Raw genomic sequence first — 222958 nt, forward strand, 5'->3', positions numbered from 1 at the left:
TCTGCCTTGTTAATGTTATTCTTAGGTAGATCCATCAGATGTTTGATGCGTGGGAAGCTCTGATAATTGGAGTAGCTACAGGGCTTGCTTTCAAGTCTTATAGTAGGTACACATGTCAGGGTTACCAGCAGTGTCACCTCTACATCATTGTGACCCAGGCCTACCAGGAGGTGTATATTTTTCTATTCTGGACACCTTTGATACTCAGAAGAATTAGCAGTGGAGCTAACAAGTCAAGAGTAGCTCTCCATTTAAATCCCACAGAGGGATGGGAAAATCATACATGGCTAAGGCCTAGCTGGATTGTGTGGATCTCTCAGAAGCTGTCATTGCTGTTACTAACCTGTGTGAAATATTCCCTTCTAACTCCATCTTTTGGAACTTTGGAATGTAGCGCAGTCAACACTGTCTCTGTTGAGGCATGACATGTCTCTTTGAGGACCAAATAAGAGAAAGATTTTACAATTGACTGGCACCCAAATCTGAAGCCAAAAACATAAGTAGCTTTACTTTGTGTTCAACACATACTAAATGTGGTGTAATTAACTGAACTGTGGTGTTCACAGAGTCTCAAAATGACAAACCAGCTCAGGTTGGAGGGGATCTGGAAAGATCATCTGATCCACCCTTTCATGGGAAAATTACCTTAGATGAGATTATGTTATTTAATTATGGTAGAAAGCCCCAAAGAATTCCTGGTAGAACAGAAAGCAAATCCTGCCTTGTCGTGGTAAAGGTGTGCAGTCTTTATTAGATCCTGCCTCTGATTTAAAATCATTTTTCTTTTGAACAGAAGTCTGACCCTTGGAGTAGCATAAATCAAAATGTGAATAGATTGCTTAGCATGGAGATCTGTGTGGCAACTATCTGCTCCTGTCATTAAAGAGGAGGCTGGAAATTACACAATACTGAGGAATAACTTGAAGGCTTTGTCACAAGGACCTATCTCAGTTGCCTGAAATGTGTGCTTGGAAATGTTTCTTCTTTTGCCATGTATTTGATAATCCCTACGTTGTACAGTAAAGTCTCATTTCTGTCACACAAAGTACATGCAAGTAAGATGTTTGTTTCTATATCTATAAGTTCTATTTCTGCAGCACTTGTATTGCACACCAGAAAAAACAGAAAGAATAGTGAATACATGGGAGATAAACCTCTTCTTAGGACTACAGTCAATAGAAATACCTCTTATTGTGTGCCCTAAGACTTGTCATGTTAGAAGATAACCAACTCTTGCTGAAAGAAACAAAATAGTTTGACTTCAAAGAAAGCAAAGGCAGAAGCAACTTCTGTAAGTCTGTTCCAAAATATCCACTGACTGCAAATTCAGCAGGTTAGTTTTATTTATTTAAGGTAAAAGTCTTGCATGTATTAAAGAAAGATCCACCATCTGTGCTGCATAAATCACTGTCTTGGCTATGTCCTTGATTAATAAGACCTTGGTCTATTTACCTGTCTAGACCTTGTGTGGGAAGAACAGCCTTTACTATGCTGATGATAGGAAGGTTCAGTTTCAGGTAAGAAGAGATTTCCACAACATGGCCTGAGTATGGGACCAGAAGGAGATTATAGCTTGTTTTTCAGCTCTCCCACCTTTGAAAGACTGTTATAGCCTTATGCCTAGTGAAGGAAAGAAAACTCATTTCCCCTATAGCCCAAATGGAAGAGGGACTAAACATGATTCCTGTGCAGCCAGCATGCAGAGTCAGCTCCACCAGGATTACTGATTTATTTTTTTTATTTTTTTTTTTTCTTGAGAGCTTTGTATAATTTTTGTGCAGGCTGCTTTGCAATGGAAAGCTCTGTAGAGCATATGACATCTGCTGACCCAACAGTGCTATTTGCTTACTTTGATTCTGCAAAACCAGCTTGCCAAGAGGGCAAATTCAAAATACAAAAGTTACAAAGAAAAACTTTTTTCCTGTCTCCTTCTCCTGCATTGTACAATATTAAATGCACTGAATTGCAAGTACTCATTCTGAATGAGAAATGGTTCCCCACATCTTCCATCCACTTCCCTAATGCACCCTCTAATGCAGCACCTTTTGCTCTTGCCATACAGCTTTTGCAGTATCACCCAGAAGGCTTCACAATTTGTGTGTTTTCTAACCCCCTGAATTGGAGCAAACTGCATTTGAAGACACTGAAAACAGCCAGTGGTGAAGAGTCATCTCTACTGGGCCATGCTCCCTGGCCCAAGCTGTAGCAGTGGCAGTTCTCTTGGAAGCTTCAGCCCCATTGACAGCTACAGAGGAGGTTGGGAAGGGCTTTTGCTTTCACTGATCCTACACTCACCACCAAAGACACAACAGGTGACCATATTAACCAGCCAGGAAACATGGAGGAAGACCAGAAAGACCATCCTTGCAATGATTTCCTAATTCAAGTGCTTTGAAAAGGATAAATGGAATGAAAAATATTTTGATGTTTTTATTTTTATTTTGTTTTTTTGTTTGTTTGTTTTCTGGAGTGTATTCTCTATGTAATGAAAAATTTTCCCACAATTCATTATCCACCCAGGCACAGTAACTATGATAACAAATCACAATTCAAGGTCTTTTCTAAAAGCTTCTGTGGGCAAGCTGTTCTGAAATCATTACAGACTCTAACCCCACATCAATATAAATAACTCACAGATGAATATTCATCTCTCAGCTCACAGTTCTGTGTGCCTGGTGTAATGCTTAATGAAATTCACATAACCATGCCCCCAGAGTGTGGAAAACAGTCAAAAAGCCAGAGCACAGAACAGAAATGCTTATGTTCAAGGCTGGAACATTCATAATTTCAAGAAAATATTTTTCATTCTGGAGATTAAATGAATTTTTACCATGTGCACGTACACTCTTAAAAGGTCAGTGCACATAAAAGAATTTCTGTATTTTTTAGATGCTAAAAAACCCACCTTTGTTCTTTTTCAAGATGATTAAAAAGTAGGAAAATAGAAAAGCAGGTATTCTTTGAAAGTTATACTTCAGGTTTATGAATATATTTTTTCATAGAAATGTGATATAAAAGGGAGTGAGCACATAATTCAACTAGTTTCCAAGAAAATCTAAATAATAATGTTTTTTTCTTAAAATTAGTCTCAGATGAAACATAACCTCTGAATTAATGAGTACATCACTTTAGGATTTCTGCTGTAAAAAACAACAAATAAAAACCAAACAAGAAAATCCTTCCATTCTAAACCATTCCCCAAATATATTTTTTTGTTGAACGCTGTCAATGTCATCCTTCCTGCTGGCTTTATTTGCCAGATTTCTAAGACAAAACTGCTCAGTAGTTGTTAGAATAGTTTCAGCTATATTGATATCTCAGATATGTTGTTATATTTACTTTAAGAAAAAAAAAAAAAAAAAAAAGCTTGAAATGGTCTTTCTGCCTTAAAGCATCATGATGTAATAAATCTCATGAATATTCTTATCCTAATGACCACATCTAAAAAGGACCTGATAGACTGCAATCTAAAAATGTCTGGTTTTCTCCAGCAATTACATGGGAAAAGAAGAAAAAAAACATGAATGAATCAAACAAAACTAGAACTTCCCCCCCCAAAAAAACCCCCCACAAACCTAAAACAAACCCCAACCACCAAATCAAAGAAGCCTGAGCAACCACAAGCTCTTGTGTTTTAGATGTTTATATGGACTGTACTCTGCACTCAGTTTGACAAGACCCTGAATGGACATCACTGTAAAGAAGATTTCAGCTCCTTGATGGACCTAACTCACCTCTGATTTTTCATTTTAATCCTCTTCCAAAAGTGTCCACCCTATAGAAGGAATGATGGGGCAGGATGTGTTAGCCTATACTCCCATAAACTGAAGCTGCCTGAGAAAGTCATGGTGAGTACAAACACGCCCTTGCACCCTGTTTTGGAGCACAAGCTGGGAGGTCTATACAGCATCTCACGGTGGGGGTTTCACTTGCCCACTCACCTGGCACTGCTGTCTGCACAACACTGAACTGCATCGTGGAGGACCTTTGTCTGCCCATAGACCTTTTTTTGCTGCTGTAAACAACAGAGTGGGGATGTTAAAATGTATTTCCATCCCTCTGGTGGCTGTTGTGAAACTAAGCTAATTTTTAACATAAAAAGCACTATCAAATATTTATTATTTTTAATGACTGCAAAGTAATAATGTAGTAAATAACACATTTATGCAGAAGAAAATGCAATAAATTAGGTACTAATGATCTGGATTCCTCAATTAAAGCTATAGGTGGGATATTTCCATTACCTTGTTTTTGACAATGTCCACAGTGTATTATCAAAATTCTGATTATTAATGGCACCTTTTATATGTCTAGAAAATAAAAATATAGAAAATCCTCATGGTGTGGTGCCCATTGGTCTTTAAATTTCATCTCTTATTGGGAAAAGGAGAAGACAGTGAGTTACAGTTGCTGCAGCTTATCATGAAGGTGATGATGATTGACATTATGATGTGCCTTCACAGGCACACTTGAAATCCATATTGAGGGCACTGGGTAAATTTAATTCTTCAGAGTGATAAAATATAATCCTGGACTATATGTGTGATTTTGTTGAATATGCTGAATTTCAAACGGACTAGAGATATTCTGAGAGTTCATAATTTATATGCAAATGTAATCTTAAATGTAATCCTTGACTGTACATCTTTAAACCCAGCTTTTCAAAGATGTGCAAGAACACTCCTAAAGGCATGGCATTCTGCAGTTAACTGACATCAGAAGGAAACAGATATTTTGTTTCAATTGAGTTTCCTGGGTGTTACATTTGGGAAACTCTATTGAAACAGGATATTTACAAGGGCTCTTCAGCCCACAGATGTTCTGAAACAGGATCTGTGACTCACCGAACAATTCACAAATCCAGGCTTCTCCTCCTGTGATTAAATCTGCTCTTTTTAGGTATGGAGCAGAGTCTCAGGAAATCTAGGAACTGGGCAGCTAAGGCTCCCGTGCTCCAGCTGTGTTCATCTGTGCTCAGTCCTGCACTTCTCACTTCAGCACATTATGAGCACATGTGTGTGAAGACATAACAATGTATCTCCTGATTCAAAATTACTTTAGAGTCATATCTCAAAGGGGGAAAGTTGTTTTGCAATAAGGGACTAGAGTGATGGATTTGGTTGATGTTTGGTAAATTTGTTCAGAAATGTGTGCATCACTGTAAAACTCATAGCAACTAGCAGCTTTACTTGACACTTGGAGGTGGCTGAGTCACCATCCCTGGCTGTGTTTTAGGGTCGTTTGGATGTGGTGTTGGTGGATATGGTTTAGGGGAGAAGTTTGTAGACTAGGGATGATGGTTGGACTTGGTGATCCCAAGGGTCTATTCCAACCTGAATAGTTCTAAGACTCTATGACTCTACGATTCTAGCTCTGCCTTTTTTCTCTTGATAGTGCTAGACATATAATTCATTACCTTAAAATAAATAAATAAATGAAAAATTAATCGTTACCAGTAGAGAAAATAGGTATCACCCAAAGGTAAGACTTGTCTTGATTTGATTCATTTATGACAAACACTTGTGTTAAGTGAACATGAATTCTCCTTTGAAAGCAGTAATTTTGTGAACTGAACAGAATCCCAGGGCTGATAGGAGCTGCAGACATCCTGCTAGGTTACAGTTGTAGAAATGCTCATTTTCAGTGCCTCTTATCCGGACAGTGCAACTTTCAGAGGCATTTGTGCCTTCTGGACCCAGACACATACAATTGTATAAATAGCTCCAAGGTAGACTAAGGAGATTAATGGATTTTTAAAAGGGAATCTGACAGGGTTTTTTTTTGTGGGTTTTGTTTGTTTTTTGTGTTTTGTTTGTTTGTTTGTTTTTTGGGGAAAGAAAACTTTTTCTCCAAAATAACAGAAAATAAGAGGAATTTTACAACTATGTTAGTTATGTTAATTCAAGTACTTCTTAAAATAGGACTGTTACCTCTGCTATTCAGGCACCTGGATGTAGGGCAATTTTTTTTCTCTCTTGCCAACATAAGCTCAGTTTTATATTACAGAGAGGTTGGGTAGGTCCTAAAAGTCTATTTTGAGATATACAAGCCAGGAATTTCACAGCAGGCTAGCACCCTCCTTTCTTGATGTCCCAGCAGAGTCTGAGACCACAGTAGTTTGTACAAGGTAAGAATAATCTCCTTGAAAACAAAAGAACAAAAGTAAAGAAAAGAAAGTGTTCAGTGCAAGCGATCCTTGTCCCTCATCAGGCAGCAGGGAAGAGTTTAAACTTTTATCCAAACTGTTGTTTCTCAGTGAATTTCCATCAGTTAGAACCTTCTGGGTTTAAGTGACCATGTTCCACTCTCAAAATACCTTCATGCAGCAGATGCTGCTCTAATCATAACTTTCCCACATCTACCTGACTTCAACAAACGGAACCTACTCATTAGCCTGTGCCACTGTTTCCCACTAGGCAACTACATACTAATATCCCTCTGTCCTGATCTGAGATCTTTGCTCATAAAATGCATGATGAAGGGAATCTGTAAATAACAATATGTGACTAGTGGAGTACACATAATCATATTGTCTGGTGAAAATAAATTATGGGAAAGAATACAGATTATTTCAGCCAAAGATGGTTCTTAATTACATTTATAATTTGACCACTTCATGCACATACAAAATACACCAAATGAAAAGAAGCAGATAATGCCCCCCAAATATACAAAGAAGCATTTTAAATAACATTGCATACGAGCACATTTGTGCATATCCTTCCAAAATACATTGTCACTCTTTCTCTTCTTCCATAGATGCCATAGCACTCTGAACAAGACCTTGTAGTTCTGAATTCTCACAGGCACTGCAGCCATGAAAGTTGTAAGATGTGAGCTAGAATATTAAATTTTAAAAGGTAAATAAAAATTTAATGTAATTCTCCACATGTAACCGCTAAAAATACACTTCTGTATTAAATCAGGAATCCTGATTTGCATATCACATGATTTCCACCCGAAATCTCAGAGTGAGTTTCAAAGTTATATTTGGTCCATCAGGCTGAGCTGCTGTTATTCCTTTCTAATAGTCCATTAATGGTACCTTTGGCACTAGATACTAGAAAATGAATTGGAAAAAGGAAAATATAACTCCCATTACTGTTGAAAAGAAGTGTACTACATAATTGATAGGAAAATTATTTCAGTGCTGTTTGAACAGTTTTCCATTAAGGATGCCAGCAAGGGTTATATAGAGGATTAAATAAAAATCAGGGATTCTTGTTCTATGTATGTTCTCTCTGCTGCAGCCTTCAGTGTAAGCACTTTCTGTATTACTGTAAACAGAGCATCCTAACTGCACCTAAGTTCCATTACTTCCGACACAGAAAAGTGAATTTATCCAGGCTTCTGTATCAGATCAAAGCTAACAACTGCAAGAATTCCTGCAGGGCTGCACATAGTGTCCAGTCTAAACTCTTAAGAAAGGCATTCTAGCTAAACAAAGTGCAAACCCTCAGATAAACTGGTTTCCTGAACACAACTGGCTCACAAAAAGGTTTATGTGCCATTATACTGACACAAGATGAAACCCTGTTTTCCTCCTATTCTGGTTTCTGACAGAGTGCCCACAGGCAGCTCTCAAACACTGGGACAGTCTCTGTTCCCAGAGGAGCAGAGCAAAGCTTGCAGGTCCTGACAAAGAACTGCGAGATCCTCTCATGCACAGCCTGCCTGGAAAACACTGGGTCAGCATTGATTGCTGCCTTTGTTAGCACAGCAAACCTAGCAAATATCTGTTATCTAGGCTGTTATTTCCTACTAAGATGCAATTCTGTTTTCCTGATTAGAAATTGCAGCTTGACATGAACTTCTTTGTGGCTGGTAAATCCATTATATACTTTCTTGGTGGCATTAAATCTGTATCAGCTTGGCGATTTCCCCTACTGGCATCATGTTCTCATTCTAGGAGTTAACTCATTTGTGAATAATTGGTGTTTACAACTTCCCTATTTAATTTTCAGTTGAAAAAAAAAACATTAGTTTCTATGCATTTTATGCATCTGGTTTCTTGCACTTAAAAAGAGATTTTTTAAATTTTATTTTATTTTTTTTTCCCCTAAGTAAATCTTGAAAGACCTAGATCATAAGTGACTTAATTCTTTGATCTCTTCTCCTGGCATCACACACAAGAACAGTAAAGCATCCCTTTTGACCAGAGATCACATAGAAGGAAAAGATTTACCTGGATCAGACACTGAGACCATAGAACAGCTGCACAGTGCTGTTCTTGTTTTTAATATACATCCCAAATTTTTATGACTGCGTTTTCCCCCAAAAGTGTGTTAACAGTATAAAACATTGCTCACTTTATATGCTGTTTTTTTCAGTATACATGTCTTCCATCACTGCCTTCTAAATCAGTGGATTTAGTACGTGGAAACTAGAAGTGTGTGCTGAAAACAAAGCAGCTCTTTGTTACACACATTTCTTCAGAAAATAGGTGGTAAAACCGGATTTTGCTTTGTTTGGCCACAAGAGGGCACTCCCTTAATTCGTGTCAATACTAAGTCAATGTCTATGACTAGTGACAGGATAGAATCGCTTTCTACCTAAACCATTAATCCAGCTTTTTCTATAGATAAATAGAAGAATTTCATTCTGTTTGTGTTCTCGGCATGCATTTGACTTACATCAAGTTACTAGGCGGTATTACTTAGCTGTGAGAGCTCACTGGGCTTTGTAAATGACTGATAAGACAAAAAACAAAACAAAACAAAACAGTGGGAAGAAAGCAGGATTTCCCTTCATTGTCTTTAGAAATAGCAGAACATTGCATTAACACAACAAATTGTTCTCAGTGATGAACTCAGACAGGTCACAATCAAAAGGAAAGATCTTAAGACGTGCCACTTTCAGAAGCATGAGAAATTTGTGAACTGAAGAAAAGATGTGTTACATTTTTCATCTGTTTACGAATACTTCGCTATTTTAATTTGCTTAAATATGCCATCATGTGCAACAATATACAGCGCAAGCACAGTCCACACAGGAAACTGATTCAAGCACTCAGAGTCTGAAGGTTGTCACATTCCCCATAATGCAAAATTCTGATTGCATTGATCTACTCAGAATCAGATAGTTAGGAAGATTTTGTTTAAAATGCTTCTAAACAGTCATCATGAGTGTAGAGTATAACTTACTATAGCATTTTTGTTTGCAGTCCTGATATTTTATATATATAAACCTGTGTTGTTTACCAAAACCAAGACTGATTTCTCCCTCTTACTTAAGTCCAAATAAAATGTCACCCAGAAAGTGTGGATGGATTTTTTCCATCAGGAGTCAACTATGTTCCTGGGCAATCGGTAATGCTCTGGCCTGATCCTTGCCTTCTTTTCCTGTGGGTTGGCATATTTCCACTTGGATGGAGACATTTTCAGCTTTTTTCTCTTCTTATCTGTACACCACACTTTTTCACAGTATTCTTCAACCCTCTGGAAGTTGCTGTAACCTATTAACTGGAGAAATTCCTTGTACCATGGCTTTGATGCCTGAGGTATACTGCTCTGCATCGGGCATGGCATTTTGTGAGGTATCTCCTCCTCATAGTCTTTATTGAACATTTCATCTACGCGTTCTTCCTCAACTATTTCCAGAGTGATTTTCCTGACAGTGTGAACAATGCTGTGTTCCACTGTCTGACAAAAATAGGTCCCTGCATCCAATCGATGCAGCTTCAGAAATAAGAGGCCAAGGTCCATTTTGATTATTCTGTCATCTGTCTTCACCTGAAAAACAAATTGATGCAGTTGTAGAGCACAAGCCTTTACTATTACATTAAATTAGTGCAATTACTTCTGTATTACATTTTCATTCATATAATATTACATTTTCAGAGGAAGATTAGAGAACCACGATCCTTTAATTAATAGTTTTTAGGAAACAATAATATTTACTTGAAGTAGAGAAGAGAGAGAGCTGTGAAAAGAAAGCTGTCTAGAGAATCTGGCAAGCATGGAAGAACAGATAGTGAAGCAGATAGTTTCCTGTTTTCCCAGCATGGATTAGTCACTTGTGGCTCAATCTCAGAAAGAAATAAGGTTGAAACATGCAAATAAACTACTGGATGTTAAAAAAAATGGACATTTGCCAGCTGACCTGCAATAAATGTCCCTCTGAATTCTCTTATATATTGACAAAGGTTTTTGAGGAGGCACTCATAAGTATTTGTATATCTAACTACAGGACCATTGTGATCTCAAACTCAGTTTGTTGTCTGAGTTCCCCCTACAGACCCTGAGAGCTAGGCTATTAACTTTGAGGCACTCACAGATACCAGTAAGCAGGGAGCCCTGAGCTGTCTAATCCAAGCAACAGAAGTGCCGAGGAGAATGGAATCCTCATTTTTCCGTTTAACACTAAGGTGCTGATACTAAGCAGAAGAGAAGCACAGGGTGATGAACGGATTGAGAGCAGCCTTGAAAAGAAGGACTTAGGAAGAAGAATTAGATGTGAGCCAGCAATGTGCACACACAGCCTAGAAAGCCAACTGTGTCCTGGGCTGCATCACAGGAAGCATGGCCAGCAGGTACAAGGTTGTCACACTTTACTCTGCTCTCATGAGACCCCACCTGCAGTACTGCATCCTGCTCTGGGGTCCTCAGTACAAGAAAGACATGGGCCTGTTTCAAAGGGTCCAGAGGAAGGACACAAATGATCAGAGGGCTGGAGCAGCTCTCCTGTGAAGGCAGACTGAGGACATTTGGGTTGTTCAGCTTGGAGAAGGCTTGGGGGAGACCTTGTGGTGGCCCCTGTTTTCTAAACAGGGGTTTAGAAAAAAGATGGAGAGAGATTTTTTTATGAGGTCCTGTAGTGATAGGATAGGGGCAATGATTTTAAACTGAAAAAGGGTAGATTTCAATTGGATATAAGGAATAATTATTTTTTTATGGTGCAGATGGTGAGATGCTGGAAGAGTTTGGCCACAGAGCTTGTGGCTGTTGTATCACTTGGAGTGTTCAAGGTCATGTTGGACAGTGCTTAGAGCAACCTGACCTAGTGAAAGATGTCTTTTCCCATTGTGAGGGGGTCTGGACTAGATGATTTTTAAAGGTCCCTTCCAACCCAAACTGTTCCGTGATTCTATGAATTTTATTATTCTACTTCTCTGCTTTCATTTGTCTTTTTCTAACAAATATATATTTTTTTTTCATGAAAAATGGAATAACTTTTAGGGAGAAATGTTAAAACAAATTCATCCTTGTAATATAAAGACATACTAGAAGTTTAAAGTTTGTTCAAATTTACACCCCTGGTGTCCAGTATCCGAGCTACTGGGTCTAATAGGATGCACATATAGTAGGATAACCTCTCCACCTCACAGTTCAGTACCTTCTGTGTAAGACCTGAATTATAGTAATATTTTGAGAATGATTATGCATAGATAAGGATCTTTCAGCTACATACATGAGGAAATACTATGTGAAAAACCATGCAGAGATTTGGGATTTGGACAAAACTTCAGGCAAGTGTGCCTGAAATGGAGCTGGCATTCATCTTTATTTATTTTAGATATTCAAAGAAGAGTGTGGCATCCTTGGTTATTTTTGTACTCACTGGTTTACTAGTCATTTTTTACCCATCCAAAGGGAGCTGAGTTTAGCATGAGGTGATACCACTAGCTGTAACTGCAACACCATCTAGTCTCACTTCAAAGGCAGCCTCCATTGACAAGCTTCTGGGTAGATCTCTTGCTTATAAATTCTAGAGATCACATTTGCAGCAGAGCCTAAGCAGTAAGGCAACCATCCTTACCCTTTGGTTGCCTGAGGCTTTTCTCCCTACATCCTTCTGCACTCTAAGTGGGGACAGCTACACTGATGTGTATCAGAGAGATATTGAGGAATACATCTAGTAACACTTATGAAGCACTTTCATCATAGGGAAATACACGTAAAAGAGGCAAAGAATCCACCAACATCCATTTTCAGAAGGTTCTGTAATGTGATGGTGAGACAGCAAGAATGAATAGATGTTAGGCTCGACTAACATTGGGAGCAGTATGTACACATTTCACCTTTGTGCTAACATACCAAGAGAAGTGGTGGATATTCTTTTGTTTAAAGATCTTAATTCAAGTTTCATTAAATATCTAACAACTGTGTTCAAGATGCTGAATGCAAATGTCAGATGAAATCCTCAGGTCTATTAATTCAAGATGGCACATGGACATAATGGTTTTCCCTGGCGCACATGTACATCTCAGCAACTGATGACAGGCCTTTCAGTGAAGACTTAATATTCCCAATAGTGGGCTCTTTTAGTTTAAAAGCTATTGTATAAGAATATTTACCTCTTCCTTCTTTGTTTCATGTGCTCGTTGAACAAACCAGATTACTTTTGCTTGTAAGGTCCGAGGGGTGCACTCCAGAAGGGTGCTGTTGTACTCTATTCCATAAACAAGTCGCTCCTCAGTCTTCTCCAGGACTTCACCTGGAAGGAAAAATGTTGTAAAAATATATGTTACTGCCAATACTTGTTACACTCTTTATTCAGGGTCTATTTACTTTTAAGAGTGAAGTTTCATTCAGATCCAACCAGACAGTTACTGAAAAGTACTGCCTGGTAAAGGTCTGACCTGCTAAGTGATTATTCCCATAATCCCAGACTGTCACAGGATCTAGCCATAAGATAAATGGACCCAATCATGCCTTGATTCAGCTAAGAATATATACAGAGGACAGATAGCTTCTCACATTGCTAACTGCTTGTGCCTGGTTCTTATGAATAGTTCATCTATTTCATTTTCAGTCAGTGAAATCAGAGGATTTTACATATGCTTAAGCATAATAAATAATTAAATGTTTTTATGGCTAAAAATAAGAGCACGTAGCCTTTTGCAGAATGAAACTCTTAAAAACTATAAATATGCTAGCAATTTTATGCATAAGCATGTTATATAATGTAAAATGAATACATTGTTTTGGCCCAAGGATGGTAATAAAAACAAGGTGAATGAAATTAATCAAAACTCAATTCTGCTTCTCCATCCAGTAAAACATCTGGAGAAAGATAAGCTAGATGTTACACTGGAGGAGTTCAATTGCCTCATTAATGAAATAATTTTATTCCATAATAGTGATACATATTCTTGAGACCAATCATCTTTATGTCCCTAAAAATACAGAGTGATATCATTGTGCTTTCTCTGTTGTATTTCAAACTTAACAAACAATTATTATTTCACATTTTAAGTATTCCACATTTGAGCATACTTTTCCAGAATCTAGTACATCTTCCAGTGGACTTCAGTCTTAAAGAAGGCATAATTTAAAATACCTTTTCTCTGGCTATCTAAAAGAAGCATTTTAATTTTATTTTTTTTCTTCCATAAATATATTTAGTGTTATCCTGGAAAATACTGAGGTTGTCCAGGCAACTGTTTTCTGCTGGTTTTGCCATTCCCAATACCAATGTTTGAAATTATCACTTTTTAAGGTTTAGACAACAGCATTAGACACAATAAGCCATCTTTTTTTTTTAAGGATAATTCCTGAAAATTATAATAAATACACATTTGTGTTCTGACATGTCATTGTTCATGTCTGTGCTATGGAGCACCTTCAGTTCTGGCTGAGTGTCCTGGCAATATTTCATTTTTTTTCCCAGGATGCAGCCGTTTGGGTTTTTTTTGTCCCTTTCCAATCTTTTCACTTGTATTTCTGTTGGAAGCCTTTGAGACGTGTTAGCCACATCCATATTCTGAATGACAGGGCTGCAGGGACTACTCAGATAGTACAGACCTGACTTTCCATCAAAAGAAAGTCGTTCTTTAACCTGGATGACATGGACTTATCCCTGTGAGTCTTGCAACTTGCAATAGGAATATGCCAGTAAATTCAGGTGAGATCATGGCCTGGCTCATACTCCTGGCAAAGTCTGTGCTTTCTGCTCCAGGCATTTGCTAGCGATTTGTAAATGTGTGTGTAGATTACCGATGAACTGCTGGCCAAAGCACTGCTGTGCTGCATTTCCATGGCGAACATCTTGTCTGCGGAAACGTCTGGAGGGGAAAAAATGGAATTGTTTGAGACAACATGTTTAGCTTACAGATTGTTTGGTTTATGCTAAAGAGGCATTCATTAAAAACATAAGGCGTTAAATTTCATTCTTAAAAAGTTAGCATTGTTATGAGAAGTGCTTATTTGTGCAGCAGTATATTCTCTGTATTCAACCTAAAGGGAATCTCATGTCTGAAAAAAAGAAACGCATTTGTCTGGGGAAGAGGCAAAACTACCTATCCAGTTTTTATATAACTACACTGATGTTATAAATACTAAACCAAGATCCTCAGAACCAGCTGGGCAGCATTCAGTGCTAAGAAGAGTCAAAGGGACCTTTAGCCTGCCTCTGGGTTCTCCTTCTCTGGAACACATGGAAATATATATATATTTAGTTTAAAACAATATGCCATGTGTGTGAATGGTAGTTCCTTTAGCTTTCTCATGTTATGTTTTTTTCACTTGGGACTCTCAAAGAGCAGATCAAATACTTCATTTTATTACATCTGTGCAGCAAACAGTCGTTAAAGAATTTTTTTCTCAAAAGGGAAACAGACACCTTCATGATTTGCCAATGCCTACAAACTTGTCAGAAACTTTTGGGTGACCTGCAAGGGTATGTGGAACCTCTCTTGCTGTGTCTCAAACAACTCAGGATGGAGTCCTGTGTTAGGCAAGCATGAACAGTGTAGACAGGATGGCAGGCTACCCTGCTCCCTCGTTCCTCTCTGGCTTGCCTCTGTTCAATTTCCAGCCGCAGCTCTGCACACGTGCCAACCACCCGGGCTCTTGGAAGAAACCCCAGCCCCCTTCCAGAAACCTCTGGAACGTCAGACTGTGCAGCTGCTGAGTCCAGAACCTTCCAGAATTACAAACTGCACAAATGCAGAAGCTCAACTGCATGTTGCTGCCCTGAGGGAGGTATCTGGGGGACAGGACATTATAAAAGGGGTGAAAGCACCACCCACTTGCCGACCCACCACTCACAGACCAGGACCTGAGGCTGGAGGCTGGCAGAGCCAAACAATATGCTAAAATAGACATTGCTGGAATGAAGGGTGGTGTTACATCTGCTCTATCTCCTCATCTGTCTTTCTATCTTTTCTTCTTTTCTTTTCTTTTCTTTTCTTTTCTTTTCTTTTCTTTTCTTTTCTTTTCTTTTCTTTTTTTTTTTTTTCTTTTTTTTTTTTCTTTTCTTCTTTTTTTTTTTTTTTTTTTCTTTTTTTTTCTTTCTTTTTTTTCTTTTTTTTTTTTTTTTTCTCTTTTTTTTTCTTTTCTTTTCTTTTTTTTCTTTTTTTTTTTTTCTTTCTTCTTCTTTTTTTTTTCTTTCTTTTTCTTTTCTTTTCTTTTTTTCTTTTTTTCTTTCTTCTTTTTCTTTTCTTTTTATCTCTTTTCTTTCTTTTTTCTCTTCTTTTCTCTTTTTTTTTTTTTTTTTTTTTTTCTTCTTTTTTTTTTTTTTTTTCTTTTTCTTCTTTCTTTTTCTTTTCTTTTCTTCTTTTTTTCTCTTTTTCTCTTTTTTTCTTTCCTTTTTTTTCTTTTTTTTTTTTTCTTCTTTTCTTTTTTTCTTCTTTCTTTTTTATCTTTTTCTTTTTTTTTCTTTCTTCTTTTTCTCTTTCTTTCTCTCTCTCTTTCTTTATCTTTTTTTCTCTCGTTCTCTCTCTCTCTTTCTCTCTTTCTCTCTCTTTCTCTCTTTCTCTCTCTTTCTCTCTCTTCCTCTCTTTCTCTCTCTTTCTCTCTCTTCCTCTCTTTCTCTCTTTCTCTCCTTTCCTCTTACTAGTTAAAGGGTCACCAAATCCTAGCCATTTGGTCCATTCACAGGTTACTATGAATTAGCATCTAAGTGGTAAGCTCTTAATGAAGCATTTGCTGTGGCTTCTTTTTTCACCAAGCACTGCTGCCAAAGTGGAACTCACGACTTTTTGGGGTATAAAAGATTCACCTCCCTCGAAAACCACTGAGTGGGATGAGACAAAACTGAGCTGGTGGCAGAACTGTGATCAGCACCTGGGAGCCCTCCCTGGCTGTGACCTGGAGATAGGGTGATTGTTTTTGAGAGAAAAAATATTCTGAGTTTTGGGCTTTGTGTTTTTATGTACATTTACAGAAAAATTACAAAAATCTTAATTTTATGGTGCATTCCCAGAACTGTGCCTTTATCTATTTTTCTTTTTTTTATTTCTTTTTTTGTTGTTGTTGTTGTTGGTGTTTTGTTGTTGTTGTTGTTGTTGTTTTTTAATCTGAGTATCCTGATATATAAAATTATGATTGCTTACAGGGGAAACAAAAGAGCTTATGGGAATGTTTTATCTTGCCAGATGTAGTATTTCCAACAACATGAAATACAGTTATACTAAGGATACCTTTCCTAGATTTGCATAAAGAGTAATTCTACACACTATTACCAAAGCCATACATAACAGATTAACAGAAATATGGAATGCAGCAAACACTACACAGCAGGTATTTGTACAGTATGAATTATATATGATAGAAACAAGCAAAGCCAAGCAGTTTTGTTATTCTCTGCATTTACTACTCAAATAATGCTTTTTTCCAGTCCTATGTGAACAAAAAAGGCAGAATTTTTTATAGGCTCAAATTGAATTTACTGCAACTACATAGATTTACACTATTTAAAGATCTTCCCTGTGGCTGTTACTCATATTTCTAAACTGATAGTAGACAGTGATTAGTTTCCGGGTTCTGCCACCCATATGGACTTTTGAACCAGTGGTGCTGTTGTGGTTTGAGAGGACCAGGATAAAAATTTTCAAAGGCCAAACTGATCTGGGACAGCCCAGGACCCCCCGGCTGCCGCCGGCCTGAGGTGATGGTGGTTACCATGGGGGGCAGCTGTGCCTGTGGGGAGGAGAGGGTGGGTCGAGTGACCCACATGGACCAATCAAAGTGCTCCTGCCCATGGGCTCAGTATGAAACGGAGCTTCAGGGAGCCCAAGCTCTAGCCTCTCTGCCTAGTGTGCTTTGAGTGTACTTGTTTGTAATTTGCTGTTGTTGCATCCTGTTTTCTGTCTGGAGAAGTGCATTGTTCATCAAGACAGGTTGCCTTTGCCTGCCTTCCTGAGTAGGACCAATGTGGCTGCTCCAAGGTTTTTTTGTGGACTCTTGCCAGGACCCTGGACTCAGGGACTATTCTGGTTGGGAAGTAATTACCATCTGAGGAGTTCAGGTTCCATATGTATGTATTTGTATGCCATTCACCATTATTATTATTCTTCCTTTTTTTCATTTCATTAAACCTATTCTAGTGGGATTTTTTATTAGCTTTAAATCTCTCTCCGTTATTTCTCTTTTCTCTTCCTCTGGGAGGGTAATGGGAGGATAACAGCATCTGTCACCTGGTTATTGACCAAAACCATGACATGAACCAAGAGGACAGCTTTATCTTGAGGGTAGTAGGGTAGTAGGCTACTGCAATAGCTTGCCTAGAGAGGTTGTGGAAGCCCTCTCCATGGGGCTGTTGAAGGCCAGGTTGGATGAGGCTTTGTGCAGCCTGGTCTAGTGTGAGGTGTCCCTGCTCATAGCAGGGAGGTTGGAACTTGATGATCTTTAAGGTCCCTTCCAACCTTAACCATTCTACGATTCTAACCTTTACTGATACTTAGCGCAGAACCATTGTTTTGCCATTGTTGTTTCAGGGGAATCTGCAAATTCACTGGGGACAGTATGGGGCTTTTTAGGCAGAAATGTGAAAAATACATGCATGTTACAAAAAAGCCGCAGAGATTCTGAGACAGCAACAGGGCTTTGTCATGCCCTGGGAGTTCTCATTGTAATATACAGATGCTGCAGCCAAGCCTTCTGATATCTTTGCAAAGTGTCATTGCTGCCATTAGCTTTGCATATCTGTGTATACAGGTTAGTCTGAAGAGACATTCTCTTGCAGAAATATACACAAATACTATAGACATTAGCCTTGGAAAAAAACAAACAAGAAAACCCCTCTGCCATCATGCCCAGAAGCCCTATCTAGCAGGAACAGGACTGCTAACAGGTATGTACTATTTATGTTTCAGTTCCTCAAGATCATTGCTGAGCTATAAAAATCCTAGTTGTGTAAGACAGGATACTTCTTCAGTTGTTCAAACTGTTCACTAAAAAAACGTTTGATGGAATTTTGCAGTTATGTGTGCAGACTGGGGAAGATACATTTGCCCATGCTTTGCTATTTCTTTTAAGAGAAGGGAAAATGGGGAGAGATACTGAAAGAGGGAGATGCTGAGAAAGAAATGTAATTCACAAATATTGACATAAGCCTGGTATTATTTTTTCTGAATTTCATTCAGAATTCCATGAATAATAGAATACCAGTCAAATAATGAGATAAATTAATATAAGAACAATTTTCAGTGACTAGCAAGTGTACTGAATATATGGAAATGTCTTTTGCAATTTATATCATCATGAATTTGGATTTCAGTCTGCCACTCTGTGCTTTTTGGGAACTTAGGAGAAATTATCTGCAAGAAAGCAATGCAGTTGTTATCATAACCACTATCCTCCTTATGTTTCCTTATTAGTTACCAAGGATAATTGAGGTACAGTTGAAATGGCTCAGGAAAAAAAAGGCATAATTTCAGTTTGCATATGTAAATCACTAGTCTGAGTTTGGGGTTGCCCAACTATTACAAGAAGGCAGCTCCCCCCTGCCCCATCCCCCCTCTTCTGCCTGTCCCTGGAGCTCTGCTGCCTCCCTCCAGCCAGTGCCAGTAGCAAAGGGGCAAAACTGAAACCCCATAGTTTTGGAAAAACATCCCCTCTGTTCAGAGCTCCCTTGCTAACTGTGTGATGAAGAGCATGTTTTTGTGCTTGCTCATGGAATGGGTGGTGGAAAAAGAGGCCAGAGAGGGAGAGGAGGCAGGTGGGTGACTCTTATCCTCATAAAATGAGCTAAGGAATGGCAGGTTACCAGAGCTACCCCAGCTGAAAGACATCTTAAACTTACTTCAGCCCTTTTTCAGTGGGCTAGCACAGCAGAGAATCTCACTTGTAGAATTTAGAACTTGTTCAGATAAAAAATGAACCCACCTAAATCAGATCGCAGAGGGAAAAGTGAACTAAGGCATTTATTTACGTTCTGAACCTCTCTGCTTTCTCAAGCACACTTCATGAAAGTTGAATGCATATCATTTCCTTCTGGCATTAGAAGTGTTTTCAGTATACAGGAGCTGTACACCTGTAACTACCAAGACATTTTAGTGTGGTGCACTGTCAGTGTCAAGATACTGGATTTTGGGCTCAGTTGTCATATGTCCTTAATTAAATCCTATATCTAATTCTCCAGGCTGTGCACTTGCAAGGAATTATAATATAGGCTTTCACAGTTCAACAAATTAGTTGTCAAGTAGAGGGTTTTTTGTACTTAGGTTTAAGTTCTCTCTATATCCAGTACATGCCTTAGTTTACAGGGGTTTTCTTATTCCATGTTTCTCTAAACACTTGTCAAACCTTGGAGGAATTGGGATCTAAAGCAGATAGCATTTGAATTGAAGTGGGGAGGGCACATTGTACATCCCTGCTTCAGTTCAACTCTTCACCAGTAGGACTGGAATTAAAGGGAGCTCTTAGCAGTGCTTGGTCTGCTCTAGCAGGACTGCTCTAAAAAGCCAAAAAGCCTACCTGAATGGATTGTATGAGTGCCACATTTGAGCAGGTAGTGGTGGTGTTAAAGCCAGCTCAAGTGTGTTGAAATGTAAGGCAACAGCTCCATAAGTCCTAATGAAGTGAGGGCTGGCAGGAACAGGAGGAAAAAGTACTCTTGATTGCCCCTTGTACTCGCATTACTTTTACTACCTTGTGCAGCTTGAGCAAAAATGTCGAACCCTCAGACAAGGCCAAAGCAAAATGTGTATGCTGGGACATAGTGTGAATTGTATCTGGAGCCCAGGGCAGTCACAGCAGGGTTAATGCCTGCTCAAGGTCACCTGGTATCAGGAAAGTCCATGTTGTCTACTGAGACATGCCTACACAGACAATGCCGCTCCTGAGGAACTGGCAAATGAAGTTGCAAAGCCACTTTCCATAGTTTTTGAAAAGTGGTGAAGTCTGATGAAGTTTCCACTGATTGGAAAAGGGGAAACATAACCCCCATTTTCAAAAAGGGAAAAAAGGAAGACCTGGGGAACTTCACACCAGTCAGTCTGTGCAATGTGTGCTCGCAGCCCAGAAAGGACACAAGAAGGATGTGGAGCTGTTGGAGTAAGTTCCAAGGAGGGCCATTAAGATGATTACAGGGCTGGAGCAGTTCTCCTACAAAGACAGGCTGAGAGTTGGGCTTGTTCAGCTTGGAGAAGTGAAGACTCTAGGTAGACCTGATAGCAGCCTTCCAGTATCTGAAGGGGGCTACTTTTTACAGGGGTTTGTAGTGAACCATATAATGATCAGAGGTGGAAGGGACCTCTAGAGATCATTCTAGGACTCTGTCATGACTTGTCTTTTCCAGCAGTGCTTTCCACCTGGTACAACAGGAGGGAACTTAAAACAACTTCCGTACGTGTGTCCTGAGTAGCTCTCCCTGCCTCTCCATGTACCACACAGTGTAAGCTCATAAGTATAAAATGCTCTGAACTTCATCTATGAGCTGAAGTGAACAAAGCAAATATCCATCCCTCTCAACATGATTAGTTCTTGCTGTTTGTTATTCAGACTCATATGTAAAACAAGTTGTGCAGATTGCAAGAACATTCAATTGAGTGCAAATCCCTTCTGCTATAGTGCTTATCTTAAGAGAAGCAGGATGACAACAGTCATATGTTCTTCTTTTAGAGACTGACCTGCTGAAGGATGGGGACTTAAGGCACGGGAAGGTGCCTGGGGTGCTGTCTGTATCACTCAACCCTGCATAAATGCATGTGTCAGGGGACTTAAGAGCTGCTACTCTGGAAATTGTCTTAGGTGAGAAGTATGCTAAAAATGTACAACAGAGTTCAGAATGTTGAGTTTCTCTTTTCTGAGACAATAAGTAGCCAGCAGAAAGATGTAAATGCTGATAAAGTCATACCAGGCTGCTATGAGATTGTAAACACCCCTGTTTCCAAAAGAACTTTGACATAATTAGATGTGTAACCCAAATGCTTCATAATTACAGTAACTCAATTTATACTTACACTGTAATAAATTCATCTCCTTGGCTCACTATGTAGCTGCACATTTTTCTTAATCTGAGGCCTGAAAATTTTAGCCAGACTCTTCTCACACTGAGCAGACAACCAGAGCCCACTTCCTCTCTTAGGTCAGCTTGCAAGAGGCATGAAAAGACAATGTAACCCTGACATGTGCCTTAGTGTACTAAGTCTGAGAATGTCTTAATTATGCTGAGTCATTGGCTCTGTCTATAATTTTTTATATTTTAATGTGCTCTACCCAAAAAGTCAGGTTATTCAATGCTTTGTGTTTAGTATCTTCTAGAAAAATTCAGAGAAATGTCTGTGGTGCCTGACCATAGACAGCACTGCATTTCTTTTGAGTGCATTTGGGTTCATGGAAAGATAAGGCATGCAAGGTAAGAAAAATAAATTTAAAAGTCACTCTAATCCTTGCAGTCCATGTAGGTCTAGTATCTATAAACATATATTTGCAGAAACAGTAATTGCAAAAAAGCCACAGAAAGGATTTGAGTGATACATTACCAAAGTTTTGCTGATTAAAGTTAGAAATTGCTCTCTCTAGTGGCAAAACTGAATCGAAGTCTTGTGAAAAGGTCTGGATTAAAATATGCATATTCTAGTTGCCTGATCAAGTATCTTTGTAGCTGAACTGGAGAACCTGGGTTTGAGAGGGAGGAGGACAGGTGTATGGGAAGTTATTGCACAAAAGTGTGAAGGCTGAGCTGTGACTGGTGAGAGAGAGAAGAATTAAAACACATAAGTTATGTTTGTGCTTTGAACTTGCATCTAGAGTAACTTGTTTTAATCAGTGGAGGAAGCCTAAGGCTGACCTTAGCTTTTGCAGATACTCGGCTTCATTTCTGAAAAAATAGGGGCCTAATGTAGTTAATCCTTCCTCTGCACACCAAAAGATGCATAAGGAAACTGAGATTTGCTTAAAACTTACTGCAAATAATTAAGTGACTTTGCTTCATTCATAAAAATATTCCTGGTACTGCAGTTTATCCTGTCTTGTTCATTTGTGTCCTCTGCAATCCCCTGTATCTGTGCTAATAAATTAGCAGCTAACACATCTTACTGCTCAGTTGTTTTTACGAAGGAAAAGCACAAAGTACTTTGTGTTGCTGTTGTAACTCCATAGTAGTAGCTATTTTGTGAAAAGGTTGTTGGAGAGAGCAGCAGTTCTCACCTCTTTGCCTGCATCCCTGTGGGATAGTATCGGGAGCAGGAGATGCCATCCCAGGCGCAGTAGGGATCCCGAGCGAGGCAGCAGTCCGCACAGGCGGTGCCGTACATGTCACACTGGTGGAACTTCACTTGTGCTATGACTGACTCAGATCCAACATAGAGCTGTTGCTGGAAAAAAACACACCATGTACGATTAAATTCCTAGAACTTCCACTACAACTTCTCTTACTTACGGAGTTATTTAACAATGTTAGCTTTAGTGTTGCTAGCTGGTTGTGCATCCAGCCTGTGCCCTGAGGGAGGCAGAGTTACCCTGTAGGAAAATATCTGACTATACACACTCCTCTGTGTGAGGACAGAAGAGAGAAAAAAGGCAAAAGGAACAAGCTTATTTTGGCATTTTCTCACTTCTGAAGTTTCAGCTTTGTAAGCCGGGTTTGAATAGGCCGAGTTTTAAGTTTCTTTCTCTTCCTCAAGATAGTTTCCTGATGCCTCCCTCTTTACACTTCTTTGTTGTTTAACTGATCTGCAAAACAAAGACTTAACATGGAAGACTTTAAACAAAGAAGTTCAAATCTGCAAAAGCTGTAAGCAACCTCATTCTTAAAGTAGGACTTATCAAGTAAGTTTGACTCTTGATGTGGCTACTTACATTATGGCCACATATACACATGCACAGTAGTACTTTGATTTTTTATTATCCTGATTTGGGTTGTCCCTCGGTGTACAGAAGATATTTTTTTTTTCCTGGCACTGTGTAATCTTTCCTTACAAATTATGTGGCTGCAATCTACTTCTTTAATTTTTATTTGTAGGCTTTTGGGATTTTTTTCAGTCTTAGTGCAAAGACTGAATCTTCTGAGCTCACACAAACATCCTTTTCAAAGATGATCAGTCTGATTAATGAGTTGCTGGCATAATAAATTCAGAAAAGAATAGATTGAATTTACAGGGATTTGAGAAAAAATCTTGTTGGTGGTGAATGTAAAAGGAGTGAACACAAATATGCAGTATGCTGCAATAGGAACTGCTTATGCATGGCTCAATGCCATGGTTTTACTGCTCAGAAAAAGGAGTCCTATTGAACACTTAAGCTGTGGCCAAACTTAGTCCATAATTCCCACTCTTAGACTAAGCCTTAAAAATCTGATATTTTAAAATTCTTAAAGCTGGAAAATACTCATTTAGGCTAATTTACCTGAGAGAAAAGATCAAATTTAAAACTAGGAGAGGATGGTAACAGTAATGCTTGAAGACTTTTTGAGCTGAGGTAAACCAGATGATAGTAGCAGGAATACAATTTGCCAAGTGGAATGAAGAAACCTAGGAACCGTGTTTAAGGGGAATTCTTTCCTGTCTGGAGTGGCAGCAGTGTGATTGTCACAGAAGACATGAACAACACTCAATGAGACATGCAAGATGGGTTTTTCTCTTTCATCTTTTAGTAGGGGTAAAGACTTCTCTAAATTTTAGTTCAGAGGAGGGCAAAAAACATCTGATATCTAGCCAGCTGAACATCAAAGAAGAGCATTCTTCCCAGCCTTTGCAGATAACTAGCTCAGCCCTGAAACATAGTATTTCATTGTACCACTGACTTAGTGAAGACTGGTTAGTGTTATAAGGATACTGAGACAAAGCTAGCAAGGAAGTCTCCTCACAAACCAGCAAAAATGCTTGAGCAGAGAAGCTATGCAACTTTTTTTACGTAAGCTCAACTACGTTATACTTCTGCTTACAATATAATTTTAAAGACAAAATTACTTGGTACCAACCCTGTCCCAAACATGTATTGCAACATTTAATTGTCCTCAGTACCAGAAAACTGCATCTTATTTAAAGATCTATATTCAACAATCTTAACTTGGTTATTTAATCTTGATACTGCTTTGCCATCAATATTCAAGAATCCCTATACACAGATACTAGGAAGTCACTTTGCTGAGTAAAATTTTGTATCTGGCTCTCCTGTTCTTTTTCTGTCTTTGCTCTGATATCTTGAAAATGTAAGCTACTTTTACTTCTCATGACAAGGTTTATTCTTCAACCACTAGATTGCTTTGTCAATTTTTTAAATTTTTTTTTTTCCATTGTGTCCAGATTTTCCATATACTTCTTCAATTAGTAGAATAAGCAGCCCTCTCCAGAGCTGGATGTAATGAAGGAAGACTACTTCACTTTTATGCAGTATCTCCTTTTGACTCTTCCAACAACCCTCTTTTACCATGGCACTTCAGTGAGAGCCAAAGGTAAGCAAATATATGAAAAGACCCCAAAGCCTTTCTCCAAATAATCTTAGGTGCAGTGTTAGACAATCCAGAGCTGCTTTTCAGATTGAAAAAAACTAGATTGATCCAGGAAATAATTCAGAATAGTTACACTAAGATTGTCCTCTAAATCACCATTAGAGTTTGTTTCTACACTACCTATAGAAAGAATCACAGAATCTTAGGGATTGGAAGGGACCTCAAAAGATCATCTAGTCCAGCCCCCCTGCCAGAGCAGGATCATCTAGAGCACATCACACAGGAATGGGTCCAGGCGGGTTTTGAATGTCTCCAGCAAAGGAGACTCCACAACCTCTCTGGGCAGCCTCTTCCAGTGCTCTGTCACTCTCACAATAAAGAAGTTTTTTCTGATCTTGACATGGAACCTCCTATGTTCTAGTTTGCACCCATTTCCCCTTGTCCTATCACTAGACACCACTGAAAAATGTCTGGCTCCATCCCCCTGAAACTTGCCCTTAACATATTTGTAAACATTGATGAGGTGGCCCCTCAGTCTCCTCTTCTCCAACCTAAAGAGACCCAGCTCCCTCAGCTTTTCCTCATAAGGGAGATGTTCTACTCCCTTAATCATCTTTGTGGCTCTGTGCTGGACTCTTTCAAGCAGTTCCCTGTCCTTCCTGAACTGAGGGGCCCAGAACTGGACACAATATTCCATATGTGGCCTCACCAAGGCAGAATAGAGGGGAGGAGAACCTTCCTTGACCTACTAACCTCGCCCCTTCTAATACACCCAGGATGCCATTGGCTTTCTTGGTTACAAGGACACATTGCTGGCTCATGGTCATCCTCCTGTCCACCAGGACCCCTAGGTCCCTTTCTCCTACACTGCTCTCCAGCAGGTTAGCCCCCAGCCTGTACTGGTCCATGGGGTTGTTCTTCCCCAGATGCAAGACTCTACACTTGCCCTTGTTGAATTTCATCAAGTTTCTCCCTGCCCAACTCTCCAGCCTGTCCAGGTCTTGCTGAATGGCAGCACAGCCTTCTGGTGTGTCAGCCACTCCTCCCAGTTTAGTGTCATCAGCAAACTTGCTGAGGGCACACTCTGTTCCCTCATCCAGGTTGTTGATTAAAATATTGAATAGTACCGGTCCCAATATCAACCCCTGAGGGACTCCACTAGTCACAGACCTCCAATTAGATTTTGTCCCATTGACCACAACTCTCCAACTTCTTCCTTTCAATCAGTTCATGATCCACCTCACTACCTGACTATCAAGAGCACACTTCATCAGTTTATCTGTGAGGATGCTGTGGGAGACATTGTCAAATGCTTTACTGAAAACAAGATAAACCACATCTGCCCTACCATCATCTATCCACCTAGTTACTTCTTCATGGAAGGCTATAAGGTTGGTCAAACATGACTTTCCCTTAGTAAAACCATGTTGACTGCTCTTAATGACACCCTCATCCTTGATATGCCTAGAGATAGTGCCAAGAACAAGTTGTTCCATTACCTTTCCAGGGATGGAGGTGAGGCTGACTGGTCTATAGTTACCTGGGTCCTCGTTCTTGCCTTTCTGGTAGACTGGACTGACATTTGCTCTCCTCCAGTCCTTAGGCACCTCTCCTGTTGCCACGACTTACCAAAGATGGTGGAGAGTGGCTGAGCAACGACCTCCGCTAGTTCCCTCAGCACCCGCAGGTGTATTCCATACGGACCCATCGATTTATGGATGTCCAGATTGCTTCACTGATCCCTAACCCAATCCTCATCTACCAAAGCAGACTCCTCCTTTATCCTGACTTCTTCTGGGGCTTTAGGGATCTGGGGCTCCTGGGGAGAGTCTGCAGCAGTAAAGACAGAGGCAAAGAAGACCTTCAGTACCTCTGCCTTCTTTATATCCTCTGTCACCGGGGCGCCCAGAATGCAAGGTGACTGAACACCAAGAATAAAATGACCTTTTGGGGCACACTCACACCTCCCAGTAATGCTATTTTCAGTCTTTATTACTTGTGTTTCACTATGTTTATGTGCACCTATATGGCATCAGATGGCTAAGATCTATTAAGATACAACTATCCTGGGATGTTTACAATGGCTCCACCCTGAGATTGCATTGTCATATGGTACAGGTATCTATGACATGGTACAGATGAGAATCTACCTACAAGCATAATAAATAGGGTGTTTATATTAACAGAAACTCAAAAGGGAGTCAGACCCAAACAGCCTTGCCTTTCATGGGCAGCTGAATAGGTGGGAGAGCCAGCAAGGCTCTTTCTGCACTGACACCCTCATAAGGCTGATGTCTGACTGCATTTATCAGCAAGGAACTTCTCTGTGAGTTCCCATATCCACCAAGATACTCCCTACTGTGATTACTCTGCCAGTAGCTCATGAAACAGATTGTTTTTTACTTGCTTTGATGCGAATGATAGTGTGAAATAAGGAATTTTAACATTAGAATTGAAAACCATAAATGTTTAATGAAGTGACAGAGCATAGAACTGTAAGTTTATAATACAAAAGGAACACATGTATAGAACCAGATCTCATTATATCTGTGTGTGTATCCAACTGTCTTTATACAGTTTATAGCTTGGTTACATTTGAGTCACAATTTTCACATTTCAAACTTGTCAAAATACTTACTTACCCTTTTGGAAGAGATTTCCATAGAAATAATAGGAACTGGCACCTAGAAAATAAGGAATATTTCCTTGCTTAGAAAGAATATATTTTTGCTATGACAATAAGTTAGGTAAAATAGTGTTGATATTTATTTATATTCAGCTTTGCTAGATAGTTTGACTTTCTCTAAGTTCTGATGCTACAGAAAGATGTGAGGAAATTGCGAGTTTCAGAAGTATTGCTTTCAAAGGGTTTATTTAAAAACAACCAGCCAACACTTAATTCAGGATTATCAGAGCCACAGGATCACTACAATTTTCCTGTCAAACATGACATTAGCTCTTGCCACCACTGCATCTCTTTTGTCCTACTTGAGAGTGATAAGTGGAGTGCTTTTTATAACAAAACATTCCTTGAAGATAAGATAAAAATATCAGGAATTCCTTCTTTTAACATTGTCCTCTCTGCCTTCTGCTCATATTTCCTGGACCAATGTCAGTACATAGCCCCTAATACTTCTGTTGAAAACCAGTTTTATCAGGAAGGGCAATTTCTGTGATTTTTTCACCAGGCAACGAGTCAATAGGTCCACTGTCTAAATTCAGGCACCAGGTTTAAATATCTAAGCTTGGATGTTAGATTTTCCCTGTGGTTGCAAGTAGGCTAGCCTCTCACTTCATGTGGCTAACATGACATGATGTGAATACTCCCAAAGAGAATTTCACTATCTTAGCTTTGCCACATCCAAATACTGAGGTTTAGTCATGGTATACTCTTAAGCAAATGGAATTTTGCCTCACTGGGACTCAGGTTTGCCCACTGTAAAGACAATTAACTGGTTCACTCTTTCTGAAGATTAGGCTTTTTTCATCTGTCTTCACTGAAGCTTCCAAGATGGTAGTAGGCACATTTCTTGTGCATGCAGTTATACTTTTTTTTTTTTTTTAATGCATGATTGGATACAAGGCAAAATTAAATAAAATCCAATAAGCTTCTAATAAAAGGTCACACTACATCCTCCAAGGGTGTAAAAAGAATGACAGTAGTCCTGGTTTGCTGCAATATGCTTCAGTACTTGGGCTAACTCCACTTCTGAAAAACTTTAGTTGAAATTAAGGTTTCCTGTCATAAAATGACTAGATTATTAGAATTTTTTTTGCACACAGCCATTATATATTTGACTATTCTGAGATTTTTAGACATTTTAATTCTGCAGAAAATTCAAGACTTTTATATATGCTTCATAGACAGCAGAGTTCACCTTGAATACTTGGAGCTCTTCAAGAATCACTTCTTCCATTGATTCCGTCTCTTGATTGTAAATTGTAATGACTTTCAACACAATTCCATTATCTGGAAATAAATTTGAAAAGAAAAAGACAAAACTAAACTAAAGATTATAATTGGTAGAAACATGTATCTGGCCTTCAAATACTAATGTATTTCTTTAAGCTGATAATTGATAGAAATTTATAAATATGTACAGGTAATTGCATATTGTTGTTGTTAATGAGCATTCTTATTCTTAGAAAATAAACATGTGGTGCTTTGTTTCCAGTGAGTAAGAGTCAACTGAGATGTCCATGAGCTACATGATTAATTGACTTGTATTTTTCAAACTCTGGGTCATAACCTCTTGGTCAGCTGCAAAAGGATCAAGGAGGGTAACCATACTTCAGAAAAAGAAATACGAGTAGGCAGGAGCTGAGTCTATCAAGGCAAGGGAGTGTCAAGTAGCTTTAATTATAGGATCTCAGTGTTTACACTAGGTAGGAAACTACTAACTATCCTTAATTGTTAGCAGCAGCTACGTTCCTCCATGCAAGAGTACAGAAACCTTCAGGGTTTCATTGTCCAAAGTTCTCACTCTTCTCTAGGGAAACACTGAGCTGCTGTAGAGCTGAAGGTGTTAATTAAAGGAAGTTTAACCCCAAAAAAGCTGCACATTCAAAATGTTTAAGGCACTACAACTCTTGCAGGACATTAAAACACACTAATAGCATCAGGTCTTCTACTGCTTCAGCTTTGTCTTGCTAACTAATATTAGAGTAGCCTTGTTTTCCTTAATGTGAAAATCAGTCAGCAACAACAATAAATATCACTTCCTTTCTTCTGTCACTTACAGTCACCTATGATTTACAGGGGAAATATTGAGCAGACAAGCACTGGAAAAAATGTTCAGCAAAAGGTCAAAGGGGCAAACATAAAGAGGAACCATTAAACTGGGGTCATACACCACTTCTCAAAGAGAATATGTAATTAAAGGCACCCATTTTGTGATGGTACAGTAAAAGAAATTGCATTCTGAGCTCTGATTTTCATAAGTCCCTCTTTGAATTCTGCTGACAGAGACGTGAAAGTTAGCCCTGTCATTCGCAGTTTGCCTTTGATGAACCTTTCTAACCTGCAGTGCTACCCTAAGGAACTTTCTGCTCTGCTGGAAGACCCTGGTTACTTATGTTACACAGCAGGTGTTAGACTCTGATAAAAAAAGATTAACCCTTTCTAATATGACATTGCCAAGAGGAACAGTGAGTTTTTTGATGAGAGCTTTGCCAGAGCAGAGATTACAGGGTTCTTTTCAGTTTCTGAAGCCCAAATTCCTGTTTCTTGTCACCTGCCATTAGACATCTTGGGAAGACTAAGCAGCTGTTGGGTGGCAGTTCAGCATAGCTCTGGAGCACATTCTTAAAGAGTCCCCTCAGATTCAACTCTGCTGAACTGAGGACTTGTGTACAAGAGCATTTGATAAATAAGCCTCTACTATTCTGCAAATACTTCTGAATGTTCTCAACATTGAAATGTGCTTATCAGAGGAATTTCATTAGTAAAAAATAATTCATTAACTGCTTTCCTAGACTAAATGGTCAAAATTATTTGTGATACCACTTCTGTTGTTAAATTGATAAAATGTGAATATATGAATCCTTGGATTTTTTCCAGATAGATAAAATGTGACTGAAGTCTTGTGTAGTTACAGGCTTTCTTCTTATTTTCTGAAGTTTTCTTATTTTTCAAGTACCATTAAAACACTTCCCCCCCCCCCCCCCTTTGATTACTTAGAGTTAGGTCTATGATATATTTTATCTTAACCATATTTGTTTGGTAGATGTTTTAAAATCCTCTTTAAGCAAGCTCCCTGTATCTTATGAAAATGGCACAAAAGAAAGACACGAAAACTTGGCAGAAAACTTCTAAGTTTCTTTTTCAGAAAGTTGGGTATTTCCTCCTTCCTTCTTTGAGTTGTGTTGTAACCCAAATTTGGAAGCTGGAAGTTTCTTTTAAACGATATTTGCTAGACTTGTGGTCTCCAGAATTAAGGAAAATAAACTATGGAATAAAACCAGTAACTTGAACTGATATTTAAAAAAAATCCTATCACCTTTGTTTCTTTCAGGTCTCTAGGTCTCAACTCAGAACTATGTTCAGATCCATGATTGTGTTCTGAAGTTTTAAAAACAAAGCCAGTTATTCAGGGATTTAATTTAAGATTTTTGTTTGGAAAGAAAAAAACAATGGAATCCTACACATAGTTTTCTGTTCCTAGACTTTACATATTTCCCTACCATTATTTTTCTATATAATATTATCAGTACAGTGAAGCACCTTTCTAGAATAACTGAACTCCTCTACAAGGTGAAGACTGGCAGAGTCTTGCAAAGAATAATTAAGAAGGAATATTGTATAGATGTTTTATTTATGGACTATACACACTTTCATTCATCCAAGAGGTAAAAAACCCCTATTAAATCTATTTTATTCCTCGCTTTTTTAATTTACCTGTGCCAATGAACAAAACATCATATTGTCCATCTTCAGCTTCCACTCTGTCCACTGCTATTTGTTTGAGATTGTACTTTCCATCTGTTTTAACTAGTATTGGTCTCTTATGGACAGGCTTGATGGGCTGATGCATCAGTGGATGACTCCTGGCAAAATGGACAGCTTCATCAGGGTAGTCTTTAGTGGTAGTGTACAAACCACCATTCACCTTACTGGCACACTGCAAAAACATAAACCATAGATTATCCTGAAGGTTTGCCAAATAAATTGTCAGAGACAGGTCTTGTTTTTGTGGATAATGGCAAGTTACAGAACACCTGGCATAAAAACAGGCACAGAAAATCACAGTAGGATTTGAGACAATTGAGAATCAATCTATAGTCTCATTACTTTTGATTACAAAATATATTACCATAAGAAACTAAACACACTTTAAAACGATGCCAGCAGCAACAGCAGTTCTTGATCTCAGGCATTCTAAGAGTATTAAATTTCCCAACTCATGATAACAGTATTATATATCACAGTTTAGCTTGAAATACCAATCTTTGCATTGGTCAATCTACTGTTTTGCAAAGCAAATAGACTTTACATCACTGATTGATTAAAAGAGGCTTACTCCTTTGGTCAAATGTGCAATTAGGAAAAACTGAATACGTTAAAAAGAGAAGTTAATTTTAGGATACTTTGTGAAGGATATAGTGTTCCCTAATTTAACATATATTCTACATTTCCAATTTGCTTCATGATGTCTAATTGAAACCGTTTATGATCAAGTTGGAAATATCTCAGCAATCATTTACTTTCTCCAAATATTCATAAGACAGTGTGGCTTTAAGAAGCATTTCAAGAAAAGCCACAGTAGCAGCCTTTTCTTATTTAAATTGAATTTTTCAATCAATAAAATGAAATAAAATACTCTTAATGTTTACTGGAAACAGTAAGTATAAACTTGTGGTCAACTGTAATTGACAATAACAAACTCCTGTACTTGTCAAGTGGGGCAATGTTTTTTTCCACTTTTTCAGCTTAGCTACAGGAAAGTATTTGTTCAGTGTTGAATTTAAAGTAATTGTCTAATCAACCTAGTGATGGAATTTCAATGGCTTTTTGCACTAAAGAGACAGAATCAGTGCATGAAGACAGGCTGAGCCTCTGCTTTCCAAGCACTGCACAGCATATCAAGTGAACAGCCATTGCCAGGTTCCCTTTGCAAAATCCTAGCTCTAGAGGAATTTAATAAAAATAATCCTTCACAGGCTTTTCATTTTTAATTAAATAAAATCAAGTAGTCTAGAAAGGAAACAGTAGATGCAGCCTCCTCTAAAGTCTATCAGCACTGGTTTTGAAGTAACTAATGTCATTCCCAGAAGCATCCCAGTCTAAGTGCACCAAATGAATCAGCAGAACAGGAGCAGAGATCATGTCAGAAACTGCTTCCAGCAGGCCTCAGAGAGCAGAGGATTGCAGAGTCTGTCAGAACCTGTTCAGCTTTTAACAGTGGTTTTGTCTACTTAGCTTTAAGCTCTAACCTTATTTCTTACAGGCTCCATCTTTACCCATTCAATAGCTAAGATCAAAAAGTGATGACTCTCAGAGATGTCTAATAGTAGGTTGTTTTTGGCATCTTGTCACAGTCACCCCTGTAATGGGAAAAGTAGTGGCACCCAGCTGACCTTTTCTTTGGAGTGTGGAGCCTAACACTGTGGGCTGCAACCCAAAGCATACTTTCTCTGCAAGCTACTGGCAAAATGCTGAAAAGACTCCTAAACTGTGCCCTAAATAAGCAGCCAAAAATGAATCAATTAATACTTTGTAAGCTGGCAGAGGCAGCTACTTTGGCCTCTGATATACTCTGCTACGGATAGAGACACACGTGTCTAAATTGATTAACACTCAGGAAAGACCTGGTTCCTCAATTAACTTGTTCCATGACATTGGGAAAATGACTTCTCTCTTCTTTTATAGCTGTTTCAGCTCCTATGCCTTGCCTGTTGGGGAGGCTACAATCCAGTCTGACCTAAATGTGGCCAATGAGAGCCAAGGGAGAGAAGCATCAAAGGTGAGTGGAACTTGCTGTAGTCTTTCTGTAAATCATTGTCAATTTTGCTGAAGCACTGGCTCAGTATTCTCTCCTTCTTGCCAAAACCCCACAATTTAGCTTTCAGGACTAGAAGATATCAACATTATGACTGTAGTCATTAATAGTGAATTCCTTCCTGTGTTTAATACTAGTTCAAATAACATATGTGAGGTGTTCTAGTGCCTGGAAAACAACAACAAAAAATGAATACCACTTAAAGAACTTGGACTGTAACATCTTTATAAAATACACAGTCATTCTGCAATCCATGCATGGTACTGTGTCATTACTGGGTAAAACTGTAAAAAATGTAAATTTGCTATACAAAATGTCAAGCAATAAACTAATTATTCCTTTAAATTAGACCATTTTTATCAATTAAGAATATTCTCAAAATCTGATAATTTGCTTATCTGTTTTTCTATCCTGTCTCAATACCAATTACTTACTTTCACCCACATCAAACAAACAAAAACTATTTGGTATTGATACCAACGTTGCTACAATGGGTAGCTTATTGTCCAATATGGTCAAATCATATTAATAATGTTCAAATCCCAGATAATCATTTTTGGAGCATCCACTTCTGCATTTTGACTTGGGGTCTCCCCAAGAGAAGCAGAGGAAAACATTAATTTAAAATGAGAGAAGACATGCATTCAAAATCATACTAGAGAAAGGCTGTACTGGCATGGACTAGATTAGCTACTAGGCCTTTCCACCTCCCATTCCTGTGATTTAGTGCTAAATGAATTGTATGCAATGTTTACCTCTGCAAATGCTTTCTTTTAGAATAGAAGAGGATATTGATTTAGTTAGCAAAGCAAAAACAATACTGAAACTAATGCTCCAGCAGCTGTTCAGGCCACTGTTCAGCTCCAGAGAGCGTGCTCCTAGCCTGCAAGAAGATGAACAGGTAAAGTGTGAAAACGGGGGGGGGGGGTGAGCGGTGTTAGCCAAACAGCTCTTAGACATGTTTTTGCATCTCACAGAGTCAAAAATCTGCACAATGCTGACATGAGAAGGGGCAGACCTTCAGCGAGACTAAACAAAAGCAGCTTTGCAACAGACAACAATTGCCATGAGTGGGTAAGTAGTTGGAACCACAAAGACAGAGGGAGAAAAAGAAATCCTGAATGTGATGTTTCCCTGGGTTAGCCTGGCATTGCCTGCTGTGGTACTTCTGACTTGAGCAGGAGTTGGAAGGTGATCCCAACCACAAGATGCTCAGAGGCCCTTGCAAAGCAAAGGACATCCCCAAGCTGCACTGACAGGCAATAAACACGGGACTGTTCTCCTCAACCCCTGAGCTGGGATGTAAGAGTCCTGGGCTAAGATATTACAGGGATAGAAACTTCAGAAACACCTAAAAAGAGAGTGAAACAGGACAAGAGTTTGAGGTGAAGATTACTTGTGATGCCTTTGAGAAATCAACATAGAAATTAGAATTCCTTGTAGAAATTAATTACCTGTCTCTAAGTAATACTTTTGTGATTTCCTCAAGAAATTCTATTTACCAAATGAAAGCTCCAAGCATCAGGCAGGAACAACTTTCTACATGACAGCACCAGTGTAGTTGCAGAGTATGCTACAATAGTTGCCAGATTAATTGCATTTTCACAATGTGTCTTGTTTCTTTTCTTCACTTAATATCCATTGGAAGAAAAAAAGAAGATTGTGAAGAAACTTGTGTGAAAGCAAAAAGCATGAGTGTTTTTACTGAGTTTTGTAAATGTTCTGTTAATACTTGTATATTCTTTCTAAATGGTACAGACCAAGAATGTTAATAAGCTCAAGCTTATGTATCTTAAATAAATGTACGTACATGTTTCTAGTTCATCCTGGCTTTTTTTTTCCTTAAGGCAAGACAGTAAGGGTAATTTGTTCTCCAGGGAGTTCCATTATGAAAAAACCTCATGGTTCACTCAACACACTTAAATAATTTTTTTTTTCATTTATTTCCTTCGCAATTAGATTAAAATTATTATGTTTCAGATGCAAAAAATATGTCAGTAACAACATTTAAATGAACAGTTATGCTAGACTCAAGAGAAAGTGAGTTTCCTTCCCAGGCAATGCACTTGCTGCTTCTGAACACAACATCTGACCCATCTTCTAGAGATGCCACTTTCTACCCCTGTTGCCTGGCCTTAAGACCTTAAGACAAGGTTTTGAAAAACCTTATATACTTAATTCCATTATTTTCCTTTGGGAAATATATGATTCTAGTATTTGATTAAACTCATGGCTGAGCCGTTCCACAATTTTCCAGAAATGTTAGGGTATGTTTGTATTTAAATATATATATACTGAACTGTTAACTCAGGAAGAGTTGTACATTAGCAGTCTGCTTTTTCTTTCCAAACTCATTTACATAACAAAGCAATAGAAAATAGATTGTACTCACTGAACCAGGTCTTGGATAAGGTACTTTTCCTTCATATAGAGCCCAGTGGTATTCGGGTCCTTCTTTATGGGCATATGGTCCATTGAAAGCTGCTCGGACACTTGCCATGTGGTAAACACATATAGCATATCCTCTAAATATGTTGCTATGAAGTAAAATTCAAAGACATTATTAAAACAATATGTCCCATTCTGTACATATAATACTGGTATTATTGTGTAATTATAAATAAGTAGCACTTGAACAGTATTCAGGGAGAAAAAGCTGCTTATTGTTTCCCATATGCTTTTCTTATAACTTCTGTGTCCAACGTTCTTTACGAAGTCTTCAGTGTATTGATAACATTTATGTGAGAAAGCTCTGTGTTGTTATCCCAAACTTTGAAGATGGTGAACACAAGCTCTAAATTACTTGTTTATAAACACAGAGGACAGGCAGTGAACTGAACTCAGGTGCTATATGTCTTTGATTAGAGACTTAAACAGTTAATTTTCTTTTCTGAGATTTTTGCTGTTATTTTTACTTGGGAAAGATGGGAATCATCCAGTGCTGACTGAAATGAACAGGAGGCTCTTTATGTTAAAGGAAAATGTTGGTTCTGTGATTCTTTGGGGATGTTAGTTCGTGTTATTAGTTAGATCATTGGGATCATTCTGTGTAGATCAATCCACATAAAAGTATATTTTTTACTTTTAAATTTTATTCACTTAGTTCCAGAGAGGCAATTAATTACTTTTTAAAGAAGCATCAGTGCTCTCTACAAAGAAATCATCTCTGAAGACTCCAGAAGGTGATCCAGATCATTTTAATTAGGTGCCCACCTTTCCCTACTGGCATAGAGAGCCAGTAGGAAAAGCTAGATGACTGAGGAGATGCTTCCATCCCTAGAGGACCACATCTACCTTGCTTTACTAAAACAAAGTAATAATAATTAAAAAAAATTCAATGAAATAGTGGCAAAAGCAGGGGTGTTCTTCTCTACCAGTTACATCCTAGAATAACTGCTGAATATTCAAGAAAAAGGTACATGCTTGCACTTGAACTGGGATGCAGTGGAAAAGAAAGTCACTGATTATTTAGGCTTCACTAAGAAGCTAGTAGGAATTTAAGCTGCTATCTCCTTAAACTTGAATTACAGTGGAGCTCTTGTAAGAAGACAGATGGCTCCGATAGGCTGCTCTTGTAAGCATGCAGCACTACATATACTTTTGACACTAAGAAATTTTTAAGCAGATAAACATTTAATTAATTTATGATCCAGATAGACTGGATCACTGCATGAGACTTCAAGCACCTGGGTATCGTAGACCAGTTTTTACATTAACAAGAGAGTCCGCTGTGAATAGAACTGTTTATATTCGCTAAGGCATATTTATCATGCAGCTTCTATCTCTTCAGTAGGCTGTTCAAACATTCCTCTATTGCTGCTATTGTTTCTTTTTGTAAATTACCTTGTGGTGTTGAAGAGGCCAAATATCACTGGATTTTTGTTATCACGAGTTTGCAGCAAAAACACATCCTCTGTAAAATTTAAATGCAATGTTATTAGTAGGAAACTACTTTTCTCAGTGCCAACAGATAAACTTTGCTTAATAAAAGTGTAATCCTATTTTACTCATATACACTATTTAGTTTTATGCAGATTTTAAAAGCAGTCTTTAAAAGGCATTATTGGTGATAGTCAACTCCGTATGTATGGAACTTCATCTAAATTGGACACAAATGCTTACAGCCATTCCCTGGTAATGAATACACATACAATATTTGACAGTAAGATGTGTTATCATTGAAGTGTTTGTTTTGTATGATGGTTTTCAGTTTATTGTTATCTAGCATACTTACCTAATTCATCAAAATAAGTATCAATTCCGTTTCTCCCTGGCACAGAGCAAACTAGCCTGGTTTTGAGGAAAGTGCTCCATTTATTCACAAGCATTCGTTGGCCTCCCATGTCATTCTGCAGAGAGAGAAACAAATGCTAATGGTAATTTGAATGAGTAAGTCTAGAAGCACAAACTTCCCTGCTGAATTAGCTTCTCATTGTATCTTTTAATGTCAGAAGCATGCATTTTCAAACCCCATGTCTTTTACTAGTATTATTTATCTGGAGTCAGTTTTCAAGCAGGAATGCACTGATCAAGTCCAGGTCTCATTAAGAGCTGCGGTTTTATAAGAACTTCTTTGTTAATTCTATACCTCACCCACAGATAGGTCTAACTATACAGTTGTTGTAAAGCCTTCTTATGTCTCAGTTTTGTTAACCGGTTGTACAAGAGTACATTAGCAAAATGTAGCTTTGCTTTAGGAGCTCAGTGCAGGGTTAGATCAACAGACTCAGAAACTGAAGCCCTGAATGTATCTATAAAGCTGGTACAGCTGGGGCAAATCTGAGGCAAGTGTCTACATGTTGCTCTAACAATTTCCTAACAACTATAAATAATTCCTTCTTTGCTATGGCTGTCTCACTTTTTTCTTGCAATTGCAACTTTTCAGCTGCCAAGAAAAGGGGGCACTTAGTACTTCCTAGTAATCAGATTCTGTAACCTTTGGGTAGCATCCTCAGAGCTATGGCCTTATATTCCAATTGACTGTGTAACTGACTGTAGGCTCTCTATTAGGCTTGTAAAACAACTCTCATAACTTCATTCTAAATTAGTGAAATTAATTTAAATGCCCTCAGTTTTTTCATTGAGATTTTACAAAAAGAGATATTTTTTTTTCCCTCAGAAAAGTAGAAATATGCAGAGGGGGTACTCTCTACAGCTCAGATTAAAACATAAAAACTGGGGAAAAAAAAGTCAGTTCTTGAATCACCAGTGAGTATTTTTTGTATTCATTAAATCAAATTTGAATCATAGCATATGGCTGTGAGGTTAATTATAAGGGATTTGGAGTTTTGGATAAGTGGAACAGAAAGATCTGTGGGATTTTTGCTTTAACCCATAGGTAGAGATAAGACATTCAGGTTGATGTATTTCAGACTAAAGGGAACTATTAAAATAATCTTTTCAGACATCTACCAGAACATGGGCCAAAGAATCCTACTTCAGATCTTGATTCAGACTTGAATTTAGAAAGCCAACTGGCTTTGTGAACATTAATGTCTTAAGCTGGAATTTGGTACTTTGCATACTTCAGATGCTTTAAGTTATACATGTGTACTCCCTAAGAAATTTTAATAGGTATTATGATGGTAAGAATATGTGACGTATACTGTACATTGAGGTGACAGAAGGTTTTTAACTTGTACCTTGCTCTTTTACCAATAGTTTTAGGAATGTATCCCATACAGTTAGGAGGGGGAACGTATTTATTTTCCAGAAACAAAATCAGATGCCAATAAACTTCTCATTCCTTCCTTTAATCAAGCAGATGTAGTTGCAATGGGAATGGGAGAGCTCCTCTCATCAGTCTTACCCTAGCTCAACTAATAGAAATGGAATGCACCCAAACTTCATCAGTTGTTCAGAGAGAACCAATTATGGACAGCTTAATCTGGGAGACCATATGTTAACAGTGCTTTTCTCCAGTAACTGCCCAAGATCTCTTTCCTGTGAGTGAGACCTGGGAGCCAACAAGAGACTGGATCAAGAAACCAGGAGTGTGGCCTGAGTAGGAAATGGGTAATTGTGCAGAGCAGTGAAGGGAAGCAAGGTCTTTCCTCATGACTTTTCTGCTCCTTCTGGTTAACCTTATTCCTGGCTGTGATAATAATTTGCTGGATAATTCAATCTTTTGTTCTAGTTTCCTATCTGCACAATTTTCTGTAGTTGCTGTTGAGAAGAGGAATGAGAAATGAAATGAAAACATTAATTTGCTACTATTTATAAAACACTCTATTCATGGTTGACATTTCACTCCTTTTATCATTTATGCATTAGATGGAGGTTTTCAAAATTTACAGAAGTACTGAATGGTTGGATTTGGCAGGGATCTTTGGAGATCGCCTAGTCCAACTGCCCTGCTCAAAGGAAATTTCTTAGAGCAAGCTGCTCAGCAAATTGCTCAGATCTGTGTCCAGTCAGGTTTTGAATATCTCCAAGGATGTAGCCTCTGGGCAACCCATGTCAATGTTCAACCACCCTGGCAAGAAGAAAATGTTTTCTTACATTCAGGTGGAATTTCACATGTGTCAATCTGTACCCATTACCTCTTTTTCCTATCCATCTGTCTGATAGGGTAGCCATTGACCCTGAACAAATGAAGGTAACTTCAGTTACCTCGCAGACAAAATAGGAAGGCAAGGGGGAACATCAGAGGACTGGTGGCTGAGCTGGTCCTGTCTCTGGGAATGTTAGGCGACATCAATTTAAGTCAGCTGTGGGAGCTGCAAGAGGCCCTGGACCTACAGTCAATGCTAAGGGTGACAGAACCTTGATCTGAGCTGAGAATATGGATGTTAAGAGAATCCTGTGGGCAACTGCTGTTGCTGTTACTACATACCAGCACAAAGAGAGTGAGTTGAATAACAAGGTTTCTGAACTTTGCCCTCTTCTCTCAGCAAAATTCGGCTTCATGCCCAGATTTCAGATTGCTTTTGGATTTTTTAATGCTTGAGGCTGTTTAGTTGTAGGGTTTTCATTCAGATCTACCGCTTGCCTTCACATACCTCAACAGATGCTATATTTGCCTGGAGGAAAAGGACCAAAGAAAGGAGCATGCTTACCGCACATACACGTCCCACGCGGGTATAAATGGCGTGAGAGTTTGTCTCAGCCTCTAATGCTTTTTCAGTAAAGAAGAAATATACTTTGTTATCATCATGGTCTTCATTGTCAGGAATCATATATGAGCCAACGAATTTTGGTTCTTTAAAAGAAAACAAAATTTAATAGAATTCAATTTTATTAAACATTCTCTTATCTTTTTTAATCCTTGAAATCATCTGGTAGCAAAGAAAAAAAAAATAAAGAATCAGGGCTTTGTTAGTCAGCGAACTACCTAAAGAGATTAGGGTGATAGAAATAGGAAAAAAAAATATCTTTTTTTTGGTTGGTGGGTAGCTATAAGACATGTGGAATACATTAATGTTGAACTATTTTTATAGTTCTAATTCACAAATCAATATTCCTGTGTATGCATGCAAGAAAAAGACCTTTTTTCCAGTACCGTTCTCTGGGGTTTATATTTTCTAATTTGGTTTAGGCTAAAACCTGGTACTAATATTCATATAACAATCTCTGATCCCATACCAACCAGATGCAGGAATGCCAATTTTGGACAAACAGAAAAAGCTCTGGTAGTTCAGTGAATAGATGTTATATAAACATATATATTCATAGATAGAAGGTGCATTGTCTGTCATAAAATATAAAGGTCGTTTTTCCTGCTTTGACATTTTGCTGCAAAGTTGAAACCTAAGTTCAGACTTCAGTCCATGCCGGTGTACCCTTTAACCACACAGCAAGCAGAGCTGTGAATGATTTCATCTCGTGGAATTGTAGCAAAGTTTTTACAAGTTCTTTATATGAGAATGTCATTCATACAATTATTAAGATTTCCCAAGAAGCTGAAGGTAGTGTAAATATTTTCAAACTTCATGTTCTCTACGAAAACAGTAATTGTATTTTAAAATATTGATACAGGACTTACTAATTTTCAAAAGAGTTTTTAATATACATTTAAAAATATTCCCTTTCTGCAAATTTAAATTTCAAGCTTAGACCAAATGTAAATGAAAGTTTGAGACCAGAATGTAGAGAATCCTGTATTTAAATTAATGGAGAGTAGAGGGGAGACTTCAGTTGCATATTGTGAACATCAACCTGATTGTTGCTATCCATATATATCCAGTCTAAACACTCAGTTTAGCAAGGCTCTAAGTATTGGAGTAATGTAAGAGTAGTGTAAGAATGTTCTAAATGCTTTTTTTTCCTCCTTTAAAAAAAAAAAGAAAAAAAAAGAAAAAAGAGAAAAAGAAAAAAAGTATTTAATTTAGACTTAGGTCATGTTTGTGTAGAAAAAATGCAACAGAATTATTTTTTCTCTTCTGATTTTGGAATTTGAGATTTGAGAGAAAAAATGTCTAGGTCCTCTCACTGAAATTATGATCACCTTATGAATCACCATAAAAGGAAATTATTAACTCCCCTTGCCAAAAATTAGCATTCATTCTGTCACTGTTACAGAGAAATATTGCAATAGTTTTGGAGCAAAACAAGTAAAGATTCTGACTCTCCATTTCACAGAAATTTCAACACGGAAATTAATATAAATTTCACATTGAAGAGTATGAAACAATTTCTAAACTTTCCAGCACATGATTTTATTCAATATTTTTTCTTGTGGAATATTTTAATTTTCTTCTTTAAAATTACCTACTTTCACTTTTTATTTCATTTAACTGTATGAACATCTTATGTTTATTGCATGACATCCCTTTACAATACAATGTGGGAAAGTTTTATTGCAATTTAAATATAAAATGATCTCATCTAGAAAAAAAATACTGTGTTCTAATTAGAAACTCATTAATTAAAAAGAGAATTTTAAAATATTATTTTAATTCTATCTTGGCATATCGTGAGGTAGTTTAGAATATTCAGATTATAGATTGAAAGCAAATTTAAAAGAGAAAAGTAAAAGATTTAAAAGTTCCACTTATTAAATCTAATGTGTAATTAAAGATTTAAATTTGTTTATCCTGGTGGTTGAGGTGGCTCATGAAAAAAATATAGTTGAAACAAATGCATCTCCAGAGGGATATGCATATATGCATATATATGCATATATATGCATATACACATATACATTAGCTGTATCTTTTTAATTTCTGGTTAAACAGAAATTCTGTGGTCATCCAAAATGCCTCAAGTTCTTCCTTGTCCTCCTTCCCATACCTTTCAAGAGGCGCTCACTATCAGGTTCAGTTCGGAGATGAACCATGCGATTCATGGTGCGAAACAGAGCAGCATCTCTTCCCCAGTAGTCACTGTAGAGACCAGTAAAAAGTTCACCACCTGCAGACCACACATTAAAAAACAAAACCAAAACAATTTGATAGTGGCCTACTTTTTTATTTAATTGTAAATGACAGGAACTACATTACAAATGGCTCTTTAGTGTTTGCTCAAATTCAGGTAAGAAGGCAAGTTAGTAGATTTTATATAGTTTGAGGAGCATGTGGACATTATTCCTGCCAGCACCAAAACATTTACAGTTGGAACAGCATGAGGACAAGAACTGTAAATTTCATTCATGGACTTGGATTCATTTTCAAAATGAATGACTTTGGGATTGATTCACACACAAAACATGAAGGCACTAAATTCACTTTTAAACACATCTGACAGAATAACATCTGCCACATCAGGCGTCTAAATTCAAAGATCTCACTGTCACTCAGTTAGTGTCTGGCCTTAGACACCTAGCCTTTTTTGGCACCTAAATTTTCACCAGTGCAAAGACTCTGTCCAATGGTTTGATTCTGAGTGCTTCAGACATATCCTGGTCTTGCTAATGAGAAGCAACACATCGATTTGTCCCAGAACTGGAAGGGCCATGTTAGGTTCATGAGGATGAAGGGCCAGAAAATGGGATGTAAATGTAGGAGCAGGTTTCAGAGGATGCAGTGCAAAGGAAAATAATAGTGTCAGCTGCACCAAACCACTGATTTGGGCTACACTACATGGATACAGCTCAGGGCTAAATCAACCTGAATCCACAGATCAGAGCTCAAACAGATGAGTGTTTCCTGAACACAGCTACCAGATCTAGCTCTGTGCAAAACATGGCTAAAAAAAAGATTGATTAGTGAAGCACATCCTGAAAATGCTGAAGGGCCGGATACAGCTATCTTCCCAGCTGGAGAGATAAGAAGCAGTACCTACTACTTTAGAAGTGATTTCTATAAACAAACAGATGTTTTATTAGGCTGAGGGCGTTTTTCAGTCAGCCCACTAGAGCTTTTCCACTTTAACTGAAATAACTACGGTTTGAGTATCGCTTGCTGGCTGAGGAGCTTAGGTTGTTCAGTGGACAGAGAAAATAGCCTGTTTTTCTCTGCTTCAGCAATAATATGTTTTCGTATCACAGAATTATCAAAAGTTGGAAGGGACCTCTAAGAGGCCGTCTAGTCCAACTCCCCCGCTAAAGCAGCATTGATTAGACCACATAACACAGGATTGCATCCAGGTGGGTTTTGAGTGTCTCCAAAGAAGGGGATTCCACAACCTCCCTGTGCAGCCTCTCCAGTGCTCTGTTGGCCTCGCTGTAAATAAGTTTTTTTTTTTGTATTTAAATGGAACCTCCTGTGTTCCAGCTTGTGCCTGTTCCCCCTTCTCCTGTCACTGGAACTACTGAAAAGAGGCTGGCTCCCTCCTCGTTGCACCCACCCTTCAGATACTTATCAGCATTAATAAGGTCTCCTCTCAGCCTATTCTTCTCCAGGTTAGAGTCCCAGCTCTCTCAGCCTTTCCTCATAAGAGAGATGCTCAAATCCCCCAATCATCTTTGTTGCCCTCTGCTGGGCTCTCTCTAGTAGTTCCCTGTCTTAAACTGGGCAGCCCAGAACTGGATCCAGTCTCCAGCTGTGGCCTTAGATTAGAAATGTTTAAGGCCCATTTTAAGAAGCAGGCCGTTATTGTCACTAGGTGGCATCCTTATGTTAGAAAATAACACATCAGGAATTAAACTGCACAAGAGGGAAATCAATTCTTTCCAGTTTGTGGCTAATCGTAGTGGTTTCAGTGACACAGCTTCCAAGCCCCTAATCAAAATAAACATGACTCATCCATTCAAATAACATTTGCTGGCATTTATAACAGATTACAGCAAAAGAAAGAATTATTCTTGTTTGTCTCCCTCCAAGTGCAAATTTTGTTTCTCTTAAGAGGTATATATGAATTGAATGGTACTGTAAGTCTAAATAATGATTCTGAAAAGTTTATTATTTGGCAGCTGGGACTGGTTCAGAGACTTTTGCTGATTTGGAGCTGAGCGTAGTTTTGCTTTATGCTTCATTATATAGAGAATGGATATTGCCTTGTAAAATGCATGGCCATGATTTAGTGTAAATATCATCAAGTGAAATGAAAACTAAGTACAAATTTTAGTAGATTATAAGGTTATCCAAAACTAATAGAGAGATTTATTTTTTAAACAACACGGAACCGGCTAAACAACAGAATTTGCCAATGTCTGAGTAATGTTCCAAACAGTCTTCAGAACCCTAATTAATGAGTTACATTAGTCATAAATCCCCCTTGAAGAATTCTTTTGGAAAAATATCTCAGACTGGATGGTGTTTCTTTAACTATGGTGATGTATACTACAAAACACAGTCCTTTTATCCTTTCAGCACTTTAGTGAATCTTGTAAAATGCATCAGTGCAGGGTAAATTATTAATCACATATTGCTCGTGATCAGGATTGATGTTTCTAAGTCCAGATGTTCAGAGTGTTGGCTATGAAGTCTACTACTTCGGTTTGGCATAGGTATAAAATGTTAGTCTACTGGTATGGCATTCAGCAGTATACTGAGGAAATTATCACTGAGTTTATCTGTGAGATCCTGGAGGGAAAAAGTGGAAGTTCAAGTCTTGGATGGATATTGCTCCATGAAACATATACATAGAGACATTACATCTGATTTTTATCCTGAAGTGTTACTAAACTAAACAAAAGACAAATATGGAGTGTGAGCAGACAGGTCACCTCGCCTAAGGAAGGTGATAAGACAATACTGACGAGTGTGACTGCTATGGTCTCAGCACAAGAACAACGTACATTTTTCTGGGATCTTTTGTGCTTTTGGCATTAAGATGGATGGAGTCACCCTCACTGAAGATATTTAAAAAATGTGTAGATGTGGCACTTACTGACGTGGTTTAGTGGCAGACTTGGCAGTGCTGGCTTAAAAGTTGGACTTAATGATTCAATGTTCTTTGTACCTGCTTCAAATGTAATGTAACGTAACAATGAGCTATTATTCATCAGTAGTCCTTATTGTGTAAAATCCCCATTATATCACTTTCTACAAAGTGGACTAGCTCTGTTATGAATAAAGTGGTAAAACATAATGAGTGTAAAGTAAGCAGCACCCTTCATGCATTTCTTTGACTATCAGCCATTTATTACTCACATGAGAACTAAAATCAGAATACCGATTCACTTTTTAAGCAAGTAGTACTTTTCACAGTATAAATTCAAAATAAATTAGCTATGGCTTAGCTGGTAAGCTTTATCTGTGTATTTGTACTTCACACCTGTCTCTCAAGTATTCTGCCTTGTGGTTTGAGAGAAAAACATATTTATTTTAGTACATTGTCTAGAGTAAGATAAAAGACATAAATACATTAAGCTGTTTGATAACTGTAAGAACAGAAAATATTACCAGAATGGATTCCCTGGACAGAAAAACATATTCAAATATAGTTTAGTTTTTTCACCACTTGCTTTTGATATACTGCAGGTAACACAACATAGACATAAACTAACGTCTCAGCTTTCAAAAGCTAGTGTGGTCTAAATTAATCAGTGTACATGATCTGATATAAAAAATGGGTTTGGCTATTGAAAGCAGATGGGAGAGTTCATTAGAAATAGAAACCCTAAAGTTTTATATGCCATTTATCTAAACATATACAATTTGCTCAGTCTGTCTGCCATCCAACAGCTATTCTGTTTCCTGATGCTGACAATAAATTACTAAGTCTTAATTGTTCACAAATTGAGGAGTTCATCCTAAGCTACTTTACCACTGGGTCAGATAACCTATAATAAAATTTATGACAGCATGGTTATATAGTTTTAAAGCCAAGTCACGAACTATTGTTTGCCCGAAGTGGGTATTTTAACTGATTTGTTGAAATACATGAAGAGATACAGAACAAGAGATTCTCTTTCTTCCTACATTAAACTAACTGAATCTGGTTCTAATTAGTGATGGTGCAAATGATCTTTTAAGATCAAGATTTCAAAGTTTTAAACTTTTATCAGTGGTGTAAAAAGTTTCCTTGTTAGTCTAATGCTCACTGTTAGTCAGTAGCCGTGCTAGTGTAGGCTGCCATGTTAATTTGAGTTGCAGAGGTGGAAGCAGGTTTTGAGTTGTTCAGTGAAGAATAAAAGGATGCTGGGATGTTAAAGCCTTCACTAACAGGTTTGCATAAACCTGTTCAAGGACATTCATGTTGACAGAGCCTACATGGGAGAGTGGAGGCAACTCTGGGGTGCAGCCTCGAAGGGTATGCTAACTCCATAACAGGAGTGGATTTCATTTTCTAAGAATATTGGAACGCATGAAGAAGAAGGGAACCTCTAAACACTGGAGAAAAGACTGGAAGACCAGTCCTGGAGGGTGTATGCTGTAGTTGTCATCTCCTGTCATGAGATCACAGACGTCATGAGCTGGAATCAGGGCTCAGCTGAACAAAGGAGCATCCCTTCCTTCAGAGTGCACTTGGCATTAGAGGTCTCATTTTCAAATCATAGAACGGTTTGTGTTGGAAGAGACCTTAAAGATCATCTAGTTACAACCCCCCTGCATGGGCAGGGACATGTCCCACTAGACCAGGTTGCTCAAAGTCCCATCCAATCTCTCTTACATCAATTAGAATATTCTTTCATATTTACCATGTTCTCATCTCTGTCTTCTACCCTTTTCAAATGGATACCTACACACATACAATATATACATTCTGGAGTCTAAGGTGCAGCATTAATTCTGTTTATTCTGCAAGCTCCAAGTCCCTGGTTAGTAAATGTTTTTAGGATATAGTAGAATACATGAATCATAGAATCGTAGATTGCCAGGTTGGAAAGGACCTCAAGGATCATCTAGTCCAACCTTTCTAAGTACTACTATAGTTTATATGACATGGCTCAGCACCCTGTCAGTCTGAGACTTGAAACTGTGCAATGTGGGGGAAATGGAAATACAAACTTTTTTAGGATATTTTCCTAAGCGTTCAAATTGTTTTAATTCCAACAGTATAAAAATATAAAAGCATAAAAAACACAATTAACTCTTCGAAGAATTTTGCTGTGCTTTAAAAATATCATTCTATGATCACTTGCAATTACAGAATTCCCAATGGAGGTCTAGAAAAACAGTCTGCAAATACCTTTCTCAGGTCATATTAATTTTGATGTAGGGGTGAAAGTTTGTCTGATATGGTGTAAAATCAATGATCTGATAATATATATATAATTTTCTCTTGTTAATCTTGCCACATTACAGAGTTCTTAGCTTTGTGAGCTTGATTTTGTAAGACTTTGTCCATGGATATCCAAGACTCTCATTAACATTTAACAGGGAAGGGTTTATTTAATGGATTTCTCTTTCTTAAAAAATTGTGAGGATCTATAGGACCTCCCATAATCCAGACAAATAATGAATAGGCCAGAAACACAAGGACTAACCATTAGTCTTGAAGTTCTCAGTGGGACAATCTGTCTTCCATTTAAGCAAATAATATTCACATTGATCTCAGAGTAGGAACATGATCAGGTTAATTTATTTACTTCTGCCAGAGGAAAAGTTGAGCAGGACTTCAAAATTAGGCCATGAGGTTTCAGGTCTACAGCAAATTCCATGGGATGATCTTTGTTCCCAGGCTGAGCTAAGACTGGAATCTGTTAAAAACTGTAGAAACAATTTAAAAATAGGGGTGGAAGAAAAGCGTAACAATCTGTGTTTCATGGATTTTGGAAGGTCAGTCAAAACATAGCAGTTTTTATTCTGATTTTTTCATGACTTCTTAACCCACTAACTCTTAAGAATCTGAGCTGTAATTTTTTAATTTTTTTTTTTAATGGAAATGAACACTATTTTGATAAATTGCTGCAATTTTAAAGATTTAGCATTACTCATGAAGATTCTTCTTGTAAGCAATTTGTTATTAAGAAGGAACAAATAAACCGAGCATGTAAAAATATATCTCTCACTCATGACCAATATTTTCTCATCACCATGGGTGGACTATTTCATTATAGTTGATAATCAGAGACTACAGCTGTCTGATTTTAATATATGAAGTCAAATATAAGTATCAAAGGGCCCTAAAATCCTTCAACCTTTTTATCCCTGAAAAGTTGAAAATTTTTCTGATCTTTATAATCTTATTTCTATCTCTTTCTTTTAATGACTATAACCTTTGAATGCTCAGGTTTTATTTAATTTGTATTTTCTAAACCCAGAAGTCACTGTGTTTCTCCCTAAGTGCATATAGCTTTCGCCCTTTACCTGCTGTTCCAGTTTATTTTTAGTCAATGTGCTATAAGATTGTCCAGACTGTGTTTGTTTGATGTCACAAAATGTTTTCAGGAAAACGTTAGAGGGGAAAAAAATATGCTTTGATCTACTGTACCTTGAAAGGTCCCAGCCCTGCAGTGGTATACTTACCAGCAGGGCACAGAGAAACACTATTTCAGCACAGCTTTCTGGCCCTGCAGGACTTAGACTGAATTCTATATTTAGAACTGTCAAGTATAAGATCAACTCTCCTAACAGAGATTCACCAGTTTTGCATAGTTTTGTTAGAAGGTAGCATTGAGAAAACATCTAATTTATCTCAAACCCTGCAGTTTCTATAAACAATAAATGCTCGTGAAAGTGAAATGAAATTCACATTTTTACAAAATGTTTGTTACTCAGATTATTTCTTGGTAGTAATTGTTGTGTATTTCTCTCAGTGGTGTAAAAGACTGAAATAGACATAATGCTTTGCTTTGAAGGAAAGCAGGAAATTACTCTTTCCAAAGTGACACAACAGTCAATGACACCTTCAGGATGGCACGTGTCATATAACATCTACTCACTTCAGTGAGATCCCTTGCTGGAGCTAATGCTGCCTGGGATGTAATATTCATGTGGGCATCAGCATGAGGATTAAGTCTGACATGTGGAAGGTTGCAACAGAATACTGACACCACTTTGGTGTGCTAAAGAAAGAGACTCAGAATGACAGATTGAAAGGACCGTGAAGCTTGTGACATACAGATCATTACCAATTAAGATGGAGGTGAAGGAAGAACTGGGGTCAAAAGGGCACCTGCCTCGTCCTCTCTCAAATTTGTGCGATTCCAGTTGAAACAGATGATCCTTTAAGAAAAAAAAAAAAAAAAAAGAAAAATCACAGAAAACAGCATAAACCTCCAGGCAAACAAAAAAACCCTTAGAGACAGGCTTTAACTTTGTTATACCTTTGAAATGGATTGACTGCATTAAGGAGAAAACACAATTATGGTTGATTACTGATGTACTTGCAAAAATTATCTGGATCAAATCACCTTTGTGTGTGCACTGCCCAGAAAGCATCATTAAAATATGCACTAAAATAGAATTTTTTTCATTTCCATGTAAGCAGGGAGTGAAGATTCCACAATCTTTTCTCCACATTATCTCAACATTAAATAGATATCTAGGTATGGAATGTGTTCTCCATCTTTAAACTTTTTTTTTTTTTTTTTTTTTTTTCCAGTAGTTGTTAAATATATCATGCTCTGTTATCTTATCTTGGTAGCTTTGAGACGTTTATATATATTTTCATAAAAGTATGCTCAGGAATGAATCCCCAGTTGTAGTTTTCAGAGCAGATGTAATTTAACAGAATGTCAGTATAAAAAGAATATTGACAACTTAGTTTCATTTGTCTGTATAAGGCTTTAAAGGCTGAGAAAGAATTTACAGTTTAAATTTTCATTTGTAATGCTACATTTATCCCAACCTTCTCAAAATAGCCTATTGATAGTTGATTAAAATATCAAGTAATAACACAATATTCTGTAACTATATATATTAACAAAAAAAACATACCACAAAATATGGGTAGGGGAGAAAATAAAGGCAAATAGAGAGAAAACTATGAAAACTTGCTAAAAACTATGCTACATATCTATCAACCCTGTGACTAGTAAACATTTTGATAGTCTAGGAGTTCCAGTTCTGTTAACAGTTTTACTCAAAAGTCTATTGAAGTGCAGGTTATATCAACATATCAGATAAATGCAAGCTACCTGTTCAGCAAACTAATCTCAGGTTTGTATTGCTAATAGACTACAGAAAATGTTTTGTGAGGCCTAATATTACATGTGATAGGATCCCAAACTCCCCAGAATTTTGAGGAGGATCTGCCTGGATCCCTTACAGCAAACACTCTAACTAGGTCCAAGAGGCCTTCTAACCATAAAAAACAGGTTTTTTTAGATCTGAATTTTCAGGTTTTTATGAGCATAACTCAGTATTCACACACACACAAGCAAAAAAAAAAAGCTCACTATACCTTGACTGGATAAAACAGCACCCTCGTTGTCCTTTTAGTCCTTATGTCATTACAGCAGGTTCTTTTTTCTGCTGTTGGTTACAATCATGTAATTTTGGAAGTCTGTAGGACATGCAGCTTGCTACCAAAAATTTTGCTTTTTAGAGATATGGAAACCTGATTATGTGTCTGCTCTCACCAATGTTTTGTCCACACTCTCCTTCAGATGAGTCACCTATGCCTATGCAACCCACCCTACAACCTTACTAATCTCTCTCTTCCCAAGCAAGTGCAATTGTCCCCAAAGAAAAATTGTCCCCAAATATGATGTTCTCTTCAGGTAGCTCCACTCATGACAGTTATGCCCTCCTGAACAAACAAAACAGAACAAAACACCACAACACATAAAAGGACAAAGAAGCAAAAGAGATGCTGACAATTGTAGGGGATAGAAAGCTGATAAGACAGTCGTAATAATAAGTATTTTCTTAAGAAGACAGAAAAAAAAAGATATAAGGAAAATGGGGAAGATGCAGAGATGTTAGTTCACTCACTGATGAATAAGTGAATATTTTTATGCATTTCCTTGAAAACAGTTAATTTGTCATAAGCCCCTCCCCTTCAACACAACTCCCTCCTTCATCCCTACATCAGCCAAGACGATGTACCTATCCTCTATTCCCATCTGCTAAATAGTACATGCCATTTTGCTGTAATTTCTAATAAACAAGTAAGATTCCCATTAGTTAGAGACTTTCTATAAAAATGGAATGAAATTCAGAATGCAGTTCTGGAAAAATAGGATGTTTCATGTCTACTTTAAGAGAAAAATACAACCTAAAATAAAAACTACAAGCCAAACACATACAAAATTTAAGAAAATGTCCTAAAACTTATGAGGTGGCAAAGCTTTCACAATCTCACCTCTCCAGAAGTTCTGGTGTGGGCCAAATCCTGGCACTTTAGTGTCTGATGTTAAAGCTGATATAGCAGAAAATAATCATCTTGAGTAGAGACTGGTGTTGCTGGAATATTATTCTTTGCTGTATCAGCTTCAATTCCACATCAGAAGTAACTATTCTCCCTCTGCTCTTGGGTAAATGTCAAACAAAGAAGAAATATTTCTCTGTGTGTGGAAATCTCAGCCCCATTCCATAGCAGGTATTTTTCAAAACAAAATACCATAACATTTCTAGTCAACAGGAGAAAAAATAAGAGTAAAGTAAACTCAGGAAGGGAAAGAAAAACCTTCTGAAACCACATAAGAAGACCAGGGAGTCATAATTGTCATAAAATATTATGTAAAGGAAATCTTTCTGAAAACCATCTGATTGATTTTGTTTATTCTCTAATCAGATATTAAAGTTCCTGATGAAAAAGTTTCTCTTCTGGTATCTGAACAAAACTAATTGTCAATGAATTTATTAAAGAAAAACAAACAAAAAAACCAAATAATTTTTAGAGAGAACGATGAAAAAGTGAAGAGATAAACTGAGAGTTAAAACATAACAGATTTTTCTAGCCTTAATGTTTTCTGTTCACTATTCCCCACAGTAAAATAAAGATGAATTTGTCTAAGAAGGGAAAAAGTAAGAAATTTAAACATGATTATAGAAAAAAAAACAACATACTCAGGTAAAGTGATTCGATGCAGAAACAAAATTATTTTGAAACAATAGTTGAAGAAGTTTTATTACCTATGTTTCATGATTTATAGTGTATGGCTCATATTTTATCCTATATAGGCAATAGAAACTGAATTTTTTTGTGTGCTGTAGGACAACACATGAACCCTCCAGGGCATCATAAACCACATTTCATATTCAGGTTTTCCCTTGGTAAAATGTCACTCAGAGCAGGGTAACTTGGCTGGTATGGGAGTCTTCCAGATGATGTGGAAGGATTTTGTGTCACTGTGTCCCAAATTATAGTATCAGAATGAAAAAGCTACTAGTGTAGCTTACCATCCTCCTGAGAGTCAGAATGAAATCAATTATAAATATAAATCCATCTGTTTTAACATTCATTGCTTAAATGTGATTAAAACAGCTAAATACATGACCAGAGAATGGAAATGCTATGAATTATGTAGAATCCTTTCATTATCTACATTTTAGTAGCTGAAATTTCTGAACAAGGATCTTAGCTTAAATATATAATCCAACTCTAACCCTGAAGGTAGATAAAAAAATTTGGATTTCAGTGCAACTTGGAGAAGTTTTTAAGAGGATCTCACCAGTTTTGATGTAAAGCAGGATGTGCATCTCGTAAATGCTTGCAGATGCATGTAACTGCCTGAAAAGTCACTGAAAATGTAAGCAATGACTCCTCCAGGAAAGATTTTCCACCTTCACCTTTTAGGACAGCATACCAAATATTACATGGTTGCAAGAAGTTATTCCCATCACTAGAGCAAATAACTGAAGATCAGGTGTTAGATGTGTCAACTTCCACAGGATGCCAGTTTAAGTGAAATAAGCGTCGCACATTAATAATCAGCTTTGAAGGCTAATACCATAATTCTAACCTGCCTTGGTGCTTGTGAATTTGGGATCACTTGAGAAATGTCAGAGGAAAACTGACAGTTTCTTAACAGATTATCCAACAAAGCAACTCAACATTGCCATTTATTTTATCTGCAATTTCAGTGGTTAGGGTAAAAATTACACAAAAAGTACATACGGGGGGCTGGGATTGGAAGTACAAACTTCCATGGATTTGGGGGAAAAAATGGAGTTCTGGGTTTGATTTATGATACCTATGACTCAGGAAACAATACACTTTCAACTACTATGAAAATAATAATGTTGTTTAAAAAAAAAAAAAGGAGATATTTCCAATGGCATCAAGAATTTTGCCATTAACTTGATATGAATCGATAATTTTAGACAATGAAGAATAATGCAGGCTATAAATAATAACGAAAGAGAAGGTCAATCAGAGCCATTAAAATTTAAAGACTGCATTTAACTTTTGTTGCAGAAAATTGCTTTCTCTAATGCCAAGTGCTGCTTTGCTCTGGTTCAAGACAGCATTTCTGCATGTGATTAATTTAAAACATATGCTTCCTTCCATTCCTATTCAGCAAAGTACCTAAGCCTATTCTCAACGTTAATACAATGACTATATCTTTTCACTAAATTGGGGACTTTCATTGGTTTTCCTACACTATTATTTTTATGAGAAATAATAATTTGATTTTCTGTAAGGGGATTTTTTTTTTCACTTTTTTTCATTATATTGCTCTTGGATTCACTGGTTCCATGTACTCCATTGTTCTTCTAATGTTATCTTAAAACCAAAGTAACAAAACAATGAAGAAAACATGGGAAAAACTGTGGTTTAGAAACTGCACTAAGTGGGGTGGAGAGTGGGACACAGTTACAACTTTATCAATGATCTTTAGTGCTATGGAATTGAATGTAACATATGAAATCTTCAAGACAGTAACAGAATTTATTTTATAGAGTATAATATTTAGAAGTATTCAACACAGCAGGTGTGCTATTTTTAAACAAAGAAAATGTTTGCTGTCCATAGGTACTTTCCCATTTATTAAAATAATTTAAAAATCTGTTTTAATCTTAACATTGCACCTTTGAAGTCTGGCAGTTTGCATGTCTATGTGTACCCATGTGCACTCACACAGCCTAATATGAAGAACCAAAGAGCTTACTTTAAAATGAATTAGATAGAAGATTTGTAAAGCATTTCACTGGTGTAACTGGATTTTTTCCTCATGTGAGAAACTGGATACTGAGTGAATCCAGAGACATTTGTGACCATAATAGAAATTGAGGTGTAATGAACAGAATAAACTTCACCTTAATGTGCATTCTCTTTTCCACTGTAATGCTTTTAGTATAAATTCACATTATAATATTTTGCAACTGTTATTTTGTACTGTATATTCTCAAAACATTTGTTTCACTTCTTTTCCTCTTTCTTGTATACTCACTTATCCTTACATTTTTATTTTAACATAGATGACACACTGAATACAATATGCAGAGGCCTTGTTTATGAAGGATGAACCTTGACTTCCTCATTAAAAATAAATAAATAAATGTGAAAAATAACAGAACATGTCTGCAAATCAGTTAAAAAAAAAAAAAAAAAAAAAAAGTCTCCAAAATGAATTACCAGCTCTATGACCTGTTTAATCTGTACATTTACTTCATCAAGAAGACACATGGTAAAGGAGATACACAGTAAAACTGCATACTGGGTCAGGCCTGAAAAGACACCTCATATTATACAGCCTTTTGTATTTAAGGAAACTAAATTCTGGCATGAAGAAGAATGTGTATTAGCAGTGTCTGAAAACTATAGTCCCAAACATTAGGTAGGTACCTAACTGTTATAAGTCCGACAAACTAATTCAAGAAATTAAAAGCCTAAAACCAACAGAAAATTAATGTAATGGAATTTATATAAAGGAGCCTGTTCTCCAAACACTGTTAATAATGTTAGTAAGTTTATATTGCAACCTACTGGCCTATTTAAGTCAACATAATGCAGTCATGCAGATATATGGGTGAATAACACAAGACTGTTCCAACAGTGAAAAAAAAAATATTTATTATCTCATTTATAATATCCAAACTAATTTTTAAAAGGATCTAAGCACTGGTAAAAATATGGCTCTGCTTGTTGTTAGAGGATTACTAACTTTTAAAATTACATCTTCCATGATCACTCAACCTTATTTTCCAAGCCAAATGAGGATACAGCATTAGGAACAGAGTCTTCAAAGAACTGGCTGAAGTAGTCAGGTCTCTGCTATTTGACATAATTAAGATTATTTGAGAGGTAGTATTTCTTCTGAGGATCTGTTTTCAATCCTCTTTACTACCCAGTGACATACTGAAAAGATCAATCGTCCTATGGGATGAGAGTGCATAAAATATTACAGGCATTAAATCCTCCCTAAAAATTCAGATGTATTTTTCAGGTCTATGCATTTTATTCCACAGTTAAATGATTAAGACACATTGGGGTCCAATCTGAAAACATATTTAAAATCTGGAGCTGTGTCAGATGGCTGTCTGAGTTTGCTAGAGGATTAGCAATTTGTGACTTGTGTCAAAATATCTGGCCTAAAGTGACAGAAATAATATATATCCCTGATTTAATGCATGTGAAATACTCTGGCAACATGAAAAAAAAAAAAGCAACACAATCACCCTGCATATAGATATCACAGACATTTATCCTTAGCAGTTCAGAATGTTTAAGCAGAAGTGATTGAATTGGTCAGAATTTTAGGAGATATACCTTTGCATGACCTTAAACTGGACACAGAATCATTAGGGCTCTATGGCACAAAATAGGACCATTAGAAAAATAAATTTTCTCTACATTGCACTAATGTGATGGTATATGTGAAAGTTCCAGGGACCACATAAAGGATTTCTAGAATTAATATGTATATGGAGATACAGTCTTATGACCAAGTGAAAATGGAGTTAAAGATAGTACAAAATCCACAAAGTGAAAGGATTTTTGTGGGGAAATGCACAGGCTTTACACAGAACCTTGCTAGCCAAGACTTTCCCTTTTCCTTAATTTTGACAGGCTAAACTTGTGTTGAGATTTTGGGGATCACATTAGACCTAATACCAAATAAAAGTTCTTTCATCTAGTGATGGCTATCATAAGAACTGGGGATAGAAGGAAAAAAAAACTAAAGAAGAATACAGCTCTATGGTTTGGGCTTGCAGTCTAGGCTCTGGAGTTGGATGGAGCAACAAATGCATTGGGCATGGAGAGGACAACAGCTACATTCAACTGAAAATGGATTTCAGAAGGAAAGCAGATACTCTCATGAATTTCTGTCTCTCTCTGTGGTGTGGAGCCTTAGATAACCAAGAGCCCTTTTGGAGAACTTCAACAGGGCATGCCACGATGTGGCATTCTGGAAAAAAGGGCAGAGGAATGGATCCACTGCCTCTTGATGACACATATGGATTGCAAGTAATACTTCTTTTAGTTCACTTTTTAATCTGGAATAATCTTCCTCGAAATATCTCAGTCAAATAAAAATAATTATCTGTCATAAATTATAGAAGAATTATAGAATATTAAGGGTGGGTTTTATAAACCTGTAAAAATATTAACTAAACTGTCATTGTTCAGTTTTTGCTGAGTTTAATTATGATGGCTAATATCTTATTGAGCAGTATTGCCACTCCTCAAACAGTGCCATAGACTTAATCAGATGCCCTCACTTAGAAAAATACTTTTCCTCATAAGTAAAGGTGGCAGAATCTAAAAATCATTATGATGAGTGCTGGAATATTTTACCTACTTCCATCAAGTTACCACACAGGTGGAGTATTTCTTTCTCTTTGGGATAATAGTATTATTCCTCTGTATTGATTCATTCTCTCCTGACCATCTGTCTTTAATCTGCCAAAGGTCAGGCTTAATATGATGAAAAATTCATTTTGTATGGTTGATCAATGCACATTCTTTACTAATCTGCCAAATTGAACTTAAACTTCAAGTATGGCCATATTTAGACAGCATTCAAAAGTAATGAATGTCATTCACCTCATTTTATGGATGGAGAGCACTGTCAAACAAACCTGTTGTCTGCTACAATGTGTAAGACTGACTGATAAGAACAACTGTGTTGATACAGAATACGTGTTTTTTTCCAGGACACTGGACTTAGTACATAGCTATTTGATGAAACTCTGTGCATAGTAGAAATATTAAAAAATCTAAACTGTTGAGATATGTCAAACTATAGTTGTTGTTAGGTATGCATCATTGAACCCTCCTTCTATATTTCCTAAATTTTGTTCTTGATAGAAAGATGATTTTATTTTTTTTTAGGAGTGATTTAAATAGTCATGTTTACTTTCCTATTTAAGGTTACAAAAAGACTGGGAGGGCATAAAGGATGAAGACTAAAGGTTAATGAGACCTCTGGGTGTGTTCAGGTTATTGAATGCTCTCAATACCAAGTTAAAGGTCAGAAGTTAACAAATTAGATTTTAATATAACCATATCTGAAGTAGTATTTCTTGGAATACAAACACAGTTTATATCTGAAGTACACCAGTAAGCCCTAGAAGGTGGAGGTTCAGACCCTGGTTCAGACTACTTTCATGTATTAGACAAAGGTGCTTCATTTAGGATCTTGGACATCCTATGAGCCTTGTTACAGCTGACAGTGACAGGCATCTCTAGAAAACCCTTCATTGGTCTTGCTATATGAGGCTGCTAATTAGGTGCCTCAGCTAAGTGTGTAAACTGGGATAACTTTGTGCTCCAGAGAAGAATATTGGGTCAAGTGAAAAATGCTAAAAAGAGGTTTCTCATTGTGATGCTGTGCCAAGAACTCAGCACTTGTCTGCGAAAAGAGGAATCTCAAACAGAGGAAGGGAAGTGACCTTGCCTATATACACACCATTGAACAGCATGTCTGGTTCTAGTGTCTGCACTTCCAGAACATGTGAAAATAGTGCAGAGAGTTCACAGGAAGGACAAAAATATGATTGAGGAATCCTTGTGATAGGAGGTTTAAGGAGCTATATTTATTTAGCTTATCAAAAAAAAAAAAAGTGAAGAGGTGGCTTGATCTTTGTGCTGAGGCACTTACATGTGGAAAAGATGTGGAAAAGATAGTGGGAGACTTTTCAACTTTGCTATCACAGGCATATCAAGGTTAAATGGCAGGAAGTTAAAGTTAGATAAATTTAACATTCAGTAAGTGGTTATTTCCTAACATTTAATTAAATATTAGGACAGCTTACCTGATCATGGAGTTACCATTATCTGGATTCTTTGAAATGACAATAAATATTTTCCTGAATATGGTTGAATTCAATGTCTGGGAGAAGTACATGGTACATCTATGTACTATGTAACTGACCACAGAAATTGTTCTGATGGTCCCTTCTGGCCTTTGCTTCTATTTATGCAATATCCATTATCCTTTTCCTAGCAAAGCATGGGAAGAACAGAATTGCCCTCTCTTCATTATCGTTACTGAGGTCCTCATAAAGAGTTGTTCATTAAGGTAATTACTATAACTAAATTTCATGATTTTCAACTTTTCACACAACCATATGTGTTCATTCTGAATGAACTTTTTTTAACCTGTGTCACAAGAGGACGTTTGCCTCTTTTTTTTGAAGGATTGGAGTTTGGCCAGTTATGGAAGTTGGGTTGTTATTTGAGTTGGTGCAGAAAATCTTTTTCATGTGTTGCTTGGCTAGTATTTTCTCATTTTCTTAGGACTGCATAGATAAGCCATGGGTTCAGTAAGAAATACCTCTTCAAGGTAGAGTTGATGTGAGTCTTTAGCTTTATCTTTTTACCTTTTGCAACACAGCACCTTGGTTGTATCCTCTGGGCACAGGGGTGATCTTCACTTAATTAATTTCCTGCTTATTGATAGCTTAGGTTTCATTTCAATCTCTCTTGAAATGCATATATATTTAAATTCCAAAACCTGAAATTATTTAGCCTAACTGAAATTTGAGGATCTTGGATTTTTGGGACAATTTTAGACCCTGTGATGTGGGTGTGCAGACTAGATAATGCAAAGAACCCCTCTGGTAAAATATTCAATGACATTGTGTTACTTACTTGGCTGCACTTCATATATATGACCGTGCAATATTGCTTTAAACATCACAGTTTAATGACTAGTTTCACATGAACTGGAGATGCAGGGGACTGCAATAAATAAGCAGTTCCATTGTATTCAGGATTACAGCTTCAATTCTGTAAATAGAGTGAGTTGAAATATCTGCTAAGATTTAGTGGATAGCATCCTAACTGGTGGCTTTTTATCCTTGCAGAGGGACACTGTGTCTCTGAGCAAATATTTTCAGCCTAAGAATTTGTCACATATTCTGTCTAATGAAGAGATGATCAACACCCACTTCTGTTAGGTCAGTGAAACCAGATGTTCCTCTGCCTTAATCCACTGCAAACTGAGAGCGGAGATGAGGTAATAGGAAAAACCACAGAGAGGGAGTAACTGGGCAGATCATTATTTGTTTTGATTAGAAAAATATCCTAAAATAATAGATATCAATATATCTACAATTTTTTTTCTTAACAAAGCTGAAAGAATGATGACATTTCCAAATGCTGGTCAAAAGTAGAAGAATTATGTCATGTAAAAATGAAACTGAGATATGACTGAAACATTCTCTCTTACCTTCCATGTCAACTCACTTCAATTTGTTAAAGTAAAAGTTGAGGAGCTCAGGTTGTCTACTTTTGGGTAACTAGGCAGATGGAAAACTTAGTGCACAACTGAACCTTATCTTATTTTTGCTTTGAATCACAGAGTATATAGAAAAAGAAGTGCCCCTCCCTAGAGCCAATGAAATATTAAGGGCAACATAGATTAGAAAAAAGAAATTTCAACTTGACTCATTTGTCCTTCAAGCAATCAAATACACCTGCTGCTTCACTAAAGGCAATTCCTTTCTAACAGGCCTTAAAGACCTAGAATTTGAAACTGTTGCTCCTCATAAGCAGAATGTCATCTGGCTAATTGAAGGGGAAATAGCATAGTAAGGACTACAACAGATTAAGAATACCTAGGGGAGACTCCCAAAAACGACCAGTGCATTTTGTGGAAAGAGTAACTTAGACCATCAGCCTTCTGAGGGTGGAGAAATACAGCTGTAGGCAGTTACTGAGCTAAATGAGGCCTTGAAAATGGTACTCTGCCAGTTCAGTGTACATATTAAAAATTTACAGTGTGTTCTGGAAGAAAAATTCTTAACGCACTGTTCTTTCCCACGGCTTTCATTCCCTCAACAGGTTTTGTCATGTGAAGATGACTTCCTCTCCAGGAATCAGCTCGATGTTGTCACCATACAGTTTTCAAAAAGTTAGGATATTATTTCTGTACATTATTTTCTTTTGTAATTTCCACTCATTTTGCAGGTCCTTTGGAGACAGAGTAATCTCTTCAGCTGTATTGGGTAGAACCCCCATCTGGATTTTTAAAGGTCCTTTGTGAGTTAGTTAATAAGGCAGTTTGGATCATTGAAAGGTGTCTGCAGCACCCATAAAAAAACCCAAAGAACAGATAACCCACTAAGATAAAATCATTCCCTCACTGCAGATAGCTAATCCAATCTAAGGCTTATCATAATTCACCTAGGGTATTTTGAGCTGCATACACCAGTAGTGGAGTGCTGTTTTACAAGCAGTGAGATGAGGAGAAACATAAGTTGAAACAGAAAGCACTTCTTCCAGTGCTCATCTTCTACTACCAAAACTGAGAAGTTTATATAAAGGAAGAGACCTGATGCAGATGCTTCCTCCCCCTTGCTGGCGTCAAAGGCAACAGGAGTGGCAAATGTCAATTTTGTGAGAATGGAAGTGGAGTAAATTTTTTCCCTGCACTTTTCTTCATATTTATATTTGGTTTGAAGACTTATCTCAGATTTTTTTCTACAGAGCATGTGGGAAAGATGCATATTTAATTCATCATGGGAAATCTGGGCTGGAGGGTCTTCCTTTCACTCTTGCTTTCCTCAGAAAAAAAAAAAAAAATTGGTGATTTTAATGAAATGAACTCTCCTTCATTTCTGCATGATAGACAGAAACTGGAGGAACCCAACCTATTCTGACTTGCATCATTTTTGACATCTGAAAGCATTACATGAAGTCAACAACAATGAGCTCACTACTGCCTGGGAGTTAACTTGCTTATGAGTTTTTTGGACAAGATTTTGTAATATGTTGTTTTGTCTGCAAGGTCAGCACTATGATTTTTTTTTCCCAATTTGTAATTTATTTCTAAGTGGTAGGAAAACACTGGGTAATATGCTGAAATATTTAAGGTTTTGAAAGCAACATTCATCAGAGTCAAGGTAACTGGAAAGAGAGAGAAAAAGTTGCATGTTGCTGTCAGTGACTGTAATTATATATTTTTAGAAAGGTGATGTCTGGCAACAGCTTTACTACAGTGAACAGCCTGGAATTACAAAGCAATATAAATTAAAGCAATATGCCAATAGAATGACTGCAATAAACCATTATGTACTAAATCTTTCAAATGGATACATAGCGTATCACAGAATTTGATTTAGAAAAATAGATTTGGTTAGACTCTGGTGATAGAACACAAGTTTGAGGTAGAATTCAATAAATCAAATATTTATTGCTTGTTGGTTTCTATGATGACATATTTAAATCTAATTTATTTATATTAAGGCAATATACATAGTATCATTACATTTCTATAAACATGAAAAGCCTGAAAGAAGCATTTAAACATGTATAATGTATCATAGTACAATTTGATTGTGAAAGATTTCAGTTACTACATACTAATTTAGATTAATATTTGCTAGAGAGATTGGCTAGAGGGATGGACATTTCAATTGTGTTTTATAAGAAATGTAGAGGTTCTGATTTTCAGCAAGTCCAAGGAGTAATCATCTGTTAATAAGGCAAGTAAATTCTGCTTATTTTTGGACACAAAAAAAATCTCCTTTTGGCTTCACTGTTTGTTGGCAAGAGCCCAGTGTTTTCTTACCAAATCACTATTCAGATATGTGTGACTTTATGTAAACTTTTAATACAAACCAACAACAAACTAAATTTTCCTGCAAGGTGTAACTATTGAGCACCAAGAACAAGAGCCTCAACAGGATGTTTTGTTCCACAGGTTGTTTCTCTTCAGCCTGCTCAGTCAACTGTGAGATATAAGGTTACATAAAATATAGTCCTGCTATTTTATCATGCTCTTAGACACCTATATCTCTAATTTGTTGTTACACACAGTTTGTAATTAAAGAACACTGAAGTTTTTTACTGAGAGGGTCACATCTTCCCTTAGCTCAGGAAGCATTATTGAAACGTACAGTTAAGATTCCTGACCACATACCAAGTATTTCCTCTGTATTTATACTGTTGATTCATAGTTCTGCCTGGAAGAGGGAACCCAGCTTCACATGCTGTGTTAGCCAGGTATCTAGATACACATAGTCTCTCTGTTTATCTCCCACCTTTTATACCTCTATATCTCTGCAAAGTGTCATTGTTCAAATGTATATACGGCTGAAATACACCTTGTGCTACTTAAAGAGACTCTGTTCAGAAGCAATTTACTTTGCAGACCAAAGTTAAATTTTACTTACATTGAAGTTCAACATATTTAATAAAAATGTCAACAATATGTTAAAAAAAATTCCTTTCAACAAGCTGCATACTATTAACTGCTTTTAAATGCATATAGCTGCATATTATAAACAAGCACTTAGCCTTCACATTTAAAGTCTGAATTTTAATAGCTTTTTAATAAGGATCTTTAGGTCATTTTTAGGAATGGAATGGGATCATTATATTTTTAAGACTGTTTTATTTTTTAGAATCCTTTCTATGACAGTCAGACAGCAAGAAAGAGGCCAGAAAGCTGAGGTGGAAGAAATGGGGGACAGTAATCAAAAGTCACTGGATAGATATACCATGGCTAAACAGACACATCAGCAAACAGACTGAAATGCAGTTTTCTGAGAAAGGATCTTGTCCCTTTGCTTATTGCAGTACCATCATGTCCTTATCCGTCAAAGAAAGCAAAGAAAGCAGAGCAAGCAAAGTCAAAGATTACAATTTGCCCACTCAACCACATATCATGTGTTATTTTTAACTTACCATACACATGGCACCTTTCTTTTTTAATCCTACTGGTCAGCTTTTCAGATAAGGGAAACCAATATAGCTACTTATTAGTGTAGCAAATATATTTCCTGTTGGTCTACACAAACGGAAAAATGGTAATTTTCCCATGACTTCAGTGTGGGCAAAATTTTAGAGCTTCTGTTTGACAACAGAGAATAATAAACAAAAACACAGGAAGGATGGATGGACAGTGATACATACGGGAAGGATCATGGGCCACACATTCTTATATACAAGTCTTGTTTCTCATTTTTTTTTGTTTGGTTCTATTTTTATTAGCCTGTTGCTGATGCTTTCTTAAATAGTGTTCTTAAATATACAGACATTGCTTCCTTCAAACTCTACTAGGAAGCTTGACAGGAGGTTCAGGAGAGGACCAAAGATAACATGCAAATTGCCTTATTTTAAAATTGCTTCTTATTTTGTTCCTCATTTTTAGAAAATGTTGTATTTCTGCAATTCAAATAACTCAAAATGTATGCACTGTGCTGGGTTCTTCTGATTTAAACATCAGTTGGAGATGCACAGCAGGGATTGGATCCTTGAAGATTATTTCTGGTGATGTGCTTCTAATTTGGTTTGTCAAAGGGATGCATCTTTACTTAGAAAAGCTTATTCAAAGTTTTTTCAGTAAAGTATCTTAACTGATTTATATGAGTGAATTTAAAAAATGTTATATCTGCAATTAATATTCATTCAAGCCAAGTATTTATTTTAAATCAGTTCCAGCCCCTGTCCTCTGTTTTCCCATTGTTCTGACCAATAGATCAATAAACAATAATGTAGGTATGGGACAAGTCTGAATTACTTTAGCTCAAAAGGTACAAAGTTGTCAGATGTGGAGTACAACAATTACAGTGTTATAAGAGCATCAGTTCCATGACAGTTTCTCAGCTTTACCAGGAGACATTACTAAATATGAATCAACTAAGCAAGACCATTGTCCATCACTACCTCTGCTATGAAGACAGGCTGAGGCAGTTGGGGCTGTTCAGCCTGGACAAGAGAAGGCTCGAGGTAGACCTTATAGAGGCCTTCCAGTACCTGAAGGGGCTACAGGAAAGCTGAGGAGGGGCTTTTCATCAGGAAGGGTAGTGATAGGAAAAGGGGTAATGGTTTTAAACTGAAAGAGCTTAGATTTAAGTTGGACATCAGGAAGAAATTCTTCACCATGAAAGTAGTGAGGCACTGGAACAGGTTGCCTAGGATGTTGATGATTCCTCCTCCCTGGAGGTGTTCAAGGCCAGGCTGGATGAGGCTTTGTGCAGCCTAGTCTAGAGGGAGGTGCCCCTGCTCATATCAGGGAGGCTGGAGCCTGATGATCTTTCAGGTCCCTTCCAATTTTAACCATTCTCTGATTCTGTGATTGCATCATTTCTTCCTCACATTTGCCAGTAAAAACATTTGGGCTTAAGGTGATCTCCGCCTCACAAAGTACGTGACTAAGAATCCCTGATTGCATTCCTAAAGTACTTATCACATGTGCCTCTCTAGCACATCTCCTATTAAAACACTATGCATTTTGTTGTATGGTATATTATTTCCTAAAAAAAACCCAAAACAAAACAACAAAAAACCAACCAAAACCCCCACAAAAACCAACCAACAAACAAATAAAAAACCAAACCAAAACAAAAAACCAAATAAAACAAAACCAGATTGGGTTAAAATAAGCTAAATATTTTAAAAATGTTAATAAGAATTTTTCTATCAGCTTACCTAGTAATAAAATAGTAACACTGAAACGACTTTGAATTCTTCGCGTCATAATCATTAGGGACTTCCTCTAGTCACAAACAGAATTTTAGACCAGCATTACATTTAATCAGGGAAAATTCCTCTTGTATGTTTTGTATGTGAACTCTGAGCATTTAAATTCATGTTTATAACCATAGAGGTTTTGATGCAATCCAGACCAAAAGAGTCATTACTGTAAAATAAATTTCTTACCTCTGATGGATGTCCAGCTCTAACAAAAGTACAGAGTGGATCAAAAGCTCCTGTTCCACAAGCCAGAAGATGTGTTCTGTTGTATCGGTGAAGGACACGGATGTAATTTGCACATTCATCCTAGTTTACATAAGAAATAATCACGGGAAAATATTAGCATTTAAAAATTATTTCTTTTTAATATCTTAGGTGCCCTTAGGTGAAACTCTGCATATTGAAACTTCCTGTTCTGTTTATTGTAACATCTTATTTCTCCCATTTCATATTAGTACCTAAGTACTACCAAATTAATGGATGGGCACTTTTTTGACATGAAAAAAGCAAGTTTAGTGCATTTATCACAATTTATTTTAGTTACTTATCCAGTAAGTAGTAACCAATTTACAAAACACACTTTTGTGTTTGTTTAATCTCAGAGATGTTCTGCAAATATAAACATTTGTTTTACTAAGTATTATTAAATACACTAGACATTAGACTCCAAGCATGAGATGTGAATAGTCAACAAATGACTTAGTTTTCAAGTTTAATAAACTTTATCAAGAAACATAACACTTTTTCCTTGCCTTTTTTTTTTTTCCATAAAACAACCTCACCACTAATTTCTTGTGTAATTAATTGCTAATCATTTTTTTAATATATATATATTGTATAGCTTCATTCTTTATCTGTTCCCACTGTTCAAACCCTTCTTTGAAGAAGAAATTATTCATTCCCCCAGGGCAATACTCTGGGACTCATTAGTGTATTTGCAGCTTCATAAATATTACAATTAAAAAATTTTCAAACACCCCTTTGAGATGTAGAGTCATTTTCCTTCCTGTGCTAAACTAGAAACGGAGATAGTGAGATAAAAGTATCCGTTGATTTGAGGACTCCTGGGACTTGGTTTTACAGAGTTTTTAACATTTTGCAGTGATTATGTTTGGAGTAAAAATACTGTTGTATTGCTCCTAATTTCTGCAACTCAGACCCTGGGTTTTTAGACAGTAACACCAATTTTAAGGAGGCAATTATAATGAGATTAATTTTAGCTAACTTTAGCTGTTCTAAAGTTTAGACATATAATTTATGCTGTTCTAAGTTTTTTTCAATAACCAACAAAGAAGGACAGATATCTCCAAAAGACAATTAATTCTATCCTAAAATGAATGAGTGGAGGAATTTCCTTTTTGAAGATTTGTTGTCTTTTGCTGATGACTACTTTATTTTTCAGACTGCTGCATTTATATGAGAACACTCCTGGGTTTTACTGACCATCTGCAATAACTTAATGTCAGAGAGAATGAGCCTACCACAGAGATATGGGCAAAATTCAGCCCTTACAAATTCACATTAGGTTCAAAACTAAGATACTATCTTTCTTTTTCAACCCCCTGTGTCATTTGGTGGAAGACTTCCAACTGGTCCAACATATCAAAAAGGATCATAAGAAAAATCTGTCCTTTGATACATGATTTTCCTTAACTATTCACCTTGAAGATATATGGTGCTAGTTGAAAGAATGTAACCTACACAGGCAGATAACCTGTTACATATATATCATGTATATGAAAAGGACAATTGAACCTTGCAGTATCTTACTTTTGGAATTTTTAAATTAAATTAATTAATTCTTAACTAATTTATTAAAAAAAAAAAAAAGGAAAAAAGGAAATGAAATAAATATAAATAAGGTTTGCCTTCACATGGCATCCAAATCCAAGCTTCTCACCTGGACAAAAATTTGTAGACCCACTGAAAAAAAATGTGCTACTTGAATTATCAAAAAAATTGAGAAGGATGAGTTGAGCCGTGATCTGCTACACCAGGATCAGCACTCAAAGGCAGAAGTACCCATTTTGTATGTCCATCTTGCAAACATGTGCTAACTGGTGGTAGAAGAATGGTAATATTTAGGAATTTTACAAAGCTTTGCAGTTTTTAGTAGGTGCTTTAATGGGGACTGATGCTATTCCTTGTTCTCCGTCCCCTCCAAGAACGACTTTTCTGACATATAGCCTCTGATCTCTCTCAGTGGTGGCCTGATCTTTACTTCATAATTTCCTTTTTAATCCACATATGCCTGCAGCTCTTGATGTTCATCTCAGAAGCACTGTGGAGGAATAGAGACCTTTGGATTTTTTTAAATGGGCAAAAATTAGTAATTTTTTCTCACGCACACCTTCACAGAAATGCCTAAATTTTTTGCAGAAAAACCAGGATGAGATACCAAACACAGAAAAAAAATAATTCACGTAGCTAAACTGTATAATTTATAAACAATTTTTTAAAAGGACCTATTCTGGGAAGTTTCAGGCAGCTAGGCATTGCTGCTGGTCCCACTTATAATATCCTGTACACATAACAAGGAAGAGTTGTGTCAGCAAAGAAACATCAAAATAAATTTTCTTCCTACTGTATTTATTAATTAAGTGTTGTGGTTGTCTTTAGGAGGCTCTGTAGGCATATTAATAGATCTGTGGAATGTCATTCATCTGAAACTTCTCAGTGTGAAGGAGTTAGTCATCACTACAGAATTTGATTTCTATACCTGAATGATTTCCAGTTCTGATAAAATATTTGAAAGGATCTAAAGTTCTCACACCACAGGCCAACAGGTGTGTTTCCTGGCACACTGGATGAGAGCAGAAGGATTTTTTCCTTGGCTTTATCTGGATCAGAAAACTGTGGCCTGAACTTAAGGTGATACACATGGTGATAACACAAGGCTTTTCTAACTGTCCTACTAAGTCTGTTACAGGCTCTCTCAAACTGTGTTTATGGCTACAATACTTGCAGTTTTACTGCTACAAGATGAATTGATAACTTTTACAGGTTGTAAGAGCTTGTAAAAATGGCCTCTGCTGTTATAAAGAGATACAGAGAAAACACGAGATACCTCAAAACTGAGATGCTCATTAAAACATTTTTAATTCTACTAAATATTAATTATGCTCTGATCTTAACAGATCTTTTGCTAAGCAAAATAAAGAAACACCATGGAAATAAGTAAAAAGGTTTGAAAGAGTACTGATGTGTAATTTTTTGGTGAGACTTTATGGAGTGAAATGGCAAAGGGTTGATTTTAAAAGATTATGCCATTAAGGCAATATTGGTTTACGGCTACAAAAAAGGAAGGTGAAAAGGAGAGTAATAGGAGAGGTTTTGATTCTAATTTATATTCCTTTCAGGTTGAGCAATTTATCTTCCTGAATACTAAGCATGCTAATGAAAACAATTAAGCTTTCCCTAGAATGAGTTCGTCTGAGTAATTCAAATAGTGCTACACATAATTAGGTTTCATGTGAGGGTCAGAATATTGTTTGGTATTGTTTGGTATTACAATATTTCCATCTTTTACTTCTTTTAACATTTTTCTTAAAGACTCCAGCTCTGGAGTTCAGTTATTATTTTAAAATTCTGAGTTTTTCTTGTAAACAAACACCTAACTTTCATAGTACAGAGAGATGTGGGACAAATAGGAAGTTCTTTAAATGATGGCATTCATTACAATGCAAATCTGAAAACTAATAATAATAGAGTCTGAAGTGGATACATTTACATTACATTTGAACAAAAGTACCTATTTCTTTGTTTATTGAACCCGAATAATATTGTCAAAGTATCGGAAAATTAATCGTGTAGTGGTAAAGAAAAGATGACAGAGCTTTAACTGTAATAACAGCTTATGCTGAGAAATAAAATTAAATAAAGCTCAAAAAATTTAAGTTTTGGATTAATTTAATATGACCACAAAGTTTGGATAATGTAGTAAACCACAGTTTTCAACCAAAGAAACCTAAAATTGCACACGAAATGCAATCAACTTTTAAGATGCCTCAAAACCGATCAATTATAGGCCAGGTGAATGTAAGAAGTAAAGTATCATCTTGGTTTTTACTATCATTATTTCCCAATCTGATTCAGCAGTTCCCTTGATGTGGACGGTTCTCATGCTGTACTTCCAACAAAAATCTTTATAGCTTCCTAATCTTCACTGGGAATATGTTGTGGTTATCATCAAGGCCGCCTGCTTGCTGTGTTTGTGGAAAAACTGCATGTGCCCTGCTATGTCCTACGTTCCTGTCACTGTTGCTGTAAAACTATCATCATTTTGAAATTGTTTGCTACAGTGTGAGCTCTCTCAGCTGTGGGATTTATTAGGTGTTGTACTTGATGTGTGTTTATGAGGTGCAGATAATGAGCCTGGTGGACTGCAAAATTAAAGAGAGCTCCTATCCAGAAGAACTTTCATCCTGTGGTGCCAATGATATCAGCTGCTATATGTCAGTGAGCTTTCAGGTCTTTCCCTAGGAACTGATTACAGTCAAAGCATTGGATAATGAGAGCAGAACAGTTCTGGGGCTCATTAAACCAGAATATTTCTATTAGTGTACCGAAAAACATATAGGGCAAAACAATTTGGAGTATATTTTATAATTACTAATAAATTAACTGTTTTTTTGAAAGTATTCTGGAGAACTTGAATTTTAAATACAAAACAGAATGTGAAAATGTTGGAATGGAGAAGGTGTCCTACATGCATGAAAGGGAAATAGGAATGAGAAAGGAGAATTATTCAGGTATCTTCTTTAACATTACCAGAAAAAAGAGTGAGGAGAAAGTTCAGATGATCAAAAGAATTCATTGCCTGTTTATGAACTGGTTTGTAAAGCAATTAAACAAATAATTCCGTATATTCACAGCACGTTTTTAAGATACAACACTCAGAATTAAATCTGTACTTTGATCTCTCTGAAGTTAAAGGATGCCTGAATGCTGGTTTTGGACCAGTCACTAGTACAATTAAAGTATATTTGATTTGTGATTAATTATACTTACAGCTTCTCTTCCTTTAATTATACATTCTTCTGCCTGCAGAGGTGTACTGGGCCAGTGGATCTGAAGGAAACAAACAAACAAATACAGAAAATAATTGAAATGGTAGTCTGATCATGTCAATCCAGCTTTCCCTCTAGTTTTCTTGGGAAAGACTTGTAGAACAGAATTATAGAATCATAGAACAGCCCAGGTTGGAAGGGACCTGGAAAGATCATTGGGTCCAACATTTCACGGGAAAGGAAGCTGAGATGAGACTATCTAGCATCCTGTCCTTTCACATCTTTAAAACCTCAAGGGATGGAGACTCCACCATGTCCTTGGGGAGGATGTTTCAGTGATTGATCTCACTGTAAAAAATATATTTCTTAACTCCTGGTGCAAATAGTAAACATTACCCCTTGTCTTCTCCATGTGGAGGAATAGCTCCTGTCCTCTTTCTAACTGGAATACTGTGATGAGTTCCTTCTGAGCCTTCTCTTGTCTACAGAGAAAAGATCTAACTTCTTCAGTCTGTTCTTGTAAGGCAGATTCTTCAGCCCTTTGATCCTTGTCTATACTTGGTTCTTTGGTTATGTAGTCCCAGGTGCAGGACTTTACATTTGTCTTTCTACTTGACTTATCATACTATATATACAGTTTCTCTTGTATTTTAGAAAGTATAATAAAGATTCTGTTACCATTTGAACAGTTTTCAAGTATTCCAGTCTTATTTTTTAAAATCTATAAAGTTAGGAAATGTTTATTTGAAGCATAGCTATTTTGCTTACGGTAACTCAGCAAAATTAATACTAGCCAACAGAATGTAAAGGAACTTAATGTGCAGAACTTGTTCTATAAATTCAGTAGAAACTGCTTTGTTAAATTGTCAGTGACTTATTGATATTAACAGAATATTAATTTTTAGCTACTGATTTCCTGCTTTAAGTGACACTTAGGAAAGAAAATGGTTTACAGGGAAGTTAATAAGGGTCAGCAATTAAACTCATGGGAGTAGAATCAGCTCTTTACAGTCAGTTATTTGAAGTGAAGCCAAATTACACAAGCAAGATATTTTTCAGCTACCTACTGTATAAAATTCATATTTTCTTCCAGATGCATCATTTGTTTGGATGAAAACAATGTTAAACAATGACTGAAAAGACTGGAATGATTACTTCATTTCTTAGAACTTTTAAATGTGAAAACAAAAACATGTTCACTCTAGTGATATTAGTATCAAAAAATTGATGTCACCAATAAGACATTTTTGTCAATAGTCCAAACAGAAATTGTTATTCTATCTGGAAAACATTTTAAAATGAAGTGCTGCTACTGCTAATCTTTTTCCTTCTTCTTTCTTTTTTTTTTTTTTTTTTTTTTTTTCATAATTGAGGTGACTTGCTTTTCTTGAAATAATTCTAACCCTAAGAAAAGTAAATTGCAAGAAAAGTGGGGGTAAATTATAAATCCTGGAGGCTTGGTGCTTAGAATCAAGAGATTGGCTACTTATATGTTGTTCTTGTCAATTTCAGCAGCTTGCCAGTGTTTAGGTCTCAGAGCCTGAATCAGACCATCTATGTTCAAACACCATCTAAACCCTGCATGAAATGTAAAATTAATCAGAATATTTGTTTTCAGCCAGGTGGCCTTATAGTAATCTGTGTATGATCAGAAGTAACTCATCATCTCTGTATTATTCCTGAGGACTTTGGGGAGGTACTTGAATTCTGCTGAACTCCCATGAGGGGACCCTAGAAGTTTTAAGTCACAGCTTCCACTTCCCAAAGAAATTTTCTAACTAGCAAGCTAAAATGGAGGCATTTGCCCATATCAGGTGTAGGTGGCTGTTAGGAACAGATAAACCACAGAGGGAATAAAACTTTTGACTCTCTAATCTAATACTAAATGCACTGTGTGTATGTGATTATTTTTGTATTCGTATAGTTAGTTCCAATGCTATTGAAAATATTTTATATGCACATCTTCCACTCAATACATGCAGAATTAAATGCACACACAGAATTAAGAGAAAAAAGTGAAAGAGGCAATCCAATGCCCCTGCTTTGTCTGGAATTTGAAAAGCAGCTGCAATATAAGCAACAAGAGTTTGGTCCTTAGCACAGAACTACAAAATGAATAATTTGTGTTGGAAAGATCTTAAAACATCATCTAGACCAATCTGTGCCACAGGCAGGGACATCTTTCACTAGATCAGGTTACTCCAAGCCCTGTCCAGCCTGACCTTGAACCCTTCCAGGGAGGGGCCATCCACAAATTCTCTGGGCAACCTGTGCCAGGGTCTCACCATCCTCATAATAAAAAATGTGTTCTTTATGTCCAATTTAAATCTACCCTCTTTCCATTTAAAAGCTCTGTCTCTCGTCCTGTCGCTACAGGCCCTGGTAAAAAGTCTCTCTTTTTATAAAGCCCCTTTACATATCAAACAGCCTCTGTAAGGTCTCCCTAGAGCCTTCTTGTCTCCAGGCTAAACAAACCCAATTCCCTCAGCCTTCCTTCATAGAAGAGATGCTCCAGCTCTCTGACCATTTCTGTGGCCCTCCTCTGGACCCACTCCAGCAAGTCCATGTCTTTCTTGTACTGTGAACGACAAAGCTGGACACAGTACTTGAAGTACAGTCTTAGAAGAGTGGAGTAAAGGGGAAGAATCACCTTCCTTGACCTCCTGGCCATGTGTCTTGTGATACAGCCCAGGATATGGTTGGCTTTCTGGGCTGCAAGTGCATATTGCCAGCTTATGACTAATATTTTCATCCACCAATGTCCTCGAGCCCTTTTCCACAGGGCTGCTCTCAATCCATTCATCCCACAGTCTGTACTGATACTGAAGATTGCCCTGACTCAGGTGCAGGACCTTTCATTTGGCCTTATTGGAATATGGTTTGCATGGGCCCATTCCTGAAGTTTGTCAAGGTCCCTGTGAATGGCATCCCTTCCCTCTAGCAAGTCAGCTGCATGGCTCAGCTTGGGGACACCCACAAAGTTGCACTCAATCCCATCAATCTCTGCTGAGGACATGAAATAGTATTGGTCCCAGTACAGACCCCTGAAGGATAAAACTCATTACTAGTTTCCACTTGGGACACTGAGCCATTAACTGTAACTCTTTGGACGTGGCCATCCAACCAATTCCTTATCCATCTAACAGTCCATTCATCAAAAGCTTATCTATCCAATTTAGAGGTAAGAATGTTGTGAAGGACTGTATAAAGTGCCTTAAAGAAGTATAGGCAGATTATTTCCATAGCTATTCCCTTGTCCACTGATATAGTCAGCCCATAGTTCTGTCGTGAAAAATTTGTCCTTGGTGAAGCCATGCTGGCTGTCTCAAATCACCTCCCCATCTTTTTTATGTTTTGACATATTTTCCAGAAGGATCTGCTCCATGATTTAATGAGAAGTAGGGGATGTATGAACAAGCACAGACCAAACACAGGTTGATGTGTAACAGGAGCTACGCTCTGTCCCTACATCCACCCCTGCTGCCAGGTCTCTGCTTTCCAAAGTGACTTCTGCACAAATTCTTCTTCAAACCAAGCCCTGGTTCTGTGTTGGTTCAGCCATATGCATATTCACTATTGGGATACTTCTAATGGCTTATCTTAGCAAAAGATTCATAACAGAAGGAGGAAAAAGGCAAATATTTCTGCACCTCTTTTGCAGGTTGTACAGAGGTGTAGGAATCTTAGATGCCCATAGCAAAATACTTACATCTAAGGCAAGTCTACGATAGTTGCCTGAGTAGATGGATCTGAATTAGGACTTTAGTGAAATATGCACCTCCTGAAGAAGCTTTCCTATTCAGAAACTGTTTTTCAAGACTCATAACTCTTACAAGGCTTATGAGTCTTAACATAACCAATCATTAAGATATTAATCTCTTCAAGGTTACTTCAGACTAGAAACTAAAAAAAAAGAAATCTGCATGTCAGATTTTGCTTTCATACTGAATTTCAGAATTTGGCTTTATGTGCATCCTGGGTCTCAGCACAGTAGTAAAAAATGTGCATCGTAAAAAAGTGTTCTGCAAAACATAAAAAAAATAAATATTGTTTTTAATCTTGAAATTATCATGAGGATTTTTTAGCTCAGTTAAAATAACTGAGAAGAGCTGCTCATTCTGATATGATCATTTGCAAAGAAATTTATAGTAAGTGGCTCAAGGCAGTAATACTTTACCGAGGTGTACTTACTCTACTTAATTACATTTGTGTAATTATTGCTGTTTTACCTAACTAGTCTAATATAGGCTGTGTTTACACTGCATGAAAATCCAGATAATAATCAACTGTAATAGCAGCCTTTAACCTGCCAGGTATTATTTTTCATTATGTTTATGCTTTAAAGTTATGATAATACCAGTTTTACTTTGAATTGATTCTTTGCCAGGACTACAATATTTTGGCAAGCTGACAATAATTATTGTTGGGAAATTTTCCTGTGCATCTAGGCTGGAATAACATCACACTAACATACATTTCATTGGGCTGCATGCTTGATATAATTTCTGGTTTGGACTAAGATTTTCAAAACTTTCCACTCTAGCAGGTTACAGTGAAGGAAATTTTTTAATTGCTTGTTTAGTGATGTTTTCACATCTTGAACAATAATGTTATCATTCTTGAGATATGGATGGTGTAATTTTAGCTCTGTATTTAAAAGATAAGGAAAAGCTACTTTTAAATACACTCCTCATGGGGAAAAAATGGAATTCTAAAGTAGTACAGACAACAGTTACTGAACAGATTCAGATAGGGGGAAAAATGTTAATTGAAGCTGGAATACTAGTGTCTCTGAACAGTTCCCTTATTCAGACACTAGCCTCAAAAAACAGGATGGCATATATAATAAAAACTAATTTTAAGAATTTATGTGAACTTTATAGTGTTTCAGGCCAAAACAGACAACTGTGTGAGCTAGTCTGAACTTTAGTGTATGTCAGAGTAATTAAGCAATTCAACTAACTCATCCCTAGTTTGAGTCAATAAAGAGTGCTTAATTAACACATAACTTGCATTCAGCTGAAGCACAAATTCCACAGAAACATCAGGTTATGGCTCGATATTATGTGTATGTATCAACAAATACGTAGCCACCTTGCCTCTTGGGAGGCAATTCCAATGGACAACCAAGCTAACTGTGTCTTTCTTCAGTTTGAATATATATAATTTCCAATATGGTATTCAAAGTAGATACAACAAGCCCTGCTCTTGCAGACTCGTGTTCAGCCAGCTCTGGAGTGGAAATACAACTAGTTTCACTAGAGGCAGGATATATTATGAGGGCGTAGTAATTTATTACAACAGAGACACAAATGGTAATCTGGAGCTACTTCATATTAGATCAGAAAGAGCACACAGAAATCTGCCTGCATAAGCCTGTAAAGAGTTTGTGGACAAATAGGAAGTGCAGTTTATTTTCATGCTAAGAGATGAAAAGTAGAAACAAAGGTCATTCTTCCCTATGAGCTGTTAAACCAGTGGTGATGAACTACTGGCACGGGTTCAAGTTTGCTGTCAACAAAGATCTGCCCTGGCACCAATTACAATGAATCAAAATGCTTTTTAAAATAAATTTGGCACCAGACATCAAAGTAAGTTCTTTATCAGTGTGTTAGAACATTACAAGCCTTAAAGACTTTGGATCAAATCCCAAATATGTGTAAAGTTTGATTTCAAAGGTGGTGCCAAAGAGTGTGAGAACTTAAGGAAAGCAAAGGTCACATGGAGTGAATCTCCAAAGCTTTGGCTTTACACAAGGTTCCAACTACTTCTATGGCTTTAATTCTCTGTCAGTATTGATAACCACATTTCATATTCTCCCTCATTCTTGCTATTGTTAGTGTTAAGCCATTCTTCATACAGAAGCCAAAGCGTATGAGTAACTTTTTTCAAAACCTTCTGGTAACATATGTTAAAAACACTAAGCAAGAACATTTCTGTATGCACTATATGAAAGGAGATTAAGAGAAAAAAAAAAAAAGAGGCAAAGTAGGCAAAGAAAATAGAATTTGACCAACTGAGAAGTGAGACTCTGTATTCGTCCAAGAAGACATGGAAGGTCTATTGCCACAGAGACATCGACCCGAATTTCTAAATTTTCCAGGCAATACAAGAATGATAGTAGTAGTTCTCCTCCCTGAAAGATTTCTCCAGATTTGTTTGGATCTTTTCTTTTCTGGATCTGAAAAGTGGTCAGGATAAGATGTTCTTAACATAATGTTGGTACATATATACACAAACATGTAATAGCTTTTATGAGAAAGCTATAATCTACCCGTCAGAGTGCTGCTTTTTTATTTGAAAACTTAAGAAAATTTAACCTTAAGGAAAAATTAGCCCATTAAGTGCAGATTTATAGGATGCATACTTCATATGCATCACAAATTTAGTTTTTTGGAAATGCTCGATTACTTTGGCAGTCAATAGGTCCCAATGCAAAAGCATTTTATGTTCATTCAGCATTTGTTGAGTTTCTTTTGAAATCTTCTAATATGCTTGCTAGAACTGAATTACTGGGTCATTTTACAGCAGAAGGGATACATCTCAGATTGTGAATGGGTTTTACTTTGGTTTTTAGAGGCATATTCACATGTCAAATTGTGAAAAAAAGGATGACAATGAATTAAAACACATAAACTGTTTTCCAGAACACAGCAGATGAAAAAGATCCATGCAAATCTGCCCCAAAGCTATCGAACTTTAAGAAACATCTCTTCTGCAGCTAGTGCCTCATCCTGGTTGCCAGAGACACAATAAAACCCAGGAACTTGCCTCTACTCTTACACTTTTGCTTGGCTGTAACGTGGTTTAGATTAATTAAGCTAATGTCTCAGACCGAAAGAAAAGGTCAGAGGCTAACCAACACACACACTTAAAGGCAGATTAATTAAAAACTTTGGTAATAATGAATCAGCCAGTCTATCAATTCCAGAAACTTCCCTCAATGTATCTCAGTAATTAAGCTCTCATATAACAGAAATGTTTCATTCCACACTTTTGCTGTTAGTGCTGTGGGACAATCATGTTTTCCCTAGCTATCACTGAATGAGATCTGCCCTGAGTGAACACTGGAAAAAGAGAAAAATGTCATGATATTTGTATTCAATGGAGCTAAGTCCCAGTGAGGTCATGTTTCTAAACATGCTAGGTCAAGCTCCATTTATTTCAGTTTCTCATCTTTAGCACATCATAAAAACAAGCAAGGAGGCAAGAAGAGTTTCCATTAATTTGTCATACTCTGCACACAGGTCTCAAGACAGAGAGTATGGTTTCAGAATAAATGGCTGACCTTCCATCTGAAAACAACAAGGAAGACAATGAACTTCAAGAATGTGTCCAGATGGGACAATGGTGATTGGACAGAGGCATAAAGTGCTCTATCCTGTTATCTTCCCTCTCAGAAATTTACTGCCAAATGGTGAAGAATAAAGGGGTAAAAAAAAAAGTTTATTTTATAGAAATAACTGCTTCCTAAATGTTTTCATGTTCCTGAGCTCTAATATCTTGTCACAGGATATTAATAATTTTTATCAAATGGAAAAGGAGTTAACTCATATCTCACTATGGAGGAGCAAAGCTTAGTATGCAGCATTGCTCTCTGAGGAGTTAAAAAATTATATATATATTTTTAATGTAGATAAATTCTCAAATGGCCTCCCTTAGAATATTAATTTCCCCATATCTAGAATTGCCTTTCCCAAACTGTTTATTAAATGGATAAAGCATCTTGTATCTGTTCACAACAGAGAAACATGTTAATTGGTCTCATTTGGAGATAAGCAAGGTTGCTTACTGTAAAGTTGACCAGAGTGCCAGCATGAAAACAGTAATATTCTCTTACAACAAGGGGGCAGACAAAAAATGGATTTGAAACATCAGTGGTCAGTGGTGTATGGAAGTCAACAAAAATAATATTTCTCAAGGGAGGCTTTATTTACTCACTTTTTCATTAATCTATTAATTTTAGAATAAAAGAAAATGTATTAAACTACTCTGAGGAAATTTCAAAATGTAGATAAGGAAAATATTGAAATAGTTTGAGGCATCATTATTGTTTATCCACAGTCAATGTTGTTGAGGCAGGAGCAATGCCCCTACCTGCTTTCTTTACCAGTGCATGCTTCCAATCCCAGCTGCTGAAGCAAGAAAGGAAACCAAGGCTCACATCAGCTCTAATTCCAGTCTCTACACATCAATTACCAGCTTTCCAATCAATTGTAGTTTCTATGATGTACCAAGATCTCTGGTAGGATTATGGCTTAAACCAATTTCCTCCTACAAATCACTGAGTAGACTTAAAATTCTATATTCAGTTGCTAATTAATAGAACCTCTAGTTCAAGGTCAATACAAAATCCAGTTTCTAAAGAAGGCTAAAATTAGCTGTCTGGTTAATAGTGTTATTGAACACCTTTTATAATTTCTGTGTTAAACTTGCATTTTATTTTTTGCATGTTTTCTCTGTTGCTGTGGAAAATCCAGCAGAAATGTCAAAGAGACATCATTCTTTGATAATATAGTGGAAAAACAGAAATCAAGTATGTACTAAGTATGAGATTCTTTAAATATCTCTTAAATATCTCTAAACATGCTGAAAAACAAAGAGAACTAGCTATTGTTTCCCAGATCTCTTCACCTAGAATGACCCTATGGATTATTACTGTGGAAAAAAAGGTAATTAGTAAATTCATAAATATAAACATGACCTTGAAGTTCATGCACAAGACATCTACAAAAAATCCAGTTTGCAAGTCATGCAAACTCTGATGTGCTGTGCTACACATGACGACATGCAGTGACTAATATGTTTATAGCTTTTTACTCCACCTCTCGGTAGTTGTCGCTGACTCGATCCAAACTGAGGGAATACAAGAGGTCTCTTCCTCCCACGAACAGTCGCTCTTGATACTCATCCAGCAGCATTACATGCAGACCGAGATATCCAAATGGGCTATGAAAGACTGACGTCCTGTTTAAATCCCAGAGCTCTGAAATACAGTAAGAGTGTGCGTGATAAATACCAAACAGCTTTGCTTTCATGGCTTCACATTCATATCCTCCTAGGAATCTACACAAGCAGTTGCAGGACATTAAAACGCTAATCATATAATCTTTGGATAAGAAAGAGATGCAGAACACCTGGGAATAATTTTCAAAATTAACCATCTCTCCAGGAGGTTTGTGTGTGAATCTTTACATTATAATCTTTGTGCTCACTATATCATGAGGTGGGGATGGGGGGGAAATATGTTTTCTCTGGAATATTTTCTAAGAAGGAAAAATCCCTGTTTCTGATATGAACTGCAAATAGGAAAAAAAATAATGAACCTGTGGAAAATGAAAAAAATAATGGAAATAGTCTCCTTGTCTTTCCCTCAAGCATGTCAAACTGCAGGTTTTTGCAGTGCATACAATCTTGTTCCGGTTTTGCCTTTTGGGGACATGTGGTTGCTTTTTTCAAGCCCAGCATCGTCTCCATTCAGTTCACTTAAAATGTTGTCTCTAAATTCCATGAGAACAGTATGAAATGTGTAAAATTCATATTCATAATTTTGCAGGTGATTACTGATTTTTTCAAGAAATATGTTGACCAGATAAGGGGAGTTGGGGCTTAGCTGCACATGATGCAGGCTGAAGTCACTTCCACAGCGGAAAGGAAATTCATCGTGGGTAATGTTGCAGAAACTTGGAATCAAGCCTTAGGAATGAAGAAGGAGGCAAACACAGGGGTCCTTCTGCACTCTCAAGCAGATGGTGCAGAGCACAGCCTGGCTCGCAGCAGGTCAGAGAGTCTGAGAAACATTTTTCTGTCAGGAAGCATCAAAAGAAGTTATTACAGCAAGTACCTCAGGACAGTCTCCAAAACAGTGGAGCTGGGACTAAGGGAAAGGAACTATTTTCCTATATCTATATTGTGGTGAATTTTTCTTTTTTGTTCTTTTTTTGTTCTTTTTTGAAGAAACAAAAATCACTCTTAGTGAAAACAATTAAGTACCTTTTAGCTTATCCTCACAGCTATCCCTAAGTATGACTTTTCCAGTTGTTTGGATGTGGTCCAGCAGCTGATGCTGGGAGAAGCGGGATTGTCCCAGAGCTAGTGAAGACAAGCAGGCCCTCATCCAGTTTAGGGTGGAGGCTCCAGCTTATGTACTACACCAGCAGTTGTGTTCATGCATCCATGCAGCACCTTGGCAGCCTCATAGAGGACACAGCTGATCTTCTGCAAGGGCACTGGTCCTACATTTCACAGAAGGTCCTCACTCAGGTCTATCACTATGGCATCCACTTGGGATGCCATATATGTCATCCATTTTTGATGTGATTTTCAGAAATTGATGTATCTTTTTAACCCGAGCATAGAGTCTTTTAAGTTACCCAAATACTAAACCACATACATTCATAATAATAATTAAAAATTTGTCCTTTTTTTTTTTTTTTAAGAAAAAGATGTTCCATACCAATGAGATTTTAATTCTATATTTGAATGAAAATTTATGTTACCCACAAAAAGATTTAGCACTACCTATTTTCTTTGTGAGATACCTTACTTAAACCTACAGTATAAGAAAGAGAACAACTACTTTGAGCCAAGGCAAGAAATTTAGCATTCAATGAGGGTATTAATTTAATCAAACAAATTACCACAATTTCTTATTATTTTAAATTATTATTTGCATTATATTTGTGATGATAAAGGGAATTTATTAAAAGAGTAAATGTTTTGTTCCATGTATGGACTAGGTTTAATTGAAGTCAAAGGAAGCTGAAAGCAACAAGATTCTGGAAACTGTTTCTCTAGTGGATTAAATTTCTATCAAAGGAATGATAGTATAAAGTCAGCCTCACCACTCATTTCCTTCCTTCCTATCTTAGAAAAGAATCTATTGATTAAATAGAGCTGGAGAATAATATTAATATCTAGGCTTCCATAACATTTTTTAAAAGCAGAGGTCAAAACACTTTGTACCTGGGTGTGATTGGCCTCATTTAACAAATGAGAAAACTAAGTCACAGAGTGAGCAGAACAAAAGTCTTTTTTTGTCTAAGTTTTCTGTACTGGCCAGTGAACATAGACACATTCTTTGACAGTGATACACTCAGCACAGAACTGCATAGCAGTGTGGAAATGGCTTTTTCAAAGCAGGCTTCTCTCCAAGCAAATCCATCAGATTGCTATTTCAGAAGAAGATTGCTTTTTTTGTGATCAGATTAGAAACAGAATGAAAGCAGAACTAGAAATATTATATTGGTCCTAAATAAAGCCACATTTTATTTGCAAGAATACAAGACATCCAATATATTTTAGTTATTAGTCAGTCTTGGAGTTAAAAGTCTTGCATTTTGCATTCTAGTTATACACAAACAACAAAAGGATACACTGGTAGCTTTCCCTGATTTATTTCCATGTTGTCCTGAAGGCAAATTTTTCATAAATGAGACAATATTTCTTTACATAGATCAGAGATACCACTCATGTGTTCCCAATGAGAACACAAAGCACGATCCACAGTCCTCTACCAGATCATGGTAACTACTCGTACGTGACTCAGTCCTGCCAAGTACACCTGCAACTCTCATTGACTTGAATGAAGGCTGAGAATATTAAACACCTTTTGAGATCAAACTTGTAAAAAGATATATCTCTAGGACTAACTTCAGAAAAGCTATACAGGTATGTTTTTGCCAGAAGTGTGAACCTGACATCTGGAGGGGCTGGAAAATACTAAGCACTGGGACCTGGGGAGCAATTTTGTTACTGAAACACTAATGTTCTAGTTATGTAGTTCCTTTGAAAAGTGCTAGGATTTCTGGACATTATAGGACATCTGAGACATTAGGATTGTGTAGGCAAATAGGATACAGGTTGGCCAGGCAAGTTGTGGAAGCTTCATCCCTGGGAGTGTTCAAGACTAGGTTGGATGGGGCCCTGAGCAATCTGATCTAGTGGGAGGTATCCCTGCCCATGCAGGGGGGTTGGAACTAGATGATCTTTAAGGTCCCTTTCAGCACAAACTATTCTATGATTCTATGATACAGCACCTTCTGTACGTAATGAGAATGGGTGGGACATCCAGGAGTCTAAAATGGTACAACGAGCCTGTCACTTCTTGGCAAGTGTATCTCACCATAATCTGGCTTGATGTAAACGACCCAGGTTTTGGAGCAGTAGAACTTCACTTATGTAGTGCTATGCCCCTTCAGCAAAGCTGGTTGGCTTTGATAAAATACAAGATTGCAGCTGTTCTGCTTCCAGACTGGTGTTGTACAGACACAGGCTGCACGGCTTTCACACTCAGTGAGTTGTTAGTTCATGTCCCATTGCACTTTGCAGTGCTCATAAACCCTCAGTCATTGAAATTAAGGCACAATTGAGAGTGAGATACTTAAATTCAAAGCAACTTTTACTGAAATCTACCTTCAGTAACCTTGAGGGAGCTTATATTTACAAGGGTCACCTTGTGACTATAGACTCCTCAAGAGTTGTGATCCTGCTCATGCCTACATACTTCATCTGAAAAATTCAGATTCTAGGTCATGCTTAAACTTGAATATAATCCAAATAGAGTCTGTTATTCTTGCTAATACTAGGATTCAATAGCTACATTTATGTTGAACACTTGTAGCAGACTTACAAGATCAGGTGCAACTGCAATTTTCTTGAAGAACCTGGCCAGAGAAAATATAGGGCTGCCTAAAGTTTTTAAAATATTCTGGTGGCTAAATTGGCCACCTGAGAAATAGAAGACATGAGTTCAATTTCCTTTTCTAAATGGATTGAAACCCAAATCTTTCTTTTTCCATAAAGAGGTCTAATCAGAAGCTATTAGCTACTTGACTGGTAGGGAAGGATGGATGCTCTCTTTCTTCATTTCCTGTTGAAGCTGTGCAGCAAAATATTCAAGCTTCAGGAAAAGCAACCAAGCAATAGCATGACTCTAATTCAGTAGTTACATTGCTTCTCTGGGAAAGAAGTTCTGGCTCAAAATTGTGCATTTTTTACTAAACAGTTAGTGGATAAACTATATAAACTGTTCTAGCACATGGACTAGAAATCTGCTCCTTTCTCACATGGGAATGAGTAAAGTTTTCAGCTGAGTAAAAACCTTGCTTTTATCAAGCTTCTATAGATTTGTTTAAAAAAGCCTTTCCTATATAAAGGTCTCATGTAAAGAAATAAAAAGCAAGAGAAAAACAGGATGAATTGTCCATGGAGAGTATACTCTTAGTAGTCAACCCAGGATAAAACACCATCCCCACTTGTATCATATAGTAAAAACAGAGCTTCAAGTTGCTTCACTGTGCTGATCTCCAAATTTAAGAAAATGTTATTTAGCTTTTGTACTATAGTGCTTTGTCATTTTAATCTAAAAGCTCAACACCATAACTAAACCCACACCATTACAGTTCAAACACTGTTATAGTCCACAAAGAAAGGACTGCTTCAGTGTTTGCATAGTCCTATATGGCACTTCACTTACCTGTGAAAGCCTTAAAGCAAGTCTGGGCTGCTAGATTGTGTTTCATAAGAGAACAAATCTTATTTCTTGCTGATTTAAATGCTGAGAGCAAACCTGAAGGTTTTTTTATCTGTCTGCCAGAGCTTGCTGGAAAATATCCAGACTGATCTTGCTTACCACACTGTATCTTACAGCAAATTTACTTTGGGTGAACATACTCATACCATATTGAACAAGACAGATTCTGTTAGCCATTTGTCAAGTAGTGTTAATTACATTCATAATCGTTGATTTCTTGAATGTTTTAATGATCAGTATGTAATTGTTTCTAATTTCTAAGATTGTGTTAAAACAGCTATTTCTTCTGTTACCAAAAAAAAAAATTATAAATATAAAGTCATCTTTTTTATTGTGTTATTTTGATATTTTTTAAATACAAATGCTTGATAACTAACATATTCCTAGGGCATTAAATGCAAACAACTGATTGCTGCTTCACAGCAGCCAGAGTATACTGAGTGCTCCTGTATAACATGTTCTCAGAAATTAAGCATGTAGTAAGATACAGCTTTGAACCTTGAATATAGGCAAACAGCACAACAGATTAATTTTTTTTTTCCTCAGGGAGTGAAAAAGCTGCTGTTGCTCTGCTCTGTCTTTCATAACATTACATCATCACAACTGCACAAGTTTGTCCTTTTTTACCCTCTTAAAAATCTTTGGTTCCCCATTTAAATTCTACAGAAATATAGTCTCACCTCCCACACTACTTCATTCTGCAGAACATTCTTCCAGCAAAGATGTTTTCCAGATGCAGGGGACTGACAAATGAGTCTAATACTTGAACATACAGAGTACGTAAGGTGGACATCTCAGTGCTGTTTTACAGAAAGAGGCAACAACTGGGGTGGCCTTCTGTCCCATCAATAATGTAAAAGGCCACAGATAAAAAGTCTAGGTAATGTGAAGAAATTAATGACTTTTTGTGTTTTCAATTATCAGTATGGTCATGGAATATAAATATTACAGTGGAACAAGATTTATAAGAATTTGGTGAGCCTTATGCAATTTTAGTTAATTCAGGTTTTTTTGCCATATATCTGACAAATGATAAACAGACCCACAGAATCGTTCTGGTTGGAAAAGACCTATAAGATCATAAGAGTTCAATCATTAGCATAACTCTACCAAGTCCAGTGATAAACCATGTCCCTAAACATATAATTAATTTTGATAATCAAAATCTACTTACATGTGACAAGAAAGAGACAGAAACAAAAAAGAGGGAAGCAATGCAAGTATCCTTCAGTTTTATACCACTACTTTAAGGAGGATTACTATTCAGGGGTACTCTAAAGAATCATCCATCACGAGGACAAAAATATATCTTTACAAGTAGTTGAATCTTTCTGACAAGGTTAAGACCTTTATCTGGCAATATTCTGTGCGAAATTGGTAACAGGAGGCATAGGTTTTCTTACTGGGGACAAAAAAGAGACTGAAACTCACCCCCAAAAACTATGCTGCTGAATATGAGGTAATACATTCCCAAATTTCCTGTGCTCACAGTCAGCAGTCATCTATATTGCTGCAAAAATAATTACAGAATCATGACAGTGATTGCCAGGGAGTAGAAAGATATCTTACATCAGGTGAACCAGCAAGCAACTGAACTGGTTGAGCAATAGAAAAGGGGACAGTGTAAACTGGCCAGAGACAGCTGAAGTCCATGCTGCTGCATGAGATTTACTAGCACAATCTGAGCCAAGAATTTTAAAGGCCAAATCAACTGCAAACAGCAAATTAACTAAAAAATCGTGGTAGAAGTAATGCTGGAAGTTGCCACTTTGCTTTTAGAACACAGTTCTTAAGATATTTCAATATCTTAATTGGGGAACATGGATCAGTAGGAGATAAACTTAAAAGGCTGTGAGGGAGACTGCAGTACGAATTTTCTCTGCTTGAGGTTCTATCTGTGTGGCTGCCAGGCAGATGCCTCAGAAACTTGGCAGGGTAGGAGACAGAAAGAAAAGTCTAGTAATGACAAGCAAAAAATCCATTAGTCCATAACTACTCTCACATGATTCAACCTCTGCTCTTAACAGCAGGTGAGTTTCATTATTAGCTGTATTTGGAGACTCTAATTGGCTTCATGAAGAGAGCTGGTGCAGCAAAGTCCATGAATAATTTTGTTTGTTTGGTGCTCTTCCTCCAAATGTGTGGCTCTAGTGATGAGGTTTAAATTATAGTGAAAGCTTCAAAGAACTTTCCCTGCTAGTTTGTTTAAATTACAGAGCTAAGGTTCTGAAATTAAAAGGTACAGTTTGGGGACACTAGAATATTTTCAAACTCTATGCAATAAAAAACTGTCTTCTCTCTTTTTTCTAAAAATATTGGAAAAACTTGTAACTGGAACATGTCATAAATTATACAGTATTTTTTTTGCTTCTTTCAATTCTACTCAGCTTATGGCAGAAAAAATTCTGTAGAACTTGAAAGTCTTTAACACAGCTAATCACATTGACTCGTGTCCTAATCCTTGATATTTCCATTGCAAATTATTATATATTACATATATACTGTGACATATATATACGCTGTCATATCTAGCAAATATTTAGGTTTTCTTCCCTGCTGGGAAAGTAGCACATTCAGTTAGTCCCTCTATAACTGTTGTGATTTGAGTTACCGAACAACAGAAAGCTAAACATTACAAATCTACCAGGGCTTATAATACTGACATGCTACATACTACTAAAAAACTAGTGTATGCTTACATAGTATTTCATAATGTTTTTACTTCTTAATGGAAAATTCTATAGTGTACATTAAATTAAAAATAAGCTCACAAAATTTTCATACAAACTGGGTTTACTGGAATTATAATACGTATTTATAGAAGCACATGCCAGTCCAATGAAAATTATTTGATATTCAATTTAATAATAGTAATTCCTAAATAGAAATTCAATGCAGTGTAATAAAATCTTGGCATTGTTTGTATTTAATCAAATCTACCTAGTGATGATGGCCAATTTACAGACTGCATGAGAAGGAAACTTCTTTGTAAATCAGGTGAAAACATTTACAGTACTTACTTAAGAGTAGTGTATGTTGAAGTGTGATTTGTTTTCTAACAGTATTATATGTGAGCCTACCAATATCTGGATCTTATTGTTGATTTTCATTACAGCAGTAGTAAGCTGCTATGGCTTCTTATGGAAAAATACCAGTTAAGTTCATTAACTTTGAGCTAGGAATCACACCAGTACAGATGAAATTCTGTGATTCTATGAAATAGACATGAAACAGGAGAAGAATGATATTTTTCCTCCTGTATTCTGTCTGAAACTTCAATATGGCTCAGGGAATCAACTCAGAACAAGAAGAAACTTTCATAATTCCAACATTAAAATTTTATGTAAGGATAAGTCCTTCCAAGCATTCACAACATGCTTTTAGTGCTAATGTTTGCCAATATTAATTCTGTCAATATATATTTTCAGAGATTTTAAAATTAGCTAACTATATAGATTCCATGTCTATTTCCAGTTAGCTGGATATTGTTTGTTAATAGTGTTAGGTAGTAAATTTTGGTATGCATTAAAACAAATTTTCTATGGTTAAATTGACATACTTCTTATACCAGGGTCTCTATTATCAAGAAAAAAATTGTTCAGTTTTCCTGTATAATTTTTCTCAGAAAAGATACATACAATCCCAAAATCTTCTCTGATAGCCCAGTTCAAGGATGTGGTTCTGACATGAAAATATTAAGCAGCATTAACGCTTTTGCAGAATGACACAATACCAGTGCTTTTACAAGTTCCCACTCCAAGGTAGGGTAGATGTTTACACATATGAGCAACATTAAACCAGTATAATGTGGCTACCTGAACTTCTCTAGTGACTTCAAGCCCTAATGATCCTTACTTCTCTAATAAAGCATTTTGAATAGGTATTAATAAGTGATAATGTGGATAATTAAATATGGATAGTAAAAATATTTATTAATGTTAGACTGTTTTTTTTTCCAAATGTAGAATGCATGGTAGAAAGCTTCAGAAATGTGATTGACTAAAACATTCCTGCAGAAATGTAAATCAGAAAACTTTAATATGTAATTGTTCCAGTCTAAGGATGATACAAGCACCCATGAAATAGTCCTTGAGCACAATACCCATTTCATTCAATGTATTTCTAAGAAAGGAAGCACAGAAAGAAAAGTCCTCTTTAAATTATACTCACAGAAGGTGTTTCACATTACGTTTAATATCTTAATAGTGCTAACAAGTGAAATAATTGATTTGTAAAACTCTTGGAGTTTTAGAAGATACATGTGGTTCAAATAATCACAGCCTTCTTCTGATGAAACACAGACAGTCCAGTCTCTTGAGGGCTTGATTTATTAAGGTGTACCACTTAGTGCATGCTTATTACCACACTAGTCTGTGAAGGGTAGAATTCTTCCTCCGGAGAGATACAGTGTTTTGACAGAAAGAGAATCTGGTGCTTTCATTTAAAATGAAGATGCCAAAAGTCAGGGTTTTATGCTGTCCAAAATGACTGTTAAATTGAATTTCCTTTGAAAAAGATGGATAAAAATGAGCTACCCCATGTGATTTTTCAGGAGCATATGCTCTTGGGCAGGATGGCATGTGATTGACAGTATTCGTAAGGCTATCTGGAATCATCAGCATGATAAAAAACAGAATTAAAGAGAAAGGAGGCATTGTAAGAAAAGTGAAAGGCAGAGGGGAAATTGAGATGGAAATAACAGAGAAGATGAAAGGGAACTTTCAAGGTGTCTTTTTTCTGCCAAATCAATTACTCACAGCAGATGTAGCGTTTGAGATAGTATTCCATAGGTGAATTCAGAAAGATTTGCTACAATTCACATGCTGAAATACTCATGTTTTACTAAGCACAACAACTCTAAACAACAGTGAATGGATTTACGTAGAAATGAGTACGTTGTTCCCTCCTGGGGCTGTGCTCTTTATTTGAACAAAATAGCTGCTCTGGAAAGATTTAATTCACAGGAAGGAGATAAGGATTCAGCTGCTGAACATCAGTGTCTTCAGAACACCTACCTAATTTGAGTTATCTAGCACTAACACATCCAATATTTGATTCTGCTTTTCCTGATATGTCCCAGATACTGTTAAATATTAATGAAAACTGAACACAGTAAAGCTCTGTTTTTTTGCTTTATTTTAATTATGTTATCTTTTTTATTATGAGATATTTTTATGAAAGCTCTCATATTGTAGGTGGGGTATGTTCACAGACTCACAGAATCACAGAATATTAGGGGTTGGAAGGGGCCTTGAAAGATCATCTAGTCCAAACTCCCTGCCAGAGCAGGATCCCCTAGAGTAGCTCATCCAGATGGGTTTTGAATGTCTCCAGAGGAGGCTCCACAACCTCCCTGGGCAGCCAGTTCCGGTGCTCTGTCACCATCACAGTGAAAAAGGTTTTCCTTATCTTTACATGGAACCCTATGCTCCAGCTTGCACCCATTGTCCCTTGTCCTATCATTGGACATCACTGAGAAGAAAAACTTCTGTTTTGTTTAAAGTCAGGTGTCTAGTTTAAGACATTTATCCAGCTGCCTGTTTTTTTGTTGTTTTTTTTTTAATCAGAGCAAGAGAAAGAAGCATTCCCAAATAACACTTTAAAATTGCTTTATAAGTTAATCCAATAAAATGATCTAAAAGTAGTCATTTCTATAGTACAAATTTTAAGAAACTCTACTCAATTTTAGGTACATAGTTAAGTGTAGATGAATTCCACCTAAAAATGAATTACATACATAAGGTTGTACTTGGTCAATGTTTGCAATTTCAAGGACAGCAATGAAAGGTGATAGAAATAACTGTCTTTAAGGATCTTTGTTGCCTCTAATGTTTCTCCTCCAGTATACCTAGCAATCTGTAAAATGCTGGTTAAGTTAAATGCCTTGGAAGAAAGAGACAGAGAAAAGCTTTATTTGAGTAACTTGGGACATATTTGAAAGCTTTAAGAATCAATAACACTTTGCAAATACTAGCAGTCAAAACCAGAGACATGCTTCTGCCATTTGACTTAAAGCCAATAGAACTCAACAGAGTTGATCTTAAGTAGTGTAACTGGAGAATAAAAGTCAATATTAGGTAGCTATTAATGGTCACATAACTATTATGAATTGTATTATGAACCGTAGGATATTATACTTAAAACTTCACAGTCATGTTCACCCATCTTCCCCCTCCTTTGTTTTTTTCTACACTATTCAGTGTTTTCTGTACCTGTAGAAATTCACCTTCATCTCAATGCTTGCTTTAGCATTGCTGCTTAACTTCAGATATTTGAGTCAAGCTGCCTTTTCTTTTTATAGCTGACTTTACAGTAGGTAGAACAGGAGATAATTTCCTTAATATCCTTTATTTCTCACAAGGGCTATTGAACTTTGGAATTATAGAGATATTATGGAAATGAGAGACTGATACAATGGATTCATTTTTGTATACTATAATGTTGTGCAGAAGCCTGCAGTGATATAGGGATTAGATTATAGAGATATTTGGGTTGGAAAGGATTTTTAAAGACCATCTAGTCCAAATCCCCTGCCATGGGTAGGGACATCTTTCACCAGAACTGGTTGCTCTAAACACCGTCCAACGTGACCTTGAACACTTTCAATGGTGGGGTGTCCACAGCTTCTCTGGGAAACCTGTTCCAGTGTCTCACTATCCTAATTGTAAAAAAAAATAATAATTCTTTATATCTAACCTAAATATACCCTCTTCCAGTTAAAAATAATTACTTCTTGACATATTACAGGCCTTGGTAAAAAAGCATTTTCTGTCTTATAAGCCCCCTTAGAGTATTGAAAGGCCACAATAAGGTTTCCCCAGAGCCTTCTCTTCTCCAGACTGAGTCTTCTTCAAGCTGAACATTCCCAGCTCTCCTAGCCTGTTCTCATGGGAGAGGTGCTCTTGGCCTCTAGTCATGTTCATTGCTCTCCTCTGGACCCAATCACAGCCCCTCTTCGACACCAACAGGTCCCTTGTCTTTCATGTGCTGGGGACCCTGGAGCTGGACGCAGTACTCTGTGGGGTCTCAGGAAAGCAAAGCAGAAGGGGAAAATCACCCCTGTTGACCTGCTCACCGCACTTCTCTTCATGCAGCCCAGGATATGACTGTCTTTCTGGGCTGCAAGCACATATTGCTGGCTCATGTCTGATTTTTCATCCACCAAAATTCTCATCTCCATGTCCTCCTCTGCAGGGCTTCTCTCAATACTTTAATTCCTCAGTCTGAACTGGTATGAGGGATTGCCCAGGGGCAGAACCTTGTGTGTTGGTCTTATTGAACTTAATGAGGTTGGCATTGACCTACTCCTTCAGCCTGTCAAGGTCCCTCCAGATGACGTTCCTTACCTTTAGTGAATCAACTGCACTCACTACTCAGCTTGGTGTTATCCACAAAGTTGCTAAGGTGCAATAAATCACATTGTCTATGTCCCAGAACAAACCCTTAAAAGACACCACTTGTCACCACATTATGTACTGCTGAGCAGTGCTAAAATATGCAGCTCTAGATAATCCTCCTCTCTAAGAATCTGCAACCTAACTGGAAGGCTTAGCCAGGAAAAAAAGCAAAATTAAAACTTTTCCATAACAAAGAAGGGGAAGATGAGAAAAATAATATTTTCAGTTTTCACAAAATTTTCCAGGGTTTGGGTTTAGCTCTGTAGGATTTGCCACAATCATTGAGCCAGTTTATATGTAACTGTTGGACTCTTCATATTTTGAATGCAAGTATAATGGGTGATTCACAAAGCTACTAAAATGTGATGAGAATTTGTCCTCAGCAAAGAAAGAGCTGAACACACTCAAGGTATTAGAACTGGGAGGGTATATGTTTTTCTGATACTGAAAGAATTTTTAATGACTTTGAAAAATGTTTCCATCCCAAAATGGAATAAAATCTTCAAATACAAAATATTTTCAAACATCGAAAAAGCCTGTTATTTTCATACTAATGTGATGGAAGTATTTTGATAACTTTACTTTTTTTTTTTTTTTATTAAAGCACTGTAATCTTTTTATTTTAAGTCAATTAACATTTCAAAGTCAAGTGTTTTTTGAACAAAATAGAACTTAACACATGTATATATCCTTCTTTTTTCCCAAAAATTGTTAATTAATGAAAACATTCAAATTCCATTATTTCATAATGTTTCATAGAGGAAAAAACCTAAACAAAACAAAACAAAATCCAAACAATAAAACCCAGAGCCACATAGCAAAGAATTTCTGTAGATATTTTAAAGCACCTATTGTTACTCCTAGAATAAATTTTAACCATTAATAAAATGTAGCTATCTCTAAACCCAAATGAGATTTTCAAAGAAAAGTGTTTTGTTAGTGAAACTGGTATGGATTTTTCATAGCGGTTCGTAGAGATGGAAAGATCTAGAGAAGAAAAGATACATAGAAGACAATATTCAGAAACCTTTTACAGGATTACAAGACATTTTGTAAATATTGACTACTGAGATATGAAGGTTACTTCCAAAAAATAGGTTCAATACAAATATGAAAAAATTGAAGGTATTCTATTAGAACTATATATCCCAAGTACTATATTACTTAATCACTGAATATTACTGAATTACTGAATATTACTGAATCTGATGGCAATGGTTTTTGTTTAGAATACTATAGAAACAGACATTTTATTTTGCACATTATTTATGAGCATGAGACTGTCTGAGGACATGTTAATTTTGTAGGACATGCTGAATATTGCACCAGAATTTATCCATCAGGATATAATTCTTCATTCCTGATACTATGGAAAATATGTAAAAAGGACATTGTGAACTGTATGAAATAGCATGCCACAGAATAATATATTTATCAAACTGTCACAAGTAAGTACTCTTAGGAATGAATAGGTCCTAAACATATATTATTTAACTGAAAGCTATTTAATTGTTTATATTATATTTTATTAATATTTGAGATGAAAATGTTACACTTAAGTAGTTCTGTCACTTACAAGATAAGCTTCACTGAAGTTCAAAGGAATTTTCTCTCTTTAAGAATTAAAGAATAGGGAATATTTCTTTTATTCTGACCCTTGTAGAATATTATAAAATAGTGCCTGGTTTGAAGCAGTGAAACAGCTTGCTTTACAGTGAAAGACAAAAAGCAGGCAAAGCACTAGAATGTGTTCATTTGTGTACATGTAAATGCAATATATCTAGTTTATTTATGTCAGCTTTATTCACAGAAACAGCTTCTGATTTCAACAAGCTCTCTGGCAGATGGATATGTTTCTTAATCTAAGAGTTGCATGAACAACTCTTATGTATCAGTGGATGGCTGGCACAAAGAGACCACATGGGAGATGATGTCTATTTCTATCAAAATAAAACAAAATGAAAATGGTCTTCTTTGCATCTTTTGTAATCTAATACATGTATTCAAGTAGAGTACAAATATTAAATAATCTGTTCCCATTTCTCACTATTGGAAGAAGTGGGAAATATTAAAACACTGAACAATTTTATGTACTTGCTATTGAAAGAAAATAGCAAATGCTTCAAGGACAAGACAAGGAACTGTGTTGGGTCATTAAACAATAAGGATACAAATAATGTGACCGTCAGATCTATCAGGTTTAGAATAATATGCAAATGCAAGCAATTGAACTGCTATGAGATGAGACAATTAAAAAAACACAGGAGGAAGCATTTGACAATCTGTCTAGGTAAGAGCCATGCACTACCTGGAGTAGGGTAAGCTGTCTTCTAGGTTATTTCTCCATCTTCATTTTATATGTGATACGATTTACACTAAAGACCAGAGTTTTCGATACTCACAGCATATGGATACCAGGTCATTGGTTGGATGTGTCAGCTTTACAAGTAAAATATGTCTGCATAACAGTAAGATAAAAAAGAATATTTTCATCCATCTCCTTGGGATTACAGGTATTTGAGGAAGATACCCTGTGACCCATAGAATGTGTGTTTGTGTGCATCTAAATATATACGTATGTTTATATGTATATATAAAAATGTTAATTCACACAAAGGTCTCATTTTACAAGCAAGGCTGCTTGCCATCTCAAACTGTGCTAGTAAAAGCGGTGTCAGCAAATTAGTACTATATGTACAAATATGAGAAATACAAGGAGGATCTATATTTTCAAAGGATTATGGATCAAATGTAAATTTGATAAAAGCAAGCAGCAGTCTGTGGGTTCTGTTTTCCTGTTGCAATGTCATTCTTTTTTTTTTTTTTTTTCTTTTGAAGTAAGTCTCAATGGCACCACTGTACAAAATAAAGATCATCTACAAAAATTGTCACAGAAATAATTTATACTTTCACACTTTCTATACAAGTCTAGCCCAGTGCTGCTTATAATAACTATTTGATAATAAGCATTTTTTCTGTGGTATCAGTTCATGTCCATGGCCATCATTATCTGAATAGCTTTTAAAAATGTTAAATAGCTATTTTAAAATGATTAAATTTTATTCCTATAGAATTTAGCAATTTGCTAATTCATAGCTCAGTTGGGTAGTGTCTCTGTATCAATTATTAAATATTTCAAAGAGCCTGTTTGGAATTGTGCTGCTTTCTTTCTTCTTTTTAGCAGGGTTATAAAGACCAGAAGGCAGGTCCTTTAGAATTATTTATTTTCATGATGTATATGTTAGTGGGTTACTGTGATAAGGGTTTACAAGTTCTCTTATAGTAAGGAAACAATACAGATGTTGTCTGTACTGAATTCTAGAGGGCATGGTGCTTGCTCGACATTCTCAAGGTAGCTGTGGTTTTCATTAAGTCCAGCTGCCCCTCTACTTGCATTTATACAAAAAATACAAACATCAGCCCATTGAAACAAAATATATGTCTTCAAATACCATCCTCTGCTTCAAGTAAGTTGTACTAAAGACATCTGAGAAATCCCTTCATGTTAAATATTTACCCTACCTCCTTTTTCCATTCTTATGTCAGAGGGCTTTAAATGAAAAAAACACAAGTGCAGCAAGCTCCAGAATATTACTGTAAACATCCAGACGTTTCATTACACAAGAGTTCTTGGAAATTTGGATTCATTTATGATTAATCACCTTCACCTGTCTTCCAATACCACCCAATTTGGGCTTTCAGTCACAGAACTCAACACACAGATATAAACAATGAGCTCCACACCAAGCTGCAAACTCTATGCAAATACTGGCATTTTTTTTCTTGAGGTTTAATGAGTCTTTTTGGGGAAAAAAAAGGTAATAGAAGTATATGTGGTTAGAGTGTAGTGTCATAAATCCTGAAATTGACATATTTGACCTAAGTAGGGATTCAGTTTCAAATATGCCATTTGTTTTAGTGTCTCCAGGAGAAATACCACAGCAGCAAAAGAGGAGGGCGTGAACACTGTGCAAAAGATAGCATTATAAATTGCAAGTAGTTTTGCACTGCTGAAATACATTCTGAGAGCTAGTCCTGTAGGGGTGAAGTTAATTCCAGTTAGCCTATCTCCACTGGCATAAATTAAGTTTCACTTACTTATACCTGTGTAGAGTCTGGCCTTAATGCACTATATTCTGTTTCTGATTTGTTTATACATTCTGCTTATCTAAATTACAGAAATAATTTAATTGTGTTAGGAACAAGAAGGTATGATGCCTACTATTAAAATCCAAAATTATTCAGAGTTACTAAACAATCTTTTTAAATGCACTTCCAAACCTACCAGTAATGTTTGTAGCCCTTTCTTTTATTGCTATAATGATTTCTAATGCTATTGAACTAGAAGTATAACTTACAGTTCAGACGGTACAGATTCATGTGTTTAGACTAAAGATTGCAGGTTCAATCTCCACAGTATTTGGCCTCTCCTTACACATTAATCATGTGTAACCAGTCACAGAAGCTTTCAAAACCCATTAACACAGGTGGACCTTTGGTGCTTATTTGTCGCCCTGGTGAACAAGCATGCTTCAGGCTGTTTGCATAGGTCCAGTAGCAGGGTTAGAACTTGGGAGTGATAAGGTTACCTAAACCCTAGCACAGCTAAAGAAAGTCAAGCCATCCAAGAAAATCAAGGTTGATTTCTACACGTCACATTTAAAAACTAAATATGTACATTGCCTGAGGAATGCATTTGAAACAGCAAAGTCTGTAGGAAAGAATGTTTTAAGAGCACTATTTCAGCAGGGATACTTCTACTGGGAGTTAGTAAGCTGCTGAATGTGCCTCATTTTTTAATGCCCCACAGATGAAAACTGTACTTGATTCTATTGTCTGTAATTTAATTTAATGCTTGGAATGTTGCAGCAATATACAGTAACTGATATGCCCTTTGATTGAGAAACAGCCAGACCAAAAAACGTTTATTGTTTTTCCTCCACTATAGAGCTTTCTTATTGTAAAGAAAAGATTAATTTTACCATGAATGTCTATTATTCAATATTTTTTAGAAATGGTATTCAGAATTAAGAGAAAGACAATGCCTACTTTATGTTTTTTCTTATTAATTGAAACGTTTTTCTGTTATAGATGTATGGGATTTTTCTTTGTGTTGTTGATTGGGAAGAGTATGTTGCAAATTTAAATATTTTTTCAGTAGACTCATGTGTTGAATAGCACCATCAGGGGTACTGTGAAATTCTTTTTCTACAATGTTAGAATTGTTTTTTACCTGTTCTTATTTCTGTTTTATAACGTTGTAAGCTTCCATAATTTTAAAGTGACAGTTGCAGCCCTGACTTTTCTGAAAGTCTTTATGGGTGGAGTGTTGAGTTTACAGGAAAAGCTAATGTTTTTGAACTGCAAGTTTTTCTGCTGATTGTGGAGATGATGTTGAATGTGTGAAAAAACCACAAAGACCTTGAAGCCAAAGGAAATTTTAAAATAAACAATCCAATTTAATTTAATATCAGTATTTTCAAAATACTTTTATATCAGTTCTGCTTTTTAACCTGGCTCTATGATTTAACACATACATTAGACTATTTAGGTTAGGCAGTGCTTGGTTACACAACATACTGGTGTGTGTTAATTTTAACATAAGCAACTGACCTTCTAAAAATATGCGCGAAGTTTTTTTTCTGACAGAAGCAGAACTCACACAGAAAAGGCTGGAGATGTCTGGAAGCTTGGTAATGACCAGCAAATCTCAACATGACAAAATTTTTGAACTATTGAAAGTCTATTTTTTTGGTTGTTTTCACCATTGGTGGAATATACCATATGTATGCAATTTGATATTGGTTTATTTATCACTTTTTAAAATGGTGAATAATGAACAAACAAATCTATACATATATCACATGGTCTTTGGCACAAACGAGCTAATAGGAAATCCATGTCAATCTCTAGGATTTGTAAATATCAGCTTAATGTGATTTAAGGAAAGATGGTGGTAGTAGAGTGCTTATTTATTATGCTTCTGCATATGAATGAATAGAAATAGAATACTAATCATTCATTAACCTTATAAAATAACCTACTTCTTTCTTCTGAAGAACTGGAGATAGTTGAAGGCTGAATCACTTGCTACTAAGGATACCTTCTGAATATAAATATTTGCATTTCTTGGAAGATATTCTTCTCCACAGGAGCTATTTGGCTTTATGCCTAACTACACACCTTTAATGTACGATTATCTCAAAGCTCTTGTACACTGTATTGTACCCAGAGGTTAAGTGTGGCATGCTAAGGGGAGACCAGTTTTAGTTAAAAATGCAATAATGACATCAAAATATGCACTGCTGTAGTTTCAGTAATCTGTCTTGTTTGTTACTGTCAATAGGAGATTATTAGAATCTGTTTAGTTACGTGAGCACAGGGAATGATATAGTTGCTAAGCCTGTGGACAGTGGCAGTGGCACCTCAGCTGCATATCAGAGTAGAAAAGAATTCCAGCACTTAAAAACTGCTCTTCACATTCTGACACTTCATTCTGCATTTGGGGGTGGGGGAAGGAACCTGGTTTTACTTTTGAAACTGCTGAGAATCTTTAGTTTTCTGCTGATTTACTTGAGGGAAAAAAAAAACCAAAAAGGATATTTGGTAATGTTTATTTAAGACATATTAAGTAGCTGAAATACAGGCACCGGCAGCACTGCACAGAAAATCAATTCATTATATGGCAACAATAAGGTTGTTGTAGTAGTAGATAATTACACAGGTTTACACAGTGCTCAGCACATAGGAATCTCCCATGTAGACTCGGTGAGCTAACAAACTCTGGAAAGTATTTCAGCTTATTTAAAAGTCTTGAAATTGGAATCTGATCTATGGTTGGCAGGTTGCTTGTCGGGTATTTTATTCACCTGCAAGTTCAAAAGAGATGAGCCTCTGAGTTTCAAGGCAGGCAGAGGGAACTCGTCTTTGAAAAAGCAAGGGGAATAAGGCAAGAAGATGACTGAGACTAAAACTTTTTGTGTATTGAAAAGAACATGCACTGACTAGTGAGAAAGCATCATTATTAGTGCTGTGAGCAGTAATTGCTGTTACTAACAAGCATCTTCACTGGTAGATACGACGGCTCATTTTTAATGAGCTCTCTTCATAGCTACAAATACTCTTTTGCTCCCCCACAATACAAAAGTGTTTAGTATCTTTGCTCATGAAACTTGAAACTAACAGTTAATTTACTTTCTGTTTCTGTAAAGATATTTTCTTTCCCTCTGAACTAGTTAGTGAGTTATGTATTAATTTTCTCAGTTCAGTTTTATAGCAGAATTTGAGAAATTCTTAGCCCTTTTCTTTCATTCTGTGGATGTAGCCCACTGCACACCATGCATCAGCTTCTCTTTGTTTTTCCTTGTGTGCTAACACCAGAGTTAATTGTTAGTGTGTAAACAACACAACTTGCAATGCTGGTGCTGATGCACCTTGAATTGGAGCAAAGTCAAAGGTTAAAGAAGCCTTGGTGAGAACTTCAGAGGTGTTTACAGACCTTCACCAGCTCTTTTGCCTCTTCTGCACTTCTCTGTGAGAATTTTTCTTCTGGCATTATTCACAATTGGAATGAAGAAGTAAGGTAGTGGTTTAAAGGTGAACATTTGACTTCTGCATAAGACAATACTCTCACATTGTAGTGTAACTCTCTTCTTTTCACTCTTAATTGTTTCCAGGCATTTACTCAAGCCATATAATCACCGAACACTACTTGTGTTTGCCAAACACAAGTATAGGATTCCAGCACTGCTGATGCTTGTTTTTATTTATTTTTTCCCTTGTACAAATACCATTAGTGCATGTGTGTCAACTCAAATTCAAATTGTTTTCATTACATGTGAAATGGAAAATAGACTAACAATGGCTTTTTCTGTTCAAATACCTTGTTGACATTTACTCCACCAAAGCTGTAGAATGAATAGTCTTGCCAAGAGAGATGAAAACTGTGTGTGGTGGAGAAACTAAATATTATGCCAGCAGGAGTGTTTAGTGGAAAAACTTACTGGAAAGCCAAGACTTTTTGGTGGATAAGTGACAAAAAAGGTGAGTACCTGGGAGAATGATTAATTCTCTTTTGTATATAAATGCTGGAAGAAAAATTCTCACAGAATAAGCAGCCAGCTACAGATATCAAGTATGAGATAGTATGAATGCACAGATTAACAAAACTAGGTTATATTCCATTAATCATATATCTCAAAATGGCATTAAGAGAGCTTTCCTTTATGCATTTTTTATGCACTGTTGATGGACTTCATACATTTTTGTGAAGTAGCCAAAACGTTAGCTTAACAAATGCTTTCACGTGATCAAAAAGCTCAAAATGGTGTTATTTCTGTTGCATGTTGCCTAATGTAGAAAACTATAGCATAATAAATTGCAGTCTCTGGAATCAAGGATTACTTTGATGGTCTTGGCAAAAAATATGATATTTTACAACGAATTATAGAGGAAAGTCACTGTGAATCATGTTTTCTCCATACTGCATTCCATTCAATTATGAAATGTAAATGAATAAACGAAGATATTGTTTTCGGAGACTGAATTAAAATTAATTTGTATTAAAAAGTCAACATAGTGAACAATTCTGTGTGAGCAGTCTTATAGAAGAAAACTAATTAATTACATTTGGTACTTGTCAGCATTCTCTAAATTGCATTTAGCCACTCATTCTCAAATAAGATAACAAATAACATCAACAACAAAGTGCTGTAGCTGACACAATTATAACACAACCTGTACAGCTGTGAAACTAGGACCACCTCTTCTATGTGAGAAGTATTGATGCTGTAATAGGCCCTGCTAGTGTGAAAGACTATAGTTTCTTTGGCTGCCTAATCATTACTAAATAAAACCATTTTATGGCTCAGAGGCCACATGGCTTACATCCGTGCAGCTAAACTGTTAGTTCCACTGTCTTCATCTCCAAGCAACATAATGTCATCCAACCCCTCTATGTAGAATGGTCTTTGTTGTACTGTCTCCTGAAGCATGCCCAAATATTATTTGGAAGAGTGCAAGTTTTCACAGTTGCCAGGAAGAATATTAAAGATTTAAATGCTTGGGATAATCACAGGTCAATGCTTCAATGGGTACTTGTGTTCTGGATTTGTTTTTAAAAAAATTATCTTTACTAAACTTATCCCTGTTAGGTTTGGTTGAATTTGGATAATTTCTTATTTTATTGCATGTTTATTCTATTTACTTGCTGCATCACAGCCAAGAGGCAATAAGAGCACAATCATTTTTATTTTTTTTTTTAATTAATCCAAATCTCATTCTAAGGGTATGTCCAGCCTCCAAGAAATCTGTATCATGGAATTTGTCCATGGGAAATGTTCTAGAATCTAACAACACAGGCTAGTTCACTGTGATGATATATTAAATAATTGCTTCAAATCACAGAAATTGTAATCTGTAATTACCTTGAAGGCAGTGAAATAATATGGCCTCATCAGATAAAAACATATAGGTATATACTCATAAAGTATATGATATTGTGCACAGGAGCAAACTCTACTCCATAGGGGAAAGAGTACTTTTGCATGAGAAATGTTATTTTTTGTAAGTTAACTTAGCAACTGTGCCTTGTTCTAAAGGCAAGAACAGAATCTAACGGTTGCAGTAAGAGTTTTGCTTCAACGTTTTTTCCTTCCGTCATTAGTGCCCCCCAACTCTGAACTGTTAGGGTCATATACTGATTTGGGGGTGCCTGCTTAGAGCAGAGCTTCAGATGCACTACTCAGTATATTGAAAGGGTGCAGGTTTTGTGCAGGGGAGGGAGAGGTGCACTGTGTCTCCTTAAGGAGCAATCTGCAAATGTTTGCTGTTATTATGAATACTTTATTTAGAATTTCAAGCTTTTCCCCTTTTTGTGTATATTAATATAACCTAAATTATAAACCATAATAGTATAACTCTGCCAACCTTTTACTCAACTAAAATATGAGTTGCATTTTTATATGCCTCTGCTAACCCTGGCCTTCTCACTGTGATAAATCACCATGCTGATTGCAAACACCAACTTTTTCTCATTTAAGAAATGAAAAATCAGCTTGAGAGTGCTACAGGAACCTTGCAGTGCCAATATATGCTCACTTACTTTTTGCCATAGGCATACTGCTATATTTTCCACCCTATAATGCAGACATGGTGCATTGCATAATCTGAAATTAAACAATCTAGACTACAAAACCACATCAAAGTAACTCAAAGGAGTTAATTAGCCCCACAAGAGGATTACAGATGTGTTTTCTACTGCCACAAGTCCATTTAGCTAACTGTTCTGAAATATTTTTCTGAGACTAAAAGGAGAACCCAAGATTAGTTTTAAGTTACATAATTTGCTTATCTTGACCAGGATTTTTCTGCTTACCCTAACAAAAATCTGATGTTTCAGGAACTATGAATGATTTTAATAGTGTCCAGGTCACATAGCACATGTGTTTCCCCAGAGTCTTCTGGTATGTAATATACATCTAGAAGCATGAAAATGGATTACTATTATCATTCATTAATAAGTACTGATGTCAACAGCATTAATAGCTCATTGCTAATTCTATTAGTCCCTTCAGCTGTATAAGTAGAACATTCAGTCCTGTAGGTTGCCAAAAGCACATAATCCTTTTAATGTGCTTCCATCTTGTGATGCAGATATAATTTTAAACAATATTGTACATTTGTCTTTATATTTATGTACCCATCATATTTGAGAATATAAAACCTTTCCCGACTGTCTGTTATGTGTTACATTTAGTTAAATCCTTGATAACTAGATCACATCCTAAGACATTCAGATAAGATTAGGACAAATAAAAAGCCACAGTAATTAATCATATATAAGAAGATAACATCATTAGTTTTGCTCAATATCAGCTTCAGGATATTGTTGTCTTCAATATTTTTAACTATCAATTGAAACTGAATATTGCCACTGCACACTTCCAGTAGTTACAGTCTGAATACTCCTCTCCAAGAAAATATTGCCTTTTTCTCAGTTTTCTAGCATCGTGAAAAATATGCCACTGGTATAAAATTTTGATTAGCAGTACTAAAGCATAAAACATAAAGTTATTTGAACACCAACAATATAAAACCTTAAGCAATTAGTTTATGAAGTCATTTAAATGAATAAAGCATCATGTTTATGATCTGTGCTAAGTAACAGTTTTGGTTGAAGAATGCAGAACATGGTAAGATTTTTCAAAATTGTTTGGAAATTGAGAGCCTACAAAGTTTTCACAGTGGCATGTTCTTTCTGCTTCATTTATAAGACCTGCTAATGTCACATGGAAAACTCCAAAACAATATCTATTTTGGGAAAACACTGTTGAAATAGAATGTATTTGCTGTTTTGCTCTTCTCCTTGCCTTCTTCCTGGATACATTTGTACAAAGACAGTTTCTTTGTCCCCAGAGTTAATTTTCTTCTACTGCTTATGATATTTTAAATGAGGTCACATTTCTAAAGTTGCAGCTTTGCAAAGCAAAACAGTTTTGCTTACTACTGCTTTGCTACTATACAACTTAAACTGGGTTTTTCTATGGCATGAACTGCAATGAGTAGGTGATCATCTTTGTGGAAGGAAAGGTGAAGACATTATGTCACCCACTTATACTGAGCTCCACGAGCCATGTGCACCACCAGCCTGAGACTTCTTCAGATTGTGGTTCTTTAGCTTTTTTTCCTGAGTAAAAGTCAGTAAGTCTGGCTTCTGAGCAGCAGCAGGGACACCACGTGTTCACAGAGCTTTGCTATAGGTTCTGACGTCAGAAGGAGGACCCTGGAGAAGTCTCACAGTACTGCACAAAACTTCTACCACCTCTCTTGGGAGTCTCGGCCCATAGGCTCAGCCCTGGTAACAATGAAGTTTGTCTTCAGGCTTGATGTGGGAAGTAGTGCTCAGCATCCTTACTGGCACTGAGCAGTATTACTCATGCTTCGAATAATAGTATTTCTCAATTTCATTGGAAATACTTTCCTTAATAGATTTTAGGAGCCCATTTTTCTTTTAATTGGTGGCCAATCCCACCAACTAACTAATAATCTCTCTGGGATCAGTCCTCAGACTTCTTTTCCCAAAAATCTTGGCTGCAGCTTTTAACACAGTCACTTGTTATGTACTTTTATGTTCACAACCAAGCATTCATTACTATTAAAACTTCATTCAATTAAATTCAGTCTAACACTTGTTTTCCTAAGGTCATTTAGTTTGTGCATTATCTGCTAATTTCATTAGTACACTGCTTGTTTTTATGCCAAGCCCATAAATGACTGTATTAAATAAGACACATTCCATGAATAACCCTTCTGGAATTAAAAAGGAAAAAAAAAAAAAACACCTTTCTTGAAGCCAAGCCCAGTTACTCTCCCTTATTTATTTTATAAGGTGTGTGTTAATACTTGTTGAACTCTAACCTTTTAGCTGACTAATAACATCTCATAGCACTATATTAAATATTTTACTGAAGTCTAGACACATTTGCTCTACTACATTTCATCTTCCTGAAGAAATTAATCATACACTAGATTACAATAAACTAGCACAAGCAAATGCATTTATCTTTTATTAAGCTCTCTGCAGTGTCATCTCACTGTCCATTTAATTCCTTGGTGTAAGGACTGTTTTCTTCCTTTAAGTTGAGAAGATACTCCATCTATATTTAAGCAAAACAGAATGCTCAAATCTTTGTAGAGTAACTTTTTCGGTTCCAAATAATCAGCAGGAGGGCATAAGCCTATGTGAAGAGTAAATCAGTTCATACATATGTACCTACGTGTATACACAGACATCTTTATTTAAATAAGATACCTGTTTTCTCTCTCAAATGAACTGGGAGCCATTATTTTACACACCTGGATAAGTCTACAGTCTGGGTTGAAGAAGATTGTGTCTTCTGACATGAGGTTATCAAACTCCTTTTTTTAAAATATAAATCAAATAGGGACACTTCCCTTCTATATATCTATTTTTAATTATAACATTTTATTCCCATAATTGGTATTAATACCCTTATTGAAAGCAAATATTCATTCAGCTTTTGGTTATACTCTAAGCTTTGCCCAATCCTTACTGAAAAAGTGATCAAATTGCCTTCTACTTTATCTTCTTTCTTTCAGACACCTAAAGATCTAAAGCTTCCTAGCAGTTAAAAAATGTTCATTATATAAGCACATCACATGTGGCACCAGGAAATAAAAAAAGAAAAAAACCCATATTTTATTCTGCTTTGATGGAAACAGAGTAGGCATATGAAAGAAAAAAAAAGCCCCTACTGACTTTAACAGGCATGACTTAATGGAGTCCAAGACAAAAAAAAAAAAACATGGATGCAGCCAGCAGACATATTCTACCTTTTTGCTCAAAGCATGTCTGGGAAAACTCATCTCCCAGTTCCAGCTTCCCGGCCTCCCATTGGGCACAACGGAAGTACTTCACTAAGAACAGTAGCTGAACTGACAGCTTCTTCATTTCATAGGCTTTTACTGCTGCATTTGAAATGCCTGCCATAGATACTTTTTTTCCACAAGCCAGCTGAGGGTGCCAATTCTAAGGATACTACTCTGAAAATAACAGAAAAAAAAATACGCTTTGCTACGTATAAACATAACTATATCCTTATGTCAATGTTATTTTTTGTGCTTTTCGATGTCAAATTGGACAGCAGTGACACAAAGCCCGTAATATGAAGTAAAATTAATTCCACATGGATTGCCCCAGTTTGTTATTTCAGTAGCATTCAGAACAATTTTAATTTATTTTTACAAAAAATTGTAGCTTACAAAGATGTCTTTGATGGTGTAGCTCAAGGGTGTAAATACATAAATATATGCTTGTGCTTTAAAATGAAGACCACAAAGTCCTTTAAATGTCAGAAACTCTAACAGCTAGTCAGATGTTTCAGCATATGAGATTTGGAACCTTTAGCACTGGTCTACATGAAAACTAGCCTATAATTTTAGAACTGTATTACTTTTATATGTATATGCAAAATGAGGACACATACTTGAATTCAGTTCTTAACTTTCCTCATTTTGATTAAGACATCCTTATCTATCACTAACTGTTCATTAGGAGACTTCAGTGAAATCAATGTGAACTTCTTTGATGAGGCAGGGTTCAATTCATTTGGCTTTAAAAGGTACATCAGTGAAGATGTGTGCAGCCAAATGAGCAAACAGGAGTTTGACCCTAGCCTAACAGTTAATTCATTGTTTTGGAGGGATGATTCTATGGTTCTAGTTACTGCTTTCCAGGATAATGTTCACTTTTTTAATCCAAAGATTGCACGTATCTTTCAGGGTATGAGGTATAGGATTCAATGTCATTACTTAATGAATTGAAGATGTTAATCACTATTTATTGTTTGGAATTTAGGTGAGCTATAGGCTCCTAAAGGTAAACGTGTATATGGTTTAGACAGACTGGATCTCATTCTAAAAGGTGAGAAGATATAACATGAATGGTGAAACACCATTGTTTTATTTGCTGTGTTCACTGTAATTTTTGTTTCGTAAGAAGAAAAGACAATGAAGATATTGACTGAATTAGTTTTTTTCCATAGGTTTGAAACTATGCATTATTTCGCATATGACCTCCTATAACAGAAGACTACTTATTTAATGATAAGGCTTAAGAGTTACTAGGAGAGATTAAGTGCTTTACATTAAACTTGGCATGTTTACCAGGCTGACAGTTGTATTGAACTGAATTTCAAAGGAACGTCAAGGGGAAAAAAGAGAAAAGCAATATTTTCTGACCACTTCTCTTCAATAGCCTGGATATAGGAGACCATTTCAGTCCTCCAGATCCTGGATGTTTTATCATTTCCTCCTCAATAACTTTTTGACTGAGGTGGATTCAGAATCATTGCATCCCAAACAAGAACTTATCACAGGCACTCAAGCTACATATCCAGTAACTAAATTCGCTAATATTTAATGAAGACAAACATGCCCTCTAAAGAGTAATTTAGCTTATTTAATATCAGTAAAGCTCTCTAGAAAGGTCCATTATTTTCTGCTGACTGCATGGACAGTTTATTTAGATCATAATATTAATTTAAGAATTACAGGTACCTGAATTTAATAAAATTAACAATGGATGTAGTGACACAGTTGTGGTTATGATGTTGTATGAGATGTTGTTTCCATGTTGTTTGGTCTACAAACATCTGGTATTACCAGTGGAGCATGTGCTACTTTGATGGTCTTTGAGCCAGGAAAGTTATTTTCAGACATAATGCCAGTACATCATGTATGGTTGCAGTTTGTGTAGTGGGTAGTGGCAGTAAATATTTTCCTGCCTTTGCTAGCTATTTGTCTTAGCTCTGAACTGCAGAGAACCACCCACTCAGCTGCAAGAATAGTTCAGTCCCTATGTAATTCAGTCTTCATTGCAGACTCTGAGACCACCACGAATGTCCAAATATCTGAGCTCCAGATTGTCTACACAGTTTGCCAGTTACTTGCTAGCCAAATGATTGCATGCTTAATGTCTTGTTCTAATACAGCCATTCAACCCTATTTACTTCATTTAAAAAGAAGAAAAAAAAAATATATAATACTAACTATTCATTAGAATGTTATTAGTGTATATGTCAATCAGAGTCCTGACTATATTGGTTTTAGGCAAAGGGAAATAAGGATACACCATTATTTCCATTAATTACAACTAAAGTACTTTTCAAAACCACAGTAAGTGTCAAGGAAATTGCCATCAGAATTTGCAGTAGTAACTCAAGCTTTTGTAGCAATTGCAATTTCAATTGTTTTCAGTCAAGTGCAGTAAAGAAACTGCTAGGGTTGCTGTAAGGCTTCCAGGGCAGCAGGCATTTGGCAATATTTGCACAGCCAGAGAAATCAGAAGACTGGGCTCTGCTTTCATTTTTGGATTTATAGAATACTTCTGTTCATAACACTTCCCAGTAAGATCTCAAGATCACATTTAGCAGACAGGTTAATGACATTGACCTTGCATTACAGCTGAGAAACATCTAAGCTGAGAAACATTTTCTGTCTTAAAGATGTAGATATATGCCCAACACCTTACAAAATCTGACATGAAAGGTAGGACATGCTTCAGAAGTCTGAAATGTAGATACATTCTAGCTATGCAATCTATCTACAACAGAGAAGTGAGCCGTTCTAGGAAGATAGCTGTTCAACTCATCGTCCAACATTGCTGAGATGAATTGCACTCTAGAAGTGCTTGTTTCTCTTCAAAGGATGCCCATATGATAAGCTCAGGTATAGCTATTGGCACAAGAATTTGGTAGTCTTATTTATAAGCATATTAATGATATGATAGATTTAATTACTCCCATTCATTTGATTCACTTGCAGTTCCAAAGTTAAAAAATGGCTTTTAAAGACTCTTTACCTAATCCTGTTGGTCCATCTGTCTGTAATATCTTTGGATTTCAGAATCTGCTCACAACCCACTTATGGAACTATTGTCATCTTGGTACACAGTCTATGCTCTTGGTATTTTTTCTCCTGGGGACTGTCTGTCAGCACACTGGGTTTTTTCTCTCTAGTCCTCTCAGATTGCCTACATTATCAAGACAACATATTTAAAAGCTATAAAGCATTAGAACCATATCCACTGTGATTCTGTGAGAAGTGAACAAAAGTGTGCTCTCCTAGATATAGATTAAACTCCAAGTTTTAGCTAAATATGCATTATCACCTATTCACATGTATTTGAGTTGCAGTACTACCTCCTCCTCAGCAAGACTTCCAGATCCGTTTCAGCTGCTCTGTTAAAATATTTGGCACAATCTGTATAAGAATAATGTTTTACTTCCATGTTTTCCTGGGAATTAGCTTAAGTTTAACAGGTTATCAATACATCAAAAGATCTGGAAGATGGAGATTGAAATAAAATAATAAATACCAATGTGCTGTAATTAGACCCAGAGCTTTAGAAGACAAAATTTAAAAATCGCTCTTCTGGTCTCCAATTCTATTTGAAATTTTTTATCCAAGAAAACAATATGAAGAGAGACAGCCTTTTGGTTAAAGCTGGACTGAAAGCTTTCTTGTTCACTCTTTCTTAGCTCTTACTCTGATTATAGGATAGTCTTTCAAGGAAGTATTTGAAAAATTATTTACAGATCAGCTTCTATAGAGAGTATTTCAAAATTTTCATGACACAATATTCAGCTATCAATACATTAGTGAACATAGTTAACGTCTGATGACTTTATGTTGTAATCTTAAAAATCCCATTGTTGCTGGTTCTTCAGATCACCTTCAGCATCTCAGTTCTCATTAGAGTAAATAATATAGCATTATCTTGGTTCGGGAGTTACTAGAGGTAAAAGAAATTACTGAGGCCAAAGCAAAGCCTTTCACACTGAATACTGAAATTCATCTGACAGCCACGGTTCCTGCTGAAAGCACATAGTGTCCTGAGGTCTGCCCATGGCTGCTCCACAGACTGCAAAGGGGATGTTAGAAGTTTGGCTGATTAAAGAAAATAAGTGGCTTAAAACTCCACCCTCCCACAGTATCTGTGGAAAACCTAATATCAGTGAGAAACAGACCACATGAACTCATACAGCCCTTATGATTTTGGATTTTAATTTGCCAAGGCTTCAGAAATTAGGAAACCTGAACTATCACAGAATTCATAATGAGAACTATCACTTCTGCACCAACTGGAGGGTTTCACAAGATTTTTCTTTCACCTAGCCTGCTTAAATGATCTAAAATCATCTATGAGAAGAGTCCATCTATACTTACACAGCCTGTATGTCTGTGTATGTTTTAAAACCATGAATCCTGCCTTAAAAAAAAATAAAAAAAATCATTTTTATGGAATCTCAAGAAACAAGCAAGCAAAAACCTCAACATACGCATTCTCACCTAAAATGATAAGGCTTCTTAATGTACAATGTTTATAATTAATACACAAGAAAAGTTAAAATAATAGGTCCAACAATTCCTTTTATGGAACTGCTTCTCCCTGAAATGATCATAGAATCATAGCATGTGTGGGGTTGGAAGGGACCTTTAAAAGTAATCTAGTCCAGCGCCCCTTGCAGTGCACATTGATTTTTATTTTTTTTTTTCAACCAAAGTAAGTCTGTATTTATGGTATCATGATAATTCTTAGTGGATTTATGGCCAATGTCATTTTATTCTACAAGAGCTTATTTCTGTGTACCAGCCATTTGGCACCAAACAACTCATTAGTTTAAAGTCACATAAGAGTTTCTTCTGATAAATTCATAGAATATATCTTGCATCTAACAACGCTGGTCGATTTAGAAAAATTGAAGGACTAACCAGGAAATTAGTAACTGCAAATTGTCTCCGTAAGTTCCTCATCACAGTTTAAATAGGTATATTATTGTTCTTTCTGCCAGAACGCATTTACTTCAGATAGAAAGTTTCTTTTGGGACAGCTTCACACAGTCTTTTTATAACATTATGTTTGTCTCAAAACTAGTATCACTGAGACAGTGGAGTCCACTAATTACTGGTATAGGGATACTCATAGGAATACATCTTTGTAATTTTAACAATACAAAGTTTGTACAGAAACCTCAAGTTTCACTTTATTTTATTTTAGTCAACACAATCTCTTAATCTCTTAAGACTCCTCAAGCACAAACAGAAGCAACCAGCTGTAAATTGTGCTGAAGTATTAGTAAGGAAGTATGTCACCAACATACCATAATGCCTTCTCTGTAGCCTTCAGGCAATTTCTCCCCTTTCAGGCAATACCTTAGATTTAAAATGCCTGCTTTGTGCTAAAACTGCCATATCATTAAATCAATCTTATCTTTTTTTTTTTTTCCTTAGTTTCAACTATTCCAGTTATTAAAAGATAAAATCAACATCCTTAATGGATTAAGTAATGATCCAATAAAACTGCACTCAGCCAGAAGATACATTTCTGACTATGTAACTGCCATGCTTAAGAGTTTCTTTATGAGGAAAAAAAAATCAATTTATTCTAATTAGTCTATACCTGTTCCAAAATGCAGTGAGGTAATCTCTTTTATTAATAGATGCTGAATATTTAAGTCTTAAATCCACCAAATACAGGCTAATGCAGGTATCATTATAATCAGAAGCACATGACGATGGGGAAAATCATATCCCTAAATTTAATTAAATACAGACATCACAAAGAAACATTTATAAAAATATTTACTTTTTCTAGTTGTAGGCACTAAAAAGACAAAAGCAATTACACTATATAACTTTCAACTGTTCGATAGCTAAAGTGGATATGATTAAAAAAACCCTGAAACATATGTAATAAATCCACAACTTTATGTCTTGAGAACAAGCTACCCATTGGACTGCAAACAGATCTTCAATAACTGAGATTTTTCTCAAAGGAATTAAACACTTCAGCTCCTTTCTAAAGGGATGAAACTCTGTGTATGCTTAATTATCATTCTAGAAACTGAGAAACTGAAAAAAAATTAAAAACAATTAAAATTAAAACGAGTTTCAAAGTGAAATTTATTGCATCAGTACAAACATATCTTAATAGTTTTCATTGCACCAAAGAATGTTTAAATTACATACGTTCTTTCTCTTAATTTTCCATAATACTTTTTAGTCCCCATATCTCTAATTAGTTTGTATTTGAAGATACTTTATGTTCCATTACAAAAAAACCCCAAACAACACAAATTTGAGCAGCATGTGCATTGACTATGTGTATAGTAATTTGACTATAATTATTGACTATGTATAGGTATAAATCGTAGAATCATAGAATCATAAAGGTTGAAGGGACCTTAAAGATCATCAAGTTCCAACCCCCCTGCCATGAGCAGAGAACCCTACCACTAGATCAGGTTGCACAAAACCTTGTCCAATATGGCCTTAAAATCTCCAGGGATGGGGCATCAACAACCTCCCTGGGCAACCTATTCCAGTGCCTTATTCCCTCATGGTGAAGAATTTCTTCCTAATACCTAACCTAAATCTCCTCTCTCTCAGTTTAAAACCACTACTCCTTGTCCTATCACTATCTTCTCTGATGAAAAGCCCCTCCCCAGCTTTTCTGTAGGCCCCTTTCAAGTACTGGAAGGTGCTGTAAGTTCTCCCCAGAGCCTTCTCTTCTCTAGGCTGAAGAGCCCCAACTCTCTCAGCCTGTCTTCACAGCAGAAGTGCTCCAGGCCTTTGATCATCTTTATGGCACTTTCATGGACCCTCTCCAACAAGTCTATATCGTTCTCGTGCTGAGGGCACCAGAACTGTACACAGTATTCCAGGTGGGGTGCCACCAGAGTGGAGTAGAGGGGCAGAATCACCTCCCTGGCCCTGCTGGCCACACTTCTTTTGATGCAGCTCTCTGGGCTGGGAGCGCACACTGGTGGCTCATGTCGCAATAAATGCATATAAATATAAACAAATGCAATTTAACGACTCCTTTCACATTTTTAGGCCACTATTTTTCAGTTCAAAATTAGCTGTAATGGTATTTTTAAATTGAAATCATAAGTCTATCTCCTGTAAGTCTAAGGCATTTCAAGCAACATTCCATCTTATGTCAAGGCAAGGAGTATGGCAACTCAGCCTCACTCCTGCTTTCCCAGTTTTGGGAAATGCATCAATCACCCATTATTCCTTGAGGAGGGACAAGAAGTCAACAAGCAGACCTCAACTGCTTCAAGAAGAAACTGTTTATTTCTCCCCCACAGAGAGCTGGAGAACTAATAGAGAGAGAGATCTGCTTCTGTAAGCCAAGAATCACTATTGCTCAGGAGAGAGCTCAGGATGGTCTCAGTCAGACCTTCTGTTCCTGCAGCTGGCTGCAGCAACCTGCCCAGATATATCTTCTGTTAAGAAAGTCCTCACCATTGATTGATATACAGAAGACTAAATGATGCTATTCTAGCTACTCAAGATAGATATGCCAATTTTATTTTCTTTAGTGAAATAAAGGGAAAATAACAATTCTTGTCCATAACACAAAAGTGTGTATTTTGCTCCATTAGGCCGTACTTCATATTTTTCAATTTTTTCTTCTACTCCTTTTTATGTCATTTTAAGAATTTAAAAGATTACTAGGATATGTGGCTATTATCTATTTTACTAGGTTTTAATGCAGGCTTCAAGCACATATAGCTAAATTCATAATGGGATTAAATCACTGGTTTGCCATAGTGCCATTTTCACCCTTCCTAGTTTCTTCTCCGTTCTTCCATATTTTTTAGTAATAAACTCATGTTAATATCATCATATGGTGAGTTAATACAGGTTCATGTCCCTTAATGTTAGCTGTCTAAAAAATCCAGTCTAAACAGGTATAGAGGGATTCTGCATCTCTCTATACTTACCCACAAAAGGTAGCCACTTGCAGATGGAGATTGAGCCCATCTGTTCCATGAATTATCTTTGCAAGTGTCTCTTTCTTCCATAGACCCTAGAGAAAAATTACCCTACTCTTTAAGTAAAGCTAGATGTGACGACTATAAGCCTTAGTTAACTTTATTTTAAAGAATAACTTTTTAATTCCATGTGTTTCATAATTGCTCTGGGCATTCTTTATTTTCCAAATGACTTTCTTATTATGCTATTGGTAAATTTTTACCATTATCTTTATACAACATTTAATTTGTTGTTTGTTTGTTTGTTTTTATGTGGAAAGTTATTTTCTCCATCATGCAGACTATGGATTTTTCTTTTTTGAATAAGCTTTCCTTTTTTTTCATATTTTTAGCTTATATGAAATGCAATGGGCACAGTCTTCTGATAATAGTGGTATTGCAGGTGATGTAAATCTGGAAAAAAAATTATCTGTAGTATTTTAAAAAAAACAACTTTGACTTACAATCACAAGTGCATTTAAGTCTTGTCCAATATTGAAGCAGATCCTAACTCATTTGTGATTTGACTGAGAACATTACTGAACAAATTGGTCATTAATTGCTGTTGAAAATCAATTCACTGAAATAATGGCTTAAAAGTATTGCTGAACGGTTTGTCATGAAGGATCTATATGATTGAAGATAAAATGCTCTAATTTCAGCTGCAATTTAGAAGTTATGTCTGTGCTGCCAATCTAACATCTAACAGCCAGAGCACTTCTTCCAGCGGTCAGAAATCCTGACAGCATTTTCACAAGTGGAAAGTAATTGAATTAACTGCAAAACACTAACATTATCCCTTTTGATGTGCACTGACAGGAAAAAAAAATACATGTCTCAGAAACATTGAAATGTTTTAAGACAGAAGCAATTAGAGGTCACAACAGCAGACTGACCCCCTTTAGAATCAAAGTTGCGTGAGTCTTTCTACTACATTATATTAGGAGCTAAAAATAAGTATTAACTTGTAAAAGGAAAAAAAAAAACAAAACCACAAAAAAAACCCAACAGAACAGCACAGATCAAAACTTACATGTATCTGTAATTGCCTAGAAGAGGATTAAGACTTGCTCCTCAACACATAACATACATGATGTCTGTGTATATCTACATATATGCACACACTATAATAATATTAAATATAGGAAATACTGTAGCCCAATATTAAGTAAAATCTTAGTGTAGAATCATAGAATCATAACAGTTTTGTCAACATGATCTAGGGGGTACTGTTACTGGTTCTGTCCCTCAGTAAAGCCACACAAGATAATAAAATACAACATTCTACATCATTGAGTCCATCTCCTATTCTGTTCTGTTCTATTCCATTTCAAACAGGCAGAATATTTTTAGGTTATCACTGATTTATGACTCTTTGAAAAGCTTAGCATACAGCCTAAGAAACAGATATCCTTGCAGTTTTGCAAAGATGCTCTCGGTCCAAACCAGATCATCTGAAATAATGAATCATAGCTGAAACCAGAATCTTGATATAAAGAAAAACAATTCCATAAGGTGGGAAAACTAAAGCCAAACTGAAAGAAGCTGAAATAGACACACTGTCAGCAGGAGCACACAGTTAATCTGAAGCTTCAAGCCTTGGTGCCTGGCAAGATCATGGAACAGATTCTCCTGGAAAATCTGCCAAGGCACACGGAATATAAGGAGGTGATTTGTGACAGCTGACATGGTTTCACTAAGGGCAAATCATGCCTGACCAATTTGGTGGCCTTTTATGACAAGGCTACAGAGGTGGTGGATAGTGGCAGAGCAATAGACACCATCTACCTGGATTTGTCCAAGGCATTTGACACTGTCCCACATGACATCCTGGTCTCCAAACTGGCAAGAAATGGATTTGACAGATGGACCACTCAGTGGATAAGAGATTGGCTGGATGTCCAAACCCAGAGAGTTATGGTCAAGAGTTCAGTGTCCAAGTGGAAGCAAGTGACAAGTAGCATTCTTCAGGGGTCAGTACTGGGACCAGTGCTGTTCAATATCTTTGCTGGAGTCATGGATAGTGGGATTAAGAATGTCCTTAGCAAGTTTGTTGATGATACCAAGCTGTGTGGAGTAGCTGACACCCAAGACGGAAGGGATGCCATCCAGAGGGATCTTGACAGGCTGGAGAGGTGGACCAATGCCAACCTCATGAAATTCAACAAGGCCAAGTGCAAGGTCCTGCACCTGGGTCAGGACAATCACAGGCACAAATACAGGCTGGGGGGAGAATAACTGGAGAGCAGTCCTGAGGAGAAGAACTTGCGGGTGACAGTAGATGAGAAGCTTGACATGAGCCACCAGTGTGCACTCACAGTCCGGAGAGCCAACTGCATCCTGGGCTGCATCAAAAGAAGTGTGGCCAGCAGGGCCAGGGAGGTGATTCTGCCCCTCTTCTCTGCTCTCGTGAGGCCACACCTGGAGTACTGTGTACAGTTCTGGTACCCTCAGCACAGGAAAGACATGGAGCTGTTGGAGAGGGTCCAGAGAAGTGCCATCAAGATGATTAAAGGCCTGGAGCACCTCTGCTGTGAAGACAGGCTAAGAGAATTGGGGCTGTTCAGCCTGGAGAAGAGAAGGCTCCAGGGAGACCTTGTAGAGGCCTTCCAGTACCTGAAGGGAGCCTACAGAAAAGCTGGGGAGGGGCTTTTCATCAGGGAGAGTAGTGATAGGAAAAGGAGTAACGGTTTTAAACTGAAAGAAGTTAAATTTAAGTTGGACATCAGGAAGAAATTCTTCACCATGAGGGAATAAGGCACTGGAATAGGTTGCCCAGTGGAGATTGTTGATGTCCCCTCCCCGGAGGTGTTCAAGGCCAGGCTGGATGAGGCTTCTGCACCCCCATCTAGTGTGAGGTTTCCCTGTTCATGGCAGGGATGTTGGAACCTGATGATATTTAAGGTCCCTTCCAACCTTAACCATTCTATGATTCTATGATTCATTGCAATCATATAAAACTTGTCTGATATTTTGTCTCAGTATTAACCACAGTTCCCACCACTTTGCTTTACTTTACTTTCAAGTTCCTTCCGTTCAGGTGCAGAACTGCCCAAGATCCAGAACCCTTGCTAAAAGCCACAGATCAGCAGAAGAAATGCAAATATATTTTCAGGTTTTCTGAGCTATTTCACAACTGTTATCATGCTTTCACACTGAAGGGCTTTTGTTTCATATCAAATTAGTATGTTTTTTTAAAAAAGTCCATGAGAGGACCTCCTATAAACATAATTTTTCCTTTTCTTTTTAGCCTGTAAGACAACAATCCATTTTCCAATTTTTAGTATACCATGACCCTATCACTTTGACAAAACCAACACAAAGGTATCAAAATAGCCAAATAAAGTATTTTTACCAAAGGTACGGTTTCTTTTCATTATTGAGTGAAATTATGAACTTGGTGTATCAGTTTACACAGTACTTTTGAATGTCATGGTAAAAAGTAGAATTAAGAATATAGCTTCTTTTTATCATGACAAAAACACAAATAGGTGTGTACTATTGTATCCACATCTCATTCTCCTTCATCCCACTTGATTACATAACACAACAGATTAAAAATCAATTACCTACAATTTATTTATTTTTTTCTGCATTGATCTAGCATTAGCGGAAGTTTTTTTCATAAATTTATTGGATTAAATAATTTTCCTATTTAAATCAATAGGAGTTAGACCCTGGATTCACTTGGCCACAATTTCACCTGCAAGTGAGGACCAGGAAGGATTATTATGACTCTTTAGTTTGACCTCTTTCATTACATGGGGCATAAAATTTAATTAAGTAATTTCTGCATCAAGTCTAATAACTTCCTGATGAGCTCAAGTACATGATTTAGAAAGACACTCAGCTATAGCTACTCCATCATCTTGGTTAGAAATTTATCCCAACAATTAATTATCCTCATTATTCAAAAAAGTGTCCTCGTAATTTCCCATCCAAATCTGTCTTCTAATGTCTTTGAGAAATTACTAAATACTGGAATTTTTTGAAGGAATTCATATGAATTCAAAAGCAACATTGCTTTTTTGTTGTTGTTTCTTTCTTTTTAACTTTACATGGCCAGTCAGGCATGGGCAAGATGTCATTAGATATTTTCCTAATTAACACAATTTAGTCTCAACTGAAGACATAAATCTTCTCTGAAGAAAAGACAATAAAAGCAGGCTAAAAGAGCAAATTATGAATGTGCACCAAATTAATTTTAAGGAATAAGACAAGTCTTATAAGTCAAATAAAGTGAGAGAGGGAGATGAGCTGGAATGGTTCTTTACAAGAAAGGAAAGAAAGAAAAGAACAACCTGTGCCTCTTCAAGTTAAAAAGTACCACATAACATAAATGCAGTATTGCTGCACTGACAAAACAGAGCTTATACATGGATGTCTGTAAAATATGAAGAGTCAAATGAATAGCAGAAACATCACTATGGTTTCAACTGCATGCAAATTAATACTACTCAAAAGAGCCTGGATTAAAATTTTATACACCTTGCCTAAGTCCCTTGTGAGAGGGTAGAATTTCTAAATATTTTGCTCAAACTTCCAGATACATTAAGGACTTTGTAAATTAGTAAGCAATTAGTTTAATTCAGTGCTTTCAACTCAATTCTGGACTATAAAAAGTATGTCCACATAGAATAAGATGTAAAAAAGAGGAAACCAGATGCTGAACAAGTGAAAAGGGAAGTGATCCTTTGTCTCACTGAAGTCAAGCACTAGTGTTCCTGGACAGTGAAACTTTGGCATGACCTAAATACACCAAGCATAGTCTGAAGAGATTTAATATTTCTAATTCTAGTCTCTTTTTCATCAGAAATTGGGAGTATAGCTTTCTTGCACATACTTCAGGATAATTTGTGCTTGTAACCTGTTCTTATTTTTCTAAAAAATAAACTCCTTATAAAGCTGTTTCAGACAGGAGAGATAGGAAGGATTTGTTTACAAGCTCATAATTAGCAGCATATGAACTCTATAGTGGAGATAAAGTTACACATACTAACCTCTTGCCTCATTCACAAAGATCTGAAGTTTGGCCCATGATACAAAGTCTCAACATGAGTGACCTTGTAAGCCATAATTAAAATTCCTTGAAACAAAGGTTTTTCAAAAGTTTTAATAGTTTGCAGCATTGGCATGTGTAGCCAGTGCTACTGGGACTTTCTGACTGGTGCAAACAGACCGGCTGATACCTAACTACAGCAAAACATGAGGTTGAAATGGAAAGATTATGTCAAGGTTTGCTAAGGAATGACTCTTGATTCTTTTCTCGCATTAGCTTCAGTATGGGTCAGCTTCTTTCTTCCACCAAAAGAAAGAAGCAAAAAAAGGTATTTACAGTTTTCTTTAATTTACACCTTGAAGGTAAATGAAAATTTGTCTTTGCATTAATGAGAATTAAAAACATAAACTTGGAATTTTGTCCCAGTAAATTGTAATACAGAAGATTTTCAGAAACTGTTCCTCAATCTCTGGGATTACATCTATTCTGGTTTCAGGCAGGGTGGAAAACCTTCTCTCTTGGAAACATTTTCATGTGTTTTTATACCACAGACAGAAGTGTCTTTCTACTTTCTACTTTAAGGAAGCTGAACTTTAAATTTGAAGCTTACTGCACAGACTTTAGACTATGAATGCATGTATTATCTTTCCTGTTTCCCCAAAAGAGGAATTTTCTCCCTTGATGGAATATGGCCACTCAAATAGCGAAACCGGCTGAAACCTCAGTGCTGGGGAACATAACTATATTTTAATGGAAAACTTCCTTATTGAAATGTAAATCCCTTGCTATGAAGTTCTGAGATGTAAAGATATGGGAAATACATATACTTTAAATAATGTACATAAAGGAATAGCTGATCTCTGTTCTATGTGTGAAAACAATTTTGCCATATTAGTTGTTTCTTTCTTAAGTACAAACACAAATGACAAAAATACACATTTATATGAACCTAGATTGAAAAGGTAACTAAATACTTAATACGTGTTGAACACTAAGTAGTGAATGAAAAACTCCATACAACCTGTGCACAGGACTATAACTCTGAGCAAATACAGTAGAGTGCTAAGCCACAAAACAGAAACAATTACTGCAATAGCTTTTACGAATCAAGAAGTGCAGAGACATGTTTGTATGTGTATATATGTGTATACCTATGTATATGTATATAAAGAAATATTAAAAAATGTGTGTATATGTAAATTCATATACATACTAAATCTATCTATATACATATAAACACATAAACACATACTGTTATCTTTGCCTTAACACTTTTATAATCATCTTACTTTAGCAGAAGAATGTAAGATCACAGGAAAACCAAGCTGCCAAGTATTTTACCTTTTTCTAATGCCAAGGTGTTTTTTTAAAAATGTGCACCTGGAGCCTAGTGCTTCACTTGGTGTTAGCAAAGTCATCGCTGAACTTCAAGAGCATCAAATTCTTACCTAATACTGGATTGTATAAGTTCAAGGACACATCTTCCTCCTATTTTACTAGAAACACTACTGAAGATTTAGGGCCTTTTTTAGAGATCCATCCAGTAAATGACTGAAGTTTTAATGCTTGAAAGTCTTCTAGGCTCAGTTCTTAGTTGTGCTGCTCAGACTGTGATTATAACGAGTAAGAGCAAAGGCTAAAGTGCCTTTCCCAGTCTTGATGCAAACATAGCAAATCAAATGTACAAAAAGTATAAGCTGTTTTTCAGCTTATGAGAATAAGGCATTGGAACTGGGAGGCACAACCTATTCCATCTTTTGTTTCTTTTACCAAAAGTAAAGTAAGGCAAAGAAGACCACTGGTCTTTAGTAGGTGTATGCTGTGATTGATATGAGCATCCTTATTCAGGACACTAGTTATACATAATGGCCACCTTAAGAAGGAATGTATTAATACTGTGCTGAAGGGATTTATCAATGATAACTGTGGGAGCAAAGTGTATTTATGCATTTACATAGCTATATTCACAGAAATGTTAACATTTTAGCTCTGTTAACATTTGAACATGAATGCATCTCAACACACCCTGTAATACGGGGACACTTGACATTCTCCACTGGAATAGAGTGAAGTTATGGAAAACAGTATTTCTCCTCCTAGGAAACACCCTGCTGCTCTTTCAGTAAATGGGTTATTTGGCAGATGTCCATCAGTGAGGCTGTTAAACCTTCCAGAATGAGAAATCATGTCTTTCTATTTCTGTTGTGAGGTGTACCATTGCAGTTGTGCTTCTCACTGTGGGATTCATAATCAACACAATGGAAAAAATGAAACAGAGTCATGATCTCAGATTTGCTAAGGACTTCAGAGTTACTTCAGATGCCCACAACTCAAGTTCAAAGCACACAAAACCACCAACATAATTAACAAGTCACTCTTTGCAAACCCATATTTCTAAGCTCAGTTTCTCAGTGCTCACTTGGCTGTTGAACTAGACCATGCCTCTATCCTTACTCCAAGCAAGAGGCTATGTGTAACTCTGGGTAGCCCAGGAAAACACTGTGACTCAGAAATCTGAGTCATATTTTCTCCCTTGCTTCCTTTTTGCTTCCATTTGCTTATGGTCTTTTCCAGAAATAAATTGCTGTCTCATCTCCATGCCAGCTTAGCTACATTGGTCAGCAAGTGAAAGAACTGAGCCAAAGGCAGTGTTAATTCCCTGTCTGCACCTTGTTACCTAGGCTGGGCAGGCAACAGAGTCAGCTCAGGGCTCCAGACAGCCCATCCAGTCTGAGAAGCTCATGAAGGAATACAAAGCGGTTGTGGATTGTCCTGGTTCTACCCTTTTCTGTAGGCATTTCATTCTTATTCTTAATCTAACCATTCTCATCAAGATACAAAGTAGAGAGGCCAGAAGAAACTCTGAACTGCACATGAGTTTCAGTAATTCAAGAAATGAGACCATTACTGATATATAAATAAACAAATCTAAGTAGCTACTGGCAGCAAGTCTCCAAGGGATTTGCATTGGATAATAGGAATCTAGACTGAAGAAAAATTTAGTTTCCAGACATTGTTTTATTTAGTATATTTATTGAATGTTACTTTTTCTCATTTGTCAGCAAAAGCAAACTTTCTTTTCCAGAACAGACCTATGATCAAAGCAATTAAAATTGAACTTCTAAATCCCAAATCTGGATCGGTTAGCAGATAAACAGCATCCGCCTCCCCCAGACTCTTCTTTAAACTGCAATTTCTCTGAGAATAACCTGCTAAAACAACTTAATAATACATTAACATTCTTGCACACTTTGAAATGACTGGGATCCTGCTCTGAAATTAAAATAGGAATCAATGTGAAAAGCAAGGCAGGGTTACAGCAGTCTCAGAGAAAGCTAAATTTGGTGGTCCAGGAAGATAAAACAATAGTTAGAAATTTTGTTTGAAATACTCACAGTATGCAGACAACTGCCTAAATATGTGGAGGACTTCAGGCTCTGCATGTCCTGAATTTCCTTAGCCAGGGCATGGTTATAGCTTTCAGGTTAACATAGGAGAGCCTTATTTTCACTTGAATTCTCTTTAATAACTTGAATGTTTTGATAAAAGTGATAACTGCAGTGGGAGGAGTGGCAAGGGTCCCCAACACAATATCAGAAGTTTCTATTGGAGGTGTAGGATAAAAGGTTGAACTGTCTGCAGCCAAAGAAGTAAGCTGAGTTCAGACCTCTTACATCTCAAATAAAAAAATGTTCTAAGTTGGGTGGGAAGCTATGTCAAGAGAAGAATACTGAGACTTCTCTTATTTCAAAAGCAGATGACTGCCTTTAAAAAATAAACAAGTTCATGGTCCTGTCTTGCAGATGTCTGAAGCCACTCATTACCTAAGAACTGGGACTATAATGTTGCAATTCCTGGGTTTGTTTGTGACCCTAAATAGTATATTTGGCAGAGTGGTGCCTGTTTTCAGTCTACTGAGGTACATGACTTACATATGTAAAAGGTGACTATGCCAACATAAGGCCTTAGTCTTCATTGCAAAGAGTCTCAGTTAAGTATTGGAGAACCAGAACTTTTATTAAATCAGCCAATATTTTGAGATGTCTTGTTGGTTTTGTTTTTCTTTTTCTTTTTTATTCTGCTAACATTGGAGAGACAGGAGTATAAATAATTTATTCAAGTTTTGTTCTAATTAGATTATGAGAGAGTAAAAGGATTTAACTTCTCTGCTTTCCCAAACTCTCATATTTGTCTAAATATGTTCTGCTATCAGGCTTCTAGTGGTTGCTGGTCCTAATGAGGCATTAGGGTCATGAGGCAGTTGGTCATGAAATAGAGAATACATAGAACAAAATAAAATTCATCCTATTGCTATTTAATGATAGTGCTCCTTACTGTGGAATACTTCCAGTTTATTAGTTTCTGAGCAGTTGCTTTCCAAAATTATGGCTATTATGATAAAATGTTCCACAGTTCATCTCTCCCCAATGGTAAACTCCTTCTGATCATTATGTAAACTTAATGAGGAGGTAAGCTAAACAAACAACAACAAAAAAACACCAATGGATTATAACCCTCCCAAATATTTTTCATGTCAATTTTTATGTAAAATTGCTGATGAAATAATTTTTTTCACTGACAAAGCCTGTACAGTTTTCAAACTGAACAGGGCTCTGTTTCAATTAATTTACATCCTCTGCTAGAAGATGATTTTATAGTAAGAAACATACAAGCTTGACTAAGTAAGCCTGAGAGTTACTGAAGCTTGGATAGAAGAGCTCCATGGGATTGGGGCAGCTTGGAGAAAGAACTGGTTGTCCTGCCAAGGTGGTTAGCTAGCAAGGGGAGAGGACTTGGATAAAAGATACTTAGGTTCTTGTTACTCACATCTATACATTATATAAGTGGATAATAATAATAATTTTTCAGATGTGGCACTAACACGGATGGCTTAAAATTACTGACTTTTCACAGCTGTCATGCACAAGCATGTTATTTTGACCTCTGTCTTAAATGAGGGCACAAAAAATTTAGAAATGCAGAAGACACAAGCTGGCTTTCCAAATGAGTGAACCAGACACAGGGCTGACAAAAAGAGCACTATACACTTAATGAGTGTTGCACATCTTCTAAAGAGCTCTGAGATGCCCAAGGGAAAAGTAAAGTGAAAATACAAATAACTGTGGCACAGAAATTAATACCTATAATAGTATAACTTGAATAAAAGTATAATTTAAATAAATTTGTCACTACCACTCAAAGAGTACCACAGTACAGTTATGAAATGTTAAATTTTAGATCCAACACTAAGCATATCTTTCACTCTGACATCAAAGTTTTCTCTTGCTTGCATAAGGCTACTTATGTATAACTTTAAGCTTTCATTTAATATTTTAACTTTTCATACCAGCTGTATTTCCATTCCAACTAGTTTTTAACCACATCCAATAATGAAGTCTAAATCCCTTCAGTTTTAACAGCTTTTACTCGTATGCTGCTTTTTAATAGCCTGAGTTTCTTTCAGTGATTAGCAATGAACTTCAGATATTTTCCAGTTAGTAGACAAGCACTATTCCCTTCACAAGCATAAAGTTAGTATTAAAAAAAAATGTTGACAAGAAATCCTTCTCTAGTATCAACAACTCACCATGCTTATTCATGTGTTGTAAAGTGTTTCTGACAATGCAAAACCAAGGCCTAAAATAAGACAAAGAATTAATTCCCTAGCAAAACAACACATGTGTTTCCATTTCTATAAATCATGGTGTTCTGACCATGTTAAAAAATCCAGAGAAAAATAAAAGAATATTATTGGATAGACAGGCCCCTTTCTCATCTCTGGATAATGGTGTGGGGTTTTGGTTTGTTTTTATTTTGTTGGGGTTTTTTTTGACTTTGCACATATATATATATATATATATATATATATATTTTTGACATCTGAAAAGTAAAATATAAAATTTAAAGACTTATCAGATCAATATACAGAGTAATCCAAAAAACCTACATTTTAGTGCCCCTGCTAATCCACAATTCTTCTGCAAGCAGTGAAATAAAATTAAAACATTAGATTCTTATTTGTATTTGAGAACCAAGCAACTTCTCCCAGAAATGTTAAAATTAGCTATGTTTAAACTGTGAATAACCTGCTAGCTTTGCTTCCATAGCATTCTGGTTTCCATAGAAATTAAACTCAGTTCAGTTAAATACTAACAAACGCTGCATGGCTTCGGCCACCCAGCTATAACCCCATGATTAGGGGTTTCTAAATTCAGATTATGAACTGCCACCAAAATTAGGTTGTATTTCTTGGTAGTAAAAAAAAAAAGATTAAGAGTCAATTAGCTGCTGGCTGAATGTGGGGTCCCCATGCTCTTTGTCCATCGAACAGAAAAAGTAACTTTACAGATTTTATTTTGAAGGTAAATGTTAATTATATGAAATGCCCATCTCCAAGAAATTACAATCATACATGTGCTTCCATCTGGCTTTCTGTGTTGTACAACTATAAACAACTATAAATATTAGATAGATTTTAATCCCTGCTTTGTCTGTGTAAATCACATACAGTATCATTCATGTTTGTGCAGGAGTATACACTGTAGACCATTCCATGTCTTCCAGTATGATTAAACCAATATAAGTCAGCAATTAGATATGCCAGCATATTGTGATTCCACTAACCTTAGAGAAGAATTGGTCATGCTTTAAATTTTTGTTTATGAATACTTGATATAAAACTTGAATATAATTTAAAATACAATTTAAAAATATATATGCAGCATTTTAGGGAGCATGACAAATAGAAGTTGTGCTAGATTATATTGCCAGATACAAGCACAATAAATTTTATATCTGTATTTTAAAAATTCATGTTTTTCTTAAAATATTTTTATACTTCTCTCACAAGAAAGTAATTCATTAAATATGTTGTTAAATAGCAACATGTGTAGCAAAAAATTAGAACTGTACTTAAGAAAAAATTCAACTATTTTATTTGAATGATTAATGAGTATCACTTGAAAATCGCCTATTGCTCTCCTTAAAGCCAAGTGTATTTCAAAGAGCTATACTATAGATCATTTGAGAAGTACATGAGTACCTTCAGAAATTATTCAGCAGGAGAATTCAATAGCTAATGGTAGGATTTTCAAAGGGATTTAAGTGGATTAAATAAGGACTCGGTCTCTGAAATCCTCCCCCTACATTGAAACTGTCATCTACCATGAATGTTTCAGTAATACAGTCACACACACATAGTCACTGGTTTACTGTTATAATGTATTTAGTTATAATATACTGGAGCCATTCTATGAAGAATTCCACTTCTCAGGTACTTCCATCAAAAGATCCTTTCCACAGCTAATTGCAAAATCAATTCACACTAGTTTTTACTTTTTAGGAAGCAGCAAATCAGTAGGGATGACTCTGCTAATGCAATCATCAAGTAGTAGTGCAAATGGATTGAGCCAATTCTATGATACTCCAAACATGGCAGGTTAAATATTGTGCTTGCATTATGTTTCTATAGATGTAAGACTTGAATGTATAACATAATTGGGAATGGTGTTAAAATGTTAAAACATAGCTGGATGGATCCCAGAAAGTTCTTCAGTAGTTATATCAAATATCAAGCGACATTAATCCTTTATAAAAACTGAATGCATGCAGAACCTGCAGATTTAACCAAACTGTCAGACAGCTTCTTCTCTCAATTTAAAACTAATTGCTTATTACTAAGTATCTCTGACAATGTTAATTAAGCACACTTATATGTGGTTTTGAAGAAAATATATCCTGCAAGTCTCTTTCCTTTCAAAGAAAGGAACACTGCTGCATCTGTAATTCTCTCTCCTCTCTTTCTAAAGGTTTTTTTGCTTTTAATAAAAGCAATGTGATGTGATTTTAGTTGTTAGTGTCTAAAGTTTTCCATTTCCAGTATTTTCTGAAACAGTGAAATCCTTAAAAGTCAGAGAAAACATTATGCTATACATAACAAAGTATTCTTTTCAACCAGAATTATTTCTTTCCCTGAGGATAGAAAAAATATGCTGTGGTTAAACAGGATAAAACTTCCTACATTTTTTTCTTTCTTTTTAAATTTAGGCATGCAGTAGCAGCTAAAATGATAGATTTCATATGTTTGCTCAAAGATCAATGAAAAAAAAATTTCATTAGATGAAAACTGAACATTAATGATGAAAGGATATCAGAGCTGCCTTTATAAATTAGGAGTCTATTGACAGTGAAATTGTACTAAGCCTGTACATGCCTATGCATTCAACCGAGCTGGAATGAATTATACCAATAAAAACGTCCCAGAAATTTGAAGGGTATAAGAGAACATTAAAACAATCTATCCTGACCCTGTGCACAGTTCAGGCTCTACTATTTCAATAGTCAGAGATATGAAAAGACTCTTTCTTGATATTTTCAGAGGAAATATCACACTATAGACAATGACAGATAAACATTAGTATTTAGAAATACATGTTTATTGAGAACCTTTTAATGTTATGTAACAAATATATATATGATATGATAACTTTATTTAACCAATATATATAAACAGAACCCAAAACCAGAACCAGATCTTCCTATCTGCTAAGACTAACAGTATGCAGCTGAATAGACTTGTAATACTTTCACATATATCAATTAGTGAGGTCAGTCTTCAACATTTATCTAGACACAAACAGCCAGGTAAGATTCTACATCAATATCCACTGAAACAAACAGAAAATCTGTTATTAAGGTTTTTAATTTCATGTTTCTGATTTGGCCCCTCGTCTTCCAGATAGGTAGCATGATTCCGTAACTGATGTTTAGGCACGTCTATCTGAACTGGGAAACAGGTCAGTTAATAACCCATTTATTTATTTACATATTTTAAAACATTTTTACAGTATCTAACATGATGGAGAGCTGACCTTTACTGGCTCAGGTTATTAGTAAACCTAGTAAGTAAATAATTCCCTGTTGGATTATTAAGAGAGGTGAAAGACTGAGTGTAAATGATAAGCACGACACCGCACTTGACAGCCAAGTGTGATAATTAACTCAGTACAAAAGAGTTTGAAAATGTCAAGCAGATGCCAGCCTTTAGGAGAGGTTGTTACTGGGGATGCATCAGGCCCCTGAGAGACCAAAGACCTCCATTAACTCTTGCAGAATCTTGTTGGAGTCTCTTTAGCTAATCCAGATTTACAGTGCTGTATTCTTACCATCCTATTCCCTTCTGGGTTTTATTGTTAAAGAGAGAGTAACAAGAAATTTCTCTTGGAATTGAATCTGAAGAAGGATTAATGTGACTGGTAGCATGCTTCCAACTGTTTTTAATTCCAACTGGTCTTGTAAAAGCCTTATCTTTGCCAGGATGATGGGCATTATTGATAAGAACTATGTTCAGTCGATTATGATTTTAATATCTTCTTTAGAAAAAATAATCCTGGAATGGTTTTGTTTATATTTGGGAAGTGGTCTTCCACTTAATTATCATCCATCACTGCACACATGGGCTGGCCCTGTACATCTCTGCAAGTCTCAGGAACCAATAAGTGTATTGACCCTGCACCTACACTGAACCTGAACTCATGGATGATATGTCAGTTTACATTGAATGGTAATGTAAATTGTCACAGATTTGGAATTTGTTTGCAATTTGATTTGCACTGAGTGGCAATATTGTAAGTAGGAACTTTTGCATATGTAGGACAACAAAGAAAACTTTAATTCCTTGGAAAATCTATTCTTTCAGAGAGAAGAAAAGTATGGTGCTATTAAAATATTTCCTTCATGAATGAATGTGTAGTAACTCCAGGAAAAAAGATGTTTGAAGTATGATGACTGAAATATCAGGTATAGACTAGACTCATTTTGCATAATAGCATTCATTAAAGAATAAAATTGTCATCATTGTCATTATAAGCCCTGATTCCTACTGTACTGCTACAAACTATGCATTGATTCATGACCAAGAAGTTGTGAAACTGTACTAATACTTAAAACAAATAGACAAGCCAGATCACACAGTTTGCCCTAGACTCTTCAGCTTTCTCTTATGTAGAAACAGCCAACTGTGGATGAAATTTTCTCAGGGGTTATTCTTGAACACTTGCCCAAACATCTTTTTACAACCAATCACTTCAAGGTGTACATGTTGAGATGAGTTATACTCTTATTGAAACAATTGCTGCTGCAAAAACAGGTTGTGCAATCACCTAAGCAATCTCTTCCAACACTGACAATGACTTTCTGCTCTAGAGGACCCAATTTTGGATAACTGTGTTGGAGACTGCAGGCATTACAATTCGTTTTGTTAAAACAGAATTCAGCTAGTCAACTGAATACACTGAGTAGGAGAAAAGAAAACTGGACAGCCTTTTTTAACTGTGAACATCACCTCCTCTGAATAAATGCAGCTACTTATCACTGCAGGAGAACAAACAGGAATTCCTGCTGGTGAAAGACATCTGTTATTTCAATATTTAGAGTTATAAAAATATTGCTCTGTAGATATGGACAGATGTGGTTTTTTGGATCTGTAGGAATGATAAACTGTCTAACTGATCCATAGTGAATTAGAAAACTGTATCCTTGACTTAATTAATAGTCCAGGAAACGGACTATACTCCATGGATCCACTCCCTAGTAAGCTGAAACACCAGGGATCTCTGCTTCTCAATTACACGTGCTGAATAGCAATTGTTACATTCTGTGCAAGATTTCAGTGTCCCGCAGACAACTCAAAATTGAAGTCTGGAAGGGAAAATTGAAAACATGAGACTTGTTGCTAAAGCCACAGAGTGGTCTACAGTATCTTTTGAAAGGCTGGATTTACTGATGGGAGAAGGACAAAGTGGTTAATGGCTCTTCCTGCCAGGGTGAACTACAAAGGTTACTCAGCTAAAATATGCTAACCTTCATATTATAACAGTTCATCTATTTTCCAGACAGTCCCATAGAATTAACAAAGTTGGCTTTAGAACTTCAATTGGTATCCAAAAGACAGAGAAGCCTTCTTTAAACCCTTAGATATGGTCTTGAAATACTGTCTTTAGCTATACAAGGATTACATACAGTTTAGTCTTACAGTTCTTAATCATGAACACATTGCAAAATGCAAGAATTAATAGATAGCAAATAATATATCTAATTGATTATGAAATGCAAAGCACTACAAGAACGAAATAATAAATTACAAGGTATTCAAATCAGGACCTATGCAGTAGGTGGACTTTCTCTCTAAAGATCATTCACATAATCTGAAAAGTAAGAATAGTTTTTATTATAAGATTATCATCTTGTATCTGTATTCATTATTGTTACATATTTCAAAAAGAAGCAGTATTAACTTATATGAAAATTTATGTTTTCATTTGAGCAAGGGTATAGCTTTTGCAAGATTGTGTGTAAAAAATTCATGAGATCTACCTCTTTGCTGTTCATGTTTATTTTCCATAGGCCAAGCTGTGTAATGGAAAGGAGAAAAAATGCAGAAATACATAAACATGCACAAAATCTGTTTCAACTTCTTTGCATTTATCTGGGATCAGACTGGAAATTATTTGCCACGGTATTTGAAATAATAAGTAGAACAATAATACATCAGTATTTCAAGTAAAAAGAAACACATCAAATGAGTTATCAAATGTGAGACAGTAAAATGAAGTAATTTTGAAAAAATGTGTTTATCAAGCCAAGTGAGAACTTGGCATTTAAGGTTGTTTCAGATTTTATCAAAGCATAGTGCAGTATAATGCAACATTGTTCTCCAGTTCAAATCTCTTTTCAATGTCCTTAGGCATTCCAGTCTCAGATGACCAACTGCAGATGCAGAAAGGTAACACTCATTTCCATTCCAGCAGTTCCAAGTATCCAATTTGTCCTAAAAGTGCTTACCTCAAACTATTCCCAAGTGCAGAACCAGCAATGTAAGAAATTCAGAGTTATTTGCCTGATTTAAGATGGGATGAATATACACAGAAAATAATATCTGAGGGATTTTTTTGTAATTCTGTATCTTCCTCTAGAATATTGTCACACTTCCATTTTTGATCCTAGTTATAACTAGAATGGTAAAAACAAGGCACAAGGGAAATAGCAGAGATATTTAGATAAATTATCTAAATATTTACTATCCCACAACATTGTTGTTCTTTGTTTTGGTTTTCATTTTAACAATGTAATTGTCTTGGAGGGTTCCATTATAAGAATCTTTGCTAATGACTAATTCTAAAATAAGTCAGTCACTTCCTACATTTTAGTTATAGAGTGTGTTTATGATTTTCCTTGAAGGTAGGTAAGAAAAACAAAGAGCCTACAGCTTCTAATGTCAAAACCATTGGAAAAAGCAGAAGCTTTCAGCCATGAGATCTTTTTGGCAGGTTTCTCAGATGTTCTGTTTCCTCCTCAAATGTAGAATTGTGATCTCACAGAATGACAATTAATGTTTTAGTTATATTAAGAGTGTCCTACTGAGGAAGATAACCCATCTGTCCCAGATTTGAAAGATTAGAAAGACCTTCCATTCCTTCAGTGGATATGAGTCTGTAACTCTGCAACATGGGTCAGCATGTAAAAATGCAATTAATAGATGAGAATGATATTGATCTACTAGTTCAGATGAAACTCTTAAGTTGCTGCTCTCTGATTTTGTGCTGTAATGACCTGGACCCTATAGCGAGTAGGCTGAGGATTCTCACAAGATGGGAATAATGTATTTATCATTATTCTGGCTGTATTGTGAGGGTGATGGGAGCATAAAGCCTGCTGAGATAATTTTAAGAAGCCATGCCAGAGGAAATGTGTCACTGTGGCACAGCCTTAACCAATTTTGACACATTCTGCACCATTCTGAATCAAACTCCAGTGTTTTTTCAGCTGTGGTTGGGTTTGGTATGGGTTTTTTTGGTGTGTTGATTGTTGTTTGTTTTTTTTTTGGTGGAGGAAACAGGACACGGAATTACTTTCTCCCCTTCCTTTCCTTCTGACCCCCTGAAATTGTTTCAGAGAATTCTCGAAGTTGTTTTTTTTCAAGTATAGGTGCAACCACATATCCTAAGTGCACCTAACCATAGGAACATAGGGTTAGCTAATATGGAAAAGACTGTAGAATCATAAACAACCAGAATCTGGCTGTGGATTCACAAAAACCCATAAAAATTATCTATTCATACTATTTTATAAATTAGAAGGGAATACTCTGCCTGAATACAACTAGTAAGCACCAGGGCCTAGAAACTTTACTCCCCAAACTGTGCAAATTCATTAGCATCCTTCTAATACCTTGAGGAGATATATTTGGCTATGAGCAGAAAGAAAGAAGGAGCATCTGAAAAGATCACACATCTTCACTACACTGATAATTTGGACTTTTACTCAGTTCTCATTCATACAAGAAACCCATGGCCAAGCTAAGGAGTACTTCAAACAAAATGAAAAGCCCAGATTGGGCTGTGGTATGTGATCTAGTTCTGTGGTGAGGATGCAATGAAAACAAAGCTAACTAAGCTTCCAAAAACACAAGTTCTCTCAGAATTGGAAAAGATCAGAGGAGCCTCAGCCAACTGAAGCACTAAAAAGTCAGAGGATATATTCACAGAAGTCCCAAACACATGTTCAGAGGATATGCTGAACTTGAGCTTTAGAATACAATAAATAGCTCAAATCTTGTTCAACTGACCTTAATCCATACAGAAATTAATACAAATGTGATGCATATGAAAGTAGGGAGGCCTTGTCCTTTCTCTTCCCCTTTTCTTATACAGTATTTTTCTATAACTATCTGGTCATCAGCTGAAAGACATGTCAATCTTGAAATTACATGGAGTACAATGCATTATTCATCAGATATTTCTGAATTCATTATGCATTGATTTTTACAACTCAGAACAAATCCCACATGTTCCTTTATCATCAGTCATCATTATAAAACCCTCATCCAAAGGAATGTATACTTTTAACACAGAAACAGACACAAAAGAGTATTCAGTTTAGAAATGCTCAGCTTGGGAAAACAAAAACATGCCACTTATTCAGTAGTCATGAAAGATCTATTGTTCTGTTCAGTTATGTCACCCTCTTTCCAGATTATCCAAGGCAGAAAAAAAGTTTTCATCTACTGTAGAGCTCTTGCTAACCTGAAGAGTACAGAAAAATAGTCTATTATTTTACCAGATTAATTTTACCCATGATTTTATGGCAGATTGAGAGCTTACATTTGTCTTAGATCAAAAGTGTAATGATTTTAACTAAGAAAATTGGCATTTGCCCATGTCTCAGAGTTAACACGCAACTTACTGCTACTGCTACTGGAATTCTTTAGATTTTTTAGGTTGCAGTGGAAATTTAAAGGTAGTTCAAGCATATTGGCAACGATTCTTTTAGTAGGATTTTTAAAACTAAAGTTACAGCTGATCTGAAGAAGTGCCAGCATCACAAAAGAGGAGGAGAAAATTGGGAAAGAGAGGAATATTTCTTTCAGTATGAAATTCAGTTTAATCCTGGTTTTGTCAGCAGGACATAACAGGTATCTAACAATGTAATGCCAAGAGGAGCATGAAGCCTATCTCTATGTGTTGCCATTGTGGGGAACGCCCTATCTTCTTTACCCCACATAAGACTAAACAAAAGATGCCTTTCAAGCCAGCAAAACAGGAGTGACGCTTTCACTCAAGGACAGAATGAGCAGGCCTCTTGCCCTGCAAGATAGGTGCATAGCAAAGGAACAACATAAAGGTTATGATGACTGGCAGAAGAAAAAACAGTAGATTAAAAACGTAAATATACATGGCCAATGGTGATTGGCTAATTCAGACAGTGATATCTTTTGGAACAATGGTCTTTGGTCTATAAAAAAGAAGAAAGAGAAAAATCTGCGGGGGTTTTTAGGACTCTGCTCGCCCTCTCTGCCTGCTTTGGACAGACCCCGCTGCAGCACCCGGACCTGCTTGGACGCCACTCCCACGCTCGGAGGGACGGAGAAAGGGGGGCGCCGCCTGTGCTCGCCCCGCGGGGGTCGTGCCCGCTCCCTGGAACTCTGCCTGCCTGGCCCGGACCGAATCGGACCAAAGAAGCCAGCCCAGCCTGCGTCTGCCACTTGCCACGGGACCGGAGCCTTGCCCGCCAGTAGCAGGAAGGGGTCACCCCGGTTACTGGGACGCCGGCCCCCTTGCAGATCTCCAATTGAGCCTGCCAGCACTTCGGACGATCAAATTAAGGAAGGAAGGTAAATATACAGGCACACACGCACACACACACATACTTTTACCTTCTTACAGGGCTCAACTCCTACCCTTTCACTCCATTGGTTTGCACCTCTCCTGAACCTTGATCCCTTAGTGTGTGTTATCCCTTAATAAACTGATTAATTTACAAACTAAACATTGGTCTCAGTAACAATTTCTGAGCGTGGTAGGGGGGGGGGGGGGTACTTCAATCTACCCTCTAAGAAACGATCCCACACTCAGGGCTCATTTATAAACCTCTCCACATTGGGGGGGGAAGTCGCGAAAATATCCTGACAGCCGGTAGCCCTTGGTACCGGCCCGCAACAGCCATTCTCCAGTGCTTCTTACAATAAAGAAAAAAAAAAAAAAAGAAGAAGAAAAAAAAAACACAAAAAGAAAAAAAAATTGAAACTTAAAACTTGAATCCAAATTACAATCAACAGAAAAGAAAAAAAATTCTCACCTGCAGAAAGTAGTCTAAGGCCTGATGTGTAGAATATGGACGTGTATATATACTGGGTTGAAACAACGCATGGTCCTGTGTCTTTTCAAACACCACGAAATACAGAATCTTTAAATCATTTAGGTTGGAAAAGACCTCAGCCTAACACTATCAACCCTCAATCTAACACTACCAAGTCCACCATTAAACCATGTCCATAGGTGCCTGGGCAGCCTGTTCTAGTGCTTGATAATGCTTCCGGTGAATAAATTCTTCCTAATATCCAATCTAAATGTCCTCTGGCACAACTTGAGGCCATTTCCTCTCACCCTATCACTTGTTACTTGAGAGAAGAGATTGACCTCCACCTTGCTGCAATCTCCTTTTGGCTAGTTGCAGAGAGCACGAAGGTCTCCCCTCAGCCTCCTTTCTCCAGGCTAAACAGCAACAGTTTCCTCAGTTGCTCCTCGTAAGATTTGTTTTCTAGACCCCTTCTCAGATACAACCAACTTCATGGCCCTTCTTTGGAATACGATCCAGCACCTCAGTGTCCTTCTTCTAGTGAGTGGCCCAAAACCGAACACAGTACTTGGGGTGCAGCCTCACCAGAGACGAGTACAGGGGCACGATCACTTCCCTACTCTTGCTGACCACTGTTCCTGGTACAAGACAGGATGCAGTCAGCCTTCTTGGCCACCTGGGCACACTGCTGACTCATATTCAGCCAGCTGTTGACTAACACCCTCAGGTCCTTTTCCAGCATGCAGCTTTCCAGCCACTCTTCCCCAAGGCCTGTAGCATTGCATGTATATATAAAAGCTGTGCATGTATAACAAAACATTTTTTTTAGTATTAGTCCTTGCAGAGCTTATAATTATTTATTGCAATTATTTCTGTTTGTTTACATACATATGTTTTTAAACCAATCAAGCTTTATTTAGGAAAACTTCATTATTTTCTATACACTTCCTTAAAAATCTCTACAGAGAAACAAAAATTTGATACTGTGCAGAATTAAAAGATCCAATACTGAGATTTTGTGAATCAGGCTGCCAGAAATACTGGTGTGGTGCTGCCTCAGTGCTGTGCTTTGGTCATTACATTATCATTACACTATTATTTTTTTAAGTCTGTTTCTTATCTAGAAAAATTACTCTAAATAAAGAGTGATAGTTTTGAGAAATAATCATTAAAAAAAAAGACCAAAATAATTTAAATTTAATTTAAATCCTTAAATTACTAGCTGCAAGTATATATAAACACATTATACCAATCATATGTATATACGGACCTTGAAGAATTAAGAAAATTAATTTAAATAAACTCCACAAAATAAAGAAGCAAGAATCTCATATGTTGCAGGGGTTTTTTTGGCATCAAGCAGAAATAATTTAAAACAAAAAGAAACAACCCACTGAGGCCAACAAAAGAGAACTAACCATGACACATGAACTGATGGAGATTTGATGCATGACCAAATTATGATGAGATGACAAGTTAACATGCATCAATTCACTTGTGATAACTGGATGCCCCAGAATCAAAGTAATTTTGACCACAAATTACAATGATTTAGAGAGGTTGCTTTAATTTATATTTGCTACAAGCTGTGAATATGCACCCAAATGCTACATGACTTGCTAAATCATTGCAAACTGAGTGTGTCCCTGAGTCCTGTGTCTGTGGTTTGCAAAACTACAGTGAAATCTGTTGTAATTTGCAAAGCTACAGTGAAACTCAAAACCAGAAAAACATTCTGCAGGATGTGTGTGTCACCTGGGCTACCTGCAATAAATGAGTTACTCAGCATTTCCTTGCAGTTGCCCTTAACACAATAATTTAAGCAAATACCTGTCCAAGACATACTTGTTTCAAGTAATAACGATAAGCCTCTGTCCTGGAGAAAAAGTACCACATAATCTCACTGACAGTGTATTAAGGAGTTATTAGTATTTATTGACTTTCATCAAAAAGCAATTTTGACAAACCCAAGAACTCTTAAAATAAGGGGTTAGTTTCCAAAAAGCATTGAGTATTTCAAGAGATAAATGTAAAGTTTTTCAATTTACTTCAATTTTTTTTCAATATTTGAGGTGTCTGTTTCCAATATTCTTTTGCAGTGTTAAACATCATAATTTTCAAAAAAACCTAATGCTTATATTCTTAAAAATATTTAGATTTGAGAAACTAGGACTTCAAAGAAAAATACTGTAGCTTCATTTATTAATATGGAAGTCTCAATATTGCTAAGACAATTAATACGGAATTTTGGAATTAAATACTTACCTGCTAGTAAATTGAGCATTTTTGTGGATATTAGAATTCAAAGACACCACATATCATCTACCCTTTAAAAGTGTTGCTGCTGTTTCTGGCAATTGAGAAACAACAAGGCTAGTTCTAACATTCCTAAACTATCTGCAAAATTGAAGTTAATTAACAATATCCAGGTAAACATTACAAAGAATACATGGCAGCAGCTTAAGGAGAGAAATTTGGTTTCAGCAGCACACTAGAATCTTTGGAATGCATTTACAGTGTGATCAATAAAAGGAAAAAAAATAATTTATCTTAGTACTTCAAAGCACTTTAAATAAAACACTGTTCTACTTAAGTACTTTGGAGGTTACTGATAAATAAAACTGCTTGTCAACACAACATAAACCAAGTTATTAATAGTTTATCACTGAGAGCTAAGTGACACCATCTAAGATAATACAAACTAAACAGAGAATATATTTATGTTGCTACTCCTAAATTAGAATATGCTTAGATACCCACAGATTTTATTTGTATGCTTGCTTGTCTACACAATGGTCAGCTGGTAGCCTGATAAGCTGTTTATTTTTGCTTCTTTCCCCCCTCACCCCCTAAACTGTTCATATCACCAAGTCTCAGTAAAAACTAGCTAATACTGATATAGTAGGATTGATTTAGGTTAGAGAAAGCCCTGTCTCACTAGGTTAGCTAGAGCTCTCTAGAAAGCTCCACATGTGTGTACATCACCAAGACACTACTGGGAATGAAAACATGACAAAATTCTACAGGGAAGGCCTGCGATATTAATCCTAAACCATCTGAAAGCAGGGGGCATCAGAGAAAATATCTTCCAAATAATCATTTATTGCACTGTCCCCAATTATTGATTACATTCAAAAAATTAAGAACCAAACCCTACATATTTATTCTTTCTAATCCTGAAGAATGCAGACCTAGTTATTTTAACTCATGTAATAAGAAAATATCTTCAGCTTTTGCTTTGGGGTCAGATGGACTTCCTAGGAACAGCTACCTGCAACACAGAAGACAACTGAAATTTCCATAAGAACTATTGGAAAAGATAATTGTGTGGCCACTGAATTGACAGTATGTTATCTGACTACAGAAATACAAGTTTGGAAGGACTAAAAGAGAGAATGATGATCTATCACAGTAAAGATTATTTTATTTTCTTTTAATGAAAATTACAGTCTAATTTCCTAAGAAAATGAGGCTTTCTTGATCACTCTGCTCATTGGTGGCACAATTAGTTTATCTGTTTGTTCCCTCTGACAAGTGAGATCCCTCTGATCAATTTCAAACTTCTTGGGAAAAGAATGGGGAGTAAGGGTAATCTAAACCACATTGTTTTTCCAAGTTTCATGAAAATGAATAAACAAATTGAAATGGTTCCTTAGCTGAAAGGACAAGGAAAGCCATTAGTCAATTAATTGAATTAGCAGGCAACGTATTAATTAGTACATGCAAACTGACTGGTCAACAAGCACATGCAGAAACAATCACACTTCCGCTACTTTTTGTCTAGGGAATCAAAAAAGTGGTTAATTAATACAAAGAGAACCAGAAATACTGTTAAAAGTTACATGAGAGGGAGATGGTTGCTATAAGGAAGACCTTAGTGCCTGGAATACCATTATGTGTGCTGCCGTAGGAAAACATTAGGGATGAGGAAAGGTAAATTTGACTTTGGAAGGATTAAGTGATTTGTTAAGAATTGGAGGTACCAAAATGCTAGTGATAAAGAGAATATCTCAGATTATTTGACTAGAGGAAAAAGAAATGCCATAAGATTCAAGCGTATGGGAGACCACGATAAATTTCTTTCTCTTTTCAAGTTTAATTTCTTCTTTAATGTTTGCCTCCTATTAATGCATGTCTTTGTTAATATTACTGGTACCACTCTGCTTAAAGATATTTCAGCCTAACTAGGCAAATCAATGGTTAGTTGGAAGGTAGCTTTATTTTCACATTTAGGTTAGATAATTCTACTGGACGAAAAAAAAATGAGATTTAGCAAGACTTGAGGATCCCAGGAGACTGCTGAAAGTTTTTAATACAAGTTTAAAGTGAATACAGATTTCTGAAATCTAACAGATTATTTGCAAATTCTTGGTGATCTGATCAGCCCAATAAAAAAAAACTCTCCATGAAAGAACTGTAATTTTTCTTTCCCAAGATAAATATGTTTATTATAAAATGATTTGGTTTAAAATTGAGCACATGTCTTACGAGTACTAAAGCTTCTATAAGCTATTAGATCTCTGGAGCTCACTATCAAAGGTAGCTAGCTACCTGCAGTTGTTAGGAGTTTAAGGTTCACTAACTGCATTTTCAGCAGGTATGAAGTCTTTCTAAGTGTAAAAATCAACGACTGCTTTGGTTAGGAGCTGACTGGTTAAGAACAAGTCTTGTCCAATCAACAACATTCAGGTCAGCCTGAAGGCTTTCTAATCCAATTATGCAACTGCTCTCAGGATCTACCTCCACCCTTTAGTGCTCCCAGATGCATTTTTAAAAGTCTGTAAACAATCCTGTAGTGACTAAGAGGGATCAGCATTATTACAATCCCTGTGAAAGCTGCTGCAAAACTCCAAGATGCCAACAGAAACACATTATTACCTTGTGCTATTATAATGTAGTTGCAAACATAAATATGGGACTCAGGAGGATGCAGTAATAGCTAACCTCTGCCATCTAAATTATGATGTCTAGCAAGAGCAGACCATACAGACTGAAGGACCAAACACTTATAAAGCAAAACCACTGAGACAGTTCGCACAGAAACCCACATCTCTAGAAAATTACCATCAAGTTTTGAACAGTTAAACACAGAAGTCAAACCATGCCAACAAGGTTCTAGCAGGACTACAGTCATGGATATAATGTATGACTAATTCAGGAAGCTTTGAAGCACTTCTTGGTCATGGACTAGTAATCTGCTTTCTTCATGTTAATTTATACTTTACACCATTTTAAATATGAACCATGCTAAGACATGACAACTTTAATTCTCAGATATTCCCTGTGGGTCCTGCAACACTTCCAGGCAATAGTATCAGATATCCCTACATGTCAATATGTCTGTTACCTTTAAACAATCCCAAAGTAGAGCATTTATCTGCTGCTATCAAATTCACAACACACTTCAGGAGTTGCTTCACAAGAATGTATAAATATCAGTTATAATTATTTTCACATCTCCATGGTGTAATTTATATTTTATTTTGTTTTACTTTTAAATTAAGAGTACAAGAAGTTTTCAACAGCCCAGAGATCTAATTTTACACCTCAAGGGTTTTAGTGCTATTACACATTAAAACAGTAAATGTGAAAACACAAAAACAACAACAACAACAAAAAACAAACCACCAGTTCATTAACCTGATATTATGAAGTAATTTGTTGCATTTTCTAATGAAGTAACAGATTGTTCCATGTCAAGAACATTACAGAGACCACATATAGCACTATTTCACAATTCTAAATTACAAGGACCCATACATACTACAGTGCTCTGTAACATCCTCTAAGAAGCATTTTCTGAAAATACCATTTTCCTTACAAAAAGGAGGATAGCAAGTTGTATGTCTAAAGCTTTTTAGTAAGTGTTTTAACCAAAGAATAAAATGGGAAGTGAAATTATATACATATATTAAAATTGTCAGAGTTCCATGTTCATTTGTAATGCCTAAGGTAAGGGCAAAATATAACAACTTTTATCATGATTGGTTTTAATCAATCACACTACAGACGTGGCTACAAAGAATCTGTGCCTCAGACTTTGATCTTGAAAACAAACCCCAGATTAACTTATATTTCAATGAAGTCATTTGTGTGATTAAAGGAACACACATGTAGAAGTATTTATAGAATCAAAGTTTTAGGATATGGTCTATAAGGCCACTTCATGTGCAGTGGAAATAACTTAAACAACTTGTATATAATCACTGTTTCTTGCTGCTTCTTGGCCAGAGCATATTTGAGCTCTGGCAGGCAGCCGTGAGAGGCTCACCTACTTCAATACAATAGTCCATCATATTGAACTTAGGCTAAATTCCATATGATGCACTTCTGAAAGATCCTTAACCCAAGTCAGCATATCATGCTTAACCTAAATCAGCATACTGTGCTTAAACACAGTCTGCATATTGTGCACTGAACATCTGACGTATTATTGTGGTCCAGAGATAGCTGCGTCCAGCAGCTATTGTAGCCATTTTGATTACTTCAATTCACTGCTCAAGTAACTACACCTTTGTCCTCAGCTTCCAGACCATTATTAGATCAAAACCACATAATTTAGTAATAATATCTTCACTTATACTTCATCAAGGCAACTGTGCTGCAGTTTGTAAGCTCTGTAGTAAATTACTGTCAGTTAAAGGGCTTCATCCTCAGTCATGTAACAACTATCACCAGACATTCATCTCAAATCCATCTAACTTATTTGTATCTGAGTGCAAGCTAGGCCTCTGGTTTAAGTTGACTGTTCTTCTCCTTCTATACTCAGCAGAGACAGAAATACACTTCAAGCTAAGTGCAACAATCAAATTAATCACCTGTTTCAGAGGGTAAAGTAAGGAACGAGGAATATCCTATGAACTCTTTAGTCAGAAGTTTGCGGGAAGTTTGACATTGACTATAGTCAAATAAGGTGAAATAAGGACTCTGCTCAATTTTTGCAATAAAGGCATACCATATGTTGCAGTAGAATTTAAGGACAGTGTGTTGCATTCAAAGATGTTATTGGAGAACCCCTCTTTACTGTAATTGCTTATTTTATCTTCTAAATGTGAAACGTGAAGCACTTTATCTACAAGAATTTAAGTATTTTAAAAATTAAATAGCCTGTTGCATTGTTTGAGTGTTGACCCACAGAAGCTTCAGTCACTCAATAAGGAGTACTGTGGAATCAATAAGGAGCTGGGAACTGTTTACAGCCTGGTTTTGAGCGATAATAAATGCTCAAATTGCTGAATACTTTAACACCTTCGCATTAGTGTGTTTAGAAATGAGTACTATCCCAGAGGCTTGTGTAACCTGAAAATATGCAGAAGGACATGGCCATGCCTAAGATAAGCAAAGAAAACAATGACTTACTGCATGTAAACACAGGCACATAAAGACAAGACATTTTTTCACCAGCAGCTTTACTGTCTTACGTCTTTCTGGGCTCCCAGACAACACATATTTTCAAACTTTGCATCACACCACTCTCAATCAAGTGAGATGAAATATTTAATACATTAAAGAAGGGGTTTATTTTCCTTTACTCTTGGCATGTGCCACACACCCACGGGAAAGCACTTCATTTAATCATAAATAAAGAGTTGCAGGAGCTCATGGAATTGAGCAACACTTGCTAACCTTTAGCTTTCTGGCTGAAAAATGACCTTTTGTGATGACCCTAGTGAATAGTGCTATCTAGAATAACTCCCTCACATCAAGCAACCTATTATTTTACTATTATTAAGTTTTAGTAACACTGCTGGGAGCAACGATCTGTTAAAAGAAAACAAGGTACTGACCCTTAGGTATTTGAAGACTGTTATTTTCTGCAATCGGTTTAGGGCACTTTTCATTCAGTTTGTACAATTTCCTTTCACCAATGTCAGGAAGATCAGAATAAGAAAAGGCCAACAATCCTGATGTTTATTGCACATCACAAATAAAAGATATATTTACAGCTGCATTCACCATTTCACTAGGCCTATTAAACAACTGTGTTGTAAGAAAAAGCCTATAAAGCAAACTTAGCAACAGTAAAAAGCCCATTGTTTGACTCCCTACAGAAGCTTCAATTGCTTCACAGTATGAAGTCAGGAATCCTTTAGATAAAAATAAACACAGAAGAAGTAGAGAATAGAAACATTAAGGGTGTTAGGAGGAGTGAAGTCTTCTTTTACAGAATGCAGATCCTTAGAGCACCAGTTCCTTGGTTTAGAGAATTTTTTGCAAATAGTTTGCAAAAAAACCCCATCATCATATTAGAGAGATCCAGTCAATAAGTCTTTAAGTGTTTATGTTATTTTGGGGGTTTTAAAGAAACAGAAATAAGGGATAAACTTCACATGCTACACTGAAAGAGCTAATTACTGAAAACCTGAAATTTTCCACTACTGATGAAGTAAAAATGTTAGCAACATGGTTTCATAAGGATCATAAACTTTTTCTTTTTTTTTTTTTCCTCCCTTTTCCTTAGCTGCTACTGCCAAATAGCAGTCTAAAAAGATCTATATATTGCCTGTCATCAAATGCTTCTAAATAATGAACATAATCTTCTCAGGGCAGAGCTATGTAGAAAGTTGTTAGTAATCTATTCTTTTTTATTATTTCTCCTGGTTTTGACAGCAGGCTATGTTTGATTTGGTTTGAGTTTTTGTTTTTAGATTTTTTTAATTAATGAAATGTTTGACCTTTAATTTCTTTTGCATTTTGACATTTAATATTCATAGAGATCCTTTGAACTACATTGTAACAAATTGCCCAAAGCACAGAATTCCAAGGTCTATCATACTGCCTTCCTTGACTGGAAAGATATCCTTCATACCTAGGTTTCTGATGTGAAAGCTCACATTAAGCAAAATCAAGTAAGAAGGGCAATACAATTTTAGAAGCTAACTGTTGCATTTCTATGGCAAATTAGTCTTTGCCATTAGACTACTACAGGTTTTCCTTTGTGTTGACTTTTTAATATGAAGAAAACTAAAAATTCACTTTTTAATCCTTTCCTTGATGCTGGATATCTAAGTATCAGGTTCCAACCAGTAGGAGACAGGTGAGTTCCAGAAAGTGCTATGGCACCAGGTTTCTTCATGGAAGGCAAAGAGACAACATAGGAAAAGGTTTTGCTGTTTCCTGGTAAACTTAATTGATTTTGTACTGTGAAAGTGTATGAGAAAAATGGGTGAGACTTCCATTAAGCAAATGAAGTTTCAGTCTGAAAAATCACACTGTATTCAAGGACAAATCTTAGGTCATTATGTGTAACTGAAGATCCTGATTTACTTTTAATGGAAGTTGAGCAGATTCTGATTGACAGAAGAGGTAATAAAGCACACCAAGTACTATATTGAGACAGGGTAACAAAATATGACATAAACAACTACCAATTATCTGCTTTCACCTAAGAGTAATAAGTAATTCAAATACGATATTCAGCTTTTATTCCATATGAAAAATATTTTTAGGTCCATGAGAGACCCAAGTTTTGCAGCTATTGGCTAAGCACACAGTCTCTGCATCGTGCCAGGGCCAAGATGTTTGGCAGGCATCACTTTGTTGACATCTTTGTGGTTACAGACCTCCTGCACATACTTGCACAGAAACTGTAAAAGGAAACTTTGACATGCCATTGTATTCCTGAGGTCCTGCAAATTATAGCTAAAATGAGAGTAGACTATAAGAGGAACAAAGATTCATCAGTAGGATGATATATTCACCTTGAGAAGCACAGCTAAACAGTGTATCCAGGTGCATGATCATAATGTGCTGCAATTTGCATTTTCTCTGAAGAAGTCTAGCATCAAGAAATGACACCAACAAACCTTGAGAAAAAACAGAGAAACCTTTCCTTGTGTCTTCAGTGCTGTCTGTTAAAAGGAATTTTCTCAAAACGCTTCTGTTTAGGTGATTCTAATACACACGAAAACCATCACAGGGTAAGAAAAAAATAAGACATTCCTGCTTTACATTTCTTTGAAAGGGGAAAAAAAATATTTTTAGAGTTTATGAAACATTTTGCCAAAGGAATGCAGCATGAGTGAAAGCTTATCAACATATAGCTTCATCAAAACTAACAGAAGATGCTTTGAGGAGAAACACAGTGATGTCTGTCTGCCTTTGGTTGAACAGGTTAACAAAGGGAAATCCCTCTTCCAGAATGAGAACTTGTGGTCTTGAGGACAACCAGAAGAACCAAGATCAAGGGAAAAAGGAATTTGTCAATGCGAGATGATAAAAATGAGGAAACAATAGGTTGGTAACATTTGGTTTTGAAACTATGCTCTGAGAGAATCATGATGGTTTTATTTGTTTTAATGTGTGTAATAAACTCACTTAGTTCCTTAAACTGAATCTCTGTGATGACAATTTGCATTTTTCATCAATTTAAAGATAGACTTTATTTTTAAAAACTTATCAAGTATTGTTTATTCAGTTATTTAGGTCCTTTCTTTACAGTAATTTGGAATTATAACTACACTACACTACAGATTTTTTAAATCAAATCTTTTAATTATTTTCCTCTTGAAACATTTACTTTCATGTTTAATCATGAATACTTAGATTATTTAGATGCCAAACATTAACCAATAGCAAATATTTTAAACAGTATACTCAAGCTAAGAGATATTTTTTTTCTGTAAAACAAAGGTTATAATCTTTACCCCTGCAGGCTATGAATTTCTTTAAGAAATGAAGATTTTTTTCTAATTAATGCTGGCTGTGTGTTTTAACTTAATCATGTTTGCCTGGTTACAAGAAGAACAACGGGGTGGCAATTTTAATAAAATTTAGTATTCCCATTGCACATTTACAGAATATTTATTGACCAAAAGTTCTTCAAAAGGTCTGAAACAGATGCTCACCCTATCACAGCATGCTGTAAATCATACAAAGAGAATTAATCCTATTTTATTTTAAGTAAAATATAACTCTTGCTTTCAGTGAAATAATAATGAGTACAGTATCTGATTAAAAGCTTCAAATAGCAGATGCTGTTTGAAAGCAGGAAGGTAGCTGTATAGAAGAAGCATCATGCAGGATATTCTGTCTTGCAACTTCAGATGGGACCTAGTTCTTTAAAGGAAAAGCAGGAAATTATTGATGTTACCCAGCAAAACGTCTGCTTCTTGCATCTCCAGTGGTGGCACTTACTGTTTTAGAGTTCCGCTACACTAATACTTACAGAAGCCTTTTTCAAAGAAATGCAGTGATGAAAGGAACTAGCATGGATTCTCTGCCAAAAAAAATCCTGTATTCATTAGTAAGTCCCTCCAGGATTACTTGGAAACACTCCTGAACTTGCTGCTCACCTCTCATAATACTGATTAATAATAAATCTAAAGCTTGTCCTGATTGTTGGTAAAGAATTGGGTGTCTGTGTAGGGGAAGAAAGGACGCAGAAACTCTCCTCTCTATCCTGCAATGGCCCAGAGAGACTAGGGTAGCTTTCCCTAAGACAGTACTCTAGTGACATTGGTTCTATGTGGCCTCAAGAATCTGGGTAAGGAGAAGAAATTTCTTGTCATGTTATTTTTCCCAATTACTTGTAATTCTGGTTATCAGCCCTTACACCCAAACACATTTAGATCTGGAGCCATAATACAGGATAATACAAGTCTTTGGTTCCCAAGTCCTTGGAATTGTGCTGCTCTTTAATTCATTGTAAGAAAAAATACAAGCTTCAATCTGTTATATATACACACACACATATTTCATAGATACATATATATGTGTATGGGTATATACATACACATAATAATTTATCTTTCTTTAATACAGACTTCCCTGGACTATATATAAGCACAGATCACAAGCCAAATCCTTGTTCTAGTACAAATTCAAGGTGATTTATATCAAACATGACTTAACATCTTTCTCAAATTTAAATTTGTCTTGGTAGGAAAACCAGTCCTTCCTAGTAATTAAAAACTAAAATTTTATTAGAGTGAAAGCTGTTAAAAATAGAAAACATTTTCATGCATGAAGTTGAATCAGTCATGATTCAGATATGGGTATATGGCTAGTCATTAATTAGCCACAATTTTTGTGGCCAGGTGATTACTAATTGAAGATACTACACTTGCATTAAATATATATACCTACTTCAGAATTCATAAATAGCTGTCTAAAAATTCCCTACATTTTTGCTATTCAATTTACCCATTAGTCCTTGACTAAATTTTGCTGCAATCTAGGTAAGGAAGAGACACAGTAAGATATGATGTGTAAGCATTACAAAACTCCTAGTGTTAATTACAATTAATTCTAAACTACAATTATCAAGAAAGTTAATATAGGTATCCTGAGATTCTGGATCCTGCAAATTTCAATGAAACTCTTTTATTTTTTTTCTGTAACACACCTCAGCATCCCCAAAGATGAATTTGCCAGCCCTAACAAAATTAAGTTCTTATACATTAAATGATTTGTATTACACATTCTATATGTTGATGCCTGTATATGAACACAGAAAGTACACTCTTCTTTTGCAACATTTCAGCTCTCCCTTCCTTACTTGTCTGCTGCTATTTTTTGAAATATTTATGCTTGGAGCATAAATATTCTGATCTAGACCATTTCTTTCTAAATTCAGTCTGCTTCTGCCTGCTTCAGCTTGACTCTACTATAGAAAGCAGCAGGTATAAAAGGAGATATTTGGACTGGAAAGGCAGGTACAATGGCTACTTACTTAGCCATACCTTTTTCAGACAAGAAGAATGTCTAATGCATAGCTACAAAACCTGAGATCATGTGATACCAAGATCCCTCAAGCCAAGGAAGAGCAACAGAAATGGGTAAAATAGAAAACAGATTCTGCAAAATCTGCAAATCTCTGCACTTAACTGACTACATCAGATCCCATTGCAGCAAGAAAATTGTACAGACCACTGTAAAAGCTCAAAATCTCACTTTCATACTGTGTTATCTTTGCTCTTTACCACATTCACAAACTAGGAAAAAAACCCTAAAACCAGAAATGCACTGCAAGCCATGTGTAGGGCTTGGATTATACAATTACATCCTTCATGGGCTCTTCAGGCCTACATATTTCTAGTATGGCTCTGTTAGGCTTACATAAATATATCCCTCCTGTCCTCTGGAAACCCAATCCATTTCAATCTGTAATGTAAATAGTTTCTTTTTAACATGCAGTGTGTGCTGATTTCACCTTAATTATATATTTCCCATTGCGAGAACTCAAACTGTGGGATACTGGGAAAGAATTTGAGCAGCGGCCTATAAAGAATAGGGGCTGAAGCTTGGCTTCCATTAACACCTCATTAGGCAGAGCCTGTACTGTATGTAAAATGAGCTAATGATTTTTAAATGTAGTTGTCAACCCATAACTTACTAATGTAGAAACTTTTTTTCTCTGTTATACTGAGAAAGCGATAATATATTTTTATCTTTACAAATCAACAAGAAGCTATTGGAGTGCATTATTACCTCAAGCAAGATCTTTCTTGGTCATCATCAAACACTGACCTTTTAGTATAACCATACCACTAACATTACAAGTGATACTAATTGGGGTGTAAATTTTCTGATACAAAAAAGCTGACCATTTGAGGAAAACACATTCAAGTCCTGGATATTAATATAGTTCGGCTTGCTAATAATGAAGTTAGAACCATAAAATTACTGTTAGGTGGTTATAGGATTAATTCTATCCCTATATGAAGGAACGACAAAATTCTCATTTTACAGTTTACTGTGAATAAAGAGGATCCTCTACCTTACCAGAAATCACCATTACCGTTTGCATTAACTTGACTGGTTTAACAGTAGCTCAAGAATGCAAGACTTTCACTAACCCCCACTGAAGCAGAGTAAATGACCATAGAGTCAAACACGGGTTGCACTATATATCCCTTAACTGGCAAGGGGATTGTGGTATTCCTATCCATCAGGAGACCCCTCTGCTCAAGGGTTAGGACCTGATCTTGTTGCAGGGGGTTTGGAGGCATGTGTGTGCTGCAGGTGAAGCCTGGTTTGCAGTGAGATTAAAAAGTTCTCATTAACTGTTGAGTTCACTACACTTTCACTGAGCATCAGTTTTAATGAAAACATTAAAAAATTGTGAATTTATGAAAGTTCAAAGAGGCTCTGTTTCTAATTTGTTGATGTCTTCTCTTAGCTCTTAAAAGTATCAAGATTTTAAACCTGACTGGTTTAAAATACTTTTTCCATGACAAAAAATCCTCATGTCCATACACTTCCTCATAGAATAAGCTTTATCTCACCAGTTAGCACTGGCCTATCTTGCAATGGCCTGAATCCTGATTGCCCACCAGCATCCACAGTTACAAAGGGAGGCAGTGAGCAGGCATGCTTACTTTCATGTTTCAGGATCTTTGTAGTGAAATTTTTAATTGAATTTACAGTTACTCCACACTGAAAATTTACACATATGGGCTTCATCATCTGCACCACATGGCAACTCACAGGACAAGCTGGAGCAGCTTTAAGAAGAGGGTGCATGACCGCCTCCTAGTAACTACTCTGTGCATAGTTGGTACTCACTGCAGTCATTCCCTGGAGTACATGCAATTAAGATGAAGGACCCTCCTGCTGTTCCCGTTTGATTAGTGAATACAGCAACGACATTTACTCATTGTCTTCATGCTCCGTCGCTACATTCTTTTGGCGGGGGTGGGGAGGGCGGGGTTTGCAATAGCTGTTCCCAGGGTGCAGGCAGGTATGCCACTTCTAACCTCTGGCTTGGGATCTGTGGTCAGACACTCACTGGCTCCAACACAGCTCGTAAAACCAGTCACATTTCATGAGTGTGACTAATGTGATGGTAGGGTACCAGGTGAAATATAAGATGGTGATGTGTGTGTTCATGGTAGAGAATTTACTTGGGACAGATTTTTCTGTGTCATTGGATCTGAGTGAACTGACATTGGGCAGGGGAGGTTTAGCCCTCTCTGAGAAATTGATGTTTTAAAATCTCCTTGAAAATATCAGAGTTATTATGTGTTATGGCCAAATTACTAGCTCCCTGCTGAAAATGGCAGTAGTATGCAGTGAAATGTACACTAATTCCAATCAACTGAAAAACAATTGCTTCTACAAGTAAGCACAGAAGCAGTTAATAGTTGCAGCACCCTAGTAGGGAGCTTGCCAAAACTGGCAGCTAAGCCAGAGTCCTGAAACAGCATAACAGTAGCTCTATTTGTCTCTTTTACTGTGCTTTTCTCAGCTCCCTTACCCCATCACAAGCAAACAAGTATCAATAATAATGATAGCCTTAGTAATTACACCTAGGAATAAATCTGTGCAAATGCACATTTTCAGCAGTAAGAGATGTGAAAAATTTATATAATCAGTATTTGTCATTCATTCCTACTGTACTCTGAAAACATAGGCTAAAAAAGAAGTGGTTTATATATTAAAAGGGGTTATATAATTGATTTCATTGAGAGCAATTACTTGTTTACTTAAAAGACAGCTTTCCATGACAAATCTTTCTTTCTTTAAAATGTGTTTCACTGCCCTATAAAAGCAAACCCCATTTCTTACAGCTTCCTAGCAGGACATTCTGACCAATTATCCTATTCAGCTTCTCCTTTCCTCATAATTGGTAATTCAGATTGCTATATAAAACACAATTAAACCTTGTTTAGACTAAAGCTATCTCTGTATGGAGCTGATGCTAATTCTTAAATCTTAGCCATACTGAAAATAGGTGTTCTAACATACTCACACTGATGCAGCTTGGTTATCACTTTCATAATCACAGAAATGTTATTGACTAAATTATCATTTGCACATTCCCAACTATGTCAACAAAAATGCATTTTCTTTTTTATCTTTGCATAGGAGGTAATATCAAAATATTTTTCATTTGCCAATGATTAATGTAGCTTGCACACATACATCTTTTCACTCCTACAGAAATAACTGCCTCTCATATATTTCTAAGTACATAATCTACAAATGTGTGTGCTGCTGCAGAGAACTGAAATGTCATAGTTTTGCACAGGTATTTTTAAAAATACACTGGATTAAAACAAGAGTTTCAATCATATGCAATCCAGAACTGAGCAAGGAGAGACTCTGAAGCAGCTAAGGAAGAATGGTTCAGGTTTCAGGTAAACTGCAACTTAAATAATATTAAAAAAAACCCAAACAATAACAAAGAAGTTGTAAGCACTCTACGTACATATGTCAGGGGAAAATGACATTTTCTTCTTTGGGTAACTCAGTTAAACTGCAAGCAGATTCACATTGGCAGTCATTTTAATTATAGTGTGATGACACTTGCTAGTTTAGAAAATGAATCATATGGTTGCACAGGAATTCAGTCTTTCTGCTTTAGCTATATTCATAGATAGATAGAATTCTAAAAGTGAAACAGACATTTAATTTTTTTAGGGTTACTTGATGCATAAGGGTATATTTATTCAGCAATAATTACAGGTTATCTTCTCTATTTCTTTCCCTCTTATTAGAGACCAGACATCCTTCTTACAGCATGGAGGATAAGACAGAATGACAAGCAAATCTAACGTACTTGCAGGTAGGATAATATTTCAGTAGCCTAAATTCATCACTGTAAGTAGCTTAAATCTTTCTGAATCCAGTAAACTTAATTATGGATGCAGTTTAGTACAAGGAAACAATTTGCAAGGCTTCTGAACAGGAATATTTTACTCTGTCAAAGGACCATAATTTAACCCCGATGCAATACTTTCACCGAAGTCAATGAACTTGCATTAGCATAAAGTCTTAAAAAACCTGACACACTGACCTACCTTTATGTGACAGACGTAACCTTGGCTGCCGTGTATCTGTTGCATGACATCCAGTCGGTAACTCTAGTAACAAGCCACATAGTGCCAGGATTAAAAGGTCCCGGGCAGATGCCATCCTGCCTGTGATCAAATTCTTGCACTCTTCACTTAACTGCTGCAGTTTGTTTGTTGTTTTGGTGTTGGTTCTTTTTTTAAGGCTCCAAGTTCCACTTCTACTTTCCCAGTGCAGTTAGTTCTCTCTCTTTGGTCAGTTTGTGGGATATTTTCTCTTTGGGAAATTCAGCATTCATCAGAGAAGCACACTGCCTCAGCTAGCCATTTGTCAAGCTGTGCAAATGTCATGTAAAAATATTCCCTCCCTAGGACAATTGTTTATAAAGTGCGAGGACATTCCAAGGCGTTACTCTGCAGTGTTGTGTCTTGAGCTCTCTTTAGTAACTCTGCCAGTGGATTCAGGAAGAAGCTGTATTTTCAGTCCCTCCTGCAAGGCAATTCATTCAGAGAAGGAGGGAGGGAGGAAAAAAAAAAAAAAAAAGCAAGCACCCTCCTCCTTGGTGCTCTTCAGAACTCAGCCCCTTGCTCTGACTTGCCAAACAGCTAGTTTTAATTCACCTTTCACCTTTGCTAATTAAAAACAAGAAGTGCCATTCCCTCCTGGAGCTGCAGGATCCACCCAACAGGGAAGCCGGGCTGTCAGGCTGCTGCATTCGCTGAGAAAGTTCAGGCAGGGTTGAGGCAATGTACAGTACCAGCGGCTTCTAGGAAGCGTCTTAATCCACGTGCCGTGCACTGATTCCTCAATTACTTTGTGGTTTCACGTTGTAAAGTATGAGGAGAAGGGTCAGAATTCCTCCCGTCCCTCCCTTTCGAAAAGTAATTTCAGCTTTTGTTCCCAGCTCAGTTTTAGAGGAGGATTAACCCTTGAATTAACTATTTAAGTACATTATCATGTAGAGCCATTAAACAGCATGCTGCTAAGTGGATCAGAGTAAAATATTCCAGTTGCCTACCCTTTCTTGCTTTAATGGAAAAAAATAGATCTTTTGTGATTTTTTTTAATATTTTTTTTTTCCCTAATGTGACTTCTCCCCATTACGTTTTTAAACACCTGTAAGTCTGGAATCCTGGGTCATCCATACACTTCAGTAAAATTACTTATCTGACTAAATGCTTGTAGGATTGGACAGTATTTAAAGAAGAAAAAAACCTAGGCAGAGAGCTGTGATAGCATGATAAACAGCATTAGATTCACAAGTGTCAAGCAGCTCCACCTTATTTTGCAACTAACAAATACCAGAAATCTTTTTTTCATGTCATCTGTAACTTAAAAATATACATATGGCAAACACTTAATTTTTATAAATCAAGACTATAGTTCTGTGTCTGGAATATGTTAATTAAAGGAATTAAGTTCTCTGTTATTAAGATCTCATGCATAGAATAATTTAGAATTTTGTGAGGTGTATTTTATTCATTAACAATTTCACTTTTTTTAATGGTATGGAGCATTAAAGTCATGTCAAGTCTTTATACTTCCCAGTGTTTTATACAGAAAAAAAAAAAAAAAAAAAAAAGGAAAATGAAACCTAATGTATATGCATTTGACAATAATGCACTCAAGCAAATTTGGTACCCAACAAAAGCTAATGATATCTGAAGGGAAAAGTTTAATAAAAAATTTCTGTATGCCAGCAAACTGAAAATAACCCAGTACAATAATATACTGAAATGCTAGTAATTGTAATAACAGGATGGATGCACAGATGAAGACAGATCTGCTCAAAAAGAATAAAAAATATTAACTACTAAGAAGAAAATGCAGTTTTGATGAATAGACAGAAGTAAATCATGAAAGTGCCTGAGGACTCCTAGAGGCTGTATAATTAGGAACAGGAAGGAGGTCACATCTACCTGTTAGTTCTCCAACAACAGGTCTCCAACAACAGGTCACACACATGTACCTGGGCTTGCATTAAATCAGCTGGAAACAGTGCCAACAGCAGTTAAACCGCAGGAGCAACAGCTAAATCACACAACTTCTTGCTCCATTTCTTGCACACAACTGCAGGTTGCACTGAATTTTCTGCTGATGTGCCGGCTGTCTGGCAGCAGCTCAGCACGTGTGTTTGAGACATTGTCAGCACAGAAGCAGGCATTGACCTCAGCATGGGTGAGTTTATCCATCTACCCAACGGGATTATTATTATTGACACCTTTCTGTGGCAGGGGCATACAAATGTTCAGCGGCTGACCATTACAATCTGCTGTAAATGAGCATGACCTGGTGACTGCTAAGGTTAGTGAAGACTCTATGAAAATTTTCATTTGTCTTTGAATGTGATTCTGTGAATTCCTATTGAAATTTAATGTATATATTTTCAAAAAGGACACAAAAACCCAAATGTGAGCTCACAGTATGAAAACTAAAACCATATGCAGTGAGTAAAGTATGACCCCAAAACGGTGCAAACCCCAACATTCTGCCTCTCTCCAGAACTCCTCTTCAAGCTGTAGTAATTCCAAGGCTGCAGCTAAGATTATAGATGCTAATCAGACTGAATAGTTGGGCATGAGGTATCCTGAAGCGGTACAACAAATGTAATATAACAAGTTTTAAAACAATTTCCCCAACTTTAAAGTTGTTTTATTTTCCAGCTGGAGAAAGGGAACTGTGGGGTGAAGGATCAAGGGAGCTACTGGAAACTATGTGCCTTACTTTGTTTTTAGATAAGACATAGAGTGCAGCAGGTCTATTCAGACAAGACATATATACAAAAAAGGGCAATTCCCCGCCAACGTGAGCTTACATGCTCTCACACGCTTTCTAACCCCACACATCCCCGGCCATTACACAGCTCCTTGGCTCCCTACAAAAACAACATGACCCAGGGCTGGAGTTCCAGTAGAGTCAGAAATACCTGAAGAAGCTGATTTTCATATTTGTGCCCAAGGACAAAGCTTTTTTGTCTGAAATCTGATTCTCAAGCAGGGTGGGCCACGCGGGTGCCTCGGGGTCCTTCCCTGACTGACTGCTGAGAGAAGGGCCATGGAGTTAAGGTGCAGAAGCAGAAGCTGGAGCTGCTGCTCAACATTCAGGTTTTGACTGTCAGCAAGATGTGTCAGCATGGGGGAGCTGGGAATGGCTGCTGAGCATGGGCAAAGCTGCTTGCACTGGAAGGAGACCTAACAGAGTAGAAGAGAAAGGGGAAATTTATGTATCGGTATATTCAGGAGACTGTTTTTTTTCCTAAGAAAAGTAAATATACTCACAGGGTGAATCCTCATTTTATTTTTCTCAATTGCTGTATAAGGATTGCAAGCCTTACACGCTTACACAACAATTTTGGATGCAAAGCAAGTAGTGGAAAGGTGCACACAGTTTCAAGTCAAAAGAAACTTGTGGCCTCAGGCAAGGCAGTCAAGCTCTTTGCATCAGCATCTTTTCAATTAAATAGGCATATGGTCTTGCCTCAAGGAGTGCTTTGAGAGACTTCTTCCTAAAGGATTTTAAACAGTGGTAGAAGGAAGGCAACAAAGATGTTCAAATATTAGGATTCGGTTTTAGATGAGTACAAATACAGATGCCTCAGGGCTGTGGAGCCTGCATGTATTGTAGTTCTTGGTCTCCAAAGAGTAAACAAGGTGGGTTTACTGCTTATTTTCTCTTGATAAGGCAAATACAACAGATGTCTGTCAAACCTGAATTTGTTTCAGTAGTAAAATCTCCAGTTAAGTAAATGCTGACAGACAGGTGAAAAATCATGTCTGGAAACATGTAAGTAAAGAATATTGGAAATTCAAATGCAAAGCCTATATTTGATTTCTGGAGCAGAATTTGTACAGTCCTGAAGAGGAAGACAACAGGTTTTCTTAATAGAAAGGGAAAAAATAAGGTGGTTGTGTACATTTGCATTATTTATATGTACCGTAAAGAAGCTCATTAAAAGAACTACAAATTAATTGTGATTTGCTATGTAAAATTTGTGAACCATAGTTTGATTTGCCGCTGCTATTGCAGGTCCAGAGCAACTCTAAGGTAGGCATTGAGCCTGTAAATCTAAACATTCTAACACAGAATACTTCTGACATATGACATGAACTAGTTAAGTTTAACTGATCGAGTGAAATGTAAACGTGAGAGCATGATATAAATAAGTAGATCTGCACCAGTAACTAGCACCAGTAACAAATTCTAAACACTATAGCTATAAAGCAAAATGAAATGTTTAGAAATTTTAAAGCTGGGGTGGTTCAATAATTGCCATAAACATAACTTAAAACAGGTTTAAAAGTTAGAACACACTCTCCTACTTCTGATGATGGTACACTGGGCCATGGCAGGAATTTTCTTTCTTTATTGAGCTATGCTTGCACATCAAAAGAAGTTGTGCAAACCCAAGAGAAGCAGTGTGGCCTTCACTGACATTACTGATGCCTGTATCATCATTAGCACTATAACCTGTGGCAGGTGTATTACACAGCTAAGCCTCTTATTTAATAGACAAAACTTTAAAAGACACATCTCCCAGTACTTAATCTGTAAAACTTGATGTCACTACTTATCCACTGGGCATTGCAGTTATTATTGATACATCAGCTCTCAAATTCTATCATACAGAAATCCTTAGAAGAGATGTAGGAGACAAATGAAAGCTCTATATATCATGTAATATGTTATCTCTGTCTTATCTCTGTCTTCCAGGCAGGAATTCATGTCTGTTCCAGTCTCCATTACAAACTGGTAACTGAATCTCTTGCATCAGCTGCTTGTCATTGGCCTGGTGCAGATACTGCAGCCTTAAAACTCCTAATCAACCCATAAAAAATTCTCTGAACATGTTAAGTTAGAGCACTGACAAGACACAACAAGAACAGGAAAAAGCTGATCCAAGGTGAGCAATCACTCAGTAATATCTTCTGGGATCTCTTTCAACAAAGGGAGTAGAACCACCTCTTGGATGACCCCACCGACCTGTGGGAGGATATGCTAACTGATATCAGAGGAGTGTTGCCAGATCATGTTTGATACAAGGAAATAACAGGAAACATTAATAGAACTTAGTCCTCATAGGAAATTTTCAGATTAGACATGTTTTAGGCATTTTCCTTTGTCTACAAAAGTTGAACCCTAACTCTGGGTGAAAGTAGATGTGTTTATATGTAATGTCTCTAGGATGGGAAAGTGTTATTTCTCCTGTTTTATACACAGTGCATTCACTCTTTGAACTAAGATCAAATTTAGACAGTATTAATTACTCAAAAGAGTTTGACTGAACATGAACCTGTACTTCAAACTAGCCACAAAATTACATAGTAAATTAATGCTCTGGAGGAAGAATAAGAATACTCAGTTAAGTTACATTCCTCCTTAATTCCAGAAAGACTGAATTTTGACAGGTAAATATTGAAACATAATGTCCTTGAAACGTTTGCAGTAGCATCATTTCTATGACTAATTACTGGTGAATGTCAGTACTACTTGGGACATAGATTGCATTCTTTGGTTAACCTACAAAACAGGTGTAATATACATTTCTTTCTTCAAATGCAGCTCTCTTGAGGGATTTCTTTATAGGTTGGCAGTGAAAAAAATGGCCTATCAGCGTATCTTATTCCTGAAATCAACTCCATGTGCCTGACTTATGTTTAGTACATGGGTCACAGCAATCTTTATGGTTAGTTATAGATGAAAATCAAATTACTGATATCTCTAGGGGAATGTATTTTTGATGATATATTTGCTACTAAATAACTGTTGAAAACTCTCAAAAGAAAGAAAAAAAAAAGAAACAGTTGTTGCTGAAGATCAAGATACATGTCATATTTTTTACAGATCACTGAGCAGGAAATAAAAATGTAATGGTTGAAAGTCTAATATTAAGTAATTATGGTTATCAGATATTTCCTATTGATTCAGAATGAGGAATATATTTTAGTAAAAGTTAATTATACTATTTTCTATCCCAAATTAACAATGTTTGTTTCTCCCTTTGAATGTTTCTGCTTCCAATCGATTGTTTTATTATTCTTCACTATTTAAAAAAAAATAAAACAACAAGCAAATCTCTGGTTTATATGAGAATGACATTTTATGCCTTAGAGGTGCCATTTGGTTGCTCCAGTTCTTAGCTATTAATTTCTTGATGAAAGAATGAAGTGGTTGGCCATTGTCAGACATCTGCAAACAGAGGTTTACTTTCCTTGATAAGACACACAAAGACATAACCTACAAATTTTCAGTCTGAAGCCTACAGCCATTTTTTAATGCAATTATTGTCCTAAAGGTGAAATGGAAAGCATTTGTAAAAAACAAACAATTTTGACCACAAATCAGTTGCAGGTTTTAAAGCTGCAAATGCATTTGGATGAAAAATATTTGAAAACCAGCTCCAGTTTTATTGCCCACTAATGGATTCCACATTCCTCCTTGAGCAAGGTGGTGACATCATCACCCTGGACATTAGTCCTGGCCTACACTTGTATTTCCACTTGCACCTATTAGTGGAAGACATATGCCATGACAGATCCCAAAAGCAGGGAGCAAGAGCTGGTGTATGATATGATTTGCATCAGTGGGACATAATCTGCTTTCAGGAATTAATTAGATTTCTTATGACAGCAACATAGGTCCAAAAACTGAACGAAAGATGAAGAAAATCTAATGACACATTTTTTGGCATTTAATCTGGAGCAACTTGTAAGTGAGCTGTCTGTATTCAACTGCAATACAGAAAGAAGCTTAGCTGATATGCTTCTGTGTCACAGTGGTTAAAACATTAATTCCCTCTTTGGTTTAAAGACATCCATAAGTATATATCCTGCTTTGAATCCCTTTGCAGTTGTCAGGCAGCTAACATAAAGGTACTGTGATGCTGAGTTCTGAAGGGCACAAATCCCCAATACTCTGCAGCCATGCCTGGTGAGCAGTGGCTGCTCTCACAGCTTTGGGAAGTGCAAATGTCAAACCTTTCAAATTCTGTACAAAACATCTCAAAGGAACGAGGAGCCCAGCATGGTGGGAACTGCACCATCTATTCCCTTTAAGAAATTCAGAAATCCTAGCATTAACCAGATAATCACTTTCAAGGAGAAAACCAAAACTTTCCACTTTACCACAGGCACATACACATATGCACTGATAGGCAATAATGTCTCTATGTAAGAGAACTTCTTGTCTGGTTGATTTACTGTCCTTTGCTGTACAGTAGTTGAAAAAAAAAAAAAGATATGGCTATGCATTCAGAACTTGGGTGTTCCTTACATCATAAACACTTTTTTTCCCTCCCCCCACTATCTGCTTTATTATTATAATAATGAATAAGGTCATTATCATGGGATTTTATTTTTGACATCCGTCTAGACAGATATTTATTTGAACCACCAACACATTCACTTAGGAAAAAAGAAGAAAAAAAAAGAAAAAGAAAAAGGAAAAAACCACACAGGCTTTAATACATTTCCTTTATTCAAGAGCCAACAACTTCAGCTTTTAAGAAGTCTCTGGACAGGGTATCAAACAGCATTAACTTAATCCTTTAAATTACTAACTTGAGGAAATGAGAGAGGAATGTCAGTCTATTTTACCACTAGATAAGTGAATAGTTTATCTCAGGGAAATCTGTTATCTGCCTGTTGAGATCTTTTATGTCATTATTAAGGATGGGCAAGTATTAACCTCATGTGCTAAGTTGTTGCTGTCTTCATAGTCACTTGACATTGTTCCAGCAACAAAATCAATGGTTATAGTTATTAACGTAACTATTCAGAAATCCAGTTTTACAGCTGTGTAGCAAAAGTACAGTATTGCCAAATGTGGGGAAAAAAACAAAAATCAAATACTAAAGCTGTGTTGACTGATACAGAAATTTAATATACACAAATTTCCCCAATTTAGAAGAACAGCAATGAAACAGAAACATAAACTGGAGGTGAGCAATTGTCTGTACCAATGTGGAAAGGTGTCCTCAGGCAAGGGAGGTTCACTCCCTCACCATAGCTGATCTGAAATCAAAGTCAGAGGCTGGAGCTATGAAACAAGGTATTAAGAAAAATCAGTGGAAACATTGTGGCAGCAGAATGAATTAAGACAGTGGACTGGCTAGTTTGGGATGTGGTCAAAGCCATGTTATGTGGGTCATTTTTAACTACACTACCCTGCCCTGCTGGGGAGGAGCACCGGATGATGTATCAGTTGTTTTCCATGCCTAGATGCTATGATCTTATAAATGTTGTGGGTCAAGACCATGTCTATTTTGAATTAACAAAACCACTTTGTATGTAATGGGCAAGGCAAGGATTAGAGAGCTGATTAATTAGACCAGTACAAGACTATTTATATAGGGATTTTGAGTACTTGGTGAGGGCACAGTGAAAACCACTCTCCTCTGGTTAATCTCTCTGCAGGGATTCTCTGAGTCATAATTTGTTTTTATATGAGTGACCATCTTCCTCCAAAACCAAAGGAGGGCATGACCCAAAAAAGGAAAGTCACCATAGTCTGTAGTGTAATCTGCTATAACTTCCCTTCTCTAACACAAAGCACATGTGTATTCCCTAAAATAGAAAAGTTGAAGCAGACAAAACGAGGAGGACATACAAATTATGGCTACCTGGGGAAAGCCCTGATTTACAATACAGCAAGTTATACAGTCTGGTGTCACTGTTGATGCTCAGTATAATTGCCATTAGCAGTTACTGTGATAAAGTTTTAAAAATAAGAATAATTAAAATATTAGGTAGCTGTTAAATCATTTGGAATAAAAATGTGGTCTGTGGTCTGTAAAATGCAGAACTCTCTAATTTTGGTTGCTGTGTATCACTTCTTCAGTCTGCGTAGCTCTTATTCCTCCAGCTACATTTTCCTAAGGCTTCAGAGCCAAATCATTGCATCACCAAAAGGCCAGAAACCTCATTTTCTGGTTGTGTAAAATGACTTGATTCAATTTCTATTAAGACGGACAGCTAGGCATACCAAATATCCTGAAATTACAAATTCATTTGTGAAAAATATGAGTATGTTAAAAGGATTCATTCAAAAAAACCCCTATTTTAGGTGGTAAAATTCCCCAAACTGAATTTCTTGGGCTATATCAAATTAGTTGCAAGACTATGTCAGAACTGAAAACTTTGTGAATAAAATACATTTCTTCTGTTCCCATAATCCAAGGCAATACTTTACACACCCTTCAGACTATAAACAGTCCCCACTCATTTTAACAGGAGTGTTGATGTGCTTTAAGCATACGGTTAAATGATTTGTTGGGTCAGGGTTCAAAATCCTGAAATTTTTAGTAATAGAAAAATGGGAAATAAACAAAAACAAAGTATTCCCAGTAACAGAAAAAAACCACAACCTACTCCTTAGTTTTATATATGTTTTTTCCATTTCAGAAATACCCCCAAAACAAATGGTAATTTCATGAAAATTATTCCAGACAGAGATCACAGATCTTCTATCTGTCCAGTAAAAAATAAGTTCTGAGGTGGTGGAAGATAGAGGTTTTTATGGGGTAAGTTGAGCTGAGCTGGTTCCAGATAATTGAGGGCAGACAAAGGAGGGCCAGGGGCAGAAGTGGGATTGGAAGGTACCTCTCCAATGCTAAGAGGGTCAGGGGTGCTTTGTTGCTACAAGTGTGAGTAGCACAAACTGATCTGTGTCTTATTATTGTGCAGATTGGCCCATTCACTTACATAAAGAATGGACCAAAGGTTTCCCCATGACCCTGAGTTCCCAATGTGTGATTATCACCCTGGGTATTTTATTAGTTTCAAACTGTCTAATAATACCTTGGGGGTGGTGTTGCAGTTCACTAATTTGGCATTTTTATGGAACAAAATTAAGGTTCTGTGATTGCATACCATCAGGTGAGTTATGAAGGCCTGCAAGCTCTTCTGAGTACACAAAGCCTACAGAGATAATGTTGAAGGACTGTGTAGGACAATGGCTTGTGCAGCCTTTCTGGGCCACCTGCCCAGAGGCACCCCTGGAGTGAATTGTCTCCTGGACTGGAAAGAGGTCATTGGAACAGTCTGAAAAATAGTCAGAAAGCAAATGAAACATTAATAAGTCCTAAGAAGGCTCACTGAAAAAAGACTGAGATGCACTGCAAGAGATTTTACAGGCATAGGGGTGAGGGCAAGGAACTTTCTCTTTGTTCTTCATTTTCAGCTGTAGGACAGAAACCAGTCCCTTAACTCCATAACTGCAGACCCCTCTGCCTTCCCTGTTGCAGCAGGCTTTGGCTGCAGTCAGGTTTCCCACTGCAGAGTAAGCACACTCCCTTTTTCCTTGCCACTGACACCTCTCCTGTATCTCAGGCTGACATGGCTGAGCTGCTGCTACCTGGAATGAAGGTGGATTGATTTCCTCCTTTTCATAAAGTATGAGTCAGCACAAAATGCTGAAACTTCTGCCATGAAAAAAGTGTTCCTGCCTCTTCCAGCTTGTGTGTGAATAGACAGACAGGCTCAAAGACTCCTTCCCATCACAACCGCAGGTGAAGGACACTGTTTCTTCTTGCAGGACACACTCATAGGCAATTACCAATCTCTGTTAATGCTAGGAAGCTTCTAACAGTCAGATACCATTTTGTGAGAACAAATTCTGATCAGCGACTATCACTTATTTCGCTTTGTTGGAAATAAATGTTATTTAGGAGGCTAGGTTAGTCACTTCTGTCATCATGCAGCTCTAGCTGTTCTTCACTTTCTGACCAAACCTTTGCAATGTGCATGGTTTCTCAGTATCACTTGTGAATTCGCTTGAATATGGCTTATTCAAGGGACTTTTCTGTCCTTTTTCCAACTGTATCGATGGAAGCAAAACAACGTCTTTGCAATTGAAATTACTGCTTTCCTTTTTGAAAGGTTTGTTTTCATTCAGCCTTTTCCTTATTTCGTTCTCAGTGCCAAAATCTACAATCACTACTGGTAATTTCTGGTCTTAAGGTCAAAGGATGTTCAAATTTGCAAAGATTCACCAGAAACATGCATTGAAATGATTGTTACGAATCCAAAGAAAAGAGTGTAATAAATTATTTTGTATAGAAGAAAAGGAAGCAAACAGCATAACCTGGAAAACTTATATCCCCTTTTGACAGCACAAAGGATTTGCCTGGGGAGAAACAGGATAAGAAGGGGTGCATCTGTCTACATGAACACTGACCAGGACTATGACTCGGGAGTGCATCTTCTGTTTCACGTAACATGCATTGCAGAGCAGTGGGAGAAAAGGCAAACTGGATTCCTTTCTGATGACTCTACACTGGAAGATACATTCCAGTATTGCAAACAACATGCTCCTACTGTTACTGGGCATCAGTCCAGGGAATCAGACTAGAACTAATCCAAAATTAAACTCCTGGAATTCATAAAGCATAGATGTCAAATCTTATTAATAGTATATGAACTGATAAAAAAAGGGTGAGTTGTGTCCTGGCCACTGACAAATTCAGATCAAATTAACTGAATCATTTTAGATACAAATACTTTTCATGGAAATTGTGAGGCAATGATTAAGCTCATAAAACTGTTAAATAAAGAATGTGCGTCTTGCCTATATTGATCCAATAGACCAGTGTCCATATGTGAGAGATGCACCTTTAAACTATGTCACAATTTGATTTACACCCGTGAATCCAAAGTCCTTTTTGTGTGTGTGTGTGAATGAGACAATGCATGAAGTTGAACAGTGGTCTAGTATTTTTACAAGCTACCTCAAACAGAAGATTATCTGACTTAGATCTACTTGAACCTTTTTTCCAATGTCCACTGCAGAAACACCTTTTCCTTTTCCTTTTCCTTTTCCTTTTCCTTTTCCTTTTCCTTTTCCTTTTCCTTTTCCTTTTCCTTTTCCTTTTCCTTTTCCTTTTCCTTTTCCTTTTCCTTTTCCTTTTCCTTCCTATTACTTTTCTTTTTTTTTTTTTTTTTTTAAGAAAAAGAATTTAACATTCTATTCAACTTGAAACTTCATTTTCAGTTTTAAAGTACTGAAATACAATTATTCACATAGGACTATTCACAAGACCTCAGCAGATCTGGCACTCAGTTCCCATGTTCAGAACATCAGACTAAAACACTCAGCAGAATGGAAGCCTGTCTGAGAAAGATTGCTATTACTTGTCACTTTTATGGAAATCTGCCATTTTCTTCTAAAAAAGGGGTGTGCTTGATCAAGAAAGCCTGCCAACTAAAAGTATATATTTATAAATACATAAATCTTAATCAGCTTTTTTTTCTGTGGGCTGAACACCCAACAAATGACCAATTGCCTTCATTATTTGAATAGCTGTAAGTTGGGAAGAATTATTTTTTACTGAAGGTCATATTTTATTTATTTTAGTTCAAGGGCCAGTAATTTTCCACAGCTAATATCCTGTTTTTAAAATATCTTTAAATGAACTCCCTAAAAATAAAATTGTATACTCACATGTCTTTCACTGTCACTTAATTTTTGAAAAGACTTAATTCTAAGCTTGTGTCATTGAACTAATTTTTTCCACATATATTCTCAGGAATTTGTCTCAGGATAAAGATTTCTTTGAATATTTCCCTCCAGATTGTAATGCTACCAGGATATTATGACTATTCCCTTATAACTTTTATAGAAGGCCCACAACTTTGACCCTTAAAACCCACGATCTGAGAAATATATTGAAAATCTGTGATTTTTGCATTCCGTAATTTTAGACTTTCACTGGTCGCCCTTCTCAGTCACTTTTGTTGGAAACAATACTTATTAAGAGTCCTGTCCTGTTTAAAATAAACAAAAAACATAAATAGAATTCCCCAGAAATGGATCTATATTCCTCTAGACAAAGGAGGTAGAAAGAGCCCTTTCACCAATAACTGCATGTCAAGGAGGAGCCAATGCAAAGAGGCAAAGCAGATACATAGTGAAATAGAGAGATATAATTTCAGGTAACTGTGTTTTTAGGATAGGGTATGAGAAAAGTGAAGGCACAACTACAGTAGGTTCCAAAGGAGCTAGAAGGAACATAAAACCTGCCATATTACAGTAGGAAAATGGGACCGAGCAGAAAATGGGACTCAGTCCAAATATTTCACACTCACCACTGGACAATAAAACTAGAAATTAACCCAGGGCGGCTGCTAATGTTCTGGACTGGATTTGGCTTGGAACAAATTCCTAAAATGTTTGATACTCTGCAAGTTGTGAATTTGAATGATAAGTTTAATTCTGTAGACCATGCTAATTTTGGAACTGTATTCTTCATAAATTTGTAATTTTACTCCATGTTACTCTATGTTGCAATGTAGTGAATACAAAATATTTAGGAAGAATAAAAAATAATAATCAATGACAGTTTTGAGAACTGTTTTTAATTTGGATCTTCTCCTTAGCTCAATCTGCTCTTCATCCCTGTGGAAACTTTCTATAGCCATCCACATTTAATTGACCCTTTGGTAGCAAAAAGCTCATTTACATTTCTGGTCTTTAGTTGGCTGTAGAGTCTTATAGCAACATTTGTGATGTTGCATTGATCAAAATTCCTGGAAGTCCAACTCATTTTCATGTTGAAATTCCTCACTCCTTATAATCTTATAAATAACATATAATACTTGTATCTGAGTTCCTCCTATTAAAATTAATATTTGTATTAACACCAGATAGTGTCAAGTGATTCCAGCCCTTGGATTAAATTTCCTCATAATAAAAACAGAATAAAATTAAAATGTGTTCAGACTAATTAATAATTATTTCCTTTTTATTGCAGATAACTTGCTTTTAGTCATGCATTTCTGTCTTCCCCATAATTTTCTTCCCTTTCTATAAAGTCTCCTCATATGGAAAATTTCTACAGTTAAATGATTGGTGTTTGTTTGTTTTGTTTGTTTCTTAATGGAAAAGGATTTTATTTGTAAAGTTTATTTCTGTTTTGGAGAATAGGCTTCCGATTTTGAAACTTTGGTATGAAGACCATGTGATATTTGTACAATGTTTCCTTCTGCCAAAATCAGACTGGCAGCAACAAGAGCTGGGTTTAAATTTTATAGCGGCCACTACAAAAACACCAGCTCCAACCAGAAACCTGGAAAATTTATACAAACACTTCTGCTGCTCAATGACCTAATTTTGTAACTCCACAAAAGAAAAAGAAAAAAGAAAAAAATAACAAATCTTATTATAACAATCAAAATTTTCACCCAAAGTAGAAAAGAGCACTCTTAAACAGGTAGATAAACAGAGCAAAAACAACAACAAAAAAGAGCATAATTAAAACTGCTTAGTGGTCTTTTTCTAATTTTTTCACATTTTTACAAGAGCAGATAGTGGTAGGACAATGGAGAACAGTTTTAACCTGAAAGAAAGTAGATTTAGATTAGATATTAGGAGGAAATTTTTTACTGTGATGGTGGTAAGACACAGGCACAGGTTGCCCAGGGAAGTTGTGGAGGCCCCCTCGCTGGAAGTGTTCAAGGCCAGGTTGGGTGGGGCTTTGAGCTACCTGGTCTAGTAGGAGGTGTCCCTGCCCATGGCTGGGGTATTGGAACTGGATGCTCTTTAATGTCCTTTCCAACCCAAACCCTTCTGTAATTCTCTCATTCTGTTAAATGAGAAACACATACAGAACCAGGTATATCTTTCATCTTTGTATTTATCCTTTTCATCTTTTACCTCTTCGCTCCACCTGGTGATGAGACATCTCTTTCTTTTCTGGCTTCCTCTCCCTCCGGAGTTCTTGGGATTTAACTGATGGCTTGGTCATGAAGCTTAAATAGGCCTTACATGAACACTAAGCATAGAGTCCATTTAGCCTTAATATCAGTAAACTACCAGTGCAAAATGTCAGATACGTATCCTAGACTATACTGCAGGTACATCTCTTCATTAATTGTAGAGGACATTTACATGTCTATGCTCTACTGCATAGTTTAGTATCTATACGTATTTAAGCAGCTAAATTTAGCGGAACTAAGATCTACCTGAATTGCTTAGGTTTACCAAGAATGCAGACTACCTCCCCAAAACACTGACAATATTTATTGCATTTTAACAGAAAATTTTATTCCCAATTACAAGCTTATTTCTTCCAATTGGCAGCCATTACATCGTACCATGAATTATGCACACCGTTTTTCCTCTTTCATCAGCCAGCTAGAAAAGTTAGTGTCAAAGTCTAGAAAAATTTAATTCACTTGTCTAATAACTAGTCTGGTGCTTCCTTTCACAATTGCTGAATATGCAGCCTTTTGCTGCTTTCCAAACCACATGACTGCTTTACTGGGATTTAAAAGAACAACTGCAGGAATGTCAAAGATACCGAACAGTAATATAGATTTTTTTTTTTTTTCCTAAGGGGTTAATTTAGTAAATAAAGAGACACAATTATTGTTCAGAAGATCCAGATTAAACTCCTGGCTCTGCTTTTGTGGTATTTGTTACAGTCATCTAATATTTTCATGTCTGAAGTTCTGCATAAGAACTACATTTCATATCAGAAATATCCAGTAAAGCAGTTTCTTTGACTATTTATGTAGTATAAAGATACCAAGTCTGGAATACAAACACCTTTTGGATATACATTCATCTTACAAAAATTGCATACATTTTGAACTGCAAGATACTTCACACTGTAAGTCTAAATATTTATATTAATATATTCCCTACCAAGCAGCCACAACAGAAACAATTTTAAATAAACTATGTTCTTTCAGATTCAAAAGCTAAAATAAACTTATTTCCCTGAAGCTTGAAGCCCTTTAGAAAGCTGCACAGACCTAAATATTAAAAAAAAAATTCCTGGAAGTCTCATGCAAAACTTGAGCATATTAAGCATCTTGGGTTTAAAAACCATCATTTCTCATGTAAGGGAGGCAGATGTTATTAATTATCAAAGTAGAGATCAGTCTCACACTGCACAAAAGCATAGAAAGTGTAGTAGCACTGTAAGTGAACCATAAAATTACAATGTGTTATATTTTTGTTAAAGGTGGTAAAACTAACATCATACTCAGTAAAAAAGAATGTTCCTTTCCTTCAAAAGAAAATGTTACAGGAGAAACCTCCATTTTACCACATCTGTCAGTACTGTTCATCTAAAAGATTTTTTATTTTTAATTTATTTTTGCTTTTATAATGGTACAAAACTGATGACGTTTGCACTGGAATGGAGTGACAAACTGTGGCACAGGCCAGCAAGTCAATGTGATGTTGTTCTGCTTCACTGGCTTCCTATGCGAATCTGAATGACCTGAAAAGGTCATTTGTTTATCCTTCCTTCCTCTCTTTTTTCAACTATTTGACAGAACATTTTTTATGCCCTACCTGAGGGTGGACTAGTTTTATAGGCCCCAGCCTAAAATGCTGGCTTATTAGCAGGCAGAAGCTATTTTTTCTTACTTTGTTTTGCACTCAGTTATCTCCAGAATGCCCAAGACATCAAATGTATTGAAACAAAATTGTGCTACTTCTTCTTCCCCCAGCATCTGTTATAAAACAAGGAAGATACATTTTGGAGACCAACCTGTATTCCTTTATACTTGCAGTCCTTGCATCATGTGATGAATTTGACTTTCACATTTTGTATTAAATTTTGACCCTTAGTAGAAGGGTGCTATAAAGTTTTAATTTCTGTAGGTAAACCCAAATAATAATTGTAATAATAATAATAAATTTAACACTGTGTGGTTTCTTTTTATTAATTTCTATAAAATAACCAAAACATTTTCTGGTAAAATACAGAGAAAAAAATGAAAGCTGCTAAATACTAAAGTCAAACTAATATAACTTTTTTACTACTGACATTATTTTTCTTTGTCGCAGAATTCACTTTCCAAAAGTGGAAACTCTTACTCTTTAGCTGAGAGTTATTAATACTTGGAATAAATTATATCACCATATGTTTTAATTTTTCTTAATGATTCTCTTATATTGCTATTTGTTTCTTTTCTACAAGATTGTTTAGTTCAAAGCTGATCTTTGGCATTTGACACTGAAATTTCAAACCTAAAGTTATCAGATGAGAAATAATAAACCAAATTAGTAGATTAACCAATGTCATTTAATATTGCACACATTCTTTAACATTGCTCACATGAATCTTTACTCATGTAATCACTTGTGTCTGGGCTTTACACAAGTCTTCTAGTTGCATACTCCATTAAATATTTATTCTGATTGTCATCAGGTAGATAGGTAAGAAACTAATTATCAATATAAATTAAATATTTTGTTAAAAATTATTATTTTATAAAATATTTATTCAATTTAAGTTAGACACTGATAGTAACTGGACTGCATTTAAACACGGAGGAGACAGAATATGACTTGCATGTAATTTTTTTTGAAGATAATTGTTTACACAATCGATTTTTTCCTGTGCAAATGTGAAGTCTCTTTTTTTTCCTGGTTAAGTAGATAGACCATTGTGCTCTCTAATTCCAATTAATGATAAGAAAAATAAGAAAAAAAATAAATATATATGTGTGAAGTAACAGATTTACAACTTTCCTAAGCTGCATCATATGTTTTTTTGTACAGGAAACTACAATATGGGAAAGAGATCATCTTTTATGGAAAGAGAGTAATCAACCAGTTTGGGACTAGTTTCTGCAAATTACCTTGTGCTGGGCTCTTTTCTAAGGACAGACACCCACCTGCTAGACCCAGTGGCTGACTTGATAAGGCTTTTGAGAGCTCCTTGTATGTGGAGACAGAATTATACCACAGTGCTTTGAGGAACTTCAGCTAGCATGAGCTCCATTTGACAAAGCTCCTGTTTCTTTTCTGCACAACCTGTAGTGTGTAGCCAGATGTGTGGTAAACATGGTTCAGTAATAGTTCTGTACATTCTCTTTCCTTATGCCATACCAAAGCAGATACCCTTCTACCTTGGAATGAAACATAAAGCTAATGAGAATCATAGAATCATTTAAGTTGGAAAGGCCTTTTAGGATCATCTAGTCTAACCATTAACCTACTCTACCAAGTCCAGCATCAAGCCATATTCCCAAGCACCACATCTAGATGACTTTTAAACACAGCCAGGGATGGTGACTCAACCACCTCCCTGGGCAGTATGTTCCAATGTCTGACAATCCTTTCAGTGGAAAAGTTCTTCCTAATGTCTAGTCTAAACCTCCCCTGGCACAGCTTGAGGCCGTTTCCATTTCTTCTAGCCCTGAGGAACCTCACTTGTGACCAGCCACCAGCTGGATTTAACTCCATGCACCACCACTCTCTGGGCCAGGCCATCCAGCCAGTGTTTTACCCAGCAGAGTGTACACCCATCCAAACCATGAGCAGCCAGTTTATTTATTAGAATGCTGTGGGAAACAGTGTTAAAAGCCTTATGGAAGTCCAGGTAGACAACATCCACATCCTTTCCCTCATCAACCAGACAGGTCATCTTCTCATAGAAAGAGATCAGGTTTGTCAAGCAGAACCTTCCTTTCATAAACCTGTGCTGACTAGGCCTGATCCCCTGGTTGGTCTGAAAGTCACCTGGTTATTCTGTAAAGAAGAAAAATCTGAAAAATAAACTATGTGACAAGTTCAGATATAGTTTTTCCTTGGTTATGGACCAATGCTGCTTACAGAAAAATATACAGCTTTCTTCTACTTCTGATCATTTCTGTGCTTAGAAAGCTGAAAACCCAAGTTTCCAAGCAGACAGAAAATTTCCACATGCTTATTCAATATTTCTCAGCTTTCATGTTGAAGACCCCTAAAAGCAGAATGTTTTGTTTTATTTCTATCTCTCTGGACCATGTCTTTCAGCTCTGATGGACTCCAGATTTTTGGTCTACATTTGCAAACTCTTCACATTTATATGAAATTATAGTCCAATATTTTATTACACAATTGGACTATTTTTTAAAAATGTTTTTAGAGTTATATGGAATACTTTATCCTTTTTTTTATACAAAGGGAACTGTACTATTTATTCAGTGACATAACATGTTCTGTTTTTCAGCTCTACTTCATCAGCCTCGTCTAATTTTATTGGACTGTTTCTTTGCTTTTTTTATACTGTATAAAATTCTAACAGCAATGCCTTGTTGCCTTCCTTCTCTCTGGTAATTTAATCAACAGCACAAAAGAAGGGTAATGTCATGCAGTTTTTGCCAATAGACAGGGCATTTCCTCTGTAATGTAGATTCCCCCTCCCATCGTTTCAACTAGCCGTCCCAGGAACATTGAAGAGTTGATAAATTGGTGAGAGAGGGACACAGAAGGAGGAATGTAAATTTGCAGTTGATAACTACTGGGTGTTTAGAGGCAGTGGAGTCTTGATTTGTCAAGATCCTGCTCCCTACCTTATTGAGTAAGCACTTCTTGATTTAGAAGAAACAGCCTAATCTAATGGCCTAATGTCTATGCATATTCATTATAGATGGTTTCTCAGAAGGCTTTTAGAAAATAAAAATTACCACAGAATCATAGTATCATAGAATGGCTTGAGTTGGAAGGGACCTGAAAGAATATCTAGTTCCAATCCCCTTGCCATATGTAGGGACACCTTCCACTAGATCAGGTTGCTCAAAACCCCATCCAAGCTGCCCTTGAATACTTCCAGGGCTGGGGCATCCATAGTTTCTTGGGGAAACCTGTTCCAATGTCTCACCACCCTCACATTAAAGACTACCCTCTTTCAGTTTAAAGCTTTCCCCACTTGTCCTATCATAGTATCATAAAATCATAGAATGTCTTGTGTTGGAAGGGACCTCTAAAGGTCATCTAGTCCAACCCCTCTACAATAAGCAGGGACATCTCACACTAGAATAGATTGCTCAGAGCCCCATCAAGCCTCACCTTGAATGTCTCCAGGGATGGGCCACCACCTCTCTAGGCAACTTTTTCCAGTGATTTACCACCCTCTTATTAAAGTACTTTTTCCTAATGTTCAACGTAAATCTACCCTTCTCTAGCTTGAAACCATTACCCCTTGTCCTACCATCACATGCCCTTGAGAACAGGTCTTCCCCAGCCTTCTTATAGGCTCCTTTCAGGCATTAGAAGGTCACTATAGAGGTTGATCTAAGCCCTTGTATTCTTCAGATATTTTCCAGGACATTAAATCCATTTGATGATGACTATGAGATAGAAATCAATAAACCTGTTTCTATTTTTTTCCTTAATCACCACAGAGAATTTAAGCCAAGGTCCTGTTTTGTCTAACAGTGACCATTATCCAGTGCAACATTCCTGATGTTTGAAACCACAGTTGACTTTGGCTTATCTGACATATTCTTTCATTGCTATAGCTACTTTTCAGGACACTTGGGTGCACTTGGCAAGCATCATGCATTATAAATATCAGATTCCCTAGAAACAGTTGTGGAGGCATTGAGGACAGGCTGGCACTTCCCTACATGTGGCTGGAAAAAGCTGTTTTCTAATGGATAGCATATCCTCAAACAGAGTGCAGTTATAATGGTTCTTTTATTTAGACCGATTTATGTAAAATCTTATTTATGTAACAGTCAGCCATCTTTCTGAGAAGCTTAACTTCCAAAGGGATTGTGGAACACAAAGCCATTCTTTGGCTTTAAGGTTGCTACCAGCAACACGCAGAAATAGACTGTAACTCAGATGGAAAATAGGAAAAAAAAAATAAAATATATATATATATACTCAAGGCACATCTCTACTTCAGAAAAAAAAAAAATAATCTAAAATATTATTTTATTCAGAATATGGATCTTAACTGGTTTTAATCCTAATGACTTGAAATCTATGAATCATATTACAATTGTAAAATCAGAACACTAGATTGACTGAGGACCTAAAAACATAAAAATGTACAATGATGTGCATCCAAACAGACAGCACTCAAAATGTGCATTTGATTTATTTTTAGGATTATGCATACTGAATAGCAATCACAAAGTTACCAGTGTTGTGACAGCTGAAAGCCACAAGATTTTTTCCCCTTGTACATACACTGGTATTTTGGATTTTTCTGACTCCCCTTCTCAAGCAGTTGTAGTGCTCTTCATTTGTTTCTTTAAAAGCTTCCTCAAAATCTAGAAATAAAAATACTTTGTGGTACTTGCCATTTGCTCAAAGTCCCATCAAACTAGTGTATAACCATTCTCTGTGGAAGGCTACCAAAGTTCCTGTTGAGTAGTTAGATTACTTTTGACATGGAAGAAATTTTCAGTAGAAAGCATAACAGCAGGACTCTATGGAATGCCATGTAGCTGCTGCTTTCTTTTAATTATATCACTTGGTTTTGTCCCATTTAAGTTCTCTACTAAAAGCATTACGTAAAATCTTTATATGCTGTCATTAGAACACAAACTAAAGCCAAATAAATTAGTGAAATGTTGACACGAGTGTAATAATCATAGTCAAGGTTACTTGTGCTTTTAAAACACTGAAACATTTTACTCAGTATTTAGGAAATAAATGTTTGGTGTTAAAGTACCAGCTTAGCATTAAGGCTACTGACTGACTTAACTCAAGTTGCTCTTGACCAATAAAATTAGATAGCAACTTGCTAAAGTTCTTGGCATTTGAACACATTAACTCTATTCCAGTATAATCTTTCAATGAAAAAAAAAAGAAAAAAGAAAAAAAAAAAAAAAAAAAAGAAAGAAAGAAACCAGAGAGCCAAGATTCAGATATATTATATAAGAAGGCCTTTGTAAAACTATTACAAAAAAATTAAGCTCCGGATCTGGGGAGGAAATACCACATTACATCAGACAAAAAAATGTGCCTTTTGTTCCTACTTAATCTGGACTCTCTTCTTGGTTTTGGGCACTGATTCCTGCTTGTCAGTGTTAATCCCCTATTGTTCCTACCTTAAAAGTTATCTGATTGAACCTCTTCCTCAATAGCCCTCTAACAATTGGATTGGTTCAATACAGTCATGCAAAGAAGATGAGAGCAGACATGACTTGAGCAGAAATAACAAGAGTGGTTTTTCTTTAAAGTATTTAAAAAATACATAGCAAGGTATTTAATATATTAAATGCAAGGCTTTTTGTGCAGAACACATAATACCAACTTTCTACTCTGTAATAAATAGACTTGGAAAACATTTCTTACCTAAAGTGCACAGCCATCACTTCCATTTCCACAGGAAATTTGGAACAGGTGAGGAAGTTTTGAGAAACGGTTACACTGGGGCTAAAGGCAGCACTTTTGACAGAGATAGTCTGAACACTGTGTTTCCATTAATCCAGTGGAAGGCAGTATACCATATTTTGATAGTGCATAATATATTATTCACTTTACTGTATATATTCCTATTGATCTATGCAAGAGAGAAAGAAAACATGCACTAGCTCCCCCAGTAACCCTGCTTGTTCTTGGTAAACTAATATTACTACAGAAGTTTCTCCTCGAGTGTTTTTTGTTCAATCTAAAGTAGGCTACTAGAAACTAGATCCTCATTTCTTGCCTATTCCACAGCAGACAAGAAGGTATTATGGACTGAACAGTGGAGGCTGATTTTCATATTTTAAGATAGAGAAGTCCATCCACTCAGCTACAGAGGTCTTCAAATATTCTGTAGCAGACATAATGGCAACTATAAACATAATCAGTGGTTTAGTGCTCTTCCCAACTGCCAGAACTAAGCCTTTAATTTTTCATAGGAAGAGTTCAACAGGAATTATTATGCAAAAATTATGCTGATTTTCATTATAAAACTAAGGCCAGACATAATTTTAAGTTTTTCAGGTATTGATAAATAAAGTCATCACTAGGAAAATATGTCTAAGTTTAACTGTTGTGGGAATATTTAAAATGCAGTGTGTTATTGCTCTGAAGGGGGTGGAGAGGAAGGAGAGAAAAGCAGGAGGGAAAGAGTAAGCAGAACAGAATAAAGTATTTTCTCTTTTAGAGTTATGGCATCTTTTTTATCTCCTCATGTAGGTGACTGTTACTGTGCTGCAAAAGCTCAATTAGACATGAACTGTGATCCTTTGGGGTACTGCACTGATGTTAAACTGAGATGAAGCTCTCTCCCACATAAATCTATTTCACTTTAGAATTTAATATGGATGAACTGGCTTTTCTAAATCTTCCAACTGAAAAAATGTAATAAGACTCTGACAACTTTACTAGCAAGTGTCATTTTGAAAATACATCAGTTTCAAAATAGATTTTCTTTCTCTAATCTAGAACTACAATGTAGATGAGAATTCTAGGTTTTTGGGATGAGATCCATAATGGCATACCAAATGAACAATACAGGCTCTTTTCTTGATATCAGTTACCAGCCACGATGTAGTCCTTCTTACACTATGTGCTCTACAGATATTTAGTGAAGTACTATCTCTAAAATGATTGAAATGTGCAAAGGAACTGAAAGAATGAAAATGTCACAAATTTTGAATTTACTTCTGTTAATTTACTTATGGTTTGAACATGCATGGAGAAAAATAAGGCAGGAATGGACATAGCAGGGGTAGGAGGAATAGTAGCATTGTTGCAAACAGAAACTATGAATTTTGTCTCAATTGTTTTTATATGTGAAAGTTGGACTTGTAATTTAAAATCACACTTATAAGTTCAACAAGGATAACTTCAACATCACAATCACAACTCAACATAAGACAATATTTCTTTTTCTTGTTAATTTCATTCTATAGTGTTTTTATTGCCTTTAGTATTTAGTAATACTAAATATTGCTGCAATAGTTAGTGGTTTAAATTGTTTAAATTTTTCAGAATAATCTATTACTCTAACTAGAGACTTGTTTGAAGAATTTTAAAATTTATTTTGTAGAACTTATACATAAGAGGGCTCATATTAGTTTTTGAATTGGACAAAAAGAAAACATTTAAAGCTACATGTGACTTCTTGAATTAAACCTGTTCCAGTAGTTGCAGAAATGCAAATAAATACTATTTAATCTTTGCCTACTTTCCTTCAAACTTGCTTCTATCAGAGAACCACAGAATCACTAAGTTGAAAAGACCTTTAAGACCATTGAGTCCAACCTTTAACCTACTCTACCAAGTCATATTCCCAAGCACCACATCTAGATGACTTTTAAACACAGCCAGGGATGGTGACTCAACCACCTCCCTGGGCAGCATGTTTCAATGTCTGACAACCCTTTCAGTGGAAAAGTTCTTCCTAACCTCTAGTCTAAACCTCCCCTGGCACAGCTTGAGGCCATTTGCTCTTCTATCATCAGTTACTTGTGAGAAGTCACCACTGCCTAACTCTTTACAACCTCCTTTCAGGTAGTTGTAGAGGGCAATGAGGTCTCCCCTCAGCCTCCTTTTCTTCAGACTGAACACCCCAGTTCCATCAGCCGTTCTTCATAAGTCTTGTTCTCAGGGGCTCTACCAGCTTTGTTGCCCTTCTTTGTACATGCTCTAGCACCTCAATGTCTTTCCTGTATTGAGGTGCCCAAAACTGGACCCAGTAGTGGAGGTATGGCCTCACCAATGTCAAGTACCAAGGGATGGTACTTGGTACACCTCTCTGGCCCTGCTCGCCACACTGTTTCTAACACAGGCCAGGATACTGTTGGTCTTTGTGGCCACCTGGACACACTGCTGGCTCATATTCAGCCACCTATCTAACAGAACCCCCAAGTCCCTTTCTGCTGGGAAAAGCTCTTCTGAGAAAAGCAAAACATGTATCTAAGTCGGAACCAGGTCAGATGATCTGATTCTGCCCATTGCTCCCTGCCCTGCGTTAGCCTATTGAACCTAGTGGTACTAATTGCAGATCTGGGGAAAGAAATGTACCCCTGAGCACAAGCATGCATACAACAGCCATGATATCTCACTCAAATACACAACACATGTACAGAGCATCATTGTGATTCTGACTTTCCCTTTTCATGTTTCAACCTTATTTCTAAAGCTTATTGGAAAAACTTCCAGTGAAACCAGGGCATCGTTCAAATGTACAGGGTGTACCAAAGCCTCTGTTCTCTTAAATGTAATTCTTCTTGTTGGCTTCAAACACCAAAACTGTTTCCTTAGGGCAGCAAGTGTTAAAATAAAAGCTATGTCAACAGCTGAAATTGTACCAGTACTTAAATCCCTTTTCCTTTGCTAAAAAACTGATCATGGAGTTATGTCTGTTATGTTTTTCCATACCCCTATAGACACAACTACTATGTTCTGCACATTGATAAAAAAACAAGCATTTGTTACCTTGAAAGCTCTGTTTGTTAAAGATCCAGTAAAGTTCAAAGAATTTTCTTTTTTTTCAGTCAAACAGGGCTGGCTACAATGGGCTAAGTGTTTATTACCACCTCCTTTCCCCTGTGCCAATTAGCACCTACCAGTGAACACAAAGACAGATGGTTGTTGCCAATGAGGGCTTTCTGTCAAGAATTTCCCTTTCCTGAGTATGGGTTGGGGGCTTGGGGTGTGGGGAGGAGAAGCTGTATAAAACCTGCTTTGTGTTTTTACAGAATAAGTCCCAACAAGAAATTTTATGATGTTATCACAGCTAGCTCTAAAATAAGCATTTTATTTAAACAGAATAAGAGTTTGATTCTTCATCTTAGTTTTGAAACTTTACATCATACAGATTTAACACAGGTACTTTGGAAAAAAAGGAGATCTACAGCATTGTTCCTGACTGCTTTCTGGGTATAAGCAGCTCACCAAAAAATCCCTTTTTAAAAAATTTATTTTATTTAAATTTAGAAATGAAACTATTAATCCTGCAAAACACTTCACAAACCATTGCACTGCAAGTAAAATTCTGACCCAGTCTTATCTGGGAATTCACCTGCAGTAAATATTTGCTATAATGAGGTACAGGACACAAAGTATATTACACTGAATAGAAGTACAATATTGCATTTTTACAGAAATTCTGAGCAAGATGCAAGTGTAATAAATTTGGATGTAAGTGACATGGAGACGTAATTCTTGAATCTTGTTTAAATTTTACTCAACTAATTGTTCCTATATCTATATTTCTTAGACTAGTATGAAGACTCATTATTGATCTCCTGTCTTCTCTGTCATACTGATGTATATCCACAAGGTTAATCTACCCCTTCTCCAGCCATAACTGAATGTCAGTAATGGATACAGTGATCTCTCATATGGGCTGTAAAATCTGAGTGCTCTTGGGTCTTTGGATAAGAGGAAGGTTGCAATTTAAATAAAACACCTCTTAATAGGTTCTCCAGCTCAGCATTTTTTTCTTCCAAATACCAAGTCTTTCTACTTTTTCTTATCTGCAGGCACAGATAGTTAGTCAGAAAGCCGTTGTGTGGAAATTAAAACCTGTCAGATGGTGAAGGTTAATGGGGTCCAAAATAAAGGTCATATGGATGGAGGGAACAAATATGTAGCATGTGTATTATTTTAATGTATCCTTTTCCTATTAGTTTATAAACCCCTCATTATAAGGGAGTCAATATTGCAAAGAAAGTGAGCTCATCAAGATGAAGCAGAAGGAATGCTCATTGCTGTTTGTATTTGATGATAGCTAAGAATGTATAGGCTGGTACTGTTTGCAGTTGAGTGGTTATTTTTTTCCATGGTGCCACCAAATAACTACTTAGAGTTAAAATGGTAGAACATTATTTTTAGTATATAATATCTTTATAAAATAAGGCACAGTTAGAAACAAGATCTAAAAGGTGCCTCAAAAGCACATACCTTCTTTTGTTTTTTTTAAAGTGATCTTTATTGAGACTTCCTCTAAACACTGAAATCCCTACTGACATTAGAGCATAAACTCTAAAAATGAAAATATTGTTCTGTAGATATTTTGCTCTCAGGATGGTATGGGAGGGTGGATGCTAATACCAGGACTGTGGTAATGTTGTTAGGTATTTAGTAGCTATTTTGATCCTGGTATTTCTCACTTCAACCCCTTAATTATGTTTGTGTATTTACATGAGGTGACATGTTCCCATTCAGTTAACAAAATATTTTTCCCCCAAGTAAAGAATTTCAGGTTCTTGCTAAGCAAAAGATTATGCATAAAATTCCCCTGAAATACAGACTAGTTTGAGCTGTGTACTGAAGTTGTTTTTACGTACTGCCACAGAAGTACTTCTGGAAGCACATAGCATGCTCTGATATTTAACATCTTATTCCCATTTTTATAGTATAATATAGAAATTCCTTAGTTATTTTATTTTGTATTTCTTCTCTTATCCTTATTTTATGTCTTTTTATACCCCCTTTGTTATTTTAAAGACATTTTAGAGAGCTTCTGGTCCTTCAGTGAAATATTCCAGTCTTGGAAATCTGACCCTTTATGTGTACATTGGAGAAAAGGTTAGATTCATAGCTTTTAAGGCCAGAAGGGACCATTCGATCATCAAACCTGACCTCCGGTATAATACAAGCAAAAGAATTTTCCCTCTATTGAGTGCAGTAATTTGTCTGTAAACCATCTAGTAACAGGATGTTATATTTTAAGCATGGTTTAAAACTGTACAGGTCTCATTTTAATTTTTCACTAGTGGTTTCAGTTTATCATTCAAATAATATTTTATAACAGAGAGTATCTGTATGAACACTGCCAGTACTTTATATAGATCTCTGGCTAAGTCTTAGTTTAGTTTATTAATCCGTAGGTGAAGTATATGTTGCTTTGCATTTCAGTGGTTACAAATCTGAGCCTTAAATTCTCCAAATCAGAGACTGGGCTGCCATTAGGCTGAATAATTTCATCTCACTCCCAGGCATCCACTTGCACCCACATAAATCATCAAGTTTAAATTCAAGGGTTACTTGTTAGTTGTGAACACTGCATAGTTTCTGCCAGATTCAGCTTTCACAGTGCTATAGATTATGGAAAACTGAAAAGGAAATATTAAATTGCCAGGTCACATCTATTTACATCACAGTTAACAGCTTTAATCTCAGCTTTATTCAGCTCTGACTCCTCAGCTGCTTGCAAATTGATGGGAAAAGTTACATTATGCAACAACTAGGAGGCATGTGGTGGAAACAAGTTCAGCATAAAAGACCAACAATGAGAACTATCTTCAAATGGCATAGTTTTTTTTAAAAAGCAGGAATTCACACCAAGTGCTTTACTGAGTCACAGTGCAAAATGGCTTCTCTGAGAAGAACAGGAATAATGGCTCTCATGGAGGTTTGAAGCTAAGTCAAACCCAACTCAAACCTCTTAACCAGTAAAAAAAAGTGAAGGAAGACTGAAACTCCCCATCCACAGGTACTGTTGAGTGGAAGAAGGCTTTTTCATTTTCTCTGAAAGGAGTAACACTCAGATTCTCCTACTAGTAAATGACTACCATAGACCACTGAATGTGGTGCTGATTTTTAGCACCTCACCACAGTTAGAAGGGAGATCAACATCTACAACCACATTGAAAAAAATATAAGAGATGTATGAGATGTTATAGGAAAGGCACAAATCAGATTTCCCAAAGCTGACACATAGTTTAATACTACGAACACTGTGCTTGTCTGAATATGATACAAACCAGGGAAAGTCAACTCTGGGCACACTTGAAAACTTAAGTCAGGAAGCCACAATTTACTGTTTTGTCAGAAATGGCTAAGAGATTTATTATGTGTCAAGAAATAACAGATACATGTGAAATCTAACTTCTGGAGAATGACTGGACATTGTCTGGGAGCTAATCAGCACATTAGGGATATTTAAATGTAGTGGAGCCAAAGTCTCCAAAGAAAGGGAAATACTAAAAACATGAATACAAATTATCTTGTTGCATGTTCACACCACTTCTGGAGCTAGATCACAGGATGTCCCCCATCCTTAAAATCATCTCTGTCAGCTCTTTTGTTCTTGGAGTCTCTGGTACTCCAGACTTTGTGAGAAATTTCCATGAATTGTTAATTGTAGCTTTTCTGATTACTTCAGTGCTGCCTTTCTGGGGTGCTACACTAGGTGGTCTCAAATCACAACATATATTGATTGATCGTAACCACTGTCTTTCACTGAACTGGAAGTGAAATGTGAAATGTAAATGTGAGCTTTAAATTATAGTACTATTATAATTGAAAGGGTCAATGCTGAAGTGCAACTGGCTAGGAAGAAATGCTCTCTCAATTAGCTTGTCACACTCAAGAGCAGTTTACTTGAAAGCCTGTGGGAGATATAGTATTAATTTGGCCTTTGAAATTTAATATGTGGATTCTTATATTCAAGGAGAAGATAAGCACATTTCCTTATTTCCAGAGGAACAGCAATTCTTATTAGCCATTGTCAAGCAACTGAAGGTAGAGAATCTGAAACCTAGATTCTCATCTCCATCCATCTTTAGTTCATGTGCAGGGAGTCAGGCTTTAATACATGGAGTTCAGGGGTATAACCCCTTTTCATGCTTCTCTGTGTACTGTCAGTGTTCAAGAGAAAAGAGACAATTCAGAAATATGATAAAGTTACATAGAACTTTGGAAAGTTTAATGCTGACAGAATCAAGGTCAAACAAGAGAAGAATGGACACTATGACAATTAGAAGAATGTGAAGAGGTAATTCATATGGAGGATGGATCATCTGAGGTGGCACCAGAAACCACAGCTGTGATCATTCAGAAAGCATTAGAATAGCACTTGGAAGCAATGAAAACATGCATGGTCTCCTGTCCTGAAACATTACTGTAAATACTTGTAGTTTAAAGGAAAAAAGGTCTAGGAATGCTGTGATTTTAACATCCCAGGCTTTAAACCCAGAAAATACAGACTAAACAGACTCGTGAGCACTTATAATTGTATGATTTGAAGGAATGGAAGTGAGAAAGTGGCCTGAGCACAGTCCAGAAAACCAGGACTCTTCGAGGGTAATCCTGCCTCTCCCAGAAAATTTTTGTTTGCCTTGGAAAAAAAAGTCCTAAATTATTTGCCCTACTTTCTTCCTCTTGTAAAAAAAAAAAAAAAAAAATTTCTGGGTTGTGAGAGGAAGAAATTAGCAGTGAATATTGAATGCTTTGAAAACATAAATTTGCTACTCAGGGCCTATAAGTTTGGCCAAAACTTCATGTGACTGAATGGGCAATTTTCAACCACAAAACTCAATTTCTGAGATAGGTATGGTTTATTAACCCATCACACAGGCTAATGCATTTTCCACTTCTGCTGCTGGACAATTTATGGAGAAAAAAATCGATAGTGAGTCTTAGTTTCCCTGACTAAAAAGGACATACTGACAGTGATGAAATCAAAAAGGTCTTTGAGATCTGCTGTATATAAAAAAGCTGGGTTGTCACCATTAACTTTGTAGATTAATCTCATTTATTATTTTTTTTTTTTTAAATTTTGAGACTTCGATGTGGGTACATTGTGGCTGTAATACTGATTATATTAATATGTGAATATAACCTTCAAATTCAAAGGGTGCTTTTTTTAGAGATATTTAAGTGTTGATTCTCTTGCTCAGTACATGTACCATGACTGTGTGCAATCCAACATCAGTTTCACCAGTTTTTCCTTCAAGAAATAGAATTTCTATGGATGGTGTATGAATGCAGGTTATAATGCCTAAGGATAGAATAAGGATAAGTAGGATGAGAGATATTCATAACTGTAGTGAATTTACTGAGCAAAAGCAAGAACTTCTCCATGTTAATTGTGCCGGAGATTATGTGAGTGCAACATTTCTTCCTGGGATTATCATGTCATTCATGCTGCAACTACAACAGCTTTAGTTCCTTGATGAAAGTAGCTGGTCATTCCTGGAAAGGCAGGAGTGCTTTATATATTAACTAAGCTGCCACAGTTGGTATAAGCAAGATCTCATGTTGTGATGTATAATTCCCCGAGAATGGCTTTCTCTGGTCTCCCTGTCTCTGTACCATTTGGAGAGCCACATACTAAGGTCTATTGCAGGGTGGGCTGGGTGTTGCATTCCCAGTATCTGTTGTTCAAGATGTAAAGTTAAGATGCTGCCCTATTCATTAAGTCTTTCTTTGCAACTGCTCCAGCAAATTCTGTGCCACACACACATAGAAATGTTGCAGTAAAATATGGCATTGCTGAAAAAAAAAAAAAGAAAATATGGAAGAAGTTTGTTGAATGAAAAGTACCTGAGGCCTTGTCTTCACTGGAAAGTTTTTATGTGTAAAGCTAATATAGAAATTTCTGGCACACTACCTACTTCTAGAGCTGAACTGTCCACATTGGACGTTAATGCGGGATAACTAGTGTTCCGTAAAATCACATCCTACCTTACTGAACATTAGCTTCCCTTTTTAGACGAGACTGGAAAGTTTGAGGTTTACTTGTAAAGAGGGCTTTGAAAATGCAGTTCCATCTGACATTCTTGTGAAAAGTAAATATAACCTGCTATACAATTAACAGTGACTTGTTCTTGGCAATTCCCTTTAAAACAAATGAATTACTAACAAGACATTGGGTAATGGTATCTTGTCTGCAGAGATTTCTATTTTTATATTTTAGTAAGCACAGTTTGAGTCTTAGCTTTGAAATTAAAAAGAAGGTGACATTTTGAGTTCAATTTTCATGAAATCAGCAGGCATCACAGGCAACTGGAAGAACAAGGGAAAAGTTCTTTTAGCTTTTCTCTGTATGACTTTGAACCCACAAGCCAGAATTCTGGACACAAGCACAACCCCAAAATCAACAGGACTCTGTACAGTCATAAAAAGCTCACTGCAAACACATTGCCCATTTTCTATCTCCATTATTGCCCACAAGTATCCTCAGGCAATGTTGTACAGTCTGTGACACCAACCATCTGTGGGGCAACTGTACTCTGTGGTGGGCCACTGACCTGGGCCCATCAGTGGGTGCATTGTAATGAGTGTTGGTTTCTTCCCTGCTTTTAATTTGAAAAGAAACCCAGAAATGCAAGGATACAGAGCCAGGCAATGACCTGAGGGCACTTCGAATGAGACCTGGGAGAAAAGAGTAGAGTGCTCCTCCCTTTTAACGTTGGCTCAGACCAAGGCTGCTGGTGGTGGTAGTATTTGCTTAATTTCCATTCCTGCAGAGCAACTGTCATTGCAAGGACAGATATCCCAAAGTCTGTGCAATGCATTCTGCAAGCTGATGAGTGTTTTCTTGTACTTTTTACTACTACTGCAATAGTACTTACGATTCATAACCCACCCGACTGTCTAGGAAAAACTCTAAGGTGTGGAACCATGACGGTTTCTGCAGACAATCCATTCAATTATGTTGACATAAGTTCCAAATATAACCAATTTTTTTAGATGAAGATACATTTTTCTAAGACATTCTTTCAGCTGGGTTTTGCTTTGGAACTGGGAACAGTTGAATACAGCTGGAAAGTGGAAGGCTATCAAATTAAACAACTAAGAATCTAAAATAAAATTGAGGGTAAAAGACATCCAAGACACAAGGAAACTGAGACCTTTCATTTAACTCACCTGTGTTCAGGTAAAATGAACAGTCTATTGACCTTAAAGATTTTGCTTTCATCCCCTGTTCAGAGCAACTGGGAAAGGCATCTGCCTACATGTACTTAACCACAAATACATTCAGAGAGTTTATTACGAGTTAAAAGTGGTTGTATGTAGCCAGAATTTGGCTCCACACACTTATTTTTCATTAGTACTAAGTACACTGTACTTAGTTTTCACAGATGAAGAAATCACTTTTTTTTTTTTTTTCTTTTTTTTGGTTTTGCAAATCATTATTCAGCTGACAGTGATCAAAGGCTGAACACTGGTCTATTCCTAAAATACAGCATGAGTCATTGCCCATGCAGATGTAAGCAAAGGCATCATAGCCTCTCTGTTTTCATACAGAGAAATGTACTGTTTTGCTGACACTAAAAATGTGAACTGTAACCAAGACATAGATAATTTGTTACAGTGCAACAGGAACCATGTTTGTAGGATTTGTCACTGCATAGGAAGTTTGAACAGTTGTATAATTCTCACTGAATATAGAGTATGCTCCATGAATACTGAACTTGCCAAATCATGTGCTCTTTCCTGCCAGTGCAGGGTGAAACAGAGGCCCATTACTTTCTTCTTATTCACACAAACCTCATTCAAATGAGGTTTGAATTTTTGGAAAATACCATTTTCCAAATTCTTTTTTTGCCGTACAAGATAGAGTTATCTTAAGAATGTTTAAAAAAGTAATAAACAATACTAAAGAAAATATTAATGGAAGAAAAACCCTTCTTTTAACCTAAGCACAAGGTTCCTGTCTATAATCAAGATGTTCAGAAAGACTTTCAGCTTCATGTGTGAATAAAAATTAATTACAGTTAAGCCATTTAATGTTTTCCCTAGTTTGATTAGGAAATATATACTAAAGATGTTTTCAGTTTGGTACTGTCATTTACTGAAATACTAATATTACCATTATTTTTTTCCCCAAAGCAGTTTTAGTTTGAAGAAATACTATGTGCTTTCTCAGACACTGTCATTTTTAGATCCTGTTATATACTACACCTTATATTAAAGACTATATTCTATGAATCTGACACACAGAAAAATAAACTAGGGGTCATTTGAAAAAGGACTGCTTCCCAGTGGGAGTTCCTATAAACCTCTTGTGAAATGAGATTTATATTGTCTTGCCTGATACTAATAAGACATAATGAGTAGAATTTCTGAAAGAGCTATTGTAGTCTATCTGCCAAGTGGAAAACTGTAAGTTCAAAGGACTAATTAGACTGTTATCATAAGTTACACAAATTGTGAATCCAAACTGAAGGAATCCACTGGGACTAGTAGACTGTTCCTGGTCTCCTGTTCACATGAATTTAACCCTAATGACTATGCTAAGAGAAGCCTTTTGCTGAAAAGCACGTCTATGCCATATGTGCAATTTTAACTTCAGAAGGTACCTCCAAAAGCAGGAGTGAAATGGTGGGAGAGAAATGCTATTCATTGCAACTGGGATCAGTTAACTGGCTTTGTTCTTGCCAAATCAGTATGATATACATTTACATGTGAAATGTTTTGCAAATAACAAATTAAAATGAGACTTCCTGAAGCAACTTTCTGTTCAATGAGGTAACAGATGTACTTATGAATATCTATATATCTCCATATATGTTTACATGTATGTATTTCCTCATATACATGCATACAAGCATGTGATTTCACTTCTAGGAGATATATGTGTGCATACAGACACATACACACAGAAAGAAAGACAGGGAGAGAAAAGTGACAGTGCACAGACTTCAGATGAGAGACTTTTCTTTGAAAATGCTGATGGGATTCCAAGTTAACTGTTACTTTGAAGTAGACCTAGCTAGACCTTTCCCTTATAATGAGGTCCCTGAAGAAGAACGCAAGGTTTTTAAAATCAATAGAAGTTGCATTTTTATAAGAAACAAAACTAGAATTTGGGAGCTCTTTTTATAGAGAGGAATGTTTTAGAACTCTCTTTTATCCAAGGAGTACAGAAAAGAATTAAGAAATACTTATGGACCAACTTCCCCTTTCCACATAGAATCATAGAATCATAGAATCATAGAATCCTAGGGGTTGGAAGGGACCTCGAAAGATCATCTAGTCCAACCCCCCCGCCAGAGCAGGGTCACCTAGAGTACATCACACAGGAATGCATCCAGGCGGGTTTTGAATGTCTTCAGTGAAGAAGACTCCACAACCTCTCTGGGCAGCCTGTTCCAGTGCTCTGTCACTCTCACAGTAAAAAAAAAATTTCTGATATTCACCTTAAACCTCCTATGCTCCAATTTGTATCCATTACTCCTTGTTCTATCACTGGTCATCACTGAAAAAAGCTTAACTCCATCATCTTGACACTCACCCTTTACCTATTTGTAAACATTGATGAGGTCACCCCTCAGTCTCCTCTTCTCCAAACTAAAGAGACCCAGCTCCCTCAGCCTTTCCTCAGAAGGGAGATGTTCCACTCCCTTAATCACCTTTGTGGCTCTGCGCTGGACTCTTTCAAGCAGTTCCCTGTCCTTCTTGAACTGAGGGGCCCAGAACTGGACACAATACTCCAGATGCGGCCTCACCAATGCAGAATAGAGGGGGAGGAGAACCTCTCTTGATTGACTAACCACCCCCTTTCTAATGCACCCCAGGATGCCATTGGCCTTCTTAGCCACAAGGGCACACTGCTGACTCATGGTCATCCTCCTGTCTACCAGGACCCCCAGGTCCCTTTCACCTACACTGCTCTCAAGCAGGTCAGCCCCCAACCTGTACTGGTACATGGCGGTTTTTTTCCCCAAATGCAAAACTCTACACTTGCCCTTGTTGAACTTCATCAGGTTTTTCCCCGCCCAACTCTCCAGCCTGTCTAGGTCTCTCTGAATGGCAGCACAGCCTTCTGGTGTGTCAGCCACTCCTCCCAGCTTGGTGTCATCAGCAAACTTGCTGAGGGTACATTCTGTACCCTCATCCAGGTCGTTGATGAAGATGTTGAACAACACTGGTCCCAGTACCGACCCCTGAGGGACTCCACTAGTCTCAGGCCTCCAACTAGATTCTGCCCCATTGACTACAACTCTCTGACTCCTTCCTTTCAACCAGTTCTTGATCCAGCTCACTGCCTGATCATCAACCCCATACTTGATCAACTTATCTACAAGGATGCTGTGGGAGACGGTGTCAAATGTTTTACTGAAATCAAGATAGACCACATCCACCGCTCTACCATCATCTATCCACCTAGTAATTTCCTCATAGAAGGCTATAAGGTTAGTCAAACATGACTTACCCTTGGTAAAACCATGTTGACTGCTCTTGATGACCCCCATGTCATCTTTGCAGGTAGAACTTTGCTTTCATATGTTGTCATTAACTCAGTGATCTTTGAAATGCAGTAGACATTGTACACACTCTAATCCTCAGGCAGTTTCTCATTTTTTTTCATCTAAACCTTGGCTGATCAGTCCCTGCTTTTCATAGCACCTTCATTATCTCTAAGCTGCCCCAGTTCCACATTTACAGACGTTTGCTTGTCACCCCCTGAAGTCTCTGATATATTCCCTCTTTGCCCCGAAGCGATTCTATCTCACCTAATCTTCCTGAAAGAAGAAAATGTATGACCAAGGCACAATCTCACTCATCATAGAGACTAAAATGCACACAAGTCTGTGGTTTGGAGGATAGAGTTTGGAGAAGGGCCTTAAATAAGTCAAGGAAGTTCTGAAGCACAACCTAACAAGTGCTGAAATAAACCATTGTATCCACCAAAAAGAAGATTATATTCTCTCTCACACACTATCAAATCTTCTTCCAGACAATTTTTCATAGGCAGTTAAACAGAGTTATTTCCAGGCACTGAGTTTAGCTTAAATTAGATAATGTGGTGAATAGACTACACAATAAACCTTCTGTAGTCAGTGATCTGTCTGTGTTGGTTCCTCTGTATTCCTCATGAGGAACTGTTACTGCTGCTACTTTCAGAGTTTACTTCAGCAGAAAAGGACCACAGAATGGTCCAGGAGTCATGGACATTATGGATTTTTTAAGTAATCAGGACCAAACTGCAAAATTTTCTCTCAGTAGTACTGAGCCATTTGTAAGGACAGAATTATTATAAACTTACTTTCATGAAGCTGGCTTGTTTAATTTTTTTTAAAACCCGCTTTTTTTTTTTTCTGAAACACAAGGCTATGTATAAACTACTGGCAAAATGCTACAGAAGTAAGAGTTCATGACCTCTTTCTCCTGAGCCCAAACTATTGACAATGTGTTGGAAGAAGAAAAATTGTAACTGATTATGCTAGTGTTCTGCCCGAGCATTAATGATCCCAGCTTCTCTTCCCAGTGTCAAACTGTATTCTGGTATATTATTAAACAAATCCCACAAAGCAAAACCCCCAAAATCAAAAAAGAAACACAAGATATGTGGGAGTGTGACGGAGGCACCCAAAAGCACACAGGAGCTGACTAAGAATGAATATTTATTCCAAGCAACACTATTAAGCCCTCTCATAAATAAAAAATAATACCACAGATTTGAATGCCAGTCAGGGATATTAATATACTACACCACAACTACTTTAGAATTCCTAAAGTTTTTTTACTAGTCTTAACATAGATTATCTTAACATAGATAATCTTAACGTGGATGATAATAACAGCAACAATAATAATAAATAATAATCCCACATGCACACACTCACTTGGACGAAAGAGAAAGTCTCCTTAGAATGCCCGGAATCACTTGCCCAACAGGCACAAGGCTCACTCAAAGATGTATCTAGAAGAAATATATCACTCACCAAAGGTGAGGTCTCTCAACCTCGAGAATTTTCCTTAGGTGGCGTCCCGACCTAAGGGGTTAGGCTTCTCAAACACCCAACCAGCTTCCCAGCGGGGAGATACATTTTTACAGATTAAGTCAGATCTGACCTGTGGTCATTCATTCGTTATTCTACCTGGGCCAAAACACCTAATTGTCTCAGGACCCTGTTCACTGTCAGAGAGTTCCCTTCTGGCACTCCCCAAATTGCCCATGAAAACCAGGTGCCGCCGTGTCTGCTGGTAGTTGCACAGCCCAACAGGGGTTAAGACCAGAAATAGGTCTCAGCACCACCCAGTCTGACCTAACAAAGGTGGGCCCATCAGGGGTTCTTTTGCCATCTCCAGAGAGCTTAACGGATAACAACCCTCAGCCCTGGAGACAGAGGTGGAGAACTAGTGCTCTGCCATAGGAAAGAACAAATTAAAAATCCCTGTGGCAATACTAAAACTGAGCAGATGCTTCAGATGCATTGCTAAGTTTTTTCTCTTCTCCTCAAGATACATTAGTAGATGCAATCATAATCTCATCAGCTAAAGAATTGTTTGGAATAACACCATGTTAATAATAATGACTAGTGATGGAGAACTGGCTAGCACCCAAAACCTTCTACTTTACTTTCACTGAATAAATATTCTGAATGCTAGCTCTTTATCTGAATATCCAAGCTTCTCGAGTCTGCGAACGACAACTAGAAATCTAGCTCTTTCAATAAGTCTGAGATTGTTAGGCCAGCTATATATTAGGGCTAGGTTTTCTTGAGTTATTCTTGTTGTCATGGCTGGCACTGAAAAATATAAAAGTAATTATTTTTGTCTCAAGGCTCAAGTAGATTCAGTGGCACAGAAAGTCAATCTAGGTCTCAAGTCACAGACATGTGGAAAGTCATGGTGCCATAATGAGTTACCCAATATAACTGATCTGCAACAACGTTTATCTTCAATCTCTTCGCCTGTGACAAGTGTGAAGTGATTTAAATTTCTTTGTTCAACAAAATATGTGATAAAAGAGGATAAGGACTTTTTGAATTACTTCAGATTTTCCACAAACCAACAGAACACAAAAGGACAGTAACAACACATTGGTTGTTATTCAGTAACTTGTTATCTCTGTGGGAACTTGTCCATGTGTCTAAGCCTGTAACTCTCTACCTCTTGAAATGAGGTAAGTGTTTCTTCCTCTTCCCTCATCTTAGGTGATTGTAAATTCATCAGGCCTAAGGGGGTCTCACAATAAGCGACTTTTTTGTTGAAACTACTTCTTCTATATAAATAAAGGAACTTCAGTAAATAATGACTACTTTTTCTTGGCTCACTCCCATAGATAAAAATACAGGACTGTTGCCAGCTAAAGATGTTTCCATTTGCAAATATTATCATGTGATAAATCACACACTCAACATGGGATACACCATCTGTGGCACTCAAATCTCACAGCTTGACCATTCAATGTTATCAAATTTTGTTTAAATCTCTAACTTCTTCAGGGTAACCCTGAAGAGAAATTAAAACACAGAAATGGAAAATTTCTTCCTTAAAGTTACCTAGCAACCCAAAGCTAGAGTAAAAACCAGGTAACATTATCAGCCCAGTTTTCTGCATAGCAGATAATACTAACATGTTATATGTTAGGTATATGTAAACAAAGAGGATATGAAACAAATCTATTTGTACTCTGAATATATATTTTTAAACATAACAAATTTTCATTTTACAATAACAGTGTCACAATTTGTCTGTTGTCTTATGAGGTATATCAGCAGCACATTGGAAGCATAAGTGTATTTTTTCTTGCATAAAACTGTCACTTTATGCTATTCTTGTAAGCCTCAGTAATAAAATATTCAGAATGGAACTAGCATTTCAGATTTAAGTCAGTCAAAGGAAAATGGCAGCAGGACAAGAGACAACTCCTGGGCAGAGCCTTTCTGCAGTCACCTCCGATGCCAGTCCAAAACTGCAAAAGCATTGAAAACAGACAGGAAGCTTGCCACATACTGTGTGCTGTTCTTCTTGGAAAAATACATGTCTGGCCTCAGCATCAAAATCTCACAGCAGTAAATCTCCACTCGTGTGTGGCCAGGACACAAGATCAATGTGTTTTAGGAAGTCAGGTAAATGGGAAACATGGATACCGGAAACCTGTCAGGGAAATTTAAACTCTGAAGAAAGCAGAGATGGTCTGGATGATGTGAGAACAGATTTGTTTAACAGCTACTTAATTACATGTTCTGCCAAAATATAAATGCAGTTCATGTACCTTCACATTCAGGGATGGTATATCACTGCTTGTTATTAAAAGCATCGAGAAATTTCCATCATGAAACTTTGCATTTAGTTGTTCATAGTTTGACAAAACTAGTGTTTTAGGGTGAACTTCCACAAGTCTCCTATGGGTTATACCTTTTCTCTTTGGATTCAATAACATCAAAATGTCCAAATTAATGAAACAAAAAGAAAACCTGTAACAGGGATAAGTCTGAGAATAACACTGTGTGACTGTTTCATTCTTGTAATGGCTTTCTTTGAGAAGGTTTTTCCTTAAGCATTCAAAAGCATAGGAAAAAAAATGGAATATGACCTTTGTCTTTCATGCAGAGACAGATGTGGGAATAAAGCCACCACACATACACCCAGGAGAAATTGGACTGAAGCAGAAAGAAGTAAGAGGCTCTCTGGTGAGAATAAAAATAGGAAGAAGTTGAAGTGGAATCAGCAAGACCTGAAAGGTGCTACTTGAACCTTGAAGGAGGTAAGAAGGTTGAAGAAGAAATGAGGACCATGGTTTGAGTTATGCATTTGTGCTTTATCATTTGCTGTAGTGAAATCCAGCGGAAACTCTTGAGAGTATTCATTTATCTCACCCACATAAAGAATAACAACCTGTGGTTACAGACAACTAGTAGGTGGTTACCTGTGCTGGTAGACATGTCTGAGCAATCTACAGTTCAAACTTGTTAGTGGCTGAGAGAGTGGTAATGTAATAGAGCTGTTATTTTAATCAGTTCTGGTTTTGAAATGTTGACACTACATTCAAAAATCTCTGCACATTATAAACCCTGAAAAACATGAAATAAGAGACATTCTTTTTCTTTAGAAATATTATGTGGTCTTTAAATAGATGACTAATTTTACTTATGACAAAGGACATATCACCCTGAGAGTGGCTATGTGACCTCTCCACAAGTGCAAAGCAGTTGCTGTGCTTCAGATGGTGGTTCACAGTGAACCTAGTTAGATGCCTTGTCTGCTGTAACTAGCTCTGGTAGTGAACCACCCTATTGTCACACCTGGCAGACTGCAGAAACCACAACTTATCTTCTTACTTTTCCCAGAACCCCATGTTAAAGCTGACACAAATAATTCAGTAAAGGGTAAGATAAATGTCACTTAACTGTCATCTTCATTGTCTGCGGTCTCACAGCACTGAGAGGTGAGGGAGAAGGTACCACCAGACTAAAATGAGTGTTAATTTCACTCATCTGAGACTCTTACTTTGGAAGGAGACAAATCAGCCTTGGAATGGCTCAATGACAGACCTTGATGAAAAGGCTAACCCTAGAGAAGGTAAGTCAGGAGTTAGACTGCTTTACAGATACAGGGCTCAAACACAGTGCCAATGAAAAACAGTGCAACACCTTGCACAAATACGAGGTGAAGCAGTTTAACTTAAATATTTTTAACACACTTAAACACACATTCACCATGAGCACACAGTATGCAAAGGGTCAGTAGCTAGAGTTTGCAATAGACATTAATTCATTAACATTTGACTGAGCTTCGATCCCATTCAAAGTCTGCTACAGTCTGCTACGTAGTCAAAGTATTAAAGGCTTATACATCTTCTAAAACCAGAAATGTTGTACTTTAGCAATCTTATTCTTGAGTTAAATTTCCCATTCAACAAAAATATTTATCTGTAATAGTAACCCTTATATCTATAATTTCCCAAGCTAACCCTCTACTGTCTCCATTCGTTAACATTTTTATTTTAATGTGTCTTCTGGATGGATAATTTCCCAGATGTGAATTCTTCATCACTGAGAGAGGGAGAAACACACAGAAACATTGAAATTCTTTCCTCTACAAAACTCTGTTCTTTTCTACAGAGAAAACAGAAAGTAAAACTGCCTATTCTCACTCTAGTGTGGATCTCAACCCCTTTTTCTTTCAAATGTTGCATAATTTTGGCTGTTGATTCAATTTTCACAACTTTGCTGGAACTCTGCTAACAGTATTTTTAATTTATTCTGTGTTTCTACACACCTTTCTGCAACTTTCAAACTAAGCCTGGGCAAGCCTGTCTCTTTCAGCAGTTTGGCCAACAAAGGTAATTAGGAATGCTGTTCTTGCCAGCTCCTGAGGGAAAATATTAAGAAAAATAAATAAGAATGGAACAGTACATATTTTCTCTAGCTGAAAAAAATTACACAAAAGGCACCTGCACAATCATTAATCTTTTTTCAAATTCCAGATCATTGGATTCCACATTTTGACAGTGCTCAGTGTCAATTGGAGGCAAGGGCATTTTTGCACTGCTCAGATAAAAGCTAATCTCAGTCTTCTCAAAAGCAAGAAGTATTTTAAGCTCAGAAGAAGCATCTTGGCCGATTCAAAATTTGTCATGTAGTGTTGTATATTGAAAAATCTTATGGTCTCAAATTTTATCTGCTTAATCAGTCTTCTCTCCAAGGTTATTTCTTTCTTATCTATTAACTTGTTCTTTCATACTGTGCCTAGGTATAGTTTCATTTCTGCATTTCATTAATTTTATTTTCTATATTCACATTCTCTTCTAAATTATCTGTAGCTTTCTGGGCCCTTTCCACTGGCATCTATTTTACCAGCTTTCTTTTTCTTTACACATTTCTTTGTTTCAGGAATCTCTTCATTCCTCATAACATCACCAAAATTTCGGATCCTTTTTTTGCTCTTTGTACATTCCTATTCTATTTATCAGCTTTATTACTTGAAAATAATTTACCAGTATGCTCCAGCTCATATTTTAGACCAACAGTTTATAGGTGTGAATGTTTTTTTAGCTTCTTCTCTGCCACTGTTTTAGGTCGTCATCAGGGCACACATTAGGCCACTACACCTATATAGAATTCCCTTGAGTAGAGAAATTCTCATTTTAGCAGGCCTTACCAGATTTTGTCTCTTAGACCCATTTATTGCTAGACAAGAAAGGGAGACAATTACAAATGAAAACCACTATGTCCTCTTCTTACATATTTTTAAGGATATATGTAATGAAGTTCCTACATACTCCTCAGAAAACATCTGGCTTCTGCGACATCTTTTGTTTCTCAGACTTATGAGGTGCTACTTGGTTCATAATTCATGTTCTTGAACTAAGTGCACTGAAACCATATACATTTTAAATGAAACACGTGTATGATATACAGTATTATATACACTGAATGCTACACAGTGAAAAAATAAAGTAAGTTTCACAAAGCACAAATTCTTAACAAAATATTTCATATAAGGCATAGCAATGCACTACTTCTATATAGTACTATGTCATTAAAAGGTTAATACTGTAGTCCACGTCAAAATGACCTATGTTGGAAAGTCTGTTGCTTAAAAACTGTGGAATGGATGATGAAATACAAAGAGAAAGCTAAAGAGCTGATGTTAGTGGACAGTACTGTGTATGCTGATGACCCTACCATTGTATTTACATCACAGGAGAGCGAACTTTCAGGCTTGTGGGAGAGTCTCATATTATCTATGTAATAGCTTTTTTTCCTTTCCAGAGTTTATTAAGATCAACATGGTCTTATGCAATGTCTCTGAGAAGAAAATATCATTTCCATATTAAAAAATATATATCTAAATAAATAAATTATAAAAAATAGAAGCTGTCTCAGCCTCTAAAGATTAACTTATATCCTTAATTCTTACACAAAATAAAACCAAGCTCTCTCTCTTATATTTTAGGCACAATGGCTTTATAGCACTTTATAAAATTTAGTTGTATGGAGTAAAAGAGGGGTATTTCTCTGTAGGAAGTTAACTTGTTGCTTCAGACTGCATTGTTTGTGATTTGAAGATTTGGCTGCAGTTGAAAAGAAAACACTAGTCAGTGAGGCCCATTTACCTTGCTACCAGATTCCAACTTTTCTTCTGTCAGAGGGACACGCCACAAGATAATTCAGATGACTACTCTGTAATATTCAAAGTGAGCAAACCTTGAATTTTTTCTGGAACCCAGGATTCAGAATAAGTATTAACTTAAAGAAAAAAAAAAAAGTCTGCATGCACTAGGAATGTAAAAACTTAACTCTGTGTTCAGTTTCTGATACTAACTTTCTGAATTGTGGTCAGTATATATCTCTTAATAAAGGTATTTAAGATGACTGTCCCAACATGATATACTTCATCATGTCAAAGGTCAGAAAGAGATGCCATCATGTAACAATGATACAGCAGAAAATCAGCAGAACATGAAACCTTCAGCATACACAACGTTCAAAATAGTCTTAAAAGCTGAAGTGTATTTCTTGAGTAACAGGCATATTAAGTCTGTTCACTTTTTAATCTGGCATCCTGAAAGATTATAAAATAATATTCTCTTGTCCAATCATTATTTTCTTTGTCATTCAACACTGTTAGTCAAATTGGTCTAAAAGACCTTGTAGTAGCAGGTGATAAACTCGAGCACAAAAGTAATGATTCTTCTTAGAACATTAGGGTTTATCAAAGGATAAAACAGAATTTATGGAGCAAATCCTACAGAACAAAAGCCACCATCATTCTCATTATCTCTTATGTCAAGTCCAAAAGAAATAATGTTCTCTTTATCTTTAACATAAAGTTATTGCAGCATGATTATATGTACATAAGATTAAATAAATCCTACTATTCATCAGTGGAGTATAGAAATGAAAAGAATATAATAGACAAGATCAATATACTGTTGGATATAAAGGCTTGGAGCATATGCTTGGAAAAACTCATACACCCTACAAAGCAAGCCTCTGAAATATCTGTGATGAAATGTGCATTTATATTCTGCTGTTGACCATGAAGGGCAATCATTACTTTGTAAATTCAATTAACTATGATATGAGAAAAAAAAATTATTGTAAAATGCATGTTAGATCATATTATTAACAGTTAATCACCATAACGCTGAAGCCCAGCAGTACGGAGAGGAACAGCGCCAAGCTGAGAAACCTCTGGAAATTGGTGTGAATAGGGTGCCCAGAACCACTTCCCTGAGGCTATTCAAGGAGAACAGTGAGAAATTTGTCCCTGGTGAGAAGCCCACCGAGTGCTTGGAACCTTGGAATATCGAGTCACAAGAGGTTCACAGCTATTGAACTACTGGATTCAGCAGCCTCTAACATTTCAAAATAAAGTATTCCTAAACCCTTACAGCTTGGAAGTATGACCCACGAGCACAGTATTTTTCTAGCAGACTCACACATTCAGAATCACATGCTCCATTCCATTTTAACAAACACCCTCCCCTTCCAGCCACATAATACAATTAGAGGAATCCCTTGAAAATCCTTTCAGCAATAATATGACACATCTGTTAGAACAAGATAATTTTGTCTTGCACAATTGTCCTGAAAGGATGTAAAGCTTATATGTTTTTTTGAATATAAATTTTGGAGAGGGACCAGAAGATGGTGTTTCTACCTTAAGAGGGCCAAAGGTGCTTTGTGTTGCCAGTGATCCACAAAGATTGTTGAAAAGGGCAAGGGTGTCTCAAAATGCAAAATGTGAGAGAAGAAAAAAAATCTTAAAATTTCTTTTACTTTTTTCTCTTATGTTGCTGTGATAGTTTGTTGACAGTTTGCCATTCCTACCAAACTGATAGAAATGATGTGGTATTTTACTTTACTTTTATTCTTAAGTAAACACTAAATAACTCTGATTACTTACTTTTATCAAATTCTGGAGACTTAAATGGGAAATGCAAAGTTTCATCTTAAGATGAAGACATTTATTATCTCATGACACTTTCAGCAGAAAAGTGGGGAAATCCCTCACCACAGACATTAGTCAGTTCGATAGTTACTTACCAAATTATGATAAAGTCCTAGCTGGATGCAAATTATGGCTTCATCTCTTAAGTTTCTGTTTAACAGTGTTCAGCCAGACATTCAAGCAAAGCAAAAGACCAGTTATCCACAAAGGTTCCCTGAAACTTGTGCTGGTTGGCAGCAGATCACTCAACATCTAGGACCTTCCAGAAGATGATAACGCATACAGCACCACATTGCCTGGAGAGGAATGAGTTAATCAGCTTTTACTGTCCATGGCTTTGTCAAGACAGAGCATTCTTCAACTCCTAAAGCAATGTAAAACTGTGATTTTGTTGCTAGAGCTTCATAATATGCTTAAACATTGTGGACAAAATCCCCCTCCAGTTACCTGATAATCAATAATCATCCAAATAACAAAGCAGTATCACTGATTAAAAGAGTCAAGCATGTGTGTCAACTACATGCCCTAATCTGTTCCTGTCTGACAATGAGGAGTTATATGAGATGATTATCTGATTTAAAATATTCTTTCAGCCAGACTGAAGTTTATGGTGCTGAAGCATGTTGATATAAGAATTACCCTCAAAATCTAAGGTTCTGGAAGGAGAACTGTGTAAGCATAGATTCTAGCATTAATTTGGAATAGCTTCTTGAACATTTTCAGATTCAATATCTTGAAATTACTGGAAAATAAATAGCAAAAATCTACCAGTCTAACATTATGATTGAAAATATTGAGCTGAAATTACAGCAAATTATCTTTTATGTATAGCTCTGTATGAGCATAGAAATTGAATATCATCCAGTAAAGAACTAAATATGGGTTTGAGGCCAAACTGCAGTTGTGGTTTCAACCATTATTATGAAATTCCTGACTCTCGTGAAAGTAAAACCTATATGGGAATACATTATCTCAACTTTAAAGTTTCAGATTTAAGCTTATAAAGAGAAGTTGAAAGGCAAACAACACTCTTGATGATCCATTTTTTAATTAAAGCCACACAATCTTGAAAAGCTCTCCAAAAGATCTTTGAACATAAGTTTTTAAAGCAATGATGTGTCTTCCTTCAACAAGAACATATGCATCACATTTAATGAGTGATATTTGAGCTTATGTAGTTTAAATATATATTAAAATTAAAAAGGGCTGTAGAAAATAAGAGAAATAAAATATTAGTTTAGTCCAACAACAAAGATCTGAACCCAAATGTATTTACCTACCACCAACACTTGAGATGTTTGGACCAAGGTAATGTATTATAACAAAATCCAGGTCTTCATTTTTCTTCTGTGTTTCCAAGCCAGAGCATCTTTTTGCTTTGGACCTAAGTTATGGTAATTGTCAAAAAGAAGACACATTGAACAAGCAGTGGAAAAAATGTCAAAAAGGGGAAAAATGCCAAAGCAAACAATAATCTACATGAAAAATTCTGTATTGGCAAAGAATTATGTATAGTCTGTGTGTAAAGACTTTTTTTATTCTTATAGTAACAGTTCAAGACTGATTGAAAGCAGAAACTAATTGAGGAACTGATTCACACTAAAATATATAAGGAAAATTCCATGCTTAAGGTGTCAGCCAATAGTGAAGCTTTATTTTCCTTCATTTTCTGTTGAAGATTATGCAGTATTCTTTACATTAACCTCTCTGCTCTCACTATGTTCAATAATAGCACCTAAAATATAGTTATTACTTTAAGTATAATACTTTATCAAAACATTTCTAGCAGTAAATATAGTGAGCCAAAATACTTCATTAAAACTTCTCAGAAATAGCAGCTCAAGCTGTAAACCTGGAAAATAGCATAAGTGAAAGCCTAGAAGTGATGACAGCCACACATACTGACTCTTCTGAAAATAAAGCACTTGGAGTGAGGTAGTTTAGCCTGGTAACTATGTGAGCTGAGCAAAACCTTACTGGAGTATAACTTAGCTGAAGATATTTCATTCCCTTAAATTGTTTGGTCCAGGCAACAAATAACGTAAGTGGAGAATATTGAGGTCAGATGACACTCAGTTTGCTAGGTCCCCAAACAAGTGCCTCAGATCCTCAGGATAAAACAAAATCCAGAAGATACCTTGGGCAAATGTCAGTGATTTCAAGGATAAGCTATTGTTGGCTTACAAAAAAAAAAAAAAAAAAATTGCCTTGCAATTTTTCAGTATAAATGTTTTCTGCTTCTTATAAGGCTTTTTGTGGAAAGAATCTTCCAAATGTATAATTCTCCGGTTAGGAAAAAAATCCTTTTATGACTATTTTATGCCTTCATTGGATACTGTTTAATGAAATGATGACATTTACATTCATTTCTCCCTCATTCTTGAAATCTAAAAAAAAAGTAAACATTAAAATTGGGCTACCTTTTCTTGCCAATGACTGCAAAAAAACAGTAAATGCAATCTGAGGGACACATGTTCAAGGAACATTCCTGGAGAGACCATTCTGGTAGTCACCTATTTCAAGACTTAACACTGGGCAAACATTATGACACATAATGCCCATCTGTATTGACAGATAATAATAACATCTATTTTCACAGCCAGCATTTTCCTGGAAATCAAATCTGAATGAGACTTCAGTAGTATACATCTTTTGTTCTCAATCATACTTTGAAGTTGTACTGCTAAATATAACAGGACTGAAAAAATCCAGGTGAGAGAAAACATACCTGGCAGTGCTAGAAATTTGTCCAGCCTGTGGTTTAACTGCCATAATGCATGTTTGAAATAGCATCTTTACACCTCTGGAATAAAGAGGAGTTGAAAACTAAAAACTGATGACCAAAAGCATGTACTAATATGTCAGAATATCTCAATTTTTGCTAAATACTGTGTCTTTCATGAAATATTTATCAAATATAAAAATGGGTTGAAGCTCCAGCTGTAAATGTACTTAGTCTTATGTGGAGGTAGAGACGAGGTGTTCTCCACAGCACCTATTGCAAATTTTGACAATGATTTGAAACAGTTCAGGACTTAAACCTAGCAATTTTGTGAACACGAGTGTTAAAGTACTGGGAAGTTAAATAAAACTACCTTTTAGGAAATCTTTAAAAGTTTGAAGTACTCAGTAGATTTGGGATATATATTAACAAAAGAAAACTGAGACCATTAAAAGCAGGAGTGAGCAGAAACCGTTCTTCTTTAAAGGGTGGAAAATAAGGGGAAAATTCAAGGCTTGGAAAAATGGGATTACACTACGTGTTATGCTTCCATCTTCACCTGTGAGAGTCTGGGCAGGGCCTGTACCCTGACATGCTGGCAAACATATACATGTATCTGTCTTGCTGGCTGATGAAATAACACAAAGTTGTTGTGCCTGGATTCATACTAATGGAGCAATATGTGAAACAATGTTGGGGGGAGTTTAAACAAAGGACTTGTAGAGTTTCATGTTAGGAACAAGAAGAAAGAAAACAAACCTGAAAGCTTACCAAGTGTTTTAATAATTTTATAAAGTGATACAATGATTAATTTTATTATTTGGAGCAATAGACAGCATTCAAATTTCCTACACTGGGGGTAAAAGTAACACTAGCTTTCAAACAATGTTTGCTTTTTTATTACTCTTCACATATTTTTAAAGAGTAGTGACTATAATTGGAAGAAATTGACATGATCTTTCCATATTTGTAAAGGCAAGCTCTCCCACTGACATTGGCACAGGCCAATTTATGGAGAAAGGATGCTGAGTTGGGCTCAGAACATCTTGGTTCATTTAAGCTATGATTTTCATTACTGCAGCTCATGTTTGTTATCTTCTAGGGAGCAGTTTGCTCCCTAATCCTTTGCAAAGCTATATACTTAGGGTATGGCTGTTCTGTTGCGTGGATGTGTACAAAAATGTATGTGAAAAATATATGTAAAAATAATATGTAAAACTACCTCTAATTGGTTTTATCATACACCCAGAACATGGAATATTGTGCCTCTAGACAATAGGTGTCAGTAGAGATCCCTTAGATGGAACCACTGAGGGGTGCAATGAAGCCTTTGCCTGAAGTAGACAGTGTTGTCTCCCTGCCTATAGGCAGTTTTGCCAGGTGATACAGCTGGTGCAGACTGTGTTGGACAGCTGTTCACCACCACTACATCACAGGTAGAGGTGTCTCATACTGCATGCCTTTACTGAAAGATCATGGCATTTCTTAACATGCTACCTGATAACCCATTTTCAATTTTTCAATTATAAAAAAACAACAAAAAAAACAAACAAATGGCAAGCTGGCTTACTTTGAAACATATGCTGAACACTGTTATGCTAAAGTTAGGGCTTTGATCATGTGCTTTGGTGACTCAAAGTCTAGCCACAGAATAAAGACACATGACAAAGCGTTAATTTCAAAACAATCTCCATTTTTGGTTTTGGTTTTGTTTTGGTGTTTGGGCTTTGGGTTGTTTTTGTTTTGTTTTGTTTTTTTCATTTATTTTTTTTTTTCATTTATTTATTTTTCATTTATTTTTTCATTTACAAATTTCATAATACAAAGTTATACAGTAGAAAGTCAAAGGTGTATTTTCCATATCATGCATCATCGTTCTATTGATTTTCATTAACTTCTTAATGTTGAATCAACCATTACCTACTATGTCAACATGCATTAAGAGCTACCATTAAATGGCTTTTTATGTACTTCAGCTTAAGAGGTGGAGAGGTCTGCTTTATTGAAAGCTTTCTTACCAAGAATGTTAAAGAAAATTTTTAAAATGTTACACCTGCTGCAGACAAAAATACTTGTCCAGGGTTGATACACAGCTTAAACTTGTTTTGCTTTGGTGTGTTTATACAAGGTAGCAGTATTTTCAGTCAGCGTTGATCTGCATATTGAGATTGTGTTATACCCTTTGTTCCACAATCCTGACTATAACACATGAGATTGTTTTCTTTTTTTCAGGATGGCATGATAACATCAAATGTGGTAAAAAAAGTGAAATAACTAAAGATAGTAGGCCAGGTGGATGCTAAGTGAAAACAGATTAGAATACTCAGTCTTACAGGGCAAAGGCACAATCACTGTGTCCTATTTATATCATCCTTTCATCCCCAGATACCTGTGAATGATTTTGCTTGGAATATCTTCCTGAAGAACACTTATGAGAAGATAGGAAGATAAGCTTTGTAGCTTTGCTTCCTTTTAGTCAAATAAACTTTAAGCTTTAAGCTTAACTGACAAAGGTTATGCTAAACACAAACAGCTTCCATTTGGAATTTTTTTTCAATCTTCCACCTTCATAGATCTTTTTATTGTTTGGGAGATTTGGGTTGGGTTTTTTGAGGGAGAAGATTAATCTTTTGGTAGCTGGATTGGTTTATTATTTCCTTGGCTTCCCTTATTTTAAAAGTATTCAGGGGTACCTCAAACTTTTAAAGCAACACACGAAAGGTAGTTAGATAGATGAGCTCAGTGCTCTGGATCTTGAGAATTGTTTGAAGACTTTGTCAGTTTCAAAGATTTCAGATTCCCAGTCTGTAACAGGCAAAATCTAATTGACATAATGATAAAAATAAATCTATCCTTTTTAACTCATGTAAGCTTGGTAAAAAAACAAAACAAAACAAAACACAAAAAAACAAAACAGAAGAGTAAGATGAATTCAGTCCTACCTTATAAATCACTGAGAAAAGCATTGTTGTCTGTTTAATGCATAGTGATACATTGGTATATTTGTTAAAATGGAATTAAAATCTTTATTATGTATCCAGACCAAGTGATTACAAGAGACGTTCTTTTGCTCAGGAAAAAATAATGGGAAACATTGAAGTCATTAAGCAGTAATAAACTCGTGACAGTGATCTGTGATCTTTCAGTTATTTTCAGTATAATTACATTATTTGGTGAAGTATATTTTGAGGATTTAATCACTGGAACATTAGTAGAGAAATGCTACTACTTTTTAATTGCACAAAGATTTCTAATTAGTTGAGTACCACACAGTACTTGGGTTTGTAGTGGGCTGCCCAATCCAAACTATCTCCTAAAGAGGAGTAACAGTGAAGGAAAAAGAAATTAAAACTAGCTTAATTCTGTTTAAAAGTTTCAAAACTTACAGTTGGGTATTTTTGCCCAGGACAGCAAAATGGTAAAACGTGGGCTTCCTTTAAGGCATGGGAGAACTCCTTTTGAAGTCATGGAGACTGCCTGTTTGCTTTGTGTTACAGAAGTATTTAAGTGCTTTGCTGTAGTGCCTGCCATAGTACTGGATAGGCCTTGTATTCCTGAATTTCTCAATCAAGCAACTGCACTTCAGGGAGCACTTTCCCCCATAATTAGCTTTAATAATCTGGCCTGTTTGGAGATGCTGGCATGTAACGGCTGTAATCCACTGCAAGATCATGTGTTTCAAGATGCAGATTGACTTTAGTGACATATGAAGGCACCAAAGGCTCAGTTCTCCTCATTCACATTAGTATGAGCAGGTTATTTTGATAAGAACTATCTTCAGTCACATATACTTAGCATTGCAACCTTATTTGACTTCCATTGTAGACTCAATTAATTCATGAGTTCTATTTAAGTTCAGCCAAAGACAAACCACATATACAGTCAAAGCAAACCCTATACTAAAGCTACCTTGCTGAAATTGCAACAGATTCTTCAATGAAATTTTATTAGCTCATAAAAATACTTTCATCCATGTGTTCATAGAGAGCTATACAGTTAATGTCTACTTAGAATCTCCACCAAAACCTTCCTCTGTATTTTTCACCCTCTGATTAAACTTTGGCATGATTAAAAAAAAAACAAAAACAAAAAACGGCATTTGTACTTGACAATCCTTGAGAGAAACGTAATCTCTCTATCACCACTGGCATGTGTGTTGCACTGTATACATCATGCCTGCTCTGAAGCAGTTCTCTCATTCCTTCAAGACAACTTCTTTATGAGCATATGAGTACTGAACAGAACACATACAACCAACTGGCAGATGTTCTTAGTAAATCATTGAGCAGCTCACATTAAAAACTAGCCACCTGGTTTTTTATCCTTTCTTTTCTAAGTATCAATAAATTATTTAGAACACTGAAATGTCTGTTTCAATTTATCAGTACCTTCTTGTTTGCATGTATTTCTGGTCTGGTTTCCCAGGAATCAAAAAGATAGGATAATCCTTTAAATAATTAATTTATATCAAACAGCATAATCTCTGGGTGCAGCAACTCAGCTTTTAGCCAAAAAATCCCCACAAACCAACTTTTAAAAGAAGCAAGGTATTCAAGTTTCATCAGTTTTATTAGTTGCTTATTTCTTCAAAGTAACAGATGCCACCTGTCAAATATAGAGATCCAAAGAATTCCTAATACAGCCCTTTTCTTTTGGAGACAGACAGAAATTTGCTACCTGCAAATTCTAACAGGTTCAGTTTTCCTTTCAAAAGTGGTTCATTGATGATAGCAACACAAAACCTGTTCTTTCTTACTTGTGCTGAGCTGCAGAGAGAGAATTATGCAACCAGTTCCTACTGCTGAGAATCTTGTTTGACAATTGAAATTCCTGACATTCAGTAACAGTCAGATCTAGTGTCTGTTATATTTTTTGTCCTCCTGATTCTTGTCACCATGGCATAATTAAGATAACTGAAAGCTATATGGCTTTTTGGCCTCTACCCAAGTTCAGATAAACTTTATGAGATAGTTAAGAAACTATGAAATTAACAACTGAATGCGTGTGCATCTGGAGATCAAACAAAGGATCAGAGCCCTGGCACTTAGCTGAAATCTGGCATTCGGTACTATAAATGGTGGTAGTCCTTACAGTTTTTAAAATTTAAAACAGTTCCATCTGCAACTAATCAGCTGCCTCCCAATTGTACATGTGAGATGGGGGATCAAATAATAGCTTGGAGATCACCTGGACCTCATAAAAGCCTGTGAGAAGCTGGGTTGAGGGGGAGTGGTGAATACACAGGCTGGCTCTGGCAAGAGGGTTTGGGTTGACAGAGAGAGCATGATTGATTCCTTGAGCTTCTGTTGAATCGCTTTGTTCTGAAACAGTCAAACTTTGTGTCCAAGGGAAAAAAACTTAACTTCTGTGTTTTTTTTTCACCTGGGTATGGTTTGATAGAGCTCTTGAAATTACTTTTTTTTTTTTCTCTTTCAGGAGCTTGATTTTTCTTATAAGCAGATTCTCAAAATTGCTACAAATGACTACTGCAATAAGTAACTAGGTTCTTGCTCTGATTCATCCTCTTTTTCACAGTAAAAGAAGCTTAGGGGTGTTAGTGAAGTTAAGTGAAAAAAAATAACATACATGAGAGCATTTCCCTGTGTAATAAAGGATTTCAACCTCAGCTTCACTATCAGAAGGTTCTTTAAACACTCAGTATAGGAAGAAAACTGTATCTTGTCAAAGATTTGATCTTCACTTTTTCCTCTTGGCAAGAAAAAGCTTTGAGAGGTTTTATAGCTGCTTTGAATTCTGAGCTGAGACAGGTACCTGCCAAATTGTCAGAAGGGTAAATGTTAAACCACCGTATGCTGCTTTATAATTTCTAAGTGTTCCTCTTCTTGAGCACAGAGCTACCTGGAAATTCCTCTCTCTAGTGCACAAGTAGCCTCATGTACCCTAAGTACGTAAGTGTCCAGGGAGTGGCATGCCCAAAAATTTGGCTGAGACTTTGCAATTATCATGTTTCAGAACTTAAATGTGTCTCAATGCTCATACATAACTAGGTAGCTCTGCTAAGGTTAGGAGAGAACAATAATGTATTGACACAAAAAGGGAACCTGAGCGGAGAGTGGAAATAAAATGCATTTCTAAAAATGATCTTACTCTTTATTTTAGTTACTGAAGAAAGTTACACAAGAGTGCTGTAAAGAGTGAAACGGAGATGCTGAGGTTCAGATGTAAAATAAACCAATTAAACATGCTGTTTGATATTGGATGAAGTCACACATGATGACCTGGTCAGATCAACAGCATTAGTGCATAAAAGCAGAAACTCCATCAAAACCAGATGCTACATCAGTGCTTAACTATCATAACCATAATATATTTGGAAATGAGTACTCTGAACAAGGTATTGTGAACTCATCTTCTATTTTGAATATAAGCACAATGCCCTGAAGGAAGCACACAATTTAAAACATAGTCTTAAAAAAAAAAAAAAAAAAAAAAAAAAAAAAAAAAGATTAATAGATCTATGTAAATAAGGGGGAAAATGAGATTAAAAAAATAAAAAATTCCAAACCTTGTTGCTATGTTACTAGTCTTTGGAGCAAGATCATGCACACATGGAAATCAATGTCAGTTCTGCTTTTTTAGTTTTCCTTCTGTGTCATAACTCTCATAGTTCCTGGCTGGGAAACAGATGATAACGGAGCCAAGTCTTAATAAACTCTGAGTGGGGTACTCCAGCTGAACAGAGCATATTTTGAGCAGAGAGATTCTGTAATTGCTCATAGCAGGAATTGTAGACTTTTATTTATTGTATGCTGAGGCTTGGGAGTTTGTTAAGGCACTTGGAATGTGTAGCATAGAAGCCAGGAGAGCTTCAGGAGACACCGTGGCTGAGAGGACACATTTCTCAGGCATTACTTACTCCACCTCTGTAACAAGGAAGGCGGGGGAGGGAAAGCAGTGCCACAAGCATCAGTGCCACATAGCAAGAGCGTGGCTTCACTCTACTAGGTATTGTTCAAGCAAAATGAAGCAGTCCTGACCCCAAAGAGTTGTAGCTCAAGTAAAAATATAGAGCAAATACACAGAATCACAAAGAGGAGTATGTGAGGAAATTTTCATACAGAGTAGCATCTGGGAATCCCAACTGAACCAGAATCTTTGCTTGTTCACTTTGCTTCCCACCTCATGGAAGCACTGAAATCTCCAATAAGGGAAAGAGAGCAATTACAGAGAAATTAAAAGCTGTGTAATGAAGAAATCTGCCTCAACCAGTTTACATTTAAGAAACAGTGAAAGCAGTGAGTAAATCTTTCACACTTGAACAAATCTAGGGGAAGGCCACCAAGATGATTAGGGGGCTAGGACATGTAATATGTGAGCAGAAGCTCAGAGAGCGGCACTTGTTTATCCTTAGAAAGAGAAGGAAGAGGACATCTTGTTGCTACCTTGAGCTATTTAGTTTAAAATTAACTCTGCTTGGAGTGTAGAGGATGAGTGAGGGGATATCCAAAGGCCTTTTCAACTTTTGTTTGTACGATCATTGGAACAAGGACTGGAAAGTGTCATAATAAGAAATCTGAAGAAGTATTTTACCAAATTAACTTAATTTAAATCACCATGATACTGTGAAAATCAAAACAATTACCAACACTGCTATGACACATTTTGGGACTGAAGATGAAAATAAATGAGTGATCATGAAGTCCTTAGCTTATATTCGACAACACAGTACAAAGGCAAAATAGCTCTCATCTGTATGGCTTCAAACGACCACAAATATTAGCATAGTTAGAAAGCTGGCTGTTCAAAAAATCCCCAAAGGGAAAACAGACACTTTCCCCTCCTTTCCAAATCAAATACACAGAGCTGTTACTGTACAAGCATTTAGTTAAATTTATTTGTCTATTAGCACTTAACCTCAAAGCTTCCCTCTGCAGATGAATTTAGAAAACCTTTTGAAGCCCTGAAAGACTAGGACAATACAGAAAATATAAGTAAAGTGTTTTATTGATTTTCCCAAATGGGAACTCTGAAGGTATTCCTCAAAACTTGTACTTCAAATATTACCTATCAGCATACATCTGTCTGGATGGATAATAATTAACTATAATAATTAACAATGATATTTCCTTTTGCCCAGATGAAACTCATCAATTTACAATGCCTTTATGATACACAAGATATTTCCTGAGATAAATCCTCTTCTTCTCCATGAGGTCTTCCATCTGAATAGCTTTTAATAAGGCAGATTCGCAAAGGTGGTAGGAAGAAAGGAAACCTCTCCTCCTTTGCCTGAGTAGACTGTAGAATGGCAACTGAAGCACTCCATCATCTCTACCCAAACTGGTTATCAGTGCTTTGGGTAGATACCTCATATTTAATTAATATAATGTCATAGTTTATTATGAAACTTATTTTTATATATAGGTCTGCTGTCTATAAACAGAACAAGAGTGACTAGATCATATACCTACAACGAAGACACGTTTATTTATTGAATCCCACTCTTTTTTTTTTTCTCTCTCTTTTTTTTAAATCCCTATAACAATATGTCCAGTTTGGACAATGACGTTCTTCCCACTAAAACTTCCATGTAAGCAATGCAGTGACATCTAGGGGCATGGCTTGGTCCTGAAATGTTTAGTATACTACTGGTTTTTATCAGTATCTTCTTCACATAAACAAACACTGCTATTTTTCTCTTTAACCAAGAACTTAAAGTAATTATATTTTTGTCAACTATTCATTTAATTTGATCGTTTTTTGTAGCTTCCATTTGAAAAAAGAAAAAGAAAAAAATTATATACGACTCCTAACAGTTTCCTTCAAAAGAGATTCTTCAAAGCAGTTTTATTAAATGCATGTATGTTTATGAATAAGCAAATAGTCTTTCTTGTACTAGAATTTGTTTACCACATTAGCACTCAAAAATTTGCTCTCTCAGGTACATGTTTTCATGAGTTTGCTTTTTAATCTAGAATACATTCTAGAAAGCGTAAATGGATTTTTTAAAAATATTGATCTTGCTTGGCAAATATATATTGGAAGAAATGGATTTTAGTTCATTAACCAGGTCTGTCTTCTATTTTTCAGGAAAAGTCTAGTTCAGCAACTTGAATGCTAAAACTGTTAGTAAGGGAAGCCTGCTTACACGTGTAGCTGCAACTCCTGTAAGACAGCAGAGATCTTATAAGGGAATATATTTTTTAAAGTGTCTGAAGCAATTTAAATATGATCCATGCATGACTTTGCAGTGGAGTAGCCCCCTAACCTTTAACTCTTGTGATATTAGTCACATCTCATCTTGACATCCATAATGGGATATTCTCCTATTCAATTGCTTAAAAAATGTCCTGTTTGACTTCCAATTGACCTCTGATGAGAGCTGATCTCCTTAAAAGGGTTTAACAGTTGTAGATTCATTCATCTTTCTGTAAGAGACTAGTGATGGATGGAAATTATTTCAACAAAGAAGAAAAAAATATAACAAAAAATATTTCCTGAAATTTAAATAATGAAATAAATGTTACTGGGCTTGCTTCCTTCCATTAAGTCTGCAGAAGTACTTTATCCCAAGAAACCACAGGAAAAAATTCTTAGGCATTTCTCCAATATACTGAAAACCCACATTATTACAGGGGAAAACCAAAAAAAATCGAAGGAGCAACACATTTGAACTGAGAACCACACTGATAATGAGACACATGTTATTTCTCACAAAAAAATTATCTGAAATGGTATTTTGTCATGGTTTCTTGTCTCTCTCCTGCCTGGCTCACCAATAAAGGAACAAGCCCCATCGCCGCTCACCCCCTACTCCTCACCCCACACACACACTGAGGAGGACAAAGCTCATGGGTTGAGACAAAGGACAAGGAGGGTTCTTCACCCATTAAGGTCCCGGGCAAAACAGACTCAACTTGGGTAAAATTAATAATTCAATACTAATCAATCAAACACACACAGGACACAGACAACACAAAGAGCAGGGCCCCTCCCTTCTTCCTGGGCCCAAATCACTTTGTTCCCAGTTTCTCTCCCTCCTTCCCCCCAGTGGCACAGGGGGATGGGGATGGGTTTAGAGTCAGTTCACAGGCTGGTGGTTCTTGCCGCTCCTTCCTCCTCAGGAAGGATTCCTTGCAATCATTCCCTACTTCCCCACGGGGTCCCTCCCATAGAAGAGAGTCCTCCATGAACCTCTCCTTCATGAGTCCTTCCCACGAGTCCAGAGCTGCTCCAGCCTGGGCTTCTCACAGAGTCACGGGTGCTTCAGAAACAAACTCCCCTGCTGCCAAGGTCTTCCAAAGCTGCGTAATCAGAGTCCCATGGCAGTAAATCCACTGGCCACAAAATCCAAGTCCAGTGGCCAAGTTCACCCCTCCTGGTGCCCTCAGGGAACCTCCCACCATGCTCCTCCATGAGTGCAGGGGGACAGCTGCCATCTCGCCATGGGCTGCAGGGAAACTCTTGCTAGGGCACCTTCTTCCCCTTCTTTCTCACCAACCACCAACACCGCTCTCCTTCCCCAGCACAGCTCTTCTCCTTCAGCACAGCTCTTCTCCCCAAGTGCCTCTCTGCTCAGGTGTTATAGCTGTTCTTTTATATGTTAATTACTGAGGTGAATCTATTGTCCCTCTAATGGCTTCTTGGCTGGGTTTGGAGCAAGGGGAGCTTCTAAACTTCTAACTGGAGCCACTCCTGGGACCCTTTCCCTGCTACCAAAAACACCCACCAAACCAGAACATGTTTCAAAACACCACTCTCTGCAATCCTAGCAAGTAAAGTATATAGAAGGTTATCTTAAATGCCATAAATGCTCATCTGATAACCTGGAATAGCCCACTGTGAAATCTTTTAATTAGAGAAAAAGACATCACAATTTTGCATAACATTCCCCAGTCTATGAGTGAGATTCTGCATTCAGAAATATAAAGGAGATCAGCACCTGGATCCACAGCAGTTTATTTGTATTAATGAGCAAGGCCCCAAAAAACTGATCCTCAGTTGTCCATTGGGACAACAATGTTTCTCAATTTCATGTATCAGAAAATATTAATTACAGCCTTAAAAAAAATCCTACAGCTAGTAGGATTAATACCAATTCAGCTACATGAAAATACAAAGACACTACAAAACTGCTAACAGTGATCCTTTATTAAGAAGTCAAATACAAATTAAAAAGCCACATATGAAATGTAATTGAAGGATGCTGAGCTTATTCACAAGGGTTCTCATTCAAATGAGTTATTTGAAAGTAGAACACCATCAGTGTGTGTCATGAGGACAAAAATTCAGCTGGAAAAATCTTTCTTGTATATTGAAAACGCATGATTTTTTAACTGATTACAAGGGGGTAAGCCAAAGATTTTTTTTATTATTTTTTCTGTTTGGGTGTCAAATATGATACCATCTGTTGGGCTAGAAGTCCATGATTTGGGAAATGGTAGGACAGAAAATCCAGGAAATTCTAAAACCTGCTCGGTACTACACTGGATTGATTCCTTAAAGACATAGTGCCAGCTACTGGTGCTGACTATACATAGACACTGTGTGTTACTTAGATATCTGCTTGACAGGAATTTTGAAACCATTGCCTAATTAATAACATTTAAATATGTGACCTTTGAATTAAAAAAAAGGAAGGAGAAGCAGCGTATTTTTATTCTCCTTTGGTAATCAAATTCTAAAGCAGGAACATATCTATTTCTATCACAGCAGCAGAATTCTTTCCTCTCTTGGTGTGCAGATACTTACCGTGATGACTAAGAGGATGCTAAAACCTGGTCAAACAGTTTTTCTAATGATCATACATGGCAATTGATTCTCATCTGCTGTAGACTTTTATTGTATTTCATCAATCACATGTAACTCAGCATACCACAGGGAAAATGCAGCCTTTAAGAAACAGATTTACCCCCACACAATAAATTTCTCAAGGCTTTTGTGTGAGCAACCATCTTTGCACTATGCTCTAATGTGAAATCTGCTTACTTCAGAAGGTCAGAATTTCTGTCTTCCTCAGCATGGAATTGTCTTTAATAACATGATGAAGAACATACAGATGAACTCTTTTCTTCAGTTGTGACAACTCTTACGTTTTTTTTACTTGAAAGATTTTCAATTTCCTTTGCATTCATTCCCTAGAAAAATCTTATCAAGTAGCAGCTGTCTTAGTGAGTCATCAGAACTAGAATGTCTAGCATCAATATTTACCACCAATCTTCAGATGGCATAAATAACCATAGCTCCCTTAATATAAAATGTACTGTGTCCATTTATATCAGAAAAGAATACATAGTGGGATGTAATATTCCAAATAAATTCAAAAAGCCTGTTAGAAGAATAAAAAATAATTGAGAATCACAGAATGGTTTAGGTTGGAAGGGACCTTTAAAGGTCATCTAGTACAAACCCCTGCCATGCGCAGGGACACCCTTCCAGTAGATCAGGTTGATCAGAGCCCTAACCCAACTGACTCTGAGTGCTTCCAGGCAGGGTGTATCCACGACTTCTCTGTGCAACCTGTTCCAATGTCTCACCACCCTCATTGTAGTAGTTTTCTTCCTTATAGCTAGTTTGAACCTATCTTATTTCAGTTTATAACCATTACCCCTTGTCCTGTGGCAACAAACCATGGCAAAAAGTCTGTCCCTACCTTTTCTTATAAGCCCCCTTTAAGTATTGAAAGGCTGCAATAAGTTCTACCAAGAGCCTTCTATTCTTCAAGCTAAAAAAACCCAGTTGTCTCATTGTGTCCTCATAGGAGAGGTGCTCCACTCCTTTGAAGGAGAAATGTGATTGTTTATATCAAATCCTATGACTTAGCAAACTTGGGGAATTTTGATTGTAAGTTGAAGAGCCTCTCTCAGAGCAATTTTTCACTTCAAGAAGCTCCTGCTTTACTATGTTAGATCCTCTGGTCCTGTGTAAAACCTGAGCTTTTCCAAGCTATTTTTAAAAATGACCATTAGATTGCACCAAATAGCTTGAACTATAAAATGAATAATGAGGAAGATTGTAACCCTCCCTCCCCCCCAATCCTCAAAGCATTTTCTGTTCTGAATCTTTGGAACAAAAGAAAATGGTATAATCAAAATCAGCTATTTTTGTTCACAAGAACAGCAGAAAACAATTGAATCTATAGTTTTGGAAATATTCTCCAGAAGTCTGTTGCTGGGAAATAAAGGAGAAATTCTAATTTCTCAACAACTGTGAATACAACCAACAGATACATCAATTCCAGTCTGTGCTCTATTAGAAAGATGATACACTGTATTTCTGTATCACAGTTTTTAACTAACTAAATATGCCTATTTTTTTTAAAGGGACAGAAGCTTTTCAGTATAAACTGAGATGAAACTTATATTTATTGTGCCTGCCAACTATCTTATTTAATGAAACCTAATATGAAAACTTATTTAAATAATCTGTTGCTGTGTTTAGTTAATAAGATACAGAAACTACCAAGACATTAAGAAATGCCTGACAGCAAGCAAAGGACCAATAAATACAGGGGGGGGGAAACAAAAAAGAAGAAGAAAAAAGGAAAAAAAAAAAGAGGGGAAAAAAAAAAAAGAGAAGAGGATCCCTTGGGAGAATGATGTGCTAACCTCTGCATTCTAACTTAAATCTGGATCTCTTATTAGTCATTAAAGAGTAAACAAAAACAACAAGCAAAGACCAAAAAACTCTCCACAAACCCAGAAACAACAGTAGAAAAGACAAAGTAGGTTCATGGGCAATATGCTAAGTGCATCAGCTACTCACATCAAGATATATGTGGTAAAGTTTTAATTAGTAAGATTGGGACTTTTTTTTTTTTTTTTTTTAAATTCTAAGTTACTTTAATGGTCTAAAGGCAGTAGTCACCTTAATGGTAAGATGGGTAAGTCACCACTATGATTTAGGAGCCTCCATTCCATGGCCACCTGAATATTTATGCATTTAATGCAAACTGAGGAACTCAAGGCTAGTTGCTTCACGTTAGTGGGGCTGTTCAGAGCTCATTTTTAGTATGCAAGATCAGAAAATTACCTTCTATGTGAAAAAACCCACATTATCTCTCTAAATTATTCCAACTCCAGAAGATCCCTAGGGCTTTTCATGAAGAAAATATATGGAAGTTGTCTGCCTGTATATCAGCAAAATGTTTCACTATCCACCTTCCTTTACACAGTTTTCTGTTAATTTGTCTCCCTGCATTCTTTGCCTAATCACTTTTAAACACTTCAAACAAACTTTAAAGAAGAAGAAAGCCTTAAAAAAAAATTAAATTCCTATAAATTTTGTGAAAATAACCGTCTGCCTATTGTAAAAAAACTTGAATTAGCAGTTCTGTTGTGGGAAAGACAGATCAAATTCAGGCAGATAAGACTCACAGATCAGACCAGCAGAACTATGTATTACACTCAGACAGATGGCTGGCCTGCCAACATGGCAACAAAGAGTTTGTGTACTTCTGGATTAGCAGCAGACCATGTTAATTTTTTCCCAATTGTTGCTTCTGTCCTGCCATGGTTACAGCCACAACTAATGTTCAAGATGTATCTAGTAATCTAACTGGATGTGTTCTCCTTTATTTGAATCAAATACAAACAAAAAGGAAATCTTATTTCCAGAAATGTATCAGCTAAGAATGTAATTCATAGTCCCTTTAAGAAAAAGTAGATATAAAAGACATACTGTTGCAGATTCTATTTATATCATGTGAATTGTAAATCAGAGTGTGATGATTAGCTCAATAAGTCAGCAATATATTTGCTGAGTTTGTACTTCCTAAACTATTTCAACTTCAAGACAGTAAAATGTGCCTTATAAGAAATTTGGAATCCCATTTTCCCTTTACCTAATTTGAAGCTAATGGTCATAAAGAACATTGCACAGCTGCTGAGATAATTATGTTTAGAGGCTCATCTTCTTTCTTTCATTGGTCATTGTAAGTTACCATAATTGCAACCCTTAGAAGCCATTGTATGACAAGTGAAGACATGGAAGTTACAGTCCACAGTGGAGAAAACTGAGGGGGAACAGAAAGGGGCTGTCTGCCAGCATCTCACCTGACAAACCTGGAGACTACCAAGATCTGCTCAGCCACCTCTTCCTATTCCTTCTGTTAGACATTTCCATTTCACTGGGAAAGGAGAAATACAGATCTGTCTGTGCCGATTTTGTACTGAAGGGATGCCCAACATCCTCCTGAAGACACATTTTTATCATTCTTTTCTTCACAGAGTGGAACAGACAGCTTCATGTAGGTTAGGCTCTGGCTGACACCATTACTGGGACCAGCTTGACACCCCAGGGATGCTGTCTACATCTACAGTGGTGTGAACTGTGGCCTGTGGCATGGTGTAGTACATACAGGATATAATGACCTGTCAGACTATGCCGTGCATAATGGGTGACTACACTAAATTAAATGATCATTCAACATGACCTCATGAAATCTTTTTATAGAATCATAGAATGGTTTGGGTTGAAAGGCATCTTAAAGATCATCAACCCCCCTGCACTGGCAGGGACACCTCCCACTAGACCAGGTTGCTCAGAGGCCCTCTTGCCTGGACTTGAACACTTTCAGGGAGGGGGCATCCACGACTTCCTTAAACAGCTTTGCTTAGCTTTCCTATCATTAAAATTGATCCCCCATGGCTACAAAATAGGAAAAAAAGAGAATAAATAAATAAATAAATAAATAAATAAATAAATAAATGTGTGAGATCCTCCTTTAGTTTTCAGCTCTGCCACAGATTTCCTGAGTCTATAGAAATTGCCTTTGTTTTGTGCCTTAGCACCCACCTTTAAACTTCAAGGATACATTCATTACCATTTTTAAGGTGCCAGAGTTGCCTAACTGATCCTAGGGGAATTAATTATACCCACAAAGACTAAAATAGAGTCAGGAAAGTAACTAGCTGAAAAATATTAGAAGTGTTATTTCATTACTTATACTGTACATAGTTTATACCAGACTAATTTTTTAACTTCCTTTGTTTTCCTACTGCTTGTCCTTTAAATCAGACCATTGCACTCTTTTCAGTTTCCTTCCAGACTAATCCTAAACTGTAGAGGTACAAAGCCCTGATCCAAAAGCAAATAATTCAAAAAGGTGTAGTTTATTAAAAGATAATTAATTTAAAATTCAGTTTCATGTAATCTTTGGCTTCCCACTGAAAGACAAAATGATATTATGCAACAGGGAAATTTTGTTGTAAATCCTGTGTGGTCCACCCCAGGATAAAAACCTACTGCTGCTACAGAGACCTGAGTAAGGAGCAGGGTAGTAAATATATCATATGAATTCCTTTGCACACAGACTAACAAAGCCAGGTCTCCTACCCAGTGCACACAAGTGGCATAGTGATTATAGTGAAGGCATACTTAAGCCTTTGCTGAAAAATCAGGGTTGAAAAGTCCTAGTCATTACTTATTTTTAGGTCAATTTAGAAAAGGCTGTGTTTCTACAGCTGAAAGTTCATAATTTATTTCTCCTGGAAGTTCTGTGTAGATCGTGTGCTCTGTTTCCATTGAGGGGAAGCACAGTAATAGCAGCTGGGGGATGAAGAGGGAAGATGAATTAGAGAATTCCTTGTTGCCTAACTTATGTATAGAGGGCCCTCTGGCTGCAAGGTGCTGTGTCACTGACACAGAGAGAAGCTTGTAGTAGGTTGTTTGAATGGAAGAAAAAACCCCATGGATTTCAGTAACCACTGAGAGAAAATAAAAATAAAATACCCCAGCAATACAAATAGGAAGCAATAGTTCTCTTCAGATACCTAGCTCTGCCTAATGCTTAATTACTGGAAAGATCTAGGAGAGGAAAAAGCAAGAAATGTGGCTGTGATGTATAATGGAAATACATCATTGTAGTTCCAGGTTTCGTTCTATTATTTCTTTCCATAAATATTGAATTTTTAAAAAGTAAAACCTACAAACAGTAACTTTTGGGGGGACTGAAAAACTGCTCTGAAAAACAATGTAAATTAGTGTGTATCCCTTAGTCAGAGACTATAACTATTTTTTTAAATCGTTTATCAGGTTTTGTTATCACACTTTTTAGACTTCATAGTGGTTCACACTGGAGCAATAAAGTCAGCCCCACAGAGCAAGAACAAAGGAATTTTAACCAGATCTTGACAGTGAATTGTGAGCAAACTGAAAGGAGAACTACTGAAAGCCAAAGGTGTGACTGAAATGGGAAAGCATCGCTTTGACCTCTGCACTTGTTCATTTAACTCAGAACCTCAAAGAAGAGACTAACATGGGAGGGTACAGCACAAAATGTGTAAAATACTAAAACAAAGAAACATCTATAAAATACTGAACAGTAGTTTTGGGGTGGTTTTATTTTTGTTGTTGCTGTTGGGGGGGGGTTGTGGTTTTTGTTTGTTTTGGTTTGGTTTTTTCCTAAATTAACCTCTTCATTACACAGGGTTTATTCCTGTATTTTCAAGGTCTTGTTATGCTTTCAGGTGAAATTACAGCTTTTTCAAATTTACCACAGTGGGGCAAGCAGTTTTCTAGTTTTTTATTATTACTTTTTAAAAGTTGTCTGTTTGCTTGGTTTTTTACTTTTCACAGGCCAGGTCTAGCATTTACATTTTAATGGACAGTATTTATTAAAAGCTTTGACTAATATTATTTAAATGTATAATTTCCAATAAGTTTTACCAAGGCATTTTCTAGTCATTGAAAAACTTGTTAAAGAGTATAAAAGACATATAACACCTGATCAAACATGAATAATTTTTTTTAGGGCCTGACTCTGCAGTTTCTACTCAGATGACCTATCAAAATATTTTGCCCCAGAAAGCTCAAATAAGTTTTCTTTGCTTGTGTCCTAAGTATAGAAGGTTATGATGCAATTCTTACTAGATATCCTTAAAGGCAGTGATAGTAAGTTGCACCTAGATAGGAGATGATATAACCTGAGGGCAGGTTAAGGTGGGAACAACAATCTTAAAAAAACCCCAACACATTAAGAAATTGCAAGGTCATTCAGAAATTATTTTCTGATTCACATGAAGTCTAGTACACAAGAGCAGGTCATTTATTGCAAAGTTAAGGGCAAATAGCATAAATAGGTTTGGAAGACTCCAACTGTGTACAAAAATATTTGCTACTAAACTGATTAGTAATGCATTATGACAGGGAAGTACTCATCCTGTACATTCTTAAAACATTTCGAAGCGGATGGATCATGATGCAGTTTGCAGTGTGATTCCCTGCCACTGTCTGATGGAAAATTCATTCAAATAAACAGAAAATTTCACAATGATTTCAATGTCTTTCTATTGAGATAATAACTTATCAGCAGGGTAATTGAAAAAGAGGAGACACAGGCCCAGAATAAACCTTTTTCTCTCAAATTCTCTCAAATGGTTGCCTTGAAGACTGTGATTTTTTTTTCCCCTGCTTCCTGCCTTACCCAGTTCTTGGCAAGAAAACTTCTTGTTCTCTGTCCTCATCATGGTCCACAAAATAATTTTTCCAGGGTCTTGCTCAAGGACCCTGCCACCTTTCTAAATCTTAATCACACAATCAATTAAGCCATATATAGGGCATTAGCTGATCCCCACCACATATGTTGTGGTGTAGTCTTAGTTCTAGTGCATGTATAATGTGAGCAACATATGCAGAGCTGGGAAAACAAGAGGACAAGAGATGTGTATTTAAAAATAGACATAAGTAAAAGAACTATGGTAATTTCAGTGGTGTAATGGAAACTATTACACCGTTACTGGATAATGCAAAAATCATTGGAATAAGTGGAAATATTTGCAATCTACAATAAATTATTACTTATAATACCAAAGTGAAAAAATCTATGTCAAATTTTAAAGAACAAGGATTTTCTCCAGTAACCGAAGTATTTTATAATGCTATAGTTATTTTGAATGTATTTCATATGAATTAGGTTTGATTTTTTACTTTCTCTGAATGTCCAAAACTTGTTATTGAGACTAAAATGAAAGCCTGCTATAATACTACCTTGTCTATTGAAAGATTAATGGACTTGAGTCTAACTAACCAGTTACTGATCATGACCATAAATCATGTCTTCCAGCCTTTACAGTTGTTATAAAATTGCCAGTATTTAGTAAAAAAAAAACCACCAAACCAAAACATAGAAATACAATGTGTAGATAAAAGAGGTCACATATATTGTGACAGAACTCCAGAATGAAAGAAATAGGATTGTTTATGTCTTAATTTCTGAAGCAGTGAAAACAGTAACGTTGCATTTGTGAAGTTATTCTATTCCTTCATAAGATATGTTTCTGACTAGAGGTATCTTACCCTAAAACCCAGCCACACTTTCTAAACTTCCCAATATCATTCTGTAGATCCTTGTCAGTAATTCTTGGTTTTAGAGAAAAAATATAAACGGAGAATTTTAATTACATAAGCCAACTCTTATTAATAAACATTTACTTGTAAAGGGTTAAATAATTAGTTTTATGACCTTTTCAATACCTGTCTAATTATACAGAAAGGACAAGAATATCTTGAGATGTTGAGGAAATAACTGGATTACACAGAAAGCTCTACAGGTAAGGCAGAATTTATGGAAATTTATGTAGCTTAATTGTTAGTAGATGTCATAAAAGCTGTGGGCCTTTCCATAGGACCTAAACACACATGCATCCTGAAAGAACATCTGCTACCAATTCTGCATAGTTCCTTCTCATGCCCTTAAGTATCAGATATTGGAGTGCTTACCATATGCCTGTACCGTTCACACTTGACAGCATACGTGGAAAGCCAAGGCTGCAATGCCAAGTCCTCAATGCCAAGTTTATACAATTTGGCAGAGCCTTCAAGGAGCCCAGGATGTATATACTTCTGCTAATTGAAGGCCTTTGGTCTTCTTTGCCCACCAGTGTTACAATCTTCCCTACCCCCTTTTGCCATTGGAAAAACACTGTTGTTCAGTGCCATCAGCAGTGAATTGCCTTTAAAGTACATGCACACTGCAGCTTGTGCCAGCTGTTGGTTCAGCTGAGTGTTTTGTGAAGGTAATGAACCAAAATTTTAAAAGGGATTTTGGAGAAAATAATAAAATGTTAAAGGAGAATGTTTTCTCCACTGGCTTCAGCCAGTTTGGAGACTGGATATTTATTTGCTGTTCAAATGCAGGATCAAGTCTGTACATACGTGCATAACTAATAATTACGTGGTTACATTTGGCTTGTTCTGTTCTGTATAAAGAGAGATACCAGAACCTCTCTTCCACAGTGCTACAGGCCACATTATTTGGTTTATACAAGTAATGGTTAACAAATAACAGATAATATAGTACAAAGGTTTAAAAATACTTCAGTGACGCTTCAGTTTACTGGTAAATTTAGCTGCATGAATTAGATGTCCCCTTCCAGTTATTAACAACTAAGAGATTTAAAATGAAATTTATTGTTTAATTGTAAATGCATGTTTACTGAAACTTGTATTATACAAGAGGTTATTTCCCCCTGAAATACATTTTTTTCTGTACCAAATAGTCTCTTACCTCAACTTCAATGAAAATAATATCTTCAAATATATTATAAAATGATTGCAGGTCAGATTGTGACAATAAGGATGTCACTGGCAGCTCCTAAACATTTCCAGTAACAAATTAGACTTATTACACCTAATAGCAGCATGAATGTTTTAAGGTTCTTGCAAGGTTCTTGACTTCAGGTGAAGTTTGAAAGCCTAAGCTGGGATCACAAGTCTGACAGATTTCCATTGTTTAGGTACCACTTTTTAAACAAAGAGGCAGTGCGCCTTCAAACAGAGAACAGTGTGTCCATTCTTTGCAGAATAAAGAACCAGATCAAGCTGACTGTATTATTAGCTCTTCTTTCAAAGTAAACTTGGTCTTTTTGGCCATTTCATTATTTATTTCCATCTTCCAAACAGTTGTATTAATTGCCATTACAAATTTCTGACATTCAAAGCTAGAAATTACAGACTGGAAGCTGATCAATCCAAACAGTATTTTCCTGTTACATTATTCAAACTTTCAGAGAATGAAAAATCAGGTTTTAAACTCCTCTATGATTCACTGTTATTTTTATCAAATAAAAACAATTTGTCAAAAATTTACTCCCAGCTTTTTGAATCTTGATGTACTTGCAGCTGGGTTGTCTAAAAACATATGCTTAAATATCCTGTTGCAGAGGACTTGAGATCTAAGAAGCAAGTCGTATCTTCCTTTAAGAACAACACGTCCTTGAATTTACAGTGTGTCTACAACACTTGCAAGAGTATTGAAAGCAAATGCAATCTGATAATTATTGTTTATTGTCCTAATGAATAGGAAGGCACAACTCCAATGCCAAGGGCAAGGACAATTGTTCTTCGGGAAACCTGGAAATCAGTAAACCAGGAAATTATTCTGGAAATCAGTAAAATAGGAAGAATTTTCTTCCACAGATTAAGATATATCATGTCCATGTTACACTTTGTTGTCACTTTGACAAAAGTTACCTCAGTGAGTAAACACACTGTGGGGAAATCCTGGGAAGAAAATCCTCAACCCAAACACTGTAGAAGACATCAGCTACCTGTCCTATCCAAATTGCACCATCAGCGTCTCAGCACCCAGCTTCTATGGACACTGAAGGCAAGATTTGTTCCTCCAGCTGCAGGTGCAAGTTTAACAGTTTACCCACTCTAGGTTCATCCATACTCATGGAACAGAAATAGGCATCTTGAGAAGGCAGTATGGCTAACAGGTGGATTTAATGACCTTCAAGAGATTCAGCCTAAACTGCATGGAAAGGGCTTGCATTTTTCCACTGATACAGAAACAGATTTAGGCTTCTAATTCAAATGTCTTAGATAGTAAAATTTATTTGTAACAAATAACTATACAGCTAGTAATATTGAGTGATATGTGATCAGTTTACCTACTCCTGGTACCCATCTCGTGGTCTTGTTGCTGTTCCAGTATACAGCTTACAACTAAAAGCTGGGGTAAGCATGTAGCCCTATGAACTAACAGTGCATTTCTGAGAGGGCTTATGAAAGGAACTATGAAACAAATCACAAAGCAATTTAAGAGAAAAACATTCTTGTGTAGTTCCTGTTTCACTCATTCACTGACAACTGTGAGAGTCACATAATCTCTTTTTCACTATTTGTCCTCCTTTTGTCTTCCTGATGTGCTCCTCTGCACTAGGAATAAAAAAAAAAAATAAAAAAGTAAAAAAAAAAAGTATTTATATAACAAATAAAGTAAATTGGCACCTAATGGGACAATCCATCATTCCTAAATACCTAAAAAAGAAGTTGGCTAACAAAATGCTTAAAAAAAATCTAGCTTGACATTTTCTAAAGAAATTTCTGCTCAAATTATTTGTCACTACAATGATTAATTCAATGAGAACTGACTTTCAGTGGATGTAGTGGTTAGAAAGTACAAAGATTTCACTAGGTACACTTCTCCTATTTCAAGACTAGTAAGAATAAAGACAAGCATATCCTTAATCTGGTCAGGAAAAGATGTGCAACCACACAGGATGTCCTATGTCCCACAATGAATTCTGAACATGCTCTTATCTGTGATACTAATGGGAAGACTACAAGGGCTTTCATATACCTTTGCCTTTCTCAAAGTCATCTGGACATAAATAAAACATTAGAAATAACACTCATTAAAATGTAATAAATTTATGACATTCATGGCACATAATGGAGGTTTGCCACTGGCATCACTTTTTCTGAATCATTACATAAATTTGGTATAAAAGTGCATTCATTATCGACACTACCATGAAATCAGAGACACTTAAAATCACTGGGCATAAAACCAAAACTATTTGAATTATTAATTGATGACTGAAAGTAAACATTATCAATGAATATACCAGCGTGGCTTTGAGTGGGAAAGGCATACCTTTTCTGTGATTCAACTGTAGAATGTTGTGCATGTGTACTAGAAAAATTCCATGTATAATCCTTGAAATGTATGGAATGTTTTGTGAGTGTGTTTTAAGAATTCTTTCCTTAAATTGTCTTCTGCTCTGTGGTTTGTTTTTCTAGAGTGTTTGGAAGGCTTTTTGCAGTTACTACGTGAAGCCCTAATGCTGCAAGTATCTAGGATAATGTTTACCTTCACAGATAAGAAGAAAGTTTAGTGATACCTTAGTTTGCAAGCATGCAAGAAGGCCTATTTGGAATATCTCACTAACAAAGCATGCAGTTTTCCTGAACCTCAAGCTTTCTTATATAATAGGCTTTCTTCTGCATCTTTGAAAATATAGAAAAGTGTAGTTAAAACTAAATGCTACTTTCCAAGGGAGCTGCAAAAATTACTCTTCCTATAATTCATTAGTATTCTTTATTAGTGGAATCTGGGGAGGGAGGGCAACTAAAAACTTTGAAGTCATATGTAAGGAAAGTTTCATTTTGGAGTGGAAGCTCAGTTCTATTCCTAAAATAGAATCAAGCTAAAATGAATTTTGGCCTATAAGTACTATCTCTGGCATTTGATACTCCAGCAAATAATATCTATTCACAGTTAATTGTCAAAGAGAGTATGAAGTACAGGAATGGGTAAATATAAAGCCCAATATATAATTAAAATATTAGTAAGTGGAGAGTGCTTAATAATATAGATACAAAATTTTCTGTCACCTGTCAAGATATTAACAACAAGAAATCTTTTTATACTCTCTTCTGCAACTCTGCTTGGTGAGTCAGTGGAGACCCCAGCATTATAAGCTGTCAAATTTACCCTTGGCACTAATTATTTTTCCCCTATTTCGTTAAGTTCCAATTCTTAAAGTTATTTAAACAGTTTATCCTTACGTTACCACAGTATAAACCACATAAAGCTAAAAGTCTATTCTATATTTCCTGTCTTTTCAATATAATTAATGACTGCTGAATTGTGGAAAATTGTTCCCACTTGTTTTCCTAACAGAGAACAAGATTTTTTTCTAATAGTTCTCAAGTTGTTATTTCCTATTACCAAGTCTTTCAGAAGGCACTTCTTATTCCTTCCAGATCTCTTTTTTTACTATTACTTGGGCAATTCTGAACTCTTTTTGTTTTAATAACAGTTCAGTTGTCTCTCTAACCTCTGAGCTAATTAATGAGCCACGAGGGATACTCTATATTGCAAAACCATAATGATCACTTGAGACCAACATCTGAGCCTGGAAGGGTAATAATATCTCCAAACCATATGGCAAAAGGATTAGCCTTCCATCTCACATTCAGACAGAGTTCAGATCTATTCCAATTTATCAGTATGAATAATTAAAGCTTATTCCAGTCAGGCTACCTGTGTTTTTCGTAACAGTTTCAATGGAAAGCATGTTTAAAGAGTAATAATATTGGATTATTAAACTCCTATCTGCTGGAAGGACCAAAACTTCTTAATCCTTACAAAAACTGTTCAATGCAAAACCTTTCATATATTTGATACTTTATTTTTTCAACTGGCTTGCTGAATCTGCATATGCCTCTAGCGATGGTGTTGGCACCAGGGAACAAATTCTATTTGTAACATCTTCTGTGACTTAACCATATTCACTTTAATAATTAAGTTAATAATTATGCATTACTTTTTTCTTATTGCACTTCATCTGTAAATCCCAATGCACTTTAAAGATAAATCCTTCCTCATTATCCTCACTTGAGAGAGGAACAAAAGGCAGTAACTTGCTTAAGGTAACATAGCAAGTGATTATATTCTAGCATGTCTTTGTTTCTTGAACCTCCGTCTGGTGTTTGCTTTGCCAAACCATAAAGCTTTTTGCTGAGGTTTTTTTTTGCGTAGTGCTAATGTAAATTATTTCTTTTTATAACTGCAGAATAAAGCATAATAATCTGTATTAAAGCTACACAGCCTACTGAAAGCTGAAATAAATATTATTCCAGGAGTCCCAGGAGAAGACTATAAAAGAGACGTGACAGATAGGATTATCTATGCAATTAAAAGCATAAATGATACATTAGATCCCAGGCCATTAGCCTGAGAGTACTTATAGGTTTAGTTCTTCTTTAACTGTGGATGGTGAACAGGGACTTTCTTTCAAATTAGATGTTCAACATCTTCAGAAATATTATTTTGGAATCAAAGGGAAAGTAAGGACCTCAACTTCAGCTCCTGTTCTCAGGCTAATTTCTAAGAAAATTGAAGAGATATTTCTATGTGCCTGTCCACCTATGTGGCCTCTAAATAAGCCTCTAAATAAGGCCTCTAAATAAGGAATACATTGACCAATTTCAGCTGAATCTGACAGGCTGATAAATGTTTTAAAGGTGTGCTATGGGCTTTACACAGAAAGACAGTCTGGTAGAGAACTACAACCCTTACAACGAAACTCAGAAAAAGAGTTCAGGTTTTCAGTAATATGGTAAAGATGTAGAATAAACTATTACTGCTTCCACCAGCTCTTTTTATCCCTGTTAATTGTGTGGTTGGAAGACCAGATACATCACTCCACATCATTGGTCCTGTAGCTGCATAAAGCCTTTTTCTACCTGTAAACAGAGGTCCT

The 222958-nt window shown here is 36.5% G+C and overlaps 1 protein-coding gene across 1 annotated transcript; it reads right to left on the reverse strand.

Moving 5' to 3' along the window:
* Window positions 1-6612: 6612 nt before the first annotated feature.
* Window positions 6613-150190, reverse strand: SEMA3E (semaphorin 3E). Its single transcript, XM_051644194.1, has 17 exons — window positions 149746-150190; window positions 78919-79079; window positions 70095-70154; window positions 65271-65390; window positions 49396-49489; window positions 42288-42407; window positions 40115-40257; window positions 37291-37405; window positions 36900-36969; window positions 35449-35593; window positions 30956-31178; window positions 28437-28528; window positions 27201-27242; window positions 22317-22483; window positions 13938-14005; window positions 12296-12435; window positions 6613-9731 (listed from the first exon to the last, which is right to left on the reverse strand). Exons 1-17 carry the CDS (start codon window positions 149858-149860, stop codon window positions 9279-9281), a joined length of 2328 nt encoding a protein of 775 aa, XP_051500154.1. The 5' UTR covers window positions 149861-150190; the 3' UTR covers window positions 6613-9278.
* Between the last annotated feature and the right edge of the window lie 72768 nt (window positions 150191-222958).

The sequence above is a fragment of the Apus apus genome, chromosome 1, assembly GCF_020740795.1.
Source record: "Apus apus isolate bApuApu2 chromosome 1, bApuApu2.pri.cur, whole genome shotgun sequence".
Classification (NCBI taxonomy): domain Eukaryota; kingdom Metazoa; phylum Chordata; class Aves; order Apodiformes; family Apodidae; genus Apus; species Apus apus.

Bases quoted from the DNA above. Each gene is read 5' to 3' on its own strand.
- SEMA3E (XM_051644194.1), bottom strand. From the start codon at position 149,860: ATGGCATCTGCCCGGGACCTTTTAATCCTGGCACTATGTGGCTTGTTA. The intron at 79,080-149,745 runs GTAGGTCAGTGT...ACTGTATTTCAG, and splicing joins GTTACGTCTGTCACATAAAG to AGCTCTGGGATTTAAACAGG. The intron at 37,406-40,114 runs GTAAGCATGCTC...CTCTCTCTGCAG, and splicing joins GCGTGGGACGTGTATGTGCG to AATGACATGGGAGGCCAACG.